General features: G+C 52.9%; 6 protein-coding genes and 2 long non-coding RNA genes across 16 annotated transcripts; 2 read left to right on the top strand and 6 right to left on the bottom strand.

The window, feature by feature from the left end:
* Positions 1 to 1,096: 1,096 nt before the first annotated feature.
* On the bottom strand, positions 1,097 to 7,280 carry LOC100426966 (uncharacterized). Its single transcript, XR_013407791.1, has 6 exons — positions 7,048 to 7,280; positions 5,325 to 5,395; positions 2,757 to 2,864; positions 2,494 to 2,596; positions 1,257 to 1,492; positions 1,097 to 1,127 (listed from the first exon to the last, which is right to left on the bottom strand). It is a non-coding gene; the product is annotated as an uncharacterized LOC100426966 (long non-coding RNA).
* Positions 7,281 to 55,554: 48,274 nt separating this feature from the next.
* Positions 55,555 to 104,488, top strand: GAS6 (growth arrest specific 6). Of its 3 annotated transcripts, XM_077974114.1 has the most exons (16): positions 55,555 to 55,813; positions 55,905 to 56,071; positions 75,227 to 75,251; positions 76,703 to 76,765; positions 77,695 to 77,790; positions 84,949 to 85,071; positions 86,000 to 86,122; positions 88,161 to 88,283; positions 89,127 to 89,248; positions 90,438 to 90,556; positions 90,678 to 90,867; positions 93,136 to 93,300; positions 94,673 to 94,841; positions 101,507 to 101,682; positions 102,870 to 103,098; positions 104,025 to 104,488. In XM_077974114.1, the coding sequence occupies exons 1-16, from the start codon at positions 55,711 to 55,713 to the stop codon at positions 104,177 to 104,179; spliced, it is 2,148 nt and encodes a 715-aa protein (XP_077830240.1). In that variant the 5' UTR covers positions 55,555 to 55,710; the 3' UTR covers positions 104,180 to 104,488. The 3 variants fall into 3 exon arrangements, with proteins under 3 accessions (XP_077830240.1, XP_028693225.1, XP_077830241.1); XM_028837392.2 differs by lacking the exon at positions 77,695 to 77,790; XM_077974115.1 differs by lacking the exons at positions 55,555 to 55,813; positions 55,905 to 56,071; positions 75,227 to 75,251; positions 76,703 to 76,765 and adding an exon at positions 77,283 to 77,362.
* LOC114673494 (uncharacterized) lies at positions 90,052 to 93,658 on the bottom strand. The gene is made up of 2 exons (XR_003724240.2): positions 92,774 to 93,658; positions 90,052 to 92,435 (listed from the first exon to the last, which is right to left on the bottom strand). It is a non-coding gene; the product is annotated as an uncharacterized LOC114673494 (long non-coding RNA).
* A 9,676-nt stretch (positions 104,489 to 114,164) lies between the features above and the next one.
* Positions 114,165 to 179,602, bottom strand: TMEM255B (transmembrane protein 255B). The gene is made up of 10 exons (XM_015121526.3): positions 179,599 to 179,602; positions 156,671 to 156,740; positions 151,909 to 152,051; positions 148,689 to 148,751; positions 133,258 to 133,347; positions 126,453 to 126,533; positions 123,388 to 123,473; positions 122,197 to 122,356; positions 119,188 to 119,331; positions 114,165 to 114,641 (listed from the first exon to the last, which is right to left on the bottom strand). The coding sequence occupies exons 2-10, from the start codon at positions 156,714 to 156,716 to the stop codon at positions 114,474 to 114,476; spliced, it is 981 nt and encodes a 326-aa protein (XP_014977012.3). The 5' UTR covers positions 156,717 to 156,740; positions 179,599 to 179,602; the 3' UTR covers positions 114,165 to 114,473.
* Positions 161,957 to 168,427, bottom strand: LOC144336204 (uncharacterized). 2 transcript variants are annotated; one of them, XM_077974120.1, is made up of 3 exons: positions 168,185 to 168,427; positions 163,654 to 167,678; positions 161,957 to 163,025 (listed from the first exon to the last, which is right to left on the bottom strand). In XM_077974120.1, the coding sequence occupies exons 2-3, from the start codon at positions 164,511 to 164,513 to the stop codon at positions 162,944 to 162,946; spliced, it is 942 nt and encodes a 313-aa protein (XP_077830246.1). In that variant the 5' UTR covers positions 164,514 to 167,678; positions 168,185 to 168,427; the 3' UTR covers positions 161,957 to 162,943. The 2 variants fall into 2 exon arrangements, with proteins under 2 accessions (XP_077830246.1, XP_077830245.1); XM_077974119.1 differs by lacking the exon at positions 161,957 to 163,025 and having other exon boundaries at positions 163,297 to 167,678.
* GRK1 (G protein-coupled receptor kinase 1) lies at positions 177,101 to 193,447 on the bottom strand. Its single transcript, XM_015121524.3, has 7 exons — positions 192,749 to 193,447; positions 190,664 to 190,791; positions 188,708 to 188,865; positions 187,146 to 187,229; positions 180,606 to 180,730; positions 178,902 to 179,103; positions 177,101 to 177,540 (listed from the first exon to the last, which is right to left on the bottom strand). The coding sequence occupies exons 1-7, from the start codon at positions 193,445 to 193,447 to the stop codon at positions 177,245 to 177,247; spliced, it is 1,692 nt and encodes a 563-aa protein (XP_014977010.2). The 3' UTR covers positions 177,101 to 177,244.
* Positions 193,448 to 202,353: 8,906 nt separating this feature from the next.
* Positions 202,354 to 211,910, top strand: ATP4B (ATPase H+/K+ transporting subunit beta). The gene is made up of 7 exons (XM_001088163.5): positions 202,354 to 202,752; positions 205,866 to 205,994; positions 207,409 to 207,522; positions 207,657 to 207,856; positions 209,030 to 209,086; positions 210,234 to 210,335; positions 211,184 to 211,910. Exons 1-7 carry the CDS (start codon positions 202,641 to 202,643, stop codon positions 211,343 to 211,345), a joined length of 876 nt encoding a protein of 291 aa, XP_001088163.2. The 5' UTR covers positions 202,354 to 202,640; the 3' UTR covers positions 211,346 to 211,910.
* Positions 211,911 to 221,261: 9,351 nt separating this feature from the next.
* On the bottom strand, positions 221,262 to 279,231 carry TFDP1 (transcription factor Dp-1). 6 transcript variants are annotated; one of them, XM_015121520.3, is made up of 12 exons: positions 279,041 to 279,231; positions 278,091 to 278,166; positions 248,993 to 249,059; positions 237,654 to 237,760; positions 230,702 to 230,823; positions 229,133 to 229,298; positions 228,521 to 228,664; positions 227,969 to 228,037; positions 226,362 to 226,513; positions 225,833 to 225,999; positions 224,639 to 224,717; positions 221,262 to 222,686 (listed from the first exon to the last, which is right to left on the bottom strand). In XM_015121520.3, exons 2-12 carry the CDS (start codon positions 278,100 to 278,102, stop codon positions 222,539 to 222,541), a joined length of 1,233 nt encoding a protein of 410 aa, XP_014977006.1. In that variant the 5' UTR covers positions 278,103 to 278,166; positions 279,041 to 279,231; the 3' UTR covers positions 221,262 to 222,538. The 6 variants fall into 6 exon arrangements, with proteins under 6 accessions (XP_014977006.1, XP_077830243.1, XP_014977008.1 ...); XM_077974117.1 differs by having other exon boundaries at positions 224,651 to 224,717; XM_015121522.3 differs by having other exon boundaries at positions 279,199 to 279,231.
* Between the last annotated feature and the right edge of the window lie 6,696 nt (positions 279,232 to 285,927).

The raw sequence follows: 285,927 nt of genomic DNA, 5'->3' as shown, positions 1-285,927 counted from the left end.
TGCTTCCTAGTCAGAGAGCATGTCAAATAAAAGAACCCTAATTTTGGAATTTTGAGTTCAATTCCTAGCTCCTGAAAAATGATTTCAAACTTAGAAATTGGTTCCAGCAACATTATGAGTCAAGAATGAAGGTAGAATAAAGATATTTTCTGGCATTCAACCTTCCAAAACATTTGCCTGTTTAAACTTCTTTTAGAAAGTTACTTGAGGATGTGCTCCAGCAAAATGAAGGAGAAAATAAAGAGGAAGACCTGGGATCCAACAAATAGTGGATTCAACTGAGAAAAGTTGTGGAGGGAAGTCCCAGGAGGAGAGCTGCACACTGGATCCAAGAGAGTGGCACAATGGAGGCTGCACATGGGGCTCATCCTGAGGAGACTCCCTGGCATAATGGAGCACTAGGGGTGAAGGCAGATAGAAGATAGCTGGGAGACTATGAACACACATGAGCATGTATTGTGAGAAAAAAAAAGTCAAAACTATCAGGGTGGGCAAAGGGCAGGGGGAAGCTGTTGATGGAATGAAAAATAACCATCATGCTTTGTTTGGCTCAGTAATAAGCAATATTAACTTAGTCATGAAACTGTAAATACTAACTATGGACTTAACTAAAAATAGAGATATAATTATAGTGTGGATATGGTAGTAGGGGAGATGGAGCTAAAATGCCTGTCCAGCAGGAAATAAACAAATAATGTCTAAAAAATGGATAAGTCAAGCAACAAAAATAGAGGCATATGATTTTGTGATAAAACAGTCATGACCAGAAGGAACAGCTTTAACAGGGACAAGTAGTTGCTTTTGCAAAAAGAGAATTAGGACGTGGCTGGGTGGGAGGCAAGTGACTGTCAGCTCCAGGATCCACATCTGGTCCTGCTTTATTCCACAGTTCAAGTGTATTGTGTAAAGATCGATATTTTAATTAAAGTGTAATAAGGTGAGATAATTAAATAGTAAAAAAAATTAATAAATAAAACAAAGCTGCCCATTCCCGTACCTCGTTGCTCAGCTTCCCGCAGCCCCCAGGCCCCACCCCGAGGGCTTCCTGCAGGACAGAGCACATTGCAGCTGCCACAGCAGGAACTGGATGCACTGGTCAGTCACAAACCACAAAGCAGAACTGGAAGCTAGTGGAGTGGGGGAAATATTTGCAGTAAATATGACACAAAGATTAATAGCTACTTATAGATTTCACATCTATTAAGGTTCGTCTGTAAAATCACTGTGGTTGGGGTTTGGAACACAGAGACACTCACACATGAAGCAGTGTTAAATACACGGGAAAGACACAGTCGTATGTGCAGGGCACACAGGAGCAATGCAGTGGGCACGGGTCAGCACACATGGCCCAGGAGATGCAGGGAAGCCGAGCACCACTCTGCCCACTCGAATGCCCAGCTCTGCACTCGGCAGCCACGGCGAAGAGGGCAGCCTCCGAAGCGATCTGACAAAACCTAGGGGTGAATACAGGAGTTCACACCTTTGACCCACTCTCCCACCAGAAAGTCACGACAGGAGGAATGATGAGGCTCTGGGTGGCAAATGCATAACAGGAGACAATCCAAATATCCAGCAACGAGGCATTAAGTAGATCAAGGCACATCTATTTGTGGCTTATGAGTTACTGGGTGGACGTGGGGTGGACACGGGGAGCCCACTGGGCCGTAGCCCCCATCCTCCATTCCCACCACACCCCACAGCTCCCTCCTCACTGGGGTGGACCTTGTACAGTTCTACCATCCAGCAGCCATGTAAGTATCTGCCAGATTAAATTCCACATCCACTGAAGGATGAAGACAGCAGACAAGACTTTAGGCAGATTTCCCCCTCTAGCCTCTCTGTGAGCTCCAATGCAGGCACTGCCTGTAGGGCCTGGCATACTCAGGGCCTGGCAGACTTAGGGCCCAGCACACACGGGGCACAGCACACTCAGGGCCTGGCATACACAGGGTCTGGCACACACAGGCCCAGCACACACAGGGTCCGGCACACACAGTGCCTGCCAACCACAGGCCCAGCACACGCAGAGTCCTGCACACTCAGGGCCTGGCGCATACACGGTCCAGCACACACGGTGCCCGGCACACACAGAGTCCAGCACACACAGGGTCCAGCACACTCAGGGCACAGCACACTCGGGGTCTGGCACACTCAGTGCCTGGCACAGTGGGGGCAAAACACACACAAGGCATGGCACACTCAGGATCTGGCACACTCAGGGGTTCCAGGGCTCCAGGATATTAATGCTGGTGCCTGGAGTTCTTAGGGGTGTCTGGGGGCACAGAAGAGGGGCTGGCTGGGCCTCCTGGACAGGGTGAGGGTGGGGCGTCACATTCTGTTTAGAAAATAAGGAGTGTTTTTAAAAAGCAGTAAAAACCGTAAAAGGAAACCCCTCAGGGCCACATCTTGAGGTTTACCTGGACGTGACCCTGAAAATACATGTCTGTGTCTTTCCCACGTGTTCAGTGCTGCCTCGCGTGTGAGTTTCTCTGCGTTCTCTTTGCAGCTTCGAGGGGCTGGGCCCAAGTCCTCCGTGCGGGCCCCAGAGCAGCGGCTGGGAATTCGGAGGGTGCGGAGGGCATCCTGAGACAGGGGAGATCTGGGCGGGCATCCGTGCGGGCCCCAGAGCAGCGGCTGGGAATTCGGAGGGTGCGGAGGGCATCCTGAGGCAGGGGAGATCTGGGCGGCATCCGTGCGGGCCCCAGAGCAGCGGCTGGGAATTCGGAGGGTGCGGAGGGCATCCTGAGGCAGGGGAGATCTGGGCAGGCAGCACAGGGCCTGAGGGGGTGTCGAGCTTCACAGTGGACAAATCCTGCCAGCCTGGCACGTGGCCTCCAGCCTGGGGCCTGATGCCTGCTGGACAATGGAGGGCGGAAGAGGAAGGCCCACAGTGACACGCGGAAATTAGACAGGTTTTCCTGGTTTGAGGAAGCAGTCACGTCCGCTCCGGCAGGGGACCGCTTTGATGGAGGAGCTTGGATGCTGGTGTTTGCAGGCCAGGCTTCCGCCAAGGGCCCTTCAACCCACGCTTCGGGCCGTGGCCCCAGGGTCTGTGGGGGGTCTGCTGCTGGGGCTTCTGGTTGACTCAGGGGCTGGTGGGGACTCCTAGCAGAAGCTCCGAGGCCTCCACCTTATAACCCAATGGGTCGCAGGGCTGCGGGGCAGCTGTGGGCTGGGCTGGGCTCACACTTGGTCCTACAAGTGAAGCCACTTTGGGGGCTTCTGGGCCCAAGTCCAACCACAAGGAGGAGTGAAACTGATGCATTTCTAAATGCTTCAGCTTGGCAGCGATAAAAATATTTGGGAAATCTTTGACATTTACCGAGCACCTACTATGGACGGAGAACTCAAGAAACCCTTTCCAGGCGTTCTCCTCAATAATCCTGACCGGCCGCTGTGGGCCCTTAGGACCTTAGGCAGCCGCCCTGCTCACCCAGAGCACGGAAGAGTTGAGATCAGAACCTACTCCCCTCCCACCCTCCAAGCCTCGCTCTGCACTCCCCATCACAGGGCTGACATGGGGAACAGCTGAGGCAGCCAGATTTGGGAGGGCAGAGCTGGAGGGGTACCCTGGGCTCTTACCAGCCATGCGAGCCCAGCTCAGGAAAACATGGGGAGCCTGGCCAGGTGGCTCTGGGGCCACCATCTTGGATGACAGCTGCTCAGGGCTCTGGGTTTCCTGCCAGGAGGAAAAGGAGATCAGCTGCACCCCCATATGCTGGGACTCTCAGGGTGTCTGCGCCTTCACAGAGACCTCACGTTTCGAGTGAGGACGGGTCAAAGTGCGAAATCAGTGACCACCAGCTGGGAGCTTTGGGCATCCTGATGGTCCCACTCTGGGGAAGGGAGGGGTCCCCCAGTCTCTGCTGGCCAGTGTCGGGGTGAGGCACTGCCCCGACTGCCCCACGGAATGTCTGGGCCCCAGCAGGCAGCTGCATCCGAAGTCTCATTAGTGCCCACACCTGCCAAGAGTGACCCGTGTGCCCGCTGTGCCCAGGGTGGAATTCCACAGAGCCGCTCCCCAGCAGGCAGCTCTTCAGTCCCACTGGCTCTTATCAACTCCTGTTACTGCAGCGACTGCACCCGCCTCCTCTCTACGATGCGTAAGAACCGCCTTTCCTGTCACCCTGCGAGGCAGGGTTGTGGGGCAGAAGTAGTGGCTCTGGGGCTGGGCAGGAAGGCTTGAGCCTGGCTTGGGATCAGCCAGCTTGAGCTGGGGTGCGCTGCAGGAACAAATGGCCTCCTGCGTCTTGGGCTTCCAACAACAGCGTGTGCTTCTCACTCACGCTACAGGCCCGTGATGGTCAGCTGGAGCTCCGTTCCACGGCCTCTCAGTTCCGGGACCCAGGCTGAAGGATGCCTCTCATGGGAGGCTCTGTGGGCTGGAGGATGGGGACATGGTGGAACCATGTGATGGCCCGTGAGGCATCTGCTCAGCTAGGACATTGGCAAAAGCATCACCCAAACCTGACATCAAGGGGCCCCAGGGAGAGGCAGGAAACACTCCGAGCACGAATCTAGCCAGTCTACCCCTCGTGTGTCCTTGAGCAAGTGAGGACCTTCTCCAGACCTCGGTGCCCTCAGCCGAGATGGGCATGGCCGTGGCAGGACTACTGGGGTCTAGCAGCATTGCCAAGGCCTGGCCCGCGCCTGCTGTCTCTATGGGGCCCTCTCAGTCTGCTGAGGTCTTGGTGATGATTGATAAGCTGGACAGTACATTCCGAGCCCTGATGTGCCCTGCAGATGCAAGGGCTGTCTGTGGTCACCGTGGTTTCTGGAACCCTCTATTTTCCATTTGAATCCCACACAGCCAGCTATGGCTATGGACAAAGAGTGCAAGCTCTGAATCCGCTCCCAGCCTTGGGGCCCTCAGGGTCACTCAACTCCCAGTGCCTTACAAGGTGGGCTCCTCTGAGCGTGTGGACGGCCGCTCCACTGGGCTGAGATGCTTCCCCTGTGAGCCTGCCTGACCCCCCGACGGGCCTCCCGGGGCATGTCCTGCATGCCCCACTGGGGACCCTCCACACCGGTGACAACGTGAGGCCAGCCCTGCTGGGAGTGCCCCGGCCCTGGCATTGTGTCTCCTGGCTGTCCCTATTCTCCTGGGCAGATTTTCCAGCTATTTTCTTTTTCATTCCTGCACATCTGGGTTGACTTCACTGGCAACGCGAGGCTCCCGCTAGACATCGCATTTTGTTTTACAGTGGGAAGAAGCGTGGAATGATACCAATTTCTTGATCCACGATATATCTGGGGGCACCAAAATTCAGGCGTTTTCTCTCCTCCCCCACGTCAGAGGCAGTAACCTGTCCAGCTCCCCTCTCAGAAGCAGCAGGATCCTGAGCTGCTTCTGTGAATGTTCAAAGCTGCTTGAAATGACTTCCTACCACTGGATCTGCGCGGGGAGAGCAAGGGGCAGCAAGCCTGAAGCCTCCAGTGTGCAACTCACCCCACCGTGTAACACCTGACTGTGCAACTCACTCCAGTGCATAACTCACCCCAGTGCATAACTCACACCATCATTGTGTAACTCACCCTATCATTGTGTAACTCACCCCATCATTGTGTAACTCACCCATCATTGTGTAACTCACCCCATCATTGTGTAACTCACCCCACTGTGCAAATCACACCACTGTGTAACTCACCCCATCATTGTGTAACTTACCCCATTGTGTAACTCACCCCACTGTGTAACTCACCCCATCATTGTGTAACTTACCCCACTGTGCAAATCACACCACTGTGTAACTCACCCTATCATTGTGTAACTCACCCCATCATTGTGTAACTCACCCATCATTGTGTAACTCACCCATCATTGTGTAACTCACCCCACTGTGCAAATCACACCACTGTGTAACTCACCCCATCATTGTGTAACTTACCCCATTGTGTAACTCACCCCACTGTGTAACTCACCCCATCATTGTGTAACTTACCCCACTGTGCAAATCACACCACTGTGTAACTCACCCTATCATTGTGTAACTCACCCCATCATTGTGTAACTCACCCCACTGTGCAAATCACACCACTGTGTAACTCACCCATCATTGTGTAACTCACCCCATCATTGTGTAACTCACCCCACTGTGCAAATCACACCACTGTGTAACTCACCCATCATTGTGTAACTCACCCCATCGTTGTGTAACTCACCCCACTGTGCAAATCACACCACTGTGTAACTCATCCCATCACTGTGTAACCCACCATTGTGTAACTCACCCCACTGTGTAACTCATCCCATCATTGTGTAACTCACCCCACTGCGCAAATCACCCCACTGTGTAACTCACCCATCATTGTGTAACTCACCCCATCATTGTGTAACTCACCCCACTGTGCAAATCACCCCACTGTGTAACTCACCCCATCATTGTGTAACTCACCCCATTGTGTAACTCACCCCATCATTGTGTAACTCACCCCATTGTGTAACTCACCCCATCATTGTGTAACTCACCCCATCATTGTGTAACTCACCCCATTGTGTAACTCACCCCACTGTGCAAATCACCCATCATTGTGTAACTCACCCCATCATTGTGTAACTCACCCCACCGTGTAACTCACCCCACTGTGTAACTCACCCCATCATTGTGCAAATCATCCGAGTGTGTAACTCACATCACCGTGTAACTCACCTCATCATTGTGTAACTCAACCCATCATTGTGTAACTCACCCCACCGTGTAACTCACCCCATCATTGTGTAACTCACCCCACTGTGTAACTCACCCCATCATTGTGCAAATCACCCCAGTGTGTAAGTCACCCCACCGTGTAACTCACCCCATCATTGTGTAACTCTCCCCACCGTGTAACTCACCCCATTATTGTGTAACTCACCCCACCGTGTAACTCACCTCATCATTGTGTAACTCAACCCATCGTTGTGTAACTCACCCCATTGTGTAACTCACCCCACTGTCTAATTCACCCCATTGTGTAACTCACAGAGCTTGGTCATCCTGTCTAGTGTCACTGTCCTAAAAGCACTGTCGGGTCACTGAGCCTGTGATTAGCCTGGGCTTTACCTACCCAGAACCCCTTCTGAGCGCCATGAGCACCTTTGTAGGCTCAGCTGTGAAGTTTCCAGATTCCACATGCACTTGCCCCGTCAGGGGTCAGGATGCTGCCAGAGTTGTGTTCACCTCAGGTGTGTCATCACTGTAGCTGTTTCGGTCCGTGACACGGTCTTGCAATGTTGGCGTGCACGTGGAAGCGTGCAGGGAACAGTCGGCACTGGCATCAAGGCCCCTGGATGTGGCCATCCACCCTCGATGGCCCCAGGTCCTTTCAGCCCCTCAGGGTTTATTTCCTAGGGAAACTCTTGTTTGGAACCATAACTGCAAAGAGGAAAGTCACAGAAGTTCAGTGGGATGATCCAACTTGCTTGCCAAGAACATACTGCTCCACTAAAATTCTCTTGTAGTTTCTACACCCAAAACATGGGCCAAAAATTCAGAAGCCACTGGGACAGCCTGGGAAGAACAAACCTGGCTAGGGACTTTGTCAGTCATCCCAAGTCACAAGCGCTCAGGCGTCCCGTACAGGAGAGGGGGTCTTGGCCCAGAGCTCACCCTCCTCGCTGAGGCACAGCTGGGGTATGCTTGGTCCATCGGAGCTAAGATGCTCTGCACTGTGCTTTTAAGGAGCAGGGATCCTGCCAGGGAGGACTCTTAAATGGAACCACGATAAGCAGTGATTTACGGTCAGCCCCTATACACACAGCAGATGCTGTGAGGCCTGCTGAGCTTCGGAGCAGTGCACCTGCACTCCTGCCTCCCTGTTTGACCCGACTCCAGCCTCTGTGCTCCGTGCTGCACTCCAATCCCACCAGCACCAGCAGCTGATGGCAGGGGAGACGTTCTTTCCACGATAAGGATTTGTTTCAACCAGCCATGAGTTCTTCCAGTAAACACAATTAGCACATAAAACTGCATCGCGTGGTGAAAGGAATTAGGAAAATATGCTGTGTTTACTTTGTGGTTCCAAGAACTGATATCTTTAAACCTTTGATTTGCCAAGAGCTCAAGTCATGGGCAGGAAAGGAGGGTAAACCCGCCCCGTCACTTGCAAGCGGCCGATGGATAAACAGCCGCCAGCGTCTCCTCACAGCGCCACTCAGCTGCTGCTCCCGAGCTGTGCTTCCAAGTGCTGGGCTGTTTGGCCTCTGCCCCCACGTGGAGGCTCCTGCAGAGCACAGCTGGGCCAGGAGCTGGGTGGCTTCGTTGATGCTGTCATTGCTGTGCCTCAGTTTCCATCCACAGAAGAGGGGACCGTACAGGGCTCTTGAGCAGAACAAGATAGTTGTCATGAGACTCTGGGGGCTGCACCAAATGATGCTGGTCACTGAAAAGGAAGCAACCTGTGTTACCCGGACCGCATGACCTCCACACCGCTTTCCAGAAGGTTCGTGAATAACCCACCCCTCATTTACGTGTAATTAGGTGGAGGTATAAACAGAGCCAGCCAGCAATCTGAGGGGGCCCTTTTGCCTGTGGTTGGCCCTGCTCTGTCCGTGCAGCAGCCTTTGGCTGTGCCCCATCGCCCTAATCAATGCTTCTTCTGTCAGATTCTGTGTGAATCTCTCCTAATCACGCTTCCTCCACCATCGGCTCACGTGTGAATTATCTCCTGATCACGCTTCCTCCACCATCGGCTCACGTGTGAATTATCTCCTGATCAACGCCTCCTCCACCGTCGGCTCACGTGTGAATCTCTCCTAATCAATGCCTCCTTCACTGTCGGCTCACGTGTGAATCTCCCCTGATCAACGCCTCCTCCACCGTCGGCTCATGTGTGAATTATCTCCTGATCAACGCCTCCTCCACTGTTGGCTCATGTGTGAATTATCTCCTAATCAATGCCTCCTTCACTGTCAGCTCACGTGTGAATTATCTCCTGATCAACGCCTCCTCCACCGTCGGCTCTCGTGTGAATCTCTCCTAATCAATGCCTCCTCCACAGTCGGCTCTCGTGTGAATCTCTCCTAATCAATGCCTCCTTCACTGTCGGCTCACGTGTGAATTATCTCCTAATCAATGCCTCCTCCACCGTCGGTTCACGTGTGAATCTCTCCTGAGTGAAGCCGAGAGTCCTCTTGGACAGAGGAGGTCTGCCTGCCTTGGTTTTGCTCTGCAGACCACTCGCTTTGGTTTAGAAGCTTCCTCTCTTGAGGAAGGTGATTGCCTGCTAAAGCAAAAATTGTCAACCCTTTCTGGAGAAATAGAATCCAGAGCCACTACACATAAAATTTATATTTAGGATAAAATCCAAAATTATTTGACATATGAAAACCAAGAAAAATATTACCAATCTTCAAAAGAAATGACAACTTTTAGTTTCCAACATTGAGATGGAAAGACTGTTGCAGTTACCAGACAAGTACTTTAAAACAGCTATTGTAACTGTGCTCAGCAAAGTAAAGATATGCTTATGATGAATGAAAATATAAAAAATCTAAGCAGGAAAATATAAAATATTAAACAGAACCAAATGGAATTTTAAAACTAAAAAATACAATATTTGAAATAAAAAGTTCAGGTTTAATAGAGGAAAATAGTAGTAAACTTAAAGAGATTGATGAAATGCCATATAAATTAAAGAGAGAGAAAAATGATTTAAAAAGCAGAGATCTACAATAGTTGTCATCTCTTCAAAATGTCTATAAAGTGTTTTTGTAAGCCTCATAGTAATCATAATGCAAAAACCTATAATAGATACACTAAAAATAAAAAGCAATGAATTAAAACATACTACCAGGGAAAATCACTTGACTACAAAGGCTGACAGTAACAAAGGAGAGGAGAGGAGTTACAAGACAACCAGAAAACAAGCAACACAATGGCAGTAGTAAGTCCTTCCTTATAAATAACCTCAATGGGTTGGCTCCACAGCAAAATTGAAGAAACAGTGGAAAGAATCAGTGAAACAGAAGTACAATAAAAATTACACAATCTGAACAACAGAGAGAAAATAGACTGGAAAAAAAATGAACAGAACCTCAGGGACTTGTGGGGCTATAACAAAAGATCCGAATTCATGTCATCAAAATCTCAGAAGGAGAGGAGAAAGAGGATGGAGCTGGAAAAACACCAAAAATAAAATGACTGAAAACTTAAGAAATTTGGCAAAAGACATAAACCTACAAATATGAGAGGCTGAAAAAACTCCAAACAGGTTACATTCAAAAAAATTCGTACCAAGACACATCATAGTGAAACTTCTGAAAAGTAGAGGCACAGAGAGGAATGACATTTTACCCATAGGGAAAAGCAATTCAAATGGCAACAGATTTCTCATCAAAAACCATGGAGGCTAGAAGGAAGTAGCACACAAAACTGCCAACACAAAAGTCTGTATTCAGCAAAAATAATCTTCAGGATTGAAAGGGAAAATTGAGACATTCTTAACTGAAAGAAAACTAAGAACATTTGTCACTGGCAGGTCCATCCAAAAAGAATGGCTAAAGGGGCTTCCCAACACAGAAAGAAAATGATCAAAGAGGAAAACTTTTTTCTCCTCTCAAATTTTCTAAATTATATTTGATGAAGCAAAAATTAAACCACTGTAGCTCTAAATATGAATATATCTGGAGGAGATATTTATGACAATTATATCGCAGACAGGAGATTAAAAAGACATAAAAGAGAAAAATCAAGGAAACAAATAACTTTTTCTTTAAAAAGATCAATAAAATAGACAAATCTGTAGCAAGACCGACCAAAAAGAGAGAAGGCATAAATTATCAATATTAGAAATGAACAGGGGCCATCACTAAAGACCCTGCAGACATCAAAGGATATTAAAGGAATACTGCAAACAATTCTATGTAAATATGACCACTTAGATGAAATCGACCAATTCATTAAACAAAAAACGACCCCAACACATCTAATATGAAATAGATCATTTGAATAGTTTTATAACTATTTAGAAAATGGAATTTGTAATTTAAAAATTGCCAAAAGTGAAATCTCGAGGCCCAGATGGTTTCATTGGAGAATTCTACCAAATGTGTAAAGAATTTATAATTCTACCCAATCTCCTTTAGAAAATAGAAGAGGAGAGAACACTTTCCAACTCATTTTACAAAATTAATGTTAATACCAAAACCAGGCAAAAACAATAACAAAAAAAGAAAACCATAGACCAATGTCCTTTATTAACATAAAAATCCTATTTTTTTTTTTTTTTTTTTTTGAGACGGAGTCTCACTCTGTCGCCAGGCTGGAGTGCAGTGGTGCATTCTCAGCTCACTGCAACTTCCACTTCCTGGGTTCAAGCGATTCTCCTGCCTCAGCCTCCCAAGTAGCTGGGATTACAAGCACCTGCCACCACACCCAGCTAATTTTTGTATTTTTAGTAGAGATGGGGGTTTCACCACGTTGGCCAGGCTGCTCTCGAATTCCTGACCTCAAGTGATCTGCCCAAAGTGCTGGGATGACAGATGTGAGCCACTGCACCTGGCTGAAAAAATGAACATTGATTGATATTATACACCAACATTAACTCAAAATGAATCACAGCCCTAAATGTAAAACCAAAAACTGTAGAATTTCTAGGAGAAAAATCTAGAAGCAGGCAAATCTTTCTTAGCTATGACACAAAAGACCATAAACTATTAAAGAAAAACTTGGTAAATTTAGAACTTTTGCTTTGGGAAATATACCATTAAGGGAACAACAAGGCAAATCACAGAATAGAGAAAATATTTGCAATACATATATCTAAACTTGTGTCCAAATAAAATAACTCTCATGCATCAATGAGAAGGTGGCAAACGACCGGACGAAAAAGTGGGCAAATGACTTTGACAGACATAAAAGATATATGGGTGTTGAATAAGCATATCAGGAAAATGCAAATTAAAACTACAAAGAGACTCCAGTACAAATCCACTAGAAAAGGTGACATGAAAAAGACTGACCATAGCTGGTATTAGTGAGGATGTGGAGCAACCAGAAAAGCCAGCACGTGGCACGATTTTGGAAAACAGTTTGAAAGTTTCCACCTATCATATGATGCAGCCATTCCCCTTGTAGGTGTTGATCCAGGAGAAATGGAAACTTATGGTCACACAGATATTTGCACAACAGCCAAAACCTGGAAACCACCTAAATGTTCATCAACAGAAGGTGGATAATCAGAACGTAGCACATTTAATGCAAAAAAGTCAAACACACAGTGATAGCAGATCAGCGGCTCCAAGTGCGGGGCTAAGGGGCCTAGCTGCAGAGGATCCGCAGAGTCTGGAGGGAGGGCTGGGTCGTTCTGTGTCTTGGTTGTGGTGGGTCATTGAATTGGACACTCCAAAGGGTTTATTATACATGAATTATACTTCAATAAAATTGATCTTAAAAACTTAAAAGGAAATTTCTAATCGAATTTTTAGCAAATCACATCTAGCCACATAGTAAAATAATAATACATAAGACTTGTCTGCGTTTATCTTAAGATCGCAAGATTGGTTCAATATTAGAAAATATAGTCACATTAATATATATTATACAATTCAAAACACTAATTCATCACATCAGAAAGGGAAGTAGGTCAAAAAGAGGAAATCCTTTGGTGTTCATCATTATTGCTGAAAAGACAATGATATAATTTAGCAACCTTACCTGAAAAATAATTATTGATAACCAGAAATAAAAGGAAACTTCCTTAACATGTTTTTGCTTTTTAAAGTCAGTGGAAAATGCACTTGAATGTGTTCTACATGCTAGCTTTTATTCACCCTCCTGGCTGCACATCGAAAGTCATACATCTCCCGGCTGAAGACAGGCTGCCTCTCCCTGGAGGCTTCACATCTGGTTTTGCCCAACACATTTCCACAACTCATTAGACTTAGAGATAACCAAGAGAGAAGAAAGGTGGGGGAGGAGAAGGAAAGCCTTAGGCATTCCTGGGCCCCACCAGGCCAGCAGATCCTCCCGGTGGGAGCAGAAGTGGGGGTGGGGAGGCTCAGAGAGCAGCACCTGCGGGCAGGGGCCGCTGACACCCAGGGAGCCTGACAGGACCCTGCCCTGAGCCCAGCTGTCCCAGAAACCATCCGGACTTCAGCCAAGTGCAGTCCCTGTAAGGTATTTAAATGGCATATCCAATCCACGCAGCACTGAAAGGCTCCCTGGCTTCCTCCTACTGGGACTTGAGGACTTCTTCAGCCACAGAAGTAACTCAGGCTCCCCAAATCTATCAAAGAAGACCACAGGGATGTCTGCACCATGCACGAATTGAGAGGAGCCTCCTGACCCTGAACGTGAAGCACCCCCACCCTCAGCGCAAAAACAGGGGGCTTCTCCAGCTCAGGGCTGCGGCAGGAGACCCCCTGTATCCACAGGTTCTCTGGAAGCTTTACCAGTGCAGCAAAAGCAATCAACAAATAAACAAAATGTGCAGTATTTGAAAGAAAGAAAAAGAAACTATCACCACCTGCAGACGACACATCCAAGCGTCTCTTTGTGCCAGGCCCTGTATACATTTTCCAGCCACTCTGTCTCATTCCACACACATTTTGCAGAGACTCGGGACCTGCCCAAGGCTTACGTCTTGCAGATGCTACTCCTGGAATGCAAATGCGGGTCTGGTTGATTCCAGAGTCAGAATTTCAAGCCACAAAACTTTCCCAAACACCCCAAAGGATGGACTCAAAGTTAGTAAAATTAAGAGAGGAAATTACAATGATGGTGAGTAAAATCAATATAGAAATCCAATAGCATTCCCAGATGCTAGCAATAACCACCTCGCAAGCAAGAGTGAGGGGGAGCCTGTTCGAAATAACAACCCAGCATCTTAAATACCCAGGACTCGTTAGAAATGAGTACAAAATTTATATTGAAGAAACAACAAATTTTGTAAGGAACTATAGGAAAAAATTGGGTCAGTTGAGAGATGTCAGCATGATGCCAAAGGCAGAAACCAGAGATGGGAGGACTGGTAAGTCTGAGAACATAAAAATATAAAACCCAACATGCACACATTTATAAAGCAAACAGAAATACAAAACTCCACTAAGGGACATGAAAAAGCATGTGACTAGATGCAGAAACATGCTGAACACTCGGGAGCCTTTATATTTGTTGAAATATTTGGTCAAATAAGTGAAAAAATCAGGTAAAGCAGGGAATTGACAAAGATATATATACATATCCAACGCTTCCTTTTAACTTAAAATATATGAGTCTGAATTGATTTGATTCTTGTGAGAACATCTCTGTGAGGCCTACTCTTTGAATTTGTTTTTTCCTGGCAAAAAGAAAAGAAATTTTAAAAATCTTATAATTCATCACTCTTGATTTTAAGCTTTATTTCCTTAAATTAAGGCAAGAATTAAAGATGCTGTCATGGTGATCCAAGGGCAGAATCCCTTTGAATGTCATTTTCCTCCAATTTTTACAGCTTTCTTGCATGTTATTTGGTTTTGTGGCACTAAAAAATACTTTGCCAGTTTGTCTCCACCGAGCTTTCCTAAGCGCTCCGCCACTCTGCAGTCCTGGCCCATTCCCAGGAGGTAGCGATGCATGCAGAGGGCACCAGCGCGCCTGGCGGCCACCTTGGCTCTGCTGAACCTTAGCTGTGGGAGAGGCCACTTGGGCCCCTGGCTCTGGATGTGTGTGGAGGGATGGAGGGGCGCAGGCTGGCCTGGCACGTGGGCTATGTGTGGCCAGCCAGGACAGCTGGCACCACACTTGACAGGAAAACTCAATATTTGATTCCGTAATTCCTCCCCTAGGAATTTTTCCTAATGGAACTGAGTGCCCACTTCATAGTAGTGGTTATCTCTGCATAATTTTTCTTTCCTTCTTTGTGTTTTCCTGTATTTTTCAAACGGTCTGCAATCTGCACGTATTACTTTTATAATTAGAAAAAAATTAATTGTAAAAACATTGTTTGAAGTTTAAAGAGTGCCATCTTGGTTACTACTCAAGTTTTATGTGTTAACCCAAACTATGGCGCCCATCTCTCATAGGAAGGTCTGCTTCGGTGAGAATGCACTCGAGACAGGAAATTACCTGTGTTGATAAGTGGGGCCTGCCTATGTTTTTAAATTTCAGGTTCCCTAATAAAAGGAGTAGGATAAAATGCCAGCGTGCTGACATTTCAGGACACTGCCGCCCAGGTGGGGCTGGGCACTGCGCTGCCCACTCTGTTCTGACTCCCACTGTCCTCTGACTCTTCCTGAGTTGCGCTGCCATGTTCCCATGGGGAAGGTGTCACACCCAGTGCCAGTGGATGATGATCAGAGGGGTATGACAGGGCTCTAGGTGGTACCTGGATGGATATTTTTAAAAATAGTTACTAATTTATTTTAGTGTGCTGTAGAAAACAATGAGCAGCAGATGGACCTGCAGTCTCACACAGATGTATTTAAATGTATTTAAGTGTAAACGTATTTTACATTTAAATGTACTTAATGAGTCTATCGAAGACGCCCTAGGTAGAAAATAATTCAGAGCACATGGATATGGCAGAACTTGGAAATCTGCACACAGAAGGGTGCAATTTGGGAAACTGTCATATGAAATCACACTTGGACGCACGTTACAAACGCAGCAGGTCGCATCTGTGTTTTCACTGCTTTTAAATATCTTTTAGCAGCGCATTCTATGCAGGCACCGGTTCTGATTTACTTAAGAAGATGGTCTAGGCCGGGCGCGGTGGCTCAAGCCTGTAATCCCAGCCCTTTGGGAGGCCGAGATGGGTGGATCACGAGGTCAGGAGATCGAGACCATCCTGGTTAATACGGTGAAACCCCGTCTCTACTAAAAAGTACAAAAAACTAGCCGAGCGAGGTGGCGGGCGCCTATAGTCCCAGCTACTTGGGAGGCTGAGGCAGGAGAATGGCGTGAACCCGGGAGGCGGAGCTTGCAGTGAGCTGAGATCTGGCCACTGCACTCCAGCCTGGGTGACAGAGCGAGACTCCGTCTCAAAAAAAAAAAGAAGATGGTCTTAACTTCCCTTTGGTGGGTATCATCATCCTTTCTCTTACTTGGTGTCAGTATTATTGCAATAGGATACACTGAAGTTTTGAATAATTTATTAAACAAATCTTTACTTCCTAGATACAACTATATTGACTTCTTCGTAAGTACTACACTTTCGAAATAAAATAAAGCCTCACCTCAACAACAGAAATGGGGTCCAGAACATCCTGTGGGTGGGATGTGGGGGCATTCCTGCAAGGTCCAGTGGCCCCTGCTGGGACCCTACCTCTGGCTTAAACTGTGACGCAAAGATTCTGGGTCTTATGGTTGCCTGGGGCTTCCAGGATTCAGCAAGGATTCCAGGACTCTCCTGGGGAGTAGCTGCCGTTTCATTAGCCTGACAGATTGCTCCTGGAGAAGCCTGTAGACGCAGGACTCCTGCCTTGTTGAAGGATCAGATGTAGCAAGCGAAGAGAGAAGGTGAAGAGGCTGCCAAGCACCCGGTCAGTGGGTGCCGCTTAAGAGAAAGTGTTGGCCAGGCCTGCAGGGGCAAGCAACCAGGACACAGCGCTTTGATTTGTTACCTGAAGGGCCTGCTGGGACTGGGATGCAGGTTGGTGACAGACTCAAACTTGCCGTAACCTTTTCCTCAAAGTATCCTCATTCCAAAAGTCTAGGGGATTAATTTCAAAATAGTTAGATAGCCCCCTTGTATTTCTTTGTGGGTGTTTACATGATCCTTCCTCTTTCTTTATCACCTTAAAACCTGACAAGCAGGTGCCTGGGAAAGCGGCTGGGGTGATGACATTTTTTAGCATTGCTTTGGATGAGGCTTGCTGCATGTGAAATCAATGCCAAGATGCACTTTGAGTAAGGAAACTTTCTGGAATTAACCTTTGAGTTACTTACTTCCATGTTGCTGATAAGGGCTTGAAAGTTCTGTCTGTGTTGCAAACACGGCCCTGATTGCTTATTAACTGCGTGATCTCGTACACGTCACTGATTCTTCTCAAGCCTCGGTTTCCTTATTTGTAGCTTGAGGCAGTGACGCCTGCCTCGTGGGGTCACTGTGAGACTGAGTGAGGCCTCTCCACCCACGTGTGCTGCAGCATCCGGCACACGGTGTGCTCAGTAGGCAGGGATTGTCATCCTTCTTGTTACAACAACCACCACATTTGTCCCTGGTATTTGCCGGTGTATTAGTCCATTCTCACACTGCTAATAAAGACTTAAACGAGACTGGGTAGTTTATAAAACAAAAGAGGTTTAATGGACTCACAGTTCCACATGGGTGGGGAGGCCTCACAGTCATGGTGGAAGGCGAAGGAGGAGCAGACACATCTTACAGGGCGGCAGGTGAGAGAGCATGTGCAGGGGAGCTGCCCTTTATAAAACCATCAGATCTTGTGAGGCTTATTCACTATCACAAGAACAGCACAGGAGGAACCCGCTCCTGTAATTCAGTTACCTCTCACCAGGTCCCTCCCACAACACGTGGGGATTATGGGAGCTGCAATTCAAGGTGAGATTTGGGTGGGGACACAGCCAAACCCTATCAGCCAGTGAGACTTTGGGACCCACCCTTCCAGGCTGCGACTCCTTCACTGTTGTCTTCACACACTTCTGCGGTGCCTGAGCTGCAGTCACCGTGGCAACTGGGACTGACCTCTTAAAGTATCTGTTATAACTACAAGCTTAGTGTCAAAATACTATTAACCTGTTTTGCCTTTACAGACTTATTTTTAAAATGGTGTGAATTCAGATGTGTTTGATTAGCAGCTTTTCACTGGAGTCGCCGCCCAGCACAGCTAGGGGTCTTCTACAGGTCTCGCTGCCTCTGCACTCCTGTGCCTCCAACGGAGCAGCCATTACTCAGACCAGGCTGGTCTTATTCTCCAGCTTCCTCGTTATTTTGGGGGAGTTCCTCACAGCCTCCTGTTAGTTCTCCTGATTTTGTGTATTCTTATTCTCACGTTGCCCATGTTTGGCCTAGGAGAAGGCGCCTCTTGGCCGGCTTCCTGGAGGACTCTTGCTTTCTTGCATGCCACAGCGGTGACAGCTCCTGCAAGGCCCTCCTGGTAAAGTCATTGGCAGATCCCTGTCTTTGAAAGTGTTCATATTTGGAAGAAAGTGAGTCCAAAGCTGCGAATGTCCGTCCTGCTGCCAGAGAGGCAGACAGCTGAGTGCTATTGTTTGGGAATCTGTGAGAACTCTGCTATGGCAAAATCCCTGGCCACCAACAGCAGCCTCCTGAGGAGAGCACTGAGACAGTAAAGGTGCCTGGAGGCGATTTGCACCCATGGACCAAAAAATTTAATTCCCCCTGAACTTTATCAGTGGATGTAGCAATAATTGGCTCCACTAGTGCTGTGTTCGTTGGCAAGTGGAGATCTTCTCTGTTCCTCAACTGTGTGGAGGGGGAAACACGCGGGGAAGTCATCCACACGGCGCTGGAGACACAAATGGACGCGCAGTGTGCAGAGCCCCAGGGATGTGGACTCAAGGTCTCCAGGAACTGTGTTCGTGGGAGAGGAGAGGGTGCAGAGGACATGACAGGGAGCCGTAGAAGCCAGCACACAGGGTGGGGCCGGCGTCCCATTGGAGGTTTCCATTGGAATACGCTCATGATAGAAAAAAAAAATGTAAAAGAAATCACCTAGAATCCCATCACCCAGAGAAACCACAAACCATCCTTGAACATCTTGCCATATTTCCCTTAAGAACTCTTATATTGTAGTTCAATAAAAAAAGGTTGTGCTCATATGTCATATATATAATTTTATATCTTTTAGAACAGAATTATCACAGATTATCATAACTCATGGATGGAATGTTATTAATTCTTGATAAATGTTATTCTCTCTTTCTCCATGACCATACATTCAGAGAATTTACCACAGCCGCTTAATAACCTCCCTATTCGACATTTTGTCAGTGTACACTTTTCACTAGTACTAATAATGCTATACGACAATGAGTATTTTTGGCCATAGTTTTTCTGCATTTTGAATTCTTTCCCCTGGATAAATTTCCAGAAGTAGAATGTTGGGACAACAAATGCCTTTAAGACTCTTCATACATATCACCTGGCCGGCCTGACAGCATCCAATGCTTTGAGTTAAATACAATATATTCAGCACCAAAACATTTGTATTTTGTTGGAGAGTTCTGAGAAGTTTGTTTTTCTCCCTTGAAGAGCTGTGCAAACCATGTTGCATAGTGAGCAGTGCGGTGTTTAGGAGGAGGACACTAGGAGCACTGTGGTCTTCTGATACTTATGGGGTACCTACTGTGTGCACCCAAAACACTGTGGTCTTATGATACTTATGGGGCACCTATTGTGTGCACCCAACACCCTTGGTGCTGGGAGGGATGAAGAAGAGACTGAATCCTCAGAGCATGGCGTCTCCTCCTGGAGTCCTGGCCTAGAGTGAGGGTGACGCCTGGATGGGCATCGTGGAAAAGCCCCTGGGGAGATTCTGAGCAGGCCTGGTTGACACAGACGTGGACAACATGTCCCGGAGCATCCTGGTCATGATGCAGGAGAAGCTCGAACGCACACTCAGCCCTGGTCGTGACAGAAGGACAGAGAGGAATAAGAAATGCCTTTGGGAGCTCCCGACCCAAGGGAGGGGGAGGATGTTCTGTACCTTGTTCTGGAAGCTTAGGTCTAATTTTTCAGTTACTCAGTTACTTACGGCTTTGAGGCTGGATAGCTTCGTATATTTTGTTTCCTGAAATGACCCCACAGGTTCTACAGAGCAGGAGAAAAGGCTGGACAGGTGCCCCCGCTGGATGAGACGACCTTCCCTCCCCCTCGGTCTGGGAGTCTGTGATCTTCAGGGCCAGCCCCCAGCTGGCGGGCCCCACCTGGAAGCTGAGTGTGCCTCTGCTGGTGGTCCCAGCCTTGGCAAGGCAGCTTCATCACCCTCCAGCCTGCGGTGGTTTTGATAAAGCGGCATTTCTGCCTTGTTGGAGCCTGGTTAGTGATGATGCATCTTAGTCCAGGCCTCTCGAGTTTGAAATAAGAACCACAACCCTTGGATGAGCCAGAACTGCCTTGGTTTGCTGGTGTCAGTTCAGAGCATTGAAATTCCTGCTTCACTTTAAAGAAAAATCTGTGCAGGAAGAATCTGTGTTTCTAGACTGCGTGGGAGAACTCTGAACTTTCTGTCACTTATTTTTAGAGATGCCCAACAATGATTCCCTCTGCCCAGCCTCCGCCTGGGGGAACCCACCTTCCCATCTCAGGTGAGCCTGACCCCTTCCCCACCCGTTGGCTGCTGTTGGACTTCAGAACAGATTGCAGGCAGCAGCTGCAAACCTCAGCTTCCGAAATGTCACTCACTCATTCACTTGCCTGTGCAACCATCTCTCTGAACTCCCTGTTGGGGCCAGTTCTGCAAGTGTGTCTAGGGCCACACATGCAACGGTGGGCAACGCCTGCACTCACTGGCACAATGGATCTGGCCCTCCAGGACAGACAATGGGCCCGTCACTGGGCCCATCACTTCCAGACACTACCCCTCCTCTTTCGCGAAGTGGGGAATTTGTCAAACACTGGCCGTAGCAGGCATAGCACAGCACCTGGGTCCTAACAATCCGTGAGAGGAGAAAAGGTGCAGGACACTAACGGGGCCACATTTCTTCATGAGGACTTCAAGGTTCTGCACAAGGAGGTGAGTGAATCTCAGACACAAAATGTACATTCTGCATGGTTTCATGTCCGTGACTTTCAAAAGCAGACCACGCTTACCTCTGATGGGAGACATCAGGATGTTGGTTGCTCTGGTGGGGAGTGGGGAGCAGAGGGTGGGGGTTGCTGAGAAGGGTGTGCAGTAGCATTCCGACGAGAGGCTGTGTCTCTATTGGGGTGAGGGTTGCATAGGAGAAGCAACTGATCACAATTGCACAGTGAAGATTTGTATCTTTCATTATTTGCCTGTTTTTCCTCCGAAATCCCTCTCAGGTGCAATGGAATAGGAGCACTGGAGACGCAGACGGCTGAACGTCGCGCTGTTGCCCAAGGCTGGTCTGGCTGCTGGGGCTGCACGCCGGGCCGGGGTCTTGGGTTCTCCAAGTTTATGCCTCTTTTTCGGCCTGAGAACAAACCAATAGAGAAGAGGAGGTCAGGAACTCGGTGAGTGTGCCGTCCAGCGTGGTGAGATGAAGGCAACAGTGCCCATCTTAGAAGGTGGTCGTGAGGATTATGTGAGTTAATTTACAAAGAGCACACAACATGCCCAGGGCTGTGGTTGTTTTGTGAACATCATCAAAGTCTGGTAAACTGTTTTCCACTCAGCTGTGACTACAGTACTGGGAACACTGGCTGCGTAAGGTGCTGGGGGTCGGACTGCAGCCTGGGCCCTCTCAGTCCAGATTCCTCAGCTCCACTGGACAGAGAGGCTCCCCTTTGGAAACATCCCAAAAATCCACTTGTGTTATTTTTGTTGGTTTATTACTAAATGGACATGTGATTTATTTGGCATAGCAACTCTGCCTTTTCCCAAGAGGTTCCCGGCTTGGGGTGTTACCTCAGATGGAGGGCTGAGGCTGTCTGGCCCCATCCTGGTGAGTGGTGGGCAAAGAGACGTAGTGTCCGAGCCACATCACAAGTACTGGAAGGGGGTGTTAAAATCTCTGTCCACACTGGAGATTAGTAAAACATATTATTCCCCACAGATAGGTTGAAAGCCTTGGTCTACAAGGTCAGAGACTTTTTCCTGTGGGCTCAGCACCATCCACAGCCTGAGAGCAGAGAGAACAGAGAACAGGTGAAGCAGCTGTGACTAAAGAACCTGCCCTGCCTTCTCCTCTAGGGCAATGGGGGCAGGTCCAGGGTGTCCTTTGGCTTTAGCCAAGCTCCATCATACAGACAGTAAGACAAGAGCAGAGCTGCGACAACCACCAGGCCCGTGATGTGCCCCCAGCCACCCCACAGAGAATTCACTATTAATACCATGTTACTCCCCCTATCGATCCCACATTACCCCATCATCAGTCCTACTAGCTGTGGACCACTAAGCTCAAGGGCCTGTCGCTGCCTCTTGCCACAGTCAGTGTCCATGAACAGTGTCTGCAGGGCTGCTCTCTCAGGGCTCTGAAGGGAAGCAGATGGCGGAAACCTAGAGGTTGGGAGACAAGGCTCATGGCAGTGGGCATCTCCCCATTTCAACCTCACATATTTTTCACATGGGTCAGGAACCACAGAGCATTCCAGCCGTCCATAGACATGGACATGATGTCAGTATTTCCTGCTGACCTTCCTCTGTGGAATGTGAGGGCTCCTGCCCCGTGGGCCCCAGTTGGGAGCAGCACTCCCGGTCCATCTGCCAAGCCAACTGCTTTTCCTCCTTCTCACCTCTCTGCAAAGCATACTTTCCTCACCACAAAAGGGTAGGATAAAAGGAAGGAATGTACCAGCCACATGCCAGCCCTCACTCTCCCTCTCTGCAGCGTAAACCTTCCAATTTCTTATAACCCTTTCCCATCTAAAGCCAACTGGTGCATCTCAAATAGCAATATATGATTCTGAAATTAACACTAGAACCTTATTAGTGCAAAACGAAGCCCAGTGTGCTGTAGGCTGAGATGTTTTGGATCATCTAAGGGAGTTTAGTTATTTGAGCACCACAAAGACATTCTCTAAAAACATGTTCTCCTGAAAGGCAGCACTAGACAAAAAGACTAATGATACCTTGTGCTGCTGGGTAATCTCAGGTGGGCCCTTAACTTTTCCAAATCACAGTCTCTCAGGAGGCTGCAGATTAGTGGGTTCCCGTGGCCTCTTTTGAGCTCTGGCACTAGACAAGGTGGTTTATAATGGGAAGGGGCGAAAAGTGAGCTGTGGAGTCTATAGACTTAGTTTGAATTTTGGTGTTTCAAGTTTCCAGGGGTGTGACCTCAAAGGGCACGTTTAACTTATTCTCAGATACCCTATCTGTGAAGAGGGCATGGCAATTTAAGGGTTAATACAGACGATTCAAAATAAAATATTTAAATGATAAATGTTTCAATAAATGATATTAGGACAATTAGTTATCCATTTTGCTAAAACAAAATTCCTTCTCTCTACTCTTTATTTCATGTATTAAAATACACTTCAGAGGATCAAAGATTTCAATGTAGGCTGGGCACAATGGCCCACACCTGTAATGCCAGAACTTTGGGAGACTGAGGCATGAGGATTGCTTGAGGCTGGGAGTTTGAGACCAGCTTGGGCAACATGGTGAGACCCAGTCTCTACAAAAAAAAAAAAAAAAAAAAAAAAAAAAGAAAGAAATTAAACATTTTAGGCTGTAGAGAAAAAAAGAAAAAAAAAATTAAAATTTCACTGGGCATGGTGGTGCACACCTGTAGTCCAAGCTACTTAGGAGGCTGAAGTGAGAAGATTACTTGAGCCCAGGAGTTTGAGCCTGTGGTGAGCTATGATTGTACCACTGCACTACAGCTTGAGTGACACAGCAAGACCTTGTCACACACACGCACACACAAAAATTAAAATTAAATTTAATAAAAGTTGTTTCAAAAAAAGATTTAAATGTGAAAGAAGAAAGAAGTCACTCCCTCTGTGGTCGCCACTGGCTCTCAGAAGCAGTGCGTGAGCAGGAGGCTCTGCTCTGATCCAGGAGCACTGGCATCTATGAAGAGGGAAACCAAGAAAAATTCTTTCTGCTATCTTTCCCTTCAGTAATGCTTATCTTATGAACACTCAACTGAAAAACCACGCCACCTAAAAGTAGGAAAGATGGCAATTCTAAATAGCAACTATTATCCCAGGGAGACCCCTCAGATATGTAAGGAATCAAGCCATCAATGTACATTTGCTGGATATTATATACCACATCATCTCTATGATTACAGATTTCAAGGATAATTTTTACTCACTTAACAATCTCACTGTAACAGTGACCGATAATATGAAAAATGTGCTTTATCCAGTGCTGCTGATGGGTACACAGACAAGTGCTTGCTGCAGTTATTTCTGAATCTAGCCAGACCCTGGAGTCATGAAGATATAAACTCTGTGTGAGCAGGGACCATCTCTCTTTCTCGCATTATAGGCACTTGATAAATACTCATGGCTGAAAAAAAAAAAAAGAAAGAAAGAAAGAGGGAAAGAAAGAGAAAAGCAGGGCAGGACAAAGAAAAGGAAGAGAAAGACAGAAAGTAATAGAAAGCAAAGGTGCATATTTTTATAATCTTAGAATGAAGAAGACCACTCAGGAAAATCTCAATACCTCTCTGGATAAAAAATTCAGAAGGCACTGCAGAAAACAAAGCTAATAAAATATATTTACACTTTTAAACTCTTTGTGGAAAAAAATATGGTAAATAAAAGAAAAACTGGGGGCTGAGAGTTTTCAATTCACTTGACAAAGAGATGATTTCCATAACTACAAAGCATGCTTACCAATGAAAAAGTAGAGAATGGTCCCCAACTTTTGGTAATGGCAGAATAGCCCCCACTGAACTAACCTTTCCACAGGTAACAGCTATAAACTTTAGATAAAATATGGGGGGAAAACCTGCTTGAAGGCACTGGAGTGTGACTAGAAGCAGGCAAACGCTGGAGTTCTTGTGGTGATGGAAATGTCCTGTGCTTCAACTGCACTAATGTTTGAATCCTGATTGTGATGCTGCTCTGTAGCTTTGTGAGTTGACATTGGGGGAGGCTGGGTGAAGAGGACACAGGATCCCTGTGTTACTTCTGTGTGTGAATCAACATATACTTCAAAGTAAAGTTTAATTTTTAAAAAGTCAATTTATTGCTGGGTGCAGTGGCTCATGCCTGTAATCCCAGCACTTTGGGAGGCCAAGGTGGGTGGATCACAAGGCCAGGAGATCAAGACCATCCTGGCTAACATGGTGAAACCTCGTCTCTACTGAAAATACAAAAAATTAGCCGGGTGTGGTGGTGGGTACCTGTAGTCCCAGCTGCTTGGGAGGCTGAGGCAGGAGAATGGTGTGAACCTGGGAGGCGGAGCTTGCAGTGAGCCGAGATCATGCCCCTGCACTCCAGCCTGGGCAACAGAGCCAGACTCCATCTCAAAAAAAAAAAAAAAAAAGAAAGCCAATTTATGTAATTTATATGATTAGAAAATAAAGGATTAATTCTAATCCTCAACAGATGTATAACAAACATTTGAAAATCAACAACCATTAATGATTAAAGAAAAAACCCAGGAAGCTTGAAATAGAAGGAAATTATCTCATACTGATAATGAACATTCTTAAATACCTAGAGTGAACATGATATTAGTGAAATATCAGTTTCCTCTTAAGATAGGAAACAAGGCAAAATTGACCATTCTAACCATTTCTTTCCACCATTGTCATAGAGGGCATGGTTAGTGCAATATGGCAAGAAAGAAAGCCAGATAAACAAAATCCTCACAGCAAAGGCTGAAGGTCTGTTTACCTCAGCTCCTTTGGTCTAACACATCATGTCCAGATTTCAAGAAAAAATTACAAGGCATGCCAAAAGGCAAAAAATACTGTCAGAAGACACAAAATGAGCATCAGAACCAGCTCAGATATGGTAGAAATTTAGGAATTATCAGATCAGGAATTTAAAATAACTATGATTAATGTGCTAAGGGCTCTAATAATAGAAAAAGTGAACAATATTAAAAAATGAATGGGTAAGATTGAAACGCAAAGAAAGTGTAAAAAGGAAATGCAAGAAATTATAAACACTGTAACAGAAGTGAAGAGTGCGTTTAATGGGTTCATCAGTGGGCTGAGAAGAAAAGAATCATCAGCCTGACATGTGGGTCAAAGAAACCTCAAGATAAATTAAAAAGTATTTTGAACTAAATGAAAATGAAAATGTAACCTATCAAAATTTGTGAGAATCAGTGAAAACAGAGCTTAGAGGGAAATTTACAGCATTGGATGAATATATTGGAAAATAATAAAAATCTAAAGTCAATAACTTAAAATTCCATCTTAAGAAAATAGAAAAAGAAGAGCAAATCAAATGTAAAGTAAGCAGAAAAAAATAATAAAAATCAGAGCAGAAATCAATGAAATTGAAACAGAAAAACAATAAAGAAAATCAATGAAATCAAAATCTGGTTATTTAAAAACATGAATAAAATTGATAAACCTTTAGCCAGACTAGTCAAGAAGAAAAAAAAAAAAAAAGACACAAACCTCTAACATTAGAAATGATAGAGGGACATCACTATAGATCCCATGGACATTAAAAGGATAATAAATGAATATAGTGAACAACTCTATACCCAGAAATTTGATACCTAGATGAAACTGACTAGTTACTTGAAAGACACAATCTACCAAAACTCACACAAGGAGAAATAGATTATCTTAATAGACATATTTATTACAGAAATTGGATTGATAATTGATAATCTTCCCAAAGACAAAACACCAAGACTAGAAAGGCTCACCGGTGAATTCTACCAAACATTTAAGGAAGAAATTATACCATTTTTCTACCATCTGCTCCAGAAAACAGAAACAGAGAAAATACTTCCTAATTCATTCTATAAGGCCAGCATTACCCTAATATCAAAATCAAAGACAGTACAAGAAAGGGAAACTAAGGACCAATATCTCTCATGAACATAGATGCAACGGTTCTCAACAAAATATTAGCAAATTAAATTCAACAATGTATAAAAAAAATTCTGCACCATGATCAAATGGGCTTTATTCCACTTATGCAAGGCTGGTTCAACATCCAAAATTCACTAGTGAAATTAATCACATCAACAGGCTAAAGAAGAAAAATCATATGATCATATCAGTAGATGAATAAAAAGCATTCGACAAAAATCCAACACCCAATCATGAAACAGACTCTCAAAAAACTAGGAATAGAGGAGAACTCCCTCAATTTGACAAAGAACATCTGCAAAAACCTCAGTTAACATCATACTTAATGGTGAGAAACACTTTTCCCCCAAGATTAGGAAAGGGCAGAGATGTTTCTTTTCACTTGCTCCTATTCAACATCATATTAAAATGCAGTAAGACAAGAAAAGTAAATAAAATGTATGCAGATTGGGATAGAAGACATAAAATTTTATTTGTTTGCAGATGACATGATTGTTTAGACAGAAAATGCCCAAAAATCAACAATTTTAAAAACCCCTCCTTAAACTAATAAGTGATTATAAGAAGGTTGCAGGATCCAAAGACTATAAATAAAATATCAATTGCATTCGAATATACCAGCAATGAACAACTGAAATTTAAAATTTTAAAAATACCATTTATATTAGCCCCAAGTTAAAAAAGGAAAAATATGTAGGTGCAATCTAACAAAATATGTATAAGATCTATATAAGGAAAACTACAAAACTTTAATGAAATAAATTTTTAAAATCCAAGAAAATGGAGAACTATTCCATATTCAGGGATATGAAGACTCAGTATTGTCAAGATGCCAGTTCTTCCCAACTTGCCATAGAGTCAATATATTCCATTCAAAATTCCAGCAAGTTATTTTGTGAATACCAGGAAACTGATTTTAAAGTTTATGTAGAAAGGCAAAAGACCCAGAATAGCCAACACAATTCTGAAGAAAAAGAAAGTCACAGAACTGATACTACCTGACTTCAAGACTTACTATACAGCTGTGGTAATCAAGACTGTGGTGCTGGTGAAATAATAGACAAATGGATCATTGGAGCAGAACAGAAAGTCCAGAAAAAGACCCACACAAATATAGTCAACTGATGTTTGAAAAGAAACGAAGACAGTTCAAAAGAGAAATGATGGTCTTTTCAACAAATGGTGCTGGAACAATTGGATATCCACATGCAAAGTTTAAAAAGTGAAATTAGGCCGGGCGCGGTGGCTCAAGCCTGTAATCCCAGCACTTTGGGAGGCGGAAACGGGCGGATCACGAGGTCAGGAGATCGAGACCATCCTGGTTAACACAGTGAAACCCCGTCTCTACTAAAAAATACAAAAAACTAGCCCAACGAGGTGGCCGGCGCCTGTAGTCCCAGCTTCTCTGGAGGCTGAGGCAGGAGAATGGCGTAAACCCGGGAGGCAGAGCTTGCAGTGAGCTGAGATCTGGCCACTGCACTCCAGCCTGGGTGACAGAGCGAGACTCCGTCTCAAAAAAAAAAAAAAAAAAAAAGTGAAATTAGGCCGGGTGCGGTGGCTCACGCCTGTAATCCCAGCACTTTGGGAGGCCGAGGCAGGCGGATCACGAGGTCAGGAGATGGAGACCATCCTGGCTAACACGGTGAAGCTCTGTCTCTACTAAAAATACAAAAAATTAGCCGGGCGTGGTGGCGGGCGCCTGTAGTCCCAGCTTCTCGGAGGCTGAGGCAGGAGAATGGTGTGAACCCGGGAGGCGGAGCTTGCCGTGAGCCGAGATCGCCCCACTGCACTCCAGCCTGGGCGACAGAGCGAGACTCTGTCTCAAAAAAAAAAAAAAAAAAAGTGAAATCAGATCCTGATTCTACACGATCATAGACCTAAATGTAAAATGCAAAACTACAAAACCCCTAGAAGATAATATAGGAGAAAACCTAAATGACCTTGGGTATGGCAATAACTTTTTAGATACAACACCAAAGGCATGATCCTGTTGATGACAAAAACTAAACTCTGCAAATATTTTAAAAGGGTTTTTCTGAGCCAGTGTGCGTGACCATGGCCTGGGAAACAGTCTTAAGAGGTCCTGAGAAAGTGTGTCTGAGGTGGTCAGGTTCCGGTTTGGTTTTATATGTTTTAGGGAGACAGAAGTTACAAGCAAAGGCATAAATCAATACAAGGAAGGTATATATTGATTGATCCCAGAAAGGTGAGACATTGTGAAGAAGGGACTTACAGGTCATAAGTGAATTCAAAGATTTTCTGTTTGGCAGTTGGTTGAAAGAGTTAAGCTTTGTCTAAGGACTTGAAGTCAGTAGAAAGAAATTCTTGAGTTAAGATAAGGGGGGTTGTGGAAGCCAAGGTTCTTGTTATGCAGATGAAGCCTCCAGATAGCAGGCTTCAGAGAGAATGGATGGTGAAGGTTCCTTTTTGGACCTTGAAAGTTGTCAGAGTCTCAGTTAATCTCTCCTAGATCTGGGGAAGGCCTGGTTGTATTAATGGAGATTCTCTACGGATGCAGATTTCTGCTACAAAAGGTGACTTTGCAGGGCCATTTACAAATATGTCAAAGAAATATACCATGGTACAAAATATTTTCATTTTCTTCAGGGTTTGCTATCTGTTATGTGATGCTATGCCAGAGTCGGTTAGCATTTGGTATCTTACTGCCACAGAGTCTTCTCTGTCAGTCTCATGATCTCTATTTTAATGTAAATGTTGGTTAGCTGTGCCTAAACCCCAACAGGGAGAGGTTATAATGAGGTGTGTCTGACCTCTCATCCCATCATGGCCTGGAATTTAATTTTTCAGGTTTCTCTGGGATCCTGTTGGCCAAGAGGGGTCTGTTCAGTCAGTTGGGGGGCTTAGGATTTTATTTTTGGTTTACAATTCATAAAATAAAAAATTGATAAGCTGGACTCCATCAAAATTAAAAACTGCTCTGATAAAGACATTGTTGAGAGAATGAAAGGACAAGCCACAGACTAGAAGAAAATATTTGCAAAACACATACCTGATAAAGGAATGGAACTTAAAATGTACAAGACTCTTAAAATTTGACAATAGGAAAAAAACAATCCAGTCAAAAAGTGGGCCAAAGATCTGAATAGACACCTCACCAAAGAAAATATACAGATGGCAATTACACCCATGAAAAGATGCTGCACATCATATGTCATTTGAGAATTACAAATTAAAACAACAATGAGGCCAGGTCCATGGCTCACTCTTGTAATCCCAGTACTTCAGGAGGCCAGGGCAGGAGATTGCTTGAGGCAATGAACTCAAGACCAGCCTTGGCAACACAGCAAGACACCATCTGTCAAAAAATTTAAAAATTAGCCAGGCATGGTGGCACCCACCTGTGGTCCTGGCCACTCAGAAGGCTGAGGTGGGAGAATTGCTTGAGCCCAGGAGATTGGGGCTGCGGTCAGCCATGATCATGCCACTATACTCCAACCTGAATGACACAGCAAGACTCCATCTCAAACAAACACAAACAAACAAACACCACAATGAGCTACTACTACACACCTGTTAGAATGGCTAAAGTATAAAATATGAACACCAAATGCTAGGGAGGATTAGGAGCAACAGAAACTCTTGTTCACTGCTGGTGGGAATGCACAATGTTGCAACTGCTTTGGAAAACATTTGGCAGTTTCCTATAAAACTAAGCATACCTTTACCACATATATATAATGAAAACAAACCAAACTGTCTTCTCCTACTATACTGTCAACACAGAACACTCTGGTCCTCAAAATGTGAAGGGGCTTTCTCCACACACCTGTAATTGCCTGACGGGTTCTTCCTGCCTGCCATACAGACAAAATCAATTCACTGAGACCATGGCATTGTAGTAGAGAAAGAGTTTAATTGATATGAGACTGGCCCACATGGGAGAACTGGAGCTATCCGTGAAATCAGTCTCTCCAAAGGCTTAGAGGCTAGGGTTTTTATGGACAATTAGGTGGACGGGGGGCTATGGAATGGCTGCTGCTAACTGATTGGGGATGAAATCACAGGAGTGTGGAAAACAGTCCTCATGTGCTGAGTCTGCCTCTGGGTTGGGCCACAGGATCAGCCTAGTCATGAGACAGGAGTCCAGGCGGGGTCAATCTAAAAACATCTCAAAAACCAATCTTAGGTTCTACAGTAATGATGTTATCTATAGCAGTGGTCCCCAAACTTTTTAGCACCAAAGACAGGTTTTGTGGAAGACAATTTTTCCACACACCAGGGGGTGTGGGGGAAGGTGTTGGGATGAAACTATTCTACCTCAGATCATCAGGCATTGGATTCTCATAAGGCGCTCACAACCCTAGATCCCTTATATGTGCAGTTCACAATAGGGTTTGCACTCCTATGAGAATCTAATGACACCGCTTATCTGACAGGAGGCAGGGCTCAGGCGGTAATGCTTGCTCGCCTGCCGCTCACCTGCTGTGCCTCCTGGTTTTTAACAGGCCATGGACTGGTACCTGTTGGGGACCCCAATCTGTAGAAGCAATTGGTAAAGACACAAGTCTTGTGACCTCTGCTCACACGACTCCTGAGCAGTAAGGGGTTGTAGAAAGCATGCCTACGTTTCAGCAGAGTTCATTTCCTCCCATAATACTATTCTTGTACCTTTCAATAATCTTACAAAGGCGATTTTCAGTCCTTGAGCAAGGAGGGAGTTAGTTTTAGGGAGGGACTATTATCATCCTTGCTTTCAAGTTGAACTATAATTCCTCCTGAAGTTAGCTCGGCCTACACCCAGAAATGACCAAGGCCAGCTTGGAGGTCAGAAGCAAGATGGAGTCAACAATGTTAGAATTCTCTCACTGTCACAATTTTGCAACGGTGTTTTCACACCAAGCAATTCTCCAGTGCACTCCAACAGAGTGACCCATAATTCAATTTAATTCTGACACTAACTAAAGTTAGCACAGATGCCACAGGTTGAGGTATTTGCCTCACAAGATGGCCCTTATTTCCAATGCCAATTGCAAGTCCCAGGTCATTTCACCTGTGCTTCCAACCTTCTGGCTATTAATGGGGGGTTCTCCTGGCCCTCCTTGTGTTAGATTACTTGCTAGAATGGCTCACAGAACTCAGGGAAAAACTTTACTTATGTTCACTCACGCATGATAAAGGGATGTAAATGAATAGCCAGTTGGAAGAGATGCCCGGGGAGAGGCGCGTGGGAAGAGGTGCAGAGCTTCCACACCCTCTGTGGGCACCACTCCAGGGACCTCCATGTACTCACCAACCAGAAGCTCTCTGAATTTTGTCTTTTTGGGTTTTTATGGAGGCTACCATGTAGGCATGATTTGTTAAATCACTGGCCATTGGCGATCAACTTGACCTTCAGCCTTCTCCCCTCCCTAGAGTTGGGGATGAGACCACAAGTTCCAACCCTTTATGCACATGGCTGGTTCCTCTGGTGACCTGCTCCATCCTGAGGCTGTCCAGGCATCCCCAGCCCCCAGTCATCTCATTAGCATACAAAAGACGCTTGTCACTCCACAGATTCCAAGGCTTTAGGAGCTGTGTGTCTGGGAAATGGGAAAAGGACCAAACGTACATCACAAGATCATGCCATGCAACCCAGAAATCATGTTCCAAGAGATTACCCAAATGAGTTCAAAACCACACAATGTGCACACAAATGTTTATAGCAGCTTTATTCATAATTGCCAAACTTGGAAGTAGCCAGATGACCTTTCATGGGTGAATGGATAAGCAAACTGGTTCACCCAGACAATGGAATACTAGCCAGTGACAAAACAACACGCACTGCCAAGCCTAGAAAAGACATGAGGGAACTGTAGCTGTGTTTGCTAAGTGAAAGGAGCCAATCCGAAATGGCTGCACACTCTGTGATTCCAACCATATGATATTTTGGGAAAAGCAAAACTATGGAGTCAGTAAGAGATGAGTGGTTACCAGGGGTGAGGGAGGAGGGAGGGGTGAATTGGGAGCACAGATATTTTAAAGCAGTGAAGCGGCTGCGATGCTAGAATGGCGGACACAGCCATTACATATCCATCCAACACACAGAGTAGGTGTAGTGCAGACCATGGAGTTTGGGTGACAGTAATGTCTCAGTGTAGCTTCACCTATTATAACAAGTGGGTCACACTCATGGAAGCTGTCATTTGTTTATTATTATTGTTTTAGAGACAGGGTCTCACTCTGTCACCCAGGCTGGAGTGCAGTGGTGTGATCTCAGCTCACTGCAGCCTCGACCTCCCGGGCTCAAGCAATTGGCCTCCCAAGTAGCTGGGAGTACAGGCACGCACCACGCCAGCTAATTTGTGGGGGTTTTTTGTTGTTTGTTTGTTTGTTTGTTTTTATAGAGATAGGGTCTTACTTTGTTGCCCAGGCTGGTCTCAAACTCCTGGCCTCCAGTCATCCTCCCACCTCGGCCTCCCAGTGTTGGGATTATAGGTGTAAGCCACCAAGCCCAGCCTGCAAGCTCTTAGGGTAAACTGTGGGGGTGAGGAGAGAACACATGGGGACTCTGTGCTTTCTACTCAATTTTTCTGTTACCAACCTAAAGGAAGAAACTGAGGCAAAACTAATGTAATTTATTTGTGCTGAGCTGAGGATGGCTTTCCCTGACATATGCCCAGCTTGCCTTGGGGAGTGCCCCCTGGGCCCTTCGTTGCAAGCAGGTTTTCAAAGGCAAAAAGGGGGTTCAGGGACTGGCCTGACACCAAGTTGTTCATCAGGAATTCTTTTTTTTTTTTTTTTTTTTTTTTTGAGACGGAGTCTTGCTCTGTCGCCCGAGCTGGAGTGCAGTGGCGCGATGCTGGCTCACTGCAAGCTCCGCCTCCTGGGTTCACGCCATTCTCCTGCCCCAGCCTCCCGAGTAGCTGGGACTACAGGCACCCGCCACTGCGCCCGGCTCATTTTTTGTATTTTTAGTAGAGACGGGGTTTCACCGTGGTCTCGATCTCCTGACCTTGTGATCCGCCCGCCTCGGCCTCCCAAAGTGCTGGGATTACAGGCGTGAGCCACCGCGCCCGGCCAGGAATTCTTACCAGGAGCAAGTGTGTTAGTGACAGGATGGTGGCCAGGCCCGCCTCTCCCCTCGTGATGGTCATCGTCCTCGAAATACAAGGAGGCAGCAGGACCCCCCAGGGTCCAGGTTCAGTCTTTGGAGATGCAGTCCAAGGGTCTATCTGCAGAGCCTCCATTCATGCAGACCAACATGGAACAGGACTCACGGGGGCACACATATCCGCCTTCCCATCAACCAGATTCATGTGTATTCCCGTCCGGCTCTGAGTCACACCCAGTCTAGCGCTTTCCCTGGAGGAACACCTACCATCCTCACAGCAGGGACCTCCAAGGATGGCCCAAGCATTGGTTTCCTAGTGACACTGCTTGTTCCTGCTCGGAAACTCCTTTTCCATGGTGGTGAGATATTGAACTTGACTCATGGAATAGAAGCTCCCCGGGATGCCACCACTGTTTGAAATAGCAGCTCCTCGAATTACCTTTGTTATGCTTCTAATGCCAGGGTCCAAAGAAGCCCTCTGTTGCCACCAGATGCATTTTGAACCCAGTTCATTCAGAAACCATGGTTGGTGGTCATCATCTACTTGTGTTCTGAGAAACCACAAAGTTAAACTGCAGCTCTTCAGTTATGGTCTTTTCATATTATTTGAGAATGTGAAACTTATGCTGTGTGTCCCTGCTTTTATGTCATGAACACAGCCTGCTCTGTATGGTGCCTAACTCTCCTGTGACCCCTGGGCTTTCCTCATGTTTAACGTTCTGGTTTTCTCCTTCCTTGAGGTCCCTGTGGCCTCTTCAAGGTCCTGTCTTCCTCCCATCTATTCTTTGTGTTTCTGTACAGACTGATGCATTTATTTTGCCTTTCCTAACTAAGTATTCCTCACTCTGTCCTTGATGGAGGGGAGAAGGGAAGGCAAAGAAGTTAAATTTACTTCAGGGCATCAAAATGAATGTCTACTTAATAACTTTGTAAAATGTAAAGTGATATATATATAATTATAAAGTAGTGTTAATTTTACCTAATAATTACAGTTAAAAAATATATCATTGGTTTACAGAAGTAACACTGCCTAGTGATGAGCTGTATATTGTTGAGCTGTGGGCATGGGTTATGGGGTCCAGCATACAGCATTGTGGGGTTCATTTGCATCTGTTCCAAGAGATGAACCCACAGCTCAAGGGGGAGTGGGAAGTGGCTGCGGTCTCTCTCTCTTTTTTTTTTTTTTTGAGATGGAGTCTTGCTCTGTTGCCCAGTCTGGAGTACAGTGGCATGATCTCGGCTCACTGCAACCTCCGCCTCCTGGGTTCAAGCAGTTCTCCTGCCTCAGCCTCCCGAGTAGCTGGGACTACAGGCACCTGCCACCATGCCCGGCTAATTTTTGTATTTTTAGTAGAGACGGGGTTTCACCATATTGGTCAGGCTGGTCTTGAACTCCTGACCTTGTGATCTGCCCACCTTGGCCTCCCAAAGTGCTGGGATTACAGGCATGAGCCACTGCATGTAGCCAGTGGTCTCGTTTTAATGTCTCCCAGGGCCTGATATTTTTAAAGGGCTCAAATTCCTCTGATAAGAAAAACTTATATTGAAGCAAAGACTGCTTCTGAGTAAGAACAACAGAAGCAACCTCAGTGCCTGGAATATTGGGGTTCTAAAAAGTGACTTCTTACATGAACTTTTAGGTTTTATTATTTTATTATCTATGGTTGGTAGCATTTAGTGACTGATCTGAACGTGCTTTGAAACATACACTATGGCACAAAAACAGAATTCCAATTACAATAAATGATGGGAAGAGAATGTGTGGCCTGGGAAGACTTGCACCTTGTCTGCCTTGGGGTTATGTCCTCAACTCTAACCCCCGTGGCATATATTTGTGTAACTCGCACGCTTGGGAGAGCACACCTGCCTAATGTCCACACCCCACCTTCCTGGAACCTGTGGATTGCTTGCTTACACCGTACCAGGGACTCTGCATAGGGAACTCGGTGATGAATCTTGAGATGGGAGATGCTCCTGATGACCTGGTGGTGCCCAGGTAAGCTGCAGGGTCCTCCTAAGGATGGAAAGGCTTGAGGCAGAGACTGAACACTGCTGTGCTGGGCTGTGAGGATGGGGTAAGGGGCAGGAACCAAGGGAGGCAGAGATGGACCTCTCAGTGCCTCCCGACGGAGCCTAGCGGCAACGCTGTCATTTCAGAACCGTAAAACAACAGATTTGTGTTGTTTTAAGTCAATAATAACAACAACAACAAAGTCAGGCTAATTCTTTCTTTCATTCAATAAATATTGAATGTGGACCATGTGCCCACGATGCTGGGAGTGAGGAAATGGCTGTGGAGGACATGGCCGGACACCTGCACTTGGGCAATGCAGCTCACAGCTGCACCGAGACTCACAGAGCCTCCTGCAGAAGCAGCAGAGGCCTTCACCCTCAGGGGCCAGGGGCCAGGGGGTGGTGGGTGGAGAGAGCAGCAGGCGCTGGCCGGGCCCTGGGATGGCCAGGTAGCAGGGAGCATGCAGACCCTCCCTAAGAAACCCAGCACCCCGCTGTCCTCCTGGCTGCTGGCACCCCCAGGTGCTGCCCCCACTGCCCACCATCGGGCACCCTACTGGTCACTAGGCCTCCTCAGCGCATGAGGGTTCTGTGAAGAGGGGTCGCGTGCCCCTCAGCCAGCATTCCCGGGGTTTGGGACCCCGGACCTTCCAGAGGAATCACCCTCCTATGCCAGAGCCCGGCCTCCAGGGAGACGCTGGCGTGAATCTACCCCTGGCCTGCCTGGGAGGGGATAGGGCTCTGAGCCTGGTCTGGGCTGTCCGCCTGGGCATAAGCATCACAGCCACTGCCAGGAGAGGGCGAACCTGGCCAGAGGCCCCACCATGTGCTGTGGAGCCAGCCCCTCCACAGCCCGGTCCATGTGGGACAGGCCTGGTGTTCCCTGGCCACTTTCGGTCGCTCACACCGCCGGGTGCTGGAGCCTGGCCAGGAGGGGGTCAGGGGACAACCGCATGCGTCCCAGTTCTCCCGAGGGCAAGGTGGGGCGCTGTCCAGGAGGAAACCCTGTGGAGGGAGGGGAGCGCACCTCAACGTTTCTTCCTTCCACTCTTGCAGGAAAATTTGGGGAAAATGTTAAGGCAGAAAGAGTGACCCTGTTCCTTTTTTTGGTAACTCCATTCACTCCACTTCAACCATAAGAATCCCAACCAGGAAACTTACCAAGCATCACAAACCACCTGGAAAAGCAACACCACACAGCCTACATGCGGGGCCGCTGAGGAGACATATACCCGGCCACTGAGGGGAAGCACGCGGGGGCGCTGAGGGATGTGAGGTTGCTGAGGGATGCACGCGGGGCCGCTGAGGGGTGTGGGGGCTCTGAGGGGGTGCACACGGGGGCGCTGAGGGGACGCATGCGGGGATGCTGAGGGACGTGGGGGGCGCTGAGGGACGTGGGGGCGCTGAGGGACGTGGGGGGCGCTGAGGGACGTGGGGGGCGCTGAGGGGACGCACGGGGGGCGCTGAGAGACGTGGGAGTGCTGAGGTAAGGCAGGCGGGGGACGCTGAGGGGACTCATGCGGGGGACGCTGAGGGGACTCATGCGGGGGGCGCTGAGGGACGTGGGGGCGCTGAGGGACGTGGGGGCGCTGAGGGACGTGGGGGGCGCTGAGGGACGTGGGGGGCGCTGAGGGGACCCACGGGGGGGCGCTGAGAGACGGAGTGCTGAGGTAACGCAGGCGGGGGGCGCTGAGGGGACGCACGGGGGGGCGCTGAGAGACGTGGGAGTGCTGAGGTGACGCTGAGGGGACGCACGGGGGGGCGCTGAGAGACGTGGGAGTGCTGAGGTGACGCTGAGGGGACGCACGGGGGGGGGCGCTGAGAGACGGAGTGCTGAGGTAACGCAGGCGGGGGGCGCTGAGGGGACGCACGGGGGGGCGCTGAGAGACGTGAGAGTGCTGAGGTAAGGCAGGCGGGGGACGCTGAGGGGACTCATGCGGGGGGCACTGAGGGACGTGGGGGCGCTGAGGGACGTGGGGACGCTGAGGTAGCGCACGCGGGCCACAATCGGCCAAGGATGAGACCATTAGAACATCTGCAGTGGGTTGAAACGCCTCAAATACAGTAAGATCCAGGAGTTATAACGATACAAAAAATAGCAACAATGACCTAAGTCACCTTTGGACATGCTAAAAACCAACTGTACCTCAGGATGACCAAATAGTTGATGAGGAAAAATCCCTCTTCAGAAAAGTATTACAGCTCACAGGTGAAGAAAGGAGACACAAAATCGAAGCATCTTCCCTCCGAAGCCCCACAATGGAATCACGGGTGCCAGGAGATGGCCAGGCACATGGCTGAGCTGGCACCTTAGGGGGAGGGTACCAGGGCCATGGGGACCCTGGTTGCTTGCCTCAGATGCGGCCAGCAAGGGAGGCACGACATGGGGCTGTTGAGTGAATGTGTGAGAGGCTGCGGGTCCCCATGGTCCAGCCACTAGCGGCCTCGCAGCATCATAGGAGTCTGAGGTCTGTGCGGGCAGAGAGCGAGCTCCGGTGTTGTGTTCCCGCCAAAACTGGCCGCGAATCGCAGATAATGACGCCGGGACCCGCGCCTGTGCAGGAGAGACAGGGGTGTGGGGAGGATGCCGGCAGCCCAGAGCAGAGTCCAGACCTGGGGACACCGCGGGACAAAAGACAAGTCACAAGAGGAAGAAGTGGAGCGAGCCAAGAAATTTTTCCTGGTTGGGAAAAAAACAGAGTCTTAAAAATTCTGTGAGATGCCAGGGAGTCCTGGGCACTGATATCTGGCAGCGTTAAGGAGTCACCATGGATTATTTTAGGCATAAATATGGAACTGGGGTTGGGTAGGGTGTTTGGTTCTTATCTTTGAGAATACTTTCTGAAGTGTTTATGGATAAAATAATATGATGTCTGGAACTGGTTTAAAATAGCCCAATGAGGAAGCGGGTGGGGTGCTCGCCTTGGCAGGAACATGGGGCCATTGTGCTGGTCTCTCCCCGCGTTGTGTTGGAACTCTTTATAAACAGCACTAGCGAGAGAGGGCAGCCTGCCCTGTGCCTGCCCTGAGGTCACCCTCACTGAATTTGGCTCCCTCCAGCCCAGCTCTCACAGGGTCCCAAGTGGCTTCAGCCAGTGTCCTGTGCAGACTTCTTCCTAAAGGAACACTGAGTCCTCACGGTGGGATTTCCTGCGGTGATTCTTTGGTCTCAGAGGCCCGAGGGACACACATGTTTGAAAATCTTCTCCATTTCCATCTGTATGATTTTCGCCTTCATTCTCTTCTCCTATTAAATGGAGGCCATCAGCATGCTTAGACACGCCTGCCAGCTTTAAGAGTTTAGGGCTAAACAAATGAAGCACACAGTGCACTTCAAAGACTTTGAGAGGAAGGCCCAGTGTACACAGAGGTCCCAGGAACCCTGAGCTTCCCCAGGATGCCCATCCTGAGCCTTCGGGGGGCATCTAACCCACTCAAACCCCAAACACTCGTCCCTCCCCCATCACAAGGAAAGACAGGCATGGTACCCCACCCATCAGCGGTGTTGCTGAATCTGGCAGCCACTGTGTTTGTCAGACCTGCCTGCCTTGTTCAGCAGGGAAACCACTTGCTATGATGAATGGAGCTGCATGCGAAACTTAGATAAGCAGGCGGGTCGAAAACACCTCCCTTGCCAGCATTCCAGTTTTCTTGCTTGGCCCAAGAACCTGGTTTCACTTTGGAAAGGTGGAAGGAGTGTGGGGCGACCTTGTTGCCATTTTCAGGCATGGCTGGGCTCTCACACAGTCACTCTTAGAACAGGCATGTCCCTGCCTGGAGGCCAGTTCCTCTTGGGTTGTGGGAACCAAGCCCAAAAATGTCAAACAAGTGGCAAAACCTTTTGGGTAATTTTCCTCTACCTCAAAAAACACCCGGCTGCTTCTTCTCCCCAGATGTTAAAGGTCCTTTTATTAGCGTTGTCCTATTGTGTTTTTTCATCTCTCAGACACAGACACAGGAAGCATCAACTCTGAGGCTTTGGCCAGGATGTGAGCCCGACTTTCGCAGCCCCAACTGGCAGGCTGACCTCATGTGAACTCCCTGGCGGTGGCATCCTGGAGACACCCACATGGCTGAGCTGGCACCATAGGGTAAGGGTACCAGGGCCATGGGGACCCTGGTTGCTTGCCTCAGATGCGGCCAGCAAGGGAGGCATAACATGGGGCTGCTGAGTGAATGTGTGAGAGGCTGCGGGTCCCCACGGTCCAGCCACCAGCAGCCTCGCAGCATCATAGGAGTCTGAGGTCCAAGACACCGGACTCACATCTCAATCCTGCCCTGTGCTGCTCAGGGCCAAGTCTAAGCTGCTGTGAAAAAGAGGCCCCCACATGCAGCGGCTGCCACAGAACACGGTCATCTGTTTTTCATGCACACTGTAGACCTGGTCATTCCGGCCAGAGCCCCAGGTTTTGTTGCTCTTCCAGGGCACATTCTGGGCCGTGTGCTGGAGGCTGGGCTGTGGGCTCCTCTGAGGAGGTAGAGGGATGCGCACCAGGGCCCGTGTATTGAGGCTCGGCCCCCGTCCCATCACCTCTACTCTGGTGAGGCCACTTCCTGCAAAGGCAGCTGTCTGCTCCTGCCTGGAGCTGCCCCCGGACCACACAGCATCCAGGAGATGAATGCACTTCCAGCCTCGCCACCCTGGGGAGATGTACAGCTGAGGTGGCAACTTCGGAGCAAGCAGGGTGGAGATGCTTCCCTCGAGGTCTCTCCCAGCCCTGCTGCCCTGTCACTCAAGGTATGGGTTGGTTGTGTTCCCCAAAAATACATGTTAAAGTCTGAGTCCCCCACACCTCAGAATATGACATCATTTGGAAATAAGGTCATTGCAGATCTAATTACCATAGTGCCCCCTTATCCTGGGGAAAATGTTTCAAGACCCTGGTGGATGTCTGAAACCTCAGATAGTACCTAACCTTACATACACTGTGTTTTTTTCCCATGTGTACAAACTTATGATAAAGTTTAATTTATAAATGAGGCACAATAAGAGATTAATAACAATGATAAAATAGAACAATTATAACAATATACTGTAATACAAGTTATGTGAATGTGGTCTCTCACTCTCAACATATCTTATTATACTGTACTTTCCCTTCTTGTGATGATGTAAAGTGCTGTAAAATGCCACATGGTGAGATAAAGGGAGGGGAGAGATGCAGGCATTGTGATGTAGATGGAAAATTCCAGAAATAGACAATTGTTTGGTGTTCAGTTGTATGCTGTTCCAAGCCATCCCATCCAAGCCTGGGTTGCCATTGGCCACTTGGCAGCCAACCCAGTGACCAAATGGGCTGTGGTGTCACAGTGCTTGTGTTCAGGTCACCTTTCTTTTACTTAATAATGCCCCCAAAGCACAGGTGTAGCCATGTAATATTTGTGAAGCGTGGTTGACTATGAGTGACTAAAACCCAGAAAAGTGAGACTGAAGACAACAAGGACCACTGTAGTTAGGATTAAGTCATGACTGTGTCCTTATAAGAAGAGGGGTGACACAGGAGCCCATGTGGTGGTGGAGACAGAGATGGAAGCTGTGAATCCACAAACCCGGGAGTACCCGGAGCTTTGGAGGCTGGGGAGGCAGGAAGGACCCTCCCAGCTGTTGGGGGAGCACAGCCCTGCTGGCACCTTGATTTTGGACTTCAGGCCTCCAGAGCTGAGAGAAGATACATTTCCGTGGTTTTGAGTTGCCTGGTTTGTGGTACTTTTCCAACTGCCCCAGGACACTGCTGCGCCAATGCCTTTGACCTTCAAGGTCGCATTCTGGCTGATGGAGCTGACAGGCGTCCCGGCTCCACTGCCCTTGGGCTCCCGCTCTGACTGGCCTGTGCTGAAAAGTTAAAAATAGCTCTGCATATATTGAAATAGTTATGTCAATTCTAAAGGCTCACACAGCTGCTATAAGTGTCTTGGATACTCTTCAAAATAATATTTATAGGCCTCTCCAAGCTCTGTCGAACTAGCTTTTTATCATTAATTAAAGCCAAGCTCATCTGTTTGTTTACAAGTTGGACTTGGCACACTTCAGCACTTAACAGGAGATGAAAACTGCAGTTTGTTCAATTTCCTTTTAATAATTTTGTTTACATTTTTGCCAGCACTCATAATCTGGGTTCAGTTTCTGCCAGCACTGATTTGGTTTATTCCACATGGCTTGGGCCACTGCGGGACTCCATTTGTTCCAGGGCCACCTTCCTGTTACCTTTTACTGTTTCCTGAGTCAGCAAGAAAGACAGATCCGCCTGAAGACTCCAGCACTCTCCTCAGCTGCAGCCCCCACAGAGCTCCGCGAAGTCCTTTCCCCCACAGGATGGATCTGAGGCACCCACCATTAGAAAAAAGGAGTGGAGAAATGAGCAGGAAGAAGGTCCATCCTGATTCACCAATCGCATGGATGCACTTTCCTACCAGGCTAGGAGGGAGGAAAGTGGAGCCCCACCCTGACTGCTAAGCTGTTTGCTTTGGTGTCACGAAAAACAGTTCAGCTTCCCAAATTAGAGAGGAAAAGGTTTTCAGGGGGTCCCTTATTTCTATTATGTAAGCTTTAAATAACAAAGTAGACCTCTGGGGCCAATGTGGGTGTGTGATGACGGTTTTGTGGGATTCTCCCCATAGGCCCATCAGACGGCCTCACTTTCTGGGTCTCAGTGGGCCCAGGTGTGACACAGCTCCTCCAGAAATGATGACAGCCCTGGCGACCAAGGACTCTCTGTGCCACTGGGTTTGTGCTCAGAAGTATATTCAATGATTTCCCCAGAAAATTCCAAGTCACCTCCTAATACTGTTTGTGAAAACTAAATGAACTGTCGTGGTCTTCTTCAGGGACAGTTTGCTAGGAAGGCTGGTTATTGGCATAATTTTCCAAATCAATGAACTAAGTTATAAAACTTTCTCCAAGGCCCTGATGGCTGTTACAGAGACAGAAAAGTGAATGGTCAGAAAGAAGTGTGAAAATTCACCCAGTATTGGCAGGCCAAGGCAGGTGCATCACAAGGTCAGGAGATCGAGACCATCCTGGCTAACACAGTGAAACCCCGTCTCTACTAAAAAAATACAAAAAATTAGCCGGGCGTGTTGGCAGGCGCCTGTAGTTCCAGCTACTCAGGAGGCTGAGGCAGGAGAATGGCGTGAAACCTGGGAGGCAGAGCTTGCAGTGAGCCGAGATTGCGCCACTGCACTCCAGCCTGGGCGACGGAGCAAGACTCCATCTCAAAAAAAAAAAAATCCACCCAGTAGACACAGCAGCCCTAACCGCCTCTGCAATTAGGCCTTTCTCAGTCCAAGACAAACAACCAAACGGCACACAGGCCTTCATCCTTGGCTGTGACGGATACTCGTCCGTGTGGAGGGCCAGGCCTGTTTCTCCCATCACTAATGGAAGCCTCTCTGAGTTTCTATAAAAGTCTCCCCCTCAGAAGGGGCTCTCTGGAGATTTTAAATTATGTTGGTTAGGATAGTAATACATGCTTTTGCTTAAAAATCAATAGGTGCAGAAATAAAAGCATAAAGTACAAAGTGGGTTTCCCCTCCTTGGCCAGAGGGAATGCTGTCAGCAGGTCAGCCCTGACACCACTGCTCACTGCTTGAGGAGCCTGTGTCTTTCCTTATGTACGGGGATCATGCAACGGCCACCCCTCCACACGAGAGTGGGGGCACCGACTAAGGCCAGAGCCAGGCACCGGAAAGGCGCAGTGGCCCCTCTACCTTACAATGGTGTCGCTAGGACCCACGTGCATTTGGGGCCCCACATCAAAGCTCCCCAGGCACTCCCCTTGAAACGACTTTGCTTATAGCTCACCTCCAGGAAGGGCCCTTCCCTAGAGAACAGTAGGACACGCTGTCCCTCAGGCTCTGGGAAAGCAGCCATTATCCTGGAAACCAGGACTCCTAGGACATTCTGTGCCTCCCCCATGTGGGCCATCTTGATCCCCACATAGACTCCAGACTCAGGTGCTCTTCCAGGCTGGGCATCCCTCCACCAGGTGGTCCTGGTTCAGTCCCTCTGTTCTCTGCTCTTGGTCTTGTCTGATGAGCTCATGCCAGTTCACCACAGCCTCCTGGGAGGAGGACGGTGAGGCGGGCAGCCCTCCTGAGCCCCTTCCTCCTTGCAGAGCACTTCCCTGGGCCTGATGCAGCGGGAGGAGCTGAGCAGTCCCCTATCCAGCCCAAAACAGGACACCTCAGGGCTCGTAATCCTCAGAGTCCCCACCCACATGCTACCCACACAAGGCCAATGCCTGAGTGTGAAACACAGAATACCTCCTCTGTCGCCACCTGACTTCACCGACACCACAGCGACACCTACACCACAGCGATGCCCACGCCGCAGTGACGCCCACGCCACAGCAACACCCATGCCTCAGTGACACCCACGCCACAGCAATACCCACACCTCTTTTCTTCTGCAGCCCTGGAGTCACTCCCAGGCCAGGGCACCAGGCTGAGGACTGGCCTCAGAGCATCATCAGAAGCTGCAGAGGCAGGACAGTGCTGTTTCCTCAATAGCTTCATGGAAAGATCCAGCCAAGCCATCTGGGGCTGAGCTTTGCTGCGTCTTCCTGATCCTGGCCAGTGTATGGGCTTCCTGTCCTTGAAAGCAACACCTCACTTCCTGACGTCCCAAGAGTCGAACTTCTAGGTGTCGGGAACCCGGCGCCTCAGGCTCTGGGCACTCTGGGTTTCAGGTAGAGCTGGCTGGTTTCCCACCCCAAGAAGAGGGCACAGGGTTGCTTGGGTGTTGCTGTGGCCCCAGCTCCCAGTGTCCTGCTGGAGGAGCCTCGGCCGGGTTCCCCTGATGTGGTCCTGGCAGCGGCAGCAGTGCCAGCCACATGGCCACCTCCCATCTCTATGAAAGGGAGGCTTCACTGGACCAGAATTTTGCCAGACCTTCCAGCTGCTTCCGACCAACCGGCAGGTCCCCCAGCATGATGCACATTTGCTGTTCTGGGTGACAACGCCCAATCCCACGACCGGGTCAGACAGGAGGGGCCATGCTCCTCTGGAGAGTGAGCTAAGACCATGTTATGGACACAGAGAAGTAGAAAATGTGATGCAACAACTAATTATGTTGCTCAAATAGATGTGGAAATCCCGCGTTGTGGTGCCTCTTGGGGCAGGCGGCTCTGTTACCCTCACTCAGCCACCCACAGGTGATGCTGGCATGGGCCCAGTGTGGCCCTCGCCTCCCCCTGAGCCTGGCAACCCCAGGCTGCCTCCTGGAACGGGGCTGGAGCTACGTCTCCCTTGGGGATCAGGCGGCTGTTGGCCTCAGACGACAACTGCTTGGGCCCAGCCCCACTGTGAGGGTGGCAAGTGGAGCTGGAATTCCGACCCAGGTGACTGACGCCACAGTCCAGAGCCCATGCCTCATCTCCGTGGCCTGTGCTACTCCATTCTCATCTAAAGTGGGGAGTGAGAAAAATGCCCCACTCACCTACTGCCCCCCAGAAAACCCCCTCTACCAGGAACCACTCACCTACCCCCTCCCAGAAAACCCCCTCTGCAAGGCTTCCTGGGTAAAGCAGTACCTCAGGTTCCCACATGATCTGGTGCTGGTGCTGCCCCAGGAAAGAACTTCTTTACCAAAAACTACCAGACAGAACCTTACCCCCACCCCCTCCCACCCATCACCATCAACACACACACTCTCGACCTCCTTGCTCTCAACAGGCAAGGCTGTGAGTGGGAAGGGGCTGTGTGATGGGAAAGGGGAAACCTCCAGGCCAATGCACTCAGTCCACCTAGAGGGCCCATCACACACCTGCAAGGCCCGTCACATATCTGGAGGGCCCATCACACACCTGGAGGGCCCCTCACACACCTGGAGGGCCCCTCACACCTGCAGGGCCTGTCACACACCTGGAGGGCCTGTCACACACCTGGAGGGCCCATCACATACCTGGAGGGCCCGTTATACACCTGGAGGGCCCCTCATACCTGCAGGGCCTGTCACACAACTGGAGGGCCCGTCACACCTGGAGGGTCCGTCATAAAACTGGAGGGCCCGTCACACACCTGCAAGGTCTGTCACACCTGGAGGAGCCATCAGATGCCTGGAGATGAGCCAATGACTGCCTGCTCATGGCCTGGAGAGAGCTCTGACGTCACTCAGAGGAGAAGCCGGGCAGAGCCCAATGACCCCTCAAGTTGGGGAAGAGCCAGGTGACCAGGAGGCTGCGGCAGCAGAGCACAGGGAGGGGCATGAGAGAAGAGAGAGCCTCACGGAAAAAGGACTTTGGAGATTTGCAGAAGATCCTCTCCAGTTTCCAGCTAAATCACCACACCCTTGAGAAGAAATGACCCAAGGCCAGAGAAAGAACCACCTGGGCCGGGCGTGGTGGCTCATGCCTGTAATCCGAGCATTTTGGGAGGCTGAGGTGGGTGGATTGCCTGAGCTTAGGAGTTCGAGACCAGCCTGGGCAACATAGTGAGACCCCATCTCTACTAAAATACAAAAAGCCGGGCATGGCGGCGTGTGCCTGTAATCCCAGCTACTCGGGAGGCTGAGGCAGAAGAATTGCTAGAACCGGGAGGTGGAGGTTGCAGTCAGTCAAGATTGGGCCACTGCACTCCAGCCTGGGCTACAGAGCAAAACTCTGTCTCTAAAAAAAAAAAAAAAGGACCACCTGAAAGGAGTAGAGGGACCAATCCCACAGCTCTCACAGGTCCGAATAGTTCTCGTTTCCATCCATCAGCGTGGAAAATCTCATTATCCACAGGACATTAGGGTGAGTGCTCACAAAGGCTTTGCCTGGAGTGGGAGCTTTTGCCTTGACTACCTGCGGCTCTGGTTTTGCCCTAACAATGCCTAAAAGGAAGCCTTTAGAGATAAAAAAAATATATTGTCTGAGATGAAGGATATACTGGATAGAATTAACAGCAGATATGATATTGACTAGATTAGGGAACTTGAAGGCATAGTAATAGAAGCTAACTAAAATCAAACCCACACAGAGGGGAAAAAGACTAAACAATGAAAACGGAATAGCCTTAGTGAGCTCTGGGAAAACTGGAAAACTCCAAGCAGCCATCTGTATGTGTACCTGGAGTCCCCTAAATCAGGAGAGCATCCTGGGGACAGAAAACAATATTTGAGGAAACAATACCCCCCAAATTTTCCAAATATAAAAATTAGAAACCCACAAATCTGAGAATCTCAATGAACCCCAAGCACAAGAAACATGAGAGAAACTACAGGGCACAATGTAATAAAGTTTCTTGAAATTAGTGATAAAGAGAAAATCTTAAAAGCAGCCGGAGGAAAAAGACATTATGTACAGATGAACAAAGAAGAGAATGATTGCAGATTTCCTGTTGGAGACAATATACACTAAAATACAGGAGGGCAATGTCTTTAAAATTAAAAGGCACAGGGGAAACTGTCAGTCTAGAATTCTATTTCCAGTAAAAAAGGTCCTTCAAGAAAAATAATAACTTTTAAAGACATACAAAAACTGAAAGAATGTGTCACCAACACATATATGCTCAAGAACATTTTAAAGTTTTTTGTTGAGGCAGACAAAAAAAAAAAAAATGATACCAGACTGAGTCTGTATCTACTCAAAGAAATAGCAGTGCTGGAAATGATAAAGATATGAGTAAATATATTTTTTCTCATTATTTAAATATTTTTAAAAGCATTGTTTAAGGCAAAAAATAGCACTCTGTATTGTAAGGTTTATAACACATATAGAAGTAAAATGCAAGAAAACAACAACATAAAGAGAGGAGAGAAAGAGAAACAGACTGCGGCAAGTGAACAGATGACTCTAATAAGTTAAAGCTATATAATAAACATCACAAAGTAACACCAAAATAACACAACAAGCAGTTACAGTGAATAAGCCAACAAGGGAGAAAATTCTATCATAAAAAATTTGGTTAATCCAAAAGAAGGCAAAAAATAAAATAAAATAAAGTAAAGGAAAGGACACAACAAATGGGAGTAATAGAAAACAAATAACAAGGTAGTAGGTTGAGATCAAATCATTTTAATAATTATATTGAATGAAAATGATCTAATACCCTGATTAAAAAGCAAATATCAGATTGGATTATAAAAAGGAAGACTCAGTTACATGCTACCTACAAGAAACCTACCTTAAACATGAAGACAAAAATAGGATAAAGGAAAAATAATTTAAAAAATTATATATATATACACACATATATATATAATGCAAACAGTAATCAAAAGAAAGCTGGCATGGTTATTTTAACAATCAGACAAATAGATTTTACAGCAAAGAATATTATATCTCATTATGATAAAGGGATCAATTACTTGGGAGTACATAATTTTAAATATTTATGCACCAAATAAAAAAGTTTCAAAATACATGAAGCAAAACTTGAATAGTAAGGAGAAATAGACAAATTCAAATTCTAGTTGGAGATTTCAGCACTCCATTCTTAATAACTGATAGAATAAGAAGGCAGAAAATGAGCAAGGATATAGTGGACTTGAACAAGACTATCATCCAACTTGACCTGGTTGACATTTATAGAGCATTCCATCCAATAGGAGCTGAATAAATATTCTTTTTTAAAGCACACAGAACGTTTACCAAGATGTACCATCTTCTGACCACAAAACAAGTTTCAGTAAATTAAAAAGAATTCAAGTCATATACAATATGTTATCTTTCCACAATAAAGCCAAATTATACATTGATAACCACAAAGATATCTAGAAACTTCCCAAATTGTTGGAAACTAAATAACATAGTTCTAAATAACCCATGGGTGAATGAAGATATCAAAAGGAAAATTATAAAGTATTCTGAACTGAATGGAAATGACTCACGTAAGTGTGGGATTTAAAATGTGTAGGATACAGCTAAAGCACGGCTGTAAGGAAAATTTCTAGCATAAACATCTGTATTAGAAAAGAAGTAAGATCTCAAATAAATGACCTCAGCTTTCTACTTAAGAAACTGAATAAAGAAGAGCAAATGAAACACACTTTATTTCATTTTTCTTCTGTGGGCAGAAGAAAGAACATTATAAAAATTGATTATATAATGAGAAAATAGAAAATGACAAATAATAGAGAAAATAGAGAAAAATCAACAAACCCAAAAGCTAGTTACTTGAGATCAATAAACTTGTTGAATCTCCAGCCAGAATGACCATGACAAAAAAAAAAAAAGACAAATTGTCACTATCAAGAGAGGTGTCATTAATACAGATCTACAGAGATTCAAAGAGTATTGAGGGGCCAGCCACGGTGGCTCACGTCTGTAATCCCAACACTTTGGGAGGCCAAGACGGGTGAATCACTTGAAGTCAGGAGTTTGACACCAGCCTGGTTAACATGGTGAAATCTTGTCTCTACTAAAAATATAAAAATTAGCCAGCTGTAGTGGCACACACCTGTAGTTCCAGCTACTTGGGAGGCTGAGGTGGGAGAATTGCTTGAAGCTGGGAGGCAGAGATTGCAGTGAGCCAAGATCACTCCACTGAACTCCAGCCTGGGTGACAGAGCGAGACTCTGTCTCAAACAACAACAACAGCAAAGAGTGTAGAGAAACTATTCGGAGCAGCTTTATGTCAGCACAGTAAACAACTTAGATACAATGGGAAAACTTTCCGAAAAAAAACAAACTACTAAAGCCAGTAAAAAAGAAACGGACTATTAAAGTACATATAGAAACGGAGTCTTACTCTGTCGCCCAGGCTGGAGTGCAGTGGCACAATCTCGGCTCACTGCAACCTCCACCTCTGGGCTTCAAGTAATTCTCCTGCCTCAACCTCCCAAGCAGCTGGGATTACAGGTGCCTGCCACCATGCCTGGCTAATTTTTTTGTATTTTTAGTAGAGACGGAGTTTCACCATGTTGATCAGGCTGGTTTCAAACTCCTGACCTCAAGTGATTCACCCACCTTGGCCTCCCAAAGTGCTAGGATTACAGGCGTGAGCCACCATACCTAGCCTTAAAGAATATATATTAAAGAAATAAAATTTAGGCCGGGCGCGGTGGCTCAAGCCTGTAATGCCAGCACTTTGGGAGGCCGAGGCGGGTGGATCACGAGGTCAGGAGATCGAGACTATCCTGGCTAACATGGTGAAACCCCGTCTCTACTAAAAATACAAAAAACTAGCCGGGCGTGGTGGCGGGCGCCTGTAGTCTCAGCTACTTGGGAGGCTGAGGCGGGAGAATGGCGTGAAACCGGGAGGCGGAGCTTGCAGTGAGCCGAGATCACGCCACTGCACTCCAGCCTGGGAGACACAGCGAGACTCCGTCTCAAAAAAAAAAAAAAAAAAAAAAAAAGAAATAAAATTTATAGGTAAAAACCTCCCCACAAAGAAAACTATAGGTCCTGATGGCATCATTGTGATTTTTGCCAATCATCTAAGGAAGAAATAAGACCAATTCTACACAAACACTTCTATAAAATTAAAGAGGAAGAAACACTTAACAATTCTATGAGGCCAACATTTCTTAGATATCAAACCAGACCAAGAAAGAAAACAACAGATCAGTACTCTCATAAACATCGATGCAAATATTCTTAACACATTTTTGCAACTTAAATTCATCAATAATTTAAAGGTATGATATATCATGACCAAGTGGGGTTAGGGTTATTTCAGGGACACAAGATTGATTTAGCATTCAAAAATCAATCAAGATAATTCACATATTAATGAATGAAAAAAAAAACCCATATGATCATCTCAATAGAATAGATGCAGAAGAAAATTTTGATAATATTTAATACACATTCCTAATTTTTAAAACATAATTTACAGGAAGCTAGACATAGAAGAGAACTTCCTCAACCTGATAAAGAGAATCTATGAAAAGCCTACAGCTAACATTATATTTAATGGTGAAAGACTGGATTATTTTCACATAAGATCCCGAACAATACAAGGGTATACACCGTCTCCATTTCTAGTCAACATTGCATGGGAGGTTATTAGGCAGTACAATCAGACAGAAAAGAAATTAAATAGCACCCAGATTTGAAAGGAGGAAGTAAAAGTTAGGTGATACAAGATAAATGCACAAAAATCAAATGTTTAAACAATTAGAGATTGAAATGAAAAACAATACCAAAGGCCAGGTGTAGTGGCTCACACTTGCAATCTCAGCAGTTTGGGAAGCCGACGGGGGTGGACTGCTTGAGGTCAGGAATTCAAGACCAGCCTGAGCAACATGGCGAAAGCCCATCTCTACAAAAAATACAAAAAATTAGCCAGGCATGGTGGTGCATGTCTGTAGTCTCAGCTACGTGGCAGGATCACTTGAGTCTGGGAGGCAAATCCCAGCTACGTGGCAGGATCACTTGAGTCTGAGAGGCAGAGGTTGCAGTGGACTGAGATTGTGTCACTGCACTGCAGCCTCAGAGACAGAGTGAGATCTTGTCTCAATAAATAAATAAATAATGCCATTTACAATAGGACAAAGAAAGTGAAATATTTAGAAACAAATCTGATAACATATATATCAGGCCTGTACATTGAATACTATGAAACACTGCGGAGAGAATTTAAGAAGACTTAAATAAATGAAAGATACACTGTGTTCACAGATCGGAAGTCTCAATATTGCCAAACTGTTCTTTCTCTAAAAATTGACCTATAGATTTAATGCAATCTCAATTAAAATCTTAGCAGGCTTTTTGTAGAGAATGACCAGCTGCTTCTAATATTCATTTGTAGATGCAAAGAGAACAGAACAAACAAACAACTGCAAACTTTGAGAAAGAAGAACGTTTGAATCTTTACACTACCTGAGTATTTACATTACCTGACTTCAATTCTTGTTATGAATCTACTGTAGTCAAGACAGTGTGGTATTAACTTTAAAAAGAGACAAATAAATAAATGAGACAGAACAGAGAGTCTATAAATAGATTCACACACATATTATCAGTTGGTTATTGGCAAAGATGCAAAGGCAAGTCAGTGGGGAAAGAATAGTCTTTTTAATAAATAGTGCTGGGATGATTGCATTTCGCTAGGCACATACATACAGATACACACTTTGATTCATACCTCAGCATTTATAAAAGCTCATTCAAAATGGATCACCATCCTAAATGTAAAACTGAAATCTACAGAACTTCGGTAATAAAATCTTTGTGACCTTGAGTTAGGCAAATGTGACACCAAAAGCAGAATCCATTAAAGAAAATAAGCTGCACTTCAAAATTAAGAATTCTGATCTTTGAAAGACACTTTAATTTCTTTTTATCTTGGAGACAGGGTGTCACTCTATTGCACAGGCCAGCCTTAAACTCCTGGGCTCAAGAAATCCTCCTGCCTCAGCCTCTCAAGTAGCTGAAGCTACAGGCACCCACTACCATGCCTGGCTAAAGACACATTTAATAGAATGAAAAGACAAGCCACAGACTGGAAATAAATATTTGCAAACCACACATCTGATAATGGACTTGCTTCTAAAATAGCTATAGAACTCTTAAAACTCAACAAACAGCTCAACAATTGGAAAACCAAACATTCCAAGTGTATGAGTCAATTTCATGCTGCTGATAAAGACACACCTGAGACTGGGCAGTTTACAAAGGAAAGAGGTTTAATTGGGACGTACAGTTCCATGTGGCTGGGGAAGCCTCACAATCACGGCAGAAGGTAAGGAGGAGCAAGTCACATCTTAAATGGATGGCAGAAAGCAAAGACAGAGAGCTTGTGCAGGGGAAGTCCTCTTTTTAAAACCATCAGATCTTGTAAGACTTATTCACTATCATGACAACAGCATGGGAAAGACTTACCCCCATGATTCAATTACCTCCCACCAGGTCCCTCCCATAACACGTGGGAATTCAAGATGAGATTTGGGTGGGGACACAGTCAAACCATATCACCAAGTAAAGGAAAAGTAATAAAGTAAAACTGAAACAGACGTTTCACCAGAGAAGATACCTGGACGGCAATAAGCACAATAAAATTTGTTCGACATCACTAGTTATTTGAAAAATGCAAATTTAAACTACAATGAGATACCATTATATACATATTAGAGTGAATAAAAATTTTTAAAGTGACCACAGAAGGCATGGGTGGGGATGTGGAGCAACTGGGACCCTCATGCATTGATGGTGAAAATGTAAAACGGTATAACCACTTTGAAAAACAGTTTAAAAAGTTAAAGATACCTACCGTGTGATCCAGACACTCTGTTCCTAGATATTTCCCCAAGAGAAATGGAAGCACGTGAGCACACAATGTCCACACAGTGGACACACACACGAATGCCTACGGCAGTTTTATTTGTAATAGTAAAAATTTAGAAGCAAGTAAAATGTCCCTCAACGGGTGAATGATAAACAAATAGTGTTATATCCATACAGTGGAATACTACTGAGCAATAAAAAGAATGCACCTGCAACAAGATAGATGATTCTGAAAATAAATATGTTAAGTGAAAAAAAAAGACAAAAAGTGTGTATATAGTATAATTCTTTTTATATAAAAGTCTAGAAAATGCAAACAAATCTATCGTGATAGAAAGCTGGTCAGTGGTTTTGCACAGGGACTGGGATGTGGGGTAGGGTGGGGACGTTTAGGAGGGAGGAATTACCAAAGGGCATGAGAACACTTTTTTGGGTGATGGATATGTTCCCTAACTTGATTGTGATGATGGCTTCACAGGTGTACACAGCTTTCCACCTCATGGCCACAGACTGGTTAATCATTCATACAAAACATCCATTGCCCTGGGTCCAACCTCCTCCTGCCCCCTGTGGAGATGAACTGTCTACTTCACCGATGCTATTTCAGGTTGTATAATATAGTGCCTGACAACTCTCTCCGTTTTTGGAACACATCCAAATTGTTTCTTACTCATTTTCCATTTCTGCCTTAGAACGAATTTCCTGCCCTGGTAACTAGGTGAAGGATTTTGGAGTTATCTGGGGTAATGGAGACATCCTTCATTGCACCCCACATGTGCTTTCTGTATTCCCCAGTTATAGAAACCAAAATGAGCAGTTGTATGTGAATGCATTTTATCAAACCAAGTCTCTACATGATAGGAGGCAGTGTCATTACTAAGGTAGTAACTCAGTAGAAAGAATTGAGAATATGAGGAATGAGAGTAGGGTCCAGACTAAAAGGAGGCCAGGGGTCCTGAACTGCCCCATCCAACTGAGGTCATTCTGATACCTACTGACCTGAAGCAGCCGGCCCACACCGAGGGGCAGAGTGTTCCAGATGAACAGGCAGAGGCTAGAGATGCTCATTCCCAAAGGGATCAAATAATTCTGAGAATTGCAAGAACTCCATAAACTCTCTTCCCCAAAACTACAAAAATGTGCAGAAAATAATTACGAACAATTTTTAGGAGCTTACACTCTTTGAAGTGTATCCATGGGCTGCTGGAGCCCTTGGGAAATAATGGCTAGAAGTGCCTCAGACACTGCCTGGCACCCAGCCGGTGCTCAATGAATATCTGTCTGATGAAGTGATTAGGAGCCTTGTAAATACTGATTCAAGCATGTATCACCCCATCCAATTTTTGAAACCAGCGCTTCTCAAGAACAAGCAGGAAAATTAAATATTGTTTTGAAGTAGCCGTGGTGGTTTCGGGGCAGAAGCCCAGGGGCACTCCTTACTCCACCTGCTCCAGTAACTAGACATGGGAGTGCCTGGCCGCTCTGGTTCAGACACAGGTGCAGATAGATGATTTCTCTATCCCATTTTAATTCTCTTTGAAGATCATTCCCACGGACATTCGTTTGCCATTTGCCTAAATTAACATATTCATGCTCGGCCGGGCGCGGTGGCTCACGCCTGTAATCCCGGCACTTTGGGAGGCTGAGGCGGGAGGATCATGAGGTCAGGAGATTGAGACCATCCTGGCTAACACGGTGAAACCCCGTCTCTACTAAAAATACAAAAAATTAGCCAGGCGTGGTGGCGGGCGCCTGTGGTCCCAGCTACTCAGGAGGCTGAGGCAGGAGAATGGCGTGAACCCGGGAGGCGGAGCTTGCAGTGAGCCGAGATAGCGCCACTGCACTCCAGCCTGGGCGACAGAGCAAGACTCCGTCTCAAAACAAAACAAAACAAAACAAAACTAAAAACATATTCATGCTCATAACCCCACTTTCAAACCAGTGACCTCAAAGATTTCTACCAGCAATCCCATTCCATTCTTCCAAGTACAGAAAGCAAAGAGAAACTGTGACCTGGGAATCTCAGCGTTGAGCCTGCTGAGCAGAATGGCCATCCATTTGGGGTGGAGTGCTGACTCATTGCCCCTTTTCATTGCATTTTGGGGTGTGGGGATTTCCAGAGCAAGATTCTCCAGAGAGGAGTATCCAAGCTCCCTCCTCCCCGCAGTAGGGGGATGCTGGGCTAACTGCCTGCTTCGGGTCCCCCGTGAGTGGTCTGCTGTGTTTTGATTCTGTTCGTTTGTGTGTGTTTTGCCTATGACTTTGCGAAATATTCCAAGACAAGAGCCAGAAAGTCTTGGTCTCTGAAGACAAGCACAATGTTGCTTTCAGCTTAAATATCTACTGGGAAACCTCAAGATTTTGAATGTCATCATTACAAAAAACAGAGATTACAAAAGGAAACCGTCGCATTTCACTCGCTGGCCCCCAGTGGGATTGGATCTGACCTCAGTGCATCTTTAAAATCTTTGGTAGGTTTTAAGTCTTGACAAAATGTGCTTAAGCATGAAGATTCCAAAAAGGATGCAGTAGATTCGGGGGGAATGGGGGTTGGAAAGAGGCTTAAATCTTCACATGACACCTGCAATATGGTCAAAATGTACCTGCTCAAGTTGAACCAGGTATTGCCTCCTCCTTTTACCCCATCGCTAGTGAAGACAAGCACTACCTGGGGAGACGCTCCTTTTCCGAGACACTAGAGTCCCGCCGCGTCCCGGATGCTGCGCTTTCCCCGCGCCCGGATCCTCCCGGGAACCCGCGCCCCGCCCGCGCCTGGTCCCGCCCCCGCCGCCTCCCCGCGCGCAGCCGCCCGAACCCGCCCAGACCGAGCGCCCGAGGTGCCGCAGCCGCAGCCGCTGCCGCCGCCGCGATGTGACCTTCAGGGCCGCCAGGACGGGATGACCGGAGCCTCCGCCCCGCGGCGCCCGCGGCTCGCCTCGGCCTCCCGGGCGCTCTGACCGCGCGTCCCCGGCCCGCCATGGCCCCTTCGCCCTCGCCCGGGCCCGCCGCCCCGCGCGCCGCGCCGCTGCCCCTGCCGCTGCGGCTGCTGCTGCTGCTGCTGGCCTCGGAGTGCGCGCTCGGTGAGTCCCGCGGGCCCGAGACCCCGTCCCCGGGCGGCGGGAGGAGGCTCCGGGCGCGGCTTGACGCGTCCTCCTCTCTCCCTCCGGGCAGCCGCGTTGTTGCCGGCGCGCGAGGCCACGCAGTTCCTGCGGCCCAGGCAGCGCCGCGCCTTCCAGGTCTTCGAGGAGGCCAAGCAGGGCCACCTGGAGAGGGAGTGCGTGGAGGAGCTGTGCAGCCGCGAGGAGGCGCGGGAGGTGTTCGAGAACGACCCCGAGACGGTGAGCGGCCGGCGGGCGGGATGCGGGGGAACCCCGGGCCCCCGCGCGCCTGCGACCCCTCCCGAGGGGCAGCGCTGCCGCCGCCCCCCAGCTCCGCCCGGCGAGGCCTGGCCTCAGGGTCCCAGGAGCCCCGGCCCGCCCCGCGTCCCCCGCGCCCATCCCCCGGCGACCCCAGAATCCCCGCGCAGGCTGGTGGGACGCCGCGGGGCTGTCCGGGAAACGCTCGCTGTCAGACGCCTCCCCGCGGGGAAGCCGGGAGTCCGTTTCCAAAGTGCGAAAGAAACACAATGGTTAAAACCCCGACCGCTTCCCCGCGGCCCTCCCTCTGCTGGGCTGGAGGTGAGGGACCCCCGGGCCGCGCCTCGCCCTCCTGAGAGGGGTGGAGAGCGGTCCCCTCCCGAAAGAGGAATTGAAAGGGCCGAGGGCGGGAACTGCTTGCGGCAGCAGGTCCAAAAATATGATTCCAGGAATCGAGCGGGGCCGCTTGCGGGAGGGGAGGGCGGCTCCGCGGCCCCTTTCTGCCAGGTGCTCTCCCAAAGGCAGCGGGTGCGTTCAGGAGCCCGGCGGTGCTGGCCCCGGCACCTCGGTTAGGAATGTCTTTGGAGGAGGCGGGGAACCTGGGGCCGCCCCCGCAGGAGCCGCCGTGTGAGTATGGCCTGGCCACTCTATCCTGCGGGCTCGGGGAGCAGGTGACTTTAGAAAGTCCGAGAAGGTGTGGATTCCCATTGACGTCCCTCCCGCCCTGAAGTCTGGGTGATTTCACAGTCAGTTCTACTGGAATGTTCCTTTTAAGGAATTCTCCTGGGGTGGAATGAATGTCACCTGAGATGAAAGAGTGGTTCTGGATAACCCATGGAGGCCTGTTTCCGCTTACATTTCTAGTGGTTGACTTGAGCCCTCTTAGATCTATCTGGTTTTCTGAAAGCTCTGAGGCTGTCAGATGGCCACTGTGCACCTGTGGGCATAGCTCATCCCTGCAGAGATGAGGCACCTGGGGCTGTTCTCAGGCGGCTACTCTCAGCACTCACAGCCCCACAGGCCCGTGCCCTCATTCAGTGCAGCCTAGCTGGTCGCTCTCCCAGGCCTCTCTGTTTTCCGGTTTCTTTAATGATGAATCCTGGCCTGTGCCGCTGGCCGAAGCAGCGTGGGCCTGTGTGCCCTGGTGGCTCGGATTCGCCGCCCAGCCGTGGGCTTGGTCGTGTGGCTGGTGCAGTGCCCTCCAACAGCGTCCTCACCCTGAACATTCTGCGTGCACAGGGACTGCGGCATGGGGCGTGCTGGTGATGGGAGTTGAGGGCAGCAGGATTCACCCCCAACCCACGGTGCCCGCTCTGCGCAGCACTGCAAGGCCCCGCTGCAGCCCCTCCTGGCTGTCCTCCTGGACAGGCAGGGCCCATGTCAATCAGACTGAAGGAGGCCTGGAGGTACTGTGTTGTTCTTCCCAAGTCAGTCCCCTACCTGGTTTTCCAATTTTAATTTAATAACTTCATTTACAAAGGTGTGAAATGAAGACAAGAAAATGAAAACAGCACTCAGGATCCCAACACTTTAATACAACTGCGGTTGGGTCAGATGGTTTCTGTGCTCTCATGTCCGTCCCCCTCACCCTTCTGCATATGGCTGAGTGGCTTTGATGCTGGGGAGGCCTCCTTCCCGTCCTTTAACAGCCTGGCCCCAGCAGCCTCTGCCGGCTTCCTTTCAGCGTCATCTCGTTTCCAGAGTTCTGCCCTCCTTCCCAGCCCCCATGCCAAATGATAACAACCCGCTTTCCCTCTGGTTTTTGGAGCTGGCCATTAGCTTGCTGTCTGTTTCTGTTTCGGGTTCCTGCAGGCAGGCGGATGCTGGGGAGAGCCTGGTTGGGGCAGGGGCAGGGTCCAGAGGCTGGCTGAGTCCCAGCCGGCTCTAGCACACCAGGCCCACCCCTCCTGGAACCCTAGTCTCCACTGCATCCTCTGCCACACCCTTGGGAGACCCCAGGCCCGAGGGAACCGTCCAAGCACAACTTCCTGCGAATGCATGAAAATCATCCATGAACTTCTCCCTGTCAAAGGCCAGGGGCTCCTTGTCTGAAATGTCGCTTGCTTTACATTTTGTGTGGTGAGGCTGATTGAGGACAAGGGCTGTGGCCTGAGCTCACGCGTTGACCAGGATCTGGCCGTGGTGACTGTCAGAGCATCCTCGGGCCCCTGGCCTCCCCAGGCCCGGGTCCTGATGTGTGGTCCTCCACGAGTGGTTGTGGGGAAGGTGGTCCCAGCCCCCTGCCATTTTAGGATGTGGGAAGTGCCTGGCCGCCGTTAGTTAACATGCACCTACCCAGCCCTGCCTGTTTTCCCTGGGCAGCCTCCTATGAGGGAGGGAAGGGACAGCTGGAGCCAGCTCCCCAGTGTGCTCACCTTCATGTCCACCCACTAAACTGCTAACCTGCTCAGGCTTCTTCCTGGTTGCGCCTTCTTCCCGGGAGCGCCTGCTCTGCAACCCTTCCAGCAGGCAGATACTAAGCACAGCACCCCTCCCAGGCTCCAAGGTCACTTGTGTGCTAACCCCTGTGCCCACCTGCCCACCTGCTAACCTGCCTGCAGCGTGTCCCACTGCCTCAAGCTGGGGCTGCTTCCTGGTTGCGTACTTCTTCCCGGAAGCGCCCGCTCTACAGACCCCCACGTTTCAGCAGCCGGATCCTTAGCCCAGCACCCCTCCCATGCTCTGGCCCTCACCACACACCTGTGGTTTAAAGCCCTGTTCTGCTGGAAGGGACACTCCTCCCACCTCCCTAGCCCTCTCTGCTGGAGCCGTGCTCCTCCCTCGACATTCCTCCAGGCTGGGCTGCCCCCACGGGCCTCCACCGCCCAGACCTTCTCCTTATCTTGTTTTCCTTTTTATATTGTTATTCTCCCTCCCTGGCCTTGCCTCTCCCTGCTGGGTTCCTTGCCCGAGTTTCTAATTCAGAGAGGACTGGGTAACTCCCCACTGTGTCTCTGCTAAAGCTTCCCAGGCCCAGTGCCTTTTTACTAAATCCTTGAAGGCCATCAGGTTCCAGGGCCTGCTAAGATCTCTGTAATCACCCCTCGATTCCAGAAAGGATCCAAGACTAGAGACTTATCCCAGTCCAGCCCTAACGCCCAGGTCCTCCGGTGCCTGCTTGGGAGCCTGTTTGTGCACTTTGATCCCCGGCTTGTGTGCAGGAACATCATCCAGGCTGTGGTTCCTGATCCCATCACCTGGCTTTATTTGAGATACAAAGCACGATATTCACCGAGGGCTGGTGGCCTTCCCTGAGGGTCGGCCTGGGTTAGCCCACCTGCACCTGCACCTGCACCTGCACGACATGTGGCCAGGCCTGTGCTCCGAGGCCAGGTTTCCCTTCCCCCTTGTCTTTCTTTGTCTCCCTCTGTGTTTCTCTCTCTTCTCCCCACTGCTGGTGGTGAGGAATTCTCTGCAAGGGATGTCGGTGTATCCGTTTTGAAACTTGCTGGCTCATCCTCAATTGCATGTGCCCTCCAAGCACCTTTTCCCTGACCTTGTGGATTCTTTGGGAACAGCTAGGGAAGGAGGACCCTGTATGGAAATGAAAACCCGTCGGAGTCCCCACCTGGGGACAGCCACTTGGCTGGGACACAGGCCCAGATGTTGGGATGGCCTAACGGGAGGTTCCAGTTGGAGGGGAGGGCTGTACAATGTGGGGGCGCCTGGTGGGGAAGATGATGGCCAGACTGAGACCTCCCCTGCCCTGCTTTGACAGAGGCTGCAGCACACTCCCACACACATCCCACAGATACATGTGCACATGCACACATTCACACATGGACACCTGCACAGATAGGTGCTGACTCATGGATATAGGTGTGAACGGACACACACACCCCTACCCAGACACATGTACACACGTACGTATGTTCCCATAGACATATATGCACGTACACATAGGCACACACATACTAATAGACATACGCATACATGCACACATTCACATAGACATACGCACACACAGTCACACACACTGATAGGCACACACATACTACAAGACGTGCACATACATGCACACATTCACACAGACATACGTACAGTCATACAAACTGACAGACATGCAAACACACATAGGCACATATACTAACAGACATGTACCCATGCATGCACACATTCACATATACATATACACAGTGACACAGACATGCACACACACGGGCACACACATACTGACATGTACACACATGCACATATTCACATAGACATATGTATACACAGTCACACTGATAGAAATGCACACATACACAGGCACACACATACTAACAGACATGTACACATACATGCACACATTCACGTAGACATACAGTCACACAGACATGCACACATATACACAGGCACACACACACTAACAGACATGTACACATACATGCACACATTCACATAGACATACGTACACACAGTCACACACAGACATGCACACACATACACAGGCACACACATACTAACAGACATGTACACATACATGCACACATTCACATAGGCATACATACACACAGTCACACACACAGACATGCACACACATACACAGGCACACACAAACAGACATGTACACATACATGCACACATTCACATAGACATGTACACACAGTCACACACACAGACATGCACACACATACACAGGCACACACACACTAACAGACATGTACACATACATGCACACATTCACATAGACATGTACACACAGTCACACACAGACATGCACACAGACACAGGCACACACATACTAACAGACATGTACACATACGTGCACACATTCACATAGGCATACATACAGTCACACACTGACAGACATGTACACACATGCATAATGACATGCACACACGTACACACAGTCACATACACACAGGCACACATGGATGCCCAGCCACATGCATGCAGACACACACAGACACATGTGCACCCTCTCACACACTTTTCTCTTTCCACAACTTCGGGGTCAGAAGACCACTGACAGCTGCATCAGGATCCCTAAAAACTGAGACAAGGTTCCGGGGCTCTGTGGCCCCAGCTTTCTCGGACCCCCGGGGTCTCTCCACTTCCAGAGCCCCCTGCCCGAGGGGCCGGAGCCCTGTGGCCAAGGCCTTTCCTCCTGGGCCCATCCTGAGGCCTGCAGGCTGGCAGGGGGACCAGGGCCTGGCCTCCTCTGAGGGCCGTCTTCCATGCTGGCTCTGCAGCCCTTTCCTGTGCCTGCACCTGTGCAGGTGCTTGTTTCTACCCGGTGTCTGCAGGCACTTGGTGCCAGGCTCCCCCAGGGCTTTCTCAGAGGCAGCCGAGTGCCAGGCCCTGCACACGACACCCTCACCCGAGCCGGAGAGCTTCACATCTGTGGAAAACTCTAATTAAAGACGTTTTGAGAAACGCTGAACGTCTCCCTTTGTTATTTAGGAACAAAACACCCTTTTAGGAAGCAAGTGCTTATGGCTTCGTTCTTGAGACTCTGAGTAAAGGGGCATTAAGCTTGCTAGCTGGGGCATGCCGAGCGCTTCCCAGGTTATGGTTTTACCCCAGAGCCATTGACAGGCATCCAGGTTTCCTCATGCTTCATTTTCCCTGTTTTCTAAGGTTAAAATTGAGAGCTGTGTCTTCAGTGCAAAGCTCATTGTTGAAGGGTTTCGTATTTGATGTTGGAAATGCTCTGGACTCTTCCGTGGTTTTTTTTTTTTTTTTTTTTTTTTTTTTTGAGGCGGAGTCTCGCTCTGTCGCCCAGGCTGGAGTGCAGTGGCGCGATCTCGGCTCACTGCAAGCTCCGCCTCCCGGGTTCACGCCATTCTCCTGCCTCAGCCTCCCGAGTAGCTGGGACTACAGGCGCCCACAACCGCGCCCGGCTAATTTTTTGTATTTTTAGTAGAGACGGGGTTTCACCGTGGTCTCGATCTCCTGACCTTGTGATCCGCCCGCCTCGGCCTCCCAAAGTGCTGGGATTACAGGCGTGAGCCACCGCGCCCGGCCTGTTCCGTGGTTTTTATATTCCAGTGATTTCATTGCAATCCTGGTGTGTAAATTTTCACCCTGACCAAGTGAAAGGTTCATTTTAAAAGTTTTAAAATACATTTTAAAGGGGAACTGGAAGTGGAGTAAATTAAGAACAGTATCCGTTTTGCATTTCACTCTGACAGAGGCACTGTCTGCTCTGACTGACTGGTGTTGATTAAAAGTATAATATTCAAAAGAAATAGTAAAGTATATTGAGCCTCGTTAATGTTCTACTAATTTTCTTGGGCTCTGTTTTCAAATTATAGGTAAAATATTTTTCCTTCCAGTGTTAGTGCCTATGATAAGAAAATACATTTTCTCCACATCTGTCCACAAACCTGCTAGACCCAGTTTTGTGATGACCTCCCCTTGGAACTTGGGGCTCCATGGAGAATACACAGCTTGACCCAGCCAGCACTCAGAGAGCCTGGGCCGGTCACTGCAGTGGCCGGATTCTCAGCATACAAAGGCCCAACGTTTGGCCAGGCTGGGACCGGCTCCCATCCAGGACCGACTGTCCACGGTATAGTAAAGCCACTCTCTGAGTCAACATTGATTCTTTTCAGAATTGCTAAGTTGACTATCCCTGCAGAATCAGTGAGGGCTGCAGTTTGGCATTCCTGCCCACTCCAAATGAGGGCAGCCCGGACACGGGAGCTCTCAGGGAGGCGCAGTGGGCTTTGGGTGTGCCTGGACCGTCCCCACCACACCTGGAAGATACTGTTCACTTCCTTTTTACACTTGTGGGAAATGCATGACAGTGTTTACAGGCAGGCCGGCTTTCCGTTTATTTCAACCCGGACAGTTGAATAGCAGCAGATGATGAAACTGTCCTGTGAAGACCATGGTCACTCCCATTCTCAGATCCGTTGCTCAGCTCGTCCATCGCTCAGCTCGTCTGTTAGTCTGAAAGATGAATTGTACACGGGTCTTCCCGAGAGCGCTGTTCTCAGGGTCTCCATGTGTGAAGTTGTTACGTCCTCATAACAACGTGTAGCAGCTGTCACTGAGCCATTTTACAGATGTGGAAACTGAGGCCCTGAGAGGCTGAGAAGCCTGTGGAGGGCTACAGCGTGTCCTGGGCGTTTGAGCCCCACACTCTGTCATTAACTCCTGCGCTCACCAGGACTGGGGGAGAGCAGGATGTGGCAGCACCCCTGACCCAGCTGTGTGCTCCTCTGTGTGCAGGCGACTGTGAGTGTGCTGGCATCCACGTGAGGGCTCAGTGGTGCTGGTGTGGGTGTGTAAAGCACAGGGCAGCTGCGGGGAGCTGGGTGAGTGTCAGTGGCTCGGAGTGTGAGTCCCATGAACACGGCCTGCCGGTGCGTCACGCTGGGCTACAGAGCCCGTGGCTCCACCGTAAATGGTGGTTTTGTGTTTGAACTTGAGTGTTGCTGCTCAGTGAGGCCAGAGGAAGGCACCCACCTGCAGGCCTGGCCGGTCCCTCACAACGCGGAAGGTAACCCGTCCACTGGAGACGTGTGTCCTGGCCACTGGAGGAGTCCAAGTGACCTTTAAGTCTAACCCATCCTCAGAGCACCCCAGGTGGCTTTGGGGCCTGGGCCCGGTCATCTGGCCAAAGACCAGCTCAACTTGGATAAAGCTGGAGGAGAAGCCTGTCCCTCAGGCAGCTGCCGGGGCGTCTGTGATTTGTGCTTGTGTGCGCGCTTGGCGACTGTTAGTGGTGGTCGCAGTCAGGGCATCTGGTTGGCTTTACTGTCCTTACACCAGCTGGGCAGAGCTCAGGCCAGGAGCCCAGTGGGAGAGGCTGGGGCGTGACTCCCGGTGCAGAAGCGGCAGTGGCCCGCCGGCGTCCAGGGCACAGCTGTCCCTGCCAGGACCCTGCGAGTTGGATCTTTGGGCTGAGTCAGGCTTGATGGTGCAGCCGCCCTTTCGAGGGAACTGAGCTGTCCAGCGTCCCATGGAGCAGCTGCCCTTGTATCTGGGAGAGGCCGTGAATAAACCTCCCCTTTGTAAGCCGGGAACAAACACGAACTTTGCAGTCGTATTTGTCCTGGGATCATAGAACGTGGTGGCTGGCAAGACCCAGGCGTCCTCCCCTCGTGTGCTTCCGAGAACAGAGGCTGGTAGTTTATTGAAGGACTGGTCCCAGTTCGTTTTTTTGTGGGGAAGACTCAGAGGGAAGCCCAGGCCCCAGACTCCAAGGTTAGCACATTTTCTTGGAGCGATCGACACCTCTTCAGGCGAACTTGGGTCCAAGACACGTGTGTGCGACCTGAAGCGTGGATACCGTGTGCAGGAGACGCCCTCACCGGAGGTGGGGACGAAGCCCACACGGTTCTAACTGCAGAATCACTGGCCCTGTGCTCACGACTGTTTTATTTTGCTGTTTTATATGATCAGAAAGTACACCATCTTGTTTTTCCCGAAGCATTTGCAGTAAGACATCCCACTTCCTCCCCGCGGCAGCTGTTGTGGGCACGAGGCTGCTCCCGGGACAGCGATGCCACTGGGGTCGGAGTGGGCACAGAGGAGTTCTCTTCCTTCCTCTTCCCCGCCCTCTGCTCCCCCGCAGACTGGCCTCTCTTTAGTCAGCGCTTCCCCAGGCTCCCTTCTCCCCACCACGTGCAGACAGTGGCTGTCCCGGGCCGCTCTCCTTGTAGTGTGTCTTGTGGCCAGCATCCCTCCAATCCGACAGCTGTGTGGCTTCCTGACTGGCTTCTCTCGGGGCCCCCAAGGATGCTGCCAAATGGCCAGAGACAGTCACTGCTCTGCACTTAAGAGCAGGCAGCCCTTGGTGGGGCTTGCTCTGAAAGACAGCAGGCCTTCCTTGCTGAGACCCGCGCTGGCCCAGGGCCTGTGGGGGCTGCGGCTCTGTTCCTTCACTGCGTTCACGCTCACATGCTGAATGTTGTGCACCATGGGGCACCCTGCTGGGGGCTGTCGGGAGTGTGCTGTGTGTCTGGGGCAGAGACGGGCAGAGTGAGTCTCAGCATTACTGCCATGCAGCTGCTGGAAGCCACTGGAGCTCCTCTGTCTCGTCTGCTACGAAGCCTGTGAGATACGCTGATGTGTGTCTTGGGGCTTCTGTGAGAAGAGCTTAGTTACCCACCGGTTCAGGCACCACGTCCGCGCTGTGGGGCAAGGAGGGGTGCGCACAGCTGTGCAGTCAGCTACAGAGGCTGTTCCCTGCATCCACAGCTGGCCTGGCAGTCACACCCAGGATGGGCTTCCAGGAAGAGGGCTCCCAGCAAGGGAGGGTGCACCTGGGCGTGAGCTTGGAGGAGGGCAGAGGCGCCTGTCACTGCTGACCGTGGGTGCGGATGGGCGTGCCGGCTGTACTGACTGTGCTTTCCTGGGGCTCGTCTCCCTCCAGGTCAGCCTGGGGTCCTCTGGGCCGGGGGCCGTGGGCCGTGGGCGCTACCTCCTGTGGGCAGTGGGGTCAGCACTTCCACTCTGCTCGGGGCAACAGGCTGCTGCGGGTGTGAAGACTTAGGAAACGAATTCGGAAGGAAGGCAAGGATTTTACACTTCCCAAGCTAGAAGAACATGAATAGAGCCGGGCTGCCAGGCCAAGGGTCTGTAAGACGGCGGCTCTTCAGACAAGAGCTGAGAAAGGAAGGCTCCCCAAGGGCAGTTCCTGTGGGTGTTACTCTGCGTTTTCTCATAGAAGTCGAGTTCTTGGAAGACAACATTATGGTCAAAGGGTTAGTGAATTCTTGTGACCGTTTCCCATGGAAAATATCAGAGAAAGTTATGGTGTTGATAAACAGTCCCTGCGCTCAGCAGTCTCAGCCCACTTGTCAAGTAAGATAAAGGTTTTTGGAAACAAAATTTATGGATGTTATTTGCTAAAGAGAGTAATGCATTCTTAGCACACTCTGAAAAATAACCACTATTTGCTGTGTGAATGCAGATGACGCTCACACGAAAAGATTTATGCAGGACTGACACTGGGTGTTTGCAGAGGGTTGTCCACGTTCACTGACCTCTGATCCTCACTGCGGCTCTGTGGGGACTGTGGCCCAAGGATGAGTGAGCATCAGGTCGGGCTGTGCCCTTAGTCCCCTGGCCGCCCCTCCCCACCAGGCAGAGACCTTGCTGGGCCCCAAGGAGTTAAAGTGTATTCAGAGATGAAGGCATTTAGGAAGTATTCTGGAACCTTCCAAACTGATTTTACCTGCGTGAGGTGCTTCCAGTTCATTGCACTTTGCGTCCAAAAGTGTTTCCTGTCTTCTTAACACGCTGCGTTGGGTGCCATCACCGTGTGTAGGTTTTGGCCATTTTTAAAAAGTGAATGGGCCCTCCCGGGGTCTGGTTTGATCGAGAGACCCCTGGACACCCTCACCAAGCTGCAGGCGGGTAGGCAGGGGCCCCAGAGCAGGCCCAGGGGAAGAACCCCCCAGCGCCTTGGAGGGTCTGTTCACGTGCTGGGTCCTGCTTGATTCCTGTGGCGGTGTGGGGAGGTCACCCCACCTTGTTCGGAACCACAGCTGTGGGTGAGGAAGCCTGTCCCCAGGTCAAAGGTCATTTGGGGGTTGGGACTTGAGAACCACAGTGCCCTGCTGGTAGGGTTGCCGCACGGGCGGCCAGGCTACAGCCTGGTCCCCGAGGCCCACCCATCCTGGGGACCCCGTGTGCAGCTCTCTGCCATGCTTGACCTTTGCCCTGTGGGTGGCTTTGAGCGGGGGAGACCTGGGTCTGGTGGTCGGCAGGGCAGGGGCGGTGGTGGACCTGGGTCTTTGTGACACTGCACCAATTCCCATGGGTTCTGCCAGCACCCACTGCTCTCCTGAGCAGATCAAAGGCAGCAGAGGCGACGCCAGGGTCTGGAGGCGGCATCCACTCATCAGACGCTTTCCATAGTTTTATAGCAAATTTTGGGCCTCATGTTAGACCCCAGCCAGACCAAGCTCCTGTCCTGGGGCTCAGCTCCCTCCAAGCTGCTTCAGGTTGTTTCTCCATACTTACGAAACCGAAAGGCAACAGGCGCCGTCAGGGAGGCGTCAGAGGAGGCACCGGCTCCACTGTTTACACCGGGATGTTCTGCAGACGGGGCTCCCAGCCTCGGCGGCCCCAGAACCCCCTAGCACAGGGACATCCAGTCTCTTGGCTTCCGTGGGCCACATTGGAAGAAGAAGAATTGTCTTGGGCCACACATAAAATTAACACTAACAGCTGATGAGCTAAAAAGAAGGTCTGTGCCTAAATCTCTTCTTTTAAGAAAGTTTATGAATTTATGTTGGGCCGCATTCATGGCCATCCTGGGCCGCTCGCAGTTGCTCCAGAGCCTCGGGAACGCGGGCCGAGCACCTGCCCTGCTTCACACGGGGACAGGGCCCTGTGCTAACCAGGAGGCTGCTGCCCTCTGAGTTGTCCCTGCCAGGAACAGCAAAGTGCACAAACCTCCGAGAGACCTAATGGCTGCGTCCTCCATGCAGTGGGCACCACATTTGCCACCTGGAAGTGCGGGTCTGGCAGATGTCAGGTAATAACAAGGATGTAAATTTTAAAATCACGTGGAGTTTGTAAACTTGAGGAATTATAGCACAAACACTTCCCTATTATTAAATTAAACAGACTGGGAGCATTGATTTCGACTTTTCTTCCAAGTACTTATCTATGATTTAAGTGAAACTAGCATTCGGTGCTTTGTTGGAGTGAAAACTGCAGGACCTTGCACCTGCTCACTCACTCATTCATTCACCCACCCACCCATTCATTCATTCACCCATCCACCCGCTCATTCATTCACCCATCCACCCACTCATTCATTCATTCACCCACTCATTCATTCACCCACTCATTCATTCACCCACTCATTCATTCACCCACTCATTCATTCACCCACTCATTCATTCACCCACTCATTCACTCACCCACTCATTCACTCACCCACTCATTCACCCACTCATTCATTCACCCACTCATTCATTCACCCACTCATTCATTCACCCACTCATTCATTCACCCACCCATTCATTCATTCATTCGCCCACCCACTCATTCATTCGCCCACCCACCCACTCATTCACCCATCCACCTGCTCATTCACCCATCCACCCGCTCATTCACCCATCCACCCGCTCATTTTCATTCACCTACCCAGTCATTCGTTCACTCATCCATCCAGTCATTCACCCATCCACCCACTCATTCATTCACCCATCCACCCATTCATTCATTCACCCACCCATTCACTCACCCACCCATCCACTCACCCACCCATCCACTCATTCACCCATCCACTCATTCATTCACTCACCCATCCACTCATTCACCCACCCACCCATTCATTCACCCACCCACCCACCCATTCATTCACCCACCCATCCACCCACTCACCCATTTGTTCGTTCACCCAACCACCCACTCATTCATTCACCCATCCACCCACTCATTCATTCACCCATCTACCCACTCATTCATTCACCCATCCACCCACTCATCCACTCATTCACCCATCTACCCATTCACCCATCCACCTACTCATTCACACATTCACCCATCCACCAACTCATTCATTCACCCTTCCACCCATTCACTCATCCATCCACCTCATTCATTTTTTTCACCCATTCACCCATCCACCCACTCATTCATTCACCCACCTACCCATTCATTTACCCATCCACTCATTCACTCACCCATCCACCCACTCATTTGTTCACCCACCCACCCACTCATTCACCCACCCACTCATTCACCCACCCACCCATTCATTCACCCACCCACCCATTCACCCACCCATTCATTCACCCACCCACCCATTCACCCACCTATCCACCCACTCATTCATTCACCCATCCACTCATTCACTCACCCATTCATTCATTCACCCTTCCACCCACCCACCCACTCATTCATTCATGCACCCACCCACTCATTCACCCATCCACCCACTCAACCATCCACCCACTCATTCATTCACTCACCCACCCATTCATTCACCCACCCACCCATTCATTTACTCATTCACTCACCCATCCACCCACTCATTTGTTCACCCACCCACCCACTCATTCACCCACCCACCCATTCATTCACCCACCCATTCATTCACCCACCCACCCATTCACCCACCCATTCATTCACCCACCCACCCATTCACCCACCCATTCATTCACCCACCTATCCACCCACTCATTCATTCACCCATCCACTCATTCACTCACCCATTCATTCATTCACCCTTCCACCCACCCACCCACTCATTCATTCATGCACCCACCCACTCATTCACCCATCCACCCACTCACCCATCCACCCATTCACCCATCCACCCACTCATTCATTCACTCACCCATCCACTCATTCACCCACCCACCCATTCATTCACCCACCCACCCATTCATTCACCCACCCACCCATTCATTCACCCATTTGTTCATTCACCCATCCACCCACTCATTCATTCATTCACCCATCCACCCACTCATTCATTCACCCATCCACCCACTCATTCATTCACCCATCCACTCATTCATTCACCCATCCACCCAGTCATTCACCCATCCACCCAGTCATTCATTCATTCACCCATCCACCTAGTCATTCATTCATTCACCCATCCACCCACTCATTCATTCATTCACCCATCCACCCACTCATTTATTCACCCATCCACCCACTCATTCATTCACCCATCCACCCACTCACTCATTCACCCATCTACCCACTCACTCATTCACCCATCTACCCACTCACTCATTCACCCATCCACCCACTCATTCACCCATCCACCCACTCATTCACCCATCCACCCACTCATTCACCCATCCACCCACTCATTCATTCATTCACCCATCCACCCACTCATTCATTCATTCACCCATCCACCCACTCATTCATTCATTCACCCATCCATCCACTCATTCATTCATTCATTCACCCATCCACCCACTCATTCATTCACCCACCCACCCATTCATTCATTCACCCATCCACCCACTCATTCACTCACCCATCCACCCACTCATTCACTCACCCATCCACCCACTCATTCACCCATCCACCCACTCATTCATTCACCCATCTACCCACTCATTCATTCACCCATCTACCTACTCATTCACTCACCCATCCACCCACTCATTCACCCATCCACCCACTCATTCACCCATCCACCCACTCATTCATTCACCCATCCACCCACTCATTCACTCACCCATCCACCCACTCATTCACTCACCCATCCACCCACTCATTCACCCATCCACCCACTCATTCATTCACCCATCTACCCACTTATTCATTCACCCATCTACCCACTCATTCTTTCACCCATCTACCTACTCATTCACTCACCCATCCACCCACTCATTCATTTATTCACCCACCCACCCATTCATTCATTCATTCACCCATCCATCCACTCTTTCACTCACCCATCTACCCACTCATTCACTCACTCATCCACCCACTCATTCATTCATTCACCTACCCACCCACTCATTCATTCACCCATCCACCCACTCATTCACCCATCCACCCACTCATTCATTCACCCATCCAGCCACTCATTCATTCTTTCACCCATCCACCCACTCATTCACTCACTCATCTACCCACTCATTCATTCATTCACCCATCCACCCACTCATTCATTCATTCACCCATCCAGCCACTCATTCACTCACCCATCCAGCCACTCATTCATTCATTCACCCATCCAGCCACTCATTCATTCATTCACCCATCCACCCACTCATTCACTCACTCATCTACCCACTCATTCATTCATTCATTTACCCATCCAGCCACTCATTCATTCATTCACCCATCCACCCACTCATTCATTCATTCACCCATCCAGCCACTCATTCACTCACCCATCCACCCACTCATTCATTCACCCACCCACCCATTCATTCACCCATCCACCCACTCATTCACTCACCCATCCACCCACTCATTCACCCATCCACCCACTCATTCACCCATCCACCCACTCATTCATTCACCCATCCACCCACTCATTCATTCACCCATCCACCCACTCATTCATTCATTCACCCATCTACCCACTCATTCACTCACCCATCCACCCACTCATTCATTTATTCACCCATCCACCCACCCATTCATTCATTCATTCACCCATCCACCCACTCATTCACTCACCCATCCACCCACTCATTCACTCACCCATCTACCCACTCATTCATTCATTCACCCACCCACCCACTCATTCATTCATTTACCCATCCACCCACTCATTCACTCGCCCATCTACCCACTCATTTATTCATTCACCCACCCACCCATTCATTCACCCACCCACCCACTCATTCATTCACCCATCCGCGCATTCATTCACCCATCCACGCATTCATTCATTCACCCATCCACCCATTCATTCACTCATCCACCCATCCACCCACTCATTCATTCACTCATCTATCCACCCACTCATTCACTCACCCATCCACGCACTCATTCACTCACTCATCTATCCACTCATCCACCCATCCACCCACTCATTCATTCATTCATTCACCCATCCACCCACTCATTCATTCATTCACCCATCCACCCACTCATTCATTCATTCACCCATCCACCCACTCATTCATTCACTCATCTATCCACTCACTCGTCCACTCATCCACTCCTTCCTTCATTTATTCATCCATCTCCATCCATCCAGTCACCCATCCACCCACCCGTTCATTCAGCTATCCATCCACTTGCTCGCTCATCCATCCATCCATCCACCCACCCATTCATTCAACTATCCGGCCACTCGCTCATCCATCCATTCACTCCTTCCTTCATTTATTCATCCATCTCCATCCATCCAGTCACCCATCCACCCACTCATTCATTCACTCATCTATCCACACACACATCCACCCATTCACTCATCTATTCGCCTACCCACTCATTCACCCACCTATTCTTTCATTCATTTATTCATCTACCCACTCTCTCATCCACCCATTCATTCATTCATTCATCTATCCATCCACTCATCCACCCACTCACTCATCCATTCATCTACCACTCATTCATTCCTTCATCCATTCACTCACTCATCCACCCACTCACTCATTCATCCACCCACTCATCCATCTATTCACTCATTGTTTTATTCATTCATCCATCCATCCATCCACTCACCCATCTATCTACTCATTTATTCATTCACCCACTCAGTCATCTATCATCTCATTCATTTATCCATCCATCTCCATTCATTTACTCAGGCATCCACTCATTCACTCTTTCATCCACGCACTCATCCACCCACTCATTCATTTGTTCATTCATCAATCTCTATCCACTCATTCATCCATTCATTCATTCCCATTCACTCATTCATCCACTGACTCATTCATTCATTCATTCATCCACTCACTCATCCATCCATGCATCTGTCTGCTCACTCATCCATCCTACTCACTAATCTATCCACCCATTCCCTCATCCATCCATTCACTCATCCATCCATTCATTCATCCATCTGTGCATTTGTCCATACATGCATCTATCCATCTATCCTTCCATCTGTTCACTCATTCATCCATTCACTCATCCATCCATCCACCTACTCATTCATGCATCCCTCCGCGCATCCACTCATTTATTCACCCATCCATTCTTTCATGCACTCGTCCACTGTTCATCTGTCATCCATCCACGTGTTTGGTGATGGCTCCTGAGGCCTCTGGGGGACAGTCAGTACCAGGCTCGATGCTAGGCAGGTAGATGTTGTCTTTTTCCTCTTGAAGCTTCAGCTGACAGTGCAGTGGTTTGCTCGCTTATTTTTATCTGTAGCTATTCGAATAAAACAGAATCAGATCCCTAGGGAGAGGATTTCCAGGGGCCAAATGGCGCCATTTCCAGCCTGGGAATCCCAGCTTCTTCCCACTGTTGCCCTCACCTAACCCCAGCACACCAACCCATTACCACAGGTCTCGCTCTTCCTAGGTCGAGAAGAAAGAGAGTCAGTGTCTATGTAAGGAGCTCCTGGTTCTAAATCTCGGCCTCCTGAGTGGTGGCCTCTGCTCCATGGGGACTCCTGGGGGTGCTGCCCTGGAGAGTCGGCGAATGCAGAGCTTCAGGCCAAGGTTTATGCACCTGAACAACTTGTAGTGCAGACAGGGGCGGGAGGGTTTTGAGAACAAAGTGCTCTGTGTTTGGTTCTGCAGGTCAGGGAGCTTATCTGGGTGCCTTTACTCAAAGCCATTTCTGGGTCTTACTTCTTTGGCCAGAATGTTCTAAGGGCGACGTGAAGTGTCTCTTTCTCTTGGGAGTGTGTAGCGTTTTTAGGTTTATTTGTTGAAGCTTTACTCTTGCTCAGGATTTAACGGTCTTTCCCCTAGATCACAGGTGGAATTGACACATGCTTTCTGCCTCCATTACCGCCTCAAATAATCAAGCATGCAAATTAGGATACACTGCCCAGAGTTGTAACCCTGTGGTTTCAGAAACCCCATTCCCATATGTATGGCTGACTGAGAGGAGATTGGCATAATTTTTCCATGAATAATGCCTTTTTGCAACAATAAAACTTGGTATTAATACAGATTACACATTAAGTAGTATGACTAGTCTTGATTTTGAAATATAGGACATGCTGTAAAGCTGTGGTAATGCAAGCATTTGTGTATAGTTAGGCCGTTTGCTCACTAGTTCTTAGTTGTTTTCAATCCCTGGCTTCCTAAACTTGAAAGGACACCTTTTGCATCTCTCCTAAGTCTTTTGTTTCAGAGCCAGAGCCTCCCGCTTTGAGACAAAGCCCCATCACTTCCCTTCTCCTTCCAAGCTGGGGAAGCTGTTGCTGCCCCGTGCTGCCCCAGACCTCCACCAGGGCTCACTCGTGTTGCTGGTCACCCCTTTTCTGGAGTTTGCCATGACTAAAATTGGAAGTGAGAGAAATGAGGGCAGGCATATGAGGGTGTGTGTTCCAGGTCTGAAGCCCTCCTGACCTCCAGGGCGGCCGCCCTCCAACAGACACATGAGCTGAACACCAGCTCACCCTGACCCTTCCTTTCTCTTAACGGAGTAAGATTTTAAGAGCATCCCATCTCTCCTGGAACACAACTGTGTGAAAACACATCTAAGCAGGCCTCAGGAAGGTGTTGGCAGGGCTGGGGTGGGGCCCTCCAGGCTCTTCCCACAAAAGGTGTGGCGAGGCCAGCAAGTGTGGGAAAGAGGTGGGAAGGAGGCAGAAAAGCCGTGCAGAGCCAGCACATGAAGCCAGAGGCGCGTTGCACATGGCGCTGGGTACTGCCTCTGCCCGCCACTCTGCAAAATGCTACCAGTGCCTGCTAATCCTGAACCTCGCGCCTCCAGGCGAATCCCACACCATCCTGAAGCCAGGTTTCCTCGTTCCTGATAATGGGATTAAAAAGACCTTCCTGGGTGTTGTTTGTGAGGGTTTCATAAAATAGTGTGAAAATGCTGACTCATACGCAGCATGGAGAGGCCGCTGGGACTATTCTGCCATGACTGTGGTCTCTTGGTTTAGAGCATTCAGGGCCAAACTGCTGGCATGGTTGACCCTAAGCTGGAGATTGGAGGCTGTTTTAACCAGGCTGTGGCCCTAGAATCTGGGCCATGGCAGAAGGATCCTGAAGAAGTTTCCGGCTGGCCTCTGCTGGCCAAGTGACGGGCAGGTGGTTCCAGGACTCGGCAGCTCACTTGTGTCGAATGTGGACCTCGTCGGCGTGCTTTCATGGATGAGAAGACCCTTCGTTACAGCCTCCATGCCTCATCCAATACCAGTTTTGTTTCACCAATACAATGAGTGCAAATCAATGCCCGTGTGCCAAAAGGAAGGTCTTTGGGGTTTTGAGAGACCTTTGTGTCAACAGGGAACTGATGTCTTTGGGTTCTAGAGACGCTGATGTCAACAGGGAACTAAGATTGGAGTTTTACTTGGAGGCGTTCTTGTTCTCCTGGACAGGCCTCTCCGCTGGACACACGGGGTGGTGTTTCCTACGCAGCTGGAAATGGCCCTGCCTTTGCTTGTTGGTCTCACAGCAGTCGTGCTAATGGCTTCGTAAGCGCCCGTCTGCAGGAGCCAAGTCGGCAGCACGGCAGCTTCCCGGGTCACTTCCCCTCGGTTCCCTGGGTGGGGTGGCCTCCGGCCACCGTGGAGCAGCCTCTGATTAACCGGCGGATGCTTATGTTGCTTAGAGACCCTCGTAGCGTGCCAGTCAATGCTTGCCTTTTCTCTTTCTTTTTCCACAGGACTATTTTTACCCGAGATACTTAGGTAAGTCTCAATCACTTCTCTACCCTGGTTGTCGTAGAGGCATAGTTGGGGGGTACTTGTTTCATGCTGGAGGCATCTCCTCACCACGTAACTCTTGGAAGGAAGATTCTTAATCACACGGTGCACGTGGAACTGTCCAGAACATGCAGGTCAGAAACACAAGATTCTCTGTTTATTTTATACCACAGCTTTATTCCGTGTTAGTGAACCTCAGGCGAATGCCGTTATCTGCAAACCCCTTCTCTGAGTTGACGCCAGGCTCAGCTCCATGTCAGGACATGTAATGGACTTTGTCTTCCAGTTTTCTGATCTCAGCACTAAACACTTCTGAAGTCACTGAGGACCCCAAAGGGGTCCATGTTCATGTGGGCTGTACGGACTGATATTTACCGTATTCTTAATTAAAACCAAGAACACTGAATAGTGTTTCTGTTTAATTTGAAGAACAGGAATGCACAGACGTTATCTCAGCCATCAGAGCAGCTGGTGCATGCGGGGCGGCCTCCGGAGACCCCCAGTGTACACTTGAGAAGGGAGGACAGCAAGAAAGGGAAGCCCAGAGACCCCGGGTCAGCCTGTTTGACTGACACCGTCTCAGAGCTCCTTGAGTGCATTTCACGTAGAAGGAGAGAAATGTATTCCAGGGTCTTCCTTTTTAATGTTGCAAAGTGCATTTTAGTAAATGTCCTCGTAAAGGGTCCTTCCCCGGGTCCATATCTGGAACACACACAGTGGGTCTGGAACTGGCCCGGAAAGTCCAGGCGCCAGCCTGGGTGTGCTGGGACTGAGTTCTGAAGCAGGGGATGGCCAGCTGTCCACGGCACCCCCGCAGGAGGCCTTCCGCTGTGTGTCCATGCCTTTCTGCACCTGCATAAGCAACAGTAACCCACCGAAGGGCCAGGTCGAGAGGCCCCGCACCGTTCCGCACAGTCTTCGTCTCGGGCCATCCCTGGATGTGCGTATGCCGGGCCTCACCTCCCCCGGCCGCCCTAGCGGGATGTCCACTGTCAAGCCGTGTCCAGCCAGCCAGAGAGCACGCAGGGGCTTTCTCTAAAGCAGAGTGGCTTTCCAGTTAAGGACAGCGTTTCCCAACAGGGGTCAACTTGAAAATGAAGTTTAGCTTTCTGAGTACTATCAGGAAACTTAGTGAACACTCCCGGTGATTCTCCCGTATGGCGGGAGGAACCCCCTCGAAACTGCGGGCAGTGCTTTAAGCACTTGACAGGTGTGGGTGCCCAGCTCCGCTGAGTTGCTGGAGGCGGTTTCCTGTTTGTCGGGGTTGGGGCTAAAATGTTTTGTATGAACACAAGCTAAGCGGCATTGTTTCTGGAGGATGATAGCACCCCAGGTAAGGAGAGTAACTGCCTCTCCAGAGCTTCTCAGAAGCAGAGGCTCTGCAGTCCGTCCAGTCTCGTAAGGATGACTGACATCCATTCCCTTTCTTCCTGCAGGCTGCATCGAAAAGTATGGGTCTCCCTACGCCAAAGACCCAGGCTTCGCCACCTGCGTGCAGAGTAAGTCAGCCTCCTTTCCTGGGAGCACTGTGGCTTTGGATGACTTTAGGCTTGGCTGTGGTTTGTGGAGGGCCCTGAATAGTTCTGTTTTTTTTTTTGTTTTTTTTTTTTTTGTTTTAGGTTTGATTATCAGATTCCTTTCTCTTTTTTTTCTTGTTTTATTTTTTTATTTTTAAAAAATTTTTCATTATACTTTAAGTTCTAGGGTACATGTGCACAATGTGCAGGTTTGTTACATATGTATACATGTGCCATATTGGTGTGCTGCATCCATTAACTTGTCATTTACATTAGGTATATCTCCTAATGCAGTCCCTCCCCCCTCCCCCCACTCCACGACACGCCCCGGTGTGTGATGTTCCCCTTCCTGTGTCCAAGTTCTGTTTTTCAAGGAGCTGTGGTCTCTTCCTGAGGCCTGCTCCCTTTTCACCAAACTTTCTTTTTTAAACAAGTAAATTTTGACGTTTTTAGCAATAGGCAATAAATGCACATGGAACAAAATGTAAATACTTCACAGGGTGTGATGTGGAAGCCCGTGCCCGCCTCTGAGTCAGACACCATTGTAGTTACAGTTCCAAGAATCTTGTGCTTAGACATGTAAATATGCGTGAGCGGCCTTCCACTCTTCACGTGCATGGCAGCTTAGCACACACGGTCTGTCCCGTGCCTCTGCGACTCTGTCGGCGCAGGAGACCCTCTCTTCGCGTCTGTCTCCCCTTCACGCTGGCATTTCCAGCCGGTGCCATCACGCGGGCTTAGCCCATGCATGTTGGCTGACGTCCAGTTTATTTCCAATTTCCATCGTTATAAACAAAACTGGCGAGACATCCTCGTGCACCTGTCGCCTCCCACACGTCTGAGTGCGTCTGCGGGATGCGTTCCCAAGGATGGAATTGCAGAGGCAGTCCTCCTGTTTCCTTTGGATACAGATACTGCCAAATTATCCCAGAGCCAGCCTCAGCCGCCGCCCCTGCAGGGGAGAATGAACGGCTTTTTTAAACTTTTGATCTCTTCCAATATAACAGGTGAGAAATGACATCAGTCATTTCAGGTTTTTGTTTTGTTTTGTTTTTTAACTAATGAGTAAAGCTATACTTCCTAGGTTTAAAAACTGTGTATTTCTTTTCCCGTAAACTGTTGTTTATATTTTTTGCCCATTTTTCTCAATGTGTAGGTGTTTGCAAATTAGCCATTGGTAGTAAAGTTATCAAGCATTTTTTCAGCTTGCCACAAGTCTTTTTTATTATTTTAAAATTATCATAGAATAAGATTGATTATTTTGGGTGTCCTGTATGAATTTTAACATACCTGCGGCACAACCCACACAGCTCCCCTCACACTGGGTCTGTGGTCCCCTGGCGACACCTGTGTCTGGTTTTAGATGAAAGGCCACCTTGGTGCGTCCCTGTGGGCGCTGAGAACGGAGGCGTGGCAGTACAGAGTCGTCCTGGGAGAGGCAGGAGTCTCTTCCCAGGCGTGGCTTTGGAACCAGATCCCAGTCGGCAGAAGGAGTCAGAGGTGGCTCAGTCCCACTCCCCAAACCCCATGAGCTGTCCGTGGGCGTCTCTAGGCCTCCCAGACTTAGATCACAGACCCCAGCCCAGGAGCCACAGACAGAGGAAATGCTCAGTGTAAACATGGGATTGGGAGGGTGGCCCTGCCGTGTGGCCCAGCCCGCCCTGACCTGCAGCCACACACAGTAGCCCGGTGCCACGTAGGGCCCAAAGTCTGCATATGAGGCGGAGGCTCCTGTGCGCTCGGAGGAGACAAGCAGATCCTGCCACACATGGTTTATCTTAGTGATTGCTAAACCAGTCTCTTCTTTTAAATTCTGTTTTCACACTTGTTATATTCTCTTAGTTCCTGGGCTTTAGGCTTCTCCCCAAGATGACAAAACAGTTATCTGCTGTTAGGTGTTTTCATCTGTGATCCGCCTGTAATTTCTTTTGGCGTGATAGACGAGGGGATGTAGACTGCAGGCACAGTTCCTGCCCCAGCACCACACGTTTGAAGTCTGTCTCGTCCCCGTTGCCTCGCCTGCCTCCATCTTCACGTCCCCGTTGCCTCGCCGGCCTCCGTCCTCACGTCCCCGGTGCCTCGCCGGCCTCCGTCCTCGCGTCCCCGGTGCCTCGCCGGCCTCCGTCCTCGCGTCCCCGGTGCCTCGCCTGCCTCCGTCCTCGCGTCCCCGGTGCCTCGCTGGCCTCCATCCTCACGTGCTGGGTATTTGGGAGATTTCTGCCGGGTTTTCCACAGGCCGTGGCCGCAGCTTTAGACTTGGCCTCATGCACGCGGGTGGGTCTCCTATGCCCTCCTCAGTCTTTTTTCTGGTTATCTTGCTTATTTTTTAATACAACTAGACTTTAAAAAATAGTCTTAAAAACCTAAAAAAGCCCTTTTGATATTTTTAACTGGGCTTGCAATTCATATATTGGAGACTGTCTGAACAGCGTTGTGCTTTCCTCACCCCGGCACCGTCCTGTCCGTCCCTTGGAGCACTTTTCTTCCCGTGCGCCCTGCGCTTCCTTTGCCAAGTTCACTTCTGGCTATTTGTAGCAAAGAAGGCCGTCCTTTCCACAGCGTCGCCGCGCTTGCTTGCGGGATGAAGATGACTGATTGCTACATGTTCATTTCTGCTCCCGCCGCCCAGTACAGTTATCTTGTTTTGGTTTATTATTTCCTTTGTGGCATCAGCATCCCCGAGTGCGGCCAGCTGGGGAGAGGAGGGCAGGGTCAAGATCCTTGAGTTTGTTCCCTGTGTGATAGGAAGAGAATCTCTTGCTGTGGCTGCTGCCAGAGGCAACACATGCAGTTTATAACAGGTCCACCTGCCCCAGGCCAGAAGCTCCGGCCACTCTCCCTGAGCCGGCCCTCAGAGGCTGCCCTGCCTGTGGCCTGGGGCTCTCAGCTTCTCCTCCAGAGCACATGGCTGGGGCCTCTGATGTTTGAGTGCCTCAAAAGACACCTGGCGGTGAGGAAGGTGCTTTGGGGGCCACAGCAGGCAGCCTCACACTCCCCTGGGAAGGCGCCTCTGGAGGACACGGCTGGGGCAGCCTCGCACCCTGTTCCTGTTCATCAGTCCCTCGTGAAAATTCTCTGACTTGGTGCTCACGGTGCTGTCCTGGCTTCAGTTCACTGGTTATCGGTTATTGTGAAATTAAAGCCATAGCCCCACAGAGTCCCAATTCAGCCCCAGACAAGCCGGCCCCCAGCGGGCCTTGCATGGGAGCCTGTGGCCCTCGGGCTGTCCCAGGACCCAGGCGGCACGGTGGACGGAGGGAGGAGGCCTGGGAAGAGTGTAGGCTGCGTTCCCGGGTGCCCCTGAAGAGCCTCTGCTTCCATTTCTTTCCTTTCCCATGGACACATCCGGCCTCTACACGGCTGAACACTCCCGTCCTGCCCTAGCGGCCGTTTGGTGCTTGGATTTCTCGGCTGCTTTGGCCCATGGGTTTCCCCAGGAAGGTCAGGTCCCCACAGGCTGTGGCCCAGGCAGCGGTCACTGAGCCCCGGCTACCAGGATCCCCACCCCCGCCACAGGGAGCGTCCCCTCGCCCTTCCCTCAGACGGATAGGGCCCTGGTCCTTGCCTGTCACCACCCAGGGAAAGGCCCTAGCTGCCGGCACTGGCTTCAAATTCCAGCCACAGCCATGGCTGCTCCCTCCTGTCCTTCAATGCAGTCATGGGCGGAGCTGAGATAAACTTCACCTCCTGAACTCTCTGCAGGCGCCAGTGCCCAGGGCATGACCAGCCAGACCACCGACTCCCTAGGCCCAGCTTGCGGGATGAGGGTCAGAGAAGTGGGTGCCCGTCAGGGAGCTGGGCGGGGTCAGGGAGGTGGGTGCCCTCTGGGGCCTGCAGAGGTTTCTGTCTCTGTTGGTTTCCCTGCTGTGTGGAGGAAATTCCACAGACATGTGCTGGGTACCAGCTGAGTGTCCACCCCTCAGATGTGGTTCCGTCCTCACATCGTAGAGGTATCAGTACATGCCCAACAGGGAAATAAATGAGTTGGGGGAGGCCCCGGGGTAGGCGGCCATGAGACTGGGGACCACTTAAGAGCTGGGCACCCGGCAGGAGCAGGCACTGTCCTCAGCCTCACTGTCCTCAGCCTCGCCGTCCCCAGCCTCGCTCTCCCCCAGCCTCGACGTCCCCAGCCTCGCTCTCCCTCAGCCTCGCCCTCCCTCAGCCTCGCCCTCCCTCAGCCTCGCCCTCCCTCAGCCTCGCCGTCCCTCAGCCTCGCTCTCCCCCAGCCTCGCCGTCCCCAGCCTCGCTCTCCCTCAGCCTCGCCCTCCCTCAGCCTCGCTCTCCCTCAGCCTCCCTCTCCCTCAGCCTCGCCCTCCCTCAGCCTCGCCCTCCCTCAGCCTCGCCGTCCCCAGCCTCGCCGTCCCTCAGCCTCGCTCTCCCTCAGCCTCGCCCTCCCTCAGCCTCGCTCTCCCCCAGCCTCGCCGTCCCCAGCCTCGCTCTCCCTCAGCCTCGCCCTCCCTCAGCCTCGCTCTCCCTCAGCCTCGCCCTCCCTCAGCCTCGCTCTCCCTCAGCCTCCCTCTCCCTCAGCCTCGCCCTCCCTCAGCCTCGCCGTCCCTCAGCCTCGCCGTCCCTCAGCCTCGCCGTCCCCCAGCCTCACCGTCCCCCAGCCTCGCCGTCCCCCAGCCTCGCCGTCCCTCAGCCTCACTCCTCAGCCTCGCCGTCCCCCAGCCTCGCCGTCCCTCAGCCTCGCCGTCCCCCAGCCTCACTCCTCAGCCTCGCCGTACCCCAGCCTCGCCGTCCCTCAGCCTCACTCCTCAGCCTCGCCGTCCCTCAGCCTCGCCGTCCCCCAGCCTCGCCCTCCCCCAGCCTCGCCCTCCCCCAGCCTCGCTCTCCCCCAGCCTCGCTCTCCCTCAGCCTCGCTCTCCCTCAGCCTCGCTGTCGCTCAGCCTCGCCCTCCCCCAGCCTCGCCCTCCCCCAGCCTCGCTCTCCCCCAGCCTCGCTCTCCCTCAGCCTCGCCGTCCCTCAGCCTCGCCGTCCCTCAGCCTCGCCGGCCCCCAGCCTCACTGGCCCCAGCCTCGCTCTCCCTCAGCCTCGCTCTCCCTCAGCCTCGCTGTCGCTCAGCCTCGCTGTCCCTCAGCCTCGCTGTCCCTCAGCCTCGCTGTCGCTCAGCCTCACTCCTCAGCCTTGCCGTCCCTCAGCCTCGCCGTCCCCCAGCCTCGCCGTCCCCAGCCTCGCTCTCCCCCAGCCTCGCTCTCCCCCAGCCTCGCTCTCCCTCAGCCTCGCTGGCCCCAGCCTCGCTCTCCCTCAGCCTCTCTCCCTCAGCCTCACTGTCGCTCAGCCTCGCTGTCCTCAGCCTCAGGGACACAGGTCTTTCCAAAGGGCGTTCCAGGCAAAGTCAGGACTAGGTTCCCAGTCCTTCACATCACATGGGCAGGTGTCCACTTCTGAAATGACTTTAGTCTCTAACCAAACATTGTAAGTGGCAGCGCACAGCATCCATCCACAGTGGGGGCCTCTTGAGGGTCAGGTTCTGGTGCCGGAGGGTTGGGCCCTGCACAGGCCGCCTGCCCTGCATGTGTCTGACTCCCTCCTGCCCCCAGAGCCTCTTCATCTGAGGCCAGAGTGGCGAAGTGGACGCGCCCCTCGTTTCTCTAGTTCAGGCCGGACCTCCCCCTTCCAGGCCCTGCTGTGATCATATTGACGTCTCCAGACGTCCTGCGGACACAGCACCCAGGTACAGCCGGGCCATGGCAGGGTCAGGGATGGGGCCCCGGCCGGCTCCTGGTGGCTGTGCTGATGCAGAATCCCTGGTCCTGGTCCTTGTTTCCTCAGCCCCAGCCCCTGTGTGCTTCAGAGTAGAAGGCATTTATAGCGACCTGCTGAAAATAGCGTCTTAGAAATACTTCGAGACGCGAGCTCTGTCCACACCTGCAAGTGTTCTGTTGGCAGTCATTTGTGCAAAACAAGCAAACTGGAGGCGTATGGAGGAAACTGAGGCAGATGGAGGAAACTGTGAGGTGTACAGAGGAAACTGAGGCGTATGGAGGAAACTGAGGCGTATGGAGGAAACTGAGGCATGTGGAGGAAACTGAGGTATATGGAGGAAACCGAGGTGTACGGAGGAAACTGTGAGGCGTATGGAGGAAACTGAGGCGTATGGAGGAAACTGAGGCATATGGAGGAAACCGAGGTGTACGGAGGAAACTGTGAGGCGTATGGAGGAAACTGAGGCGTATGGAGGAAACTGAGGCGTATGGAGGAAACTGAGGTGTACGGAGGAAACTGTGAGGCGTATGGAGGAAACAGGCGTATGGAGGAAACAGGCGTATGGAGGAAACTGAGGCGTATGGAGGAAACTGAGGCATATGGAGGAAACAGGTGTATGGAGGAAACTGAGGCGTATGGAGGAAACTGAGGCATATGGAGGAAACAGGTGTATGGAGGAAACTGAGGCGTATGGAGGAAACTGAGACATGGAGGAAACTGAGGCGTATGGAGGAAACAGGTGTATGGAGGAAACTGAGGCGTATGGAGGAAACTGAGGTGTACAGAGGAAACTGAGGCATATGGAGGAAACGCTATGAGGCATACGGAGGAAACTGTGGGGTGTACGGAGGAAACTGAGGCATGAGGAAGAAACTGTGGGGTGTACGGAGGAAACTGAGGCATGAGGAGGAAACTGGGGCATACGGAGGAAACACTGTGAGGTGTGCGGAGGAAACACTGAGGCATGCGGCGAAGCATCGCAGGAAGAAGCCAGTGTGGTTGGGCAGCTTTCCCAAGAAGTCTGGGACTTGTGTCCGGGCTTCTGGTGAGCTCGGTGCCTGGACCCGCCTGGGAGGACAGGGGCTGTGTCTGTGCTGGCCACATGCAGTGACTGGATGAGCTGGAGGAACACAGCTTCGTGAACCACAGACCCGCCTGCCGCTCACCCTGGCACCAGGCACCAGCCAGTGCAGGTGGGAGGGAAGCAGCTCCTGCACTGACAGCCGAGCCCGGACCCTCTGTTGGAAACGCCACGTTCCACGGACCTGGTGGGAAGCATCACCTTGGGAGCCTCAGGAACGGAAGCGACACGCTGGCAGTGAGATCCCATCCGTTGAAGACTCGATGTGCCCCCACCAGAGCTGACCCCCTCAGGATGGCGCTGGCCGAGTGCTCTGGGACCCTGCTGGCCCGGCCTGCGCTTTTCCCAGGGACTGGACCTTATTGAACTTGTGTGGAATCAATGGACAGGAGCCTCTCTCAGCCAGCGGGGGCCCTACCCAGGGTTCCCCACAGAGCCGTGTGTGGCTAAGCTGAGCGTGGCTGAGTCCTCGTGTGGGGCGGAGCCGAGTGTGGACCGCACCCCTGAGCACTGCCACGCCCAGCCCTGAGCTGCCGCTGCTCGGCCCGCGGCCGTGAAAGGGTTCTTTGAGCTCCGGGCGTAATTGTAGTTCTTCCTGCCAACTTCCTGGGGCTCAGGCTTGCGTAACCGCGCTCTCGGGGGCTTCCCTGCCTGCCTCTGGGACGTGGGTTCGGTCCGTGTCCTGGAAGCGTTTGTGAGCAGCTCCCGGTACGGGGGACTCTCTGGGAAGCAGCTGCACTGGGACGGGTTCCCGCCCTCAGGCCCCCACCCACCCCCCTGCCCTCTCGCCCTGCAGGAGCTCAGCCCAGGTGATCGCCCTGAGAGAGGGCAGCACACATCTGGCCTAAAGCCGTCAAGACACGTGGAGGGGGGCGGCTAAGAAGAAAGAGGGGGCTTCCTGGAGGACCCCTCCGGCAGTGCAGCCTGGGCTCAGGGTCCTGTCCGCCATGCCCGGCCGGGAGAGTTCACCAGAAATGGGCTGGGGCTGGCCACGGAAGGCAGAGTGTTTTAAGTCCACCTGGAAGGGCCCCAGGTCAGCTGGGGGTTCTGTTTGCCTGCTCCCCGGGAGGTCCGAGCTCCTGGGCCTCGCGCCAGGCGGTTCCTGCTCCTTTGCCCTCGGCCCTTCCCACCTCGCCCGTCGGGCCTGCCGGCACTCCCTGCCAGCTGATCTGAGTTTTCCTGGAGCCGGCCCCAGCCCGCTAGCCTGTTCTGTCAGCCCTGGGCCAGCACAGGGGGCTCGGGTGCCCGGGACCCACCTCAGCCTCCACCTCTCAGCTCCTCCGGGCTGGACCCAAGGCACCATGGCTGCCCCACTCCCAGCTGCGTCGGGGACAGGGGGGCAGCTGAGCATGATTTTCCACTTTGTGTCCCCAATCAGACCTGCCTGACCAGTGCACGCCCAACCCCTGTGATAAGAAGGGGACCCAAGCCTGCCAAGACCTCATGGGCAACTTCTTCTGCCTGTGTAAAGCTGGCTGGGGGGGCCGGCTCTGTGACAGAGGTAAGACCCCCACAGCCACGGGAGGCTGAAGACAAAGGCAGGGTCTCCCTCCCTCTCCAACCCTGTCCTGATCCCCACTCCTCACTCCCACTCCGGGCACAGCCGTCCTCAGGCTACTCTCTGACAGCCCCAAGGCGGCTGCAGCCCTGAGGTATCCCGGAGCCCCAGAACTGGGAGGAGCTGCGGTCACCTCTCTGGGAGCAGGGCTGGAATGAAAGGAAACGCCAGGTGGTGCCTCAGCGCCCACGACTGAAAGGCGGGGGAGAAATTTCACCTCTGACCGTCCTTTAGTGCAGACCTGTGGTATCAGTGAAGACCCTGGAGGAAGAATAGCTCCAGGGCCTGGTGGAGACCCATAGTGGAGAGTCCAGCAGGGCAGCCTGTCCCCTTTGGCAGGTCCCACCCCAGAGGTGACCTGGGAGAGCTTCACTCAGGAGTGGCCAGCTCTGGCCTGGCCTTGTCTGTCCTCAGGCACCCAGAGGTCACTCCTGGCCTACAGCCTCTTCCTGCAAGCACGTGGGCATCTAGGGAGCTGAGCCCTGTGGCTGTGACTGCCAGCAGCTCCCCGGGCTGAGACCACAGCAGGGGATCCCCCGGTGACTGCCAGCAGCTCCCCGGGCCCTCCCATCATCACCTCCACACGCAAGCCCTCCCATCATCACCTCCACACGCAAGGCCAGGACCAGGGACCCTGAAACGCTGGGGCTGCTGAGGGGGGTGTGAGGTCCGAGCCCTGGGGACCCTCCCTGCTCTAGATGGGGGCTGTGCACCCCTGGGCTCCCTCCCTGCTCCAGGGCTGGGCTGTGCCTCCCAGCCCCGGGGTCCCTCCCTGCTCCAGAGCTGGGATGTGCACCTCTGGGATCTCTCCCTGCCCTAGACGGGGACTCTGCACCCTTGGGCTCCCCTTCAGGCCTGTGCTTGTTCCCAGATGTCAATGAATGCAGCCAGGAGAATGGGGGCTGCCTCCAGATCTGCCACAACAAGCCGGGCAGCTTCCACTGTGCCTGCCACAGCGGCTTCCAGCTCTCCTCTGACGGCAGGACCTGCCAAGGTAAGGCCCTGGGGTGAGGCCTCTCTCCTCTCCCCACCTTCTATTTTTGGTCACATCTGCGCTTCTGCAAGAGGCTGCTGCTGGCTGGGTTCCTGTGGTTCGGACGGGATGGGGCATCCTGCAGAGACTGCACAAGCCCAGGCGAGCCGCAGCACAGGGAGCTACTCGGCACCACGTCAGGATGACTCACCCGGCATCTGAGGGCCAGAACTCAGAGGCCACACTGCTGGCTGCAGGGCCTCGTCCCGTCCCCAGAGCCTCGCAGAGCCTGGGAGTGCTCCAGGCTGTTGTGCAGTGAGCTTGTGGGTCAGAGTTCCAGGCTAGGGTCCCCGCTGCCGTCCACTCTCCCCAGCGTCCCCAGAAGCACCCTGTTGTTGGTCTCCCTCTGTCTGTTCCCTAAATACAGCCCTGCCCTCCCCATTTCCCTTCGTGTTTCAGTCTGGGGTTCCCTCGGCCCAGGGCCAGAGCTGGGGAGCCCCGGGACACCCCAGAAAGTCACTGTGAATGTGCGCACCCCCGATGCTGTCCTGGGCGCTGCTCCTGCCACTGGGGCTTCGCAGGGGGAGCACCTTCCTCCTCCCTCCCGCCTTGGATCTGGACATGCCCAGGCGTGTCCCTGAGAATTTCTGGCATCGTTCTTACTGCTGCTGCTGGCTGTCCAGGACGCCGGACTGCGTGGATGGGACAGACAGTTGCTCAGGGAGAAACAGGCCCAGGAGCTGGAGAGTCAATCTGACCAGACAGGAGGGGCCACACGCTGTCCCCCGATTTCAAAAGGCAGCTGCTATTTGTGTCCACTTTGATGGTTCCCTTCCCTGACCACCCAGGAGTTAGTCCTCTGTGCAGATGACGTGATTCCCATCTTAACACATAAACCCATTTCGCCGTTCAGCTCCTCCTCCTCTTGCCTGGAGGACAGAGCCCCTCCCATCACTGCTCTATCCCTGACCTGGAAGACAGCAGCACCCCAGGTTTAAAGAGAGGTGAAGACACGGTCAATCCTGAGAGATGACGTCTAAAGCACCTCACATGGGTCCCTGCACCAGTCGGGCACTCCCGGCAAAGTCTGGGCTCACAGTTACTGCCCACACTGACAGAGGCATCCTGTCCTCTCCTCCTCCTCCCCATCTTCCTCCTCCTCTTTCTTCTCCTCCTCCTCCTGGTCCCCCTTTTCCTCCCCCTCTTCCTCCTTCTCCTTCCCTCTTCCTCCTCATTCCCCCTCTTTTTCCCCTGCCTCCTCCCCCTCCTCCCATCCTCCCCCTCCTCCCATCCTCCCCCTCCTCCCATCCTCCCCCTCCTCCCATCCTCCCCCTCCTCCCCCTCCTCCCCCATCCTTATTCCCCCTCTTCCTCCCCCACCACTCTCAACCCCTCCCCTACCTCCTCCCCTCCTCCCCCTCCCCCTCCCTCGCCTTCTCCTCTTCCTCTCTGCTTCTCCCCCTCCTCCTCCCCCTCCTCTTCCCCCCCTCCTCTTTCTCCCCTCCTCTTTCTCCATGCCCCTGTCCTTGCTCTCCTCTGGTGACTAAAGGTCTTCATTTCAGGGTTGCCCCTTGTAGCCCAGGGCGCTTGGCCATAAACAGTGTCTGTCCCACATAGATGTTCAAGTCTTAGGATTGTGGTTTAACCCGGTAGTGAAAATTGATTGAAACCTATAAATGCTTCTCTTTGGGGGTTTTGGTTTCAAATGCCCCTGGTGGAGTTGCTTTTTACTGCCCCGTATCCTGTGGCACCATCATTTAAATGGAACAGCACAGCGTGCACCACCGCCCCCCACCCCTGGACCAAGCAAGGCCCTTCCCAGCTCTCCATCTGCTGGGCTGAAATCAGCCTTCCCAGCCGGGCCTTGATCAGAAGCATGCCCCCAACACCCCAGGAGCTGCCCGGTCAGGGGAGGAGGGGAGGGAATTGGGGCCAGGGCGCGTTGGCCCCACAGAGCCTGGGTGTGATGTCCGGGTGGTGCCCTGGCCAGCCCCTACAGCCACCTGCCCTGGCCCCGTCTGAGATGCTGCCATGCTGAGGTTGGCCGGTCTTGCTTGCAGACATAGACGAGTGTGCAGACTCGGAGGCCTGCGGGGAGGCACGCTGCAAGAACCTGCCCGGCTCCTACTCCTGCCTCTGTGACAAGGGCTTTGCATACAGCTCCCAGGAGAAGGCCTGCCGAGGTACCCACGCCACGCGGTCACCCTCGGGTTCTCTCCTCCTCCTCTGACGCCCAAGCCCAGACACGGGTGCCGGTCACTGCCTGAGCCAGGGCAGTTGCTAACAACTGGGCGCTTCTGGTGAAAGAAAGTCTCTTTCTCTCTGTTTCTGTGAGCCTGGTAATGGCCTCTTCTACCACCATGCCCCCACACACGTGAGCACACACCCATGCCCCTTGTGCACACGAACGTACCGTGCACATGCATATATACCGCATGTACACACGTGCGTACCCTTCTCCACCTGCATAGATGGGGCCTCTCCCCAAAGGTATGGGGAGCAGCAAGCCTCCCTCTACTGTTCTCTCTTTTCAGCCGCCATGGGGGGACCCTGTTGGCCGCAGAGCCTCCAAGAGGGGCCATGCCCCCAGTGATGGGAACGGGCTGAGTAGGCAGACAGAGAGGGTGGGGAGGCCCAGGCTGCCTGCACTGACCTCCATCTCCCACCACAGCTGTCAGCGCCTCTGTGCTCCCGGGGACACCTCACTGCACAGCCTGGGCCTTGTTCTTCCTAGACCTGCCGTCCACACCAGCCTGGCGGCGGGAGTGGGTCTGGCCCGTTGGGAGCGTCCCCCTGGAACACCTGTAGCACTTTCACTCCCTTCAAGAAAGAGCCTGGCAGGAGCAGGCCGAGGGTGCAATCCTGGCTTTCCAATGGGGGCCTACAGACCCCAGGCTGCACCCGTTAGAATCTGCACGTAATTCCCCGAGTGCACCTTGTGTGTGGTTTGAGCAGGTGTGGTGTGATCCTGCCCCGTACAGTGTAGAGGCCTCCCCCGCTCACCGCCACTTCCCTCTGGCTGGCAGATGTGGATGAGTGTCTGCAGGGCCGCTGTGAGCAGGTCTGTGTGAACTCCCCGGGCAGCTACACCTGCCACTGTGATGGGCGCGGGGGCCTCAAGCTGTCCCAGGACATGGACACCTGTGAGGTAGGCAGCCCCTGGCCCCGCGGGCCTCTCACGGTGGTTCTGGGGGCCCTTGCCGGTGGGGGCTTTCGGGAGAAACGCTTCCATGAAGACCTGGCTTTGGCTGCGGTGTTGGGATCTCCAGGGCCACGTGGAGGTTGGGATGAGAAACGCTTCTTCTCCCTGGAGGACGTTTGGTTGTTATATTTATAAAGTCTCTATATTTATAAAGTCTCTATATTTATAAAGTCTCTATGGCAACTCCCAACTCACAGTGGACCAGCCTGGTGTGGACCCCAGTGTGACACCCACGGGGCACGGTCCCCACTGCCGCGTGCCAGGGAGCCAGCCTGACCGACCTGTCACACCGGGGGGATGTGGTACCCACATGGGGACGCTTCCCGGCAGGGCGGCTGTCGTGTTTCCTGTTCACCCTGGGCCTGTGCCTGGGGAGTTGGCGAAAGTGAGCATTTATTTAAAAAGCAAAACCACGGGATTCCACAGGTGAAACAGCCACCAGGACAGCTTCTCAGAGTCACAGACCTGGGACACGGCTGTGGGGCTCTTGGGTCTGGGCTGTGACGTTCGGGGCTCCCAGCCAGCCCTCGCCTTGAGGTTCTCTGCCTCACTGTCTCGTGTACTCGTGCAGAGGGCGTCGGGCCCCTGCCAGGCGTCCAGCTCACCCTGGCTGCCCACGGTGGGTGGAGCAGGCCGGCTCAGCCCCAGCCCCAGCCCCAGCCCCTCTGTTTTCCAGGGACACCAGCTCGCACCGGCCTTGGTTCTGTCCCCCATAGGGCAGCATGGAGGAACCACAGCCCAGAGCAGGGAACTTTCCAGGACAGCCATCTTCAAGGCGTCCATATTTATTTCATAATAGTGTATAATACTTTTTTATGATTCTCTGTACTTTTTGTATGCTTGACATATTTCATAATTTAAAAATAAAGAGTCAAGGGAAATGGGCAGGGAAGGAGGTGACGGGACCCCCGAGAAGCCCTGTGGGAAGCAGCTGGTGCGAGCCCGTCCTTCACCTGGGAGCCCCGGTGGTGGGGCCGGTGTGACAGCCTCTGGGGCCTCGGCAGCTGGAGGTGGGGCGGCCACACTCCCGAGGCATGGGAGGGACAGTGGACCTGCTGCACGGCGGGGGCCCGGGGCTCAGGGGAGCTGGAGTGGAGGTTGCGTCCCCGACCGGCATGGTCCCTATCTGTGGCAGGACATCTTGCCGTGCGTGCCCTTCAGCATGGCCAAGAGCGTGAAGTCCTTGTACCTGGGCCGGATGTTCAGTGGGACCCCCGTGATCCGACTGCGCTTCAAGAGGCTGCAGCCCACCAGGTGAGGAGGTGTCCACAGAAGGCAGCACAGCTTAGCACGGCCAAGGTGCTGGCTGCACGGGGCCCGGGCCCGGGCTTGGCCGTACACCTGGCGCTGACTCATTTCTCCTGTGGGTGCCCAGGCTCGTAGCTGAGTTTGACTTCCGGACCTTTGACCCCGAGGGCATCCTCCTCTTCGCTGGAGGCCACCAGGACAGCACCTGGATCGTGCTGGCCCTGCGAGCCGGCCGGCTGGAGCTGCAGCTGCGCTACAATGGCGTCGGCCGCGTCACCAGCAGCGGCCCGGTCATCAACCACGGCATGTGGCAGACGGTGAGTGTGCGGCAGCCGCCCCTTCCGGGCCGCACGGGGTTGTCCCTGAGCCTGACCCGGCTGTTACTCGCTTGTGCAACCGTGGAGATGAGCTCTGGGGCCTATACCTGCTGCATGCGGGCAGGATAGGGACCCCTGCCCTGTTCAGTTCATGCTCTGGGGGACAAGGACCCCTGCCCCATTCAGTTCATGCTCTGGGGGACAAGGACCCCTGCCCCGTTCAGTTCATGCTCTGGGGGACAGGGACCCCTGCCCCGTTCAGTTCATGCTCTGGGGGACAGGGACCCCTGCCCCGTTCAGTTCATGCTCTGGGGGACAGGGACCCCTGCCCCGTTCAGTTCATGCTCTGGGGGACAAGGACCCCTGCCCCGTTCAGTTCATGCTCTGGGGGACAGGGACCCCTGCCCCGTTCAGTTCATGCTCGGGGGGACAAGGACCTCTGCCCCGTTCAGTTCATGCTCTGGGGGACAGGGACCCCTGCCCCGTTCAGTTCATGCTCTGGGGGACAAGGACCCCTGCCCTGTTTAGTTCATGCTCGGGGGGACAAGGACCCCTGCCCTGTTGAGTTCATGCTCGGGGGCACAGGGACCCCTGCCCTGTTCAGTTCATGCTGTGGGGGCTCACTGCAGTGCTCTAAGCCTCTCTGCTATTTCATCACGTATCAGCCTGGCTCCCTCAGAAGGGGGCCTCAAGTGAGTTTGGTCTCCCGGAGTTCAGGTCGCTCTTGGCTCAGGTGAGAACCCGTGGTTCTCAGCCCCGGGGACCCTGGGCTGTGTCTGGAGGCCATACTGTGTATCCTGAGCGGGGCGGGGAACAGAGGCCAGGGCTGTGTCTGGAGGCCGTACTGTTAATCCTGAGCGGGGCGGGGAAGAGAGGCCAGGGCTGTGTCTGGAGGCCGTACTGTTTATCCTGAGCGGGGCGGGGAACAGAGGCCTGGGCTGCTTGATGCTGCACGCAGGGTGCCCCACCAGGGGAGGAAGCCACCACTGAACCTGCACCACAGGTACCGCTCCTGCCATACGTGTCTCCCTGGCCGTGGACAGGCCAGGCGCCACCCACCCACCTTTCCCTGTAGGACGGTGTGGACGCTGCCGTCCCTGAACTCTGGCTCCCAGGGCCTGCTGGTCAGTGCAGTCATGCATGCCAAGGGTCCAGGTGACCTCACCGGGGCTGCCTCTTGCCAGAAACGTCCTGACCACCTGGACTCCAGCGCCATGGGCCACCTGAGGGGTCCTGGTCAGACCTGCACTTGGGCAGCTGTGGGCAGCGGTAAAACGCGCCCACCCCACATCCCCATCCATGGAGTGAGAGGGTCTGTAACCAACCAGGCTCCCGCCCACAGCGCTGGGCCTCCCTCACCACACGGGGCTTTCAGAAGTAAAAGCTGGGAAGAAAGCACGTCATGTCCTTCAGAAGTGAAGATGAAGTGGAAAATTCACCTTGGCCCCGCAGATGAAACATTGTAGACTTTGCTCCTATTTCCATTCTGCAGAGTAAGGCCTCGCTCCATTTTCCCAGCCTCTTAAAGGAACAGCATCTCCAAGAGCAGAAGGCTGTTCTCAGCAAAGCTACAGAAAGCAAATGGAGGGGAAGCAGTTTCAGGGATGAAGCCACGGGGTGAGGGGCCAGGGCAGGTGGCCAGAGGCGAGGTCGCCGTGGGGAGCGGTATTGCATAGACCTGCCCAGTGACTCACAGTGGCCGCCGCGGCCCAGCAAGACGGGCCCTTCCCCGGCAGGGGTACCTCGTGAGGACCCTCTCTAGCTGCTCCCCAAACCCAGCTGACCCGAACTGGTACCGTGTTTTTGTGACTCAGTTCAAACCCAAATACCTGAAAGGTGTTTTCACACAGGAACAAGGATATTTTTCTGAAGCTTAGGAATATAGTGTATCTAGTGTTAGACTTACAGGTTTCCTGTGAGGAAAGTTTCTGGTGACCACACTGATGCATCGAGGGCCCTCCTGGCCCAGGTGATGAGCACGGACTTTCTGAGGTCGGGTCCCTCTTGGCCCAGGTGAGGATCAGGTGGTCTCCCCGAGGTCAGGTCCTTGTCGGCCCAGGTGAGGATCAGGTGGTCTCCTTGAGATTGAGATCCTCTTGGCTCAGATGAGGATGAGGTGGTCCCCCTGTTGGCCCAGGTGAGGATCAGGTGGTCTCCCCGAGGTCAGGTCCCTCTTGGCTCAGGAGAGGATGAGTGTGGTTTTTCTGCAGTTGGGAGCCCTTCAGAACGTGCACTCCCACCTCTTCTCATGGCGCTGCCTCTCTTCAGATCTCTGTTGAGGAGCTGGCGCGGAATCTGGTCATCAAGGTCAACAGGGACGCTGTCATGAAAATCGCGGTGGCCGGGGACTTGTTCCAACCGGAGCGAGGACTGTATCATCTGAACCTCACCGTAGGAGGCATTCCCTTCCATGAGAAGGACCTCGTGCAGCCTGTGAGTACCGTACCTGTGCCTGTGTGGACACGCCGTGTGCTGGGATCCCGGGAACGGTGTCAGGAAGGCTCAGTCACGCCCTGCCCTGTGTTTACCACTGTGCCTGTGTAGACGCGCCGTGTGCTGGGATCCCGAGACTGGTGTCAGGAAGGCTCAGTCACGCCCTGCCCTGTGTTTACCACTGTACCTGCGTAGACGCGCCGTGTGCTGGGATCCCGAGAACGGTGTCAGGAAGGCTCAGTCATGCCCTGCCCTGTGTTTACCACTGTACCTGCGTAGACGCGCCGTGTGCTGGGATCCCAGGACTGGTGTCAGGAAGGCTCAGTCACGCCCTGCCCTGTGTTTACCACTGTACCTGCGTAGACGCGCCGTGTGCTGGGATCCCGGGAACGGTGTCAGGAAGGCTCAGTCACGCCCTGCCCTGTGTTTACGATTAACCAGGTGTGGGGAGGACCTAGAGGAAGGAAAGGTTTCCTAGAATTTGACAAAGTCATGGTACAGCTGTGTCATTAATTTTACCATCTCTTTTTATGAGACCCGTCTAAGTTTTCATCTGAATTGATCATAATGTTGTCTATTTTTCAATGGAGACAAGACACAATGAAATTATTCCCTAACAGAACAACAAACTTTTTTGGACAATTTCCAAGAACATTTTGGGTTTTGTAACTCTGCCATGAGTCTCATAAGGGAAGAACAGCCATGGTGGGGCGGCCAGTGTGGGCCCTTTCTCCAGGTCCCACCTTCTCTCCTCTTCAGCACAGCACACGCCTGTGCCCCCGACCTGTCTCCAGCCCCCACGCACTGACATCTAAGCCTTCATCCTGGGTGTTTTCACTTCCACACCAGACAGGAGAAGGGCACACATGTCTTCGCGTCTGTGGGTGCTGAGTGTCGGCAGTGCCTGTGCTGAAGCCAGCCCTTCAGTGTTATGAGGGGCACCTGCTTCCCAGGCCCACGGACTGCCTGGTGCTGGGACTTTGCCTGGCTCGCCCCTCCCTGTTTCACACATAAGGGGGTTGCCCTGATTTGCCCACAGCCATATTGAATATTGAATAATTCACGTGAGTGCTGGATGGTTAAACAATCCTTATTGTTTGACCTTGGACCCATGTGGCCTTTTCAGTCCTTTCCTAGCTTTAAAATTAACCTGTATTTCCTGAGCATACACCAGTGCAAACAGGTATTCTGCAGTGGGTCATTTTGTAAAGTGAGGAAACCGTCTGTGAAAATCACCACCACCAGTGGGATTGGCCCATTTTTGCAGTAGGTCTGCACTTGCTGCGGCTGCGAAGGCACCACCCACTGCCTGGGGTGTCCGGCATGGGCCTCTCGCTCCCAGGAAGCCACGGAGATTTCTCTGCCTTTCCAGATAAACCCTCGTCTGGATGGCTGTATGAGGAGCTGGAACTGGCTGAACGGAGAAGACACCACCATCCAAGAAACGGTGAAAGCGAACACGAAAATGCAGTGCTTCTCGGTGACAGAGAGAGGCTCCTTTTACCCGGGGAGTGGCTTTGCCTTCTACAGCCTGGACTACAGTAAGTCTTGGCTCTTCCCGTTGGGGCGGCTGTGGCTGCACCTCCAGGCATACGCTGAGAGCAAGCAGACGGCCTCAGATGGCAGTGTCAGGACAAGCTGAGGCTCCTCCGGTTCCAGGGCAGGGTGGGGTGGGCAGAGGTGTGCGCAGAGGCCCACCTCTCAGGATGGCTGTGCAGGTCACTCAGTTCAGAGTCAGCCAGTGAAGAAAAAATGACAGAGATGTGCCGAGAAGATGCTTGCCAGGCCGGTGCTGGGAGGCCGGGGAGGCTGGGAGGCCCTAGAGGGTCCTTTGCAGAAAGTCAAGTCCTGAGACAGCACCAGCCTTAGGACTTGTCCAGAGGCACATGGAAGCTCTCACTAATGTGGTGAACACTGCGGTCACCGATAACCCGGTGAGACATCTACAACAGGAGGTGTCTAAAAACAGCAATGAAGCTGCCTGGGGGACAGTGAACTCAGGCCTGAAAAAGGAGGACAGGGTAGGTGTGAGCTGCTGGCCCAGTCCTGCGGTGCCCTGGGGAAGGTGCTGCCGCCCTCCATGGTGAAGGCCCTGGAGCTGCTGTGCGGACAGAGTTACTGCTCAGCCCGCCCTACCTCACATTCCCACCCCACATGGGTCCCACTGGAGCACCGCAGCCCCACCTTGTTCCTGAACACCGAGCCGTTTATGGCGAAGCCCCCACATGCACAGAGGGCAGACAGTGCCCCCTCCATCAGATCTCAGGGCTGCCAGCCCTCAAGCACCCAGCAGGAACCCCAGGTTCAAGGGGGTCCACGCGGAGCAAAGGGGAGGGTCCTGCCCCGTCTCCTGAGCCAGATCCAGTGTCCGCGTCTCTCCCTGGGTGTCAAAAGCGTGACCATGTCAGGAAAGGCATCTGTGAGAAAAGCCCGTCTGCCACCGTGCACGCATTCTCCCTCAGTCTCGATTTTTCACTTACAAATCTAGAGCATCATTATAATGTTTGACAGGAAATCATGTCATATGAAATGCTTAAATCCTTTTTCCACTTAATATCATACACATTTCTCAGGGGTAACCTTACGCAGGCATCACAGGGGCCGTTTCCAGTGACTGCCGGCCGCGTCTGCTGGCCCGTTTTGGTCTATCCAGACTGAAGCAGTTAGAGCTCCATGCGTTCCCAGCGAATCTCAAACTACACCAGTAACGTCTCTTAAAGACGGAAGAGACTTGCTGGGAACGGTAGCACTGGCCTGGCTCACTCTGCAGTGACTCAGCCTGGGCTCAGGCTCACAGATCTCCAGGTCTGTGCAGCCTCCACGTGAGGGGCCACGTGGAGCCGGGAAACCTTCCCGGGGAGAGCAGAGGCCAGTGCCCTCGTGAAGCCCATGATGGCCAGCACGTGCCCGGTTCCTGAAGGGAGCTTCCTTTTTTTTTTTTGAGATGGAGTTTCGCTCTTGTTGCCCAGGCTGGAGTGCAATGGCACCATCTCGGCTGCACCTCCCAGATTCGCACCACAACCTCTGCCTCCTGGGTTCAAGCGATTCTCCTGCCTCAGCCTCCCGAGTAGCTGGGATTACAGGGATGTGCCACCATACCCAGCTAATTTTGCATTTTTGGTAGAGATGGGATTTCTCCATGGTTGGTCAGGCTGGTCTTGAACTCCCGACCTTAGGTGATCCACCGACCTCAGCCTCCCAAAGTGCTTGGATTACAGGCGTGAGCCACCACACCCAGCCAGGAGCTTCCATTTTAAAGGACACCATCATCTTTCCTTTCACAGGTGATGGGAAGACCAGCCAACAGGAGAATTTTTGTTACTTTTTGTTTCTGTTGCTGTATTTTTGTTACTTTTTCTGATTTTGTGTTTCAATGCCATAAATGGTTGTTGAGAACTGACATGGCGGGTACCAGCTAGGGACAGGCGATGTGGGTTTGAGGTGCACACAGCCCCGTGGGAAAGAGACAGGGAAGCCAGCACAATTCACTATGACCCCACTCGGCCCGCAGTGTGAGGCCCCCGATCACAAATCCATACACACATTGATTTGGGGTCCTTTTTCCTAAAACAGCTTCTTTGTTAGGACTTTGGAATTCTGGGTGAGATAGAAACACTGAAATCAGGGTGGAGGTTTTATCTTCTGGCTTCTAAGTCCGCGGAGGGCTCAGCGTGGAGAGGACATGCGGTGGTATTCTCCCTGGGAAAACAGGAATTCAGCCCTTTCTAGTAACATACGTTTTGGGGCACTTTTGTATGAGCTACGGATGCCACGTGATTTCATTCAGATGCATTACATATGACACATGTGGGTTCATGCACACACGCAGCACGTGAGTGGAAAACCCCACTGAGGCAGGAGCAGAGCAAAGACTGACAGCGCAGACCCCAGACCGTGCGTGCTCCTGACAGCTCAGACCCCAGACCGCGCGCGCTCCTGACAGCTCAGACCCCAGACCGCGCGTGCTGCTGACAGCTCAGACCCCAGACCGCCCTTGCTGCTGACAGCTCAGACCCCAGACCGCCTGTGATCCTGACAGCTCAGACCCCAGACCGCGCGCGCTCCTGACAGCTCAGACCCCAGACCGCGCCTGCTCCTGACAGCTCAGACCCCAGATCGCGCCTGCTCCTGACAGCTCAGACCCCAGACCGCGCGCACTCCTGACAGCTCAGACCCCAGGCCGCGCGCGCTCCTGACAGTGCAGACCCCAGACCGCGCGCGCTCCTGACAGCTCAGACCCCAGACCGCGCCTGCTCCTGACAGTTCAGACCCCAGACCGCCCTTGCTGCTGACAGCTCAGACCCCAGACCGCCTGTGATCCTGACAGCTCAGACCCCAGACCGCGCCTGCTCCTGACAGCTCAGACCCCAGATCGCGCCTGCTCCTGACAGCTCAGACCCCAGACCGCGTGTGCTCCTGACAGCTCAGACCCCAGACCGCGCGCGCTCCTGACAGCGCAGACCCCAGACCGCGCGCGCTCCTGACAGCTCAGACCCCAGACCGCGCCTGCTCCTGACAGCTCAGACCCCAGACCGCCCTTGCTGCTGACAGCTCAGACCCCAGACCGCCTGTGATCCTGACAGCTCAGACCCAAGACCGCGCATGCTCCTGATAGCGCAGACCCCAGACCGCGCCCGCTGCTGACAGCTCAGACCCCAGATCGCGCTCGCTCCTGACAGCTCAGACCCCAGACCGCGCCTGCTCCTGACAGCTCAGACCCCAGATCGCGCCTGCTCCTGACAGCTCAGACCCCAGACCGCGCCTGCTCCTGACAGTTCAGACCCCAGACCGCGTGCGCTCCTGACAGCTCAGACCCGACTGCGAGTGTTCCTGACAGCTCAGACCCCAGACCGCGCGCGCTCCTGACAGCTCAGACCCCAGACCGCGCCTGCTCCTGACAGCGCAGACCCCAGACCGCGCGCGCTCTTGACAGCTCAGACCCCAGACCGGCCTTGCTGCTGACAGCTCAGACCCCAGACCGCGCCTGCTCCTGACAGCTCAGACCCCAGACCGGCCTTGCTGCTGACAGCGCAGACCTCAGACCGCGCGCGCTCCTGACAGCTCAGACCCCAGACCGCGCCTGCTCCTGACAGCGCAGACCCCAGACCGTGCGCGCTCCTGACAGCTCAGACCCCAGACCGCGCCTGCTCCTGACAGCTCAGACCCCAGACCGCGCGCGCTCCTGACAGCTCAGACCCCAGACCGCGCGCGCTCCTGACAGCGCAGACCCCAGACCGCGCGCGCTCCTGACAGCTCAGACCCCAGACCGCGCCTGCTCCTGACAGCTCAGACCCCAGACCGCCCTTGCTGCTGACAGCTCAGACCCCAGACCGCCTGTGATCCTGACAGCTCAGACCCCAGACCGCCTGTGATCCTGACAGCTCAGACCCAAGACCGCGCATGCTCCTGACAGCGCAGACCCCAGACCGCGCGCGCTCCTGACAGCTCAGACCCCAGACCGCGCGCGCTCCTGACAGCTCAGACCCCAGACCGCGCCTGCTCCTGACAGCTCAGACCCCAGACCGCCCTTGCTGCTGACAGCTCAGACCCCAGACCGCCTGTGATCCTGACAGCTCAGACCCAAGACCGCGCATGCTCCTGATAGCGCAGACCCCAGACCGCGCCCGCTGCTGACAGCTCAGACCCCAGATCGCGCTCGCTCCTGACAGCTCAGACCCCAGACCGCGCCTGCTCCTGACAGCTCAGACCCCAGATCGCGCCTGCTCCTGACAGCTCAGACCCCAGACCGCGCCTGCTCCTGACAGTTCAGACCCCAGACCGCGTGCGCTCCTGACAGCTCAGACCCGACTGCGAGTGTTCCTGACAGCTCAGACCCCAGACCGCGCGCGCTCCTGACAGCTCAGACCCCAGACCGCGCCTGCTCCTGACAGCGCAGACCCCAGACCGCGCGCGCTCTTGACAGCTCAGACCCCAGACCGGCCTTGCTGCTGACAGCTCAGACCCCAGACCGCGCCTGCTCCTGACAGCTCAGACCCCAGACCGGCCTTGCTGCTGACAGCGCAGACCTCAGACCGCGCGCGCTCCTGACAGCGCAGACCCCAGACCGCGCCTGCTCCTGACAGCGCAGACCCCAGACCGTGCGCGCTCCTGACAGCTCAGACCCCAGACCGCGCCTGCTCCTGACAGCTCAGACCCCAGACCGCGCGCGCTCCTGACAGCTCAGACCCCAGACCGCGCGCGCTCCTGACAGCGCAGACCCCAGACCGCGCGCGCTCCTGACAGCTCAGACCCCAGACCGCGCCCGCTGCTGACAGCTCAGACCCCAGACCGCGCGCGCTCCTGACAGCGCAGACCTCAGACCGCGCGCGCTCCTGACAGCTCAGACCCCAGACCGCGCGCGCTCCTGACAGCTCAGACCCCAGACCGCGCGCGCTCCTGACAGCGCAGACCCCAGACCGCGCGCGCTCCTGACAGCTCAGACCCCAGACCGCGCCTGCTCCTGACAGCTCAGACCCCAGACCGCCCTTGCTGCTGACAGCTCAGACCCCAGACCGCCTGTGATCCTGACAGCTCAGACCCCAGACCGCGCCTGCTCCTGACAGCTCAGACCCCAGACCGCGCATGCTCCTGACAGCGCAGACCCCAGACCGCGCATGCTCCTGACAGCGCAGACCCCAGACCGCGCCCGCTGCTGACAGCTCAGACCCCAGACCGCGTGCGCTCCTGACAGCTCAGACCCCAGACCGCGAGTGTTCCTGACAGCTCAGACCCCAGACCGCGCCTGCTCCTGACAGCTCAGACCCCAGACCGCCCTTGCTGCTGACAGCTCAGACCCCAGACCGCGAGTGTTCCTGACAGCTCAGACCCCAGACCGCGCCTGCTCCTGACAGCTCAGACCCCAGACCGCCCTTGCTGCTGACAGCTCAGACCCCAGACCGCCTGTGATCCTGACAGCTCAGACCCCAGACCGCCTGTGATCCTGACAGCTCAGACCCCAGACCGCGCCTGCTCCTGACAGCTCAGACCCCAGACCGCGCCCGCTGCTGACAGCGCAGACCCCAGACCGCGCGCGCTCCTGACAGCTCAGACCCCAGACCGCGCCTGCTCCTGACAGCTCAGACCCCAGACCGCGCCCGCTGCTGACAGCGCAGACCCCAGACCGCGCGTGCTGCTGACAGCTCAGACCCCAGACCGCGCCTGCTCCTGACAGCTCAGACCCCAGACCGCGCCCGCTGCTGACAGCGCAGACCCCAGACCGCGCGCGCTCCTGACAGCTCAGACCCCAGACCGCGCCTGCTCCTGACAGCTCAGACCCCAGACCTCACCTGCTCCTGACAGCTCAGACCCCAGACCGCGTGCGCTCCTGACAGCTCAGACCCCAGACCGCGAGTGTTCCTGACAGCTCAGACCCCAGACCGCGAGTGTTCCTGACAACTCAGACCCCAGACCGCCTGTGATCCTGACAGCTCAGACCCCAGACCGCGCCTGCTCCAGACAGCGCAGACCCCAGACCGCGCGCGCTCCTGACAGCTCAGACCCCAGACCGCGCGCGCTCCTGACAGCTCAGACCCCAGACCGCGCGTGCTCCTGACAGCTCAGACCCCAGACCGCTGTGCTCCTGACAGCTCAGACCCCAGACCGCGCCTGCTCCTGACAGCTCAGACCCCAGACCCCGCGTGCTCCTGACAGCGCAGACCCCAGACCGCCTGTGATCCTGACAGCTCAGTCCCCAGACCGCTGTGCTCCTGACAGCTCAGACCCCAGACCGCCATGCTCCCGACAGCTCTTGTCTGCACTCTTGACTCACGCTGTGCCTGTGCTGCTGCTCAGAAGCTGCAGGTGAGACTTGAGGCACGAGGCCATGCACCTGTACGTGCTCTGAGGAAGGAGCTGCCAGGCGCTCCTGAAACAAGAGGACATCAGAGCAAGGCAGGGACAGGCCTGCATCCCATGGTACACAGCCCGTGTCCCCTCAGGCAGGTCTGCGTGGCCTGGTGGTCGCCTAGAGCGGATTTGCAAGTGGGGTACTGGTGTGGCCAGGGAGAGACAGCCTGGGGGTCCCTGGTGCCTCTGGGCTCTGGGCCAAGATCTGAACCAGACTCTCGAGTTTTCTTTCACATCCCAGATCAGGGCCGTCCGCGCAGCTTCCCACCGCGGCCGGGACTGCCTCTCTCAGGGCCCCGCTCCGACCTCACTGTGGCCTCTCCACTGCATCCCACCCTATAACGCACCGCTTTCATCGCAGTGCGGACCCCTCTGGACATCGGGACAGAATCGACCTGGGAAATAGAAGTCGTGGCTCACATCCGCCCGGCCGCAGACACAGGGGTGCTGTTCGCACTCTGGGTCCCCGACCTCCGTGCCGTGCCTCTCTCTGTGGCCCTGGTAGACTATCACTCCACAAAGAAGCTCAAGAAGCAGGTAGGGCCTCCGCCACCCGGGGTGTCCTGACCGGCTCACCCCACAGGCACATGGGCCGCACTCCCTGGCAGGGGATGGAGGGGGCCTGGGGTGGGATCCCCAGGGAGCCCCAAAAGCCTCTGACCAGAGGTCCGATGAGCCAAGCCTGGCGCGGGCCACCCTTCCAACTGTGGGGGTTGTTTGGACACGGCTGACTGGGGGGGCCGGTGCCTGCGAGCCACACTCGGCCCACAGCGTGGGAGCTTTTCCCGTTCGGCTGGGCAGACGGTGGCTCACAGCAAACTGAATTAGTCTCTCATGTTTAAGTCAGATGATTTCAGCAACAAACTCAGTTTTCCAATTTCCCTGGAAAAGTCAGATCTGTGACCTCGGCTGGTGCCCCCCACAGGTCTTTCCCTGAGGGACAGTGGGTGGAGCTGAGTGCAGCTGCCCCTTGGACGAGGTCCCCCACCCCCGGTCCTCACAATAAGTCAGCTGTCTTGGGCCGGGGGAGTCATGCTGTTTTCCCCACAGAACAATCAGGAGGTGACAGAAACAGGTTGTATTCTCTCGTTCCTGTGCTAAGGAGGACGACATGAGTCAAACCAGAGAGGCCCTTGTTCTCCAAGTCTGCCCACCCCAGGGCCACAGGGCCCTCCTGGTTGCTTGGATGCAACAGTGACAGGCTTGGTTCACGCAAATGCTCATCACCAGGGCCAGACGCAATCCTGGCATCTGGAATAAACAGCCGCCCTTATGTAGCAACAGCTGACCCCTGGGCTGGGGAGCGGGCAGCTGGGCTGCGGTGCCAGCGTGAGAGCCCACCGGGCTGGGAGTCCACCACCACAGGGCTGGGCCCTGGGTCCCCGTCAGGGGACACACCAGTTCCTGGTCAAGTGCAGCCTCGGTCCTGTGTGTGCCTGGTGCCTGGGGCTGGGGTTGACCCTCTCACACTCAACCTGGGGGCCACACCTGCTCCCCCACAGCTTCCCAGGCTGGCCCCTGGCTTTACGAGCAGAGAAGCTGAGCCCCAGGTGGGGTGGGGGCGTCATCCAGTCAGTGAGCATCCGGACCCAGGGCTGCAGGGAACCCTGGACAGAGACAGGCCTGCGGCGTGGGGGTGGCCGGCAGCTGTGAGGACCAGCTTGGACCTAACGGCTTACATGGGGGCAGCCGGCAGGCCCTGACCACATCTCGGTCTCCTGCAGCTGGTGGTCCTGGCCGTGGAGCACGTGGCCTTGGCCCTGATGGAGATCAAGGTCTGCGATGGTCAAGAGCACATGGTCACCATCTCGCTGAGGGAGGGTGAGGCCACCCTGGAGGTGGATGGCACCAGGGGCCAGAGCGAGGTGAGCGCCGCGCAGCTGCAGGAGAGGCTGGCCGTGCTCGAGAAGCACCTGCGGAGCCCCGTGCTCACCTTTGCCGGTGGCCTGCCAGGTAGGTGCTCCCTGCCCTGCTCATCCCGAGTGAGGGGCTCCAGGGATGCCCAGCTTGGTCACCCCAGATCGAACCTGGACAGGCTGGCATTCCAGGTTGTGTGTTTTAAGAGGAAGGGGAAGTCCAGGTGGGTCTTTAGTGGCCATTATGGTGCCTCGGTGCTGGTCAGGTCATCAGCTGAGGCTGAGAAACACGTACAGGGGCCGGCATTGGCCTGAGTCAGACCCCGTGAACCTACATCTTCAGGGAGCGTTTGTCCACACCCATCAGACCGGCCCCTGGGGAGAGGGCTGGGCAGACCTCGGGCCACGCTGCAGTTGGGACCCACGGCTGTCACCATAGCTGTTAGCAGCCAGCCCCTCCCACGTCCAGCAGGGCGCCCCGCCGTGTCCCATGGGCTACACAGCACAGAGGCTGGGACCAGGGATGTCCTTGCCATTAGCTGGGAGGGTGAACAGGAAGGCACGTGGGAGCCCGCTAGTCCTTGGCTGCCCGCAGGTTTTCACTTGCAGCAAATGGCAGGATTTCTGTCCTGGCTGCCAGACACAGACTCCACTTAGTTTTAATAAACAGAGCTTTGAAGAGGATGAGAGCAAGCCAGGAGGCCTGCAGCCTGAATGACTCACCGGGCAAAGAAGAAGATCGCGTTTAATCGATGGGACTGTCTGTGCTCCCGGCGGGGAAGGGAGGGCCGGCGTCTGCAGAGCCCAGGCTGGCGGATACCTCCTACTTGTCTGCCGGGTCTGCAGCCGAACAAACAGGGACAGAAGTTAGAGAAGAAAGGGAAATCCTCCCTTTCAGAGGAAACCCAGGGCTGGCCACAAGTGCTGCCGGGGGTGGGGGACCAGGCAGGGCCAGCCACGCGGGGATCCCTGGGACCCAGGCTGGGTCTGCTAAGATGTGTTTGTTCTCTCCCCGCGGCCCAGATGTGCCGGTGACTTCAGCGCCAGTCACCGCATTCTACCGTGGCTGCATGACACTGGAGGTCAACCGGAGGCTGCTGGACCTGGACGAGGCGGCATACAAGCACAGTGACATCACCGCCCACTCCTGCCCACCCGTGGAGCCCGCCGCAGCCTAGGCCCCCGTGGGACGCAGCAGGCTCCTCAGCCTCTGTCCGAAACAGCGGAGGAGCATGGGGGCTCCTCACCACGTGGGGCCACCTGAGAGCTGGGCTTTCCTCTGTGACCGTCCTGGCCTGTAACATATCTGTAAATAGTGAGATGGACGTGGGGCCTCTGATGCCGCGCACTCAGCCGCAGGCCCGGGTACGGGGAGGCCGGCGCAGGGCAGAGCGGGTTCGAAGAAAATAATTCTCTATTATTTTTATTACCAAGCGCTTCTTTCTGACTCTAAAATATGGAAAATAAAATATTTACAGAAAGCTTTGTAACACTGCGTTGGCCGCCATCTGCTCCCCGCGGGGTTCTCGGCACCTGGCAGCGTTTGGGATGAGCGGGGCTGCCAGGGCTCCAGGCTGTACGCTCAGCCGCTCCAAAGATCTCGCTTTTCTGCTCCCAGCCTGGTTGGGTGGCCACGGTCTGCTCCCCGGGAGCCTCTGACGCTGGTAGTGAGGGCAGGGGCTGGAGCCTCAGTTTACTTGTTCTGCAAATGGGGAGAAAGCCCCGCTCGGCCCCCACCACGGGCAGCCAGTCAGTGCCGAGTGAGGAGGGCACGGTGAGGACTTGGCACACAAACGCAGGCTGCTCGGACAGCGGCCTCTGAGCCAGCCTGGAAGAGACCCCGAGCTGGGACCGAGGGCGGGAAGACGCCAAGGCGGCACCTGCACCATCCCGCCCCCACCCTCCTGCACAGACCCACTTGCTTCCGGGGCTCAAGCGTGTTCTGTTGAGAAAGGGAGACGCTGCTTTCTGTGTGTCTCAGTCTGTGGTAGAGCTTGCCGGGAGCAGAGCCAGCCCCGCTTCCCGCGTCCCCTCTGGCAGGGTCCCCATGTCTCTCAGCCTCAGCTTCCTTGTCTGCAAGGGGTGGAGCGGTCACTGCTGCTCTCTGACCCCAGCAGGCCACGAGTCCGCAGGGAAGGTTGGGGCAGCCGGAACGCCACGAGGCAGGTGCCTGAGATGCAGTCGGGACCCTGCCTGCCTCCTGGAAGGACGCTGGAGCCGCAGCTGGTGGGGGCCATGGAGTGGGGGCCACGGAATGGCTGCTTCTCCTTGGTCCCAAGGGGACGACCAAGACTCGTGGCTTGATGCTCCCGTGGGACGTGGCCACCTGTGCTACAGCCTCTGTCTGGGCCAAACGTGGGTCCCCACGGCGGGTGCTGCCACTGCAGGGGCCACACGGGGGACCAGGGATGGTTTCAGCATCTGAGACCCAGACTGGGATTTTACTTTAAGACCAAACCCCGACCTGTGCTTGGAACTCCCTGGGCGGGAGACACAGGGCAGCTGGGAGCAGCCACACCTCCCACCAGTCAGTCCCGGAGCTGCGCCCACCGGGCAGGACAGGCTGTGTGTCGGGGCATCTTCGCCTCTGCCTGGCTGGGGTCAGCGCTTGACCCAGAGAAAAGCCGGGTGGAGAAGGACAGAATCCTGAGAACCCGTCCAGGGATAAATCACCACAAATGAACTGCAAAGAGGTTTCTAGAAAGAGGCCTGTGGCTTTGAAGGCCACACGGGAGACCCCGCTGGCTGGACTGACAAGGTGGCATCGGCCGACTGGGCTCCTGAGGGAGTGGCCCCTGGCCTGACGGCTGTGGAATGGGCAGAGCTTCTCCAAGGCTCCGGGAGCCAGCAACACTCACGCCCACCTGGAGGGACCCTGCCCGCCTGGGCCGAGCTCACCCCACGGATGGACGGCCAGCCAGGCACCTTGCCAGGGGCCATGCACAGGGCCCTGGCCCTGGGGTCCCATCCCCTGCTGGCCAGAGCTGCCCAGCTCATCCACACTGGAGCCTCCAGGCCCTGGTGGTCCCTGAGGGTCCTTGGCAGATCCACCCTGTGTCTCTGGGGCTCTTGTTGACCAATGCCAGTTTTGAGCTCCTCGGGCCACATCCCACGACCCTGTGCCATCGTGGGCATGACGCCACTTGCTCTGGACACGCCGGGGAAGGGCCTCTTGTTCTTCCCAAAATCTTGGCAGCATCTGGGTAAAAGTTCCATTGACTCAGGGCTGCAGCCTGAATTCAGGACTTAAACCTAGTCTAAGAGGTACTGCAGGGAACTTTCGCATTGGTACTGTGAGAAAATAGTGACGGGGGAAGCGTTGACCTCAGAGGGCAGACGCCAGGCTCCCACTGGCTCCTTTCAGAAACGTCCATCTGCAGCCAGCGGCCCCGCGTGTGTGTGACGGCCCTCACCAGCCTCGCCCGGCAGCGTGTGACGGCCCTCACCAGCCTCGCCCGGCAGCGTGTGCACTTTCCGCAGGCAGACGTGCTTTCTCCCCTCGGGCCAGGACAGGTGGCCACTGGCTGCTCACATGGTCGGGGACCCGAGGCCCTCACACTGGCTCCGGGGTGCCCAGGTGCTGGTTGGCTGAGGATGGTAGAGTCCAGGGCTTGGATCTGCCCATCTGGAGCACAGGAGCCCAGTTCCAGGAGGGCTCAGGCGTGGATGCTGACTGCTCACTGAGCAGGCCCACTCGTCTGACCCCGATGGTCCAGAGCCAGCTGACCAGAGCTCCAAGAAGCCCGTGAAACAGCCCCTGCACTGCCCACCACACGGCCTCACACGGCCACAGGGGCCACAGCCTGCACTGCCCACCACACGGCCTCGCACGGCCACAGGGGCCACAGCCACACGCTAGGATCCAGCCCCCAGCCTGGTACCGCATTGTCCATCAGATCACATTGGTGGCCCCCCCAGTGCTCTCCCCAAATTCTCCCCGGCTGGCTGGGAGCCTGCTCCTGCCCAGCCTCCATCCTCCCCAGGTCAAGACAGCCAGGAGCAAAAACAGGCAACAGCCAGCCTCGGGGACGGGGACGTGGTGAGGTCCCCACAGACACAGGCCACAGTCACCAGTGTTCTCAGGACAAAACCCTCCGCCTGGGTTTCTGCTCTGGCCCCAGAGGAATCAGGAACTTGTTTCCTGGTATTGTTTTCTTAGAGTTCCAGGGGTGCCAGAAGTTATAATAACCACTGTCCCAAAGAAGCAAAACCAATGGTGCTAGGAATTGCCACACAGAGGCCCAGCCAAGCCTGTCACATTGGCGACCTGGCACCCTCCACGACCAGGCATGTCTGGGGTGTGCAAGAGGACGGGAAGACAGAGCACGTGGTTCTAGTGTGGGCGCCCTGGGGAGGGAGGAGGGAAGTGTCCCATGCAGGGAGGAGGGATGGCTCTGACTGCATCCCATGGAGGGAGGAGAGAGTTCCCCATACAGGGAGGAGAGATGTGTCCCCTGGAGGGAGGAGGGATGTGTCCCATGGAGGGAGGGGGGATGTGTCCCCTGGAGGGAGGAGGGATGTGTCCCCTGGAGGGAGGAGAGATGTGTCCCCTGGAGGGAGGAGGGATGTGTCCCCTGGAGGGAGGAGGGATGTGTCTCCTGGAGGGAGGGGGGATGTGTCCTGTGCAGGGAGGAGGGATGTGTCCCAGGAGGGAGGAGGGATGTGTCCCAGGAGGGAGGGGGGATGTGTCCCAGGAGGGAGGAGGGATGTGTCTCCTGGAGGGAGGGGGGATGTGTCCCGTGCAGGGAGGAGGGATGTGTCCCAGGAGGGAGGGGGGATGTGTCCCGTGGGGGGAGGAGGGATGTGTCCCAGGAAGGAGGGGGATGTGTCCCAGGAGGGAGGGGGGATGTGTCCCGTGGGGGGAGGAGGGATGTGTCCCAGGAGGGAGGGGGGATGTGTCTCCTGGAGTGAGGGGAGATGTGTCTCCTGGAGGGAGGGGGGATGTGTCCCAGGAGGGAGGAGGCATGTGTCCCAGGAGGGAGGGGGGATGTGTCCCGTGGGGGGAGGAGGGATGTGTCCCAGGAGGGAGGGGGGATGTGTCTCCTGGAGGGAGGGGAGATGTGTCTCCTGGAGGGAGGGGGGATGTGTCCCAGGAGGGAGGGGGGATGTGTCCCAGGAGGGAGGAGGGATGTGTCCCAGGAGGGAGGGGAGATGTGTCTCCTGGAGGGAGGGGGGATGTGTCCCAGGAGGGAGGAGGCATGTGTCCCAGGAGGGAGGGGGGATGTGTCCCGTGGGGGGAGGAGGGATGTGTCCCAGGAGGGAGGGGGGATGTGTCTCCTGGAGGGAGGGGAGATGTGTCTCCTGGAGGGAGGGGGGATGTGTCCCAGGAGGGAGGGGGGATGTGTCCCAGGAGGGAGGAGGGATGTGTCCCAGGAGGGAGGGGGGATATGTCTCCTGGAGGGAGGGGGGATGTGTCCCCAGGAGGGAGGGGGGATGTGTCCCAGGAGGGAGGGGGGATGTGTTCCAGGAGGGAGGGGGGATGTGTCCCAGGAGGGAGGGGGGATGTGTCCCAGGAGGGAGGGGGGATGTGTCCCAGGAGGGAGGGGGGATGTGTCCCAGGAGGGAGGAGGCATGTGTCCCAGGAGGGAGGGGGGATGTGTCCCGTGGGGGGAGGAGGGATGTGTCCCAGGAGGGAGGGGGGATGTGTCTCCTGGAGGGAGGGGAGATGTGTCTCCTGGAGGGAGGGGGGATGTGTCCCAGGAGGGAGGGGGGATGTGTCCCAGGAGGGAGGAGGGATGTGTCCCAGGAGGGAGGGGAGATGTGTCTCCTGGAGGGAGGGGGGATGTGTCCCAGGAGGGAGGGGGCATGTGTCCCAGGAGGGAGGGGGGATGTGTCCCGTGGGGGGAGGAGGGATGTGTCCCAGGAGGGAGGGGGGATGTGTCTCCTGGAGGGAGGGGAGATGTGTCTCCTGGAGGGAGGGGGGATGTGTCCCAGGAGGGAGGGGGGATGTGTCCCAGGAGGGAGGAGGGATGTGTCCCAGGAGGGAGGGGGGATGTGTCTCCTGGAGGGAGGGGGGATGTGTCCCCAGGAGGGAGGGGGGATGTGTCCCAGGAGGGAGGGGGGATGTGTCCCAGGAGGGAGGGGGGATGTGTCTCCTGGAGGGAGGGGGGATGTGTCCCCAGGAGGGAGGGGGGATGTGTCCCCAGGAGGGAGGGGGGATGTGTCCCCAGGAGGGAGGGGGGATGTGTCCCAGGAGGGAGGGGGGATGTGTTCCAGGAGGGAGGGGGGATGTGTCCCAGGAGGGAGGGGGGATGTGTCCCAGGAGGGAGGAGGGATGTGTCCCAGGAGGGAGGAGGGATGTGTCCCAGGAGGGAGGGGGGATGTGTCTCCTGGAGGTAGGGGGGATGTGTCCCGTGCAGGGAGGAGGGATGTGTCCCAGGAGGGAGGGGGGATGTGTCTCCTGGAGGGAGGGGGGATGTGTCCCGTGCAGGGAGGAGGGATGGCCCTTACTGCATCCCATGGAGTGAAGAGAGAGATTTCCCCATATGGGGAGGAGGGATGTCCCCTATGAAGGGAGGAGGGACGGCCCTGCCCATGTCCTGTGGAAGGAGGAGGGATGTGTCACAGGAGGGAGGAGGGACAACCCTGACTCTGGGATGGAGAGGAGGAGGGAGGCTTGGGATGTGTTTTGCAGGTGGGGTCCTTTGATCTGGCCGTGTCCTGTGCCCAGCGGATGCAGCTGCGCCCCCTCCTGGACACTCCGCCTCATGACAACACGAAATGTCTGCAGAGGTTGGCTGCTGTGCCCTGGGCCCGGCACCTCCGTGGAAACAAGGCTCTAAGCACAAAGGAACGTTTCCTCCTACTTCACATAATACAGAAAATATGAACATCGGGTATCTAAATGCCAACAGAAGCGTAAAGCGAATGTACAGCCGGGCTAATCCCAGCCTGGCCTGTTTGTGGAAGCTCTAGCTCCAGCCCCTGCCTGCAAAGCGAGAAGGGTCACCGGCCCCAGGGTCGAGCCCTCCACGAGGGAGAGGGGAAGGTCCGCTCCATGGTGCCCTTGTTTCAAGCATGTTTTCCGCTCACTGAATTCCATCAGTTAAAGGTCTAGGAAACAGAAAGGGAAGTGGTGTGTGTTGCTGTCTGAGGATCTGCTGACGGGCCCCGGCCTCATGGAATCCTCCTCTGCCTCTGGGTCTCCGGAGTTTCAGAGGTAACTCTGCTCCCACCGTGGAGCCTGGTGGCCACAGGGTCCCCAAGTCTGCAGAAGGAGCTGCTCTGCGTGGCAAGGGTGATGACCGTGGCTCTTGTTCACCGAGCACGGCCGGTGGTCAGCACTGCCCGAGGCGCCAATGCAGCCCCATAAGGCCATCTTCACAATAGCCTTGGGGCCTGGTTCTCCCACCCCCGTTTCCATGGAGATGTGATTCACACGGCAATAGCCACGCCTCATGAGTGCAGGGCACTGGTCGGCAGTCAGTCCATCCACCGGGCCGTCCACCCGTCACCTCCATCTGGCTCCCGGACACTCCTCTCCCCACAAGAACCCATGTCTGACAGCAGTGACTGCACCTCCCTCCCCATCCAAAACACGCTCAGAACACGCTTGCCTCCCCCAAAAGAACCCGTGTCCGTGACCAGTGACTGCACCTCTCCCCATCCAGAACACGCTTAGAACACGCTTGCCTCCCCGAAAACAACCCATGTCCGTGACCAGTGACTGCACCTCCCTCCCTATCCAGACACGCTTGTCTCCCCTAAAAGAACCCGTGTCCGTGACCAGTGACTGCTCCTCCCTCCCTATCCAGAACACGCTCAGAACACGCTTGTCTCCCCTAAAAGAACCCGTGTCTGTGACCAGTGACTGCTCCTCCCTCCCTATTCAGAACACGCTCAGAACACGCTTGTCTCCCCAGAAAGAACCCGTGTCCGTGAGCAGTGAGTGCCTGCGCCTCCTTTCCCAGTCAGCTTCTGTCTGTGGACACACCTACTCTGGACACGCCTGCTCTGCACACGCCTACTCTGGACACGCCTGCTCTGGACACGCCTGCTCTGGACACGCCTACTCTGGACACGCCTGCTCTGGACACGCCTGCTCTGGACACTGCATATAAACAGAACAGAGTCTTGGTGTCTGGTGTCCTTCCCTGAGCACCATGTGTTACAGCCTCACCCCATAGCACCCGTTAGAGTTTCCTTCCTCTCCGTGGCCAGGTGACCCGTGTATGGATGGGCCACTGTAGTTCTGTTCTCATGCTGCTAATAAAAACTTCCCCAAGACTGGGAAGAAAAAGAGGTTTAATTGGACTTACAGTTGCACATGGTTGGGGAGGCCTCAGAATCACGGTGGGAGGCCAAAGGCACCCCTTACACGGCAGCAGCAAGAGAAAACGAGGAAGCGGAAGCGGAAATCCTGATCATCCCATCAAATCTCGTGAGACTTATTCACTCTCATGAGAATAGCACGGGAAAGACCAGCCCCCATGATTCAATTACCTCCCGCTGGGTCCCTCCCACAATGCACAGGAATTCTGGGAGATGCAATTTGAGATTTGGGTGGGGACACAGCCAAACCCTATCACCCACGTCCCTTCCCCTCTCTGTGGCCGGTGGCCTATGTGGACGGACCACATCCCTCCCCCACTCAGTAGTTGCATTTGGGCTGCTTCTGACTGGGGGCTCTTAAGAGCAGTGCTGCTGTGTGAAATGTAGAAACTGAGGCAGGAGGAGGCTCCCTGTAACCGAAGGTCCCAAGCTAATAAGGGTGGGGCCAGTTTCAGCTGAGCCCTGCCCAGGGCAATGTTCTGACCCCGCCCTCCCCAGGCCTGACCTGCAGCTGCATCAGGCCCCACCTCTGAGCTGCAGGAGAAGCCTGTCTCTTGTGTGACCCAGTGAGGCAGGGCGTGCAGGTGGGACCACAGCACCCCCAAACCACCCAGCACCCCCTGCCCCACCATCCCCTCCACCCCATCTCTCGAGGCCTTCAGGGTCTCCCTGGCTTCGGCTGTGCGTGGGAACTGAGCGAGGGCAGAGTTGGGGGCCCATCCCTCCAGGGGAGGCTGGGAGGAGGCTGGGATTAGGAGGCCCCAGCGGAGCCCAGGGAGGGGTTCATCAGACCGTAACTTAGGCCGGCAGAGCTTGGTGGCCCCAGACAGGCTCCGTCCACCAGACGGGGGCACCTTGAGAGCAGCCGCCGCCCACACTGCAGGCCAGGCATTAGCCGGAGCCCTGTGCCTGGTGGGAGCTGCCCTGGGGCCTGGAGGACCCTCCGGCCACTACCAGCCTTAAGTCAAATTGTTCACATTCTTTGTGGCTGGGGTAAAGGATAAGGACATTTTTGTGGCAAGAACAAAATCGTTGACCTTGGAGTTGAATATTTTTGAACAGCTTTTGACTGTAGACAAGATTAAAAGTCAGGGAAGATGGACGTTGTGTTTGGGGGATGCTGGTGCGTGCGGCCTCGGGGAAGCACTCTGATGCCCCCACACTGCACCCTGCAACCGAGGGCTGACATGAGGGAGCGATGGTTATCCCTGTGACTTTGCTGGCCAGGGCTCCAGGGGGCAGAGGCTGCCTGCCCAGACCTGCAGTTCAGCTTCTCTGCTCTTCGTACCCCTAGAACAAGAGGCCCTGGGGCCTGCACCAGGCAGCTTCGGGGGCACAGGCCGAGCTCCAGAGTGCCCAGGCCACAGAGAACCGCCCACACAAGACCACGGCACCGTCAGTACCCATAGAGCCTCCCGAGGTAAAACGAGAGCCTCGGGGACTCGGGAAATCCATGGCACACTTTTCATCCCCCCAGGCGCAGCTGAGTGCCTCTCCCGGCGCTCCAGAAACCCCTTGGTCTCTGCTGCTTGTTCAGCTTCTCAGTCGGAGCCAGGCACCTGCAGCCCTGGAGGAACCCGGCGGTGAGTTTCCAGACAGGATGCAGCGCCTCCGGCTCATGCCTGACCTCCTGGACTGGTCCAAGGCCAGTCAGCCCTGAGGAGAGGCCAAGACCACATTCTCCTGGAAAGCAAGTGGGTGAGGCTGGATTTATAAAATAAAAATGACAGGCAGTGGTGGGTTCACAGACCAGAGCTGGCTGCAGGCCTTTCAGAGGCCCTTTGGCGCCCCTGGGCCTGGCTGGGCACCGTCCGTGCGTGGATGTGCGCTGCGGGCCTTCTGCCCAGGAGCACTGAACACAGGTTGAGACCCACTGTCGGGCAGAGGGGGACAGAGGGAGGCTCCCGGGCAGCGGAGGGGGCAGGAGCCTGTGTCTGCATGAGCGTGGCTCCCGTATCTTTTTTCTCCCACACCCAGGACTGGGCAGGGACGAAAGTCCCCGCTCCAGCTCCCAGGCGGGTGCTGTTCCATGAAATAAGCTGGAGACCTCAGACTCACTCAGGAGAAGAGTGGTACTTGTTTACTGCAGACACCGTGGGGCTTTGAAGGGAGGGACGTGAGGCCCTGGGGCGCCAGCTTCCGAGGGGAGAGGGAGTGACTGGGGAAGTGTGAGCAGCCCACAGAGCACAGGCGGCGACTCGGTGTCTTATGGTGCGTCTGAGAAGCAGTGGGATCGCCTCTCGCCTCCCCCGTGCCCCGGCGAGTCCGTGGTTCCTTGAGGATCTGACTTTAGGAATTGAGAGCCTCTCCCCACATCCACTGCTTTTCAAGAGACTCTGGCTACTTTGGGGTGGCGCATCCTGAACTCGAGTCACTGGGGCGCCTGGGACCCACCGGGGACCTGCCTCTTCCCAGGCGCGCTCACCTGTCTCCCCAGGTGTGCCTGGCAGGGCGCATGCTGGGCCCGCGGGGAGCCAGGCTGGTTTCCACAGGGAGCGCTGCGGCCCCAGACCCTGAGCCGAGGGACCGTGAAACACCCTCCTCCACTATCCCCTCCTGAGACACTGCGGTGAGGGAGCCGCCGCGGAAGGACAGCAGAAGTCCAGGTGCCGTAGCTGGGAGACAGCTCAGGGAGAGACCCTCGCGCCAGTGGCCCGGGCAGATTTGCACCCGGGGCTGGGAAGGATAACTGGGCCCCCAGACTCTGGCAACTCGCAGGCGGTTAGACACAGCGCCGGGCGTGGGAGCCAAAGCGTCGTTCCCTTCCTGGCATATGTCAGGGGCACAGCACGCGGGGCGGTGGGTCCTGCCCTGCCCTTCTCCAGGACACAGACGCACGCGTGAATGTGTAACGCACAACACACATCCACAAACAGGAACACACACGCAGGGAGGCACGGAGCTGCACCTTCTTTGCAGAATCATAATAGCAGCTAATTAATTAAGGGATGTGAAAACACCAGAACAATCGCTGTCAAAGGAGGAGGCCGGGTGGTGTGAGCAGAGCCTGAGCCGAGGTGTCACCAGCCTGGGTCTGCAGGGCCCCCCTCCCTGCCTGGTCCCAGCCTCCCTCACCAGTGTGCCCAGGGAGGGAAGCAGGGGACAGACTTCCGGAACACTCTCCTGGGTTCTCTAGGAGGTTGGCCACAGAAGCGGGATTTCCAGAGGCTGCCTTTTTTTTTCTTTTACTCCACACCTCTCTCAGGGTGCATACGGGGGTGGCTTCTCCCCTGGGGGAAAGTAGGTGGGTACATAGCACGGTGGGGCCTGGCCAGGAAGCCCAGAGCCAGAGCTGCTTGGAGAGGGGGACTGCAGGTCCTCAGACAAAGCCAGGACGGAGGCGGGCGCGACTGGGAAGCGGCTGCAGGGCTGCAATAAACAGAGGGCCCTGGGTTAGCAGGTGAGACCATCCCGTGCTGGACCGCAGGGAAGCCTGACATAGACCAGGGCCACTCACACGTGCACCCCACCCCCACCAGCCCAGGGCCATTCACACGGGCCCCCCCGCCACACACACACAGACCCACGGCCATTCACACACCCTCCCCCCACAGACCCAGGGCCATTCACAAGCCCCCCCCCACACACACACACAGACCCAGGGCCACTCTCAGGCCCCCCTCCCCCACCACAGACCCAAGACCCCTCTCACCGGCCCCCCCCCCCCCCCAGATCCAGGACCGCTGGATGGAGCAGCTCCAGCCCTGGTCACAACAGGAGAGGGTGGCCAGGGCCTCACTGGCACAACCTTGGCTTCCACAGCTGGACGGGGAGGGGGTAGATGCCCCAGGAAGGGTGTGCCCAGACATCCCGCTGCCTCGAAGACAGCGAGCCTCTGACCTGACTCCAAAACCGACAGTCAGGGGCCACCAGGCCCAGGGCCCAGGGCTCACCCAACACTTCATATTCAGGAAAGGCCCCATGTATGAACCCCACGCGTCCACACGTCCAGCAGTGTGTGGCCGGTTCAGTGTCACCGTGGCTGACTCAGCGGCTCACACACACATCTGGGTGTTGCTGTGGAGGCGTCTTCTGGTGTGATTGACACCCTTGCATATAGCGCCTCAGCCCCCTGACACGGACGGCCCCTCCTCTCCCCTGAAGGCCTTAAGAGGCTGCGGTCCCCAGAAGTGGACTGTGCCCCAGCGGCCTGAGCACTCCCGAGGCAGCGTCAGCCTCCCTGGTCCAGCCCGTCCCCTTCCTGTGGTTGTGCACCTGCAGCCCCACGGTGGCCAGCCAGTCATTCAGAATCGATGGATTGATCTCTCTTCACATGTAGGTACCTGTATTCCCCATAGGCTCTGCTTCCCTAGAGAGCCCCGACTAACACACATAGACCCACTCAAGTAATTCTGAGACCGGAAAAGCGAGGAACAGATTTTAAATCGATACATTCTAGCTTTTCTCCAACTGCCAACACACATCTTAGTTCTTCCCCCCGCCCTAAATTCTAGGGGCTAAAAAACTCTATCTTGAAATCAAATTTTAAATAAAGCAAACAAACTCCTAAGAAATAACACAGGAAGAGTTTTTTAAACTCCAAGCTACCAGATGTGCTCTATGCTCCTCTTGCCCTGGCCTGCAGGGTCCCATGAGAAGCCAGCTGCCTGTCTGAGCCTTTCCCTGGAGAGCTCTGCAATGCAGACGCCCTGGGAGCTAGCAGGACCTCTGGATCCTGACAGCAGAATTTCTGCACAGGTGTAGGTAAGGCTGAGAATGGGGCCCTTGCTCAGAGGGACTGCGATGTTGAGGCTGACAGCCCAGGCTCATGGGATCCAGTGGCTCAGGGACACCTGCCAACCTCATTTCTTTCTTCCCCCCAAAACTCACAGGTTTCTGGCCACAGGCGACAGAGTGAGACACTAGGGAATATTCTCTCAAGTCTGCTGGGAACTCCCAACTTCTAACTCCATAGCACCCACCCTTCTTCACAGCAGATGAGCAGTCAAGGAAACTGAGGGGTAAACCCCAGGACCATGGAGCAAAACTCTCAGAACGACAGAGTAACCCCTCCCCCCACCAGGAACACGGAGTAAACCCCCAGGACCATGGAACAAACCCTCAGGAACACGGAGTAAACCCCCGGGAACCACAGAACAAACCCCAGGACCACATGGTTAACCACTGAACGGACAAGGACAAGCCCCGCCCACAAACAATCTCACAGGGGGAGGGAGGGCACGTTTCTCAGTAATGGGGCAGGAACTCATCCTCTGCTGTGATGCCACATCCTCCCCTGCACTTCATGCCTGGCAAAGCTGCTGGGTGCAAGGTAGGTGGTCTCTTTAAATTGCCCTTTTTATTAACTGCTCAAAACAACCCCCAAGTCACTGTTCCCACCCCCCTCTCCAGTCTCAAGTGGGAGTATTTTCTGCTGCTAACGACTTCCATGGAACACACTGAACATTTTCTCTCCATCTCTGCAGAAGCAGAGCCCCTCCTCTGTTGTTCTTCTGAGGAGCACATGAGCCTCATCTGATTTGCCACCTCTGAAATCCGATGATCAGCGTGTGTATATTAAGCTCTCACACACGCTGGCACAGAGGCTGGCTGGGCCATCCGAGGGCCCCAGGCCTCCCCAGAAGAAGAGGGGAATATCCACCCTTTGTGCAAAGCCAGAGCTCCAGGGTGGATAAGGATGGAGCACCATGGGGATGAAGTGGATCCGCCCTGGCATCCCCCACATCCCGTAAGCCCGCGTGTGATGGGGAGGACCACCCCCACATCTGACACCTCCGTGGGGCTCACAGGCAGGGAGGATGCACCTGCCTGAGGGAGTCACCACCCCTTCCCCCCACAAAGCCTCGCTGTCTCCAAGGTCCCAAGTCAGAATGCAAACTTGAAGCCTGGCCCCTCACAGCCAGAGCTTCAGACAGCCAGGCCCCAGCACCAGGGCAGCCCAAACCAGCCCTGGAGCCAGACAAGGGGAAGCGGCTGATGGAACCACGAATTCTCTCTCCTCTGGGGCCCCAAGGGGTGGCGGCTGAGGTTGAGGATGGAAGACAGGCCGGGCCACCCAGGCTGTGCTCTGGGCTGCGAGTTCTTGGCACCTATGCGATTCCAAGTCCAGGTCTGTGCAGAGCCGCCTGGGGAGCACCTGCCAGCCCAGCGTCCCCCGAGATACCCCTGCCCCTGCGGGCCTCCAGGTCTGGGCTTGGCAAACTTCCCACGGGAGACCAGGCGGCCAGAGAGAAGCCCCCAGGACAAGGCTGTGGCCCCGGGGGACATGGTCCCTGCCGTGATGGGGACGTCCCTGGGGCAGGGGCAGGCGGCTTGGGGGAGGATGGAGCTGCCTGCAGCACCATGCAGACGTGCCTGCCCACAGGAGACACCACCGCAGGGTCACCGGCAAAAGCTCCCGCCATCTTCTGACCCTGGGGACCACATCTTCCCCGTCACAGAAATGGAAAACATGCTTCCAGGCCAGACCTCCAGCAAGAGCCTTGTGTTCCCAGGGAGCAGGGCCCCAGCTTCATATTCAAAGTGAGAGAGGAGACTGAGGCACAGGGTGCAGGGATCCCTCCACGAGGAGATGGTGTCAGGCTGGGGCCCTAGTCGTCCCCACCGAGCCCAACAGCTGCCGTGTCCTGGGCAGGACTGAAGGCGGCTGCCCCAAGCAGGCCCTGGACGCCAGGGACCCCCAGCAGCCCCCTCTCCATGAGTGCCGGTTCCCGCTCCCTCCACGGGGTCCCTGGCGCAGGTCCCCGGGGTGAGCTGAGGAGGTCGTGGCTCTCGGGCCAAACCTGAGCCCTGTCTTGGACGTGAGGGTGAGGTGTGCACACACCTCCCCCGGACGTCACTCTGAGGAATGTCTCTTCCTGCCAACGTCATGGGTTGGGAGCAGGTCTCCTTGCGGAACATCCGAAGACCTGTGTCATGCGTGACTTCAAAACTAACGACCCTCCACGTTCCCCCTGCCCTTCCCCGCACAGAAACACATCACGGTGGTGCTTCGATCTGCAGCTTCGTCGGGCTGGGCCTGACACAGCTTTCTCTGCAGAGGCTGCTGTTAACGCACGCAAAATGACCTGCCAGTCAGCCGGGCGTGTGGGCTGTGCCTCCCACCCAGAAAGGAAGCCCAGGTTTATCAGGACCAGGGGTTCTCAACTGTGTCCCCAGGGGGCATGTGGCACATCCAGGCAGGAGGCACAGGGCACGTCTGGAGACAGTTTGGGTTGTGACACTAGCGGCTCCTACATGCTGCAGGCAGAGGCCAGGGCCTGCCAGCACCCACAGCACCCAGGGTGCCCCAGCACGGCGGGTGGCCAACCCGAACGCCTGCAGTGCCGAGGTAAGAAACACGGCCCGGTCGTTGTAGTGATGCTGGATTATCGGGGTCTGCTTCACCCGTGGCCACAGGACAGAGCTTCGTGGCACAGAAGGCGGTCATGCCCAGGAGTGGAAATGGGACAGGCAGGTAGAGGCCACTGTTCTGCTCGCCTGCCACCGTGGCCTCTCCCTCTGTTGTCTCCAAGGTCAACAGCATCATGTCAGGATGAACCCTATGAGGTCTCCACGTCTACAGGTAAAATGGGGTTGGATTCCGGCAGATCCATATGGCTCCACATAAATAACCTGGCTGTGCCCCCAGGACGTCCACCAGCAGACACACAGGAGCCTCCACACTGCAGCGGGAGCTGCCCAGGCCTGTGCAGGGCCAGTCCCGGGGTCAGAAGAGCCAGCTGCCGGCAGAGCATGGTGGCGGGTCACCAGGGCCACCTGGCGCAGTCCCCGGCCATACTTGCAGGGACGTTGTGCCCCAACGGCTGGGTTGTTACTGCCCCCCCACCTCCCATCCCTAATTCAGAAGGTGAGGCGGCCGTAAGACCTCATCCCCTCCGACTCCAGCCCCGTCCTGTCCACCCCACTGCCTGCAACCAGCACGTCCAACTCCAGCAGGTGACGCTGGCCCTACCTGAAGGGGCAGAGGGTAGGACGAGCAGGTCGGGACGGGCTCGGGCGTTGGGCGGAAGCCTGCACAGGCCAGGATCTGCTGGGCAGGGTTGTAGAGGGTCTGCGGTGGGACGGCTGGGCCGTAAGCCAGCTGGGACAGAGGCACCTGCCACGGAGAGGAGACGGGCGGTCAACGTGCACCCCCCAGTGGAGGGAGAGGCCATCCAGCCTTCCTAGAAAGCCCAGCACCCCTGACCCCACCTCTCAGGCTGGAGCTAACCCCGGCCCGGCGTGTCTTTACACTCACGTTCTCTACATCTTGGTCCCAGGGCCCTGCCACCTGCCAGTCACACCGGGTGACTGCTTGGCTCAGGCTTTTTTATTTAATATTTTTTGGGGGAAAATAGCACTGGTTTCCTTCTCTCCGGGCCCCAGAGTCTGATTTTTCGGCACAGAAGGGTGCAGGTGAGGAAGATCCTCTCAGCATCGGGCTGACAGCTCTCGCTTCCCCAAGCCTGCACCCGACCAGCGCGGGGTTTCTGGGGAATGCAAACAAAACCAAAGCCTTCTAAGCTCCCATCCACACTTCCACTGACCCACTCAGGCAGTCAAAATTCTCCAAAGAAGGTGCCAGCTCCAACTCAGGCCCCGGCCGGCCTCATCCCCCACAGAGGGAGGGGCCCACGGCTCACACAAGCTCCAGGGCTTCCAGGGCCAGAAACACGGGGACTGCGCCGAGGGCACCCAGGCCTCGCCTCCCTCCCCACCTTCACACAGGTGCCCCTCCACCTTCCCCAGCCCCCAGCCCTCAACCCCGGGTTCAGCAGCACCCTGGAGGGAAGCCAGGGGAAGATGGCACAGGCAGGGAAGCCAGGCCGGAACTGCTGCAAGGGTCTGGCCACAGTGACGGCCCCGGGCCACGGTGATGACCCCAGGCTGGAGGTGTCCTCAGATAGAAAACAGCGCTGCCTGCACCCCCGGGGCTGGGAGGGAGCCCCCTGCCCAGTGGGCGCTGGAGGGTGGGAAGGGGCAGGGGCTTCTGGGCAGCTGGTCCTTGGTCTACATGTGCAGGAGGCCGTGGTTCTGCCTCAGACCCTGCAGAGAGCAGGGGGGCAGCTGAGGTGGGCCTGGGAGGTGGATGGGCATGGAGGGTCCGTGCTCCATGAGGGAGGAGCAGCAGATTTGAGGTTCTGACAGGTAGAGGGGTGGGGAGGCCTCTGAGCTGGGGGTGGCCTGAGGATGGGGCCAGGGCAAGTGCACAGAAACCAGAGAACACGGGGGCCACGGAGTCACACGTGGAGGAGGTCACGGAGTCACACGTGGAGGAGGCCCGAGAGGCTGGCTCAGCCGCCTGCCCTTGCCGGCAGGTTAAGCACCTCCCATGCACCCGTCACAAGGAATTTGCCCTCGTCTACGGAGAAGGGCCGTCCAGCTTGGTGACGGGTAAGGAAGCATCTTCATTCCTTAACAAAATGTTTAAACGGCAGAATCAATCAAACTCACAAGAGTGCTTGCTTGGTGGGTGTGAAGGTTAGCAAGCCCCCTCCTTGCTCTGCACACCCCTGAGCTTTGGGTTTGAGAAAGATTTCCCGGAGCCGGGGGTGGCTCTGCGTTGTGGGCTGGCCCTTGGGGCATCTCCTGTTCCTGATCCCACACTCCAGCATTTTATCACCAGCTTTAATGAACACACGAGCCACTTCCGGAAAACCCTGGAAACCCCGGGCCTGTGCGGCGAGCATGGCGCCTGCACCACACGCGCGTTTCTGTGTCCTGTCTACAATCCAGCTGCAGTTCTTCCTAGGGCAGCCGCTGAGGGGAGACACTGAGCCGCCGAGGCAGAGAAGCCTGAACCGAGGAGACACCAAAGGCACCCAGAGCCTGCACGATCCCCGGCAGAGACCCTTCCCAACCCCAGACTCCCGCTCCCACCCGGCCCCAGCCCACAGGGGCTGGCCAGCTGTCACTGCAGAGCAAGGACCCTGGGAGGTGCCTATCTTGTGTTGGTGTGCAGGCGTCGGGGGGCCCAGGGTGGGGCTTGGGGGGCCACTGGGTGGGGAGCCAGAGGGCTGGACCTTGGGATGCCAAGGTCACTCTCAGCTTCACCAGTTTTGTCTGGAAGCACGAAAGTGCTGAGAAAAGGAGAAGCTGAGAAGCAGATGGCAGGAGGGTTCCAAGCTGAGTTACTTTTTAGTTACGGGCAGTCTCTGGGATGAATGGGGCATGGAGAAGCCACTCAGGAGTGCTGTCACTGCCACACTGGGCCGGGTCTGGCCTGCAGGATGTGCGTCTGCCTGGTGCTGCCCGGTCACCTCGCGTGGGTGCAAGAGGGGATGCCCTTCGTCCCTGGGTTGCTGTTTGGATGTTCTCAGGGTGGGGCTCCCTCACTCCTGGCTGCCCCTCCCTTGCAGCTTCTCTGCGAGTTCAGGGGCGGGTTTGCTGGCCACACACCACCAGAACATCTGGTTCGAAACAGGTGGCAGGAGACGGCAGAGGAGGGAGAAGGGAGAGGACAACCAGCCCAGGCCAGTGATATCCCTGTGGTTTCCTGGGCGGGCGAGGGTCGGCCTTCCCAGGACAGGTCCAGCCCAACGCCTGCAACGGGCCCCGTCCCTCCTTCCTCCTGCCCAGGCCGTTTGGGTCTCGCCTCTGGGGTCTGTGAAGGCACTGGCCCCGGCCCCAGCCCAGACCTGCCAGTCTGAAGCCCCAGGCAGTTGCTAACGAGGGGAGCTTAGTGCACAAGGGCTGGGCCTCCCTCTTGGGAGCTGAACTTTGTTTCTTGGGGGTGGGTTGTGCCCACCTCAGCAGGGAGGCAAGGATTAAATCAGGTGATTCTTGGGACAGACTTGGGACAGGATGGCCCCAAGGTGAGTCGGTGCACACCAGCTATCACCCTGACACACCGCTGGCAGACACACGGGCCTCAGTGCCCCATCTGTAAAGTGAGGGCCAGGGATCCCCCAGCCCACCCTGGGGAAATGGACCCGGAGCCTGGCTCCCAGTGAGCAGTGGGGGTCCCGCCGAGGGGCCTCACCATGTCCTTGAAGGCCCCCAGAACGGCAGCGGTGATGATGCCCAGGAACAGGCCCAGGACGTTCAGAACGGCAGAGGCCCAGAGCAGGCGGTACAGGTGCAGCACGTCCTGGCAGCCGCGGACGCCAATGAACTCGTAGTAGGCGGGCGAGGACTCTGCGCTGCACAGAGAGGGCATTGTGGCATCACCACACGAGGCAAGTGACCACCCGCAAGTTAAACTCGTGGTCAGGTGTCCTCTGGACCTGAGCCCTGCAAGGCTGGGGGAGGAAGTCAGGGCTGGAGCCCAGTCAGCACCGGTCCCTGCACTGCTCTGGGGGATCAAACCTACGTTTGATGGGATTGGCCTGTGAGGCTCCCCACCTGGGGCCCACAGTGGCAAAGAGCGACAACTGGGCCTGGCAGGCCAGCCCTCCACCTCAGTGGCCCAGCAGGACGGGTGTCTGAGCCATCTCTGTCTTCACGCCAGGATGGGAAGGCTGTCGGGGTCACGGGCCCCTGTCCCAAGAGGAGGCCGGGCCGGGTTTAAACTCTCGCCCGACACACGGGCTGTGTCCTCTTGGGCAGATCAACCTTTCAGAGCCTCCATCTTTTCATCTGTGAAATGGACTCAATGTCCTTTCCTCATGTAAACATCTAATGAGTAAAGGAGACGATGTAGGTGCAGGGGCATGGGGGGTGATGTCGGGAGCAGAAGGATGGGGGCCTTGCCCCTGCAGGCACATACAGGGGTCCCCGGCACCCCTCACCTTCTGCAGGCATAGCTACAGGGGTCCCTGATGCCCCTCACCTCCCTCAGGCCTGGATACGGGGGTCCCCAGCACCCCTCACCTCCCGCAGGCGTGGATACGGGGGTTCCCGGCGCCCTTACCTCCCGCAGGCGTGGATACGGGGGTTCCCGGCGCCCTTACCTCCCGCAGGCGTGGATACGGGGGTTCCCGGCGCCCTTACCTCCCGCAGGCGTGGATACGGGGGTCCCCGGCGCCCTTACCTCCCGCAGGCCTGGATACGGGGGTTCCCGGCACCCCTTACCTCCCGCAGGCGTGGATACGGGGGTTCCCGGCGCCCTTACCTCCCGCAGGCGTGGATACGGGGGTCCCTGGTGCCCTTACCTCCCGCAGGCGTGGATACAGGCTCCCCAGCGCCCCTCACCTCCCGCAGGCGTGGATACGGGGGTTCCCGGCGCCCTCACCTCCCACAGGCGTAGAGGTCACAGCAGTAGCAGGTGTTGCTCCTCACCTTCAGCTGGCACTGGCCGTCCAGGGAGTGACAGGTGACCTGGGGCAGAGAGGCCTTGTCAGGTCACACGCCAGCGTCCACCACCTCACTCACCCCACCAAGGCAGGGCTGCCTTGTGGGAGGTGGCAGCGGCCACTCGGGCCCAGCCAAGCAGCTGCCCCTCCTGACTTTGCCCTGACTCCAGACGCAGGGGCTTGGGGGCTCAGGGGCCAGCACCCTTCCTGCAGGAGTCGGGGCGCAGGCTGGTCCCAGGGGCCGGATAACCGGGGCTCGGAGGACAGGCCTCGTTTCTTTGTGATCCCAGGAGCAGAGGGAAACATCAGGGTGTGTGGGAGGAAGGACAAAGCCCAGGAGGCCCTCGGCATGGGGTGCACAGAAGCCTGAGAGCCCAGAGGGCAGCAGAAGAGGTCCCGTCCCAGGGCGCCCTCCCCCCAGGTCTGAGCACGGGCAGCCTCGGAAGAGATACCTGCCACCTCCACGTGACAGCCTGGAAAGCCCTGGCCATGGGCCCCCCCCCCACACACACACACAGAGGACACCTCCCCCCCTACACACACACAGGACACCTACACACACACACACACACAGAGGACACCTCCCCCCCTACACACACACAGGACGCCTCCACACACACACACACACACACACATACACAGGACGCCTACACACACACACACACACACATACACAGGACGCCTCCACACACACACACACACACACACACACAGGACGTCTACACACACACACACACACACATACACAGGACGCCTACACACACACACACACACACACACACATACACAGGACGCCTCCACACATACACACACAGAGGACACCTCCCCACCTACACACACACAGGACGCCTACACACACACACACACACACACGACGCCTACACACACACACACACACAGGATGCCTCCCCACCTACACACACACAGGACGCCTACACACACACACACATATACAGGACGCCTCCACACACACACACACAGGACGCCTACACACACACACATATACAGGACGCCTCCACACACACACACACAGAGGACACCTCCCCCCTACACACACACACACACACACACACACACACACACAGGACGCCTCCATTCACACACACACACACAAGATGCCTCCCCACCATATACACAGACGGGACGCCTCCCACCTACCCCCCCACACACACAGGATGCCTCCCCCCAACACACACACACACACAGGACGCCTCCACACACACACACACACACACATACACACACACAGGATGCTTCCACACACACACATATACACACAGAGGACGCTTACCCCCCTCACACACTCACAGGATGCCTCCCTCCCAACAAACATACACACAGGACACAGACACAGACACAGGATGCCTCCACACACACACACACACACACAGAGGACGCTTAACCCCCCCCACACACACAGGATGCCTCCCCCCAACACACACACACAGGACGCCTCCACACACACACACAGGACACCTACACACACACACACACACACACACACAGAGGACGCTTACCCCCCCCCACACACACACAGGATGCCTCCCCCCAACACAAACACACACACAGGACGCCTCCACACACACACACACACACACATACACACACAGGACGCCTCCACACACACACACACACACAGGACACCTACACACACACACACACACACAGAGGACGCTTACCCCCCCCCCACACACACACAGGACGCCTACACACACACACACACACACGACACCTACACACACACACACACACAGAGGACGCTTACCCCCCCCACACACACACAGGATGCCTCCCCCCAACACAAACACACACACAGGACGCCTCCCACCTATCCCCCCCCGGACACACACACACACAGGACGCCTCCCACCTATCCCCCCCGACACACACACACACACACAGGACACCTACACACACACACACACACACACAGAGGACGCTTACCCCCCCCCCCACACACAGGATGCCTCCCCCCAACACAAACACACACACAGGACGCCTCCACACACACACACATACACACACAGGACGCCTCCACACACACACACACACACAGGACACCTACACACACACACACACACAGAGGACGCTTACCCCCCCACACACACACACAGGACGCCTACACACACACACACACACACGACACCTACACACACACACACACACACACACAGAGGACGCTTACCCCCCCCACACACACACAGGATGCCTCCCCCCAACACAAACACACACACAGGACGCCTCCCACCTATCCCCCCCCGACACACACACACACAGGACGCCTCCCACCTATCCCCCCCGACACACACACACACAGGACGCCTCCCACCTATCCCCCCCCGACACACACACACAGGATGCCTCCCAGCAGCTACTAGAGAGTCCCAGACAAGCTGGCAGGTGCTGGCCACAGAGAGGCCTCCAGCTCCGCCTGCTCCTCTGACACGTGCTAAGGATGAGAGGCTTCGTTTAGTTGAAGCCAGGAATCCACACAGGGCAAGCTGGAGACACACAGACAGCGCCGTCGCCGAGCTGTGCCCTCGGATGGTCCTGGCGAAGGCGGCAGCCGCCCGCGGGTCATTACTGCCTGCATCTCACTCACCTGGAAAGAGAAATGAGGTCACACTGCCTGCCGCTGTCGGTGGCTCAGGGAAATCCAGAAGTTTCTCGGACACTGTAAACGTATTATCCTTGCTTCTTATTGCAATAATTAAATTAGAAAAGTGCTAATTGGAAGAGCCACACAGAACTGGACACATGAACTCTGAGACTGCTGTGATTTAACAAAGTAAGTCTGGAGCTCTGACTCCAGAGTGAAATACAGCACATAGAAGCATCAAGGCCCAAAACACAGGGGGCCCTGACGGCTCACCAGCCGCACGGGAGACCCCCAGGAACTATTAGAATCGAAATACTCAGACCATGCCTATGCACAGGGAGAACCACATGGGGTCAGTGGGGTTAGCGGAGCAAAACCCACGTGAATGTCAGTGCTCCTGCTCACCTCTGTCTGGTAGACGTCGTACAAGTACCCCACCCCACTGGAGTAAAACTGGCACCTTCCCGTGGTGAGGGGCCTCGGTTCCTAGAGAAACAGATAAACACAGATGGAATAAAACAGGTGCCTCCAGGCGGGAGAGGCCAGAGGCAATTTCAGGCCTGTGGGTCTCAGGCTCAGGGCCTCAAGGACCAAGGCCAACACCAACTCGAGCCTCCCAGACAAAACTGAAGACGGGACACTCCACGCTCCCTGCAGAGCGGCTGGGCTGCTGCATCCAGGAGGCCAGACAGCAGAAAGTCCCATGGGAGGGTATCTCGGCTATGCAGGCTTGGCCGACACATATTCTCCATCAGTCAAGGGCAGCAGAAGGGAGACAGGTGCTTGGCCTTTTGAAGGGCATCCCAGCACCCCACACCACAGGTGTTAGGCTCCTGCACCGTTTCATAAAAAAATATTGTCTCTTCTACTAGGAAGGTAGCAGGAAGGATTTCAGACTAATAAACTCATCCCTCCAACCACCCAACCATCCACCCACCCACCCAACCATCCATCCAATCATCCAGTCAATCATCTATGCACCTACCCATTCTTCCTTCCATCCTCCACATCTATCTATTCATTCATCTATCATGTGCCCATCCTTCCATTCATCCACATCCATGCATCCACCCATCTGTCATCCATCCTTCCATCCTTCCATCTATCCATCCATCATCCATTATCCATCCTTCTATCCATCATCCATCCTTTTATCCATCCACATCCATCATCCATCCTTCCATTCATCTACATCTATCCAACCACTCATCTGTCATCCATCCTTCTATCCGTCATCCATCATCCATCCATTATCCATCCTTCCATTCATCCACATCCATCTATCCATCTGTCATCCATCCTTCCATCCATCCATCATTCATTATCCATCCTTTTATGTATCCATCCATCCTTCCATCCACCCACTCATCCATCCATCATCCATCCTTCCATTCATCCACATCCATCCATTCACCCATCTGTCATCCATCCTTCCATCTATCCATCCATCATCCATCCTTCTATCTATTCATCATCCATCCTTTTATCCATCTACATCCATCATCCATCTTTCCATTCATCTACATCTATCCAACCACTCATCTGTCATCCATGCTTCTATCCATCCATCCATCATCCGTCCATTATCCATCCTTCCATTCATCCACATCCATCTATCCACCCATCTGTCATCCATCCTTCCATCCATCCACCATTCATTATCCATCCTTTTATGTATTCATCTATCCTTCCATCCATCCACTCATACATCCACTCATACATCCATTATCCACCTTCCATTCATCCACATCCATCCATTCACCCATCTGTCATCCATCCTTCCATCTATGCATCCATCATCCATTATCCATCCTTCTATCTATCCATCATCCATCCACATCTATCATCCATTCTTCCATTCATCTACATCTATCCAACCACTCATCTGTCATCCATCCTTCTATCCATCCATCCATCATCCATCCATCATCCATCCTTCCATTCATCCACATCCATCCTTCCATCATCCATCCTTCTATGTATCCATCCATCCTTCCATCCATCCACCCATCCATCCATCATCCATTCATTATCCATCCTTCCATTCATCCTCATCCATCCATCCACCCATCTGTCATCAATCCTTCCATCCATTCGTCCAACATCCATTACCCATCCTTCTATGTATCCATCCATCATCTATCCTTCTATCCATCCATATCCATCATCCATCCTTCCATTCATCCACATACATACATCCAACCATCATCCAACCATCCATCCATCATCCATCCATTATCCATCCTTCCATTCATCTGCATCCACCCATCCCTCTATTCCTCTGTCATTCACCCATTATCCATCCTTCTATCCATCCATCCATCCATCATCCATCCATCCAACCATTCAGCTATACACCCATTTATGGCCCCATCCAACTATCAATCCATCCCACCATCTGCAACATTCATGGAGCAGACACAGTGCCAAATGGTAAGGATAACAAGACACAGTTCTTGCCCTTAAGGGATTTATAGGCTAGTGAAGCAGACAGACCCATAAACTGACCATTGCAAAGTGCTTATAATTGCTACGGTAGAGGACAGCAGGAAGTACCAAAACTAAAATGCCACAAAACTGCATCACCTGTAAATAAGCTAGGGTCGCACTGCCCACACTTAGTGTTTTTTTTTTTTGGTTTTTGTTTTTTTTTTTTTTGAGGCGGAGTCTCGCTCTGTCGCCCAGGCTGGAGTGCAGTGGCGCGATCTCGGCTCACTGCAAGCTCCGCCTCCCGGGTTCCCGCCATTCTCCTGCCTCAGCCTCCCGAGTAGCTGGGACTACAGGCGCCGCCACCACGCCCGGCTAATTTTTTTGTATTTTTAGTAGAGACGGGGTTTCACCGTGTTTGCCAGGATGGTCTCGATCTCCTGACCTCGTGATCCGCCCGCCTCGGCCTCCCAAAGTGCTGGGATTACAGGCTTGAGCCACCGCGCCCGGCCCACACTTAGTTTTATTAGTATTTCTTAAAGTGCTCCTAGTTCTGATCCAAGAAAAGTATTAGAAATCACTAGTAACACTGCAACAGATGAGAAGGAGAATCACTCCTCTGTCCCTTGGGCCACCACTGGTGAAGAACTACTATGTCTGGACACGTTCTGGGTGACACAGCAATGGAGGAAGCAGACACAAGTCTCTGTCTCTGGGTGTTTATCTTCCCCTGAGGGAACAGACATGAGACCACAGGTAACGATGAGTAGCCCAAGGGGACAGAGGCTCCTGCCGGGAGGGAGGGAGGGCGGCGTGCTGCAACCCCATGGACAGAGGCTCCAGCCGGGAGGGAGGGAGGGCAGGGTGCCACAACCCCATGGACAGAGGCTCCAGCCGGGAGGGAGGGAGGGCGGGGTGCCACAACCCCACGGACAGAGGCTCCTGCCGGGAGGGAGGGAGGGCGGGGTGCCACAACCCCACGGACAGAGGCTCCTGCCGGGAGGGAGGGCGGGGTGCCACAACCCCACGGACAGAGGCTCCTGCCGGGAAGGAGGGCAGCGTGCCACAACCCCATGGGACAGAGGCCTAGTAGCATGGCGTCCTCGGCCTCTCTCAGCAGCTGGAAGGTGCGCACGTCCCCACATGACACCCTTGGAGCTGTCATTCACCATCTGTCTTCTTCCTCAGCAGCATGCAAGGCAGTGCCACGTTTCCCTCGACAGCATCTGAGCTCTGGTGAGTGCCGTCTGTACATCCATCCTCAAGTCAGCCCTGGGAGGCCCCGGCCAGGGGCCCTGCTTTGTTTCTGACCAAGAGGCTCCCACGCCTGCCTGAACCCGTGTGGCCCTCCAGAGTGGAGAGGCGCCCGAGGTCTGGAGCCTGGGGACACCCCCAACTGCAGTCAGAGACTGGACCCTGCCCCTCAGCGGGGCCATAGCCATGGGCACCGGGAGCACAGTGGAAACCGCCACCTGGAAACCGTGGAATAGCAAGTAACCCAGCCGCCCACTGAGAAAGCTCCCACAACGCGCCTCCGCGGGAGTGTGTGCGTGTGTGTGAGAGCCGTGGTGTGTGCGTGTGCGCACGTATGAGCCGTGGTATGTGCATGCATGTGCACACGTGTGTTTTGTGAGTGTGCTACCACTTCATATAATGAAGGTGAGTGTGGGGCAGACAAAGGCCTAACACAACCTTCAGTGCCTTTCAGTATGATTTATGGAAAAAGAGGGAGAAACAATCACAGGTTTGGTTTGAGAGTTCATGACAAGCAATTTGGCAGCTCCCGGGGACCAGCCGCCACCCAGATGGCGAAGCCCACCAGGAGCCCAGCTGGGGAGGGGGTGGGGATGGCACCGCCCACCTGAGGCCGAGGACCCACCTCAGGAGGACACAGAAACGATTCCTCAGCCTGAGATTTTAGAGAAAACCTGTTCATTTAGAGGTGAAAAGTGTGTGCTCTGGAGTGTGGTGTGTGGTGTGTGGTGTGTGGTGTGTGTGCTGTGTGCTCTGTGTGTTTTGTGTGTGTGTGTGCTGTGTGCTCTGTTGTGTGTTGTGTACTCTGTGTTGTGTGGTGTGTGTGCTGTGTGCTCTGTGTGTTGTGTGGTGTGTGTTGCGTGCTCTGTGTGTTGTGTGGTGTGCTGTGTGCTCTGTGTGCTGTGTGCTCTGTGTGGTGTGTGGTGTGTGTGCTGTGTGCTCTGTGGTGTGTGTGTTGTGTGCTCTGTGTGTTGTGTGGTGTGTGTGCTGTGTGCTCTGTGTGTTGTGTGGTGTGTGTGCTGTGTGCTCTGTGTGCTGTGTGTGTTGTGTGGTGTGTGTGCTGTGTGCTCTGTGCTCTGTGTGTTGTGTGGTGTGTGTGTTTTGGGCTCTATGTGTTGTGTGGTGTGTGTGCTGTGTGCTCTGTGTGCTGTGTGTTTTGTGTGTGTGCTGTGTGCTCTGTGTGTTGTGTTGTGTGTGCTGTGTGCTCTGTGTGTTGTGTGGTGTGTGTGCTGTGTGCTCTGTGTGTTGTGTGGTGTGTGTGCTGTGTGCTGTGTGGTGTGTGTGCTGTGTGCTCTGTGTGTTGTGTGTGCTGTGTGCTGTGTGCTGTGTGTGTTGTGTGCTCTGTTGTGTGAGTGCTATGTGCTCTGTGTGTTGTGTGGTGTGTGTGCTGTGTGCTCTGTGTGCTGTGTGTGTTGTGTGTTGTGTGTGCTGTGTGCTCTGTGTGCTGTGTGTTTTGTGTGTGTGCTGTGTGCTCTGTGTGTTGTGTTGTGTGTGCTGTGTGCTCTGTGTGTTGTGTGGTGTGTGTGCTGTGTGCTGTGTGCTCTGTGTGTTGTGTTGTGTGTGCTGTGTGCTCTGTGTGTTGTGTGGTGTGTGTGCTGTGTGCTGTGTGGTGTGTGTGCTGTGTGCTCTGTGTGTTGTGTGTGCTGTGTGCTGTGTGGTGTGTGTGTTGTGTGCTCTGTTGTGTGAGTGCTATGTGCTCTGTGTGTTGTGTGGTGTGTGTGCTGTGTGCTCTGTGTGCTGTGTGTATTGTGTGGTGTGTGTGCTGTGTGCTCTGTGTGTTGTGTGGTGTGTTTTGTGCTCTATGTGTTGTGTGGTGTGTGTGCTGTGTGCTCTGTGTGTTGTGTGGTGTGTGTGCTGTGTGCTCTGTGTGTTGTGTGGTGTGTGTGCTGTGTGCTCTGTTGTGTGCGTGTTGTGTGCTCTGTGTGTTGTGTGTTGTGTGCTCTGTGTTGTGTGGTGTGTGTGCTGTGTGCTCTGTGTGCTGTGTGCTCTGTGTGCTGTGTGGTGTGTGTGTTTTGTGCTCTATGTGTTGTGTGGTGTGTGTGCTGTGTGCTCTATGTGTTGTGTGGTGTGTGTTCTGTTTGCTCTGTGTGTTGTGTGGTGTGTGTGCTGTGTGCTCTGTGTGTTGTGTGGTGTGTGTGCTGTGTGCTGTGTGGTGTGTGTGCTGTGTGCTCTGTGTGTTGTGTGTGCTGTGTGCTGTGTGGTGTGTGTGTTGTGTGCTCTGTTGTGAGAGTGCTATGTGCTCTGTGTGTTGTGTGGTGTGTGTGCTGTGTGCTCTGTGTGCTGTGTGTGTTGTGTGTGCTGTGTGCTCTGTGTGCTGTGTGTTTTGTGTGTGTGCTGTGTGCTCTGTGTGTTGTGTTGTGTGTGCTGTGTGCTCTGTGTGTTGTGTGGTGTGTGTGCTGTGTGCTGTGTGCTGTGTGCTCTGTGTGTTGTGTTGTGTGTGCTGTGTGCTCTGTGTGTTGTGTGGTGTGTGTGCTGTGTGCTGTGTGGTGTGTGTGCTGTGTGCTCTGTGTGTTGTGTGTGCTGTGTGCTGTGTGGTGTGTGTGTTGTGTGCTCTGTTGTGTGAGTGCTATGTGCTCTGTGTGTTGTGTGGTGTGTGTGCTGTGTGCTCTGTGTGTTGTGTGGTGTGTGTGCTGTGTGCTCTGTGTGTTGTGTGGTGTGTGTGCTGTGTGCTCTGTGTGTTGTGTGGTGTGTGTGCTGTGTGCTCTGTGTGTTGTGTGGTGTGTGTGCTGTGTGCTCTGTTGTGTGCGTGTTGTGTGCTCTGTGTTGTGTGGTGTGTGTGCTGTGTGCTCTGTGTGCTGTGTGGTGTGTGTGTTTTGTGCTCTATGTGTTGTGTGGTGTGTGTGCTGTGTGCTCTATGTGTTGTGTGGTGTGTGTTCTGTTTGCTCTGTGTATTGTGTGGTGTGTGTGCTGTGTGCTCTGTGTGGTGTGTGTGCTGTGTGCTCTGTTGTGTGTTGTGTGCTCTGTGTGTTGTGTGCTCTGTTGTGTGTGTGTTGTGTGCTCTGTGTGTTGTGTGGTGTGTGTGTTGTGTGCTCTGTGCTCTGTGTGTTGTGTGGTGTGTGTTGTGTGCTGTGTGTTGTGTGTTGTGTGTGCTGTGTGCTCTGTGTGTTGTGTGGTGTGTGTGCTGTGTGCTCTGTTGTGTGTGTGCTGTGTGCTCTGTGTGTTGTGTGGTGTGTGTGGCGTGTGCTCTGTGTGTTGTGTGGTGTGTGTGTTGTGTGGTATGTGTGCTGTGTGCTCTGTGTGCTCTATGTGTTGTGTGGTGTGTGTGCTGTGTGCTCTATGTGTTGTGTTTTGTGTGCTGTGTGCTCTGTGTGTTGTGTGCTGTGTGTGCTGTGTGTGGAGAGGGAAGCTCATTGTGTAGGAAATGAGACTTGCTGAGAGGAGAGGCAGCCACTGGCAACCCCCCAGTGAGGAGACCGACTATGAAGCCATCTGAGCTGAGTTCTGCAAAATGAAATTTTACTTTTTCCATGTCGAGTCTTTCAGCCCCGGAAAGCGACCGAGACTGTGCACACAATGACAACGTACTCACAATGTGCTGCGCTGCAAATACACCGTCCACGATGGCGCAGCAGAAGGCGGCCACCACACCAAAACTGATGAACACAATCGCTGCCACCAGCTGCAACGGAAGAAGAGTGTGGGTGCCCAGCTTTTACCAACCCCGGCTTTCAAGTGCAAACCAGTTCAAAGTCCCAGCTCGAGGTCGAGGCTGTTTCGCAGAATTGCCTCTTCTCACCTCTGCCTTTCGTCCTGGGACCTCCAGCCTGGCCAGGCCAGACTCCACCCTGTGGGTGGTCCTCATGCGTCTGTCCCACAAGACCCACCCAGGCGCCTTCTGCACGGAAGGGCATTGCCATCCCCGGGCCCTCAGCATGTGCCTCTGAGAAGCAACCTCTGATGGCAGGTCGTATGCACAACCCTAATGTGTGTGCTCGTGACACACACACACGCATGTGCACGCTTGCCACAGGCCTTAAAGTCATCGGATCAGCTTCACACACTGCTTTTGCACAATCTGCTTTTCTTACCTAATGGTCTTGGAGCTTGGAGCTAGCAATGGTTTATAGTGCATTAGTGAACCGGTGCACACTGATGGAGATTTAAACAGTTGGCAATTTCTTGCCACTACAAACTCTGCTATAAAGCGGGGTGTCCTGCCCTAACCCTAAAAACTGGCAGGGAGTCTCCATCCCCGTGGATGCCCGACGGGGTGGGGGGGGCACGTGCTGTCATTCTCTTCTCGGTGCCTGGCTCGGTACCATGCTGGGCAGAGCAGACCCTCCTGAATGGCCACTGAAAACTGTGGCCCCGAGGTGGCACCTCGCTTGGTTCCATCCCGATGCGATGCTGAGTTGCCGGCTTGGGAAAGAGGTCCCAGTGACAAGCAGAACCCATCGGTGACAGCAGAGGGAGGGCCTGCAGCTCGGGGGCTGTGGTGCTGCACGGGGACGTGGGAAGCCTAAGTCTGTTTGGACCCGTCCTGCACACCAGGCACGAGCAGGAGTGCTTGTCCGGACCACCGAGCTCTTGTCAGAGCAGAGCTGACTGAGCAGGGTGGTCTCCTCCTCCACAGACTCATGAAGACACCCAGCAGAGGCGTCCCTATCTTCCTTCTCCCCAGGGAGCCAAGTGTGGAGAGAGGAGTTTCATCCACCGTGACCCTCATGTGGAACTGCCGTGGCCTCTTCCCCCTGATGTCAGCGTGGCCCTGTGTGTCCATCTCTGCCCCAGGCTGCACACCTATTGTCGCCCGCAACCCAAACAGCAGCCAAATCCAGCCCATCTGCCACGGCTCTAACGCTACCCACTGGATTCACAGGTGGGACGCGTTCCCAGCAGGCCCCACAGCAGCAGAAGGTGGCAGGTAGGGGCTGGCAGGTCCAAACCTTTCAAGCCATGGGCCAGTGGTGGCCACCTGCCCCCCCACTTCTGACCCTCCACACCACAGGCCTGCTGGGGGTCCTCCCAGGAAGCCCCATCAGAGCCGGTCCAGGGCGCCCCATGCTGCTGGCCAAGCCCTTTTGCGGAGGAAAGTGCAGCTTTTTTTTTAAACAGTGGGCACCCTCACTGCGAATCTGGGTGTGTTTATCCTTCAGCAGAGGAAGAGCTGTCAATCGGTGGCTTCCTGGTGAGCCCACGCTAGACAGTCACAAAAGGCGCCTTGCATTAAACGTGAGTGATGAGGCAGCAGGGCTGGGGCAGCGGGCCAGAGAGCGAGTCCACGAAAGTCAGTACATCCTCGGGCGGGTCCCAGGCCGGCACGGTCCCCGCGTGAGTTAGAGAGAGACGGTTCTTGCACCTTCTGGCACCTTTCTTCTAAGGAAACCTGCCACAGCAGATCAGACGAGACGTTCTAAGAGCTCAGACATCAAGCACGTGCACTTCCAAAATACATATTTTAGGTTTACGAGAAGAGGCAGGTCTGAACAAAGCCTGGGCAGTTAGTATGAAGCTGGCTGACTCCCCTGAGCTCTGGCCCCCAGTGGCTGTGTGAGGGGGCAGAAGGGGATGTGGCCACCAGACCCAAGGGCAGCACATGGGTTCTCGGAGTGGCCTTGAATGGAGCCCTAGCTCTCGTACGCCCCCTGCCACCTCCCCAGGCAGAGCAGAGCAGAACAGAGCTGGCATGCTGAGTTCTTCCGGAGGATTCTCTGAACTGCTGGGCTGGACTTGCCCCTAGTGGTCCCTCATTCCCCCTCTGGAAAGGGAAGTGCTGGGCTCACTGACTTATTCACGAGCGTCACGGATGCTCCAGCGTCCCCACGGGATACGCAGCCCGGTGCTGCAGGCGCAGACGTGACAAAACAGGCGCATCCCCTCCCTTCCCGCGTCCCGCGTTTCTGGCATTTTATCGCCGATTGCCTAAAAGAAAGTTGAGGTGCTCCCAGAAGGAAGCTGTGCAGAAAACCATGGCTGCATTAGCCTGAGTCTGAACCAACCGCTTGTTTCTATTTGGACACTCTACAGGCTGTGGCAATTTAAAAATCTCCTCTTCTGCCTAATTGCTCTGGTTCGATTGACTAAACATGACAGAGCCCATCGCACGGCGCGGCTGCCCGGTGTGCTGCAGGAACAGACAGGTAAGGCAGGTTCCCCCTTGAGCAGCTGACCCCGTCTGACGGCCACCGTAGCAAAGCGTAAACCAGGGCTCTGGGTGTGCACATGAGGAAGGCCTCACTGCACCCTGAGAAAGAAGGAAGGGCTGAACCAGTCCTGGAAGAATAAACAGAATTTCCTCAAGGCGAGGGGAGGAAGGTGCTGGGGGCTGCACATCGGTGGGACTGGGGCCCGCTGAGGTGGGGCAGGGGCCACGGTGTGTGGGCTGGGGGCGAGCTGCAGCCACCATGTGGCTGTCAGAAGCTCATCAATGTCAAATATGCAATGGTGTTTGGCTTTCTTTGGGCTATATTTGTATAAATATGTTATTGGTATGTGTTCCAAAGTTATGGGACACTCATAATTCTCATAAATTTTAGTGTACATTATCAGTAGTAATTATCATTGTTATGTTAAAATTATTGTGTGCCATGAGGTAACAGATTTCCTTGTCAATTGTGTCCTTATGGCTACCCTAAAACATTTTGTCATCCATGAACAATTGTTGTCTCGTCTTGGTCCTCTTTAGAAGATGGTTTTATAATCAGCTATGAAGCTCTAACAGGTGCTCCTGAATGCAGGTTTCTGATAACTTTGAAGAGTGTGACATCAGAATAGAGGAAAAACGTTCAGGACTCTTGAAGAGCTAATATGTTCATTAATACCAAGCAGGACAGGAATTAACTGCATGAACTGAACCAATAGGAGACTGCAGTGATCTTTTAGACGCTTTGCTTAAAATGTTGCTAATCCTTTGTCTTGCTTTTCAGAATCAAGGAAACTTCTTCTGAGCTATTGACAGCTTTTAACAATTTAGTATACTCCCATGAACAAAATTTGGAGCTTGTTTCTCTCTACCTGATTTTCTCTAGAATTTGGAAACTATTTGTGACTATTCTTAAGTTATGGCAATACAGTTATTTGCATAAGTGCAATAAGAATCTGTTTCGTAACAGGACACAACTGGAGAAACTGGTTATTTTACCAAGACTTTGACTGGAATGGTCAAAGTCTTTGTAAAGTAAGACTTTTTGTGTGCTTTCCTTTAAGGAACCAAACTTGACTTATGAAGCCAATAAAGCTCTTGGAAACTGGCCTCCTGTTCTGCGTACACAGTCCCTGCACAGGCGTTCTGATCTGTAGTAAGTAAAAAATGTCAGTTTCTGACAGGCCAGGAACCTCAACAGGAGAGGAATTCACCCAACTCATAGGTATTTAATGGTACAATTCCATGGCTGGGCTCAGCTTTAAAAAGTCTTATCCCAGGCTCCTTCTACAAAACAAAGTTCCATCAAAGACAATTTAAAAGGCCTAGTGAAAAAATAATTATTCTTGCTGCACTGTATACAAATAATCAAGCCACGTATAATAAAGTAAACCAGTCCCATCATGTGTCTTTTAAAAAAATGGAAAACTGGAGAGAGAAAACTATGTTTCAAAAACTATAGCACACCTGTTGTTAAATTCCAGTCTTGTCTGATGTTTTTCAATTGTTATGATTTTCTACAATTTAAAGTCTAATTTTTCTGGCTACAAGTCTCCAAAATAATGTTTTCAATTTTTCCTTTTTCCCCACTTTTCTAACTGGAAATCACTGAAACCTAAGCTGTGCTTTCAGCCCTGTAAGCTGAAGACAGATGCATCCGCAGACGCTGCCTCTAAGCCCCTAAAACAGAGAGTGTTTCCAGGAACAAATCCACCTCTTCCACTCCTAGATGTATCCACAGACGCTGCGTTCAGTGGCCTGTAAGGACGACTCTCTCTCAGCAGGAAGTAGCCAGAAAGAACATGCCACACCTCACCCTTTTCAACTATAGAGTCTGGATTGACAGAGCAGGAACGTCGCCGTCTTGGACACACACCACCATTTGAAGTTCTCCTTGATTAAAAGCCCCCAAAAATCCAGCCCCCAAAACATCAACCTAATGTCTAATATCAGTGTGACCATAAACCACAAATGACACCTTTGGCCAGAAACATGCCAACCCCAAGACAGACTCCCCTCTGACCCGAAACCTTCCAACCCAGCCATAAAAATCCCCCCACCCCAAAACACTCCGAACCTGCGACAAGCTCTCCCTCCCTGAACCCTCAAATACCCTTAGTCTGTAAGAGAGGACACTCTGGACCTAAATAGGCCAGAAGGCCCTCTCGGGTTTATTCTCCAAAATAAACCTGTCTTTGTTGAGCTGCTTTTCGTGTTTCTTTCTTCTTTCTTCAACTCCAGTGGCCAGGAGTGAGCATTTGTGGGTATTTCTCTATGGGTCAGCAGAGGCCCTGCCCCAGCTAGAAAAAGATCAACAAAAACCTAATGTCAGGTTCTTGAGGCAGCTGAGTGAAATCGGGACTCAGCCCCAAAGAGAAGATGCCACGGCACCACAGGTGATCATCGTCATATCGTTACAGCAGGTGAAATCGGGACTCACCCCCAGAGAAGATACCAGAGCGCCACAGGTGATCATCGTTACATTGTTGTAGCAGGTGAAATCGGGACTCACCCCCAGAGAAGATACCAGAGCGCCACAGGTGATCATCGTTACATTGTTGTAGCAGGTGAAATCGGGACTCACCCCCAGAGAAGATACCAGAGCGCCACGGGTGATCATCGTTACATTGTTGTAGCAGGTGAAATCGGGACTCACCCCCAGAGAAGATACCAGAGCGCCACAGGTGATCATCGTTACATTGTTGTAGCAGGTGAAATCGGGACTCACCCCCAGAGAAGATGCCAGAGTGCCACAGGTGATCATCGTTACATCGTTACAGCAGGTAATACCATTGCTTGTGGCAGACCCAGCTACACACACAGGTTCAGACTCTCATCTTGATGGGAGATGACAGATTGAAGCTAAAGATCCCCTTTCCATCCCTCACATCTCCATCCCTGCCCAAAATCACTTGATTCCTGTTCAGCCGGCTTTTTATACCGCGAGGTTCTGCCAGACGGGAACACGCCTGCCCTGCACTGATCCCGCCAGAGGGCAGCTTGTTCCGAGCCTTCCTCTACAGCAATGCATCCCATCCACATCTCCTGACAAGCCCAGGATTAGCCTTGCGCTGTCCACCCCCTCAGGCCCTCCACCCTGGCACAGGCAGCTGTGGGTTCCTGTCTGTGGCCCTGGCCAGCCCTGACAATTCCACAGTCATCCAGGAAACCCCCAGAGACCACGCAGTCCTGCCCGGTACCACCCAGATTGGTTATTGTTGGCAATGGCTTCAGATTGTGAATGACAGGGTCAGCCAAGGAGGAGGCACTCAGGGAGAGGCAGAGCCACAGCACCCACCCGGGAAGGCTCCGTCTGAGGCCACCCAGGCTGCACAGGGCAAAGGCAGTGGCAGGAAGCGCCACGCTCACTCCCCCCATGACCTGGGGAAACGGCTCATCCCCCTCCTTAGGACAAGGGACCTGGTGCAGTGACCCCAGGGACTCCCTTCCCAAGACCATCCTCCTCTCAGCAAAGCCTGGTGGATCCAGGCGGGAGCTGTTCTAGGTGCTGAAGACAACGTGCACCCCCTGCCTTCTGGGCTGAGTCCAGAGTCAGCCCAGCGCTGGGGGAGCTGCCCCCAGAGACACAGCTGGGGCCACCGCGCCTCCCCTCGGCCCCACAGCAGTCTGGGGGGTGCACAGGCAGTGGGTAGAGCTGGCAGCCTCTGCCATTGTCCAGCCCTGCACTGGGAACCCAGCAGGCACTGACAGGCTTGACAGGCACTGTTGGCCCCACCCAGGTCACACAGCTGGCAAGAGGCTGGGTCTGGGTTCGAATCCAGGTGTGCTGGGTGTAAAGAGAGATAGAGAGGGAGACAAAGACAGGAAGACAGAGACAGAGAGATAGAGAGGGGGACAGAGAGATAGAGAGGGAGACAGAGAGATAGAGAGGGAGACAGAGAGGGAGACAGAGAAAGAGAGGGAGATAGAGAGATAGAGAGGGAGACAGAGACAGAGAGGGAGACAGAGAAAGAGAGAGAGACAGAGAAAGAGAGATAGAGAGGGGGACAGAGACAGAGAGGGAGACAGAGAAAGAGAGGGGGACAGAGAGAGAGAGGGAGACAGAGACAGAGAGGGAGACAGAGACAGAGAGGGAGACAGAGAAAGAGAGGGAGACAGCGACAGAGATAGAGAGGGAGACAGAGCTAGAGGGAGACAGAGGTCCCCAAAGTGCACCACATCTTCTAGCAGACGCCGAGGCTCTGGTGACATGTAACTCCCTGTGGAGTGGCCACAGAAACAGATCTGGCTGTGGCTTTCCATTAGAAATTCCAGAGCCCTGTCCAAACACACACAGATATTTAGATCCAGCTGGAAAATGAGTTGGATTTTCCAAACAAGCCGCTGTGGATGCAGCTTCTGTGGCAGCAAAAATAGAAATTCCAGGTCTTGGTTTCAGACAGAGCACTTCACAAGCAGACAGCCCAAGCACCTGTGGCCCTAGGCAAACCCCTACCTCTGTAACCAATGCATCCGCAGGCGCTGGCTCCTGGGACCGGCGGGTGGGCGTCAGGGATGCTCAGCATGGGGTGTGGCTCTGCTGCAGAATGAGGAGGAGCTTTTCCTGCTCACCGGGGCGTCAGCACCACCAGCTCACGCATCAGGAAAGGAGACAACCAGGGGAAAACCAAGGTGGGAACAGGTCGCCTGTGCCCACTGTGTCGGGAAGCTCCAGGTCAGCGACCCCTCTGAGTGTCACCCTCGGCCCCACGTGTCCAGGGGGCTGCACCCCAGCCCCTGCTAACCAGGCATGCCCAGGGAGGCAAGGCTGCTCAGACAGCAGAAAAAACAGGCATCCTGAGGCGAGGGCCTGGTAGGGCCCCACTGTGGCCGTGGGACGGAGCCAGCAGCTCTGAGGTGGGGTCGTGTGTGCAGCTCACAGCTCGGCCAGCAGCAGGGCGAGGGTCTGGCTTCAGCTTGTCTGGGCTCGACGTGGCTGTCGGGAGGATGACAGCAGGCAGGTACCGCCCGCAGAAGAGAGGCGTGTTTAAGAAACCAGCGCCGCCACGTTGGCCCCTGAGTGGCAGGTGCACAATCCCACAGTCCTCCAAGTTCAGGGGCCTAAAACCTGGGACTTGGTTGGTTTTCCTGTAACTAGACCTAGTTCCTGTGGCAGATGCCCAGGCAGCCAGAAAAGAAGGCCGGGCTGGTGGCCCCCAAGTCTCTCCACTCACCCACCCTTGTGCCAGTCCCCACCCTTCTCCCAAAATTAACCCAAGTCTGGAGGGTTCGGGTGAGCAGAGTGGGGGGATGGGACAGGGTCCTCTGAACTTCACCCCATCCCCTGCAGGTGTGGCCTGAGACATTTGCATGGAGGAGGTGTGGACTGGTGTCCTGGGCAGGTCCCACCGCGGTCCAGGAGGGGCGGCCCGGAAGACAGCCTCAGCTCACAGGCTGCACGTGGCTGCACAGAGACCTTCCGAAGCCACGGGCCACGTCGGACTCGAGGCACCTGTGGGGCCGCAGGGGTCCCACGGTCTCTGGGCAGGGACGTGGGGCCACTGGCCTCAGAGAAACACCCCCAGTGCCTGACAGGCCCAGAGAGCTGGGGCCCCGTCCGGGCCACACGAGCTTCAGGGAACGAGGTCTCAGTGGTGAGGCTGTGGGCCTGGCAGGGCCAACCTCGAGCTGGGTGCCCAGCGAGTGTGGCTGCCTGTGCCCGTGCTCTGCCTGTGCTCCACTCCCTTAGTTACTCCCCCACCGTGGGTGAGGTCGTGGGATCCAGGGTTGGATGGCAAGTGGATGGGGCCCGCCTGATGCCCGTCCTCCAGAACACCTGGCCCTTGTGGGACCTACTCAGGGCCGTGGGGCCTTGGCACGGGCTCTTGCCCTGAGCAGCTCACAGTGTCCTCCCCAGTGACTCGCAGAGCCGCCCAACACTGCCATCCAGGGATCCTGGAAACCACTCTCACCAGCCCCACCCAAAGGGGCAGAAACCCTCACAGCTTCCACAGGAGAAGGTGCAGGGCCCGATGCCCCAGGAAGGCTGATGGGGCTCCCACGACAGCGAGGCCCTAAGCAGATGTCAAGGGGGTTGCACGGAAGGCGGCCGAGACCTCACCCTCCAGCACTTAGAGGAATGGAGAAAACGGACTCCGTCCAGACCAGACTTCTGTGTGTGGTGTGTGTGGTGTGTGTGGTGTGTGTGCTGTGTGTGTGGTGTGTGTGGTGTGTGTGTGGTATGTGTGGTGTGTGTGGTGTATGTGCTGTGTGTGCTGTGTGTGGTGTGTATGGTGTGTGTGGTGTGTGTGCTGTGTGTGGTGTGTGTGCTGTGTGTGGTATGTGTGCTGTGTGTGGTGTGTGTGGTATGTATGCTGTGTGTGGTGTGTGTGGTGTGTGTGGTATGTGTGGTGTGTGTGGTGTGTGTGCTGTGTGTGGTGTGTGTGCTGTGTGTGGTATGTGTGCTGTGTGAGGTATGTGTGGTGTGTGTGGTGTGTGTGCTGTGTGTGGTATGTGTGCTGTGTGTGGTGTGTGTGGTATGTGTGCTGTGTGTGGTGTGTGTGGTGTGTGTGGTATGTGTGGTGTGTGTGGTGTGTGTGCTGTGTGTGGTGTGTGTGCTGTGTGTGGTGTGTGTGGTATGTGTGCTGTGTGTGGTATGTGTGGTGTGTGTGGTGTGTGTGGTATGTGTGCTGTGTGTGGTATGTGGTTTGTGTAGTGTATGTGGTGTGCATTGTGTAGTGTGTGTGTCATATGTGTGGTGTGTGTAGTGTATTGTGTGGAGTGTGTATTGCATGCTGTGTGCAGTGTATGTGGTGTGCATTGTGTGGTGTGTGTGTCGTGTGTTGTGTGTAGTGTGTGTGGTGTGTGTGGTATATGTGGTATGCGTGGACTGTGTGGTGTGTGTCATGTGTGCGGTGTGTGTCATGTGTGGTGTGTGTTGTGTATTGTGTGGAGTGTGTGGTATGTGTGGTGTGGTGTATGTACTGCATTGTGTAGAGTGTGTGTTGTATATTGTGTCTTGTGTGTGGTGTGTGTTGTGTGCAGTGTATGTGGTGTGCATTGTGTGTTGTGTTGTGTGTGTTGTATGTGGTGTGTGGAGTATATTGTGTGGAGTGTGTGTTGTGTATTGTGTGTGGTGTGTGGTGTGTGGTGTATGTGGTGTGTATTGTGTGGTGTGTGTGTCATCTGTGATGTGTGTTGTGGTGTGTCTAGTGTGTGTGGTGTATGTGGTGTGTATTGTGTTGTGTGTGTCGTTTGTGTGGTGTGTGGTGTGTGTGTCGTGTGTTGTGTGTGCTGTGTGGTGTGTGTGTCGTGTGTGGTTTGTGTGTTGTGTGTTGTGTATTGTGTGGAGTGTGTGGTGTGTGTAGTGTGGTGTATGTATTGTATTGTGTAGAGTGTGTGTTGTATATTGTGTCTTGTGTGTGGTGTGTGTTGTGTGCAGTGTATGTGGTGTGCATTGTGTGTTGTGTTGTGTGTGTTGTATGTGGTGTGTGGAGTGTATTGTGTGGAGTATGTGTTGTATATTGTGTGTTGTGTGTGGTGTATGTGGTGTGTATTGTGTGGTGTGTGTCATTTGTGTGGTGTGTGGTGTGTGTGTCGTGTGTTGTGTGTAGTGTATGGTGTGTGTGTGTGGTGTGTGGCATGCATATGTTTTGTACTGTGTGGAGTGTGTCGTGTGCGTCTGTGCATGTGCACGTACGTGGGGCACAGGAGAATCACCAGTTAACACTGTTTTATGCCCTTCCCTTTCCCATCCCTGTGGGACCTGTGGGATTGTATCAGGTTACAGAGCTCTTCCTGAAATCAATGATTCATATGTCTGTTTGGGTGAGGAGCAAACAGTAACTCATTCAGCAGTGGAAAAATATCTAAAGCTGATGTGATTTGGGGCATTCTTCAGATGTCACCGGAGACTAACATGATAATGGGTAGGAATAATGGTGAAGCCATTCCTAATGATCAGATTCCATCCCCTAAGTGAACAGAGTGAAATCTTTATAAATGAAATGATGCCATGTCTGGTATTTGCTTCTAAACAACACGGGAAGAGAAGCAGGCTGGGGGTGAACCAGACAAGTGATGGAGTTGGGTGGGGGGCACAGAGGATTCATTAGGCAATTCTCTTCACCCTTGTATGTGTGCAAAGCTTTCAATGGTAAAAATTTAAAATAATAAATCGAGAAAAAACGTGTTCATGTATATCTGGAAGCATTGGAAATACACTCGTTCTCTTTCTAGCTGACATTCACAGCCTGCCTTGCTGCCTTTTGAAATAACTTGAATGTTCTGACATCTATGCACTTAAAACCAGTGTAGAACAATGGCCACTGTTTTCTCGAAACCTGTCATGAACAAGACATTCTCATGTGCATTGGCTCAAATGTTCCCAGCCACCATGCAAAAGAAGAAACTGAGGCTGAAATACTTCAGTAAGTTTCCTAGGATCACACAGCAGTCACGGCATCCAGGTTCCAGCTACCACAAGTATTAAATTAATGTGAGATTGTGAAATATGGGTTCACTATACAACATTAACCCAGAAGAATTCCTCTCCTGAAAAGGCAGAAATGAGCTTGCACAGGCATCACAGACAACCCCTCAGAGGCTCTGGTCTGGGGCATCCAGGTGCCCTCCTCACCCAGGTGAGGGAAGCCCATGGACAGGTGAACACCACACAGCTCTGGCAGTGGTCGTCACTCCTGGGTCTTTATCCTGTCATTCCAGTACCCATGTGCTTTTACCGAAGCCATAGAAATGGTCCCCCTGCATCCAGATTGGAAAGGAAGAAGCAAAAGTGTTTCTATTTGACATACTCTAGTAGATAAAAAAAAATCCTAAGGAATCAATTTTTTAAAGAACTACTAGAACAAAGAAATGAGTTCCACAGGGCTGCAGATATTAGATCAACATAAAAAGTCAATTATATTTCTAAACACTTGCAATGGACAACCCAGAAGTTAAATTAAGAAAACAATTCCACTCAAAATAGCCTCAAAAAGAATAAAGTACTTAAGAATAAATTTAATTTGGTAAGTACTTCATTTGATAAATACTGAAGAATAAGTAAATTTGATACAAAACTTACACTCTAAAAACTACAAAACATTGTTTTTAAAAACTAAAGAAGGTCTAAATAACTGGGAAAGCATTCCATGTTCGTGGATTGGGATACTTAACATTAAAATGGTAACACTCCCTACACTGAGCTACAGAATCAACACATCCCTACCAGAATCCCAGCTGGCTTCCTTGTAGAAATTGACCAGTTGATTCTAAAAGTCATATGGAATGGCAAGGGATTCAGAATTGCCAAAATAATCCTGAAAAAGAATAAAGCTGGGAGACTCACAAGCCCTTATTTCAAACTAACTATAAAGCTACAGTAATCAAGACTGTGGTACCAGCACAAGCAAAGACATATAGATTAAAAGAATATAATTAAAAGTCCACAAATAAACCCATATATCTATGGCCAATTAATTTTCAACGAGGGTGTGAAGACCATTCAATGAGAAAAGAACAGTCTTTTCAGCAAATGGTGCTTGGACAACTGGATGTCCACAAATGCATGAACATGGGTCCCTACCTCACACCATGAAGAAAGTTAACTCCAGGTGGATCACAGAACCAGATGGAAGAGTTAAAACTATAATAACCCCTACCTCATACCATACACAAAAGTAAACTCAAAGTGGATCACAGACCCAGATGGAAGAGTTAAAACTACAAAACTCTTCTAGAAAACTCTAGGGGTAAATCTTCATGTCCTTAGATTTGCAAAAGATTCTTAGGTATGACACCAAAAGCATGGACAACAAAAGAAAAAACAAATTAGAGTTCATCAAAATTAAAAACTTTTGTGCCTCAAAGGACGCCATTAAGAAAGTGAAAAGGCAATGTACAGAATTTGAAGAAATATTTGCAAATCACATATCTGAGAAGGGACTTGTTTCTAAAATACATAAATGACTCTGACGACTCAACAGGAAAAGGCAGCTCAATATAAAAATGAGCAAAGGAAATGAACAGACATTTTTCCAAGAACATATGCAAATGGTCATAGGCACATGAAGAGATGCTCAACTTCACTAATCATCAGGGAAATGCAATCAAAACCACGATGAGATACCACTTAACACACATTAGATGGCTAGAATCAATAACAGTCAGAGAGTGACAAGTGCTGGTGAGGGAGTGGAGGAACTGGAGCCCTCATGCCTGTCTGTGGGAACATAGGGCAGCCACTTTGGAAAACAGTGTGGCAATTCCTCAAACGATTAAACAGCATTACTGTATGACCCAGCAGTTCCACTCCTAGGTACATGCCCAAAAGAAATGAAAGTGCATTTTCACACAGAAACTTATGTACAAATGTTCACAGCAGCATTATTCACAAGCGCTAAAGGGTGGAAACAGCTGTAATGTCCATCAACTGGTGAATGGATAAGTGTGGCACATCTGTACAGTGGATTATTATTATTATTATCGTTATTATTATTATTTGAGACAGAGTCTTGCTCTGTCACCCAGGCTGGAGTGCAATGGCGCAATCTCGGCTCACCGCAACCCCTGCCCCCCAAGTTCAAGTGATTCTCCTGCCTCAGCCTCTTAAGTAGCTGGGATTACAGGTGCGCACCACTGCGCCCGGCTAATTTTGTATTTTTAGTAGAGATGAGGTTTCACCATGTTGGTCAGGCTGGTCTTGAACTCCTGAACTCGTGATCCACCCACCTTGGCCTCCCAAAGTGCTGGGATTACAGGCATGAGCCACTGTGTCTGGCCCATATAGTGGATTATTATTCAGCCATAGAAAGCAAGGAAATTCGGAGGAAGCTTAAAGACACAATGCGCAGTGCCAGACACCAGACACAGAGACCACATATTACTCATTACTCCCTTCACACGCAAGCCCAGAGTAGGAATCTACAGAGATAGGAGTTGATTCCTGGCTGCTCAGGCTGGGTAGGTAGGTGCTAACAGAAGGGTGTGGGTTTCTTGCTGAGGTGATTCATGTTTTAACACTGGCTGTGCTGATGGTTCACGTATCGGCGAATACCTAAAAACCACTGAATTGTGTGCTTTCAATGGGTGAGTTACATGGAATGTGGACTATATCTCATTAAAGCCATTTTTTTAAAAGGAAAGAAAAACAGACCCACACTGCCCACCCACCCTTGTATCGCCAAAGCCCAACTTCATACCCAGCTTCTGCCTCTCTGGGGAAATCTTACGGAAAAACCTTCAGGAGGCCTTCCACCCCCAGGTCCACTCAACTCCCTGCAGGCACCAAGCAGCCCCAGACTCTGAAGAGATGCTGTCTAGAGACCATCATGGGGGCATACTGGCTCCCAAAGGTGGCCTCTGTTTCCAACGCCGTTCTGCAGACTGGTGTGTGTGAGGCCTTTGCCCACCCTGGTCAGCTGTGACACCCACAGTCGGGAGCCAACAACAGGGGGTGGGTGGGAGAGGAAATGCCGGGGCTATCTCTCCATCTCTTTGCAACTGCTAGCGAAGAACGGCAGCTCACCCTGCAGTGCACACTGTCTCCAACATACAGAACAGAACGCTTTGCTCTACCAGAATCCCAGTGTCTTTGCAGCCACCCCCCAACCCTCCAGGGACCTCCCACCCTCACACGATAAGGCTCCATCTGCCCAAGGGTCAGTTTCCTGGGCAGCAGTGGGAGTTTGCTGGGTCCCATATGGGGTGATATGGCGTGGCTGTGTCCTCACCCAAATCTCACCTTGAATCCTCGTGTGTTGTGGGAGGGACCTGGTGGGAGGCAATTGAATCATGGGGGCAGGTCTTTCCCATGCTGTTCTCATGATAGTAAGTCTCACAAGATCTGATGGTTATTATAAGGGGGAGTTTCCCTGCACAAGCTCTCTCTTTGCCTGCTGCCATACACGTAAGACATGACTTGCTCCTTGTTGCCTTCTGCCGTGATTGTGAGGCTTCCCCAGCCACGTGGAACTGTAAGTCCAATTAAACCTCTTCCTTTGTAAATTACTCAGTCTTGGGCATGTCTTTATCAGCAGCATGAAAACAGACTAATACACAGGGTTCCGAGGGCACACACCACGGCCCAGCCATCGCACCCTCCCTCTCGGCCTGGGAACTGGGTTACAGGCAGGGGTTGGGGACCCAACACAGGTCATTTGCACACTGGATGATACAATAAGATGACAGCCAGCACAGGGAAGAGATGAGAACTCCAGCCTGGTCTGAGGCAACAACTGGGAGATGAGGCAGAAGTGGCCCAAACACCTCCCCTCTAAACAATGCTCTTAACATTAACCAGTTTCTGTTTATAAAGTTACAGTCCCCAAAGCAGTGCGTCAACAAAACGGACTCCAGCTGAACCTGATCGCTATTGCCACGCATGCAGCCACTAACATCACGGACTGGCAGCGTCTAGATTTCACTCTGCATTGCTGCCGTGTGAACCAGGGGCTCCCTCCTGGTTTTATGTCTTTACCGCTCCTCTTAGTCTGGGCAAGATAAACATTAGCCCAACTCAGATGAAAAACAGGACTCTAGAGCCATTGGTTCAAAAGGAAGAGAGGCTTGTGCACATGTTTTTGCCTGAACTTTACACACCAGGACTTAACTTAATTTGCCGCCCCCGTCCCAAACTTCATGCACTCCCTGAGCTTCCCAGCCCTTGCCGTTGGTGGCTGCACACCACGTGAGACTGATGCACCAGCAACCCAGGGCCATGCTCGTTTAGACTAAGGTGTGAATGGTACCCGCTGAACCCTGCACCCAGGACTGTGCAGGCCACAGTCCGGGAACCTCAGAGCTGGTCCTGTAGACACCAATGTGTTGGGGAGGCGGGGCTAACTCTTCTCAGAGCCCCAGCGCAGCTGTACCGTCCCCGATGAAGGGCTCATGATCCCCACCTCCCCATGTTAGAAAGAAGCAATGTACTTTCTCACCATTTGCCTTCTATTCTCCACCAAGTTGATGCCAATAATTCCTAAGAAAGATCCGAAGCCGAGCTAAAACCAAAGGAAGAACGAGAGAGAAACACTCATTAGCATTCCTGGAAGCTTAACACTGACATTTAACAGCAAAAAATCCCACCCTCAAAGGCATTTTATCCAGGGACGAAGGCCAGACATCCCCACCTCAAGAACCTCAACCACTGAGCATCAGGTGTGTCTGCTGGCGTTGGGCGGGCGTCTCTGCAACATCACCCATCCTGTCTTCTCTACTCAAGGGTTTTTAATGATGTGTCCGTTTGGCTTGTGACTGTGCGGTAAAAGAGGATCCCACTCGTCCCCCAGAGACAACATCTTCTCGGAGACCCAAGGCCACCAAGCACCAACATCTGCCCCGTCTTCTCTGGGCCTGAGATGCCCCTGAGCATGGCTCCTGGGTAAGGCATTAGGGAACTACAGCTGTGTTTCAAAAGAAGGGTTGCCAGGCACCAGGGCCACCTGGGACACCTGCTCAGATGGCCTACCTGTGGCTGCTGCTTCGGGAGAGTGAGCAGGGCAGGCCGTCAGCGGGGAGGTGCCTGGTGTGGGGAAAGGGCTCCGGAGCGGCCCCGGGCTGCAGCACAGGCCACCAGGGGTCCGGCGGAGCCCCCTTGCTCCACAGGAAGCCCCAGCTCTGGGCAGAAAATGAGGCCGGGATGTCGGGAAATAGACATGGGACTGTGCTGTCTTAGAATAGAGGCCAGCGGCTGGGCACCCGCACCCTCCACCCAGGGCCCGTCCTGGCAGGTGACGCACACCTGGCAGAGGAATTTTTAAAACAGTGCGAAGAATATGCGTTTCAGCAACACCCACCGAAAATCCGGTTCAGAGCCGCCGGCTAAAGTGCCTCCCGCAGACAACTCGGAGCTGCCAACGATCGTGCCGAGGCTAAGACGGCCCCTACTTGCGTGCAGGTGAGCCGGGCCGGTTACGCTTCCCAGTGAGCATCTGTTGGAAGGGGCGGCCCGCCCGGCACAGCCTTGGAGTTCCTGGGGCCGTGGTGTGAAGTTTAATGCACTGGAAACCGGACTCCTTTATGTAAGTAGTTTTGCCTTTTCTGTAATTGTGTCTGTGCGTCTGTGGTGACAGACGTGTACACATGTGGCTTTCACCAATGGTTTGAGAATTCTCCAGGGATAACAGGAACATGTCTTCATGTGCTGAGCTTCAAAACACCACAGTTCAACGCCACAGTTCAAAAACATCAAAATTTCACTTCAATGTACGTGTATTAATGTTTCACTACATTTTATTTTGGGGGGATTTGAAAAAAAAAACACACCTTTCTTCAAAATGTTGAGATGTTTTCATGTTCCGGCCGCTTCTTCTGAGATCACCTTTTTCTTTGAAGCCTCTACATTGGCACGAGTCTCCACAGAAGTGACTCTTAGCCACGTTTCCTTGAGGCTGATTTGATTTGTCATCTCCCTAGTTGGCTCTCAGAACTGTCTGGGCTAAAGTCATTTCAAGCTGGTCAGCACAGCGTTAATTCACTGCCCAGCAAGCAGATTTTATATAGAGCACAGCTCGAGCATTAGTCATTGATGTTTTTGATTACGGTATTTTGAGGGAGCCCTTAAATAAGCTTGAGAACGAACAATAAAAACAGCTACTCAAGGTTGATCTTGATATTCTGCAAATCACTTGGGAGGTCCCTCCTCACAGCCACTTGCCCTCTGGGCTCCCCTCTCTGCCCAGGAAGCAGAAAAGCCCCTCGCATGAGGCCAGGGTCCCCACACCATTGGCCTCTTGTAATTTTACTGATAAAGCTTTTTCTGCACAGATACTATTTGTATATGTTTATTTATAAACTATACACAGGTAGATAGTGTAGACGTATAAAGTACACCTTAAGATTAAACAAAGGGGCCGGGCACGGTGGCTCAAGCCTGTAATCCCAGCACTTTGGGAGGCCGAGACGGGCGGATCACGAGGTCGGGAGATCGAGACCATCCTGGCTAACACAGTGAAACCCCGTCTCTACTAAAAAAATACAAAAAACTAGCCGGGCGAGGTGGTGGGCGCCTGTAGTCCCAGCTACTCGGGAGGCTGAGGCAGGAGAATGGCGTGAACCCGGGAGGCGGAGCTTGCAGTGAGCTGAGATCCGGCCACTGCACTCCAGCCTGGGTGACAGAGCGAGACTCCGTCTCAAAAAAAAAAAAAAAAAAAAAAAAAAAAAAAGATCAAACAAAGGAAAATATAAAGGTGAAATAAATGATATTTGTAAAATATTTCTAAATATTGAGTGCCAAAAATCTTTCATCTTTGCTGACTGTCATCAATATTATTACCAATCTTGGTAGTACTTCAGGTGAGAGTGACGAGATTGAAGAAGCCGCATTTTAAAATCTTGCTTTAGCACTTCATGACATAGCAACCGGGCTCTGGGGCACGTGAAGGGCATTGCAGCAGATCCAAGCCACTCCGACAGAGGTTCACTGTGCAGAACGCAGGCACTTAGGACAAATTTTTTTGCTAACGACAGAGGATGTAATTTCATAGTTCAAAGAACCTTGATACTTTTGAATCCAGGTGACCAATTCTTGCCAATTAGGTTACCATCAATTTACCTCGCCGCCTTACTGTCCAAAATCTGGCCTGCGGGGTGGATGAGGTCAGCACCATCACCTTCTAGCCATTCCCACGTGATGGCGTCACTAATACGATCTGTGATCCATCCCTTCTTGGCAGGAATCGTTTAAAGTTACTTTTCCCTTCCACGGTTCCATGGGCTATGGTGGTCGACCTGGTCCCTCAGGGTAAAATTCTTCCGGGACGCTGGGGGAGGCTCTGACTGGCCTTTTCGGACATCCTGGGCTCCCAGCCCCTCCTCCACCTTGGACATTTCCCGTCGCCGGGCTCTGGCCCCCCTCCCACGCCCTGGTCACCCTGTGACCGCATCAGGCCAACCCGGACAATGGAGGGCACCTGGCCCTATTTTACGGTCAGCTTGGACCTCAACCCGAATCCCCCTCTGCCTTGGACCCGCCACCGTCCCAGGTCCTGGGGATCGGGATGTGCACGTCTGTGGGAGCCGTAACCCTGCCGACCACAAGCCCCGATCGAAGCCTCCCCACCTTCAGCCCCAGCCCTGTGAGCTGGCATGGGCCCACCCTGAGCCAGCCACACACCACCCTGCCCTCCCCGGCCCAGGCCGCCCGCTCAGCGCACTCACGATGACCCCTGGGTAGTAGCCGCCCACGGCCACGTTCTCTGTCCTGGTGGTGGCAGCCAGCCCGACGGTCACTATGAGGACAGACACCAGCAGCAGAGACCCCACAAACCACAGCGACGTCTTCTTCCTCCTCGAAAGCCCTTCTGTGGGGAGGAAGGCGAGGACCTGTCAGTGAGGGCTCAGGCTCGGGCGGGTGTCAGCCCGGCAGGCTCTGGGCCGTGCTCTGTTGCCCGGGGGGTCCTGGGATGCACTATCCCCACCTGCCTCCCAGCCCACCTCGGGGACCACCCCCAACTTCCATTAGATAACAGAATAAAATCTCTGGATCTTAAGCCACTATACTGGAATTTGCGGCCAGAACTCAAGAAAGCAAACTCGAAAGGACTTCTTCCCACTGGCTGCCTCTTCCTCCATCTGACTTTCTCCCCTTGGTGTCCCCAGGAGGACGGGAGCACCTTTTGTTTACTGTTTTATCATCACCACTGGCTTGCGGACACACCCTCTCTACCCGCCTATCACAGCCGCACTCAGAGGGGGAGGGGGCTGCCGCCAGGGGAGGGGCAGGGAGAGAGGAACAGCACCCAGCAGCCGTCCAGCTGGGCCATCTGTTTTGCTTTGTTTTATTTTCTGAAAACTAAATCATCTTGATCCCTGTGTGACTCCAAACAAAACAGGGGATTTTTTAAAACCATGGTAAAGTCTTCCTACTCCAAGATTTTGAAAATCAACATTTGTGTGTGTGCACATGTGTGAGTGCATGTGTGCAGGGAAAGCAGACAGCGCACTGGAGAGCCGCCGGCAGCGAGGACGGCCACGCAGACATTGTCCACACCCTAGAAGGTCCACGTCCGAAGATTTACACTTCTGCAATCCCATCAGCAGAGCTCAATGGCAAGGCAAGGTTATCGCGCCCAAGGAAGGGACTGTTACGTCCTCAGAAATAAGTTTCGCAAAACTGTAAATCAATGTGCAGATGCAGAATCGCTCTGCTGATCTGAGAGAGCCGTTTTTATCCAGCTGACCCAGCAAGGGCGAGGCCTGGGGCACGGCCTTCCTTCCAGGCCCTCTCGGACTCAGCACAGCCCCCGGCACAGTCACCCTGCCTGCCCCTTGACTCTTGCAAAGTTACACCTGTCCCAAGAATCTCATCCCAAATCGCTTTTTACCTTACACCTTGGAGGGGACCAGATCACTCCATTCGCTAACGTAATAAACCATTGGCTCCCACCAGCCAGCCAGGCTGCCCCCATCTCGGACCCACTGCACCGAGGTGGCCAGTGGCACTGTCCTTGGTGTTACCCTCCAGGCCGCAGGCCAGCATTCTTAGGCTCTCCCTGGTCGCCCCATCTCCTGCCTCCTTAGAGAGAGGCTTGTTCCAGCATCCACGGGGCCTGTGCACCTGCTGTCTCCCAGCCAGACACTCCCAGCACTCTTAAATGTTGCTGCAGACACACTGAGCACAGTAGCTCCACTCACCCCTGTGCTCTCCACAGTCACCCCCTCTCCCCTGCCCCTGCAGAGTGTCCCCGAGTGTGAGAAGCAGAGGGGACGTCAGACAGAGGCACACGCTGCAGGCATTGGAAAAGGCCAAGTTCCGTGGAGAAGACTTAGGCAGGGCTGGGGACAGGGCGCTCTGGATGCATCGCCCACAGGCAGTGGGTGGAGGGCAGAGCCTTCCCTGGGGGGCCTGGTGGTGGCACAGTGCACCCCTCAGCCCAGCACCACCGGTGTGGAGTGAGGCCCTCCTTCTGAAAGCCACTCTACTGAGACACTAGAGGCTGCAGCCAGGTGCAGTCCAGGGAGCAATTCCCACACCCAGCCTCAGGAACACATGCGGTGTGGGGTCCCTGCAGCCAGGGCCATGCCTGCGCCCCCCAGGTCCCCAAGGCGGCTTCTGCAGGGGTCATGCTGAATAAGCCTACGGGGTGACAAGCAGGTGGGCATAGGGGTGGGCACAGCTCCAGGAGCCCCAAGGCCACGCTGGTGGCCCAGGACCTGGCGCCTACACTTCCGTCATCCAGTGTCTGTTACAGTGATGCTCCCCTGGTCCCACCCCATGCCCCTGTGAGCAATGGTTCTGAATCATCTCATTCAATTACACAATGGTAATATTTTGACTCCGGATATAACAGAAATAACAAAAAGACTCCCAACCTTAAATACATTTTATAAATACATGACACAGCATAAAAATGAGACAAAAAATAAACTCAAGAAAAGAAGGTGGATATCTTTATAATTACCATGAGAGAGAAGCATTTTAAGGTCAGATTTCATCAGAAAGGGGCTTTCACTTAGGATAAAGATAACTAAAATCACCTGAATAATTTCCTTGCCGTTCCCGTCGCGTTAGCGGAAATACTATTACGTGCACTGTGAAAATTAAAGTGCTCCTAAGTGCCCCAACTATTAACTAAAGTATCTGCCCACAGTTTTCTATTGCAGAGGCAGCTTACAGGGACCGGACCCAAACCATTCTGGGTCTGTCCAGGCCCACTGTGTGGTCTTGGGTGGCCGTTTAATCTCTCTGAGCTTGGGAGAAGAGAGCCCTGTGAGAGCCGAGAGCTCTGTCTCTCGTTTGTCGCCAGTCCCCGGGGCTCAGATGAGGACATAGACACATCTCCTGGTACGGAATGAATGAAGGCCCTTCAGTCTCCTGATTTGTAGGATGGAGGAAATCATGAGAAGCACCTGCTTACCCACCTCTTGAGATTGTGATAAGCGTCCAGAGAGACATGACACATGGGCTCTCATGTATAGGTTTTCATAAATGCAATGCACATGCTAATCATCCGGGTAGTGTTAACTTTAAGATGGCATAGCAGTTATTCTTAACCAGCATTTCTCCCACTGGAGTTGCAAGGAGGAGTTCTGAGATGTGAAGCTAAATGGGCCAACAGCTACCTCTCCGCTATTGTGTGCGCTGATTTTTCTAACTCTAGTCTTCCCCAGGTGCAGCCCATCTAGGATATCCCAGAATATCACCTTGTCACTCCCCACCAGCCCCCAGTTCTCCCACCCAACCTGCTCTCCCCTTCCTGGCTCCCACCCCAGCCTTAGCTGGAGGAGCTGAACCACAGGAGCCTGTGCCCACGCCTGGTTCTGCCTGGAAGACACGCGAGGCTGGAGGTCAGGCTCTCCCTTCCCCTCAGACCCACTTCCTCCACTCCACAGAGCCAGGAAGGGGAATGTCACAAAGCATGGGAGGTGGCACTGCTCGGAAGGGTTCCAAGATCTGGCCTTCCTGCCAGCAGGGCCTGGAACGCCCAAAAAGAAGAGTGAGTTCCATTTAATCATGTGGGGACACCAGTCATGGTGTCCAAGTAATAATCCCAGGTAAAACTGTAATCACCCAGCCATCAATTTCTCTTTTGTCCTGATTTTACACATGCCCGGGGTAGTGAACAAAGAAGGGCAAAGTGGAAAAAACCATAATCCACCCCCAGATACCTCAAAGCAGAAAGGCCATAACCCACCCCCAGATACCCCAAAGCAGAAAGGCCATAACCCACCCCCAGATACCCCAAAGCAGAAAAACCAGAATCCACCCCCAGACACACCAATACTTCATACATTTTAGCAAAAGACCAGCTCCAAACAAAAAGACCCACAACCCTACCCCAGATACACCAATGTTTCATATACTAAAAAGACCGGCTCCAAGTATTACGTTTTCAGGTTTCAAGTTCTTGGTCAGAAGAAAATCTAAGTCAAATGCTATTTTTAAACCTTCAAGGCATTCTCATATAATAACGATAAAACTAGTTAATAAATAATAATAAAGAGTTATCATTAGGATACACTAATAGTCGAATCCACATTAACACGTTTGACCACAGAGCATTTTGCTTTAGAGAGTGGGAGGAACATAGCGGTTTCTTTCAGAAAGAAGCCAAATTCTTTGATTATTTTAAACAACAGTAACTCGTCCGGTTTTTAGAAACTTCCCACAGATGCCCCAGTAAAAGGGTTGTGAGGTTAATCCCCAGCGGTTTGTGTTGGATTATTTCTGAGGCAGCGGCAGAGCCCCCGAGACTCCACGCCATCCCTCCCTGCAGCCGTCAGAGCTTCCCTTTCTAGGGAACTCTGTGTCTCTCGTTTTGAAATCCGCGCAGCCCTCTGCCCGTCAGGAAAACGCCCGCATCGTTCCAGTGCCGGCCACTTCCCAGCGCAGCCCCCGAGCCCGGCCTGCGAACTTGCGGACACGCAACAGGTTTCCTGTTTTCCCAGCCCGCGCCGGGCTCCACAGCTGCAGCGGCCGTGATCTGGGAAGTGGAAGGACCGGAGGTTCCGTGAACACACACTGGGGAGAAGCACGAGAGGGGGCGCCTGAAACCAGGCAACACGGTCCGGTTCCGCGAGCGCCTCTGCACGTTCCCAGGCTCTTCGAAAGGAAGCGTCCCCGGAAAACGGTGTAGGTTGGAACGCACCGGAGGGGTGGGGAAGGAGCGCACTTTGGGGCGCCTGTTCTTCATCATGAAACAGAACAGGAGAGAGGCGAAGAGGAACGGACAGAGTCAGAGAAAGGCAAAGGCGGAGGAGGCAGAGGGAGAGAGAACGAGGGACTGAGGAATGCACGACGCCCTACCCCGTGCGAAGTGCAAAGTGTTGCAAAGACAGAGCTCGAAGGAGGCGGAGGGCCCAGGCCCCGGGCGCGTCTCTGCACAGGTTCCGCCCGGGCCGGCCGGGGACCTGCGCTCCCAGCCCCGGGGTCCCCACGCTCCCCCGCAGGAGCCGAGAGACGCCCCAGCCCCGCGCTCACCTGCGGCGTCCAGCAGGCCCGGGGGCCCGGGCACCGGCGGCTGCATCCCGAGGCCCCACCCGGCTCTCCCGGGGCCACAGCCCGGTCCTGCCGCCAGGAGCCGCCCTCGCGGCGCCGCCCCTTCCCGCCCCCTGCGCCTCCCCGCGCTCCGCCCGCCTTGCGCCCTTCCTCGCCCTCCTCTCCCTCTCGCCCGTTTCTTCTCCTCCCTCCCCCGCTGCCTCCGCTCCCCCTTCTCCGCTCCACCGCCTCCAGCCGCCGCCTGGTTTGTGGACATCAGGACGCCGCGGCCAGGAGTGGAAGCCAGACCCCAGATAGAAGGTGCCTGGAGAGGACCCTGCGGACGCGGGTGGGAGCCCGGCCTGGGACGGTGACCCCGGGCCTCCCGCCGCTGGCGCCACGCTCAGCCCTTGGCAGTGCCTCTGGGTGGGTCACCACGGGTTCGCCTCCCCACTGGCCGGTGACGGAGCTCCTCGAGGCCGCAGGGCCAGCCGGCCCTGGATCTCTGTGTTCAGAGGGTGGCACAGAGTGCTACAACCCAGTCTGCGAGGAACCAGTAAACGAGGAACACACGCATCCGGCACCTCATCAGCAGCCCCGAGGCAGGGCTGACCGGCCTCTCCAAGGCCTGCGTTTTTGTGTCCACAGCACTGAAGTTGTTCTGAGTAAAATCTGCGGCTGGAAAGAAGGGCAAGGAAACACGGGGCCGGAAAGGGTTCCTCGTACGGCAGCAGGAAAAAAATAAAGATCCTTCTAAATGTATTTTTAACATCTTTATGTCAAGGGCATCAGCGGTCCCTTCACAAAAGAAGATGCTTTAACGACCAATAAACTCAGTCCCTGGAATTAGGGGAAGGCTGTGGGAACAAGAGGATGCGTTCCACCCTCATCCTATCGGAAAACCCCGAGGATCAAACAACTTAAAGAGTGTTAATGAAAACGTGGGAATCTGCATTCGCCGATGGGATCACGCGTGGTGCCGCCACTTTGAAAACAACCTTTAGGAGAACTGGAGCCGTAGAGGACAAGCCAGCAATGTTTTCTTTCTAGATATGCCCAGGAACACAAACACAGATCTGCTCCTTAGAGCCGGGAGCCGTGGTTCTCAACCCTAGCTGTCGTTATAGTCATTAGGAATGTCTTTAAAAGAAAACAAATTACTGCGGCCCTGAACCCAGACCAGATCAACTGAACCAGAATTTCGGGAAACAAACTAATAGCTCAGAACTCCCTAGTCATTCTAATAGGCCATCCACTGTGAGAGAGAAACTGCCGCAGGAAGTATGCGTGTACAAGAAGACGCGTAGGGAATATTCCTCACAACGCTGTGTGTCCAAAGCACCTGACACACCCTGAATATCCAACACAGGGAGAAGCGATAAAGAAATGGGCACATACAGCGAAATACCACATGGCAGTTAAAATAAATGAGAACTACATGGATTAATGAGAATAAATGCCAAAAACAGAACGAGGAGCAAAAATGCAAGTGCACAGTACAACACAGCGAGTACGGCAGCCAGTATGGTACCATTTATATAAAGCTTTAAACCATGAAAATTAACACTATTCACCCATTGAGCCTCTCAAGATGTACTAAACATCCACAATATACCAGACACTGTTCCAGGTACTTGGGATGTATCAATGAGCAAGACAGACAAGGATCCTGGTGGGGAAGAGAGGCCATTAATAATAATACAATAAACAAGAAAAATGCACAGCATGTCAGAGGGCAACACATGCTATGGAATACACACACACATACACATACACACATGCATACATACACACATGCATACATACACACATGCATACACGTGTGCACAGATACATATGCATACATGCATGTATACACATGCATGCATACATGCATGCACATACACACACTTATACATACATGCATGTGTACACACATGTATATATACACACATATGCATACACACGTATACATACACGTGCATATGCACACGCATACACATGCACACTTATACATGCACACATACACATACACACATGCACACTTATACATGCACACATACACACTTACACACATACATACATACATACACAGCCAGGTAATGCAGGCCACAGAAAAAGGAAAGAGGGGTAAAGAAACAAAATAGAAAGTATAGTGTGGGAGTGGGAGTGAGCTGTGGTTTTTAAGTAGTGAAAAGAGAGCTTGTTGAGAGGTGCTGTTGAAGATCAAGCTTGAGGGCATGGAGGTGGTTGCTCAAACAGACATCTGGGGCAGAGGGTCTGGGAAAAAGGAACCTCTGTGCAAAGGCCCTGGGTTGGAGCCGTCCAGGCCTAGAGGGAGCAGCAAGGAGACGAGGGTGCCAGAGGTTTGTGGGGACCAGGTGGAGGACATTGGGGTGAGCTGCAGGGCCTCTGGCTTTTGCTCCAAGTGATGTGGGGGTTCTTGGAGGGTCCTACACATAGGATTACTGGAGAGTAGTTGTAGGGTAGCAGAATGGAAGCTGAGAAACTGGTTATAGGATATTATGAAGCAGTAGGAGGTGATTACACGGACACCATGAGTCTCGTGTGTGCAGATACACGGACACCATGAGTCTTGTGTGCAGACACACGGACACCTTTAGAACTATGTCTCGGGGCTTAAACTCTATTTGTGAAAACTTCTTTCTTTAAAAAAGTCAAAAGACTTGGAAAAAAGGGGAAGTGTTGAGATATCATTAAGGCTAGACGGTGTGGACAGGGTTGTTATATTATTCTCTATACTTTTCTGGATGTTTAAAGTAGATGATTACTTTTTTGTAACTTTTTACTTTTGTGTATTTTCAAACCTAAAGGTGGGTTGCAGGGATAGTGCAAGGAGCTCCTGTGCAGCCTCTACTCGGGTGCACCTTTGTTGCAGCCTCTGCCCAGGTGTGCCTTTGTTGCAGTCTGTCACTTTTTTTTTTTTTTTTTTTTTTGAGACGGAGTCTTGCTCTGTCACCCAGGCTGGAGTGCAGTGGCCGGATCTCAGCTCACTGCAAGCTCCGCCTCCCGGGTTTACGCCATTCTCCTGCCTCAGCCTCCCGAGTAGCTGGGACTACAGGCGCCCGCCACCTCGCCCGGCTAGTTTTTTTTTTGTATTTTTAGTAGAGACGGGGTTTCACCGTGTTAGCCAGGATGGTCTCGATCTCCTGACCTCGTGATCCGCCCGCCTCGGCCTCCCAAAGTGCTGGGATTACAGGCTTGAGCCACCGCGCCCGGCCCACTTTTTTGTTTTTTGAGGCATGCTCTGGCTCTGTGGCCCAGGCTGGAGTGCAGTGGCGTGATCATAGCTCACTGCGGACTCTACCTCCCAGGCTCAAGCGATCCTCTCACCTCAGCCTCCCAAGTAGCTGGGACCACAGGCGTGTGCCGCAACACCCAGCTAAGGTTTATACTTTTTGCAGACATGGGGTTTCCTCATGTTGCCCAGGCTGGTGTCAAACCCCTGGGCTCAAGTGATCCGCCTGTCTTGGCCTCCCGAAGTGCTAGCATTACAGGCGAAAGCCACCATGCTCGGGCACAGTCTGTTACATTTTAAAAATTAAATGAACCAAAGGAAAAGAAAAGGAGGAAAGAGGGCGTCTGCTCGGCTCTGCAGGCCAAGTCCCACCCTGAGCCGCCGGGATGCCCAGCCTCTTCCATCCCTGAGAGCAGCCCAGGGATTTCCATGCTTGTCTCATTCCACCAGGCCCAGGGAGTGCCTTTTTAAAGAGGAGAAAAAGCGCCTGCCAGGCGTGGGGAATGTGCAGCGGCAGATTGGAGCACAGCCAAGTCAGAACTTCTTCGGGGGCTCCCTGAGCAGGCCCCACCTGCCTCCTCTCCCCAGGTCTGCACCTCGGAAGTGGCTGGAACCCACAGCCAGCACCTGTCCTTCCTGCCAGCGCCACCTTCCTCCTCTGCTCGCTCAGGGATACCGGGGGCCCCCATGACTGGTTCATTCTCCCCTCACCCCTAACTCTCCGCAGTCCTCAGATCTCTAACCCATTCCTGCAACATCCAGTGAGGTAGGGAAGCAACAGCACTGGCTCTGAGGGCCAGGGTCAGGGCCAGGGGCTGGCTCCCACACTGTCCTGTCCTGAGCACTGTCCCGGCCCAGAGCAGGGCTAGGCTTGGCGCTGGGCTATGGAAGGACAGGAGCGATCACTGCCATGGGGCCCTGATGGAGCTCAGAGGCTGGTGGAGAAGAGACAGAAAGACTCAGCCCTCCCAGGTGACACCACCGTGTTAAGCTCAGCGCTGAGAGGCAGCGGGAGATGTCGCAGGGAGGGCTCCCGCGAGGAGCGATGCAGAGCTAAGAGCTGGAGGGCAGGGAGCCAGGCCACTCCGGCCCTTCCTGGAGGATCGGATGAATCTGTTATCTCTGAGCAAGCTCCAGGAAACAAGAGACAGGCCAGGTGCTGGCTTGATGGGGCAGTGGATGGGGTTGCCCAAGATACGCTGCGACCTGTGGGCGTTGGGAAGGTGTTCAGACTTGGGAGGAGTCCAGGAGACAGAAGTCATAAGATTGTCAGTCTTTACAGTGGGACAGGTCCTTGGAGGTTGTTCTGATTCCTACGACAGTGGGACAAATGAACCCATAATTCAGCGGCTTAAAAAAACACATTTATTTAGTTGAAGTTGAAATTTGGGCAAGGCTTGGAGTGGACACCCTGCCTCTGCTCCACTCACGGTTAGCTAGGGTGGCTCCCAGGACTGGCACGTGGCTGACTGTGGCTGTGGCTGACTGTGGCTGTGGCTGACTGTGGCTGTGCCTGTGACTTCTCCAGGTGACGTGGGCTTCCTCACAACATGGGGGCTGGGCTCCCAGGAACGTCAAACAGGAGAGAAACCCAGGTGGAGTCTGTGGCACCTTCCGCAACCCAGCCTCAGCTTCACGCTGTGTCAGCTCAGCAGCCCTGTGAGGAAATTCAAAGGAAGAAGGAAGAGGCTCTCCTGTGTGCGGGAAGTGGAAAGCTGATGTGGTCATTTGGGGAAAATCGAATTTGCCACAGGGATCACTGTGTCAGGACAGGACCCTCACTACAGGGAGGCTGGAAGGTGAACAAAGCGATAACCAAAGATAACGAAGCTTTTCCTCTTACTTCAGCAGATATTTAGCAGCTGTTTGGGCAGCGTGGAGCGGGAACTGCTGTAGTCTCCCTAGACCACGGGTAACGAGGGGTGGCGTGGAGGAGGCAGCCGCACCAGGCAGGAAGATCGTCCTGGGAGCCGAGATGTGTGCATCGGAGGCACCCGGAGAGAATAGAAGCTGCCAGAAAAATGCAAGGAAACCCAGAAACTCAGAGAGCACAAACGAATCACAGTTTTTATTGTGTGAATTTTCACTAAATATCCTACAATGAATATTCGTCATAAGAAAAACAGTCATTTTTAATGTCATGATTTCCTGGAAATATAGAAAGAAAGAAAAGCAGAGAAAAGGCACAACTCCCCCAAGCACAGCAGCAGAGTCTCGGTGGCGGGCGCTCCCCTGCCACACCCGGGGAGGCTCCTGCTGCGGGAGTTCACTTGGCTCAGTTATGGCAGCAGGTTCTGATGAGGCAGAGCTCAGAGCAGAAAGGCTAAGGATGCCTGTTCGGGGCCCCTACTGTGTGTGCGTGTGTGTGTGTGCACGTGTGTATGTGCGGGTGTGTGTGCATGACTGTGTGTGCTTGACTACACGTGTGTGGGTAGGTGCACATGACTGTGTGAGTGCCTGTGGGAGGGGTGGATGCGCCTGATTGTGTGTGTGTGTCTCACGCCAGATTGATTCTGCTCAGGTGCTCTGCAAAATTTCTGCAATCTGATTTCTCCAAGTCTGAAAGGTCAAATGTGCACCGTCAACAGCACTGAGAGCCTCTTAGAAAGACAAAGTCTCCCCAAACCAGATGCACTCCCAGCTTCCATGCCTGGAATTAGCATATTTCCTGCAACACCAGGCCGGGCAGAGCTAGGCAAAGTCAGCCAGGATCTGGAGTTGCCAGAAGGCAACGTCTGCCACTGACATCATCATCACGGCCAAGAACTGCCCTCTTCAGACCACATAAAAAATCCCCCAAATAAATTTCCTAGGAAGAAGTAAATAAGTTCATTGTATCTAAGTTTGGAGGTGACCAGTCCTAACTGGTAACAGAATTCCTGGCGATGTCTTACAAATCCTTTGCTTTCTAATTCTGTAAATTATTTGTGCTTTTCCCCGGAGATCTTCTGAGAATTTCCTTTAGAGACGTCGGCATCTGATCAGCCCAGGACACTTCAATGGTGAATTGTGTGATAAGCAACAAAATCTCGGTAAAGCTAAACATCAGCACAGAAAAGACCTTCACGAAACTGCTTCCTCAGCCACAGAGCCAGCACGTCTGGAAAGCAATTCTCGGAGCTGAAAAACAGTGGGTTTGCAAAGAATGAGAAAACACAGAAAAGGCAGGTCATGTAAAACCTTCCGTGTCTGTAAATAGCAGTTGCCCGCCGAGATGTCCAGATGCACCGGGGGGTCTGTCCATGCCAAGGGAGAGACCAGAGATGCACCGGGGGGTCTGTCCATGCCAAGGGAGAGACCAGAGATGCACCGGGGGGTCTGTCCATGCCAAGGGAAAGACCAGAGATGCACCGGGGGGTCTGTCCACGCCAAGGGAGAGACCAGAGGGGTGACCAGCACAGCAGTAACATCTGGGGGCTCTGGCCCCCTGGACACTCCCCACTGAAGCCTGGGGCAGAGGAGAAACCTTGCCCCTGCACACAGAAGGCACCTCGCAAGGACCCGTCTCTGCAGTGTGACTGTGGAAACCAGGCCTCAGGACCCTGGGACCGGCACCAGGAAGGCCAGACCTGGTTCTCCGAGGCTGCGGCATTCCTCCCACGTCTGCCTCCAGGGGCCGCACAAGGGAGCTGAGACACGGGAGTTACAGAGCACTCGGCTTCCCCACATGAGCCCCGTTTTGCACTTGGGCCCCCAGAGCTGTAAGGGGATAAGCGTGTGTGTGTTAGGCTTTGACGCACAACAGTACCTTGAGGGCCGCGGCGTCTCGGACACTCCACGCTGGGGGCGTGCGAAGATTTTCCAGGTGGCTGCGGTGGTGCAATTGCTTAAGGGAGTCACTTCCAGATCTCTGATTGCCAGATGCAGTCTCTCACAAAGTAGATCTGGCTGAGTCCAGGGCCCTGGCTCCACTGTGTCCCCTTCCCACCCGACTGCCACCAAGAGGGGCCAACCCTGTCCCCAGCCCAGCCTCCCTGAGGTGCAGCTCTCCCTGCGTGACCCTCGGGCCCCGAACACAGAAGCAGTCACACAGCACGGGGCAAGGCCGGGCTCCGGGGTGGGGGGGGAGTCACAGATTCTGTGCCCGGCAGATTCTGTGCCCAGGAGGTTCGCACAGGGCCCAGCCTTCTCCTCATCCACGCCCAGCGGCCAGGGCAGGAGGACCCAGAGGGAGGGGTCGTCACTGGGCACCTCCCGACATCCTAACAGTTCTGACAGAAGCCAGACCGGTTCTGCCAACTGCTTTGAAAGTAAGGACTGGCTCCCCAGCCAGGTTGCCTTTGTCTGTTTGGTGAACCCCGGCCAAGCCTTGCTCCAAGCGCCCGGTTCAAACTCGCCACAGCCTTGCGTCAGGGGCTCTCGCCACCGCCGTGTAAGATGAGGAAGCCAAGGCTCGGGGCAGTGGCGTGAGCAGTCCCAGGTCACACAGCAGGCAGTGGCAGAGCCGGGGCAGACCCAGGCACTGGCCAGGCTCACACACACGGCCTGTGCTGCCACCAACCCCAGGCGGAAGGACCTCGCCCGCAGATCCCGAGAGAGTGCTGCTGCGTCACCAGAAATGTGCCCTTTCCGACCAAACCAAAAGGATTTTAGATGCAAACCTGACATGGGCACATTTCTGAAAATTCTTCGAGGGCTACATGAGCAAAACGTGCTGAGAGCCGGGACCTCGGGCCTTAGCTTCAGTAACGGAAACCGAAGCCATCCCTGAACAATTTCGGTATGATCCCCCTTCAAAGACGAGAAACTGAGGCTCCAGGAGGTTGATTGTTGTGGCGCATGACAGACCCCCAAAGCCCCTGTGCTTAACTGCAGGGCAGGGACACTGGCTAGAATCCGGCCACTGGAGCCCCTCCCGCCGCAGGGCGCAAGCTGGTGGCCCACAGCGCCTCTCCTGCAAGCCGAGATCAGCTCAGCAGGGGCAGTCGCCTGGGATCAGGGTATTTTTAAAATTTAACTTACTTTAGCTCTTCCAAGAGGCAGTTAGGAGATGAGGAAATCTGTCTTCCGCTGGACTGAAGATAATTAGAGACTAGATAAATTGTTATTGACAGTAAGAAGATAATTCGTTAGAACTGCTAGAAAACATGCCTGCTGTCCTTCCCAGTTCCAGATTCCTTCCTGCTTAGAGGACAATTTTGAAAGAACCCGAGGTTTCCTACCTTGACTTCCTCCGCACCAACATGGGTCCTGTAAACCAGAAAGCATGACACACAGGCCTCAATCCATTAAGTTCATTTGCAAGGTTAAGGGCATGCCCGGGAGACAGCTCTGTGCCTTTCTCCAAGATGATTTTGAGGGTTTCGATACTTTAAAGGGGAAATGCAGGCTGGAGGAGAAAGAGGGAGGTTTGGTTGCCTGACTGAACCCACGTGTTGCAGGAGGAAGGAACAGGCAGGACAATGGTGAATGATGCATTCGTCCTGGGCTCAGAAAGTCGGACTTTGCACAAGGCCAGGGGACGTAGAGCAGCTGCCAGTGGAGAACTGAGCCTTTACTGGGCAGCTCCCTGCGCTGCTCCTCACGGGGCTCAGCTTCTAGCTTTAAGGGTTTCCCTTGGCAGTGAATTGGAGTCCCCAGATTTTATTTTCCTTTCACAGCCCCAGTGTTGCCCCAGAAACAACAGAGACTCCTAAGTTTCCCACACCCTTCAGAATGCTTCGGGCAAATCGGGGTCTGGGAGGCGGGACGAGCGTGGATGGAGCGCCTACTGTATGCCTCACGCAGTGGCTGGTCTGGGAGATGGGACGGGTGTGGATGGAGCGTCTACTGTATGTCTCACCCTGTGGCTGGTCTGGGAGACGGGACGAGCATGGATGGAGCACCTACTGTATGCCTCACCCTGTGGCTGGTCTGGGAGACGGGACGAGCATGGATGGAGCACCTACTGTATGCCTCACCCTGTGGCTGGTCTGGGAGACGGGACAAGCATGGATGGAGCACCTACTGTATGCCTCACCCTGTGGCTGCCACTTTCACATTCTGCCTCATCTCAGCCTTGCCATGTGGCACCCATTTCACAGATGATGAAACAGAAGCACACAGAATTCAGTAACTTTTTTCAATGTCAAATAGGTGGCTAATGGGAGAAACAAGATATAAACCAGCTAAGTCTGATTCAAAACATAACCACATCTTCCAAGTGGGAAAGCGTGCATTTACCTGAATGTACACTTTCAAGTTAATCTTTCACTCAACCAACACACATGTGTTGGATTTCCTTACATGCAGGATGCTAGACAAGGTGCAAAGATGACTCGTGCAGTTCTGCCCTGTAAGAATCCACAGTTACAGTAAGAAGCAAGAGAAATGGAACAGACGATGAGGAGACAAAGCGGACAGCGGTGACAGCATCCCACCTCACGGCCGCCCTGCTGGAGAATTCATGGGGAAGCCCAGGATGTGGCTGGCCCGTTTGCAGACCAGTAACTCACTGACCGATCAGCACATCAGGCAGGGGGTTGGCAACTGTGGCCTCACCTGAGGGTCCCCCAGGGGCTGCTAAAGACCCAGGACACAGGCCAGACCCCGCACATCAGTCTCTGGAGGGGGTGGATGTTTGAAGCTCCCGAGGTGGTTCTCTAAGTAGCCAGGCCCGCAGGGGGTGGTGGGGGTGAGCAGCGGGTGAGTTTGGGGTGATGGGGAGGAGCAGTGGGTGAAACCACTCCCCGGGGACCGGGGAGGAGCAGCTGGTGAGCCACTCCCTGGGGGGTCTATGGTGGTTCCAGGCAGAGGCTGCATTTGTCAGGCCTTGGAGGATGGCGCTGAGCGGGCAGAATTCCAGGAGGCTCTGGGGCAAACCCTAACCCTAACCCTAATCTTGGCCCTGGCAACACCTCCTCGCAGCTCCTCTTCCTCCTGCAGCCCACAGTAGATTCCCCAGCACGAGCACCAGGAAGATGCCCTGTCCCAGAACCCACCCCAAGCAACAGGAGGGGCAGGCCCAGGCCCCAGACACCAGGGCACAGTGCGTCTCCTCCCACCCTCCCAAGGCTGGTCTCCAGGGCACAGCACATCTCCTCCCACCCCACCCCCACCCTCATCTGCCTGCCAACCTCGTGGGCCTCCCTCACACACACAGGCACCCCCACACAGGTATGCACACACTCACACACACAAGGACTGCACACACACGCCACCAAGCACACATGCTCATACAGGGACTGGCCCGGGTCCAGGCTACGCAGTGTCATGGTGGCTGGAGTGGGTGGGGCTGAGGCATCGGCCATTGGTCCACACTTGCCACAGTATCCACTGTGGGGCTCAGGCAGCCTTTCACAGCCAGCATGCCTCTGACCTTCCGGCCACAGTGAGGGTGGGTGTGCTGTGTGGCCCGGTGCTTGTACCCCCAAGTCTGCAGCGAGGCCTGGCTGGGGAGCCACCGAGATCACCTGCTCCAGCTCGGCCACCCTCTCTCGGTCCTGTCCTCCCCAGGGAAGCCCTTCCTAGTTTTCTGCCCAGGCCTGTGAATCCCCTTCTTCCTCTTTCCCTGCTTCTTTCTCCTTAGGGTTTAGACTTTGGAGAAACCAAAACAGAAAGACCTGCCTGAAGCTCCCTCATGGACCCTCCCTGGAGCCCCCGATTCCACCGGCCCCCACTGGAACGGGAGAGGAAGTAGAGGAAGAAGGTACATGCAGCCTCCAGAACAATGATCAGGAAGATTCCAGACTCACCTGATCGGGCCACCCAGGGCAGGCGATTAGCCCCGATTCCACCTGGGGAGAGGGGCCTCCCCAACCATGCAGCCCTGTGCGGGGAAGGAGCTGCTGGGGCCTGCCAAAGGAATGGGTGTCCCCTGGAGTTCTAAGAGTCAAAAGTTGTGCCTTTTTTGCATGAAAGCAGGACAGAAGGAATTGGGGGTGGCGGTGGCCAAGGCACTACTGAGTTCAAAAGAAGCTCATTGAGGGCAGGGACCTTCTCCCCAGTTCTCGCGGGAGGCACCCCCTGAACAAAAGCCGCAGGAGGACCAACGCGCCAAACTGCCAAACTCCGACCAGCACCTGCTGGGCCAGGGCCACGGGGACGCCTGGTCCTCTCCCATCCATGCCCACCACAGCCCCCGGGCAGAGGATACGGGGGCCCCGCGGGGGCCTGACTGCTGGGAATACAGCAGATGTGCGTCAACAAGACTCAGACAATGACGTGGGCTCTAAGCAGGTGGCAATTCCATGACCCGTGAGGCTCGGTTCCAGTTCCTCCCGCTTGCTCAGAGCCTCCGCATCCTGGCCCCAGCCGGGTGGGAGTCGTTGCTGAGGCACCTGCGTGTGCACGTGGCCTACCTGGATCGGTAGCGCTGGCAGCAAAACGTGATCCTTCCTGTAACCAAACACCCGTGAAACGCAGCAGGGGATGAATAATGTAAGCCGGGCCATGGGGGAGCTGGAGGGGCTGCCCCGCCTATCTGTCCGTGAAACGCAGCAGGGGATGAATAATGTAAGCCGGGCCATGGGGGAGCTGGAGGGGCTGCCCCGCCTATCTGTCCGTGAAACGCAGCAGGGGATGAATAATGTAAGCCGGGCCATGGGGGAGCTGGAGGGGCTGCCCCGCCTATCTGTACAGGATGTGGAGTGAGGGCAGGAAGGAGACAGGAGGTGCCCCCAGAGGCATGAATTTTTTAAAATTAAACACGCTCCTTGCACTTTGCTAGAAGGCCTCTGTCACCGTGTGACCTGGGACCTCTCGGGGGCTCCCGGCAGGAAAGGCAGAATTACACCCCCCGGGAAGCCTGAAGCCCACCCTCTCGCAGCCCTGAGCTGGGCAACGGCGGCTCGCCAGCGCCTCCGGTTCTAGGTGGCATTTCTCTAAAGTGCAGAGTGCAGCAGCCTCTGCGTCACCCCGGGGAAGGGAGAGAGCCACGCCCTTTGTGGCTGGGAAACCAGACCCGCCGGACAGTTCGCCTCCAAGCACACAGTGCCTATTGGATGCTGACGGGCCGGGATGGCAGGGGGGCTCCTGGGACCCACGTGACCGGTCTAGAGCTGAGGCTCAGCCCGTCACCCCCACAAGGCCAGCGGGAGAACGCCAGGTCCATCGCTCTCCACGCTGTCGTCCTCAAACCCCAGCAGGACGCCTCACCCTTGGTAACATTCAGCCTTCAGCCCATTTGTCTTGGAAATAAAAAGGTTGAACTTGGAAGAACGTTTCATTACTGTAATTGGGGGATTGGGGTTTGGTTTTTCAAAAATCAAATGAAGCCTTCTTATCTCCATTTTAAATTGCCTAGATAGAAACCGAGAGTCAATCTCACATTTATTTGTAATTTCATGTTATCAGATTGAGGTTTTCTTTCAAAACTGCTCTTCCGTGGACTGGCATAACGCCTGTAATCTGTACGTTTCATTTGCAGCTGAGGCTCATTTATGTGTCTAAACACTTGCAGAGGGATGGACCCCATTGTGAAAAAACCACGATGGGCCCCAGCCAGAGACCGCCCGCTTTTCGAGGACTCACTGTGGGGGAGCTCACGTTGAGGGAATTACACACTCAGCAAACCCACAGACTGCAGACAGGAATAAAGAAAGAACCACCACTCTGACCATATAACAAATAGTTCAGTAAAGGAATAAAATAAGAAGTGCTGAGCCTGCAGCCCGTGCTGGAGTTATCAGAACTGGCCCCACATGTCCTGCACGGCCATCTCTGGCACAGCCCCCCCTAGACACCAGCTGGCCCCGTAGGCACATCCACACTAAGCTCCATGGCCTCTCCTCATCCACGCTGAGCTCCACGGCCTCCCCTCATCCGCGCTGAGCTCCACGGCCTCTCCTCCGTCCGCGCTGAGCTCCACGGCCTCTCCTCCGTCCGCGCTGAGCTCCACGGCCTCTCCTCATCCGCGCTGAGCTCCACGGCCTCTCCTCCGTCCGCGCTGAGCTCCACGGCCTCTCCTCCGTCCGCGCTGAGCTCCACGGCCTCCCCTAGGAAGCCCTGGCTTCCTTCCCTCGCCGGCCCTCATGGGAGGGGCCGCTGCAAGAGTCTGCCCTGCTTTTCTCCAGATCGTTTGAGTCTGGGGAACCCCCTCTCCCCAGCCACCCTGTCAACTGGTTCTGGAGACTATGGGCTGGCGTCACAGCTTCCCCAGGCCTCACTACCCCATCCCATCCGAGGGGCTTCTGCCCAGAGTGTCCGGCTGCCCTGGGGTGCAAAGTCAGGGTGGCGAGAAGGCAGGGTCGTGGGGGCTGATGCAGCCCCAAATCTCTAACCTCATGTTTGCCTGACATTTCGCAGAGGTGCCCCTGAATGAAATTTTAGCTGCTGCCCGTGACAGCTCTGCCTCTGTAAGTGACAACTCGTCACGGTTTTGAAATAGCCTCACAAAATCACGTTTTTTTGTAATTATGAAGCTTTTTCCTCAAATTCCCAAAGCATAAACTGCATGAATGTGCTATAGAAGTATTACTAGAGAAAGCAGATGGTTAGAATAAATAGGCAAATAATTCTAATGCTGCCAAGAAAAACATTTTCTAAATTCTGAGAGGTCTTACAGCCTAGGAATTAACTCCGAAAAACTGGATGGGCAGTTAAAATGTGGAGGGAAAGGAAGATTAAATTGAGCTCATTAATTAGCTCATGCTGGTTAACTTTACAATGTTGGCAAAAATAAAGTTTTAAAATAACACGAAAATGCCAGCCAGACGCAGTGGCTCCCCATGCCTGTAATCCCTGCACTTTGGGAGGCTGAGGTGGGTGAATCATTTGAGGCCAGGAGTTCAAGACCAGCCTGACCAACATGGTGAAACCCCGTCTCTACTAAAAATACAAAAATTAGCCAGGCACGGTGGCGTATGCCTGTAGTCCCAGCTACTCGGGAGGCTGAGACAGGAAAATCACTTGAATCCAGGAAGCGGGGGTTGCAGTGAGCTGAGATTGTGCAACGACACTCCAAGCTGGGTGACAGAGCGAGACACCATCTCAAAAAAAAAAAAAAGAAAAGAAAAGAAAAGAAAATGCCAGTATAACAGTATAGTCATTAGAGAAAAATGTCAACTATGTGGGGAATGTTAATATTATCTTTCAAAGAATGACTTATTTTAATGTATATGATTGTCTCTAGACTATGGAAATGGTCGTTTTTTGTTGCTTTTAAAAGAAAAAGATTTTTGAAATGGGAAAAAAAGAAATAGCCACAATGAAAAGTTATAATCAGCTTCCATTATCAGCAGATATTGTAATCCCAAGTAAGATAAATTCAAGTAGACCACACCTAGGCACACTGTAGTCAAACTGTTCAAGGCTGAAGATGGAGAAAAAAAATCTTGAAAATAGCAAGAGAAACCCACTCATCTAGCTGAGGAGCAGCAGCATGACTGATGGTCAACTTCCCTTCAGAAATGAAAGATGCCGGAGACAGCAGAACTCAGTGCCGAGATCTCTCAGAGCTGTCAAGTAAGCATTCAATACCCACCTAAACTATCCTTCAGAAACAAAGGGCACTGGAGGCAGGGGAACCACAGGTTCAGTGCCTCAGTGTCTCAGAGCTGTTATGTAAGAATCCAGTACCCAGCTAAACTATCCTTCAGAAATGAAGGCAAATGAAGAAATTCCAAAATGGACAAAAACTGAGAGGAGATATTTCCAGTAGACAAGAATATAATACAAGAAATACTAAAGGGAAATCCCCCAGGCTAGAGTCCTGCGGCTGGGATGAAACGAGCAGGTGCCCAGGGAGGGACACGGAGGGTGCTCACACAGGGGCTCAGGAGGCACGGGGCTGGCATTCTTAGGACCTGGGACTGGGGCCCTCCTGCACAGTTCGCCCTGGACCCACTGGAGGGCAACTGGGATCCACAGGAAGAAATAAAAGACACTGGAAATGGTGAACATATGGTTGAACACACAGACATGTAGATGGAATTGTTTCTCTTTTCTTCTCTTAATTTACCTACAGGACAAAAGATTTTATCCAGGCAGCAGCTTTGTGGGCTTGGGATGCATTTCAAGGCCCATCAGAAAATTGTATTTTTTTTTGTCATTACAGGAATACTGCTAGGACGAATATGAACACGGCATTGTGAAATGTCCACATAGCCCCAGTTCTTCAGAGGCCTCCCTCTTATCCAGGGCCCTCTTTATCTGACAACTTGTACAAGGCCTTGCACATGGTTGAACAAGTTTGTGGGGAAGAATGGAAATGTAAATCTGATTTACAAGAAACATCAGGTCATTCAAGGCCGAAGCCCTTAAGGAAATATCTATCCCCTCAATCGGGCAGGTGTGGATGGAGTGCCCAGCACCACCACAGCACAGAGGGGACGCGAGAGGTGCCTGCAGCTCCAGCCATTTCTCCTCCAGGGGAGGAGACCAGAGGCAGAGGGAAAGCAGGCAGCTCCCGCAGGACAGCCTGAGCCAGCGTGAGTGGTGGGGGAAGCTCCCGGTGCTCACTGCAACAAGGAGGATGCGTGAGCAAGTGCGGACACCGGGGACTCCGCCCTAACCGGCAACGTTGGCATCTGCCAGCCATATGGAGATGAAAATGAAGGCATGTCACACGCCTGTATGTGTGTAGAGGTGTGTGTGCACATGTGCACCTGTGTGTAATTTTGAAGGAAAGAATGTGACTTGGAAATCATGTCACAATCCAGGGAGTCCACTCTTCCTTATTAACTTTTATTTTTACTCTTTTTTATTTGAATACAAATTGCAGGTTTTGTTTTTTACAAAAGGAAAGGTCATGTGGCATTGCTCCTCAGCCCCCTGGTGGCCCACGGCTCCCCTGGCTGCAGCGTCACTAAGGCAGTGCGGTGGGCTGGCCCTGAGCTGCAGGTGCACGCGCTTGCCCAGGAGGTTGACAGTGGGATGTTTCTTGCCATGTTTTTGGCCCCAGCATGAGCCGATCGCATCAGCCGCCTCCGCAGATGAGACAAAGCCATCTCGCAGGGATTCCCATGGGCTTCTAGGCGCACTGGCCGTGGCCCACGTTAAGGATAAGAGGATTGAAGCTGAGGGCTTCTCTGCAGAGGGTGCGCCTATGCCTGCCTCACTGCAGCCAGATGCCCAGATGCCTCGGCCTCTTGATGTGCGGCCCCACCCTTTGCTGACCCCCAGGGAGATTACAAACCCAGACCGGCCAGATGGCTGCCTGGGCAGCAGAGTGGGGCGTTGCTGGTCCAGGCAGCACCAAGAGAGAGCCCAGGGAGGGCAGCAGGGGGTTGACCCCGCTGAGGAGAGTATTTGCCCAGATTCAGGGACCTGAAACCCCAAGACTGCCCTCAACAGACGGCCCAGATGAAGAGTCCACAGAGGCATCCACATGGAGGGCACCGAGCCACGTGCAGCAGCACCAGGCAGGCAAGAATGGCCCTGGATGCCTTCCTTCATCCCAGCTCAGCCCTGCAGAGCCAGAGGCCGAGGCTGGCCACGGGGAGCAGGGCGGCTCTGCCGGCAGGTGGGCATGAGACACGGGCACCGCCTCCGTCAGACACTGCAGCCCTGTGGGTAGAGGCCCCAAAGCTCATCACATGTGGAGCTGTGACCGTCACAGGGCCACACGCACTGAGCCCCTGAGGGGAGGCTGCTGCTGCCTGGGTGGGGAGCCACGGGCGGGGGCCGCAGTTTCTGAGCCCCGGAACTGAGCGGGGTCCCCCGGGGTGTCTCTGTGGGATCATTGACTCAGCATTTGTGATGTATTTTCTCCATAGGACACGAAGCTTTAGAAGTTTTTAAAAATAAAGTGACAATAGGCCGGGCACCGTGGCTCACGCCTGTAATCCCAGCACTTTGGAAGGCCAAGGCCAGTGGATCATGAGGTCAGGAGATCAAGACCATCCTGGCTAACATGTTAAAACCCCGTCTCTACTAAAAAATACAAAAAATTAGCCGGGCGTGGTGGCGAGCGCCTGTAGTCCCGGCTACTCGGGAGGCTGAGGCAGGAGAATGGCGTGAACCTGGAGGCGGAGCTTGCAGTGAGCCAAGATTATGCCACTGCACTCCAGCCTGGGCGACAGAGTGAGACTCCGTCTCAAAACAAATAAATAAAAAATAAAGTGACAACAGGGCTTTCGAATGCCTTGTATGAATGCATGGGGCCAGCCTGAGTTTCATCAAGGGGTGAAAACACCACTCAGCTGACCCAAGAGATGGCAGAAGCCAAAAATGAAGCTGCTTTTGTGGTTTTAACCAAACAGGTTGCCTGTGCAGTGGAACCACTGCTGATCTTACAGATAAATATATAATCTGCAACAAGCTTGCCAGAGTTAACCAAAAGAAAACTGCAGAACATCCCATTAAATCTGAATTTCAGAAAAATGATGAAGCATTTTTTAGGACAAGTATGTCCCACACACTGCATGGGATAGACTTACACTAAAAAATGATTCCATATTTATCTCAAATTCAAATTCATTGGGATGTCTTGTATCGTGTCTGGCAACCCAGCCCTGAGACAGGCAGAGGGTCTTTTTGGTGGGCCTGGGGGCCATGGGGCTCCTCTCCGGCACGGAAGCCAGGCTCCCCTCCACCGCCGTGACCACTCACAGCTCCTCCAAGCCCCCGATCCCAGTAAAGCCGGGATGAGATTGCTCACCTGTCCAGGGTCATAGGAATGCAAGGCAGGTTAAAATGGGTTTAAAAAGTCAGAAATGGAGTCTTTCATGTTCCAGAGTGTAGTGAAGTCAGATTGATAGCCATTACCTAATAAATGTGTAACATTCTAGAAAACAAAACAGGAGGGCTGAGGCAGGCAGATCGCCTGAGGTCAGGAGTTCAAGATCAGCCTGGCCAGCACGGTGAAACCCCATCTCTACTAAAAATACAAAAATTAGCTGGGTGTAGCCAAGCATGGTGGCTCACGCCTGTAATCCCAGCACTTTGGGAGGCTGAGGTGGGTGGATCACGAGGTCAGGCGATCAACACCATCCTGGCTAACACAGTGAAACCCCACCTCTACTAAAAATACAAAAAATTAGCCGGGTGTTGTGGCGGGCGCCTGTAGTCCCAGCTACTTGGGAGGCTGAGGCAGGAGAATCGCTTGAACCCGGGAGGCAGAAGTTGCAGTGAGCTGATATTGTGCCACTGCATTCCAGCCTGGGTGACAGAGAGAGACCCTGTCTCAAAAAGAAAAGAAAAGAAAAGAAAGAGAAAGGAAGAGGGGAGGGGAGGGGAGGGGAGGGAAGAAGGAAGAAGGGAGGGAGGGAGGGAGGGAGGAAGGGAGGAAGGAAGGAAGGAGAAAGAGTGGACACGGAAATCTGTCCGGCAGCTTCCCACGGGCCTCCTCCTGGGCCTGCCTGGGCCTGTTCAGGTGCACCTGGATGGGCAGCTTTAGGTCAAAAAGCACTGGACACCCCAGAGCTTCTCATGAACATCTCAGGTCTCAGAAGTGTCAGACTCTCAGAGCCAGGACAGGAGGAGGCTGGGAGGTTTATTCTGCAGTCCAGGTTTGCTTCCCAAGAACAGTCTGCAGGTGCACGAGGCACCTGGACAGGACACGTGAAAGTCTCCACAAAACCAGCCGACGTGGAGTTCTGTTGGGGTTCTGTGGGAAGACGTGCTCCTGACCCTGCAGCGAAGCTGACTTAGGATCTGTGGGAAGACGTGCTCCTCACCCTGGGGCACAGCTGACTTAGGATCTATGGGAAGACATGCTCCTAACCCTGGGCTGTGGCCTATCTTCCCTCCAGAAGATCTAAAACCACATAGGAGGGAGTTGGGTCCCCATTTTGGCTGCAGTCAGCAAATCTCCAAAATTGTGGATTGCCAGGGTCCTCTTCTCCCCAACAAGAAAAGGATGACCTGGCAGCCTGGGGACTGTGAGGGCACAGGCCCTGCCCACCGCAGCGCTGACTCTCAGGCAGTTGTCTCTGCCGCTTCTGGGAGACATTGTGAGACCCCCCAGTCCAGGCTACAGAGGACCCATCTCTTCCACTCCCTGCAGGACATGACACCCCCAAGTGGGGCCTTCCCAAGCTACCCTGTCTCCATCAATCACATCATCAGCCACTCGCCACAGTCCGTCTCGCCAAATGAGAGTAGACAGGGCTTATTTCTACCACCAGCTCCACCCCAAGGCTCACAGGGACGTCCCACCGTCTTCTCTCCCTGTGACCACATGTGGCGGGATCAGGCTCCTTCTCCCACTGGTACAACAGTGGCCGGGGCTCAAAGGAAGTTCTTTCCTAAGAGGAGCTCAGAGACCCTCTCTGGAAAGGAGTCCTCAGGCCCCGCATCACCACTCCTCCCCCGTGGCTTGGATGGACTCCCTCTGAGCCCGCCGCTGAGGCCACGGAACCCAGGCCAGCACCGCCGGCCCTCAGGAGGGAGTGTGTCCTGGAGGCAGTTGCAGCGGAACTCGCTTCTTGCAGTTAAAACACACAAAGCACTCGGGGAGCCTTCGGTGTTCAAAGTGCAGTTGGAAATGCCAGGTGCATTGTGGGTGGGGCCGGGCTGTAGGAGAGGGTGGGCCATGACTGTTTTCCCGGCTGTGGCTTTAGGACTCCAGTGCTACTGCTGCTGGGAACACAGAGAGGGGTTGCAGCAAGGAGCTCTGTCCCTGTGCACAAGGCTCGTGGCCTGAAGTGTCCCCTGGGAGATGAGCCGGACCAGCCCTGGTCCGGGGAGAGGTCAGAGAGCACATGGTCCCGGCTCTGCCCACCAATAGCAGCAGGGGTGCTTCCGGGGCTCAGTGTCAAGACAGAAAACATTTGCAGCCCCCAGATCAGGGGTGGGAACTTTGCACCAGCTACCATCAGCTGGACACTGAGATGAGGAGACCCCGAGATGCACTGAGACCCCCAAACCCCACACCCACTCCCCTCCTCCCAACAGCCCAACAAAGCCTGCGCCTGGCAGATGCGGACCACGGCACCCTGGCGTGCAGGAGACCATGTGGCATGCAGGCCACCAGCACAGGGCCCGGGCACCCTGGGAGGCAGGAGCCTGCACAGAGGGACCTGTGGGGGCTGATGTCCGGCCCTCCCCAGTGGGGCCCGGGGGTGTGGCCAGGGTTCACCAACCCCTCACCTGGCCACAGTGCACTCCCACTGAGGAACGTGGCTCTGGGAAGCCGATGGATAAGGTCTTGGGAGGCCCAAGCCGAGTCTCTGCCCCTGACCGCACAGTTGGTCACTCGCCAGTGCCGGAGGCTCCCTGAGAGTTTGTAGATTTTTGGCTTACTCCCTCTGGAGAGTAACTATGCGGTTGGGGGCTCACGGCACCAGGTGTGCGTCTGGCGGCTCAGGCCGACACAGGCTTTCTCCTCCTTGGGCCGCAAGGAGACGGCGTAATGGGGACCTGGGTGGAGGGAACCGCGTGTCCCCTTGCTGGCGGACCCCAGGCTGGCACCACGGAGGCAGGCGGCCCCCACCGAGCCCTGTGGGTCCCTTTCCTCCACGTGGACTCTGGGGCGTCACCTAGGAAACCAGACACATTCCTGACTTGGACGAGGAGCCAGAGCCCCCGGAGACGCCCTTCATGTCATCTGGCATCTGGCCGTCCGAGCGCCACACGTTCAGCTCTCCGAAGACGCCCGTCTCGATCATCTCCTCCTGCCAGGGGATGGGGCAGTTGCCCGTGGCGAATTCCTGAAAGAATTCTGTGTCTGTTTTGTCAAAGGCCACACCTTTGACGGTGGAAAAGGCACCCACGTCCTGAATATCCTTCGCGTAGACAGTTTTGGAGTCTGGGATGAAAGGGGGTATCAGCATCCCTGTGGGAGACAGAAAACACAGAGGCAGGCACCTCGCGCGGGGAAAGAAGCGCCGTTTAGCCAAAAAGCCCCTCCCGCCGTGGCTCTGAGATGCACAAAGGCCTGGGGCAGCTCTTCCTTGGGGAAGTGTCCCCGAGGCGGATAGAGAAAGCCCGGTGTGCCTGGACGGCCCCTGGTTTCCCTGAGACCACACAGCTGGGGCTTGAGTGGCGGCGGAAGCAGCCCGGGATCCCAGGGCCCATTCTGGAGCCTTCTCGTGAAAGGGCCCGGCGCTCGCGTCTGCCTCCTTGGGAGCCTCCCCTAGGGCCTCATCATGAAGCCGTCTCCTCCCAAACACCCCTTCCCCTGGGGCCCCGTCCCCACCAGGGCTTCCCCTGCACACTCTGCAGACCCCAGACCCCAAGTGCTTCAGCACTTGCTCCAGTGAACTTGGCAGCTTCCTCCCAAACCAGCGTCCCTCCCTGACGCACCACGGCCCCGATGGCCAGGCACAGCCAGTCACAGACATCAACATCCCCAGTGGGTGGGTGGACCCCTCCTCTCAAGGGTCCCCTCCTCGTCCTGTGACCCCTTGGAGCCCCCTTGGGCTCCCTGACCTCAGTCATCCTTGCCTTGCTGGGCCTGCCCAGGGCACCTGTCCGGCAGTCATTGCTGTGATGCCAATATACGAAAGCGACTTCTCATTTGGGGGATCTCCTGCTCTCTAGTCACCCGTGGCCCTGTCCTAAGTTAGTCACACTGCACGTGGACTGACCCTTCCACCTGACCACAGGGTTCTAGAGGGCATGGCTGTGTCTCAGATGCACAAGTGCACGAACACACATACACGCACACACACACGCACGCACACGCTCACATGCACATGCACACACACACGCACACACATGCACATATGCACACACGCTCACACACATGTACATACACACACACATGCACACACATGCACACGCACACATGCACACGCACATGCACACACATAGTATCTTCCACATCCACTTGACAAGCAAGTGCTGGGGATGGATGACTTTCTCCCTGGCAGACAGCCTGAGCTGCCGGCCTCTGTTTGATCGTGGGCTCCCTCCAGCACCCGGGGATGTGGTGGAAGGTTTGGGTCTCGAGGTCCCAGTGCAGCCAGCATGTTTCCTGCCCCCTATCGCACCCAGAGCCCTCTGGCCTGATGCCAGCTCCATCGGCTTGTCCTGGGGCCGGGAGGATGAGTGGAGGACTGGGGGCCTTGCTGGGGGCAGAGGGAGAGCCTCAGGGGTCTCAGGCACTCCTCCCTGCTGACTCTCACAGGCTGGACCGGGTGGCCACACAGCCCAGTCCCCCGCTCTCCCCGGGGCTGAGGCGTCCAACAGTACCGGCCTCCAGCTGCCTCCAGTTAAGGTCTTTGAAGAGGAAGTGGGTGCGGAGCTTGTCGCAGGTCTCGTCTCTGAACCCCAGGCGCTTCTCTGGGTCCTTCTCCAGCAGCGCCTCGCAGAAGTCCTTGCTGGCCTGGCTGAACTTGTCCGGGTACTTCACAGGCTCTGAGATGATCCGCTGCTTCAGTTCCTTGTTCTCCACCTGCAGGGATATGCGTCGCCTTAGCCCTGCCGGACCCGCCTCTCTTGGGCAGTCAGACCAGACCACAGCTCCTCCCAGAAGAGCCACTGCTCACCCACGTGGGTGGAGGACCCGTGAGGCCTTGTGCCCCTCCCCAGCACAGCAACATTTGAGGCTCCAGTCTCAGGAATGGAATCCTAAAGGCGAAGCTCCCAGGAGCCACAGGTGGGTGCTGTGCATTTTAGGGACTCTGTCTGACCCACCCCCAGCACAGCCGCACCCACCGAGGAAGGAGGAGTGACAGGAAACTGAAGGCCAGTGTGGGCCCAGCTGGGGAGCAGCCTCCGTTTTCACTCCGCCGTGGTGGACAGAAGCCTCGGTGGCTTTGTGGTCTTCAGGAGCTCTGCCAAGGTCTCACTTCCCCACCAGAGGCCCCACCGGTGGGCACAGTGTGAAGGGTGCTGCTCAGCCCCCAAGGCCCCTGGATCAGGCCATCGATGCCCCTCCCATAGACATCCCCTTGCCCTGGCAGCCCACGCCTGCGCCACGTCCTACAGATGCAGAGTGGCCACGGGCGTGCTAGCGTCCCGGGACGACTCTGCTGCAAAACCTGTCTTGGTGGGATGGGTCACACGTCCAGGGAAGTCAGGAGGGAGACGGGTGGGCATGGCCCAGGTGGCATCGAGCGGGCAATGGGTGACCAGGGAAGAGCCACACCCCTCCAGCCCAATGGGACTCTGAGATGGCAGCCTTCTGGCTCTGTGCGGCCACTCCCTCGGTCCAACAAGAGGAAGCCCCAGCCCTGAGCTGAGTCAGCCTCACTGGGGAAAAGCCAGCTTTGCTCCACTTGTCTCGAATAAGGGACTGGCACCTCCCAACGTTATCTCTATTTGCAGTTCTGGTGACCTAGGAGCCGAGACAGCCCAGGGGGTGCTCAGAGGAGACCCAGCAGCTCAGAGCAGTGCTGGGCCCACCGTGGGCTGTGGGGTTCTTGGCGTCTGGGGAGAAGGGGAGCTTGTGCTGCAACAGCGAGGGATAAGACCGTCCAGGGAGGGGGGGCCCACTCCCGTGTCCCCAGGAGCCCCGGCCTCGCCAGTCCCCAGGGGATGAAGCTGCACCCCATGAAGGTGGTTTGTCCTGCTGCCCAGGGTCTGGGGCCACAGTGGGTAAGTCACCCTCCCTTCTCCGGCCTGCCCCAGAGGGACCGACCCAGCAGGGCCCTCAGAGCCTGAGTGGTGGTGTGTTCTCCGGTGGGAGGGTCTGCCTGCCCTGGGGCACAGGGTGACTTGGAATCCCTCAGCCCTTCCACCTGCAGGCCTCAGGGGCTGGGGGCGTCACTCATCGAGACAGAACAGCACGGACCAGGAGCGAGACCCCAGGACGTGAATCTGTGACCTCCCCACCCCAGGGCCCACAGAACAACTCCCAGGTCTGCCCCAGTAACAGACCCCATCGCTGCCCTGTCCCCAGTGAGAGCCAGGGCACCAGGGTGGCTGCAGAGACACCTGCCGGCCACCTCCTACCTTCTCTCCACGGGCTCGGAAGGGTCCTCTGGCCGCAATCATCTCATACAGGGTGACCCCCAGGGCAAAGTAGTCCACGGAGAAGTCATACTCTTCGCCCTGCAGGAGCTCGGGGGCCATGAAACCTGCCAGCAAGGGACATTGCGGGTTCAGAGGCGGTCACCTCCATGGTGGGCACGCACTGTGGCAATCGCGGGACTGATGCTCTGAGGATGCATCCCTCGGGGCCTCAGCACTCTCCACATTTGGGACCAGAATATCCTTTGTGGAGGGGCTGCCCTGTGCGTTACCAGGTGCCGAGCAGCACCCCAGACTCTGCCCACGGGGTGACAGCAGCACCCCCAGGCTGTGACAACCAAAAATGTCCCATGCCCACTCCAGTGCTGGGCCCAACGCGGGACTTGTTGACTGTAGCTGCACTGAGGCAGCCTTCCTGGACTCTTACTGGGGAGAATCCAACATCAATCTCTTTTGAATTTTCCTCTTGAGCTGGTCAGATCATGCCAAGGCGGGTCCACCACATTCTGGGAACCAAGTTCAGAGGAGGCCTGGGGAGCCCCAGCTATCCGTCACTCTCCTCTTCCTCAGCTGTCAGCCTGTTCTCCAGTTGTCCGGTGTCCCAGGAGTGCTATGGGTGTGTCCTCTCCAGAGAGGCAGCCCCAGTTGTCTGCCAAGAAGGCCCTTAGCTGCAGGGGCTGTCTCGGGATGGAGGGACGGGTCTGGGTGCAGCCACGGGGGCTGTCTCGGGATGGAGGGACGGGTCTGGGTGCAGCCACGGGGGCTGTCTCGGGATGGAGGGATGGGTCTGGGTGCAGCCACGGGGGCTGTCTCGGGATGGAGGGATGGGTCTGGGTGCAGCCACGGGGGCTGTCTCGGGATGGAGGGATGGCTCTGGGTGCAGCTGCTCTCACGAAGTCATTCATCCGCCAAAGCCACCTCTGCACAGACACCAGGCACTGGGCACTGACAGTTCCGTGCTGCTTCAGGGGGCTCTGGTAGCAGCTTAGCATTCTGCTTCCTCGTGTCAGCTGCTGGCTCCCCTCACCCATCGTCAGTCTTTCAGCTGCCATGACGCTGCCACTCACACCCTCCTTTGAGCACGTGGGTTTGTGCTTTTAGCGAGATTCCTTCACTGCCCCCATCCCGGTACTTCAGGAGGGAAAGCACATCACATGTGTGTCCAGCCCACGAGAATATCTGAGTGTCCGCTTCCTGACACTTCACTAAATTCCAAACACACTTTCCACTCCTCACTCTGTGCTCTGGCTCTGCCAGCGGATCAGGGAGCAACGGAGCCGGCAGCCTTGCTCGCTCGTCTGCTGGTGTCTTAACGTCAAGGCAGATCTCTAGGCTCCGCACTTCCACACTCACAAACACCCCTGCTCTAGGTTCCTGCCTGGAAGCCACGCCAGGCTCACGTATGTCTAGTTCACTGAAGCCGAGTTCTCCGCCTGGTCCCACAGTCTCAGCTCGAGTCTTCTGCACCCTAAAAGGCACCTCCCCTCACCGTGGCCTGACCCTGAGGCGCCTCCCTCACCGTGGCCTGACCCTGAGGCGCCTCCCCTCACCGTGGCCTGACTCTGAGGCGCCTCCCCTCACCGTGGCCTGACCCTGAGGCGCCTCCCCTCACCGTGGCCTGACCCTGAGGCGCCTCCCTCACCGTGGCCTGACTCTGAGGCGCCTCCCTCACCGTGGCCTGACTCTGAGGCGCCTCCCCTCACCGTGGCCTGACTCTGAGGCAGCCAAGCACCTCTCAAACCCTTCCCAGCTCCTCCTCACAGAGAAGACGGAATCCAGTGTGGACTGTGGCCTTCAGGCACCCCCGCGCTGCTCAGGCTGGCACAGGGTCCTCTCCTCTCCTCCCCACCTCTGGCTGAGGCTTGCCCACCTACCTGGCCTTGTCCACCTTTTGTGGCTCCCTGCAGACCCTGCCAGCCAGGCTGTGCCCTCCCCGGCCCTTCCACCCTCTCCATGGTATCCCTCCTTCTTCACAGAGATGAGGTTCAAGGCCACAGCCACACACTGAGGTTTCCCTCTCCTTGTGAGCAAGCTTCCCTTCCAGGGTGGAAACCGCAGACCCCGCCTGCCTCAGCTCAGGCACTTCCATGGTCCAGCCCTATGCCTGTTCCACGGAGCCAGGGCATCTCTGAGTGATGGCCGCAGACCCTCCAGGCCCCACTGCGATGCCATCATGGTGATGAGCACAGCACTTGCTCCAGCCTGCCCTGAGTGCCAGGCACAGCAGTCCACTATATGCCATGAGCTCGCCATGGGTACTCCTCATCACATGGGTACTCCTCATCACATGGGTACTCCTCATCGCCGTGGGTACTCCTCATCGCATGGGTACTCCTAATCGTCATGGGTACTCCTCATCGCCATGGGTACTCCTCATCGCATGGGTACTCCTCATCGCATGGGTACTCCTCATCGCATGGGTACTCCTCATCGCCATGGGTACTCCTCATCGCATGGGTACTCCTCATCGCCATGGGTAGTCACGATGGGGATGTGCAGCAACTTGTCTAAGGCCACAGCCCACACCCCACAGCCCATAGGCCACTGTCCACAGCCCACAGTCCACAGCCCACAGGCCACGGTCCATGGTCCACAGGCCACAGCCCACAGCCCACACCCTACATCCCACAGTCCACAACCCACAAGCCAGTCCACAGACTGTGGGCTGCCTCCCTGAGTGCTCTGCCCTCTTGTCTCCAGTGGCCGTAGCCATGAGCTCTGGGGACTCCCTCCAGATGGCTACATGCTCACCAAACAGGGTCTTTGGTAGACGTCTGCTCTGGTGAGTCAGACTCCAGGATAGGTTCAGACACCTGCCTGGCCCCTGAGCCAGCTCTGTGTGGCACGTGGGGCCTGTGTGAGCTATGTCAGCTCCCCAGCTGCCACCCAGGTGAGGCCAGCCCAGCACACAGTGGTGGACAGGCCCGTTAGATGGCCCCATGACGGACGTCCTGGGACTGGGCAGAGGGGCCGCAGGCTGGGGCATGGGGGCTGCTGGGGCTGGTCAGTTCTGACATTTCTGGGTCAAGGTCCTTCCTGGTCCTTTACTGTGTCTGAGGGCCAGGCTGATGTGGCCACAGAATCCTTTTTCCCCAAAAGAGTCGCAGGAACCCTCCTCCACAGAGCCATAGGCCCTGAATATGCCCTGCTGGTCCAGGATTACACTGATGTCAGAATTCTGCCCAGACCCCGGGGAGGAACTGCTCACATGATCACAGCCTCTAGACCCACCCAGAGCCTTCTCAGCTCCAGACCAGGCACAAGCAAGGCCCACCAGACCGCAGGCTCCTGTCAGTTCCTGGGCCAAGGAGCCCCCCAGCCCTCCTGGCCTGACCCCATGACGCAGCCCGGACGGCGCACCTGTTCGTGCCCCAGGCCTCCTGAGGGACCTGCAGCCACGCAGCGGCCAGTAAATATTGACAGAAAGCGTGAGGGAGCCAGCTCTATCTGCTCTGTTCACAAATTCTCCTGCCCCTAAACTCAAACTGAGGACCGGGCATGACCGGCCCCACCCTGTGCACGCCCCTGGGCCGGCACAGAACTGGCAAGGGGGAGTCCCCGGACAGACTCCTGATGGCTGTGGTATCTCTCTCTGCGTGGGGGGCTGTGTGGGAGGGTGCGAGAGTGCCAGGAAGAAGGACACAGACTCTGCGGCTTTGCTGAACTGGCACCGGCCTCCCAGCCTGCACCCTGACGTCAGCATCTCCAGGTCACTGTGCTGGGGTCACAGCCTGAGCCCAGCCCTGCTGTGTGCACCTGGGGCTCTGAGGAACGGGCACCAGCGAAGGCAGGGGGCCCCCTGGCGGCCAGCCGGGCCATCACACTCGGCCTCAAAGCTGGGCCCTTTCCATCCGTGAGGTTAACTCTTCAAGTCCCGGCCTCGGAGTGCACCTGGATCTCCCCAAAACGCGTGAGGGGGCTTCCACCCACGCGGTCACACCCAGGCTTGGCGAGGATCCCAAAGACTTGAGGGCCACAGTGCCCACCGTTTCTACAGACCCAGAAAGAGGCTTGGATCATCTCACGAAGAACAGGTGCCACCCGAGGCTTCCTTGAGCCATGGGATCCCCCAGGGTGAGCTGCCTTCCAGAAAGTTCTCAGACCTTCGACCGCTGGGTGCCTTTCACAGAGCCCTAAGCACTCAGTGGCTACTGAATCCCGCATCCAGATTGCAACCCAGCCGTGAGAGGTGTGAGCACAGAACTGCCCCTCTTCAGAAGTGTGGGGACACAGTCCTTAGCCCCCATCCCGAGGTGCACCTTCCCCTAAGTCCAGCTGCAGCAAGGATGTCCCCACCTTGGCCACGGCACAAACACACCCAGTGCCTAAGCAGCCACATGCGAGGATCCGAAACACCACCGCACACAGACCCCACCAGGCGACAGCACCGCCTCCCCAGAGCCACAGCAACCCCGGGGAAGGGACGATCTCTGGAAATCCCTGCAGGAGTGAGCCTCGACACGCGGACCCTCAAGACTGCAGAGGAGGGAGGAAGAACTGAAATTCACAGTGTGGCTGCTGTACATAGGCGCCAGGCACATGGCGTGTGAGATCTCCTCAGCAAGCCTGTGCACCGAGTGCTAGCAGGAGGCTCAGAGGTTAAGTAAAGCACACAGGCCACACGCCAGCAGGTGCTGGGCCCGGAACACGGACCCCGCTCTGCTTGACTGTGGGGGTCTCCTCTCCTCCGCAGGTGTTGCGAGCCTCCCTGCCTGGGGGGAGGTGAGAGGAGATGAGACGGGATGGGGGAGGCAGCAGGATGCACCATGCATGTGCACTCACACACAGGCACATGGACACACATGTGTGCACAGAGATGCAGGCATGCACACAAGGCACACATGCACACATGTGTGCACAAAGACACAGGCATACACATACAGGCACACAGGCACACGGACACGTGTGTGCACACACAGGCATGTACAGGCACACATGCACACACACACGTATGCACAAAGACATACACATGCAGGCACACAGCAGACACACATGTGTGCACAAAGACCCAGGCATGCACACACAGGAACACATGCACACAGACACACATATGTGCACAAAGACGCATGCATGCACATACAGGCACACAGGCACACAGACACATGCGTGTGCACAGAGACATGGGCATGCACACACAGACACACGTGTGTGCACAGACGCAGGCATGCACACACAGACACGTTTGTGCACAGAGACGCAGGCATGCACACACAGGCACACATACACACAGACACACAGACACACAGACGTGTGTGCACAGAGATGCAAGCATGCACACACAGGCACACATGCACACAGACACACAGACACACACACATGTGCACAGAGACGCAGGCATGCACACACAGACACACATGCACACTGTAAAAGAAAAATATCTCGGGACCCAAAATCACTAAACTAAAGGGAAAAGTCAAGCTGGGAGCTGCTTATGGCAAACGCGCCTCCCGTTCTATTCAAAGTGGCCCTCTGCTCACTGAGATAAATGCATATCTGACCACCTCTCTAGAGAGACTAATCAGAAACTCAAAAGAATGTAGCCATTTGTCTCTTATCTTCCTATGACCTGGAAGCCCCCTCCCCACTTCGAGTTGTCCCCGCCTTTCCAGACAGAACCAGTGTTCATCTTACGTATGCTGACTGATGTCTCCTGGCTCCCTAAAATGTGTAAAACCAAACCGTGCCGCGGTCGTCAGGACTTCCTGAGGCCATCATGGACTCGTGTCCTCAACCTCAGCAAAATAAACTTTCTAAATTAACTGGTACCTGCCTCCGATTTTCAGGGTTCACAACACTCACATACACATAAATGCACAACCACACAGACACCCTCAGACACAGGCACACACAGACGCCCATGTGCACACAGACACACATATATACACAAACTCACATGTACGTGATGTGCACACACATATATACACAAACTCACATGCACGTGATGTGCACACAGACACACATATATACACAAACTCACATGTACGTGATGTGCACACACACATATACACACGAACTCACATGTACATGATATGCACACAGACACACACATATACACAAACTCACAAGTACGTGATGTGCACAGACACACATATATACACAAACTCATATGTACGTGATGTACACACACATATATACACAAACTCACATGCACGTGATGTGCACACACACACATATATACACGAACTCACATGTACGTGATGTGTACACAGACACACATATATAGGCAAACTCACATGTACGTGATGTACACACACATATATAACAAACTCACATGTACGTGATGTGCACACAGGCACACATATATACACAAACTCACATATATGTGATGTGCACACACATATATACACAAACTCACATGTACATGATGTGCAGACACACATATACACACAAACTCACATGTACATGATGTGCACACACACATATATACACAAACTCACACGTACGTGCATGTGCACACAGACACACATGTACACAGAGATGCACACATGCACAGAGCCTCCCCAGCTGTGCTCAGACCCTTACCTGGGGTCCCTGCATAGCCCTTGGTCTTGCTCTGCCCATCCAGCAGCTCCACAGCCAGCCCAAGGTCAGAGATCCGGACATTGCCTGAGAGGCAGACACAGTGGAGTCACCCCTGGCTGCACAGGTACCAGTGAGCCCAGAGCCACCTTCACACAAACGCACACACACAACACACACTACACCACACACACCACACAGATCACACCACAGACACCACACACACACACACCACAAACACCACACACCACACAGATCACAACACACACCATGGACACCACACACACACAGATCACACCACACACACACTACACACCACACACACTACACAGATCACACCACACACCCACACCATACCACACAGACACACCACTACTACACTATACATACCATACCACACGCAGACCACATAGACCATACCACACATACCACACCACACACACATATCACAGACACACACCACACACAGACATACCAGGCAGCCATGAGGTCCCAGAGCCCAGAAGCCTCCCCTCCCTAGCCAGACTCACATGCACACACCCCACCACCACACCACAAACACATACACACACACCCCACACACACACCCCATGACCACACCACAAACATACACACACACCAAACAGCCATAAGCACCACCCAGTGCCCATGATCCTCCCCTCCCCAGCCAAACTCACAGACACACCACACACAACCCACATGGTCTCAGACACACCACACTCACTGCACACTCACATACCACACACACCACATTCCACAGACCACACACACAGCACACACCAACAACCAAAGACTACATACACACCTCACACACACGTGCCACACACAATACCACACATACCACACACAATACCAGACATACCACATACCACATCATACAGATACCACACACACACACGCCACACACAATACCACACATACCACGTACCACACCAGATATCTCGCACCACACATACACATACCAAGTGACCACGAGGCCCCAGCACCCCAGACTTACACCACACACACCAGACATACCACACAATCACACACCACACATACACACCATATGCCACACACATACCTCACACACAACACACACCCCACAAACCACATACACGTACACAGCACACACCATGCACATGACAGCGGCTCCCTGGCTGACGGTGAAGGGCGCAGGGTGTAGGGAAGAGGGCCGGTCGTGTTGCAGCTAGGCGTGGGTGTTGCCCACCGGGATCCTCCCATCCCAGCCCCCCACACTCTCTTGGGCCCTGGTGCGTGTCTCGCACTTGCCTGACCTGCCAGCGTCGGGAGCCTAAACCCTTGTGTTTATTTCTGAGAAGAATCCCTGTGTGATGCCTCATTCAGGCAGAAGGAAGGTGGGGACTGGGCCTAGCAGACTCACCATTCCCAGCTAGTTCTGCACCGCAGACCCCTGCACTCACTCCCGTGACTCCTGGTGCCCAATGACACCCCCGCTGTCCACGCAGCTGTCAACCCTCGTGAGGTTGTGCAGAGACCTCCAGGGAAGCTGCGCCCCGCCGTCCTCGGAGCCCCCATCCCTCACCGCCGCGGGCGCCGCCTACCGTCGTTGTCCAGCAGCACGTTCTCAGGCTTGAGGTCGCGGTAGACGATCCGCCGCTGGTGCAGGTGCTCCAGGCCGCAGATGATCTGCGCCGTGTAGAAGACGGCACGCGGCTCCGGGAAGCCGGGATTCTCCTCATTCACGTTGTAGATGTGGTACCTGGGGGCAGACACGCAGGAGCCATGTGCCCCGGGTTTAATGGGGAGTAAAATCATGGAAAGACAGAGTGGGGACCTCAGAACCAGCCAGCGTTCTGGTCGTTTTGAGGCCTGGCCCCCCAGCGTCCCTGCAGAGGAGACCCCGAGGCCATGGTGGCTGGCGGCGTTAGCAGCTCAGGGACCCCGAACCCCAACGGCTAACGGGGAGAAAGTGCCGTCCACGTGTGTCTCCTGTCCCCATGCTTCCTGGCGTGGGCTGCAGGTGCTGGAAAACAGCCCAGACCGTCTCAGGAAGAGGCCAGGCCGAGGCGGGATGGAGCTCCGCAGGCCCCGAGTTCATCAGACTCGTGAAGGATTTGCAGCAAGGTGTTTCTTCTCAGCCTCTTTCCTCCCCCATAAAACATCATTTCTTATGTTTTCCGTGGACAGGTTTTGCAAGAAGCAAAACCTAACAAATAAAATAAACTATTTAAACTAGGTGGCACCAGGAGTATAGTCGCAGGAAACAGGAGAGGAGGCCCTGGAGCCAGGTGGATCATGAGGCGGCCGGAGCCACCAGGCCCTCCCTGGGCACCCCTGTGACTAAGCTTCCCAGCGCCCCCTCCCCTCTGCCTGGGCACCCCCGTGTGTGTGCTTCCCGGCGCCCCCTCCCCTCCGCCTGGGCACCTGGCATGGTGACTTAGTCTGGACTCACATTCCTCATCTGAAAAATGGGCCACCAGCCTCACCTGAAGGAGTTTCCTTGGAAATTAAAAGCAGGTGAGAATGGGGCATGGTGCTGCCAACCACAGCCATGGCCCCTGCCCATCCCCAACCTTAGGGGTATCAGACACTGTTAATCTTCCAACAATCTTTCTTTTTTTTTTGAGACGGAGTCTTGCTCTGTTGCCCAGGCTGGAATTCAGTGGCGGGATCTCGGCTCACTGTAAGCTCCACCTCCCGGGTTCACGCCATTCTCCTGCCTCAGCCTCCCGAGTAGCTGGGACTACAGGCGCCCGCCACCTCGCCCAGCTAGTTTTTTTGTATTTTTTTAGTAGAGACGGGGTTTCACCGCATTAGCTAGGATGGTCTCGATCTCCTGACCTTGTGATCCACCTGTCTTGGCCTCCCAAAGTGCTGGGATTACAGGCTTGAGCCACCGCGCCTGGCCAAACAATCTTTCAACTTAGATATTATCTCTTCCCATTTTATAGACCAGGAAACAGAACCAAGCAATGGCTAAGCGGCCCAGGTACCAAGCGAGCCTGTGATCTGATCTCCCACACGGGCCTGGCGCCTGCCTCGGTGATGGATCCGGGGCCAGGACTTTGTGGAGGCAGCACCACCTCCTCTCTGCCAGAAAGCAGCAAGGCCATGGCCCCAGCTGGCCTGATCTTGTCTCCAGCTCCAGCGTCAGCCCCAGGAATGGGCGGGCGCTGGTGAAGTTCATCTTCATTTACTCTCCTGGTGCAAGGCCCTCAGCCCTGCAGAGGCCCCTGCACTGCATCATGCGTCCCCCACAGCACCACGTGCCCCCCACACCCACACCAGGGCCACACACAAGGAGGTGCCCTGGCTGTCAGGTTGGGCGCCTCCCAGGCTCCTGCACCAATGTGGGTCCAGGGTGTATTGTTTCAGGAACCGGCGCCTACCGACAGCGAGAAGGGGACGGTGATGGGTGCAAGGCTTTCCCTCGAGGGCAGGCCTCGGGCCACCATGGCTCTACACACAGGAAGCAGCCCCATCGGGCCCCCCGCCGCCGGAAACCCTGACCCAGTGGGACAGCAGGGTCCCCTGGCGCCCTCTGGACCAGCCCTTACCTGATGTCGCCTCCGTTCATGATGGTCATCACCAGACAGAGGTCAGCTTTGGTTTCAAACGCATAGGCCAGAGACACAATGAACCTGCTGTGCACTTTCATCAGAATCTTCTTCTCCACCATAGCACCCTGAAAAGTGAGACGATGAGTATGTGATGGCTTTGAATAGGAAAGGGACCAGTGCATTGTAGAGACCGTGTGCACACGGCCACGCCCACTGCACACACAGCCACTAGTCGCAAACACGCTTTAAATGCGCCTTTCACGGAGCAATTGCAAATGACTTCAAAACATGTCTGTACCCCCATTTCAGAAAACCAGACGTGTGAATTCCTTCACACAGGGGACTTCTGGTCTTCCGGGCCAGCCTCTGGCAAGGGGAGGCTCAAGCCCCACGGCTGAGCAACATGGGTGAGGACCCCGCCAGCCCTGCCTGCCCAGCAATCCTGCAGCCACAGCCCTCCCTGCTGTCTAGGCCCCTGTGGGCTGGGATCACAGACCAGCACCTCCCAAACCACCTCACCACTCTGCTTCGTTTTGTCTTTATTTTAAAACCTCACAATGCTCCACTGAATGAGTTTGTAAGTGTCTGGATAAGGACAGCACACCCCTCTTTGAAGAGGGAATTCCTGACGTCGGAGGCCCCTTTCTGTGCATTCACACTGGGGGAGGTGTTCAGTTGATGTCAGTATGGAGTTCAGTTAGGTGATGGAAGTCAGGAGAAGAGGCTGACTGTTGGGTTAAATTTACAGTTAGATGTGAATGGCATGGTGTGGGAATTAGATGTCAAGAAAGCTAATTTTAAAAAATTACTGCTACAGGCCGGGCGCGGTGGCTCAAGCCTGTAATCCCAGCACTTTCGGAGGCCGAGACGGGCGGATCACGAGGTCAGGAGTTCAAGACCATCCGGGCTAACACGGTGAAACCCCGTCTCTACTAAAAATACAAAAAACTAGCCGGGCGAGGTGGCGGGCGCCTGTAGTCCCAGCTACTCGGGAGGCTGAGGCAGGAGAATGGCGTAAACCCGGGAGGCGGAGCTTGCAGTGAGCTGAGATCCGGCCACTGTACTCCAGCCTGGGTGACAGAGCGAGACTCCGTCTCAAAAAAAAAAAAAAAAATTACTGCTACAACCACGTGGCATAGTTACCCACCCCGAGTTCCACGGCAAGAACACACGGATATTCCAGGGCCTCTGCCCAGCGCCATGACCACCTGGTATTTCACCTTCACTAAGGGTTGAGGCCCTGCAGAGCCAGGGTGCACAGCGGCTGCTGCTTAACCCTAAGAGTTTCCTGTGCCCTCAACACAGCTGCGCGGTGGGAGAGGGGCCAGGAGCTGCGTGGAGCCGAAGTGCAGGGGGCTGGCTCGGGAGATCACGTCCACACCCGGTGCAGCCGCTGCCTCTCACCCTTAAGACCTGTAAGCAGCTTCTGCTGATCCTGCCCCAGATGCACAGTCTGACGCCAGTGGGCAGAGCGGATGAAACAGCGTGGCCTGCGTGCCCGTCGCTCACTCCCACCCCCAAGAACAGCGCAGTCAGGGGAATAGTTCCTGCATCCGGTGTCACGCCAGGCTTCTCCTCACAGAAAGTGTCATCGGAGTGAGGCTGCCTCCGTCCTGCCTCACTTCCTCCTGCATTCACTGCCATCAGAGGAGCCAGGTCCCTGGAAAGTCTTCCACGGCCATGGCAAAGAATCCGGAGACCCTGCCCTCTTCAGCCTCCCCTGAGAGGTCCTCTTTCCCCCACACTTGAGGCTAGTCTGTGGTTGGTGAAAAGCTGACGAGCAAAGGTGGCACGTCCCCACCCAAAAATGTGGAGGTCCCTCTCCGAGGAGGGATGTCCCCACCCAAAAATGTGGAGGTCCCTCTCCGAGGAGGGATGTCCCCACCCAAAAATGTGGAGGTCCCTCTCCGAGGAGGGACTTCTGCACATGGACTGGAACTGCCCGTGACTGCACGGCCGCAGGGCGCCCACATGGCAAGGCTGGCGAGGCACCAGCTGTTAAGGGCCACGGAGCCCGACAGCGACTTGGGGGCCCTCTGCACCCTGCTGCCCCATCCCTGTTGGCTGGGCCGCGCTGCTCACCTGGTAGCCCTTCCTCTTCTTCAGTCGCTTCTTGTTCAGCTTCTTGCAGGCATACAGCTTGCCGGTCGCCTTCATCTGGCAGGCCGACACCTCCCCAAAACCCCCTTTCCCCAGCACCCTGAAGTCCAGGAACCAGTCCTCCCCCATGGGCTGGGCTTCCAGCCACTTCCACTGCAGGAACCTCAGGAAGTACAGGCTGCCCAGGTACTCCTGGAAGGGGGCTTGGCCCAGGTGTGCCAGGGTGGCCTGCAGCAGGGGCTGGAAGAGCCCGTCCTGGCTCTCCACGGGCCCCTCCTTAAACTTCACCACCATCCCCTCATCCAGGAAGCTGCAGAAGAGTTTGGCCTGGGGGTCCAGGTACTGGGCCAGGATGGTCTGGGCCTTCTGTGGCTGGAGGTCGTTGTCTGCTGTGTCATAGTCCTCGATGTCTTTCCAGAGCTCCAGGGCTGGCACGTGCTGCTCTGCTGATTGCAGGAACTGCTGAAAGAGCTTCTTGCCGATGGGCTGCTCCAAGCACACGCTCTCAAATTCCAGGCTGAGGCTGTCACGGAGGTACTCACACTTGGACAGCGGGGGCAGCTTGAGCTTGGCCAGGTACTTCTTGTCCCGGGAGGGTTGGGAGCTGCTGCCGTCAAAGCTGCCTCGGGCGGCGATGAAGGCAGAGTTGGCCACCACGGTCTCCAAGGACCCGAAATCCATCCCGGAGCTGGCTTCCTGCCCGCTTCAGGAGTGAGGGCCCATCGGCCGAGGCCAAGCCGGCGGTGCTCACAGCAGAGCAGGCCCGACCGCTGCCCTTGGCCTGTGGCCCGTCCCTGCCCTCGCTGGACGAGGGAGATGCCCTGGCCGTGTTGAGGGTGCCTAGGGACCACTGGGAAGCCCCTGGGAGCCCAGGGCTGACACAGCACCAGGCTAAATCTCAGCTGGGGTCACGGAGGACGCTTAGGAGTGGCGAGAAGGTGCTAGAAAAAGACAATCCCCTGAGCTGCTTGGAATCCGATTAGCTCATTCTGCCCGGCCCTTTCCTCCAAGGGGCCGCCTCGCTTTTCCCGAGACGGACAAATAACTCCCAGGCTTCTGGGGCCCCCGGCTGGAGAGGCACTCAGAGCTCTGTTCTGAACCGCCTCGTCCACCCCCTGGCCTCAGCAGCCAGGCTCAAGCCTGCTCTTTCCTTGGGATGTGGGCCCGACAGGAGAGGGTGGTGCCAGGAGAAACCATAATTTACAAAGGCTGTTTTTCCCTACTATATTTCATTTTTATTTTTAAGAAAATAGCAAGTGAGAAGAAAACCACCTGATAATAGGAATTTAGAGGAAAAAAGCCCACAATGACCAGCTTCCTGGGGGTCTGTAGGTGAGACCACCAGTGCTTACTGAGGGGTCAGTTCCCAATTATTTTTCTTCTTCTCACCTGGGGTTTGCAAGCAAGGCAGGACTGTCAAGAGACAGTTGCTGGTGACACCAGGACCAGGGAGCAGAAGATCCTCGGAGCTACACCAAACCAAGGCTCCACTCAGAGGGCCGTATGTGGAATACAGCTGGGGCACACCTGAGACACACCTGGGGCACAGCTGTGGCACACCTGGGGCACACCTGGGACATACCTAGGACACACCTGGGACAGCTGGGGTACAGCTGGGGCACATCTGGGACACACCTGGGGCACACCTGGGGCACACCTGAGACACACCTAAGGAACACCCAGAATCCACCTGAGACACATGTGGGACACAGCCGTGGCACACCTGGGGCACATCTGGGACATACCTGGAACAGCTGAGACACACCTGGGAACACCTGGTGCACACCCGGAATCCACTTGAGACACACCTGGAACACAGCTGTGGCACACCTGGGGCACATCTGAGACACACCTGGGACAGCTGGGACACACCTGGGACACACCCAGAATCCACCTGAGACACACCCGGGACACATCTGGGGCACACCTGAGATACAGCTGGTGCACATGTAGGATACACCTGGGACTGCTGAGGCACACCTGGGATATGCCTGGGGCACACCTGAGACAGCTGGGGCATACCTAGGATACACCTGGGCTGTACCTGGGGCACACCTGAGACACCTGAAATGCAGCTGAGGAACACTTGGGACCCATCTGAGACACACCTGGGGCACACCTGAGATCCACCTGGGATACAGCTGGTGCACACGTAGGACACACCTGGGACAGCTGGGGCACACCTGGGATATGCCTGGGGCACACCTGAGACAGCTGAGGCACACCTAGGACACACCTGGGGCACAGCTGAGACACACTGGAGATAGTTGGGGCACACCTGGGATGCACCTGGGATGCACCTAAGACACACCTAAGACAGCTGAGGCACACCTGAGACAGTTGAGGCACACCTGGGATACAACTGTGGCATACCTGAGACACACCTGGGACAGCTGGTGCACACCTGGGGCACACCTGGGATGCAGCTGGGGCACACCTGGGATGCAGCTGGGGCACACCTGAGACAGCTGGGGCACACCTGGTATACAACTGTGGCACACCTGAGACACAACTGGGACAGCTAGTGCACACCTGGGGCACACATGGAATGCAACTGGGGCACACCTGGGATGCAACTGGGGCACACCTGGGATGCAGCTGGGGCACACCTGAGACAGCTTGGGCACACTTCAGACACACCTGGGACACACCTGGGGATGGTTACGCAAATAGGAGTGTCAGCTTCATGAGGGCATGGCCCTGCCTTATTCCAGCACACAGTAGGTACTCAATAAATGTTTAGAGAAGAACGAGGAGGAAGTTAGCAGGGGATTGGTTCCAGCTCACACAGGGAGGAAGCAAACGGTCACAGAAAGGAAGAATGCCAGAGTGTGGAGAGGTTGAGAATGTCAGCCCACCCCGTTCCACGTGGGAGAAGAGGCACCTGTGGGAGGGTGCTGGGGCTGCACCTGGCAGGGTCCTCTGTAGCGACCAAGGAGGCTGAAGAGAGGGCCTGCGGACTGAGCTGATGTCCCCACGGCCTCCCGAGGGCTTTGGCAGGTGGATCACGAGTAAATATTTGAGGTGAGTGATATCCCATCGTCCGCCAGGAGCCCTGCACGGGCCCAGCCCTGCCCTTCACAGCGGTGACCTTGGGCCAATCACATTAACTCCTTCCTGCCTGCTCACTCAGTGGGGCAACTATGGTGCTTTGTGAAGTGAAGCCGTCTCTGCTGATGTCTCCCGGCCTATCCTAGGCCATGCCTCAAACAGCTACACACACGAATCGCCCGGAGACCTTGCTGGAATAAAGATTCTGCTTTAGTGGCTGGGCGGTCCAAGACTGTGCACCTGTAACAAGCTCACAGGTGGTGCTGATGCTGCAGAGATGCGGGGTCTGAGGAGGACGGCTTCCTGTTGGACTGGGGGCTGTTCCACCTGCACTCATGTTGGGAAGCGTTCGGTGAAATAAAGTTAAATATGTTAAATAAACAAAGTTAAAAATATGTTAAACATGCCCATCACAGAGCTTATTCAGTGATTTCAGGGTGAACATGGTTCTCAAAGAGAAGTAAAGTATGTCGTTCCCCAAATTCATTTGGCCCTGGAAATCCCTTTTTAAACTCTTTATTCTGTGATAGTTGTGGATTTACATGCAGTGTTAAGAAACAATCCAGAGAGATCCTGTGTATCCTTAACTCCGTCTCCTGTAATGATGACTCTTGCCAAGTAGCGAATATATTGACATCCATACAGTTGAGACAAAGGCCGCCTCCATCCACGGGACCCTCCTGTGCCACTCGCAGATGCACCCACGTTCCTCCAGCCCGCCCTCCTCAACGCCCGGCAACCACGACTTCTCCAAGAACGTTATATGAATGGAGTCAGACACTACGTAGCTTTTCAGGATCTGCGTTTCTCACTCTGCACCGTTCTCCAGGTGTCAGCCATGCCCTCCTGCTCGTCTCTGAGTTGTGCTCCACAGAGGGTGTCACGGTCTGTTTCGCCGTTCACCGGTTGAAGGACCCCTGGGTCATCTCCTGTGTTTAGCTATAAAGCTGCTACAAACATCTGTGTAGGCCTTTGTGTGAATATGTTTCTATTTCTCTGGGGTCAATGCCCAAAAGTGTCGTTGCTGGTTGCTGGGGCACACAGTAATTGCACGTTTAGTTTCGAAGAAACTGGCAAGCTGTTTTCTGGAGTGGCCATGCCATTTTACATTCCCACCAGCCATGGGGGAGCAGCTCCTTCCTCAGGATCCTCCCCAGAGTTTAGCGCTGCCACGGTCTTTTATCTTGGCTCTCCTGGTAGGTGTGGGGTATTCCCTTACGGTTGTAACTTACATTTCCCTAATGGTGGTCGAACACCTTTCCATGTGTGGATTGCCACCTGTGTGTGCTTTTGGGTGACATGTCTCTTCACATCTTTTGACCATGTAACAACTGGATTGTTTGCTTTCCTGAGTCTTGAGATTCTATCAATATCAGATACTAGTCCTTTGTCAGACACACGGTTTTTGAATATCCTCTCCCACTGACAGCTTGTCTTTGCCTCCTTTCTATATGGGCTTTCACAGAGCAGAAGTTTTCAATTTTGTTGAATATAAATATTATGGATTGTGCTTTTGGTGTTGTCCAGCCCCAGATCTTGAAGATTTTCTCCCATATTTTTCCTAAAAGTTTTATAGTTTTACAATTTACATTTATGTTCATATCTACTTTGGGTTAATTTTTGTAGAAGGTTTAAGAGGTTGAGGGTCTTTTTCCTCCCACTTTGGCCAATGGATATCCAGTAGCTCCAGCACTGTTTGTTGAAAAGGCTATTTTTGCTTCATTGAATTCCTTTTGCACCTTTGTCAGAAATCAGTTGCACATATTGTGTGGGTCTACCTCTGGATTTTCTCTTCTGTTCCATTGATCTATGTGTCTCCCTCTGACCATACCCTACAATCCTGAGTACCATAGCTACATAATAAGCTTTGAAATTCAGTAGACTGAGTCTTCCCATCTTATTCTTGTTTTTCAAAAAATTTTTCAAAAAATGTTTAAAAAAATGCTATGTTCAAAATATGCAAGAAAATATTTACTTATTCTAGTTCCTTTGCTTTTGTATATAAATTTTAGAATAATCTTGTATGTATCTACCAAAAACATTGTGCCTGGATTTTGATAGGAATTATGTTGCACCCATATATCAATCTGGGGAGACTGATCTCTTTGTTATGTTGAGTCTTCCACACTGTAAACATGGTGTGTGTCTCCATTTATTCAAACTCTATTTCTTTCATCACTATTACATGGGTTTCAGCATGCAAGTCCTGTACATGTCGTGTTAGATTAGCACCTAAATATTCCTCTTGGTGTTGAGCAATCATAAATGGTATTGTGTTTTTAATTTTGGTATCCATATGCCTATTGCTACTATATAGACGTACAGTGGATTTCTTCGCCCTCATCTCATATCCTGAGACCTTGCTAAACTCACTTATGAGCTGTAGGAGTTTTGTTATGGATTCTTTGCGATTTTCTACATAAGCATTCATGTTATCTGCAAATAAGGACAGTTTTATTTCTTCCTTTCTGACATTCATGCTTTTTATGTCCTCTTCTTGTTCATTGCTCTAGCTAGAACTCCCAGTACAATGTTGGATAAAAATGAGGGAGCCTTGTTCTCGGTCTTGGGGTAAAAAAACGTTTCATCTTTCACCATTGGGCATACTGTTAGCTGTGGGTTTTTTGTCAGTGCTTTTAATCAAGTTGAACAGGCTTCCTTCTACTCTTGGTTTGCTGAGAGCTTTTGTCACATGGAAGCTGAATTTCATCAAATGCTTTGTCTACACTGATTGATATGATTGTGTGGTTTTTCTTCAGCTTGGTAATGTGGTGGATCACACTGATTGGGTTTTGAATCCTGAACTAGCCTTGTATTCCTGGAATACATCCCACTTGGTCATGGCGTTTGCTTTTCATACTTCGTTGGATTTAATTTACCAATATTTTGTTTATGGTTTTTGCATCTATATTCATGAGGGATACTGATCTGTAGTGTTCTTTTTTTTGAACTATCCTTGTCTGATTTTGGTATAAAGGTAACACTGGTCTTATAAGATGAGTTGGAAAATATTTCCTCTTCTTCTATTTTCCAAAATATGGTGAGGAATTGGTGTTAATTCTTTATTAAATGTTTGGTAGCATTATCCCATGAAATCATCTGGGCCTAAAGGTTTCTTTATTGGGAGATTTTAAATAATTAATTCAATTTTCTTAATAGTTACAGGCTATTTACATTATCTATTAGAAATTGGGTGAGTTGTGATTTTTGATGAAGCAGACCATTATCTAAGTTGTAAAGTTTATGTATGTAGAATTGCGTGTAGTATTTCCTTCCTTATCTTTTTGATATTTGCAGGGTCTGTAGTGATAGCTCCTATTTTATTCCTGCTATCAGTTATCTCAGCCTTCTCTCTAGCTACAGATTTATTAATTTTATTTATATTTTCAAAGAACCAGTACTCTCGATTGCTTTTGCATTTTCAAGTTCATCAGTTTCTGTTCTTATCTTTTAATTTCTTCCTTCTGCTTGTTTTGTTGTTGTTGTTGTTGTGGTTTGCTTGCTCGCTTTTGCTTTGTTTTACTTGCTTTTCTTTTTCTAGGTTTGTGAGATGAGAGCTTAGGTTTTTTTGAGACTTGTCTTCTTTTCTAAAATATGCATTTTTAGTGCTATAAATTTTCCTCTTAATACTGCTTTAGCTATGTCCCTTGAGTTTTTATATGTTGTATTTTTTCTTCATTCAGTTCCATGTATTTTTAAAATTTCCCTTGAAACTTCCTTTTTGACTCATGAGTACTAGAAGGATGTTGTTCAGTTTTCATATTTGGAGGTTTTTCTGTTATCTTTGTTATTAATATCTAATTTGATTCCATTTTGATTGGAGAACACTCTGTATGATTTAAATTCTTTAAATTTGCTAAGACTTCCTTTATGGCCCAAGGTATGGCCTATCTTGATACATATTTCATAGGGACTTAAAAAGTACATGTATTCTCTGTTGAGTATTCTACGAATGTCAATGACATCTTGTTGGTTTGATGATGTTGAGTTCTTCTATATCCATGCTAATTTTCTATTTGGTTATTCTATCAATTGTTAAGAGAGGAGTATTGAGATCTCCAACTATAACTGTGGATTTGTTTATTTCTACTTTTAGTTCTATCAGTTTGCTTTCCATATTTTGCAGCTTTCTAATTTTTCATTTGTTTCAGGCTTGTTTGTAATTGCTACTCAAGCATTTTTATCATGGCTGTTTTAAAATTTTTGGCAGCTAATTCTAACATCTCTGTCACCTTGATGTTGGCATATATTGTCTTTTTTAATTCATTTTTAGAATTTTTAAATTTTGTTAGCAGAGATGCCCGGGCTGGTCTGGAGCTCCTGGTCTGAAATGATCCTCTCACCCCAGCCTCCCAATGCTCTGGGATAACAGGCATGAGCCAAAACACCCAGCTTTGTATTAATGCATCTTAAAATCTTCCTCATTCTTTGTGTGATGAGTGGTTATCTACTGAAACCCAGATGTTTTCATATTATTTAATCCTCCTCTTTTTATTGGCTTTCTCTGACCCCACTTCAGCAGCAGAAGGGAGAGGCTTCACCTTAACACCATGTGGGGCTAGAAGTGTAGGTTTCCCACTGGAAACCTTTGCGTGGGCTCCTGAGGACTGCTGGGTGGGTGGGTAGGAGTCCTGGCTCTCCATATGGTCTCCACCGACACCACAGTGGGTGGTGGCCTTGTCACCGTGTGGTGGCCACAGTCCTAACTTTCCACTAGGCTGTGTCTGACACCACTCAGGTGGGGGGAGAGAGGGGTGACCAGTGGCTACCAGATGTGGGTGGGATTCTGGGCCCCCCTCATTGTCTGGCACCCAATTTGTATGGAGCACCTAGTTCTATGTTTTCAGAGCAAGCTCTGGGGAAACTGCCCTCTACCAAGGTCTCTGGCCCTCCTCCCTACACGCATGTGTCCAGAAGAAGGTCATTCTGATAACGTGTACAGTTCAGCACATGTACCTGCTTCTGGAAATTCAGAGACTACATTAGGAAGACTAAATTCAAAGATGCTTAGAAAGAATTCATACTTTGTTCATTTCAAGAGCATCTATATACTTCACAGACAACAGCTGCTGCATACCGGTGTTGTCAGACCCCTGGCACTCTGGGGTCCCAGGGCCACAGGCTGTGAATGATTAGACTGTGGCCTACTGCCAGACTCTGTGTTTTTATTGCCCTAACATTCCAAAGTCAGAAATGAGTACAATGTTAAAGAAAATGCGTAGGATGGGTCCATTAAGAAATTATGGCTGGGTGCAGTGACTCACACCTGTAATCCTAACACTTTGGGAGGATCCCTTGAACTCAGGAGTTCTAACCAGTCTGGGCAACATAGGGAGACCCCATCTTTACAAAAAAATAAAAGAAATAAAAATTAGAAATTAAAAAAAAGAAAAGAAATTATACGAATCCAGGTTAAAATGATGTCATTCCATTTGAATTTTAGGGCAATTATTTTGCAAACTCTAAATTATCCTAAAAAATTAAAGCAGCATAATGCCTTCAGGGTTTTTCTTTCTTCTAAGAAATGAATTTGGTTACACGGGTCCCTGAGAGGGACGGCCTAGAGGTGACAGTGTGGGAAACTCTGCATGTAATTCTGGACGCACAGGGCTCATCATTTCAGTTGACTTCGATTCATATTTGTCAGAAGGCCCCTGAGCACATTCCATTTGCCCTGCATTCCCGTCACCCCCTGCAGAGATGGGCGCTGCAGCCAGCAGGCAGCAATGGCATCCGACATCCAGGACCCCCGTCTCCAACAGCGAAGCCTCCAAGCCGGGATTCTGTAGTGCCCCGCACAACAAGACTGCCTGGGAGCCCTCCATGTCCTGGTGCTCGGCCCCATGGGCGAGGGGCTCAGGCAGAATCTCCAGGCGGAAGTGGGCAGTAATGACTTCACGGTCCCTGCCCCGGCCCTGTGACCCCAATGCACTGCCCAGACCCCCCGGTGACCCCGAGGTGCTGCCTAGGCTGAGCACTCCCCACCTGGACCTTGCCTTACTCCCTCCCACCAGCACTGTTAGAAATGCAGTGTGGGGCCCCCAGGACTCGCTGGGCTGAATCTGTGTTCAGCAGATGCTCAGGGCTCCTGTGCACTTCATTTCAGGGTCCTCTAGATTTAAGGGCTTATATTTATGAATTCCTCCATAGAGACAAAAAATCCTAAAGGGCCCTCCATGCCACTGCCCTCTGGGGATCTAAGAGGATATTGCTGCTCTGAGTGAATCTGGGAGACAGAGGAGCCCCCGGGGACCCCTGTGTTCCCTGCTGACCCAGCTCCAGCTGCCAGGCTCACCCTTCCACTGGGCGACCCAGAATCGGGCCGGCCGCAGCTGGGGACCCAGGGAGCCGATCACCCCTCACTCGCCTGCCTCACACCCTCCCAGGCCAGGGATGCAGCCCCAGCAGGCTCAGCCCAAGGTCGTGGACACAGTGGGTTCAGGCCGGCTCTGCTTTGACCTCGATCTCTCTCCTGAAGGAGAGGAGGGAAGGGGCAGGGCCTGTGAGTGCTGCTCACCCGGGAACGTGCCCTCACTGCAATCAGAGCAGACAAAGCTGAAGCCAAGGGCGTCCCAAGAGCAGCGGGGTGAGGAACGCAGGCCTGGCCCACCCCAGGGGCAATAGCCGGGCTGCACTGGGCCCCTGGTGTTTGGTGAGGCGATGGCCAGCGCTGATAACTCGGCCCTGGACTCTCCCTGGAATCCTTCGCCTGCCATGCCTTTGACCTCTGGCAGAGGAAACTATAAAGCCGAGGCGGGTGTCTGGTCTCAGTCAGGGCGTAGGGGGTGCAAGGAGCAGGCGGGAGGCTCCCAGGCCAGGGACGATGGCGGCGCTGCAGGAGAAGAAGACGTGCGGACAGCGCATGGAGGAGTTCCAGCACTACTGCTGGAATCCGGACACGGGGCAGATGCTGGGCCGCACCCTGTCCCGGTGGGGTACGTGAAGGGGGTGGGCCGGTTGGGTGCATGGAGGGGGCTGCTCTGAGAACGTGGCCTCCAGGTGAGCTCAGGAGGAGGGGAGCAGAGGGCCCCTGACAGTGAGACCCAGATGCTGCCCGGATGGCATGGATGGGCTTTGGCCAGGGCCTCACTGGCCTCCCAGGGAAAGTGAGGGTCCCCAGAGCATCCTGAAGGCTGAGTTGACCTGGAGCCCCGACTGCAGAACGCCAGTGGAGGGCATCCACAGACTGGCCCCAAATTCCAGCCATATGCCTGACAACAGCATTTTAAAAGTATGTTTCCAGTGAATCATTTTTAAAAGAATGTGAAAGGTGGTCATGGCGATTCCTTGGTCACACAGATTCACTCAATAACCTGAATACGGGGCTCTGCCAAGATGCAGCTGCCAGCCCCTCTTTCTGGGACACCTGCTGGCGTCCAGATGCGGAGGTGGGGAGTAAACCAGGCCTGCCTCAGCCTGTAGCACCTGTGCCTTGTGTGAGGTCCGCCCTGCAGGGTCCTGTCCCTGTGGCTACGCAGAGGTGCGGGCGGCCTGGCCCTCCTGGGAGGAAAGCAGATGCCTGGGCCTCCAAGGCCACACAGGCGGTGGAAGCATCTGCCTCTACATCAGGACTACCACACCCGTTCCGGGAAATGCCCTCACCCCTCACGGGAGAGTCTGGAGGAAGCACCTGCCCGCTCCCACCTCCCCCGGTGACCCCTGAGCCTCAGATGCAGCTGCACTGTCTGGCCAGGTGCTGGCCCTGGCTCCCAGGGAAGGTTGGGCCCTCCTCAGTCCCCATGGTACCTGGCTCTGGGGGTCCCAGCGCCGAGGTGGGAATGCAGAGCCCCAGGCCTGTCCCACCTGTACGTGTAGCTGAGAGGTAGCAGGAACACCCGCGACACACTGCCAAGCCCCTCACACTCACCGCAGTGCTGGTGAAGGCCGCGGCCCTCGCTGGAGGCTCCGCAGTATCAAGGGGCACCAGAGCCCACTGGAGCCACAGTGCATTTGAAGTAGAACAAATACCCCGTTCTTGAAGACGAAGGGACCGGGGGCGGGGGTGGAGGCGGAAGGGCCTCCTGGGCCAGGCGGGGCAGCAGAGCAGGAGACCAGGTTGGGGAGGGAGCTGAGGGTGGGGACTGGGCCGGGGGCTGCCGGCCAGGCCCTTGGAAGCCCCATCTTCTGAGCCATTCTAGATGCTAAGACTCCCACGTGCCGCCTCCTGGCTGCAGGACCACAGAGAACCTTCCGGAATGGTCTCACTGCCCGGTTGGTAGACGTGGCCTCTGTTTAAGTATAAGAAAGTCTTAGGGCCCCGGGAAAACACAATTCAAGTGAAATGACAAAAACAAAAGGAATAGGACACGTTATGTTTACTAATGGGAGGACAGGTGCAGGTGTGAGAGAAGCAGAGTGAGCAGCATCTGGCCGGCCCCGGGAGCTGGTGGGAATGGGACTCTCACCTCCCAACCCCTCCCCTGTGCACTGCAGTGTGCCCTGAACACCGTGGTGCAAGCGGGGGCCCAGGAAGTCCAGGACGCACAGCCCACTTGAGCCTGGGCCCAGCCTGGCCAACCTCGGGCTCCTAGCTGGGAGGCAGGGCTGAGCCACCTGGTGGAGCTGAGAATCGCCATGAAGCGGGTAGGCAGCCACTGGGGAGACACGCACCGCCCACGTCTCCACTGTGCACCACAGGCCCCAGGGTAGACCCACAGGACCCGCAGCGGGGAAACGGAGACCTCTGCCTTCACGGCGTAGGTCCCTGGGGGGCAGGCGGCCAAGTCAAATAGAAGCCACAGCAGGAGTGACCTGAGAACACTGAGGCAGAGACCTGCAGGGCCAGCACCAGGGAGGTGACAGGCATGATCCAGTGAGAGAACAGAACCCTCTCCACCACCACTGGTCCCACGTTGCTGAAGCTGGAAACCCGAAACTGGAGACTGAAGCCAAGCTGCTGGTGGCCACAGGCCCCCGCCACACGAGAATGCTGCTACCAGGGACGCCCGGCAGGGAAAGGAGGGACTCAAAGTGGATGCCAGGTGAGCAAGACCCAGCCCTGAGCCCAGCCGGTGCTGAAGGGACCTGGCTCAGAGACCTGCGCTGTCTCAGCTCACAGGAGGGGCCCCCCCAGAAAAGGACACACGGTCCGCAGGCCACAGCCTCTCATCACAGCTCAGAGCTCCGGCCTCTTGGCCCCACGCTCCCTTGCTTCTCTCTGACTTGGTCCCGCTCTTTGGTTGTGTTTTGGGTCACTGGAGAACAGCTCACTAAGCAGAATCCATGTCACATCACCGGAGAGGAGGAGGAGGCCCAGTTCATTACAGACTCTTCCCAGAAAGAGAAAAGCCGTGGCAAACACACAGCCGTCCTCTTCCTGGCGGTGTCTCTGTGCAAATGCCTGCGGCGATCCACACAGGCGAATTTACAGAGACAAGACAGCATCCAGGAGCCGCCTGTGTCCAGGAGCCGCCCATGGCCGCGTGGACGGTGACCTCCGTTAGGCTCTGATTCTGAGGGGAAGCTCACAGGAGGGTCTCAGAAGCAGATGAGATGAAGCCACACCCTGAGTGGCCAGTGCCCGTGGATACCCTGCTTCTGAAAAGAGCCATCTCCAGGGCCTCCCTTCCTCTTCCTGATGTCCTTGTGGAAGCAGGGCCGGCCATGCGCTTCCAGGCCACACTACAGGTCACCATGGGCAGGACCTCACCTCTCTGCCTCAGTTTCCCTTTCTGTGATGGGGAGAACCAGAACTCCCCTCTCAGAGGGCCCTTGGCTCCTGCTGGAGCTGGGATGGTGGCGCAGCCTTGGACACATCTCGAACAGCAGCTGGAGTGAAGTCAGCTGGGTGCAAGGGCCTCGGGTCGCAGGATTCTGCCTACGTGGACATCGAGACAGGCAAACGCAGAGGCAGAACGTGGCCGGTGGTGCAGGGCTGGGAGGGGAGTGCAGCGACGGTGGGGACGGGGTTTCTGTTTTAGGGGAAGAGAATGTTCTGGAACTAGGTAGGGAAGATGGTCACGCTACATCATGGACGCGCTCAAGGCCATCGAATTGTGCGTGTTAAAATGGCCGACATGGTAAATTTTGTGCCTGCCTTGTGTCGCAGTGTGGATCAGCCTGTACTACGTGGCCTTCTACGTGGTGATGACTGGGCTCTTCGCCCTGTGCCTCTACGTGCTGATGCAGACGGTTGACCCGTACACGCCCGACTACCAAGACCAGCTACGGTCACCAGGTAAGTGCCGGAGATGCTGCCCCCATGCCATGTGACGGGCTAGGCTGCTGCCTCCTGGGCTCTGGAGATGCCCAGGGGGACCCGTGCCTTTCCCAGAAATGAAGCCCAGAGAGGCCAGCCCGGCAGCCCCAGGGTGAGCCACACACCCCAGCAGGTGCCCCCGAGGGCGGCCCCCAGCCCCCGAACTAGCTTTAAGAGCAGCCCCAAGGCCTAAGTGGCCCCTTAGTTTCTTTCCATGAGGAAAATGACCCCAAATTATAAAATCTGACTTTGGCTTTAGTTTTAATTATGAAACAGAAGGGTTTTGTTATAGAGACAAGTTTTTCCATCCACTTACTTCCTACGCTCGGATATGCACATGGAATGTTTCTGCAAGGATGTACAGGAAACGGTTTCCAAGGCGCACACCTGGGAGACCAGCAGAAAAGAGCCCGCTGGTCACCTACACATCAGCAGGGTGCAAAAACAGAGGAATAGGCATCCGAGTTGTCAGAGGCCACAGGACAGACGTCCCCGTCAGTGTGCAGAGCAAGTGCAGAACCTCCTTTTCCCTTAGACCCTGCTGAAGGCTTTTGTTTTAAACCATGTATAGATGTTATTCTAACAACATCCACAAAACAGCAACACCTAGCCTCAAATATAAAGCCAGCAGCATCCACAGGGGATCGGCTAAGCAAACTGCAGGCTTCACACAATGAAACCGCATTTATGGAAAGAATGAGGTGAGTTGACGCAAAATGACAGAAAAAGAGGTTCCCAATCGCATGGGAAGTGGAAGTGTGTAGCGTGCGTGGCCACTGGGAAGCGAGTGGCGTGTGGATGGTGGGCTGGTCCTAAGGACCTGAAGCAAACACACGTTTCTGCATCTTCTGTGTTTCCACAGAAACAGGAGAGTGTGTAAAGGACGCACATTTGACAGTTCATGTTGGGAAAGTCGACGGTTCTGGGTTTAACTCCCCGCTGTGTGCATCCTGATATTCAGTTTTACAATTAACACGTTGTTAGACCACTTTTGTTCTTAACCAAAACCAGTGAAGACTTTTCTAATGTGTGTTCAAATACAATTTTACATAGAAACCCAGCTGCAGCCTCTGGATTAGTCATCACCTAACAGAGCAGGCACCCAGTGGAGAGAGCCAGCCACCACCCCCCGCCAACCCCACCACAGCAGCCAGCCAGGTTTCAGGGCCTCTCACACCCCAGGCAGAGCCGGGGCAACTCCCAGGAGGGCCCCGGGCCACATTCTAACCGTGCTGTCCTGGGGGTCCTTCCTTCCTGTGCTGCAGACAAGTTTACTCCGAGGAGGCTCCAGGGTTGGGCCACAGCCTCGGGCGTATCCTCAGCCACTTCAGAACTGATGGCTTAAAAGTGGTGAGCATTTGGAGACACTAAACACAAAGGTCTCTCTCTCCAGGGGTAACCTTAAGGCCGGATATTTACGGGGAGAAAGGCCTGGAAATTGTCTACAACGTCTCTGATAACAGAACCTGGGCAGACCTCACACAGACTCTCCACACCTTCCTAGCAGGTAAAGTGTGAAACATCTCCACAGCTGCGACTTTTTTTATAAGAAACTGGCACTCAGGGCTCAAGGCCTTCCCGGGGGGCAGCCGGGCATCAGGGCCAGAGCAGGACAGGGCTGGCAGGTGCATCCATCCGCAGGCTACTCTCCAGCAGCCCAGGAGGACAGCATCAACTGCACCTCCGAGCAGTACTTCTTCCAGGAGAGTTTCTCCGCTCCCAACCACACCAAGTTCTCCTGCAAGTTCATGGCAGATATGCTGCAGAACTGCTCAGGCCTGGCGGATCCCAACTTCGGCTTTGAAGAAGGAAAGCCGTGTTTTATTATTAAAATGAACAGGGTGAGTACCGAGGGTCTCCTTCCGGCGCCACTACAACAGTGCGGTCAGGGCCTCTCACTCATCCCCACCACAAGGAGCACATGTGTCCCGACCGGGGCTTGCCCAAGCGGGGACAAGGACTCTGGCCTCACCACCCTGTACCTTGGTTTGGCACACACCTGTCCCGTTTGGCTCTTAGACACAAATTTAAAACCACTCGTCAGACACCAGCACATAGCTGGTCCTCTAAAACACGTGGAAACACGTGAACAGGGGTCTCTGTGAGGCCAGGGCCCCCTTCAGGGCAGCCAGAGATGCCAGGGCCAGGTAAATGGGTCTCAAGTTCTGGAGTCAGGACTGGGAGGGGTTTAGCACCTTCTAAAGCAGAGGCTTCCAACATGGGACCAGGGGCCCCTCGAGGGGTATGGGGAGGTGACCCCTGAGCCAGGCTTGAGCAGGGCAGATCCTGGCCAGGCAGAGGGCTTGGGGCCACCGCTCCATGGACCAATCAGCAGCTCTGTGCTAGGCCTCCGGGCAGCTGTGCTGTTCGTTTCCCACTTAACAGGCTGTACACTTGTGCCCTCCACACCTCACGGGTCCCTCTGTCAGCCAGGGTCTCAGCACTGCTGGCATGGAGGGGCTGTGACGGGGGTCCCAGCAGGGCGTGGTGGCCACTGTGCCCGTCTCATGGCAGCTGCCACCCTTGGAGCACAGCAGGGGATGGCTGGGGCTGGAGAAGCCCAGGGAAGAGGTGTGAGGAAGGGGGCTGAAGGCACGGGTGGACCAGAAAGAGTTTTCCAGAATGGCTGTGCAGAGCAGTGGGCGGACCCAGCCCTGCTGCGAGGCAGGCCGGCCCGTGTTCTGTTTCAGCACTCCACCGCAGACCTGGACACAGTTCGAGAGCTAAGACCACCCCGCCCCAGCTCTGCCACCTGCCAGCCACCTCCTGAAGCCTGGGCCAAGCGGCCTGCTAATGGGTGGGTTGGGGGAGGGCTGTGGCTCCAAGTGATGAGTTAGTGACACCTATGGGGATTCCTCCAAGGGAAGCCGCAAACCAGACCAAGGGTCCTTCTCAGTCCTGGTCAGAAAGCCCAGGCTGGGGCTGGCCAGGTCCCAGCTCCACGGGTGGGTGCCGCTGCACCTCACATGGTGGTGGGGGTGGGGAGCAGACACACTCAAGCTTTTCCCTTCTAGATTGTCAAGTTCCTCCCCAGCAACGGCTCGGCCCCCAGAGTGGACTGCGCCTTCCTGGTGAGTATGGCCGCACGGTGGGCAGGGCTGCCCCAGGAAAGGAGCTTGTCAGGGTCGTGCTGGTTCACGCTGGGCATGGCCGGCCTGGTTCTCTCCAGGAATGTAGGCCTCGGCCCCGTAAGCCAGATGTAAACACCACCGAACCATCAGCACAGCGAGTTCCACCATGGGGGTTAAAAACCCAGCAAGGGAAACACGATGCTGTTTTCTCATCATTTTGCTTCCAAACGCATCTGAGTAGCATATCACCAGCACGTTTCAAAATGCTTGGTGGCCATGTGGAAAGACCAATGTACATCTACCAGTTCTGTTCTTTTTATGTGCTTCTTTACAAAAATATTCCAGCTTGCCAGCAGCTACAGTTGTTTGTGTTTAGTATACAGACTGCTAAGAGTTGGCATTGATCTCAGGCTAATTCCGCTTTTTAAGTCAACATTTTTTAAAACTAAATTTTTTAAATTAAATGTTTTCTAAGGTTTGCTTCCACCATTACACCCAAAGGCAAAGGTTTCACAGCATGGTTCCATTACTGCGTGGAGCCTTCCCACTCAGGTGTCTGAGGGAACCTCACTTCCCTCGAAGCCTCCACTTTCCGTGTGGGCTACGGGGGTTTGCTTTTCCTTTTTCAATTTATTTGGGCCACACCGTGGCTCCTGAGATTCTAACAGATCCAAAGCACCCTTCAGCTGTTTGTTGATGACCCTGAGCTACCCACTGAGCAAGTCTCTGCTTCTGAAATGAGGGGGCCCCAATCTCACAAAAACATGTGTTCACTTGTCCCTCTCACACCAACTTGTAACCCAGTTGTGGCAAAGCAGCACATGCCACTGAACAGTGGCCATCCTCGAGTGTGGACAAGCAAGCAGACTCCCAGCTTCACCCACCTACATCATCCTTCCAACACTTCAAGTTGTTAGAAGCACACATTGAGGGGTCACTGGGCATTTTGCATGCTAACAAATCATATCCTTGCTGAGATCTCAACACTGAGTATAAAGATTGCATCTGATTTATGCTAATTATGCAATAAAGCATTTATGCAAGCACCTACACAGTGCACATGTGCACACATGCACACAAATGCAACACACAGACGTGGGCACACACCAGCTCCCACCAGACTCAGACAGTGGCCTCTCCTCCCCAGGACCAGCCCCGCGAGCTCGGCCAGCCGCTGCAGGTCGAGTACTACCCTCCCAACGGCACCTTCAGTCTGCACTACTTCCCTTATTACGGGAAAAAAGCCCAGGTAGGTTCCTTCCTTTCACACTTCCCTCACCACAGCTATTGAGTCCTCTCACACTTGGCCAAAGGAAAGCAATAAGCACCTTCATGTATAAAAATGAAACAAAAGTGAACAGTCTGCGTGTTTCCCAAGCCCAGGTTCTTGTATCTACTTGGAAACATTCCTTTCATACAACATGAAAATACAACTCTAACTGTTCCACCTTTTTTTTTTTTTTTTTGGAGACAGAATCTTGCTCTGTCATCCAGGGTGGATTGCAGTGGTGCAATCTTAGCTCACTACAGCCTCAACCTCCTGGGCTCAAGTGATCCTCCTGCCTCAGCCTCTGGAGTAGCTGGGACCACAGGCACACAACACCATGCCCAGCTAATTTTTGTATTTTTTGTAGAGAAAAGGGTCTCAGTATGTTGCCCAGGGTGGTCTTGAACTCCTGGGCTGAAGCACTCAGCCTGCCTCAGCCTCCCAAAGTGCTAGGATTACAGGCATGAGCCACTGCGCCCAGCCTAATTTTTCTACTTCCCAGATCCTCTAAAACAACTGCATATCCACTTCAGAGACTTTCCTCCACGTCACGTGCTTTTCCTGTTTCATTTTTATGTTCATCATCATAAGAGTTTGTAGCTGAATTTACTCCTGGTATTGTCTGTCCCCTAAAGACCGTTGCTCTCCATTCTTACATGAGGGGATGTTATCTCAGCAAATTCCAGGGCATGCATTCGGTCACGACCAGTCTTACACAAACGAGCTGCTCCTCTGCACCAACCTGACTGTTGACACTTCCCTTGCTTAGTTTTCTCTCCTTAACTTCAGAGATTTTTGAAACACCTGTCCTTTCCTCACTCCCACTTCAGCCTCACTACAGCAACCCTCTGGTGGCCGCGAAGCTCCTCAATGTCCCCTGGAACGCTGAGGTCGCCATTGTGTGCAAGGTCATGGCAGAGCACGTGACCTTCGACAATCCTCATGACCCGTATGAAGGGAAAGTGGAGTTCAAACTCAAGATTGAGAAGTGAAACGGTTTGCGCAGGGGTCCTGGGCACAGCCTGCGGTGTCGCTCATGGACGCCCTCATGGTTGGGCTTCCCTTGCCCCTCAGCTCCCTGCCAAATCATACCCAAAGTGGTTTAGAGCAGCAACAGTGTTGTCAGTGTGGGAACTCCAGAGAAGTGCCCACAGTGAAGGGCCTGCTCGCGAGTATCAGTTCTTCCTTCTTGAATTCTTACAGTTTTTAAATGGAATTTGCTGCTATAAGAATGTCCAGCTAACATGGGAACGCCAAGGCAGCAACTCTAATTTACCAGGTTGTAAAAACAATTCATCTTCTCCTGTGTAGCCATCACTTTCTTATTATAATTTATTTTTCTACACTTCAATATGAACTGCCCACATTAATATAACAACTATTAATGCACTGATATGAAACACGGCTTACACTAATGACATTCTGAATTCTTGCTTTTAAAATTGCAATTCCTATGTTGTAAACATAAAATACATTAAAGTTACTCTTATTGTATGAAAAAAAAATCATGTGTTTCCTGATATGGGAGAAAAATTAAACCAAACACTTCCTTAAAAATCTCATTCTAAAAGTCTCAATTGCAAGTCAGGGAAATTACAAAAACCATGTTGGTGTGGGTTTGTCACCTAAGGATGCTCACAGCTCCGGGAGGCAAACAGTGGGGAGTGAGGGTGTTGTCAACCTGATGGAGTTTAAAACCCAATTAGTTACAAACACACTTCTCGTTCACCAAGAACAAGTCTCTCTTCCAGTTAGCAACTCTAACCCTTTCAGAAAACTGAAATGAGAACATTCTCCCAAACAAGCAAACCTGCTCTTGCTGAAGGCCACGGGCTGCTCACCCAGACGGCGGTGTGAGGCCTGGGACCTAGTTTCACCACTGAAGGCCACGGTTGCTCACCCAAGTGGTGTTGTGCGGCCTGGGCCCCAGTTCCACCACCGAAGGCCACGGGCTTCTCACCCAGACGACGGTGTGCGGCCTGGGTCCCAGTTCCACCACTGAAGGCCACGGGCTTCTCACCCAGACGGCAGTGTGCACCCTGGGTCCAAGTTCCACCACTGAAGGCCACGGGCTGCTCACCCAGACGGCGATGTGTGGCCTGGGTCCCAGTTCCACACGCTCAGTAGCGTGGCTGTTAGTGCCCAAAGGGCCCCAAGCACAGCGACTGACACGTGGAAATCTATCGACCCCCAGTAGATACAAAATCCACGAAAAACGGTGTCTGAAGAAAGATTACAAACCTTGCAGATACGTTGTAAGGTTAACGAAATCAATTTACGGACGGAAGGCGCTGTACCCAGCATCTCCACTGCTTACTCCATCGGTAAAAACTGCTGGCAAAGGTCTCGGCACAGACGTGAGTTTACCTCATGGGACACGTGGCCACACTCACAGTCTGTGCTTCTTGGAGGGAGGGGCTTGTGTGCAGCTGACGCCGCTGGCTGCCCCTCAAGCTGGAGACAAGGTGGAAGCACAGCTGCGGCTGGACGTCTGAGGCGGAGGGCGGGACGTCTGAGGCGGAGGGCGGGACGACTGAGGCGCAGGGCGGGACGTCTGAGGCGCAGGGCGGGACGTCTGAGGCGGATGCGGGGACGTTTGAGGCGGAGGGCGGGACGTCTGAGGCGCAGGGTGGGACGACTGAGGCGCAGGGCGGGGCGTCTGAGGCGGAGGGCGGGACGTCTGAGGCTCAGGGCGGGACGTCTGAGGCGCAGGGCGGGACGACTGAGGCCCAGGGCGGCGGTGGCCGGTGGCGCAACACCAGTGCGGAAGACGAGGTACCTGCAGGAGGCGTGGGAGCTTGTGGAATCAGGTCCTGAGCCCAGGACGCTCCATTATGCTGGGCAGTGAAGATTCACAGAGAGGGAAGGAAATTAGGGGCTACGCGCCAAAGACTTAATCTGAGTTTTAATTTTGCCTTTGAGAAGTCAGTGGAGCGCTCTTTCAGGAACCCGGAAGGCAGAAGACAAGTCCTTGACTGACCCGAGGCAGTGCGGGAAAGGGCGGCCGTGCCAGCAAGGTTGTCTGCGAGCCCGGGGTCCTCGAGGACAGCCGCCCCGCTCACTGGGGACACGGGAGGAAGCTGAACCGGGAGGCGGTCATGCTCCCAACCAGGAGTAAAACAGCGCTGCCAGGCACAGAAACGAAGTGGGCGGTGACACCAGAATATTCCAATGAACGCAGCCCTCGACGGTCTTAAGCCTCACATTCAGATCTCAGGTTCATTTTTTGGCACATGGAAAATCAGTTTTCCCAATACCAACACTCAGGCTAATATGTGGGACACCTGGGTCACCTCAGTAAGGTCATGCCATGCTGAAGGTCAGAGGTGACACCACCTCAAAGTGACGGTGGGGCCATGAGAGTTCATCCCACCCGACTGTCAAAGTCCACCCAGCTGGAACCCAACACGCCTGCCACGTGTCCCAGGGCCAACCAGAGCCCCCATCTCCAGGCCCTCACAGAACCCTAGCCTCCACCTCCCTCCCCAGACTCTCCGTGGACACCAAAGCCCCCTTCTTTCTTTAGAGGCAGGGTCTCTCTATGCTGCCCAGGCTGGCCTTGAACTCCTGGGCTCCAGCAATCCCACCCACAGGGCACCCCTGTGCCCGATCAGAGCCCCTTCCTGATGAAGCCGGGGGCTGCTCCCGCGCCACCCTTCAGAATCACCAGTCCTAGTTTCAGCCCCAAGGCTTGGAGGGAACCACAGGCACAGGAAGCTCGCCACGGGAAGCCACGGTGCACCAGCAGGTGCTGGCTGCACATGCACCCAGACGGAGCGCTCTGAGGCACGACTGCCCGCTGTTTTATTAAGTTCCACAACCCTTGAGATGCTTAATGTAATTCAAGATTAGGAAAAAATGACTCTTCTAAAACTAGTCTTTTATTGGAATTTTCAGTGATTTAGCCAACTCAAAACACTTAGCTCTCCTTCATACCTTCTATGTCTTTCCAATTTTTTTTGTGGCAAAATACACATAACATAAAATTTACCATCTTAACCACTTTTAATGCACAGTTTGGTGGTGTTGGGCACATTCACAGGGTCCTGCAGCCACCACTGCCATCCACCTCCAGGCCTCTCCATCCTTCCAAAGAGAAGGTCGGTCCCATTCAACACTTATTCCCCACCCCCTCCCTCAGCTCCTGGCAACCGTTCAACTTCCTGTCTCTATGATTCAAAGACTCTAAGTACCTCATATAAGTATTTTATGACTGGCATATTTCACATAGTATAACGTCCTCAAGGGGCATCCATGTTGTAGCATGACAGGATTTCCTTCCAAAGATTTAAGATTTCGCTGTCTGTACAAACCACACTTTGCTTGTCCACTCATCCATGGATGGACACTTTGGGTGCCTCTGCTGTTCAGCTATCCTAAATAGTGGTACGTGTAGACGTGGGTGTACAAATGTCTCTGGGTATATACCCTAAGCGGAATTGCCGGGCATAGGGTAATTCTGTTTTTAATTCTGTGAAGAACAGACATTTGGTTTTCCATAGTGGCTGTGGCTCTTTACACCCCCACCAACAGTGTAACAGGGCTCTCTGCCTTCTCCACATCCTCGCCAATGTTTATTTTCTATTTTATAGGTTAATCTATGTTGCCTTCATGATAGTGACATTGAGCCCCTTTCATGTTCTTACAAGCCATTCATAGACTTTTCTTTGGAGAAATGCCTATTCAAGCCCTTGCCTGTTTTTAAATCAGTTTGGTTGGTTGTTGAGTTTTAAGAGTTCTCTATATATCCTGGATATTAATTACCTACCAGATACAGGGGCTGTGCACATTTTCTCCCATTCTGTGCATTATCTTTCTATGTTGACACTGTCTTCTGATGCAAGAAGGGTTTCTATTTTCATAAAGTCCACATTGTCTATTTTTCCCTGTGCCTTTGGTGTCATATCCAAAAAAATCACTGCCAAATCCAATGCCATGAAGCTTCTGCTCTGTTTTCTTCTTTTGTTTTTTGAGGCAGAGTCACGCTCTGTCACCCAGGCTGGAGTGCAGTGGCACGATCTCAACTCACTGCAACCTCTGCCTCCCGGATTCAAGCGATTCTCCTGCCTCAGCCTCCCGAGTAGCTGGGATTACAGGTGCGCGCCATCTCACTGGGCTAGTTTTTTGTATTTGTAGTAGAGACGGAGTTTCACCTAGCTTTTACAGTACTAGCTTGACAATACTCACCTCTTACAATACTAGCTTTTATAGGTGCCCACATATTTACCTTTACTGAGATCTTGATTTCTTCCTTTGGCTTCAAGCACGTTGGCCAGGCTGGTCTCAAACTCCTGACCTCAAGTGATCCACCTGCCTCGGCCCCCAAAGTGCTGGGATTACAGGAGTGAGCCACTGCGCTCGGCCACTCTTGTTTTCTTCAGAGTTTGACGGTCTTAAGCCTCACATTCAGATCTCAGGTTCATTTTTTTTGCACATGGAAAATCAGTTTTCCCAATACCATTTGTGAAAAGACCACCCTTTCCCCATTGCATGGTCTTGGCTCCCTTGTCAAAAAAATCACTTGACCAAGTATGTGAGGGTGTTTGGCAGGGCTCTCTATTCTATTCCTTTAGTCTGTAGGTCTTTATGTCAATACTGCTCTGTTTTGATTATTATAGATTTGTAGTTTTGAAACCAGAAGTATGAGTCCTCCAGCTTTGCTCTTCAAGATTGTTGGGGCTATCTGAGGTCACTTGAGAAATTCTGTATGAATTTTAGGATGAGATTTATTTCTGAAAAACAAATCATTGGGACTTTGACAGGGATTGCATGTAATCTACAGATTAAGTTGGGTAGTGTTGACATCTTAACAATACTGTGTTCCAATACATAGCCATGGGGTGCGTTTCCATTTGTTAATTCTTCTTAGCAATGTCTTGTCATTTTCATTCTGTAGGTCTTTCATGTCCTCCAAGTTAATTCCTAAGTATTTCATTATTTTGATGCTATTGTAAATGGGATTTTTTCTTAATTCCCTTTTCAGATTTTCATTGTTAGTGTACAGAAACTTAAATGACTTTCATATTTACTTTACAACCTATAGCCTTGCTTATTAGTTCTGTTTTTTAGTGGATTCTTTCAGATTTCCTGCATATAAGATCACATCAACAAATGGAGACAGTTTTACTTCTTCCTTTCAAATACAAATGCCTTGTATTTATTTTTCTCATATAACTGCTTCGCTAGAACTTCCAGTACTATGTTGAATAGAAAAGGCCAGGGTGGGCATCTCTGCCTTGTCCTTATCTCACAGGAAAAGCTTTTAGTCTTTCACCTTGATGTTTGTTCTCTTTGAGTTTTTCATATATGGCATTAACTATATTGAAGTAGTTTCCTTCTATTCCTAGTTTGTTCCTTTTGCCATAACAGGATGTTGAATTTTTTATTTATTTATTTATTTTTTTTGAGATGGAGTCTCGCTCTGTCGCCCAGGCTGGAGTGCAGTGGCCGGATCTCAGCTCACTGCAAGCTCCGCCTCCCGGGTTCCCGCCATTCTCCTGCCTCAGCCTCCCGAGTAGCTGGGACTACAGGCGCCTGACACCTCGCCCGGCTAGTTTTTTGTATTTTTTAGTAGTGATGGGGTTTCACCGTGTTAGCCAGGATGGTCTCGATCTCCTGACCTCGTGATCCACCCGTCTCGGCCTCCCAAAGTGCTGGGATTACAGGCTTGAGCCACCACGCCCGGCCAGGATGTTGAATTTTATAAAATACTTTTTGTACATCACTTGTGATGATTACAGCTGAACATAGTGGCTCACACCTGTAATCCAAGCATTTTGGGGGGCCAAGGTGGGACGATCACTTGAGCCAGGAGTTCAAAACCAGCCTGGGTAACACAGAGACCCTATCTGTGCAAAAAGATAACAAATCAAAAAATTAGCCTGGCATGGTGTCACACACCTGTAGTTCCAGCTACTTGGGAGCATAAGGTAGGAGCTTGAGCCCAGGAGTTTCAGGCTGCAATGAGCTATGATCAGGCCACTGTACTCTACCCTGGATGACAGAGCAAGACTCCATCCCTAATTAAAAAAAAAAAAGCTTTTAAAACAACATTGAGATGATCATGATTTTTGCTTTCATTCTGTTTATGTGTGTATTACAATGATCAATTTTCTTATGTCAAAATATCTTTGCATTCTAAAAATAAATCCCACTAGGTCATGCTGTGTAATCTTCTAAAGACGCTGCTAGTATTTACGTTGTATAATCTTTTAAATACGTTGCCAGTATTTTGTTGAGGATTTCTGCATCACTGCTCCTCAGGCATGTTGGTGTTTTGTGCTTGTGGTGTCTTTGGCTTTGATATCGGGGTAGTAATGGTGGCTTCACAGAATGAATGAGAATGTGTTCCCACCTCGTCAATTTTTTGGAAAAGCTTGAGGACTGGTAGTTATTCTTCAAATATTTGGCAGAATTCACCAGAGAAGACACTAGGTCCAGAGAAAGATTTTAAAGTACTGATTCAATCTCCTTACTAGTCAAAGGTCTATTCAGATTTTTACTTATTTTTATTAAATCTGGGTAGGTTTTGTTTCTAGGAATTTGTCCATTTCATCTAGGTTTTTTATGTTGACAAATAATTGTTCCTATTATTCTCTCATAATCCTTTTTATTTCTGTAGAGCCAGTAGAAATGTTCCCATTTTCATTTCTGATTTTAGTAATGTCAATCTTTCTTAGTATACCTAACTAAAGATTTGTCGGTTTTATTGATGTAAACACACTTTTCGGTTTCTTGATTTTCTCCATTGTTTTTCTGTTCTCTAATTTTAGCTTTGCTCTAATTTTTGTTAAATTGTCTTCCCTCTACTTGCTATGGGTTTAGATTTTTTTCTAATGCCTGAACTTATAAAGTTAGGCCATTGATTTTGAGATCTTTCGTGTTTTTTAATGTAAGCGTTTATAGCTATAAATCTCCGTTATCACTGCTTTTGCCACATTTAAGTTTTGGCATTTTCATTGTCCTCTAAGTATTTTGTAAAATCTCCCCTGGTTCTTCTTTCATTGTTTAGGAGTGTGTTGGTTAATTTACATAATTTTGTTAATTTTCCAGTTTTACTTGTTACTGATTTCTGACTTCATCTCCTGTGGTCTGAAAAGATACTTGGCATGTTATCTATCTTATTAAATCTACTGAGACTGAATTTGTACCTAGAAAAATGTCCCATGGAAACCTGGGAAGAGTGTGCATGCTGTAGTTGGGTGGGTGTTCTGTATATTCATGTCTGAGATCTAGTTGGCTTACTGTATACTCTATTTCCTGGTTTTTCTGTCTGATTGAAAGTGCTGTATTGAAATCTCCAACTATAATTAAAGAGCTATTTCTCACTTCAATTCTGTTAGTTTTTGCTTCATGAATCTTGATGGTGTGTCATTAGGTGTGTAAATGTTTTTAATTGTTTTATGTTCTCACTGTACTGAAGCTTTTATTAATATATAATGTCCTTTGTCTTTTGTAATTTTAAAAATTTAGTCTACTTTGGTATTACTGCTCTCTTCTGGAGACTATTTACACAGAATATCTTTTTCTATGCTTTCACTTTCACCTATTCATCTCTGGATCTAAAGTGAGTACTTTGAAGACAGCATGTAGGTTGATCACGTTTCTATCCACTCTATCAGTCTTTTGATAGGAGAATTTAATCCATTTACATTTAAAGTAATTACTGATAAGGACTTGTTATTTTGCTATATGGCATATATTTTTCCATATGCCCTATAGCTTTTTAGCTCTTCTTGCCTCTCATTTCTTGTATCACTGTCTTCTTTTATGTTAAGTTGGCTTCTTGTAGCTAAAGTTTACATTCATTTCTCATTTCCTTTTCTGTAAATTCTATAGTGATTTTCTTTGTGGTGGTTACATTTAACATCCTAAAGTTGTAACACTTTAATATGAATTTGTACCAGCTTACCTTCAATAGCATAAACAGTTCTCCTTTAAAGCTCTGTTCCCACCCCTTTAGGTTGCTGATACCACAAAATTACCTCTTAGTACATTGTGTGTTCAAAAACAAATACTTCTTTTAAATACATTAGTCTCTTAATCCTGTAAAAAACAAAAAAATGGAGTTACAACCTATTCTTACAATACTAGCTTTTACAATGGCCCATATATTTACCTTTATTGAGATCTTGAATTCTTCGTTTGGCTTCAAGCTGTTGTCTACCATTCTTTCATTCCACCCTGCAGGACTCCCTTAAGCATTTCTTGCAGGGCAGGTCTAGCGGCAGCACATTTCCTCAGCTTTTGTTTATCTGGGAATGTCTTAATTTTGCCCTCACCTTGTCTTAACTGAAGGACAGTTTTGTCAGCTGTAGGATTCCTGGTACCCAATTTATTGTTTTTCTTTTAGCAGTTTGAATATACTGGCCCACTGCTTTGTGGCCTCCAGTTTCTGATGAAAACTCTGTGGATAATTTTAATGGGGGCCACTTGTATGTGATGAGTTGCTCCTACTCTGCTGCTTTAAAGATCTTCTCTGTCTTCTGAAAGCTTAATTATAATGCGTCTCGGTGTGGATCTCTGAGTTCATCTTACTTGGAGTTCACGGTGCATCTTGGATGTTTATATTCATATCTTTTATTAAACTTGTTGCATTTTCAGTCATTATTATCTTCAAATATTCTCTCTGCCCCCTTTTTTCTCTTCTCCTTCACAGACCTCACAACATGTGCACTGGTCAGCCTGATGGGTGTCCCGCGGGCCCCATAGGCTCTGTTCACTTCAATCTTTTCTCTTTTTGCTCCTCAGACTTAGTTATTTCCATTGTTCTGTCTTCAAATTTGCTACTTCTGCCTTTGAATCACTCTGAATTTTTCATTTGTTACTGTACTTTTCAGCTACAGAATTTCTTTTTGGTTTTTCAGATTGTCTGTCTCATTATGATCCTTGCATTTGGTTCTATTATCATTCTCTTGACTTTCTGCACATATTCTTTGGCTTCCGTGAGCATCTTTGACACAGTTGTTTAAAAGTATTTGTCTAGTTTGCCTGCCAGCAGATCCTTTCCAAGGACAGTTTTTTTCCCTTTAAATGGGCCATACTTTGCTATTTGTTGGTATGCCTTGTCACTGTTTGTTGAAAACTGGACATCTGAATCTATTACTGTGGTAAAACTCTGAAAAGAGGTCTCCTGTTCCCCGGGATTTGCCATTTTTGTTATTGCTGTGTTTATTGTTTCTTTGACAGCTCTAGGCTATACCTGTGCCGTGGTTCAGCCTGAGGTGTAAACATAAGGTCTTCTCGGGTCTTTTCTGAGCCTCTCCCTGGGCAGCCCCGTATATACAGTTGATTTTGTACATCCTAGTCTTCAATGTCTGGCTTCCAAAAGGGGTAAGAGAAAAATGAAGGAACAGGGGTTGGGGTAGAAAGCTGAAATGGACCAAAATTAACTGCAATGTGCTGACCAAGCCTCCCTTGAAAGTTTTCAGCCTTCAGTAGATTCCAGTTACAGAACAGCTGCATCAGGCAGATCCTGCCCGCAAGGTAGACGTCTACCTGGGGAGCCAGATTCCTGGTGCTTCCTATTCCGCCATCTTCCCAGAATCCTCTCAATTTTATTCTTGTTCTCAAAGTCAAACTTTTAAATTTTGTCTCAATTTTCATTGTGAAAAAGGGCCAAGGAACTTGGCTTATCTTTCTCTGCACCACAGGCACCAAAAAGGAAGGTGCCTCTTTGCCCTGTGTCCACCAAGACCTTCACCCTTGGCCACCTTCCACCTTCAGGGTAAGCTCCCAGAGGATGTGCCTCAGACAACATTTGGTGGGGAAGGGGTTCACACCCACAGGGACCACCCAGGCCTAAGGCGTCTGGGCCTAACAACCTACTTTCTCACTCAAGTATAAAGTAAAACCAACAAGACAGACAAATTTCTAGATAATAATCCTGAATTAGAGAAACACAGCTTGTTTAAAATGCCCATGCGCGTTTTATTAATAAAAACTAACAGTGCCAAGTTAAACAAGTCAAACAATTAAAGTCTCTTTATATTCCATAAAATATTACAGAAAAGTTTATTTGTGTTTCAATAAAAAGACTATCGTTTTAGAACAGGCAGCTAATAGCAACTGTGCAGTTAATGGGTTTTGTGAATAAATTTTAAAAGAGACTACTGCCTGTCCTTAAATTCCTTTTTCTTTTTATAAAAAAAGAACTATTAAAAATGATTGACAAATTTTGAGTTAAAAAATTGTTAAAACATTCTCTATATTTAATTTCAATTTTATAATAGATTACAGGAAGATGCTTATGAAACAAATACATTTGTTTCAGTAGATGTCTTTAAATGATAGACTTATAAGTATGTAAACAACTATATAATAAAAGGTTTCCAAACACTGCCTGTAAGAAATCAGGCAAATTTTACCATAAGCAATAAACCATTCCAAGCCTTCCAGACAGTCTCCATAGCCGCACCAGCGTGGCAATAAGCTTTAACCAAACAAAAACAAACAAACAAAAGCACTTCGCAATTTGTTGCTGCAAAATAGGGAGAGAAAAGAGTGTATAAACTTGATGGAATCACAACAGTCAATATAATTTAAGGGACAATAAAGTCAATAAGGTTGATGGTGTTTATTGGTTAAAAAGTCGAATTCTGCTGTTTGCTTAGGGCTGTTTAGAAAGTCGAATTCTGCTGTTTGCTTGGACACCGTACCACTGAACAAACTCCACAGTCTCGCTATCCGCCAGCAGGGGCGCTGTCCAAACTCATGGCAAATAAGTGGCATCAGGGGGCGCCGTCCAAACTCACGGCAAATAAGTGGCATCAGGGGCGCCGTCCAAACTCACGGCAAATAAGCGGCATCAGGTGCTCACCGTCCACAACAGGAGGGTGTTTTATTTTCATGGATGTGGATGAAATACAATTTCTTCAGCAAACTCAGCAAAAACTTTTCAGGGGCAAAAATGAACTCTGCACTTAAAGAAAAATAGCAAATGAAAACACAAAATCCTAAAAAGTAAATAAACGCTCTGCATCAGCACACTGGTATCAAAACACACATCCACAGCACATCCTAATCCTACGGGAAACAATCCTTGCTTATTAGAGGTGCATATCTAAATTCAATAGCTTACCAATATCTTCTTGGGAGTAGGCCAAAAGGAACAGAAAACCCACATTAAAAAAAAAGTTTCTTTTCCTAAACGTTTTCCTGAAGCTGAATTTGAAGTGGGGAGGACATCAGTCGTCCTCGTCATTCTCATTGAAGTCATCGTCCTCCTCATCGTCCTCCCCGACGTAGGACACCGGGGTCTCCACCCTGGAGCCGCTGTACTGAGACCCATTGGAGCTTGTGGCCAGCATCCCATCTGCGCCGTTGGTCAGGTCACTGCAAGGCAGGAGGCGGATGAGGGGTGGTCAGTGCAGGGCAGCCCACTCAGCCTCCCCTCGCCTGAGGGCCTGTGGCCAAAGGACAGGCAGTGCCCCACAGGTGTGGGTTTTGTCATTCACACAAACAGAACTGGGAGGTTGTGAGTGTCTGCAGTAGAGCACACCAGCGCTCTGGCACTCACTCCATCCCTGTCTGGTTCTCTTCTAGCCCTGTCTCCTGGCATCCATAACAACAGAAACAGGAGGCCGAGCAGTCACACGCTGCCTCTCCCTCACTCATCATTCCATCAGGAGCAGTGCCCCAGAGGGAACAAACTGTAAAACCATTAGACCCCTCCCTCCAGGACTTTCACTCATAACCAGCAACAGGAAAAAAGAGAGCCTGGGGCAGGACCGGATGAAGTCCAGAGCATGGGTCGAATCTGGCAGCATGGACTGAGAACCCAGAGGGTTGGCAGCACCACAAAAACCTACCACCAACCAGAGCTCACAACATTCCTAACATTTAAAAATGTTTTTCAATTAACATAAACCCATATGTACATATTTTAATACATTTTAATGGTATTTATTAACACTACAATAAAAATCAGTCAATGTGCCTTTTGATGAAGTAATTCCGTATCTTGGAAACAAGTCAGAATGGTGAGAAATTCAGCCATAAAGCTGCACACTGTAGTTTTTCTTATAACTGGGAACTACCTAGATGTCCTTTCATGAGGTACTTTTATAATATGTCCTATCATGCCACTATGAAAATTGGTATTTGGTAATAGCTTCGTTTCTATTGTTATGAAAAACTGACGAGTCTGAAGAATCACATCCATAAAAAGATTATATGATGATAAAAGTCCTAAAAATACCCGTATCCCACCTCATGGAAGAACCAGCGTTAAACATGTTAAACATGTTTACAGACGGACCCCTACACGTTCACACATAGCTACAAGAATCGGCCTGTCAAAAGCTTGTCACCAAAGTCCTTTCTTCCATCACCATCTCACTGATCCTTGCCACAGATCAGTAACTCATCAATCACCAGTCTCACCTTACAGGTGAGGAGGCTAAGGCTGGCAGAGGCTGGCTTTGCACCTCCAGAGCTGGCCAGGAAGCTACACGTGCCTGACACACCTGTTACATCTCATGGCTACAGCACATCCCAACGCAGGCTCAAGCGCACTGCAACTCACTATGTCGAGCCCTGTTATCCAGACCCATAGGTTACTAAGTTCTTATATTTCTAATGAAAGATTTTATTAAGATTATAATATAAAGTAATATTATATATTGTATCACAATGCAATATAATAGTTAATAAAATCATTGTTTTGTTAATATTTACCATAAAAGGTATATTTATCTTTGAAGCACTAAGATCAATACCTAGGGACATCATTCTACTCTATGGGATTGCAGGTTATAGATTAAATACAAATTTATTTAAATAAAGGCCCTTTAATAGCATAGAAACTATATATATTAATACAATAAAATGTAAGCTGAAAAATGCACGGAACAAAATATGTGTGCTGTGACCGCAGATGCGTTCTGAAAAATACATGCACTGTGACCGTTCTGAAAAATACGTGCACTGTGACTGCAGATGTGTTCTGAAAAATGGGAGAAAAAAACCTAGAAATACTTGCTGTTACTTGGGCTGCCCGGGACAGGAGGGTTTGGGTGGTTTTCGTTCCTACTTTATTTATTAGGTGATACTTTGAAAAAATCCACCACCATGTATTACTTTTAGTTTTTAGTGAGCAAAAACCAACTGAGACAAGCAGGGAAAGCCACACAGGGAAAGCCAGCAGGGCCCCACTGCCTGGACAGACAAGCCACATTGGAGCAGCCTCGGACCTGATGGCCACACGAGACGGCTGCCCTGCCTTGGCCCCTGGACCCTGGGGGAGGCCTAGACGATGCCTCTCCCACACCCTCAACCACTGTCACCTGGCAGAGAACCTTGTGCCGTTAGACGTGGAACCTGCCGTCGTGATGAACACGCCTCCAACAGTTCCCTGAGCCATTTCTGAAAAGGGAAAGAAAATAAGCGAATGGTCATGAAACAGAAACAACACAAGACGCACAGGCCACCAACAAAATGACACGCAGCACCACAGGACAGACGGCTGGAGAAGCTTCCAGATATCCTTCACTTGTCCAGTATTTTCTGCACTGTGCCACGGAGCAGGACATCCCGCTGTGCAGTCACATAAGCCTGTCTTCTCTGAAAAGGCACAGACAGCCTTGCAATAAATACCTGCACACACTGACTTACAAACGGCACACGTGTGCTTCTGCATCAGTATCACACCCATCGTGAAACAGAACAGAATGAAGTGTCGAGCTGAAACCCTCTTCCCACAGCCCATCCTGGCGGCTCCACGAAGCACAGGACAGAGGCCGGGGTCAGGGCTCAGCCCACGTGGGCGGCCGGAGCCCACTGTCACCTGACAACATGGACCAGCCAGATTTTCACAAGATCTGGAGTGGTTTAGGAGCTCAGGGAGGAATCTCTGACCCTCTCGGGGAATAAATCCACACCCCAAGTTTAGCCTGACAAGAGAAGGATCAGCAGATATGGCACTTTCACAATTTCTCACCTTAAAGCCATTCTGCTGTCAGTGGCTGGGACCCTACGGCCCCACGGAAAGAATTCACCAGAACAGAAAAAAAGTTCCTTCAACAAAAGCTCCTGTGCTCCCGGCCCTCCGGAGCAGGACGCCAATGACTCTGAAACGCTTTTTCTTGGTTACTTTGCCCTAGTGACCAATCAGCTACCATCAGTGGGTGGGATCAGCAATCCAACTGCACTTCTCAAAGAATGTCAACTTCTACTTCTGGGCCTACGTGGAGGGTAAAATCCTGACTTAGCATCTCCTCATACAAACCACACGGGAAATCCACACGAGCCACCTGCAGACTCAAGGCCCCCACATCCAGTGGGTGATGGCACTGGCTGGACCCCGCCCCAGCCACACCCCCGCCCCCATGCCCCTCATAGCCCCTTTGTCTTTGCTCCTGGCCCTACACACGTGGGCCCAATCTCAGCAAGACACATCCCAAGCTGGGAGGGGAGGGCGCCATCCGAGGCTGGGAGCCATTCCTCACACAGCCACGCCGGGTTGTCTGGGCATCGCTGACCTGTCACGTACGGCTCTAGAGCCTTGGGGACCAGACTTCTGGCCATTTTAAGGTCTTCGGCAGAGCAGCTCCCCGACTCCAGTCCACAAGCCATGCCCATCCGCTTCAGCACTTCTATGTCATCGTGGATTTCAAATGTGTTGTCAAAATTAAACAGATACTCAAATCTGAAGGGGAAAGGCACAGTCAGAAACACAGGGTCTCCCAGTGGAGCCAGTAACCGGTGGGGCCAGGACAGCTGACCCACGGACCGCCACACACAGCCTCCACATTCCCAGTCATCAGCATCTCCTCACAGAATTTACAAACTCCGCAGTAAATGAGGTGAGAGGCAAATCGAGGTCCATTCTCCCAGGACATGCCCTCAGGCACACGCTCCCGGGACACAGCCTCCCGCCACCCCACAATGGACAGCAAACCCCGGCTATTTGTGCAACATTTAAAACTTGTCCTCGTGACAATCCCAACGGGGTCAGCTCCCTCAAAAAGAGATAAGCGACCAGAGAATGGCTCCCCGCCCACAACCTACTTGTCATTGGAGATGCTGCAGTCGATGACCGTCTTCTTGCTGGTGTTGACGATGATGAAGGGCAGGTGGATGACTGAGTTGGGTGGCGGCGGCCGGCTGGCCTGCTGCTCCGCATGCCGGTTTCTCTGCACCAGGTTCTTGAAGGCAATTTGCTAAAAAAAAGGAGGAGCCAGGTGGCCCGTGGCAGCACGAGAACACAGTCCCTGTGCTCGAGGGGTCCTCACAGCCCTCCCTGCGCCCAGGCAACAGTGAGAAGTTGGCCTGGACATCTGAAAAGGCCAGCACCAGCCGCTGGGTGCTGACCTCTGCAGCCCAGGGACAAAAGCGCTCAGGAAACGAGATCCTGAGGGAAGAACTAAGGGAAAGCGGGCGCATAGCCATCCGGGCCCGTGATAAAAGTGTCCTCCATGGGAAGGGTGCTCACACCTCACAGCCATCTGTGCCCGTGATGAAAACGTCCACCACGGCAAGGGTGCTCAACAAAACACCAATTTTGGAAGTTGATTTCTTGCTGTCCTTCACCCCTCTGAGGCCACCCACCCCCGTGGCACCTACAGGGTGACAGCCTTGGAGGGGTGCCATGCCGTGGACTTCGCCCACCCTGGGAAGTAGAACGCGGAAGGGCCCGTGTGCTGCAGGGGTGCTCCTCTGGGGGAATGGGCCCTGCAAGGCTGAACCCAGGGCCAGGGCCTCAAGCCCTAAACCAAGTGTTCCACTTGGAGAGAACTTCTCTGCTATTAATGTAGAGCCAGGAGATTCCCTTCCTCTCCCGGCCACCCTGGGTCTATCCCCGTTGGGCAGGTACTAAGGCACTGGCAACCAGGACTGTCCCTCCTGACAGACTCTGTGGCCCTGAGCAGCTCTCGCCCACGAGTCTCCATCACCATGGCTGCCACACCATCCCCTCTGGGAGGGCTCGAGCACACCTCGGCCAGAGCAGCAGTCAGCTCTGCACTGAGCACCTTGCACACGACCCCCTCCACACCAGACACGGGGCCCCCAGGGGTGCCGCCCACCCTCAGCACTCAATGGGAGGTGGGAAAGGCCAGCTCCAGGGCCCTGATCAGCACTGTCAAGACCCAGGTGCATTGCGCCCACCACAGTTTTACATGCCTCGCCTGGCACCTGGGCCTTGGGTTAAGCACCTCTGAGGGGATTTTTCAAATGCTGCTTTTGCATGAAGTCATCCCTCCATCTGTCTTTTGGCTGTTTAGACACTGTGACGAGGGATACACACATACACATGCACACACACAGGCACATGGATGCAGGCACACACACGCAGGCACGCACACACATGCGTGCACACACACGCAGGCACACACGCAGGCATGCACACACATGCACACACACAGGCACATGGACGCAGGTGCACACACACATGCACACACACACGCACGCATGCATGCATACGCACACACATACACAACCTCGCTCTGGGAACACGGCCCACATTCAACACCTATGAGATGAACTCACACTCAGAATCTTAAAGCAGTCATTTAATTTGCCACACAGGAGCGTAACCCAAGGCAGTATGTTGCTGTTATAAAACTAAATTAGTAAAATAAAAATTACCCTGCCTCCAAAGATATGTATTCTCTTACCTGTAGAATAAGTTCTTGAAGTTGAGACTGTTTCTGTTTTATTCTTTCAAGTCTCCTCTGTCTTTCCACCTTCAAAAACAAACCCCCCATGTAGAGAATCATCACGATTGTTCCATACAGTGCATTTTACAACCCGCATCCTCAGTGTTACCTATGTTTACCTTGAATGTAATCGAAGGGATATGGACAAATCTAGACATAGCAGGTGCCACAAAATACAGGTGAGTTTTTCTTCCATTTCTAAACTATACCTTTTCCCCTCTCCTCTCATTTCTTGGATTTAACTATGGTATCTAAAAAGAAAACAAAAATCCCACAAACTAGGATTCACAATTAACCTATGCTAGAGTTTAACACACTCTAGTGGGTCTGGACCAACCATGCTCCCTCCCCTGACAGCCGAGACTGAGAAACGCAGGGAGACGTCTGCATGACCGTCTGCCAGCCGTCTGGACACAGAGAGCATAAGGGCATGGAGCCCAGACCCTTCTGAGTGACGGACAACAAACACATCTACACAGACTTGAAGGGAAATCAAGGTTGAAGGGCCACCTCTAAGTTCTGACATTCCTGAGCCGAGTTGGTGGGCAGACCAATCCACTTGATCTCCTTCTTCTCCTTGGAGATGATGTTCATGGCCATCAGCACGTTTAAGGCATCGTAGACGCGCCGTCTTATGTTCTTCTGGTCATAAGCCTGCGGATGACAGGGAGTGGATTTTCCAAATGATCCAAAAAAGCCTGTGGATCCCACCTTAAACTGTAGGCCACGCGCACCGGCTTGAAGGGGCACCCCGCTCACAGAGCTGTCACCCCAACACGTCCTCAGGGAGCACTCCCACCCTACAGATGATGCAGGGCAAGACAGGGCTGTGCGAATCCCGGTGTGTTCCAGGAGGGGAGCTGGGGGCCCTCTGGTGTCGAGCCCAGCTGGCGAGGAGGGCACGTCTGCATTTCTGGGCCGCTGGATGTGCAGAGCCAGCCCACGTGCTCGCTCACTGACGCTGACAGAGCATCATGCCAGCAAATGGACTGGGAAAAATTCTGTCATGCTGTACTTGGAATTTTCTGTATGGTTTTAACTGTTCCCAATATTAAAAGAGTAAAACGTGCCACACCACTTGGTTCCGCTACCCTGGCCTCTCGGCCCCCAGCACACACTTACTGACTCGTTTGGTAAGATGTGGTTGTCGGCAGCACTGAACTCCGCGACCAGCTCGTCCGCCACTTCGTTGTAGGAAGTGGTCCCTTTCCTCTGCACCTTCTCGCAGACCTTCATGGAGAAATGCCGCAGGCCCTTGCCATTCTTCTCTCCTTTCCTGTTGCGCTTCCTTCAAAATACAAAGGAAAAAAGAAGCGACTGTCAGCCCTCCTGAGCATCAGTCTGAATCGAGGAATGCTTTTACCTGAGAGCTCTAATGAGCTGCACAAAAAGGGGCCACATCCCACGGGCGCAGCAGATCCAACACGTGAGCAGGCCAGGACCACCTAGCCCCAGCCCCCAGGCCCAGTGCTCCTGCAGGTCAGAAAGCGAGTGTCTCCCTGGCAGGCTGCACCTCTGTCCTTCCAAGTGTCAGGGAAAACGGGAGGCGTCCCCAGGACCCGAATCAGCATATGGAAGGCCTATCAGTACTCAGCATATGAGAGGCCTATCAGTACACCAAGCACTTCTTTTTTTTTTTTTCTTTTTTGAGATGGAGTCTCGCTCTGTAGTGGGCTGGAGTGCGGTGGCACGATCTTGGCTCACTGCAACCTCCGCCTCCTGGGTTCAAGCAATTCTCCTGCCTCAGCCTCCCAAGAGCTGGGATTACAACAGGCGCCCGCCTGCCACCACACCTGGCTAATTTTTTTGTATTTTTAGTAGAGACAGGGTTTCAGCATGTTGGCCAGGATGGTCTCAATCTCTTGACCTCATGATCTGCCGGCCTCGGCCTCCCACAGGGCTGGGATTACAGGTGTGAGCCACAGGCATCACTTTTCTAAAGAGGGCAACCAGAATCAGGAACTATGGGACATTTCAGTGTACATTTGGGAATTTTTAGGACAAATTTCAGCAGGCTATAATTTCATACGGCTTGGGCTGTGATAGCCGCTTGACAACAGGTGCAAACCACTAAGTGTTCTTCACACAGAGGGAAAGCCCAACTCTACACTCTGGTCAGTCCCCACGTGGCGGGAAAGGTCACCTGCGGTCCCAGCTGGTGAAGCTTTGGGCACCGACACAGGTAGGTTTTTGTAGCTTTGCATGTGTGTTTTTTTAAGGAAAGACACAGCTCATCAGATCTTGCTTTAGTGGAAGGAGCCACTCTGGTGGGACCACTCACGGGGGCCGTAACCCCAGGGGCAGTAGAGGCTGCATTCAGGGGCAGTGGGTGAAATCCATCCCGCGTGCTCCCAGCACAGACGATGAAAAGTCTCCAAGGTCCTGTGGCAAGTACAAGGCCAGCTTCTCCCCGTCTTGGCCAAGAGCTGCCAGCCCTTCCAAGAGCACCCACTACACCAGACACAAAGCAGGGTGGGCAGTGCCCAGCCCGACTTCTCCGTGACCGAGGCAGTGCGCCTCGACTGCACACCTGTGCGGGGCACGATGATGGGTGAGTGTGATTCGGAGGCTGACATCAATGCGCATGGGAGCCCCACCGTGCGACTGTGTCACGCACGTGGCCCAGGAGAACGTGGAGGTGCGAACCGCAAGCAATCCTACAACTCTAAGGGTCCGGAGGGAAGTGCTCACCCGGCAGACCAAGGTGAGGAGTCGGAAGGCTGGTTCTGAGAGGCAAAGTGAGTGCTGGGGGTGTGTGGGCTTCCTACCACCAGGGTGTTTGACGCTGCCGGTCTCTGAGGCGTACCAATTACCTATAGTCAAAAAAGACAATTCAGACAGTCAGTCCCCGCCCACACGGCGAGGGTGCCACGCCCACCAACTGTTCGCTATCCACAGCCACTGTGGAATTTTGTTAACCACAGCGAGCAGCCACGACGGGGCAGGAAAAACGTCCGGCGGTGGCCGCTTTTGACACGGTGACGGCATCACCACACCTGTTCTGACTGTGGCTTATCTTCCTCCTGTCAGTCACAGGCATCTTCTCCAATTAGACAAAAGCAACAAGAAACTGTGAACAACCCAAGCAAGCAAGAACAGGACAGGGCAGAGCGTGACCCCCAAAGCGCTAACGGTCATTTAACGAAGGGGGCGGCACAGAATTCCACACAGGGCACTTCGGCACGCTTCTGTTTTTCCCTTCACCCTTTTACTTCCTTTTAGCAATATGGATGAGGATGAAATTGTATCCTTCCGTGGTACTAAAAAGAGGCCTGAAACAAACCAAAATAGCTCTCGAAGGACAAAAGCACAGGCAGGGTGACAGCCATCACCTGGTAACCCTGTGCCCTGGGGCCCTGTCCGGGGAGACCCCTGCACCTGCAATGACGTCAGGCAAGGAGGGAGGGCGACCAGCACTGGGGGCGGAAGGTGGGGAGCTCCACGCACCCCTGGGGCTCACACACCTGGGCCCCTCTCGGGGGAACCACGAGAGGCAAGGCCAGTGTGGACGCTGACCCACCCACCTCACCCCACAGCACACCCGAGGTGTCGACAACTATCTCTTCCTCAAGGGACATGCTGGCTGGTGTGACTTTTGACAAGTTCTTATCACTTTGGTTCCTCAATGAATGTTTGAGTGTGAAAACCCGGGCACCTTCGTATAGGCAAACAACTCTGACTTCAAAGATCTTGTGGCATGACTCTATCTAAACTGGAAACACTATTTCTCAGTAAATGTTGAGTCATTCAATTCACCACAAATCCAAGTGCCTCAGCGACTGAACTGCTTGTGTGGGCATGTGGCTTCCGCTAAAGGGATTGGAGCTGGACACCTGCATGCTGGCGGGGGGTGCTTCATGCGGCCGACGCCCTGAGCTGCTCTAAGCTGGGCCCGCCACCCCAGCTCCCCTTCTTACAGGGATAAATGCATCACCTGCGGTGGCCCTGGGAGCAGCTGAGGGGACACTTTCCAAGTATCCCCAGGCCAGATCGCCTGTCAGCTCCTGAGAAGAAAAGCATTTCAACAGGACCAATCTTTTCATTGACACTCATGTCTCCGATGATCAGAGACGCATCAGAGTGCGGCCTTCCGTGGATCACCCCGTTAGCAGGCCACGAAATCAAACTAGTGAATTTGCTGCAAAACGAAACCATACAAAAGATAAGTCTCCTGGGCATGAATAAATGTCCTGTGAAGCTTGTTTGGTTTAATACGTGTGTGTGTGTGTGTGTGTGTGTGTGTGTGTGTGTGTGTGTGTGTGTGTGTGTGTGTGTGTGTGTGTGTGTGTGTGTGTGTGTGTGTGTGTGTGTGTGTGTGTGTGTGTGTGTGTGTGTGTGTGTGTGTGTGTGTGTGTGTGTGTGTGCTGGGGCACTGCACCACGTGGCAGATCGAAATAGCTGACAAAAGGACCCTGCGACCCGGTTGCCTGCAAGCACACTGGCCCCACACGGCTTCCTGCGTTGAGTTCAGCGGATGCCGTTCTCCGGGAGCCGATGTAAGACTGAGAACCCGCCAGCTCCACACCAGGCAGTGCTGGCTGGCTCTGCGCATACCACACGCACAGGTACGGGGGACTGGAGAATCCCACACACAATTCTAACCCACCTCATGGGTCTACTCCCTTCCCCAGGAATCCCAGGACCACACAAGGCACTGGATCTTGGCCCCAAGACAAATGCCATCACTGTGCCGCCGTCCTCCAGTCAGGAGCAAACCGACTCACGAAGAGTGGCTCTGACTCACAATGGGGAACATCCCGATAAACCCGCGTGAGCTGAAAACACCCTAAGTCGAAATGCACGTCATCCACCTGTCCTACTGCGCATCACGGCTTAGCCAGTCTACCTTACATGTGCTCAGATCACGCACATTAGCCCAGTCGGGCCAAAGCATCTCACATAAAGCCCACTCTAGATGAGTGTGGGTATCCCAGAACTGGATACCGCACTCAAAGGGAAAAACAGGATGGTCGTGTGGACACTGGAAGCTGTTTCCACTGAATGCGTGTTGCTTTCGGACCATCTTAAAGTCAAAAAATCGCAGGTCAAACCCACTGTAAGTAGGGAAGAAGAGAAAACCAGAGGGCAGGTGCACACCAGGTGCTCAATGGTGCTCACCAACAGCCTTTCCTGGAAGACAGGACTCAGCACCCAGGGCACCCTGAGACCAAGCCGCCAGTGCACTGGGAAAGCGTTGTTACGGAGGTCAGGTCTTACAGGAAGCCCTTCCTACTCTCCTGCTTTAACTGCTCCCTGCGGAAGGCCCCACATTATCAGGCCCATGCAGTGCTGGGGGAGGGTGCCGGCACCTTCCTCTGCGTGCCCTGCATGGCAGCTCCCCTCGCTGCATCTCCGCAGCACTGTCCCTGCTCTTCACCCATCACCTGCAGCTCACCAGCCCTGTGAGCTGAGTCAGCTTCATAGGGGCGGCCTGGAGCCAGCCCTCCCAGGAATGAGACTCAGACGCTTCACTCCCGGACCTGGCACAGGTGCGTTTCCTTCCTGGTGCACAGGAAGCCGGGTGAACTCCGGCCGGCTGCCTGTGCCACAGGATGCCTTCTGGCCTCCCATTCAACAGACATGGAGCAGGCTCCCAGCCTCACTTCCCTACACCAGGAGCCACACTCAACAACCACAGGAGCCACAGCAACACACTGAAGCCCTGGAGGGCGTGTGTGGGCAAAAGCGCAGGGAAAACAGCAACCAAGGAGGTGCCAGAGGGTGGATGGGTCAGTGCCGGGAAGGACAGTTCAGAGTTGGGCCCCTAGGAGAGGAGAGGTGGTTTCGGAAGCAGAGGCCACACTAGCTGGAGCGGTGGGCAGAGACCCTGGAAGGGAGAAGTGGTCACAGCACAATGAGGGGTGCTGCCCAAAGTTGGGAGGCAGTGGGTCTGACTCCAACCCGGGCTTTCCAGGAGATCCAGGAGCCCTCTGGGAGCAGGAGGCAGGCGGGGCTGCAAGGTGCCAGGGACACCCACTCCTTGGATTTAACGGTGGCTTCTCTGGAGGATGGGCTCTGCCCTCATGACTCCCCCACCTGCCTCTCGTGGGGGAGCAGGGGAGGTGACCCGGGCCCCACAGGTCACGAGGGGTCTTCTCTTCCTACTGTGCTCACGGCTGGAATCCAAGCTGTGCTTCAGAGAAGCTAAATGACACGGCTTCAAACACAGCCGTTTGATTCTAAAGCTTTTGCAGCTTCCATGCCAGCAGTTGCTAGAAAATGGAGCACGCGGTGTAAGCATCCCACAGTAGAGGACCTGCCAGAGGTCCACCTTGCCTGAGACCAGTCCTCCTCCCCCAGGAGCCCCCCTCACTGGCTCCACAGCGAACCCTGGTGTTTTAAAGCAGCGATCCCCTACCTTTTCAGTACTAGGGACCAGTTTTGTGGAAGACAGTTTTTCCACAGACCGGGGTGGGGGGTGGTTTGGGGAAGAAACTGCTCCACCTCAGATCATCAGGCGTTCGGTTCTCATAAGGAGTGCCGCCTGGATCCTGCATGTGCTGTTCACAGTGGGGTTTGCGCTCCCGAGAACCGAGAACCTAATGCCGCTGATCCGACAGGAGGCAGGGCTCAGGCAGTCCCCTCCTGCTATGCAGCCAGCTTCCTAACAGGCCCAGGGGTTGGGGATTCCTGATTTAAGGAATTCCTTCTGCCCTAAGAGCACACTTTTTGCACCTTAATTTCACACACTCTAAAAACTGAGATTACAACGCCTCTGTGCAGCGTGACCCCACCCAGACACAGAATCCTAGAGATGGACCAAGGTTAACTGCAGTGTCCAGAGACATGGCCAGCGGTGCAGCTGCAAAGGAAAGGCCACTGCGACCACAGATGCCACCTTCTGGGACAGAGGCCTGGGTGGGGGCTGCTTCTCACGGGGGTCTCACACAGGCCGCTGCTCCTGCCGCCTGAGCGCATCCGTCCCGCACACCTTCCTGTGCGTGAGCTATGCTTTGCAGCACTGCAGGCTTCACGAGCATTTGCACCTCAAAAGACCTTGACCTTGACAAGCCCTGTGCTGGCTGGTGAAGGTCAGAGACCGAAGGAACCTCCCACCGCTTTCACTCACATGCCTGGACTGAGCTCCACCCCTCGCATCAGAAGGAGCCAGTCCCGGTTTTTGTAAACCTCTGGTATATAAAAAGGTTTAAGAGACATTTGCCATTTGTCAGCTTTAACTCCTATCACTGAGATTTTGCAAAGCATACAACAGCAATGATAAGCTCCATCCGAACAGGTGAATTTAAATCAGGAACTAGACTTTCAGTGACGAAGTTTAAAGCACATCAGTAAGATAATCTTCTCATTCATTTTCCTCCAGTGTATTCAGACCGGCAGTCAAGACGGAAGTGGTGCTACAATTATTCACCCAGATAAACTCCGCTATGATACAAAGCACCTATAAAATCAACCTTATAATTCCCAATCAACTTATAGTCAAATCTATAATCTAATTATAAAGCAAAACAAAAACTGAATTTTTAGCGTTTATCAAAATGGCATTTACTGAAAAGCCGTGATCAGCCGTGATCAGTTATATCAGCCGTATAACATGGAAGAGCTTCCAGAAACCGCTACTTTCAATGGCCACAAAACTTCTGCAGAGCGAGGTTTCTGTCACCTCCCACTGGCAGGAAAGGGGCCGTGAAAGCTGCGTGGGACCTGGAACCGCTCACTCAGGACAGCTGTGTGGGAGCACGCACGGGGTGCGGGGGAGCACGCATGGGGAGGGGGTGCGTGGGGGGGCTCACGGGGAAGGCAATCCCGCTCACATCTCTCAAGGGTGTGACCCACAAGCCGCTCTCTCTTAAAACTCATATCCTAAGATCTGTTAAAGAGTCCAGAGAATTTCAAGGGTATTTAAATAAATGGAAATAGCAGGACTGCATATAAAATAAAGACTAAAGTACAAAAATGACCAAAATATCCCTGGTATATGGTCATTGTTCTCTAAAGAAAACATGATTAGACCAAAGGGAGATGCCCTAGACAACAGAAAACAGCTCAGTACAGAGAGCGCTCTACAGGGCTGGGGACACCTGAGGATGCCTGGGGACACCTGAGAGACATGTGAGGACACCTGGGGATGCCTGAGAGACACCTGGGGACACCTGAGAGACACGTGAGGACACCTGGGGATGCCTGGGGACACCTGAGAGACATGTGAGGACACCTGGGGACACCTGAGAGACACCTGGGGACACCTGAGAGACACGTGAGGACACCTGGGGATGCCTGAGAGACACCTGGGGACACCTGAGAGACACGTGAGGACACCTGGGGATGCCTGAGAGACATGAGGACACCTGGGGACACCTGGGGATGCCTGAGAGACATGAGGACACCTGGGGATGCCTGAGAGACATGAGGACACCTGGGGACACCTGGGGATGCCTGAGAGACACGTGAGGACACCTGGGGATGCCTGAGAGACACGTGAGGACACCTGGGGACACCTGAGAGACACGTGAGGACACCTGGGGATGCCTGAGAGACACCTGGGGACACCTGAGAGACACCTGGGGACACCTGAGAGACACGTGAGGACACCTGGGGATGCCTGAGAGACATGGGAGGATACCTGGGGATGCCTGAGAGACACATGAGGACACCTGGGGATGCCTGAGAGACACCTGGGGATAGGTGAACGGACAGGTTCTCATCCCACCCGGAGGTGTTCAATCCTTGTAAGAGGACATGGCCACAGCATAGGCAGTGCAGGGTGAGGGGTTGGAGCGGACCAGGAGGCTGGGGTGCGAGAGGTGCTGCATCACCAAAGCCCACGGCTGGCAGGAACAGGGCTGGGACAGCTGCCTAGGCGGGGCCAGAGCATCATCTCAGGACCAGGAAGGAGCTCTCAGGCACCATAAACAAGTCCCTGAGGAAGGACTGGAAGCCCAGCCTAGCCTTGGGGTTGCTGTGTCCCTCACCACCAGCTCCAGTCACAGCCAAACCTGCCCACCCAGTGCCTGGGGCCCCACTTCTGGTGAGGTCAGGATTCCGTGCAGGCTCCTTGTCTCCAATAGCCTGCCACCGGCAAGAACGCGGAGGGTGGACAGAGACAGGAAACAGCATTGTGAGACGCGGCATCAGTTGGCCAGCAGCAGCCTGGGGAGGGGGACGCGCCGTTTCCCAACGCCCATGCGCCCCTCTCCTGTGCGCAGCTGAGCGAGCGGCATCTGCCCCGTCACTGCCCCGGGGCCAAGGCACAGCCACGGCCAGGGCCCTGCCCCTACCTGGCTTCCCAGCCTGGTGTCGCCAGGAGGGCCACGGCCAATGCTCGGCCACATCACGTAAGAAGCCCTTGTTAGAAGAAGAGCTTTGAGCTCTGACGCTAAGAGGAAGGTGCCTCTGGCTGGGGCTGGGGCCCCGCCCACCACCCTCCAGCTACTGGAAGGACGGCGTGGGCTGGGGCACACAGGAGTGCTGTGCATGCCATCATGTCTCCCACAACAACACGCAGGCAGCTGCAGAGGGCCGTGGAAAATCTAGCACTGGCCATGGGCTCCCTGACGAGGGGAAGGCCCTATGCTGCAACCAGAGTCCAAATCCAGTCATGCCTGGGAACACCCCCAACCACACGGCTCACCCAACCCCGACCCCGCACCAAGATCCCGACTGGCCGCTCCTGCGGGAGCCTTACCACTTGCTGGGCAATGTTGACATTGGACTGTCCAAAGGTTTTTGGCAAGAGCTGCTTCCCGAGCGGGTTGACGGTGGAGGGGTGAACAGCCACGAGGGACACCACGCCTGCAACACAAAGACACCAGGTCAAGGGCGAGACTCCTTTTCTAAGTTAAGGCTAAAAGTGACCGTCCAGCAAGATGGTGCTTCCCATTAGAGATGCTTAGCTTTCCCCACTTGTACTGTCTCAAGTGCAAACACCTCCATGAAGCTTAATTCCCAACGTAAAACCGTAAGGGGAGAGCTGCAGGGCCGTGCTGACGCGACCCAGGTGACCCAGGCTGATCACCCACTGCTCTGGCCCCTCGGTGAGGTCTGCAGAACGTGCTGGTGGGACCACGGCCTGGAAAAGTCTGTGATTCTGTGACAATTATGGAACAGAATTTTAAAACTAGAACTTTTATCCCAACATTTCTCTATGAGGTTGCAAACCTAGCATGGAAATCTGATAATCCACTTTTCCTTAGGAAGGAGAGCCACATTTGTTCCCAGGAAGGAGCGTGCCTTCCGTGGAGGCTGCGCCTCTAAACACACAGGAGCCCTCAGAACACTGGTGAAGCAAGTGGGGACCCCTCTGCAGGAGACGTGAGGCCTCTCTCCTCCAACAGCGGAATGCAAAAGGTCCTAGGGACACAGCAGTGGACAAAGTCCTGGAACATTTACACAAAAATAGTAAAATGAAGCAGTAATGATAAAGTTCAAAAACTGGCATCAGCGGGCAGAGAGAACAGAGGAACCTGTAAACTAGGTGGTAGCGAGCACCCTGGGAAACAAGGTGGGAGGCCCGCGTGGCCAGCACAGCCCGGGAGGGGCGTTAGGCGGCCACACGGAGGAGCAAGGGGCTCGCAGTGCCCCGCGGCATGGCTGGCGGAGCTGAGCCGATGGCCCCACATTTGAAAATGCGCGATACCCTCAGGTGAAGAAAAGACAGACTTGCGGGTCATGACAATATCAGGAAAGGAGAACTCCCCAATCTCGCCACACCTCAGGCCTCCCCGGACGGCTGCCCATCCGACCTCGGGCCTCCCCCGACAGCCGCCCGAGGAGCTGCAGGACCCTGGACTTCCCCACAGGCATCTCCCTTCATTCCCACCAGTCAGCACCAAAATGACTCACAAATCATTGGTGAGACTTTCGAATACGTCATCTTTGCGATCTGGTTTCATTTTGGGGCCCTTTACAACCCATGCGTTCTAAAAACATCTACTGCTTTTTATGCGTTTCTTTAAAATATACTAAAGAATGAATTTTGCTGCTATATAAGAACACTTAATAATTTCTCTTAATAACCTAAGTTGGCCAAGACAGATTATTAGGAAGTGATTAAAAAGACATTTGCCTTTTGATTCAACTGGGTTAAATATTAGTATTTTTACCAACCAATATCAACACATATTTAAAATTCTTTTCTGGAACTAAAATAAGATGATCTGCTGTGGGATAATTTTCTTCCAAAAATAAAGATGTGTATCCTAAGAAAGGGCAAATATTTACTTTTTAATTGTTTTATATATGTGAAAGATATTTTTATTTTAGAATATTCAATTGAAAAGTAAAGATTGTACATATTCAAAATGTACAAGTGATGATTTGATGCACATATACACTGTGTAATACTTACCAGAGAAAGACTTTTTAAAAGCAAACATAATATTCTACTATGCAGGGAATGATTTAAAATACATAATTAAACACTTTTCAGATTCATGTACAGATGAGTAAATAGTAAGCTTTCAAGAATATTTAGCTGATTCATTACAAAGATAACATCTTTTAAAATTTGCAAACGAGTCTCTAATTTCAATAAATGTGGAGAAAGCAACAGACCTCTGAGTTCACAAAAGCCAGTGGCACCATCACTCCCCATCAGCAGCCAGGCGGCTCTTTCCGTCCTGCATGGCCCGGCCACAGCACCACAGCGCCCGGCCACAGCGCCGCCCACCAGCACCACAGGTACCGTGCACTCGGGCGTCCCAGTCTGGGGCTCCCCTTTCCTGCCCCAGCAGTGAGTGTGGGTAGGACTCGGGGATTCGGGGGGTGGTGGGGCTGTGGGACAGCAGTGTAGCTGAGACCCTCGGGGCATCTGGCCTGCCCTCCATCTGCTCTGCCCACAGGCCGGCTGGCTGGCCTGTCTACGCCATCTGTCCTTCCAACCAGGTCTCTCTCTCTGGGCCAGAGGCCAGCACCATGAGGCTGGGGTGGGTTGCTAAGGGTTTTCACAGCTAGGAAGGGGGAGAAACACACAGAGGGAAGAGGGTCCCTCCTCTGGTACCCAGCACAGGATGAGTGAATGCAGGCAGACGTCCAGGGCCCCTGAGCTTCCCCACTCGCTCCTGTTGTCCACCTGGAGTCTAAGCCCCCACACCAGTTGCAGGTAAAGGGTTTTGGAGCCCGAGGGCTTGCCAAGCACAGAGGGCCCCTCCCAGCCTAGACACAAACCAACAGAGAACCTCTGAGCAGCACACATCAACCAGCAGCACCCCTGGGTCACCAGCTGAGTCTCTGCAGGACAGAGGGCAGGGTACGTGCATCAGTAACAGGGAGAAGAAAGAAATCCTGAGGCTGAGGGTGAGTATCCCCTGCCCCGCCCCAGAGCAGCATTTCAGAAGGGCCTTGAGATAGGGGCTGAGTTCGCACGCCCACCCGGCCAGTGAGCAGCAAGGGCCCTCCCTGAATACATCTCAGACCCACACCCAGAAGTACAGGCTGGAAAGGGCAGTGATGTCTGGGGACCAGAGCTGGGTGGGTGGGTTTTCTTTCTTTTTTTCTTTTTTTTTTTTGAGATGGAGTCCTGCTCTGCTGCCCAGGCTGGAGTGCAGTGACATCATCTCGGCTCACTGCAACCTACGCCTCCCAGGTTCCAGCGATTCTCCTGCCTCAGCCTCCTGAGTAGCTGGGACTACAGGCACCCGCCACCACGCCCGGCTAATTTTTGTATTTTTAGTAGAGATGGGGTTTCACCATGTTGGCCAGGCTGGTCTTGAACGCGTGACTTAAGGTGATCCACCCGTCTTGGCCTCCCAAAGTGCTGGGATTACAGGTGTGAGCCAATGTGCCTGGCCGGGCTTCTTGTTTCTATTCATTGAGAAACTTTTCAAATACAAACAATAACACGACAATTTTATTCCAGTACACTTCAGATACACTGTTATCATCATACTTGCTTCAAGTTTCGTAGAGACATAAGGAGCAGAAATAAAATGAGTCCCCAGGACCCTCAGCCTCCCCGCGAGGCTGCCCGTGTGCGGCGCCCAGGGCCTGCAGGGACGCACTCTCTTCATTTTTCATGCTTTTCCAGGATGTGCGGAACTGAACCTAAGGCTATAACGATTGTTTTTTGTGCGCCTCTGAAACACAGACAAATATTATATGGCTCGCATTCTGCAATTCTGCCAACACTGTGTTCAGACTTACCCACACGTACAGATCACGCTGATTTCCTCAAACGCTGCTACACTATTCCATCGTAATAAAGTGGTCATATGAACACAGACGTCATATGAAAATGCTGTTTGTTATTACTGAACCGCATGCTGTGTGTTTTTCTCAGCACGCCTGCCGCCAGCGAAGCCTGGGTCCAAGCGGCCGCCGTCCCAGAGTCCGCCCAGTTCCCCAGGCGGTCATTCCAGTCCAAACGCACCAGTGGCAGCCAGGCTGTCGCTCCCCGCCACTTTTTTGTCCACCTCAGGGTAGAATGTTATTTCAATTAGTAGTTGTTGTTGTTTTTGAGACAGGGTCTCACTCTGTCACCCAGGCAGGAGTGCGGTGGTACAATCTCAGTTCACTGCAACCTCCACCTCCCGGTTCAAGGGATCCTCCCACCTCAACCTCCCAAGTAGCTGGTACTACAGGCTCGCACCACCACACCCGGCTAATTTTCTTATTTTTTGTAAAGACAGGGTTTCGCCGCATCGCACAGACTGGTCTTGAACTCCTGAGTTCAAGTCATCCACCCGCCTTGGCCTCTCAAAGTGCTGGGACTACAGGTGTGAGCCACCGTGCCCAGCCAATCATTTAGTTTTAATCTGGCAATATAAGTAGAGTGTTCCACATATTTTCTTGGTAAGACTGACCCACACAATCTATGCATGGGAGGGAGGAGGACTAACATTTCAGGGACAAGCTGAGTCACATGAAGACATGGCCCATAGGCTGACTCTACAGAAATAATATTGTTTCAACTGTAAAAGGCACACATAGCCTTTTTCAAAAGAACTAATTAAAAACATTTTATATACAGCATTTTAAATGGAGAATTCCTTTCTTGGGAAGAAAATTAGTTAAGAATATATATGGTCTAAGTTGCTATAATCCATTAACAGAAAAAGGAGTCTAAATACAGTACTCACATTTTTATCATTACTTGTCCTATCCTATTAATATCTATAGGGCTTAAGATAAATTATGAAACCATAAAGTTTTGTATTTTCTGAAAAACAATTTTAACATCTTTACATTGTCAGAGCCAGAGGTCTACGAGTTACTGTTTTGCCCACCAAGCTGGAGATGTTTTATCTGCTCATCTGGTCAAGCACAGCCCCTCTGCAGGGGAGCGGCTCCGCAGGGAAGTAGCTCCGCAGGGGAGTGCCTCTGTGGCTGGCTTGCAAGCAGCATTTATGCACACTTGACTGGCCACAACAGAACATTCTTCTCTGTTGTCAGCACTGAGGAGGAAGCTCCTGCCTAAGTGACCACAGCCAGGCACCTGCCCAATGGAGACATTGCTCTCCCCAGACTCCATTCAGACTCAGGAGACCTGAGCTCCTAGAACGCAGGCTGAGGCAACTCCCACACAAAACCTATCCTCTGGCAGTTATCAGAGACCTCAGCTGCACAAACCACACACCTACTGTGCCTGACGTGGCTGGGCCCCCGGCAGGACCTGCTCCTGAGAACACGCGGTTACTACTCCAAGTTCACAGCATGGCTGAAGTCACTCCCAAGAACCTCTCTGTCCAAACACACAGAGCTCCAGCAGGCTACCCTGCATCCAAGAGTCATCATCTCACACCTGGGAACAAGGGTTACAGCCACAGAAATGCCATTACTGGGCTAAAAACAGAGGCTGGGTTTTTAATGTCTTTCAGGCTAAAAACAGAGAAATACGAAGAGAGAAAAAGCGGATGGCCTCTCCTGACAGTTCTGTAGGAGGCTGGCAGTTTGAAGAGGCCAACCAAAAGTTATACCCTCCCTTCCTATAACCCCCTTCCTAACAGTTGTACAAAGATCAGTGCGTGTGTGGGGGCGGGGGGCACAGTTCACAAGCGACAGTCACCACGAGTAAGGAATTACGTAAGCAACACTAAGCTTCTGACCACACATCACTGATAAATTTCCTCCTCCACTTAGAACCCTAAAGCTGACAGACATGAGACTGAAGCAGGAGGAAAGTAAAGACACAACAAAGGGAGATGCTCTTTCGGAAGCAGTCATTCTGGGCTAAGAGGACATGTATAATCCAATGCCCACATGTGCTGGGCACTCCCATATGAGCAGCAACCGAGGGACCCGGGCCCGGCGCCGCAGACAAGGTGAACCTGCACCGTGCACAGCCATGACCTGTGTCTGAGCGCTCTCCACGGACCCACTATGTTAAAAATCATGAGCACACTATGAGAAAAAGGCAGCAAATAACCAAAGGTAGCAAACACATCGCAGTCGCCGAAGCCACGACTGGAAGGGCCCCAGTGACTAAAGACAGGAGCCACCACACAGCATGGGGAGGACGCAGACACTCCACGCACCAGCTGCCAAAGTACACACTCAAATGTACACTTATACATTTACTCTTTTTTTTTTTTTTTTTTTTGAGACAGAGTCTCACTCTGTCACCCAGGCTAGAGGGCAGTGGAACGATCCTGGTTCACTGCAACCTCCACCTCCTGGGTTCAAGTGATTCTCCTGCCTCAGCCTCCTGAATAGCTGGGATTACAGGCGTGCACCACAGCGCCCCAGTAATTTTTATATTTGTAGTGGAGAGGCAGTTTCACCATGTTGGCTAGGCTGGTCTTGAACTCCTGACCTCAGGTGATCCACCTGCCTCGGCCTCCCAAAGTGCTAGGATAACAGGCGTGAGCCACTGTGCCCAGCCTACTCATTTGAGACGGGGTCTGGCTCTGTCGCCCAGGCTGGAGTGCAGAGGCTCAATCACAACTCACTGCAGCCTCGACCTCCCACGCTCAAGTGATCCTCCTGCCTCAGCCTCCCAAGTAGCTGCGACTATCTATAGGCATGCGCCACCATGCTTGGCTACTTTTTTTTTTTTTATTTTGTAGAGATGGGGCCTCATGTTGATGCCCAGGCTGGTCTTGAACTCCTGGCCTCAAGCAATCCTCCCACTGCAGCACTGAGATTTCTGGTGTGAGCCCCTGCACCTGGCCTACACACGTATCTGCGCTCTCAGGAACAGTGTGGGCAGATTCTCAGTGAGCCTGGATCACCCCTCAGTACAGGGGGTGCACAGGCAGCCCTGAGGTACAGACAGACAAGCACACTTCCAGGCCAGCTGTGGCCTCCCGGCTGGCCTCCCTGAGGACGAGGCGCAGGTCAGACAGGATTGCACACATCAGGGAGGAGGATGCAGGCAGCCCTGGGGCCAGGTCACGCTGGGACGGGGGCAGGGTGGACCAGGCAAAGCCAGAGGGAAAGCTCCTACCAGTACCGCGGGGCCACAGGCATGATATGAGTAAGAGCCCACCTGCGACACACAAAGCCTGAAAACCCAACACCACCAAATGGTGGTGAGGACATGGAACTGTCAGACACACAAAGTGTGTGTGCAAATGTTCACAGCAGCATTTTGCTCTCAGGGAACAATTAGAGGCAAACCAAACAGCCACGACTAAAATAGCCCACGTAAAATGTATTGTCAAAACCTCCACGTTGGGACTCTCATCCTTGGGGAGCCTGTGGATGCAAAATGTCTCGAGTTTGGTGCATTTCTCTGGGTGGAAAGCAGTTTTCTGAGCCTCGAAGGGTGTGGTGGTCAGTTTTACGTGTCAGCCTGACGGTGCTCTATCCCGTTATTCAGCCAAAGGCCAGCTGAGAACTTGCCGCTAAGCTCCTTGAAAAGGAGCCATTAAGCAAAGGAAATTGTGCTCGATGCAGGTGGGCCTCGTCTAACCCGTTGAAGGCTTTTAGAGCAAAACCTACATTTTTCCAGAAAAAGAATTCATCACCAACCGCCCTGCAGGCTCCGCCCTGATGGCCCCACTATGACTAGGCTGGGTCCTGTCGTGAGTCCCCACCTGGGTTCCCTGTCCCCCTGGCTGTTGCTCTAGAGAACACTGACAATCACAGTGGGGACCTGGACACAGGCCCCCCACGGCAGCAGCAGGAAGAGACACAGTGGCCCCAGGCAGCTGTGGCATGGAGTGGAGCTGGGAGGACCAGGGCCAGGGACCCACGAGGAGCCTCGGCTGGGCTCATCCCCTCTACCTTCCCCTGATCCACTCTCACCGGGACAGCTCCTGTCCTGCCTTAAGATCTGACTCAAGGAAGGGCTCCACAGCCCTCGAAGTGCTATTGACCATGCCCTGGGCTCGCAGGGCACAGACAGAGGAAGGCGGAGCCTTGCTCACTTGCACCACCGAGGGCAACTCAAAAGCAACGGCTCCATCTAAGGGCGCCGAGGACCCTGCGTAGACCGCCCCACCTCCCAAACTAGAGGCAAGGGGGGCCCACTAGTGAAGACGGGTGTCTGTTGCGGAAGCAAGGGCTGCACGCTCACACACACAACTCACACACATGCACAATCAGAACTCACACTCAACTCATGCACATACACGCATACTCACACAACTCATACTCAACTCGCACATACACACACTCATTCAATTCACGCACACAACATACACACATGCACACGCACAGAACACAACACACACAACACTCCACACACAAAACTCACTCAACTCACACCCAACTCACACGTGCACATGCACACAACTCACATGCAACTCACGCACAACTCACACACACAACTCACATACTCACATCTCACATGCACACAACTCATGCACACAACACACCTCGACTCACAAATGCACGAACACAACTGACACAACTCACGTGAACTCATGCACACTCACAACACATGCACTCCACACACACTCCTCACAATTCACACATACAACTCACTTGCACACACATGCACACAACTCACACGCATGCACACACACGCAAACTCACAGGTACACTCACGTACTCACACAACTGATGCACACAACACACATGCACACTCAACACATACTCAACTCATGCACACTCAGACATGCAGTCATTCCTCATGCACAATGCACCGACAAGCACTCCTCACATACACACTCATTCACGCATACACACTGACACTCATGCACACACTCCTCACATGCACACTCAGTGACACACACGTTCCTCACGCGCACTCATGCACACATATTGACACAGACACATGCAAACACCAACAAACTGTTCTATTTGTTAAACAGAATTCTCTGGAACAAACACCGGAAGTGAACACTGGTGCTAACGTGCTGGGCAGAAGAGGAAAGAAGGAAACCTCTCTGCACCTTTTCACACTTCAAAATTTTAAAACATGAACATGTCACTGACGCAAAAGCAAATTTAAAATAACCACGTGTGGCCAGGTCTCTCTGCACCTTTTCATACTTCAAAATTTTAAAACATGAACATGTCACTGACGCAAAAGCAAATTTAAAATAACCACGTGTGGCCAGGTGCAGTCGCTCACGCCTGTAATCCTAGCACTTTGGGAGGCTGAGGCGAGCGGATCATGAGGTCAGGAGTTGGAGACCAGCCTGACCAACATGGTGAAACCCCATCTCTACTAAAAACACAAAATTAGCTGGATATGGTGGTGGGCACCTGTAATCCCAGCTACTCAGGAGGTTGAGGCAGGAGAATCACTTGAATCCGGGAGGCGGAGGTTGCAGTGAGCCAAGATCACGCCACTGCACTCCAGCCCGGGCGACAGAGTGAGACTCCATCTCAAAAACAACAACAACAACAACAACAAAAGCTCCACGTGTGTGGTGGAATCAACACCAGGTGAGGGGAGGGGAGGCCCAAGAGCCGCTGCCGACGATCCGGGGAAAGAACTGACCATCCCAAGGCTCACCTCGGGGGGATCAGGGGCCGGGGCACGTGGGGCAAGCAGACGGGAAACGCATGGCCCTGCCGCGAGCCGGGTCAAAACCAGAACATTTTCAGCTATGCCACAAATGCCAGAGTATGTTCCCTCCTAATCCCAGCAATTCAACTCTTCAGCTCCATTAAACCTGTTACAGATTTAAGCACAGATTTGTGAGTAAGAATGGAAAAGGAGACAGCCCACATGTGGTAAGAAAGCTGACTGCATGTAACCTAACAAGAGGAATTCAAATTCAACACCATAGTAACAGACTTCATCATTTCAAGCATAAAATGGTGAAAATGGTGAATTTTTCATTGTTATTTCTGCTTTATCACTTGAACAGAAAATGTCATGCCTGCAACTTGTGCACTTTTAAGTGTTCAATTAGTTACACTAAAACTATACTTCTCTCGAGCAATCTGTGAATCCTCAAATGATCAAGACAAAAAGCTCATAAATAATCCTAAAAGGGCTGCGCAGATTTGCTCCCTATTCCTAGAAAAGCAGCAGGGAAGGACCTGTGTCAGCAGAAGAGCAGGGCCAGTCCCACCACCTTCCTCTGGCAGGGCCCACAGGCAGCAGGAGGCTGGGGAGGCTGCAGGCTGGCTCAGGTCACAAGGCCAAGTTCTCCCAAGGAAGAGACCAGAGTAGGACCTAGGGACGGGCCCCAAGGAGACACCTGGACCTGGCTCCGCAGCACGTAGGGGTTGGAGGCAGATGGCACCATGGGCACCCGCACCAGCACTGGACAGAAAGGGACGGGCAGCAGGGTCAAGCCTCAGCAGAGAGCTGGTGGCCTGGTCACCACAATCCCACGCCCCAGAGCCACGGCAAGCACTGAGAGGTCACTTACAAGGGTCTCAATGTTAAGAGTAAAAAAAGCTCATTTTATATATGGGAATAATTAGAAAAATCAGAAGGCCGGGCGCGGTGGCTCAAGCCTGTAATCCCAGCACTTTGGGAGGCCGAGACGGGAGGATCACGAGGTCAGGAGTTCGAGACCATCCTGGCTAACACGGTGAAACCCCGTCTCTACTAAAAAATACAAAAAACTAGCCGGGCGAGGTGGCGGCGCCTGTAATCCCAGCTACTCGGGAGGCTGAGGCAGGAGAATGGTGGGACCCCGGGAGGCGGAGCTTGCAGTGAGCTGAGATCCGGCCACTGCGCTCCAGCCTGGGAGACAGAGCGAGACTCCGTCTCAAAAAAAAAAAAAAAAAAAAAAAAAGAAAAGAAAAATCAGAAAGTTCCTTCTAGGAATCTAAAACGGAAACGCATCCAGGCCTCTAGGCTCCTCCCTGGGCTGATGCAACCAAGTGCATGCATGTCGCGACCAGAGCACTCAGTGGGCCCACTAGGTTCTGCAGGCAGAAACGTCTGAGGACAAAGCAAGCTCTTCCACAAGCTTGTCTCCCAGCAATATCGCAACAAACCACAATGAACCGCCCTGCACGCACTCCCAGCTCCACACAGCACAACCTCTCACGAGGGGCCAAGCACCGCACATCAAAGCTTCTAAGTGGTGTGTCCTAACCCAGCACAGGTAAGGAGTTTACCTGGTGAGCACACACACCTTCATGAATGTAAACCACAGCACCACTCCAAGGTGTAAAATGGAAACTGCCAACCGTGGGACCCGGAAGAGGCGGCTTCAACCTCTCCAGCTGACTTCCTCCCCTGGATTCCTCAAGACAAGAAAAATGGCTTTTCCTCAAGAGCTAGTAAAATACACATGCGAAGCGTTAAACGTGGCAAGTGCTTGCTTCGCAGGAGGTGTGCACCATGGTACACACATCTTTCCTCAAACAGCACAGGTGAGTCTGGCTTCTGGAAGAGCCCACACCACTGCTGAGACGTCATTATCTTTGGGTGGCGGGAAAACAAATTGTCTTTATTTCTTCTTTACATTATTCTACCTTTTTCTAAATGTTTGCAAATAGTATACACACCTTAGAATTCAAAATCCACAAAGCTTCTGGTGTGTGTGTGCAGGCTGTGTTCTAAATATTAGAAGGCCCCTACGCCCACCCTCCTGGATTCTCAGAGCACAAAGGTGCCCGTGCAGGAGATGCCATCATTAGCAAGAGGCTTCAACGTCAACAGCTTCATAAACACGTGAAGCTTCACGCATTCATCAACACAAGTGTGTCCAGAACAGGTGCCCTTACCTTTTCCGGGACTAAGGTTCTGGTCTATGAAGACCTTGAGTTCTCCGTTGGCTTCAATTAGACCGGCCTGCAGAAAGCAACAAAACAATAATAAATACAACAGCTAAAAGGGCTACAAAACTAGGGGTGTCTAAAACCACCCTCAAGGGTTCTATCAAATAACGTCGTAAAAAGGCAGAAGGGCCACAGTTAAGCAACTCCAGGAACACCCCGGAGAACGCCAGGCCCGGAGAAGGAATGTTGCTATCACCATGGCACCTGCAGGCCCAAAACAGCACCGTCCACCAGGAATTAGCCACGACTTACAAAATCCACACAGTCTTGAAAAATCACGACTGTAATGAGGAAAACGTTCACAATAGAATGTTAAACGAAAGGCGGCACAGATAAGAGTACAGCCACACAGCAGGGGCACAGGCGTGATGGCGCAGCCACACAGCGGGGGCACACACGTGATGGTGCAGCCACACAGCTGGACACACATGCATGATGGTACAGCCATACAGAGGGGCACACGTGTGACAGTATAGCCACACAGCAAGAACACACGTGTGATGGCACAGCCACAGCAGGGGCACACAGGTGACGGTATAGCCACAGCAGGGGCACACACCTAATGGTCCAGCTATACGGCAGTAACACACACCTAACGGTACAGCCACACAGCAAGAAACATTAAGGGGGACTCCTATCAGAATTGTCAACCTCATCCTGCTTCTCCAGAAAAGTCATGAAATGTTTCATTCTCTTCCTAGTCCCAACAAAATGTCAGTCCCCAGGGGCTGGGCTCTGCGAAGGAAAGGCCATCCCAAGAGGAGGTCTTGGAGGGGCGGCCTCTGGGAGTGGCGTGCTGGCAGCCCAGGCATGGCAGCCTGAGCATGAGCACACACATGGCAGCACGCTTGAGTACCCAGGGTCCGAGGAGGCCACGCACCTCAGGCAGTGGGGCTGCGGTGTGGCGATGGGGGTTGCTGTCTTCACTGAGAGTAAAGGCACTCGAATGCACCCTTCTGTAGACAACACCACGGGAACAAGGAGACGCCATGACCCCATGGTGCCACCCAGGTAAGTCAGGGGACATGGGGAGGCAGCCCAGGTACAAGCCAGGCAGCCAAGACTAAAAGCCCAGCAAGACGACCCCTGCAAGACCACCGGACAATTTCCTGGGCATCTTCACAACCCCCTTCCCCACAGAAGATGAGGAAAGCCAGGGCTGCCCGTAAGCTTGAGGACGGTGGCAAGTTCACGTCCTAGGAGGCTAAAAAAAAGACAGGAACGACAGACGTTCAAACCGGGTCCAACCGCACTTTCTGAGTCTGGCTGTGCAGCAGGCACCATCCCAGCCTTGGCTGTGGGACTTGCTGGGCGGTGGGTGGATGACCCAGTGACCCCCTGCACACAGAGCCAGGTGAGGTGGGATGTGCAGAAGGGGCTGCATCACACTGGCCACACCAAGGGGCTGGGATCCAGGCTCCACCACGCCCAGGGCCCAAAGACAGCTTGTGATGCAATCTAAGGAAAAGAGCCATGGGGCAAGAACCTGACCACACCCAGGAGGCGCCTCTGAGGCCACCAACCTGATGCAGCACCAGACAGGCCCGCAGAGGGCTACGCCGGCGCAAACGCACGACACCAGACAGGCCCGCAGAGGGCTACGCCGGCGCAAACGCACGACACCAGACAGGCCCGCAGAGGGCTACGCCCGCGCAAACGCACGACACCAGACAGGCCCGCAGAGGGCTACGCCGGCACAAACGCACCAGACAGGCCCGCAGAGGGCTACGCCGGCGCAAACGCACGACACCAGACAGGCCCGCAGAGGGCTACGCCGGCACAAACGCACGACACCAGACAGGCCCGCAGAGGGCTACGCCGGCACAAACGCACGACACCAGACAGGCCCGCAGAGGGCTACGCCGGCACAAACGCACGACAGGAAAAGCATGACCCATGGTCAACGATGGTGCCTGAAGGTTGGCGTGCATGGCTTTGTGCTGGCACCCATTAGTGTGTTACAGGTGTGAGATGCCAGATGTCCTGGTCACCATGAGGGCAATACCATCCAGGCCAGGTTGGTAGGGCCGAGACGTTAAGCCTGGGAGAGAAAGGGCAGGAGGGTACGGCCAGTTAGAAAAAGGCGAGTGGGTGTGGACAGGTGGTTGAGCCAGGTACACACGGCCAAGAGGCTATGGAGGGCCAGAACCCACAGGAGATGAAGGTCAAAACACTACAGCAAAGTAGGTAAGGTCAGGTGACTATGACCAAGGAGGTGAAAGCAAACTAGGTAAGACTGAGAAGTTAAACAGAAGGTGGGTCAGCCAGGAGAGAACAGCCAGGTGCGTAAGGCCAGGAAGTTACAGCCAAGAGGTTAAGGCCTAGTGGGTGAGGCCAGGAGGCAAGGGCCTCGGTCAGGGCTGGTCAGGCTTGGGCCCAGCTCCAGCATCTGTGTGGGAGTGGAGCATCTGTGTGGGAGTGGAGCGTGCTCCAGCCCCGGGTGCGTGGAGCTGGAGGAAGCCCTGCCAGGGGTCTGATGGAGCAAGTCCCAGTTGTGGAGGACGACTGCCCTCCCTGCTACACAGCCAGGGTTGTGCCCACTTCCCCTGCGTGGCGTCTGCGCTCCCAGCCCTGGCATGTGGCAACCATGGTTTGGGCTCTGAAGCTGTTTTGTACCACTGTCCCTGTCTATCACCCTCCCTCACCAGGATGAACAAATGAACACCTGCTAAGAAGTGTAGGGCCAGGGACTGGTGCAGGGCACGCACTGCGCAGGATGGCACAGCACCTTTTTTCTGTTGGTGGGGACAGTCCAATGGGCAGAGACAGAGCGGGGGCTGCTCCTCCTCATGCCTGCAGGGCGTGTGGAAGACCCCCAGGAGCAGTGGCTGCCTACAGCCTCCATGAAACGCTGGCAAGTCTGGCCTCAACAGAGGAGCCCGACTAGGGCCACCGTGCACTCAGACACGGGCCTGGCCCGGCCACCACGACGCTCGTGCCCGTAAACGTTCTGCCGCTGCACACAGAAAACACTCCTCACGTGCACCAACACAGGCCCTGCAAGAACGCCAACTGGCCCTGCCCGGGGAGACCTCGGCAGCCGCGGGGGCTGGGGCACAGGTGGCCTGGATGTTTCTCACTCTGCCCCATTGACGCGGTGGTCAGCCCCGGCTGGGACAGGAACTCAGCAATCCCTGAGTAGCCCACGCCCAGGAAACCCAGGTCCAAGAGACCACTGCCCCGTCACGGCCACCCACCAGCACAGCCCCTCCTTCCGGGCAGTGCTTCCTCCTCCCCAGCAGCTGCCCAGGGAGTTAACGGGCCAGGCTGTGGACCCAGGCGGCCCTTCCAGGAATACTGAGATGGGGTGAAGGGGCCAGTCTTTCTCCACCAGCCTCAACGTTGTGACATAAAGCTCTGGGGTAACTGCACGGATGCGGAGCACACAGTGACGGCAGCCAGTGAGGAGAGAACAAGGCCCACATGTGGGCCGGAGTCACACTGCCGACACAAGCGTGGCATCATCTGTGGGTCCAACTGGGTCTGCCACAAGCATCGTTTTGCTCCAGGAAAAACCCTTTCATTCCCCTTCTTTATGCAACTCATGCTTCTGAAAGTAGAAACGGCTGATAGCACTTCAAAATCCACAGCCTCGGCCTGCTGGTTCCACCGGCCACGTGCTCAGGTGTCGCCAGATCCCTGGCAAGCACCCGCAGCTCACAGCTGGCCCCTTTCCTCAGCTTTCTCCTGGAGAAGCTCTGGGCCCAGGAGGCAGGGGCCATGAATGACGCCCTGCGCTGTCTCAGCAGCAGTGCTGACGCTGCCACCTGCACGGCTCTGCCAGGGGCCAGCCTCCCTGCAGGGTGTTTGGTGGCATCCTCAGCCTTCACCCCGCGTGGGACAACCGGAATCATCCCCGGACACTGCAAAGCCACCTACAGCCAAGAACCACAGACTCAGAGGCACGACTTCTGGGGCCGCAGGGCCTCTAAGCAGACCTCTCCAGAGCTGGCGGAGAACAAACGCACACCTGGCTACAGAGGCTACAGTCTCAACCTTAATTTCCAACTAGGAACATGAGGCTGTAAGACAGGAAATCTGACCTAAAAGGAAACCACACAGTGGGTTCCTGTGGCTGCCTGTAAGTGCCTATCTTGATGGGATGCGCTTACTCCACACTGAGTTTGACAAACACTGAAAATATTTCATAATACAATGTGTGTCAAAATCACAAGGGAAATGCAAACTCTCCTTTCTATAAAGGAGACTAGAAAACAAAACCACCACCTAGACTGCCTGTGTTCACAGATCATCTGAAGAACTCACACAAATGTTCTACAAACCAGCACTGGAGGAGGGTGAACTGGGGAGACGTGAGGGGGAGCAGGCGGCTGACGGCGGGGCTGGGGCACACAGCCTCCAGGAAGACTCTGCGGCGTCTTCATGTGCGGCCCTCCTAATCCTGCTTGGGATGGTATTTCGAAGTGACTGGGCCATGAAGGCACAGCCTCCCAGATGGAATCTGTGCCCTGATAAAGGGGCTCCCTGGCCCTTCCACCAGGTGAGGGCACGGCAAGAAGACGCTACTTACCAGCCAAGCAGCGGCTCTCACCAGACACCAAACCTACCAGGGCCTCGATAGTGGACTCCTAGGCTCCCGAGCCGTGAGCAGCCGATTCCTGTTGTTTACAAGCTGCCCGATTCATGGTCACGGTATTCTTGTGACGGCAGCCCAAGCAACCAGGACAAGCTCTCCTGCAAATACCCACCACTGTGCTGCCTTTCCAATGGGCCCTCCTGCAGACATCCACCACCACACCGCCTTTCCAACGGGCTCCCCGGCAGACACTCCCCACCGCACCGCCTTCCCAACAGGATCCCACGCAGACACTCACCACCGCACCACCTTCCCACAGGATCCCCTGTGGACACTCACCACCGCACCATCTCCTACTGCGGACACCCACCACCGCACCACCTTCCCACAGGATCCCCTGCGGACACCCACCACCGCACCACCTTCCCACAGGATCCCCTGCGGACACCCACCACCGCACCATCTCCTACCGGCTCCCCTGCGGACACCCACCACTGCACCACCTTCCCACAGGATTCCCTGTGGACACTCACCACCGCACCATCTCCTACTGCGGACACCCACCACCGCACCACCTTCCCACAGGATCCCCTGTGGACACCCACCACCGCACCACCTTCCCACAGGATCCCCTGCGGACACCCACCACCGCACCACCTTCCCACAGGATCCCCTGCGGACACCCACCACCGCACCATCTCCTACCGGCTCCCCTGCGGACACCCACCACTGCACCACCTTCCCACAGGATTCCCTGTGGACACTCACCACCGCACCATCTCCTACCGGCTCCCCTGCAGACACTCACCACTGCACCACCTTCCCACAGGATCCCCTGCGGACACTCAACATTGCGCCACTTTCTCCCTGAACTGACTTCTGTGACCCGACCCCCAGGAGGATGGAAATAAGGGGCAACTTCTGAAGCTAGGTCACTCCCTGCCCTCTTGCGAAAGCTGGTGCCATGGTGTAAGGATACTCAAGAGGCCCTGAGGTGGTCGTGGTGCTGAGGGCTCCTCCTGCTAACTCCCAGACCTTGGTCTTGAGGTCTGCAGAGCTGGGCAACGTCTCAACTGCAACTGCGTGAGACTCCAGGACAGAAGCACCCAACCGAGCCACTCCCAAACTCCGGGCCCACAGCCATTGTGTGGGGGTAAGAGAGCGTATTGTTTTAAGCCACTACATTCATCTGTTTCACAGCAATAGATAACACAGCAGTTAAAGAGTTTTCTCTAGAACATTAAAAAAAAGTGATTATTTTCATCAACCAGGTCGTCACTGAATTTATTTTCGAAGGGATCTTGAACCCTGCGCAAACTTAGCTCCACACGGAAAGCTCACTGGCACTGTCGTCTGAAGAACGGGATCCCACATGCCACACCCTCAGCATCAGCCTTTCAAAGCTGCACTCACTCTCTGACACCCCCCTTCCTGGAAGGTGACCCCCAAGGACAGGGAAGATCGTTATGACGACCCCCTTGGCTGACAACAGGAAGAGTCGCAAGAACTAAGTGCAGCATTGTCCCTGAAAAAGACAGTGAGATGCCATGATTTAAATCCCATTTGCCATCAAACACAATGCCCCGCTGAGGCTGCATGCAGCCACGAGGAAGCTCAGCCAGCCACATCCCGACAAAAACCTACCAAGAGCTTGAGGTTCATGACTCGCTGCTGCCCACCTGGAGACCACAACCTCCCCACGTGGGCTCCACCTCGCTCCCGGGACAGGGCCCACGCAGGGCAGTAAACATGCAGACCCTCAGCCTCCGCTCCTGCCCGAGACAACAGCACCAGACCCCCAGCATAGCGTGTGAACACTGAGAACCCTGTATGTGGGGTAACGACCCGTCCTGGTTGGCCCGGAACTAAGAGAGGCTCCTAGGACACAGAACCACCGGGGTCCCGCCAGGCAGGCAGGTCCCAGGCTGGCTATAAATGCTGGCTGCTAAACGGGACTTGTTAACAGGAACACCGGCCGGGGTCGGTCCGCTCAGTGTTCGTGTCAACAGGATGCACACGGGTGCACACTGGCCTGCTGGGCAATGGCAAAGTGGCCTTGGCACCCAAGTCCCCACTCTCCAGACCAGGGGCCAGCTGTGGCCTTGCTAGCTCCCATGTCAAAGCCAGCACCTGAATAAGCAACCCCACGTAAGCCACACAAGATCCAAGGCCACAGCCTCTCCTGTCCTGTGTCCTGTCTTTAGGAGTGTGGGTGTGAGTCTGGGTCTCCACTGACACTTTAGAACTGACTAAGACACACCCAAGTATAGCCTCTGTGATTGTTTAATATGAAGTCATTCCTATGGGTTGATATTTAGTAGATACTACAAAACCACAACTAACAGCTTGAGTATGTAAGGAGCTGTAGGAAAGACCCTCATGTGGGTCCTCCTTACATTTCTCATGGGCTGTGACCCACAGGAACTCAGTAAAAAGCACCAAAACACAAACGGTTTCATTTGACTTTTTTTTTTGGAGACAGGCTCTTACTCTGTCACCCATGCGGGGGTGCAGTGGTAAGACCTCAGTTCACTGCAGGCTTGACCTTCTGGGCTCAAGCCATCCTCCCACATCAGCCTCCGAAGCAGCTAGGACAGGCACGCACCCCATGCCGGGCTAGTATTTCTTCGAGATCTCATTATGTTGCCCAGGCTGGTCTCGAACCCCTGGGCTCAAGCAGGCGTAAGCTACCACGCCTGGCCCAGCTTCCTGTGTTTAACATACTGCTGAAATTGCTATTAGTTTAACATACTGCTGAAATTTTAAGACATGTGCACTGGACTTATTTTCCTGTTAAATCTTTATACTCAAGATGCAGCCCTACCTCCCAGTAAGGACACCTCAAGGTGCTAAACACATTCACATATAAGCCAACAGCAAAGGTGCCCCTTGGCTAAAACTAACCTTAATTTCTATTAGAAAAACTGTGTTCAACTATATTTGTGTTTATAGTTAATGGAGATAACAGTTGATTATTCTCCTGTCTTACATTAGATAAAACCGTACTGTGAGTAGCAGCAATAACAGCAAAACACACGTTCCCAAAACACGCCATACTGCTAGAAAAAGCTGAACCAACTGAAAACGAGAATTATTAAAGATGACATCGTTTAATAAACCTCACCAGTGCCCACTTTGTGACAGGGTCTACGAATGGGACTAACTTCCGTTCCAGGCCTAAAAGGGGGCCTATCACTGCCGTCATCTTTAAAACACACAGGTGACCACGGTTCTCACAACCTGGAGCTGCACTCGCCTGGCCCGGATGGAGGCGCTGCCCGGGCCCTCATCGCCTCCTTCCCTGCCAGCCAGCACCCACCAGGGTGTGTCCAGGGGGCTAATTCCCTGGCGATACACAAGCCCTAGAGACCCAGGAGGATGCAAGGGCGTGAAGAGGACGCTTCCCTACACTCGACACACAAGCCCTAGAGACCCAGGAGGGTGTGCGGGCGTGAAGAGGACGCTCCCCCACACAGCCAGTGAGGGGTCAGCCAGTGGCACACAGCAGCCAGGTGGGGCACATGCCGGACCTCGCACCGTCTCACCCCTCTCTGCCCCGCTCTTCTCCGTACTTTCTAATCTACTGAACAATTTACCATTTCCATTGTTAACGGCTCCCCACTAAAGTGTAAACCAGGCTTATCTGAGCCGTGGCCTGCAGGCTGTACATGGCCCGAGACACCTTTGAATGCAGCCCAACACAAATTTGCAAATTTTATGAGTTTTTTTTTTTTTTTTAGCTCAGCTATTGTTAGTGTTATTCTACTTTATGTGGCCCAAGACAATTCTTCTTCTTGCAATGTGGCCCAGGGAAGACAAAAGATTTGACGGCCCTGGCATCAACTCTGTGAAGCAGGAATTTTGCCTGGTAAGAAAACGGCCCAGCAGGGGCCCTGCAGTCCCGACATCACAGGTTCACAAGCCAGGCCCAGGGGAGGGCTGGAGAGAGGGACACCAGGGCCACACACTTCTCAGGGGGGACCCAGCAAATGATTCAGGCTTGAGGGTCATCCAGTCTCTATCACAGCCACTTAGCTCTGCCTTCACAACAGCCAAAAAAGTGTCAAGAAACAATCTTAATTTCAAAAGTAAGCAGAGGCAAGAAGAAAGTGACCCAGCTGCACTGAGGGATCCCCCTGAGGACTGGAGTGGTCCACGCCAGACTCCAGGGCAGAAAACACTTCACTGCACATTAAACTGTGTAATGAATGAAGAGACCTAGGGAAGAGGCCACTCTGTAAACAGCAGCCAGGATGGGCTGCCTGCTACCAGGGCCCTCCTGGTCCCAGCACAGAACTCCTGCAGAGAACTCTCTCTGCTCCTCCCTTGACTTGTGCGGAGAACTCCGTCTGCTCCTCCCTCAACTCCTGCAGGTAACTCCGTCCACTCCCCCCTCAACTCCTGCGGGTAACTCCGTCCACTCCCCCCTCAACTCCTGCGGGTAACTCCATCCGCTCCTCCCTCAACTCCTGGGGGTAACTCCGTCTGCTCCTCCCTCAACTTCTGCGCAGAACTCCGTCCGCTCCCCCCTCGACTCCTGCGGGTAACTCCGTCTGCTCCTCCCTCAACTCCTGCGGAGAACTCCGTCTGCTCCTCCCTCAACTCAGGCGGGTAACTCCGTCTGCTCCCCACTCAACTCCTGCGGGTAACTCCATCCACTCCTCCCTCAACTCCTGCGGGTAACTCCATCCACTCCCCACTCGACTCCTGCGGGTAACTCAGTCCGCTCCTCCCTCAACTCCTGCGGGTAACTCCGTCTGCTCCTCCCTCAACTTCTGCGCAGAACTCCGTCTGCTCCCCACTCAACTCCTGCGGGTAACTCCGTCCGCTCCTCCCTCAACTCCTGCGGGTAACTCCATCCACTCCCCCCTCGACTCCTGCGGGTAACTCCGTCTGCTCCTCCCTCAACTCCTGCGGGTAACTCCGTCTGCTCCTCCCTCAACTTCTGCGCAGAACTCCGTCCGCTCCCCCCTCGACTCCTGAGGAGAACTCCGTCCACTCCTCCCTCGACTCAGGCGGGTAACTCCGTCTGCTCCCCACTCGACTCCTGTGGGTAACTCCATCTGCTCCTCCCTCAACTCCTGCAGGTAACTCTGTCCACTCCCCACTCGACTCCTGCGGGTAACTCCGTCCGCTCCTCCCTCAACTCCTGCGGGTAACTCCATCTGCTCTTCCCTCAACTCTTGCGGAGAACTCCATCCGCTCCCCCCTCGACTCCTGCGGGTAACTCCGTCCGCTTCTCCCTCAACTCCTGTGGGTAACTCCGTACGCTCCCCGCTTGACTCCTGCGGGTAACTCTGTCTGCTCCTCCCTCAACTCCTGCGGGTAACTCCGTACGCTCCCCGCTTGACTCCTGCGGGTAACTCCATCTGCTCCTCCCTTAACTCCTGCAGAGAACTCTCTCTGCTCCTCCCTTTTGGCTGTTGGGTTGCCCATCACAAACAGCTGGCACCTTCCGCCCACCTGGCCACAAGACCTTTCTCTGGGGCTGGGGCTGGGACCCAGCCTGGAGCTCCCAGGAGCCCTCCTGGGCCCTGGAGAGCACACCTGGGAACAAACACAACCCCAGAGCTCAGGGAAAACCTCTGGCAGCCCCAGCCACTCCTTCTGGTACCCTGGTCCTGCAGGGGACCCTGCGTGGGCTGCCCTGACCTACTCCCACCAAGCACCAGAGCCTGGTGAGGGTGAGGGTGGCCTCAAGAGACTGACTCTGACCTTGCTGGCTTACCCTGAGGAAGCCACCAGCGAGCTGCCCTACACTGGGGTCCAAATGGCAAAGCACAAGAACACAACCCCACCAACAACCCACAAGGAGCGTGTTCCTATCAGCAGCCCACAAGGAGCGTGTTCTCACCAGCAGCCGGGCGAGTTAATCTGAAAGTGGTCCTGCCGGGACCAACTCAGGGCACCATAGGCCAGGGCCACCTGGGACAGGCTGGACAGGGGACCTGGGCTTCTAACAGGCACTGGGAGGCAACAGACGCTGCTGGTTCAAGATCCTAAGTCCAGACAGGACACGCTGGGTGACCGCCAGGCCCAGCCTTTCTCAGCTACAGAGGCCAACACCTCCCCACGTCCGGGAAGAGGACACGGTGCCACCACAGAGCAGGGATGCGGCAGAAAAGAACCTCGCGTCTGAAGAAGATCCGGGACAGTGTGAAGGCTCATCTCACGAACACGCTCTGAGTAAAAGCATCAAGTGGGAAGAGCAGGACAGGAGCTGCCGTGTCTGGAAATGGCAGGACAGGAGCCTCAGATCAAGCCTGCTACGGAAACAATTACAGAAGAAATGTGTTTACATAAAAATCCTAGAGGAAAACCTGGGCAGGCCGGGCGCGGTGGCTCAAGCCTGTAATCCCAGCACTTTGGGAGGCCGAGACGGGTGGATCACGAGGTCAGGAGATCAAGACCATCCTGGCTAACATGGTGAAACCCCATCTCTACTAAAAAATACAAAAAACTAGCCGGGCGAGGTGGCGGGCGCCTGTAGTCCCAGCTACTCAGGAGGCTGAGGCAGGAGAATGGCGTAAACCCGGGAGGTGGAGCTTGCAGTGAGCTGAGATCCGGCCACTGCACCCCAGCCTGGGCGACAGAGCAAGACTCCGTCTCAAAAAAAAAAAAAAAAAAAAAAAAAGAAAACCTGGGCAATACCATTCAGGACATAGGCATGGGAAAGGACTTCATGTCTAAAACACCAAAAGCAATGGCAACAAAAGCCAAAATTGACAAATGGGATCTAATTAAACTAAAGAGCTTCTGCACAGCAAAAGAAACTACCATCAGGGTCAACAGGCAACCTACAGAATGGGAGAAAATTTTTGCAATCTACTCATCTGACAAAGGGCTAATATCCAGAACCTACAAAGAACTCAAACAAATTTACAAGAAAAAAACAAACAACCCCATCGAAAAGTAGGCGAAGGATATGAACAGACACTTCTCAAAAGAAGACTTTTATGCAGCCAACAGACACATGAAAAAATGCTCATCATCACTCGCCATTAGAGAAATGCAAATCAAAACCACAATGAGATACCATCTCACACCAGTTAGAATGGCAATCATTAAAAAGTCAGGAAACAACAGGTGCTGGAGAGGATGTGGAGAAACAGGAACACTTTTACACTGTTGGTGGGATTGTAAACTAGTTCAACCATTGTGGACGACAGTGTGGCGATTCCTCAAGGATCTAGAACTAGAAATACCACTTGGCCCAGCCATCCCATTACTGGGTATATACCCAAAGGAGTATAAATCATGCTGCTATAAAGACACATGCACACGTATGTTTTTTGCGGCACTATTCACAATAGCAAAGACTTGGAACCAACCCAAATGTCCATCAATGATAGACTGGATTAAGCAAATGTGGCACATATACACCATGGAATACTATGCAGCCATAAAAAAGGATGAGTTCATGTCCTTTGTAGGGACATGGATGCAGCTGGAAACCATCATTCTCAGCAAACTATCACAAGAACAGAAAACCAAACACCGCATGTTCTCCCTCATAGGTGGGAACTGAACAATGCAATCACTTGGACACAGGAAAGGGAACATCACACACCGGGGCCTGTCGTGGGGTGGGGGGAGGGCGGAGGGACAGCATCAGGAGATATACCTAATGTAATGACGAGTTAATGGGTGTAGCACACCAACATGGCACATGTATACATACGTAACAAACCTGCATATTGTACACATGTACCCTAGAACTTAAAGTATAATAAAAAAATAAATTAATTAAAAAAAAAAAAGAAATGTGTTTAAATCCATTGAATCTGTCTAATGCAATCAGAGAACCCGTGACCAGGGCAGGCAGGGCCAGTGCTGAGGCCCCCCGGAAGAAGGCTCCAAGCAAAGCCCCCGTACTGGGGTTGGGACCCCCCAAGGGCCACACCTTGAGAAGAAAGACCTGGAAACTCAAAGAGCCAGACCCTCACCCAGCAGGAAGCCTAGACACCAAGACCCGAGGGATCCGTCGCCACCATCTGCGGCCCAGCTGCTGAGAAGGGCCCTGCACTTCCTCCACAGACTCTGATATAAATGCCCAACAGGCCACAGGACAAGAGGGCAAGTCGTGACCAAAAACCAAGAGCACGGGGCCAGACCCACAGGGATGGGGGTGAAATCACCAGAGAGCCAGACCCGCAGGGATGGGGGTGAAATCACCAGAGAGCCAGACCCACAGGGATGGGGGTGAAATCACTAGAGAGCCAGACCCACAGGGATGGGGGTGAAATCACCAGAGTAACTGATCAGACGCTCAAGAAATTAAAACTCAGGTTTGACCATTTTAGCAAAGAACTAAAACCTATAAAAGAAACCAAAAGAAAGTTCCAGAGCAGAAAATACAATAACTGCACATTAGACAGTGAGATCAACTATCCGGTTTGGAGCAGAGGTAGCATAAAAAACGTAAGAAGCAAACACGATGATGTTAAAAAGGCCAAAGAATTGTACCATTTGCACCCAAGGAAAGAGAAAAGGGCAGTGAAAGTCTCCTCATCAAAGGGAGCCATTTAAAAAAAAAAAATCAAGAGTGCCGCAGCCAGGGAGGACATGCCTGCAACATGCAGACCCGAGGCAGGACCACACCCAGAGCAGAGAAGCAGCCCTGCAAGTCAGAACAAAGAGACAGACAGCCCAACTCCTGCGCGTGGACTGGAGACGCCACTCCGCATCAAGACAAAGAGGCCCTTCTGCAGCCCGGGAGCAGACACACAGCACCCTCGGGCGCCAGGAATGCAGGTGGAGGCCACAGGCGCCCAGCACCCCAGGAGCCATCACGCCCTGCTGCCCAACAGCTGTGGGCACAGGAGCAAGCCCCCTTGGGTCTGCCCCCAGCTCAGCGACCCCACAGGGCCAAACCATGCAAATCCTCCACAGACACGCACAGACGTGCGCCAAAGACCATGCAAGATGTTCACAGCTATAGATGGTCATAACTACAACTGCCAAAAACAGGACACAGCGAACGTCCGTTTCTGAGAATGCATCTGCAGCGGTAGCGGTATCCTTAGCACAAGGCACTGCGGCTGGCGGCAGAGCTGACTTCTCACTGCTGGACTCCAGCACGGGAGGAGAATCATGGCAGGGGGACTGCCCTAGGCGCATGTGGGAGGCTCCTGGATGGCTGTGTTGCCATCTGGGCAGTGGTGACATAGTGTGTGTGATGTTTAAAATCCATTTAGCTGTATACTTCACATCTGTGTATTTTATAGTAGGTATGTTATCATTCTTTAGGTTTTCTTGCACTTTATATATTATTATTCACTGAGGTTTTTTTTTTTTTTTTTTTTTTGAGACAGAGTCTCACTCTGTCACCCAGGCTAGAGTACAGGGGCGCAATCTCAGCTCACTGCAACCTCCAACCTCAGAGTTCAAGCGATTCTCCTGCCTCAGCCTCCTGAGTAGCTGGGATTACAGGCGCCTGCCACCACATCTGGCTAATTTTTTGTATGTTTAGTAGACAGAGTTTCACCATCTTGGCCAGGCTGGTCTTCAACTCCTGACCTCGAGATCCACCCGCCTCGGCCTCCCAAAGCGCTGGGATTACAGGTGTGAGCCACCACGCCCAGCCTCACTAAAGTTTTTTTAAGTCATAAGAATGCTAGAAAATATCAAGCAGAGTAAAGAAAACATAAAAACAAAAGTAATGGGAGTTAAGCTGTGAGCATGCAAAGGCATAAGAATGATACAATGGACTTTGGGGACTTGGGGGAAAGGGTGGGAAGGGGGTGAGGAATAAAAGACTACAAATTGGGTTCAGTGTACACTGCTTGGGTGATGGGTGCACCAAAATCTCAAAAATCACCACTAAAGAACTTATTCATGTAACCAAATACCACCTGTTCTCCAAAAACCTATGGAAATAAAAAATAAAAATAGAAAAAAAATGAAAAAAATTAAGAAAAAAGTATACTAGAAAAAGCAGACCTTTATAAGCAATAATAACCAGTTAGAAAATACAATGGGTGGCCAGGCATGATGGCTCACACCTCTAATCCCAGCACTTTGGGAGGCCAAGACGGGCAGATCACGAGGTCAGGAGATCGAGACCATCTTGGCTAATACGGTGAAACCCCGTCTCTACTAAAAAATACAAAAAATTAGCCAGGCGTGGTGGCGGGCGCCTGTAGTACCAGCTACTCGGGAGGCTGAGGCAGGAGAATGGCATGAACCCAGGAGGCAGAGCTTGCAGTGAGCCGAGATAGCGCCACTGCACTCAAGCCTGGATGACAGAGCGAGACTGTTTCAAAAAAAAAGAAGAAAGAAAGAAAATACAATGGATAAAAACACTCATTGATAATAACAAATTTTAAAAACATATAACCCCTAAGATCAAATCTACATGCAAGGTATATATTTGCAAAACTAAAATTTTCACAAACATCCTAATTTTTCTGAAGGTAAAGAAAAACTTTACCGAAATGGAGACTCAAACTTTGTTCTTGGATAAGAATCAGAAGTTGATTAAAAGAAACACCTAATAGAAAAATACACAAGACACAAAGCTGTTAACAAACGTAAGACAAGACGTTCCAGCTATCCCAGTAGTGCTCTGAGAAGTGCAAACAAAAACGTGCACTCCTGGGCTGGCAGAGATGCCGTGGCTGGCAGCGCCCAGGTCCTCTGCCCAGTCCTCAATCCCTACCTGGGCAGCTGTACTTCCAAGAACCCATTAGGAGGGTACTTGGAAGCCTAACCCAGCCAGTGCATTTATCACACACCTGCTTAGATAAAGACAAAGTGCTGCAAGCAACCTAAATAAACATGTGAGCCATGTCTTAGTCCTTTCAGACTCCGCCACCAAACACCACAGCCTGCAGCCCTACGTGCGAGGGTTCTCTCTCACGGTCCTGGAGCCGTAGGTCCAAAGGTTCTCTCCCGCAGTCCTGGGTTCTCTCTCGCGGTCCTGGAGCCCTACATGGAAGGGTTCCGTCTCACAGTCCTGGGTTCCTTCTCTCATGGTCCTGGAGCCCTACATGCAAGGATTTTCTCTCACAGTCCTGGGTCCTGGGTTCTCTCTTGCAGTCCTGAGTTCTCTATTGCGGTCCTGGAGCCCTACGTGGGAAGGTTCTCTGTCATGGTCCCGGAGCCCTATGTGCAAGGATTCTCTCTCATGGTTCTGGGTTCTCTCTCACAATCCTGCAGCCCTACATGTGAGGGCTCTCTCTCACGGTCCTGGAGCCCTACGTGCAAGGGTTCTCTCTCACGGTCTTGGAGCCCCACATGCAAGGGTTCTCTCTCAGGGTACTGGGTTCTCTATCACGGTCCTGGAGCCCCACGTGCGAGGGTTCTCTCTCACGGTACTGGGTTCTCTCTCACGGTCCTGGAGCCCTACGTGCAAGGGTTCTCTCTCACGGTCTTGGAGCCCCACATGCAAGGGTTCTCTCTCACGGTACTGGGTTCTCTATCACGGTCCTGGAGCCCCACGTGTGAGGGTTCTCTCTCATGGTCCTGGAGCCCTACGGGCAAGGATTCTGTCTCACGGTTCTGGGTTCTCTCTTGCAGTCCTGGAGCCCTACGTGCAAGGATTCTCTCTCACGGCCCTGGTTTCTCTATCGCGGTCCTGGAGCCCTATGTGCAAAGCTTCTCTCTCATGGTCCGGAGCCCTACATGCAAGGATTTTCTCTCATGATTCTGGGTTCTCACTTGCAGTCCTGGAACCCTACATGTGAGGGTTCTCCCTTGCAGTCCTGGAGCCCTACGTGTGAGGGTTGTATCTTGTAGTCCCGGAGCCCTAAGCACAAGGATTCTCTCGCAGTCCTGAAGCCCTAAGTGCAAGGGTTCTCCCTCACGGTTCTGGAGTCCTACATACAAGGATTCTCTCTGGCAGTCCTGAAGCCCTAAGTACAAGGGTTCTCTTTCACAGTCCTGGGTTCTCTCTCGTGATCCTGGAGCCCTATCCTACCTGCAAGGGTTCTCTTTCACAGTCCTGGGTTCTCTCTCGTGATCCTGGAGCCCTATCCTACCTGCAAGGGTTCTCTCTCACAGTCCTGGGTTCTCTCTCACGGTCCTGGAGCCCTAAGTGCAAGGATTCTCTCTCGCAGTCCTGGAGGTGGAAGTGGGAGGTCAGGGCAGAGCCAGCTTCCAGGCTGTACCTACCACCTCCTCCTTGGGCCTCATAAGGCGGGAAAAGGGCAGGCTCGCCCTGGGGACTGGCTTATAAGGACGCTGATCCAATGGGCAGAGGGGCTACACCCTCGTGCCCTCAATCAATCCTAGTCACTCCCAAAGGCCCCAACACCGTTGAGGGTAAGGTTTTGAAGGATGAACACTCAGCCAGGGCAGCGCATCAACAGGGTGGAGTAAATGAGGGTGCATCGACGAGACCAGACTCCAGCAGCTGCGGAAAGGGGGCGAGGCTCCAATGCAAACAAACTTTCCAAATTTGAGACAACTTGAGAAATTTAAATGCTGCCCATGTGACAATAAGAGTGAATGACTATCTCTCAGAGACACATGTCAGAGTATTTAATAACTACTTAATAATCACCCTGGCCAGGCAGGGAGTCACCCAGGTCCGTGACAGGGATGAGGCAGCAGCACAATCTCTCTCTTTTGTGTGTGTCTGAAATGTTCCACAAACTTTTTAGAATTATCTCTGCTTATATTTACTGATGTGAAAAAAAAAGTAGGACAAACTGTTGAGTAAAAATTAGCAGTGAACAAAACGTGAGTTCATTTACTTAAAATTCCATACTGTACATGTGTGTTTCAACACACACATCTAGGTTATCCCCAAAAACAATCACCAAAAAGCCTTAACAGCAGAGCCCCCATGACTGTCATTTCAGATGGCTGCTTACTTTCTGATACCTTTCTGCACCACTGTTTTTAAATAATCTTTCCATTGTCATAACTAAACAAAGCAATAAAGCAATTTCATCCCCTAAATTAAGGGAAAAACCGCACGCCTAACGAGGTCCATCCAGAGGTGCTGAGCTGCAGGCGAAGGTGGGGCCCAATGTCACTCTAAGAAAGAGTCAGAGGAAGTTGGCATCCCCGAGCGGGCAGACGGACGGCAGCCAGAGCCACAGTGCAAGCCATGCAGGGGCAGAGAACGCCTCCTCCCGGCCCCACGCAACTTAAATGAAGAGGAAAGGGGGGTGCAGATTCCACCCAAGTGGGCAACACAAACCCCAGGTCCTCAGGGCACAGCCTGGAGCCACCAGGCAGGGAAGCTGAAGAGCAAGGAGGTAAGTTCACACACAACGCGAGTCACAGGAGGGGCAGGTTGGGGAGGTGGGGCTGTGCTTCAGGGGGCACCAGAACCTTCAGGAAACCAATGGATTCTGAAGCCCCAGCAAGCACAGAGGGTGGGGCCCATCCACTCGCGAGCAGACACCTGGAAGGCAGGAACCCAGCATCCCTCTCCCAGCAGAGGCTGCTCTAATCTATATGATCTATAATCAGACTTTCAGCCACCACGCTAAAGCCTGCTTTTCCAGCAGAAAAACAGCAAAAGATGCTCCTGTCTACAATAGGCACAAATGCAAAACCGCCTGGAAAACCCATACATGAGTTCCACAGCCGTTAAACAGGTGCTTGCATCCTGCCTCCGGCTGTCTTTGGGGCAGGCTGCACTGGGTCGTGCAGTATGAACCTGGCAGGCGAGGTTTTCCAGGGCTGGGGTGGTGGGGAGTAGAGGGACCAGACAGGGACTTGGCCAGGGACCAGCAAGTGGCTCCCAGCACAGTTGGATTCCACACTCTTGACAACGACTCACCTGAAATGTCAGCAGCTCCGCTCTCTTTTCTTATGAAGTCACTGCTGTGTTCAAACACCTCATGCCCGCAGCCCTCCCGGAAGCCGCAGCCTGCAGGAGAGGCCTGCTCCCTCGGAGACTCCACCTCTCCTGTATCTGGCCAACCGCCACCCCCTCAATCATTCTAAACAGTGTCCAGGGCAAGCCAGGGCCCCTCTGTGCAACACTGGGTCAGAGGCAGGGGCCACAGAGTCCCCAGCGTGCCTGGCTGCTGGCTCCTGAGCTCAGAGCCCTCACACTGGGCACGCGGCAATGGCCGTCCCTCCAGCTCTGATCAGACCAGTCCCTTGTGGCTGGGAGAAGGTCTGACCCCGAGCCCAGGCCTATGAGGTGCTCCTAATTTCGTCAAAGCCTTATGTTCACTCCTTTGCATCCACCCAAGTTCAGCCAGGACGGGGCCAGCAGCTGACGCCCTCCTTTCTCCCTCACTGCCCTGTTAGGGAGGGTGGCTGGCCACCCACATGGGATAGGCGAGCACACAGAGACCAGGAGTCCCCACCTGAGGTCCCAGGGCTAGCAAGGTCCAGCCGTGCAGGCCCCTGGAACCCCTGCCTCACACAGCTTCCTCCACAACACGTCACACAGGCCCGGTAGGAAAATGCTCCCCAGGGAAACGCAGCACACGCTGCCGGACAGCGCGACGGGGTCCAGGCCTGGGGCCTCAGGGAAGAGCCGCCCCGTAGCCCTCGACCAAGTATACTGCCAGCCTGTGGGAGGTGGAGACCATCTCCGTTCATCTGTTTACTTATCGTATCAGCTAACTTTAAAAGTAACAATATGTTCATCTAATTTCTCCTCTGGAAAAGTTTTTACATTAAACTCTTTTCTCTTTTAGAAAGAATTTAAATTTCCATTTTAACAAAAACCAAGTCATCCAAGGACAGAGTGAGCCACCGGCACTCTCAGAAACACTCCTCCAGGGTGGCCTGGGGTCAGCAGGGAGCAGCAACCCTGGCCAGACGGGGTGTCCGGAGGGCCCAGGACACCCACCCTGACCATGGGCAGGCACCAGAGCCACAGCAGACTCAGGTGCGGGGTTTGATGCCCACCCACAAGGAGGCACTGTCAGGCAAGCTCAGGACAGGTTGGGACGAGGGGATGCACAGCCTCCTCACCAGCAGCCTTTCTGTCTCAACAGTGAGCAAAAACGGGGCTCCAGGGAACCAATGCCCAAAAACACGAAGCATGGCTTCCAGGATCAGCATCCACGTGTGATAAATGCCACTGGAACCACGGCCTGGGATGGGACAGACACTGAGGACACGAATGGGCATCAACATCACCCTCGATGCTGACCACCTTCATCCCCTTCCACCCCAGAACAGGATTTGGTCCGGCCACTCCAATGGGAACTCCTTTTCCATTTGTTAGAGAAAAAAGAGGTTAAGTCCAGGCAAAAGTCATCGTGGCTAGCCGACTGCACCGCCGGCCTGCAGAGCTCCCAGACACGGAGCCCACAGACCAGAGTTTCCAGTTCTGTGGCTGCACACCCCCTGAGCTGTTGAATGTGTGACTCCTCCTCCCCAACCTGGCCGTGCTGGGGGAGGGGACACCCGGGGTCTCCCAAAGCGAGAGGAACCCCTCGTCCACAGACAGCTCAATTCGGGCTAGCTGGATGACGCTGAGGCAGACATCTGTCCTCCATGCTGCATCACTCCAGATAAGGCCTCTAAACTTAAAAACGACTCCGGGAGTCAAAGGATGCCCTAAAGCAGGAATGGCTTCCAAGAGTCAATAACTAGGTAAGAGGTATGACCTCAAACTCAGGCATGAAAACAAAGTCAGAGGCTGAACTCCCACCACGGTCATCTCCCTCTTCATCCTGCTTCCCTGCAAAATATAATTCGGATTCTATCAACAGTGGTGACACGAGATATTTTCATTCAAACCCTGATTTTTCTTAAAGGCAAAAGAAACAGCAGTCTAAAGTAAGTCCTATACAAATTACTCCGAGCCATTAATACTCTCGAGGAGGGGAAGTAAATGACTACACAGCAGCTAAAAAGCCTGACGGCACGTCTCAAAGACCAGCGTTTGTACTCGCAGACATACACGCACACAGGCAATTTCACCTCCAGCAGTTCATCCTAAAACTCATCCTGGATTTGTGCAAATTTGAGAAGATTTAACTGGAAACCACTAGAATCCCCAACCACAGGGCAGTGGGTAACTACTGAGGCACATGCATGCAGCAGGAAGAGCTCTCCTAAGTCCGCCACCTCTCCCATACAGCGCCAGGCCGAAAGGACTCTTTGGACAGATCTGCATGTGTCTCAGACTCAGCCTTGCTCATTCCAGACACCCCTTTACGCCAGCGGCTCTGTTATCAGCATCCTGGGAAAACTGCAAACAACCCCGGAGGCTGCACTCCGTGTCCTGAGATGTCTTTTACGTTCTCCACTCAATCTACAGAAATCAAAACCCGGAACGGTGCTGGGTGTGGCTCGAAGGGGTGGCCCCGTTCTCCAAGAAGAGGAGTTCAGTCCAGAGGCAAGAGATTTGGGGACCAGATGCACATTTGTTTGAATGTAAAATGAAGTGTTTAGGTACAGCATGTTTTAAAAATTATTTCCCAGGTTAATCCACGTTTTCAGTAACTGACCATCTACAACTCCCCAACGTACCAAATAAACGTATAGCTGCTAAAAACATGGTAGAAAAAAATAACTGACCAGAGAAAACACTGACAATATACTGAGGTAAAAAGATTAGAAACAGAAGGTACAGTACGTTCCCATCTTGGAAAAGCTGCTTTATCACACACAGCTAAATAGGAATCCAACAGGCATACGCTATAAAATCCTAACAGTTCAGCTCACATATGAACGTAACTTTTCTTCTTTTTGCTTTCCTAGAATTTTTTTAAATTTTCTGCAACTAAGATTACTCTTACAATCAGAAGAAATATTGCTCGAACTTTTTTTAGTAAGTCATATTCTTTTCTTGTGAAAAGTCTACTTAATGGATACTATTAAAAAGCAACTGCGACAGAAAAGCTCGCTGGTACAGCAACCGGCACAGGCAGGTCACTCAGTAACACAAGGATTCCATGTCCACTAGGAATGGGCGGCACCCACAGCCCAAGCCTGGGCACAGCTGAGGACCAGCGCACAGGACACCTGTCACCTGGGCACGGCTGAGGACCTGCGCACACCACATCAGTCACCTGGGCAGGGTGAGGACCCACACACACCACACCTGTCACCTGGGCATGGCTGAGGACCAGCGCACAGGACACCTGCCACCTGGGTAGGGTGAGGACCCGCGCACACCACACCTGTCACCAGGGAAGGGCTGAGAACCAGCACACAACACACCTGTCACCTGGGCACAGCTAAGGACCCGTGTACACACCTGTCACCTGGGCATGGCTGAGGACCAGCACACACCACACCTGTCACCAGGGAAGGGCTGAGGACCAGCGCACAGCATACCTGTCACCTGGGCATAGCTGAGGACCCACAGACACCACACCTGTCACCTGGGCACAGCTAAGGACCCATGTACACCACATCTGTCACCTGGACAAGGCTAAGGACCTGCACACACCACAACTGTCTCCTGGGCAGGGCTGAGGACCAGCACACACCACACCTGTCACCTGGGCAGGAGGGGAGGGCCAGGGACGCGTTGGCAATGCTGGATTCTGGGCTGATCCATTCGGGTTTCCGACCCTTTCCTGCTTCCCCATCCACTGGAGCAGATCACACTGCCTCTTTTCCTCAGACCCCAGTGACGCGATGTTATTGAATGGCACACCAGGGTGCACAAGGCAAGCACCTGTGTTAAAAGACACTGTATCTCAAAGCCACAGGGGACACACAAGGGTTTCATTCATCAGACCAGAATCTCTTAGACACTGGACCATGGAAAAACAGGATTTATGGCTGGGCGTGGTGGCTCACGCCTGTAATTCCAGCACTCTGGGAGGCCGAGGCAGGTGGATCACCCAAGGTCGGAAGTTCGAGATCAGCCTGACCAACATGGAGAAACCCCATCTCTACTAAAAATAAAAAAACTTAGCAGGGTATGGTGGCGCATGCCTGTAATCCCAGCTACTTGGGAGGCTGAGGTAGGAGAATCGCTTGAACCCAGGAGGCAGAGGTTGCGGTGAGCCAAGATCACGCCATTGCACTCCAGCCTGGGCAATAAGAGTGAAACTCCGTCTCAAAACAAAAAACAGGATTCACACAAAAGACTGACAGGAAGAGGCAGATACAACTCTTCATCCTTGAGTCTCAAAATGACCTGCAGCACATGTGAACAGAGCCCATGACCTGTGCAACAACTTAAAAGCCATAGTCTGCGTCTGCACAGGAGCCCAGAAGCAGAGTCAGGATGCTGTGGGAATCTCAGCCAGCTGGGAAAAAAGTGCAAAGGGTGGACGCTTTTCCAGGCCTGCACCACGCACAAAGATACAGACAGCAGTGCATGGCCAGTACCCGAACAACCAGAATCATCTGAGTAAGAAGACAACTGGGGGATGAGGGGTCATCTAATTCAGCCTCTAATTCAGCCAATGCTGACACCGCCCTTCCCCCTGCAGATCCATCCCCACGTGTGGTCTAAGCCACCCACTGCTGCTAGGCCTCCTCTCTGAGCAAAACTTGACAAATCTAGTCCCTTACGACAAACAGCAGAAAGCCACACTGTAAGTCAAGCTAAATATCAACTGCAAATCTGGATTTTCTCATTGTTCTACAACAAAATAGTTTTTAATGTAAATACCAAGAGTGAAAAGTTTTTAACATCCCCTGAAGAGCACCTAACAGTTCTACTACAAACTAAGCTGTGCACCAAAGGTGAGGTTTCTAATTCTTACACAATGAACTCCAGAGATTTTTTCCAAATACCAAAAGTAAAGAGCTAACAAAGAGCTGATTAAGATATTCTTTTTGGCCGGGCGCGGTGGCTCAAGCCTGTAATCTCAGCACTTTGGGAGGCCGAGACGGGTGGATCACGAGGTCAGGAGATCGAGACCATCCTGGATAACACGGTGAAACCCCGACTCTACTAAGAAATACAAAAAACTAGCCGGGCGAGGTGGCGGGCGCCTGTAGTCCCAGCTACTCGGGAGGCTGAGGCTGGAGAATGGCGTGAACCCGGGAGGCGGAGCTTGCAGTGAGCTGAGATCCGGCCACTGCACTCCAGCCTGGGCTACAGAGCGAGACTCCGTCTCAAAAAAAAAAAAAAAAAAAAAAGATATTCTTTTTATCTTTCGAATTTTATACCAGATGTTCCTATAATACCTCTTTCAAAGCACGTTTTAGGGGCAAAACTTTTCTTTTTTTTGAGATGAAGTCTTGCTCTTGTTGCCCAGGCTGGAGTGCAATGGTGGTGTCATCTCGGCTCACTGCAACCTCCGCCTCCCGGGTTCAAGTAATTCTCCTTCTCAGACTCCCGAGTAGCTGGGATTACAGGCGCCTACCACCACGCCTGGCTAATTTTTATATGTTTAGTAGAGACAGGGTTTTGCCACGTTGGCCAGACTGCTCTTGAACTCCTGACCTCAGATGATCTGCCCACCTCCTGGATTACAGGTGTGAGCCACCGCAACCGGCAGGGGCAAAACTTTTAATTAACCTATAATTTTCTAATTTTTAATACCTCTTCAGAATTAATCTAACCTCATCCTATGTAGGAAAAAAAATCCTGAAATATGAAAAGACTGTTGTAAAAACAAGCATGTCATCACAGATTTCTTCAATACTTAAACCTGAGGGGGCTAAACTGACAACCTTCTTAACCTCAAATGTAAAGTTGTTTCTTTATGAGGACAAAACAAGGCCTGAGTTGCTGAATCCTGTTCCCAGAACTCACTTCTTCAAACACTGAAGGAAACAGCAGTTTGTTGCTGCATCAGGTCCACCTCTTCAGGCCTGAACTTCATCGTCCAAGTCTGTAAAAGGACACCTGGTGGTAGACCCTTCGAGGAGCTCATTGGTCCCCTCTTGACATTAGCAGGGCCTCATGACAGCATCACTCAAAAGCCTCCATGGTGAGAGGCACACAGTTCTCTTTGGTCCCCAGCTCTCAATTTCAGGATTTCTCCATAAACTCACAGGACACAAACAGGCACCACAGAACGGCTTTCACAACCAAGGCAAGTGAATGCTGGGCAGTGATGTCCACAGCCACTTTCTCTGCACAGGCAGCTGACCAGGCCCGAGTCCCCGCCCAACCCAAGTTCAGATTCTCTGCATCTTTACCAAAAGCAGGAGGAGCTTGGAGAGACAAACAGGACCCCAGAAACAGCCCCACACTGGCTACACCCCAATGTCTTACAGCAAAAGCATCCCTGTAATGTCTGATGAATTCATCATCTGCCCGCCTTCCCACTTACAAACCTTCACGACACTGGACAATCGTGTGTGAGGGCAGGATCTTCCAAGGTCAAGAGGGGAGAGGCACAGCTCTGCCTGATCCCAAGGGTCGTGCTGCCTGGGCAGACAGGAAACTTGGCTGCAGGCCAAGATGCCAGTGCCAGGCTATACTCCCTCAGCCAAGGGCCCTGCCAGCCCAGCTCTAGAACAACTTGAGGCCCTGCAGCTGCAGTGACTCGTGACAAGGGCCTATCCGACTCTACAGGAGGCGCCAAAGTGTCTTCCAAGACTAAATCTGAAGACGGTTCTGAGCACCACCATTACCTGCCATGTGACCCCATAGATCCGCGGGTCACAGCCACCCTGCTCAGGAACGGGAGGACAGCCTCTCTGGGCCCTGAGGGGGAGGGCCTGAGACATTTCAAGGGCAGTTCAAAAACTCAAAGTCTGTATGGACCTCCCCGAGTGTCTCCAAACTTAAGACAGGACTGCACTTGAGGCTATCACAGACTGGGTGGGCCAGGCATGGAAACAGACAGTCCCCACAGCAAGGAAATCCTCCCCAAATTGCCAAGGGCAGCCCATAATCTTGATAATAAATTTCTGTAAGTGGCCCATGCTATGCCAGCACTCCTGCTGGGCAAGACCAGGCCTCAGGTTCCCGGCGCCAGCCAGGTGGCCATCTGACAGCTGACTCCTGTTCTCCACATTGTCCCACTCAACAGAGTATAAAGAGAAATATTCCATTAGAATTTACCATTTTAATTCAAATAAATAAAATAAAATAAAAAACAAGTCCCTGAGCAAGAGAGCAGAAACCTAATCCTTCTCACCATTTCTCCAGCTGGGCCCGCTCAAGGAACATCAAAGGCAGCCACCTTCCAGGCTGTTTCCTCCTTCTGTGACCCTATATCACCCACTCCAGCACCGCCACTCACTCTCCACCCACAATACCATCACCACACTCACTCTCTACCAGCTCCACCATCACCACTCACTCTCCACCTACAACACCATCACCACTCTCTCCACTCACAACACTACCAACACTCACTCTCCACCCACAACACCATAATCACACTCACTCTCTACCAACTCCACCATCACGACTCACTCTCCCTCCAATCTACAATCACCACTCACTCTCCACTCCACCCACTCCACCATCATCACCACTTATTCTCCCCCAGTCTACCACCATCACCACTCACTCTCCACCTACAACACCATCACCACTCACTCTCCACCCACTCCACCATCACCACTCACTCTCCACCCACTCCACCACCACCACACTCTCTCTCCCCCAACCTACCACCATCACCACTCACTCACCACCCATTCCGCCATCACCATCACTCTCTCTCTACCCACAACACCATCACCACTCACTCTCCTCCAGTCTACCACACTCACTCTCCATCCAATCTACCATCACCACTCACTCTCCACCTACAACACCATCACCACTCACTCTCCACCTACAACACCATCACTACTCTTCACCTACAACACCATCACCACTCACTCTTCACCTACAACACCATCACCACTCACTCTCTCCACCCACTCCAGCACCACCACACTCACTCTCCATCAAGTCCACCACCACTCACTCTGCACCTACTGTACCATCACTGATCACTCTCCTCACCACTCCTCAGTCATTTCCTACCCACTCTGCAAACTCTCAGAGTACCTCTCTCCTCCCTTCTGTGTAGCTCCTTGCCATACAGACCTTCACACTCACTGCCTCTCAACTGCTGTTCAAAGATGACACCCCCAGAGGACTGACTTCATCCTCTTCTTTCTGCCCCTAACTCACATGGAGCCATTTGTGGCCTTTTCCCACCTGCTTGTCTCCCTGTGCCCTACTTGAGGTTGGAAGCTCCCGAGTTGTTTTTCTCTTGTGTTCTCTCCAGAACTTTCCAGTCTCAGGTCTTGGGTGTCCTTGTTTCTTCTCCTCCATGGTGACTACCAGGGACTAGTTCCAGCTCCCTGCATCCTGTGGCACCTCATGGCCCTCTACAGAGGCCCCAGGGCTCTGAGAAGCTGGAGTGGCACAGCTTTCCCCTCGAATAAGGGCTTTTGGCACATACCTATGGTTTTACTGCAGTACCAGTGCTTTAAAAACCTAACTGGTGGGCTGGACACAGTGGCTCATGCCTGCAATCCCAGCACTTTGGGAGTCTGAGGTGGGCGGATCACCTGTGGTCAGGGGTTCAAGACCAGCCTGGCCAACATGGTGAAACCCAATGTCTACTAACAAAAAATTAGCTGGATGTGGTGGTGCGCCTGTAATCCCAGCTATTTGGGAGGCAGAGGAGGAGAATCGCTTGAACCCGGGAGGCTAAGGTCACAGTGAGCCGAGGTCACGCCATTGCACTCTAGCCTGGGCAACAAGAGCAAAACTGTCTCAAAAAAAAAAAAAAAAAAAAAAAAAACCCTAACTGGTGATCTATGTTCCCTTCTGCAAAAGCTGCCAACATTATCTTTTCAAAACTCAAATGTCACACCTCTACTTAAAAGAGTTAGCTAGGCTGGGCACTGTGGCTCACGCCTGTAAGGTGGGTGGATTGTTGAGGTCAGGAGTTCAAGACCAGCCTGACCAACGTGGTGAAACCCCATCTCTACTAATAACACAAAAAAATTTGCCAGGCATGGTGGCACACGCCTGTAATCCTAGCTTCCTGGGAGGCTGAGACGAGAGGATTGCTTAAATCCAGGAGGCAGAGGCTGCAGTGGGCCAAGATCGCGCCACTGCACTCCAGCTTGGGAGACAGCGCAAGACTCTGTCTCAAAAGAAAAAGAGCTAGAGAAAACATCAAATTCCTTGACTTGTCCACAATCTCCCTTTCCAGCCAGACCCAGCACTCCTGACCACTCCCAGACTTTGAGCAGGGAAGGCCTCACCAGCTGTAGAATCCTATTCTCCTCCCAGCGCCAGCCCCCAACTCAGATCATAACCCCTGAGCGCAAGGTAAGCCCCCAGGCCCTGTGCCTATGCAACCCCTGACAAATGCCGCGTCTCAAATGCCAAAACTGGATAGAGCATTTGGAGTCCCGCAGAGTCGGATCACCTTTCTGTATGCCCCCGACCCCCAGCCTCACACTACATGCTGTTCACATACAGTGCCAATGAAATCAAGGGGGAATGAATGAGGGCCCCGGTGACACCACCCATTATGTATCAAAGCGTGTTTAAGAACCATTTGAGGAAACCACACAGGAAACCACACAACACCAGAAGCGTGCTCTAACCGAGGCCCTGGGCCCAGCTCCTCACTGTGAGGAGACGTAATGAACACGGCTGCGCGCTGAGCACATGGCCACATCTGGCATTCTGAGTGCATGCACGCATGAGGTCAGGGCATGGTACGGACAAGCACAGTGGATAGGGTAAAAGTAGCCTCGCAGCACACCCAGATATGACTTCAAAAACCCACATTGGGTCCACCTGTGTGCTCATATGCCCTCTCTAAAGCACATCCCAGTGCTTGAAGCCAGGGACACCGTGTGACGTAGGTGGTCACAGGTCAGGGAGGGCAGACGCCCCACAAGGACTCACAGGGACCACTGAAACCTCTGCGTCGATGGAGAGGGTTCCACACTCCGGATGCATTTTCGCTACAGCTGTATCAACAACCCCTTTCACTCACAGTTACAGAGCAATGCGTGATGGGAAACACTAAGGAATCCAGCTTGCTTCAGTGACCAGCATTACCAAGCATAGTAAAGAACCACACGCCAATAAAATAGAGTACATTTCTGGCCTTAAAAGCCTCGATCCCCACACAAGTTTAAAAAATTATTCAAAATATTCTATAGTTTCATGACAAATACTAAGCAGGCTAAGTAGCATTTCTTACCAGATTTCATAAACCACCAAATCTCATCCTTCTGAGAAAAAAAAGTGGCCAAAACAATTGCTTAGCTCTTGGTCCACCCAAGTGGAATTAACTTCCTCTATAGAAAGACAGGTGCCAGCAGGTGGCTACAGTCTGAGACCTAAGCCTGGCCCCCGTCCAGGATCTTATGTGGAAGCCCCCAAGAAATGGAGGATTCGCTGCGGTGCTGCAACACCCTCCACCTCAATTTAATAAGGAGTTTATTCAAAATTAGCAATTAACACAGTCGGTAAAGATAAGGAGAAAGTCAGAAGGCACCACCCCATCACCACCCAACTGCACAGTGTGGTATCCAAGGCCACAACTTGGGGGTGGTGAGCGCAGTTTCAGAGATCAGATCCTTCCATCTTTCACCTTCATCCCGCTTCAGATGCTTTAAAAGTCTGAAAATAAACACTACTGTAGCTTATGCGTTGTCATTCTGAAATAAAGGCAGAAAACTACAAAGAATTTAGTGCGAGGCAAACATTCGTGTGCAGCATGAAGCAAACATACTTACATCTTTTGCCATGTTACCAGATCCGGGAAATAAATGCTACAAATGTTCACCTTCCCAGAGAAGAAAAATGATTTTTCTGGTAAAAAAAAAAAAAAGGAAGGAAAAACAATAAATAAGTAAGAATGAAAAAAGAAGTTGAAAAAATAACACATCTCAAAGGAAACGTGGACCTTCCTTCCCAAAGGCACCCTCCATCCTGAGAGCGGAGCTGGCCAAACCGACTCCCACACTGAGGATTTTAAGTCGCCTCGTCAGACGGAAATGTCCCCTGCGCAAAAGTGGCCGGCGGGCCCGCAGGGTCACCACCACGACCCCCAGGTCCCCGACGGCCCGCCCAGCGGCCGAGGGTGGGGCTGAGCCCCGGCAGCCAGGGCGCAGCGCCTCCCTCCCGCCGCTGCAGGGGGGGCCCCACCACCCACCTGGGCGCAGCCCCAGGGTCCCGGCGCAACGTGCAGGCTCGCGGCGTCCACCCCAGACCCCGGCGGCGCCCGCCTGGCTGACCGGTAACTCTGACAGGTGGGCTTCCGGGGTCCGCGCCGCGCGCCTGTCACTAGGCCTCGGGCCGCCTCCGCACGAGGCGCCTCCCGCGCGCGCCGGAACCGGGTCCCCGCGGGCCGCCGTGGGGCGGCATCCCCTCCCCCGCCCTGCGCGCTCCGGCCGACCCTGGCCCTGGCCCCACCTCCGGCGCGGGGCGCGGGCGCTGCTATCGGCCAGGAGGGCCAGGCCCGGGACCCCCGCCCCGCGGTCACCTGGGGAGCCCCCACCAGCGCCGAGCGCGCGGGGTCCCCGAGGCACAGGAGCGCGCGGGGCGCGGGAGGGCGCGGGAGACCGCGGGTCGGGGCCGCGCGGCGCCTACACGCGGCCGGGGCACAGGATGGGGTGGCCGGGGGTCCCGCCCGCACCCCCGGCCCCCGCCCGCGGCTCCCGCGGCATCCCCTGCCCGCCCGCACCTGGCTGCCCGGTCCGGCCGCGCGGGCGGGGACGCGGAAAGGGCGCGGTGCGGGGCGCGGGGCGGCGCAGGGAGGCGCGGGCGGGGGCCGGGCCGGGCGGTCCCGGCCGTGGCGGGGTCCCTGCCCTGGGCCGAGCGGCGCCGGGACGCGGGGCTCACCCTGGCCGAGCGTCGGGCCGGCGTGACGTGCGCGCGGCGCGGTGACGTGGGCGGCGGCGGGCCCCGCAGCGCGCCTGCGCGCCTTTTCGCGCCTTCGGCGCCCTCCTCCTCCTCTTCTGCAGCTCCTCGGTCTCCCGCTCCTCCCGCCAGTGCTGCGCGCCCTGGGAGGGCGGGGAGGGGCCGTGCGCGCGTGTCCGCGTGTGCGCGTGCGCGTGCGGAGATGGAACCGGGGCCTGCGCCGGGACGGGCAGTGAGCGCGCGCGGCGTGCGCTCGGAGGCCAAGGGGCCGCGTTTGTGCGCGTCTGTGACGGTGTGTCTGGAGAGAGAGGTGGCCGGCTGTGTGCAAGAGTGTGTGTGCACATGGGGGAGCGGGGTCGGCTATGTGCACGAGTGTGTGTGCACGTGGGGGAGCGGCGACTGGTGTGTGCACGTAGGGGAGCGAGTAGTGTGCGCACTAGTGTGTGTGCATGTGAGGGGGCGGGGACTGGTGTGTGCACTAGTGTGTGTGCACATGGGGCAGCAGGTGGGGGGCCGGGTGTGTCAGGATGTGTGTGCAGGGAGCAGAGAGTGCCGGCTGTGTGCATGTGTGTAGGGGGGAGCACGGACTAGTGTGTCCAGGAGTGTGTGTGCGAATAGCGGGGCCGGGTGTGTGCTTGAGCTCTCTCTCACAAAGGAGAGACAGCCAGCTGTGTGCGCGCCTGTATGCACGGAGGGAGGGGGCCGCTTGTGTGCACGAGTGTCTGTGCACATAAAGGGCCGACTGTGTGTGGGGCTGTGCATGTATGGAGAGCAGGTGTGTGCACAGACGTGTGTATGTGGACACACGGAAGAGAGGTGTGTGTGCGTGCGTGGCACAGAGGCCGCTGCCTCTGCTGGACCCGGTGACCTCCAAGCCCATGCCTGGCCTACCCCCAGATTACCAACAATTCTGGGTGTCCTCTGTGCCCACTGGACGCAGCCTGGCCCGGGACTCGGGAGGGAAAGCAGGGACAGGAAAACTCCAGAAACAGTTTCATTGCATGGTGAGCCTGGTGGTCCCCGAGTCCTGGAGACTCAGTCCACCCTGGACGGCCCCGCCGCTAGGGCCAGGCCCGAGCACCCCAGCCAAGGGCGGGCTAGGCCAGAGAAGAGTCCAAAGTTCAGGGCCACAGCTGGCGGCAGAGGCCGGTGCGCACCGAGCGTAAGTCTAGGAGGACTTGAGGAGCTGACCAAAGGCCTCTCTGCCTATGCAGGGTATTATTACATGACAGCCCGCTTTGCACATTTTATGCTGATTTTGGCCACTCCTGCTCCTCAGGCAAGGCCGCACGCCCTAAAGTTCTGGTCACCTGGCTTCAACTGCTTATAAATTAGCACCCGTTTCTTCTTTGAAGACTACCAGAAACGCTCACTTTCTGCGAGCTGGTTCACACAAATAGGTACTTAGACAACACTGATGTTCCTCAAATGGCCCTATCTTCCTAGCTCCGTTCCTTCTCTTTCACAGGAATTCTTTATGTGTTCCTAAATTTCAGTATTTGAGCCCTGATGGCAACAGTGACACCCTCCCGGCCTCTGGGGACTTCTCCCTGAGACCTGGGGGCTCCAGTTAGGAGGATACACACGTAGGGTACAAGATTGGGGTCTTAAACGTCTTCCCCACAAATTCAGGATTCTGATAAGCCAACGTTTATATAGTTGATAACTAATATTATTCAAAGAAATTTCTGCACAAAAATCACTGCACTGAGATACTCTGAACGCGCATGAGGCACTGCAGCAATGAACGCTCACGGGGCTCTGTGTGGCTTAGGAAAAGGGCAAAAAGTTACTCCCTTTTTCCTCTCCATAGCCACATGTTCCACAGAAAGCCTTCGTTTCTCTTAACAAAAGTCAACAGAATTCCCTCTAAAATGTTTGGTTGATGATCCAAATATTTTTAGCCACTGCCTTGTCTTGCAGTCTCTTGATTGGGTTGCTGAAATGCAAACTTCCTAAATAAGCCCATAACCCTAGGAATTTAAGCCATTGGCCTCCCTGTGTCTCCAGAGCCTGGGCTGTTTAGGAGACAAGGTTCTTTTAATGATGCACTCATTCAGGTGTTGACTTGCACCACATGCCAGAGGCGAAGTTCAGCCCTATGGTTGGGGCCAGATACTGTCTTGTTTTGTGCATGTAGGCACCAGATTCAGCTACCGTCCCAAATATTACATGGAAATGGCCTGTGCTTCGTTTTACTAGAAGTGAACGTGTCCTTCCCAGGAAAAGTCTTCATCTCCCAAAAGCTGTGTATGTGTCTGCTCCAGAGTCTCCAGTCATGGTACAAACTCTCCCTGCCAATTCCACACCCCCATTAAACTGTCCTCTTTTTCAGAGAGAGAGAATTTTCTAATCCTGTTTTAATTCTAAATCTGCTGATTACATATCCAGATTGTCTTTTGTTTCCCTCCTCGATGACATTGGTCTTTTCTCCAACCATCTCCTATTTTCTGCCTTCTTCCATCACCATGACAAGAGGCCTTTGGTGGGAGGACAAGCAGGAGGCAGGGACTCATGGAATGTATGGGGAGAGTTAAAAAATAACATTCCTGGATATGGGTAAATGGCATTTTCTTGATCTTTGGTAAAATGTCAATAAAGGCATCTGTAGAAAACTTTGCTCTGTGTATTTGAGTGCATCATAAAACATGGGAAAATCTGTGCACTTTCCCAACCTCCAGGTCTGTCTCGCGTGGCTCTCCTTTGCTCTCACAGATCAATACTCCTAACCCCCCCACCACCCCCAGACACAAAGACATTTTTTTGTGTTTCCTACTCTCCTACTCTCTCCTACTGCATTATTGCTCCTTTTTAAAATTCCCGGTCAAATCCCAAGTTCTCCCTCTTGGAAGGAAGGTCCGTTGTGATCCTGCCACATTAGCATGCTATAATATTATTTCTGTCTTAAAGACTGTCACATTCATTTATAGTCTGAAACCACAGTTCTTTCAAAATCACCCCTTGGATCTGACAAATTCTAGAGGAGCATATCACCAAATTTATAAAAGTCTAATTTACCCTAATTGACCAATTTTGCCTACTCCTTAGACATGTTCCCTTGCTTTGATCTGGAATCTTCTCTGGCTTTTGCGATGAGAGACCCCTTGGCACCTCGGCCATTGACTCTGCAGTTCTCCTGAAGTGTCCCTGCCCTGTGGCTTGCTTCACTCTGGCTGAGATAATGTCAGGTGATGTTCTGTGGAGTCCCATGATTTCAGGTTGAAAGATATATGTTCTCCTGGCATCATCTCCTTTCCCCACAGCACCCATCTGTGGTCAGCCCAAGGTGAAGCCAGCACCAGAAGCCTACAGAATAATTTTGTTTGAGAAACGTGGCCTCACATGCAATTGAGTACCTTTGGGCGTTTTTCTGCTGCCTGCCCACGCCTCTTATGGATTCACAGAAGGAACTTAGCGTCCACTGGACACTAATGCTGAGATGATGGGGCGTCACATCACTGTGGATAAGTGGTCTTAGCCTCCGTGATGTGCAAATTCCTTTAACTGAGAAATAAGTGGATAAAAATACAGTTTGTTAATAAGAAGACAAAACCACAGTTTTGAAACCCTTGCCTTCCCTGCATTCCTCCCTCCCCAAGCATTTCTGAGCTCCTACTAAGTGCCAGACACAACTCTGGGTGCTGATATTATGCCGATAATAAGAGACTGTCCAGAGTCAAACTGGAGAGACAGATGCACCTGCAATTATAATGGATGTGACCTGGTGGGACAAGCTCATGTTCACGATTGGGAAGGGGGCTATGGAAGCACAGAACAATGATTTCTCCCTGCACACAGTCAGCAACACTTCATGGAGAAGGTGACAACTGAGAAACACTATGACCAGCTGAGTATATACACAGGTGTGTCTGAGAGTGTGTGTGTGTGCACAAACAGAAACAAATCAGTTTGCACTCCAGCCTAGGCAACAGAGCAAGACTCCCTCTCAAAAGGATTAAAAAAAAAAAAAAAGCAATGCAAGCAAGAACCAAGCAGCCAGTCCAGACAGAACCAGGACGTTGAACAGATGCTAGAATTAGTCTGCGCCAGATCTCATCAGAGCCCTGTGCTCCAGACTCACGTCCTGCCTGGGAGCCTTCCAAGGGCTGTGTGTCCTCCAGCCCCTAGTTTTCCCACTCTGGATGGCACCTGCCTCGGCCTCCCAAAATGCTGGGATTATAGGTGCAAGCCACTGCACCCAGTCTGATCTGCTAGTATTTTATTGAAGACTTTTGCATTTATGTTCATGAGAGAGATGACTCTGTAGTTTTCTTTTCTTGCAATGTCTTTGTCTAGTTTTCGTATTATGTTAATGCTGGCCTCACAGAATAAATTAAAACATATTCCTCTGCTTTTATCTTCTGGAAGAGACTGTAGAGAAGTGGTATAATTTATTCCTTAAATGTTTAGTAAAATTTACCAGTGAACCTATCTGAGCCTGGTGCTTTCTGTTATTCATTATTGATTCAATTTCTTTAATAGATTTAGGTCTATTCAAATTGTCTCTTTTTGTGTGAGTTTTGGCAGATTGTGTCTTCCAAGGAATTGGTCCATTTCATATAGGATACCAAATTTGCAGGCACAGAGTTGTTCGTCATATGCCTTTATTACCCCTTTAATGTCCATGAGTTCTATATGAAGTCTAATGGGCCCTCTATCATTTTGGATATGAGCAATTTGTGTCTTCTCTGTTTTTTCCTTAGCCTGGCTAGAAGTTTATGGATTTTATTAATCTTTTCAAAAAACCATCTTTTTGTTTTATTGCTTTTTGCTATTGTTTTCTTGTTTTCATTTCATTGGTTTCTGCTCTAATTCTTATTATTTCTTTTCTTCTGCTTACATTGAATTTAATTTCTAGTTCACTAAAGTGGAGACTTAGATCATTGATTTTAGATATTTCTTCTTTTCTAATATATGTAGTCAATGCCATAAGTTCTCCTTTAAGCACTGCTTTTGCTGTACTCCACAAATTTTGATAGTTGTATTTTCATTTTCATTTAGGTCAATGAAAGATTTTTAAATTTCTCTTGAAATTTCTACTTAAGCCTATGTCTTATCTACAAGTATGTTGTTTAATCAACAAGTAGTTTGGGATTTTCCAGTGACAACCCGACTTGAAATTTTATACAGAATACCAACAGATCTAGTAATTCCAAGATCATCTTGAAGAACAATAATGTTGAAGGATTTATACTACCAAATTTCAATGCCACATTAAGATAGTGTGGTGATGGCCTACAGATAAATAAATATAGCTAAAGAGATCAATGACACAGAATAGAAAATCCCAAAATAGACTCACATATTATATTTACTTGATTTTCAACAAAGGCATCAATGCCATTAATGAGAAAATAAAAGTCTTTTCAATAAATGGTGCTGGATCTCATATGGAAAAAAAATGAACTTTGATCTCTACCTCACACCAAACCCCCCAAATTAAACTGTATGATATTACATTAATTTTAGCTTTATGAAAGCTAAAATTAGATATTTTGAAGAAAACAGGACCTTAGGATAGGCAAACATTTTTTAAATAGAGCAAAAATAGCACCAAGTATAAAAGAAAAAATGTATAACTTGGACTTTTTTAAGATTTAAAACTCTTGCTCATCAAAAGCAAGTTTAAAAAATATTCACAGACTAGGGAAATATTTACAACACAAATATCTAACAAAGAAATATCCAGAACAATTAAGAACAACTACAAGTTAATAAATAAAAGAAAACTCAGTTATAAGATTGTCAAAAAGCCTTGAACTATAGTAAAGAAGAAATCCAAATGGCCAAGAAACATGTGAAAATGTTCTCAGCCTCTTTAGTAATCAGAAAAACGCAAATTAAAGGCATAGGCAAATACCATTTCATACCCATCTGAATGGCTAAAAGGCAAGGGATTGACAACATCAAGTGTTGGCAAAGAATGTGACACAAGTGGAGCTGTCATATATTGGTGGTGGGAGTGTTAAATGTTAAAATTCTTTTGAAAAACTGACTAATATTCCCTAATGAAGTCAAACATACAACTACTCCATGGTCCAGCAATTCCACTCCCAGGAATATATCCAAGAGAAATCAATGCATTTGTCTATCAAAAGACATCTCCAGGAGGTTAAAGCAAGAGAATTGCTTGAACCTGGGAAGCAGAGGTTGCAGTGAGCAGCACTATGTGTAACTGTTCCAAACTGGGACCTGTCCCAATGCTCCCTGACAACAGGACAAATTCTGATAGAGTCACACGATGGAATGAACTGTCCACAATTACAGGCAGTAATGGGGTAAAATGCCTCATAAATACTGTTTTGAGCTCTTGCTCAAAGAGTAGCAAGACACAAAACACTACATTTTGTGTGGATCCATTTTTATACAGTACCAAACAAGCAAAATGAATCTAGTTGGGACAGAGGCTGCTGGTTGGAAGGTGGGAGTGGGAGTGGGAATAAATGGAAGAGAACACAGGGGGTCTTGGGGTGCTGGCAAAGCTGCATTTCATTGATCTGGGTCTAGGTTAAATAGGTGAATCCAGTGAAAATTCATCAAGCTGTAACTTGTGATATTTGTACCTTTCCATACGTATACAATACAGCAATAAAAAGTAAGAAACCAATCCAGAAGAAATCAAACCAATATCCGATTTGACAACAGAACAAAATATGAAATACAAGGAACAACTCTAATGAAAAATGTGTACAACACAATACTATAAAATAC

This window comes from Macaca mulatta, chromosome 17, assembly GCF_049350105.2.
Source record: "Macaca mulatta isolate MMU2019108-1 chromosome 17, T2T-MMU8v2.0, whole genome shotgun sequence".
Lineage (NCBI taxonomy): Eukaryota > Metazoa > Chordata > Mammalia > Primates > Cercopithecidae > Macaca > Macaca mulatta.
The sequence above is the reverse complement of the archived record's forward strand: the minus strand, read 5'-3'. Positions and strand labels throughout refer to the sequence as shown.

Excerpts from the sequence above, each read along its gene's own strand:
- GAS6 (XM_077974114.1), top strand. The coding sequence starts at position 55,711 with ATGGCCCCTTCGCCCTCGCCCGGGCCCGCCGCCCCGCGCGCCGCGCCG. Across the intron at positions 77,791-84,948 it reads GATCTCTTCCAATATAACAG|ACCTGCCTGACCAGTGCACG; the intron begins GTGAGAAATGAC and ends GTCCCCAATCAG. Across the intron at positions 90,557-90,677 it reads AAGAGGCTGCAGCCCACCAG|GCTCGTAGCTGAGTTTGACT; the intron begins GTGAGGAGGTGT and ends GTGGGTGCCCAG.
- TMEM255B (XM_015121526.3), bottom strand. The coding sequence starts at position 156,716 with ATGCAGCCGCCGGTGCCCGGGCCCCCGGGCCTGCTGGACGCCGCAG. Across the intron at positions 126,534-133,257 it reads TATTTGCAGCGCAGCACATT|GAACCGAGGCCCCTCACCAC; the intron begins GTGAGTACGTTG and ends CTGTTTCTCTAG. Across the intron at positions 123,474-126,452 it reads ACGACGTCTACCAGACAGAG|GTCACCTGTCACTCCCTGGA; the intron begins GTGAGCAGGAGC and ends TCTCTGCCCCAG.
- LOC144336204 (XM_077974119.1), bottom strand. The coding sequence starts at position 164,513 with ATGTCAGGTTTGCATCTAAAATCCTTTTGGTTTGGTCGGAAAGGGCAC.
- GRK1 (XM_015121524.3), bottom strand. The coding sequence starts at position 193,447 with ATGGATTTCGGGTCCTTGGAGACCGTGGTGGCCAACTCTGCCTTCATC. Across the intron at positions 188,866-190,663 it reads ATGAACGGAGGCGACATCAG|GTACCACATCTACAACGTGA; the intron begins GTAAGGGCTGGT and ends GTCTGCCCCCAG. Across the intron at positions 177,541-178,901 it reads CTGGAGGCAGCTGGAGGCCG|GGATGCTGATACCCCCTTTC; the intron begins GTACTGTTGGAC and ends TGTCTCCCACAG.
- ATP4B (XM_001088163.5), top strand. The coding sequence starts at position 202,641 with ATGGCGGCGCTGCAGGAGAAGAAGACGTGCGGACAGCGCATGGAGGAG. Across the intron at positions 207,857-209,029 it reads TTATTATTAAAATGAACAGG|ATTGTCAAGTTCCTCCCCAG; the intron begins GTGAGTACCGAG and ends TTTCCCTTCTAG. Across the intron at positions 210,336-211,183 it reads ATTACGGGAAAAAAGCCCAG|CCTCACTACAGCAACCCTCT; the intron begins GTAGGTTCCTTC and ends CTCCCACTTCAG.
- TFDP1 (XM_015121520.3), bottom strand. Across the intron at positions 229,299-230,701 it reads TCCTCACCTTGGTCTGCCGG|GAAGCGCAACAGGAAAGGAG; the intron begins GTGAGCACTTCC and ends TGTATTTTGAAG. Across the intron at positions 224,718-225,832 it reads TCTAGAGCCGTACGTGACAG|AAATGGCTCAGGGAACTGTT; the intron begins GTCAGCGATGCC and ends TTCCCTTTTCAG.